Below are 239,390 nucleotides of genomic sequence, written 5' to 3' on the forward strand. Positions count from 1 at the left end.
ATTGGTAAGCAGGCTAAGGGTTGCATAATTTGAGAATCCTGCTCCAGAGATCAGATATGAATCTTTTTTCAAACCACTTTAAACCTTCACACCAGGCACTGAAAATCATTTAGCACCTAAATAAATAAATATTATATTTAATTAGTGCCCCAGAAAATTATTGCTGAACACCAATACTGCATATGCATAACTTGAATTTTCCAATGCAAACATTGAATAACATATTTCCAAAGAATATATACATATGCACATGTAAAAATTCCTGGATTTTGGAAGCTTAGTTATGTTTTACCTTTGTTTATCTTAATTAAACATTCAGGTGGGTATGGTACTCTTTAAACAAGAAACTGACAAGAAGAAAGGCAACCATATTATGATTGCATACATTTTTCTGGTCGTCTTTTTCATTTATCCATTTCTTATCAGGGAAAACAGGAAGTGCAAACTTTTAACCTCATTGCAGGCCATATGATAACCAACATGAAACATTTTTTGAGGAAATAAATATAGAAATTATAATAAGACTAGAAAATTAGAATAAACTGTAATGCAGAATTTTATTAGGAAGCTTAAAAAACCAACTGAAAAATGAAACTCCATTACTATGTCTGTTGATTTGACAAAGTTTAGCAGTTTTGAGTTTCTATATATATATATATGAACTAACTGGTCAAATTACCCATTAGTCATCTAAGACTTTAGACCCAATGTATTTTTGTTAACAAGAAAGTTTGTTCTTATTCCTAGTATTTGCTGATATAAATAATCTACCTTTCTCAGTTACAGTTTACAATTGTGAAATTTTGAATCAGTAATAAACAACAGCATTCAATGATTCATTCTAAAGAGAACTCCGGTAACTCCTGGAATTCGGAAGTATTTATTAATGCTGCATGAGATTCTTTGACATTCCACAATATTTTTATTAATTATTATCTGTATCTTACTTTTTACTGTTTAAAGAGGTTTTCTTTTGGATAAACATTTAATTTTAAGTTTAGTCAGTACTATTTTGCCTGAAATCCTAATAATGCTTTCATGCAAAAATGCATTTTTTTAAATGATAAATAAAAGTATATTTTTGCATCTTTTAGCTTTGTATATTGCTAGTTAAGTAGCAATTAATGCCATAATAATAATGCCACACTAATTTTAAAAAAGCTCAGTTGATATCTGTATTGGTAAATGAATAATGTGCAAACCTTTTTAAAATAGTGTCATTAACAGTAGCTCACAGTTAAATAAACTGCTTTCAAATAAACACTTCTGGCCATGTTAATGACTCAATGCACATACATAGATGAATGTTACTGCATAAATAAAAGGAGATGAAACTAAAATTATTGCTAATTAGAACTTTTACAAGGTATAGGTTGCCACATTACGTTCATGTCTTGTTAATACAGTTTATTTATATGTCAAATATCTTTGATTATAATGAATTTATGGATTTTTCGCTTATTACCCAATTATTTTCCAATACTTTTTTGAGTAAGCACCTCCATAGTTCAGTGGTAAGAATGACGGGGACATCCTTCAATCAGAAAAAATCTGAGTTCAATTTTCATTGTGATGAGAGGAATTTTTATATAGGCCATTTTTCAGTTGAAGGTGAGTTAACCAATCTCATATGGAGGTAGCAGTAGAAACAAAGGTTTCTCATCATTCCCACAAGCAAATTGGCTACAGAATTCATGTAATTTGTAGAAAAAAAATACTACATATTGTGGGTTGTAGATGATGTGCATGTGTGTTGATGGGTTTCAGTGGCATTGTGTGTACGTGGAGGATTAAGTAGTGGAGACAGTGGGTCATGGTCATGTTGAGCAGAGCACTCTCACGATCCTTAGAAGTTCCATGTTAATAATAATAATAACAACTATGCATGATTACCACGTGTGTACATGGAGGATTAAGTACTGGAGACAGTGGGTCATGGTCATGTTGAGCAGAGCACTCTCACGATCCTTAGAAGTTCCATGTTAATAATAATAATAACAACTATGCTTGATTACCAAAGTAGTATCTTCACTTGGGTTTTTCATCCTGCATACAGACAAATCGACCTTGAGAACACAAGCAATTTACAGATAAAACATACAAGTGGTAGTGGGCAGTAGATGGCATTGGTGAAGGTGGTGATGGTAGCGTCATTCACTGTAGTTGGTGGATTAAGTGGTGGAAATGGAGAGTTGTAGAGTAGGTGCCCTCCCTCGATGAGTCTATGGACTCCTTGAAGGTGTCATGTAATAATAATAATAACTCATCTTCAGTTGAAAACCCTTGATAAAAGTTCTTTGCATCCCAGATAGATTCAAATCCATGTCTTTCCAAACAAAGGGAATAGCTCTTTCCATGATTTTGGCAGTGTTAAAAAATTAAAAAGATTTGAGTACACTTTACTGATGTATTTCTGTTCCCAGTGAGGTTACCTTCTTTGAGTATGCTTCTGTTCTATAAACCCAGCAGTCACTATAGTTTCTTACTGATTACAATATCACTGCTATACGTATGTAGCTACAGTACTGATGATGAAACTAGATTGTTAAATATGAAGAAAGCAAATGCACTGCAGATGAAGCTCTAAATTCTTTCAAGATTGTCATTTAGTTCTGCTACTGAGAAAAATTCGTTTACTGTTGGAGAAGGGTCTTCACAAACATGTTTTCATTTCACAGAAACAAACTGATATAACTTTTTTTAAGTAACACAAAATATGCTGTTATGTACTTATACATTTAAACTGAAAATGCATGTAAATTTAACATTCGTTTGAAGTACTCTGCCATTACCTTTTTAATGAGCTTTGCTTGGAGTTAATTTTTGCTAGACATTCCAAGTGTTTTGGTATGTAATTAAGGTTGGCTGTAGATACACTATGCATACAATCAGCAAGAAAGCTGCTTTTAGATGAATGCATCATTACATATAAACTATATGTAATGAAATGAAAGCTCCAGCTGTTCAATCTGGGACCAAAATTTCAATTTTGGATATACAGTATCCAGGGCCGGTCCGAGAGTATCTGATGCCCCTAGGCAAAGAAATTTTAGGCACCCTTATACATTGTCTCTCTATATATATTTTGTCATACTCACACAAGCACACGTACACCTAAACATGTGGATATTTATAAAAATAATATCATTATGAACATTAAAAAAATTTACTGACAGCTTGACTTATTTCAGTTTTTTATTATTAATCAAGGTTTTACTAATTTTTTTTGGAGGTTGTAATTTTTCCCCGAACTATGTAGCAAAATCTGGCACCCCAAAGTCTTAGCGCCCCTAGGCAATTGCCTAGGTTCGCCTAATGATAAAACCGGCCCTGACTGTATCTTAGTAAGCATCCCCTATACCAAAATTAACCAAACCCAAGTAGCTTTTAAGAGATGAAAGTTGTAACATAAATGTTTTTGTGCATGACAGATAAACAGGGTGTGATCATAAGATATTATTGCTGATATCAGTTTTGTTGGTAACCAAAAATCATTAGAACTTTTATGGAGGTTATATATCAGTTTTTATGATATTTATTCAGCCATTTTTGTGATTGTTTCTTTATTCTAATTCAATCTCAATCTCTCTCTCTCACACACACACACTGTTTCAACAAAATTCATTCTGGTATCATTTTAACAGAGGATAACATAAGCTTTATGATAAAACAATACAGGTATATTGTGACAACTATACTGAAAACACAAACAAATGGCAGTTTTACAACTAATTTTAATTTTTATAATAAGTTTATTACAATTTAGGAGTGGTACTTTTTTGATTTTAACAGTTTGATCTTTGTGCAAATAAAAAGATATCTTTTTTGATGAATGCATCATTACGTCAAAATCACCATTATTATTAAGATTATAATCTTAATAATGCTTTAGTAAACTAATACTAAGATAAATTATTGGAAAAAGAAGTAATTCATAATTAGATTGCATTTTAATTTTTTATAGAGTTGTATCTGATAAATCCTAAGATGTAAGGAACATTCCTGTCCTTTTCACTTGAAAGTGAAGTTAGCCACTGTTATAAACACACTGAGAGAGATTATAGAACGATATTTCTTATTTCTTATAGAGGTTTATTTCTTTTGAAAACTTGGATATTAACAATAGATATATTGGCTAGTAAACAAATAAAATGCAGACATAAATACACTTGTCTGATAGCTTTAGCGGTTTTGAGCTAATTCTAAAACACCTAACTATGATAGTCTGTTTTGAACGTTATTAAAAAAACCCAAAAAATATTGTAAAAGAAAATGTGTAAGAGACATGTCATTTTTCCATTTAGTATTTAAATTATTCCTTCATATTAATGTTCCCTTTAACTGATTTTAAATTAATCTAAATAACTCCCTCAAGTCGTGTAAAGAAAACGTTTAGCTATTTAAATGTTATATTACTTTCTATATGAATTACTGGATTTCTTTTCAGAATGAAATTTGAGGAGTTTTAAGGAACTTGAAGGTTTATAAAGAATTTAAAGGATCCCTGTATCCTTTAAGGAACTTAAAGATCAGATAGGGGATCCCAAGTTCCTTAAAAACAATATTAGAATTAACTGTCACTATACCAAACTTGTTGGAAAACCAAAGAATTAGTTTGTTATATTGGAAGTTTTGCTATATTGAATTTCCTTTAGATTTGCATTGATGTTAATGGGAGTGTGATCAGGACTTTTAATAATTTGTCATAAGTACATAATGATGCTTGCTAGAGAGACAGTGTGTTAACTGTATTAAAGAATAACTTTTTTTTCCCCAATGGTATTATTACAGCTAATTACTTATAATTGTCAAAGGGGTGTTTATCTTTCAGTTAGTCTTAAATAATAATTACTGCAGATTTAAAATGACTAATCTATAGATAATTACTGTAGTTTTTTATTTCATCTTTCTATTAATAATATTCAGGATGAATGCATGCACACTAGATATAGAAAGATATATGTCAAACTCAGCAAAATCAACCATGGAGCATGCATGCTCACACAGACACACACACACAGAGAGAGAGAGAGAGAGAGAGAGAGAGAGAGACAAATAAATATTAGTTAGTACTATTAGGGAAAATTAACTGTTATCTAGAGATAGTGTTTACGAATATGAATCACAACATATTGTTTTTAATTACTAATTATGTAGCATAGTTTAATAATACCATCAAATTTTGATAAAATGAATATTGCAGTAAATGTTATAAATATCCATAGTTTGGTTTTCACTACAGTTTTTTTCAAATGTTTGCTCACTTATAATTCAAGCTAGTTTGTTTCTAAAATTTACTAAAGAAATTAATTTTTTTTAATTTACCCATGAAAACAAATTTTCTTATAATTTAAGTGGATGATCAAGTTATATATAAAATACATGTAAGTAAATTTAGTTATAGATTTGTTTATGTGAATCAGTTTCATTACCAACAAACAATATATAATATATATATATATATATATATATATATATATACTGTTTTATTGAAATTAAAACAGTTATATAAATATATATTGGATATATATTTCAAAGCAGAAAACTGTGCATAATTTTTTTTGTAAAGTACTTGCAGATTCAACTACCATCCATCTGGAGAATAAATCATAAATATCTGAATTATCAAGTTTTAATTGGTTTGCTTTTAATCTATCAGTATGTCTCTGTGATATTAATTATTTTAACATAATTAAAAAAAAAACAGTAATACAGATACAGTGATTCCTCAATTATCTGACCCTCAAATAACTAGGATCCTCACCTGGCTCATGAATAAGTTAGCTGACTTCTTGAGTGACATTCATTATTTAATTGTACTAAGTTAATTGAACAAACTGATTTCCCAATGTGACCAGATAATTGAGATATTCCTGTATTAAATGCAGGCAGTTATAACTGCATTGCAATTAATTTTCATTCTCATGCACTTTAGGGAAATCAGCAAAGTGATTATAAGAAAGGCAAATCCAGATTACTTTTTCTATATATATGTATTTATGGTATTGAATGAATGACTGAAGCAAAATATGTTTCCTAGTGACTAAGATCAGGACCTGGTGACATCTGTAGTAGCTGAACTGTGACAAGCAGTTCCATTAATAATGTGAATGCTTTTTCAAATAAGATGCAATGTTGTTCTCAAAAATGCATGCATAAAATCTAAGCTGTATATAATATACTGTAAATAGTGTTCATAGAAGATATTTATTCACATAGTTTATATGAAATAAAGTTGGTGCTATTGATATCTTGAGTGTGTCTTGAGTACTTCTTAAATACAAAGTCAAATCTTATGAAACAAATTAAATATATGTATAATTTATACACAATCTGCTAAATGTAAATGTAGGATGAAGTCAAAATAATTCCAAAGACTCATTCAAATTCTTCACGACGAACTTCTTTATGCCAAGACTTGCATACTCTTGAAACTTGACTGCACTTGATAGAGAGCCGCTTTTCTTAAATAAAGATGTTTTATCCTCAGTACAGTGGCTTTCAGTTCTTGATAACTATCTCAAAGATAATTTTATTCTCATTGGCAAGTAGGCAGGTGTCCTACTTACCAGTGAAATACAAATGAAAATCAAAAAAAGGCTGTATTGAAAGAGCAAAGAACCTCAAAAATAAATTCCCATTATTATGAAAGATAATATCTGATCTGATCCTGTGGCTTCCTCTCTTTAAGAGGGTTGCAGCTGATTACTAGGGAGATAGTGACGCAAGGTGGTTTCCCGTTGCCTTCCTTGCCATATTTTTTTATGACTGTAACCTGCATGTTCACAGGTCCGGTTTGCCTGCTTGCGGGATGAAAAACCCCAGATAAACACGGAAAAAATCCTGCTGTCCATGCCCAAGACTGGCTAACTTGGCTATGGCTGAGAAAGATCCTTAAGCTCCTCAAGTTGTTGACGGGAATCAAACCTAGAGCACTCCTTCCCCAGGCATATGGTTGCAAAGCGCAAAGCCACTTGGCTAACCGCACGGACGAAGGATAATATATATCCTCTAAATTTTAGCCAGATTATATTTTCCAGAGAGCTTATGAGAATATAACTTTTGGCATGGGAGTAGTTTTTGGTTTTGCACTGGTTAAGACATGAACCCGCCCCATGGGTCCATATATTCACCTTTTATTAGTACATTTAGGTTTCATGGCCTGATTTCAAACTGTTGATTCTCATCAGAGACCAAGCAGAAACCTTAAGAGGGCAAAAAACTTCTCTAATCATAGCAAGCAATTTCTAAAGTATCTATCAATGTTTCACAACTATGCAACCAGAATACCCAACCATCAATCACATACTCAGTTCCACACAACTGCAACTACTTCATGCTTTACTGTTATCTTTTATTTGTTTTGCAGGTGCTAACAAGCAGATAAATCAAATCTGGCTATTTGAATATGTGCTAATTCAACATATTTCTAAAGTGAATCCTTCCCTGCACACAATAGTTTTATATGCTTTTTTTTATATTTTACAATGCAGTTAATTTTTAATTTCAATAGAAAATACAGTTCCAGTCCTTAATGAAGGACATGGAATATTGAATAATTGCATCATGCAAACAATGGCAGCAAATTTTCTATAATGCACAGAATAATGGAACCTTTCCTCCCCTTTATCCTGTAACAAGCTACTAAGAATTTTTTTTTTTTTTTTAATAAAACAGTTTGATGTAAAAGGCAATTCAGATCTAGGATCTCAAGGTACGAAGCTACATTGTGTTAGTTTTTCAGTGCCAAGCTATGCAGTTTGGTTGGACAAGTGAATAGCTCATCTCAGCAACCAATAGGCTGCAGGTTCATTGCAGGCATGGATATTTATGAATTTAGGTTGTAGGTTAAAATTTCATAGCTTGTGAGGTACCTACTATCCTGATTGCTCTGGAAGAAGCCTGGGATAACTTGAAAGAGTTCCATGTGTGAATGGGCTAATTCTTTAACAATTCACAGTACTAAATATATAATAGGTTGACAACCCTTTTATGGATGGGATTTATTTATGTTAGGTACCACACATTATTTTGTCCTTGACCCCAGCTCTCACACACAGTGTTTATTTGCTACAGGTATTGCAACTTCATGTGTGGGAGTAGTAAAAAAAAAAAGAACGAGGCACCTCTTCCATTCTAGGTTACATCAGTAAAGTAGTTTCTTTGGGTCAGCTACCAGGTACATGGGACCAAACCTGTTAATAACACTTAGGGAGGATTCATAATCAGCTGGGAAGTCATCCTCCTGCTATAACTTACTCTGCTATGCTATGCCTGGAGGAAGTCCAAGTATTGCAGTATATATATATATATATAGAAAGAGAGAGTGGGATAGTGTAGAGGCCATACTTTATTGGGATCTAGGCACTCCCTGTGTGGCAGTCATGTCCACCAGTGTTCATTTCCATTACATGCACTTCTATAAATTTTCTCAATATTTTAACATACAAGAGCATTTAAAAAAAAAAAAAAAAACACGTCCTACAAATATATAACAAGAATTATGAAAACAATAAAATTGTACCCCCAAAAAATTCACACAACTCCATGTAAATAATAATAATAATAATAAAACAAAAAACATGGCATATGCATTTTGATTTTCTATCTCTGAAAGTTGATTGCATACAGTCTAATCACCCAAACAGTGAGATAATTTTTCTTGGCGATATTAACATCCACAATTCTGACTGGCTCCCCTCTAACTTCCCTGACCAAGCTAGAAGAAAAGCTGAATTGTTTGCTGTCAGTACTGATTTAATGCAAATTGTTAACCTACTCACCTATCACAGAATTCCAGATAATCTCCATTACTTTCTCAACACCCTGCACCTGTTCATAATTAGCTTTCTCCCAAATATACAGTTGGCAGTGGCCCTTCTCTTGGCAACTCTGACTTTTTTTTTAACAGATTGACCTTCTCCCAGATAATCTTCCAGGATAACCTTGATTTCTGTGCTTTTTTCCCATGGTCTGATTATTGCTTCCACTCTCCCGATTCAAGCACTTGCTTTGATCTAATAACTAAAATTATTGTTGGGATGAGTGCCTTAATTCTAAATTCCACTAAAAGTTCACTTTTAGTGGAATTAAGCTAAAGCAGTCCACATGACCAGTGGTAGGATTCAGCTGGTTCATGTGAACCTGTTCCTAGAATTTACTCAAGTTCGCTGAATCAGTCCTTAATGATTTGATTCTTTCAGATAGCAGATATTGATACTCCTTCAATATCAAGATTACGAAAGTTTAGATTGTGCTTTTGTAATAAGTTGGAAATTACTTCACGAAAACTGCACTGCTATGATGATGTGTTATCTCCTTCACACCCATCACTCCACATCTTGGCAGCTGCCAAATATGCAGTAGATTTGTGTTACAGCACTGCAGTATGCTTACAGAATTGGTATGGCTGCAAGACTGCAAAATACACTGTCAGTAGCATTCGGTGCCCACCCTTTAACTTGTGTGAGGTTTTAGCCAGACCTTAGTATTACGGGGTTAATAACACATTTATTATGACAAATTAATTAAAAATTTAAACATTGCAGCCCCAAAAACGAAGTGACAGCACAAAGCATATATATTTATCCTCTATCCAATCTGTTCCTAATGCTGAATTCATATCCAGGTTATGCAACTTCTAGAACCTCCTTTCTATGCACCTCTTCATCCAACATAGTAGTAGTACTGTGACCAGTGGTGCATTCAGGATTTAATCTTGGAGGGGGCCAAGCGCTCAGGATTTAACTTGGAGGGGGGGGGTGAGTTGAGTAGATGATTTGAGAATACACACTACGTATCACATATGACCTATGACTGAACATCTGCAGTGATCACTAATTCATAAGTAGTATAGAAATAGAAGACACGACACAACATAAATAAAAAAAAAATGAATTTTAATTAGGAAAACATTTTTGGAAAATTTTCTAGCGTTTTTCCTTTTCTTTGGGGTGCCTGGGCCCCTCCCCCCCCCCTTCTGGGTGCACCACTGACTGTGACCATGTTACATACACCAGGTTGATAGATCTTAGCAAAGTAAGGACTCATTATTTGAAAAATCGTGTCAAGGGTACCACCTGCATTCAGAAAAGTTATTCTTCCACGTTCATTCTTGGTTTTAATGTAGTATAATGATAAAATTCTTTTGGACTGCCTTGAGCCTACACAATCAATTTCTTTTCATACTCTGACTAGGCTTTCCGTACAATACTTATGACTTTTCTAGCCTGTGCTTTATATATTTCATAATTCCTCTCATCCATATTCTGATAATAATCCTTTCACATGATCTTATACTTATGGATCTCTATCTAGCTTGCTTAATAAGGTCTAATAGAGATGTGCATTCATTTCACTTTCACCCTATTTCTTTGTCAAACTTTAGGAACACATTGAGATAATGTATTATTTAAGCATCTTTTCAAAACTTCTTACGAAATGCTGATATTCTTTCCAATCAGTAACTGATACTGCGAGACTGAACATAGATTATCTTGAATTTGTCAATTTCGGCTTTGTAATAGTTCAGCAGGTTACTTTTTTTCTTTTATTCTCTTTTATTCTTCTTGTGAATTTCTACTGCCCATCAACCTTCAGAAAATTAGAGTCTCTTATGATTATTGATTTAAAACCTATCTGGGTAATGGCAATGTATTTCATATTCTCCAGCAACTACCCATATATAAGGCCACTTATGGTAGTGGCCTTATATATGGGTAGTGGCATTCCCTTGATGGCCACTGGGTAGTGGCCATTAAGGAAACGGCCACTACCCAGACCGGTTTCCCTGTTTAAGTGCGGGGTTACCTCTCCAAAAACTCAAGATCCCTCGGATCACCCAACAATGAGCGACCAGCAGATCAAAAACTCGATGTTACTCCCCTCAGCAACAGACTCACCCTGCCATTGCAAAGAACTCTCAGCGTTGGCTCTACCCCATGACAGGCTCACCCAACCACCAAGCAGAGCTGCTCATATTTCATCTGGGGAATAACAGCAACAGCCGTGCCTCAGTTAACTTCATGAGCTAAAGCACTGTCACTCCCCCCCCCCCCACACACACACAGAACCTGGGTGACAGCAACAGCTGAGCCTCAGTTAAAACTTCATGGGCTACAGCACTGCCATTCACCACCCAAGCTTCCAACCGATTTCGACCTTTATTGAGGTCTCATCAGTGGAAGCCAGACCCAGAGGCGGTGATACCAAGGTGGAAGTAATGGAGAAGTCATATTTATCTGTACACGTTGCCAAAAGGTCACACCTTATTATTAAATTACTCTGGATTAGAGAAAGATATGAATTTTATATATATTTAGTTTAATCCTTTATCCAAGAGTAAGCAAACAAAGTTTGCACCTGAAGTATCTTCAGGAATGGGGCAACTCATGGCACTCTCATCACTTGCCTCAGTATCTCCCATAATGCAAAGCACATCTCCTTGTGGACATGTATAATGCTCTGTATTAAGGGAAGGGCCACTACCCAGACTGGTTTCGAGATTTATTGAGGTCACCAAGTGAAAAAATTTCCAACATCTTTCTCTAATCCAGAGTAATTTAACCACCTTACTGTCTGTTATGGATCAAATAAGAATCCTCATATGCTTCGTATCCATCATACATTTCAATGTAATATCAATGGTATTACAATTTTAATATGCACTTCACATACATGGTAACTTGGACGCATATAAACTTCCTGGCCGGTAACGTGGTTAATAATGAGGTGTGACACCTTTTGGCAACTCGTATAGGTAAATATGATTTCTCCATTACTTCCACCTTGGTATCACCACCTCTGGGTCTGGCTCACACTGATGAGACCTCAATAAAGGTTCGAAACCAGTCTGGGTAGTGGCCCTTCCCTTAATGCAGAGCTTTATACATGTCTGCAATGAGATGTGCTTTGCATTATGGGAGATACTAAGGCAAGTGATGAGAGCTTATACCACCTTTACCATGAGTTGTCCCAGTCCTGAAGATACTATAGGCACAAACTTTGCTTGCTTACACTTGGATATAGGATTAAACTAAATATACAGGGGGTTCAAAATTCCCCATACAAATGTTGAGGGGGAATAGAGAATATCAAAATCAACCATATTCACATAGGAAAGCATGACTGGAAATGCCACCAGAAGGTACTAACAGGGACACAAAGATACAGAAATAACACAAGGCAGTAAGTAGTGAAAAAACTTTATTAGGTGCATTGATTGCCGTACATTTTCAAAAATACCTGGAGTTTCCTGGATATTAGCAGTGACGATGGCGATTCTTGCCATGAGGTCCATGTCAGAGGCAACAGGCATTTCGTACACTATGGCTTTAAGAGCCCCACAGAAAGAAATTAATGCTCGATAGATCAGGTGAACGTGGGGCCATGCGACTGGTCCACCACACCCAATCCATCAAGCCCCAAAGGACCTGTCCAAATACTGATGCACAGAAATGCCAAAATGGGCTGGAGCCCCATTGCGTTGGAACCACATCTGCCAACACACAGTCATTGGAATATTGTTCAGTAAATCCGGCAGAACTTCTTCCAGAAAGGTCCGATACGTTGGGGTGGTAACAGGTATGGGCCGACTAAATAGTCAGTGATGATACCTGCCCATACATAATAATGAAGCGTTGTTGTGAAGCATGTGATCGCACTGCATGTGGGTTCTCATGGGCCCACACGAGCATTGTGGTGATTGAAGACCCCTTCGTGGGTCTTCATACTCCATGGAAGAGAGAGAGAGAGCAACCTCTTAGCTAATGTCTGGAAGATATTTTGGTGTTCCATTGGTTTCAAGAGCTTCCCAGAGCCTGGATACAATGCTATGTGAGATTTCCAACTCTCTGGCAATATCAGTAATTCTGTAGCCTTCTTCAAGCTTTCTAATAATTCTTCCCACATGAAATCATCTAGATGATGTCTTTGAGAATTACAAGACTTCCAAGTTTGCAACTTTATTTCTTCATGAAAAGAGCTTCCTTCAAATGCTGGTCATGCCTTTTATTATCAACAGAGACAAATGTTTGGATAACAAAGGGGGTCTGGAATAATAGTTTTCTTGTGCTAGAGAAACCATATGAACTGTTCTTAAATGTAAAATAGCTTTGCAGGAGTTCAGCAACACTAGAACAGAAGATTTTCTTCAAAATTAATACAGATTTCACCAATCTAAGGTAATGTGGTCACCTTGGTTATGGATAGCTCTTCTGATCATATGACGAGATCCAATTCTCTCCCACTCTAGTCCCCCCCTCCATCACATTCTGCCTCAAGAAATTATCTATTAGTAGGTGTATAAATTCCATTTCCTTCCTGGCATGTACTCTTCTTTCCAGTTTATATATATCCATAGTTGAAGTCCATCATAATAATCACTCGACCTGTACTAGTACTAATTTGCTGATGGGTCTTCCAGATCATCCATGGACCTCTCAGCCTATAGCAACAACCAACTGTATATTTTGTCCCACTCGCCTTTATCTCACACCAGACTGCTTCAAATGAACAGCTATTCTCCCACCTATCTATTCTTTTGATGCAATTCATCTGCTATCATCAAGAGTGACCCCCCCAATCCCATCTTCTCTGAAAATACTAAACCATTCACATTCTATCCCTGTAACTGCATCATCTGCTGCTATGTCTTAGCTGCAGATGATGCAGTTACAGTCCTAGCCATGTCTTACTAATGCTTACAACATTTGGAAAAGTTGCACTAATGACAAAAACTCTTACTTCTTGTTCCTGATACTTTTGGCATTAGTATATAGAAACTGCAGCATCCCTTTAGGCCCCAACGCACCTTTACTTCCGAATTGATTACCCTATTCAACATTTTTAGGTAGAACTAGATTCTGCACTCGGTCATTCTCACACCCACTCGTCTTCACACAAACTCACCTGTTTTCGCTCTAATTGCTTAAGTTTTCCTAAATTTGTGCTTCAGCATGCTCGGTGAAAAAACTCTCCAGACATCTAAACCAAAACCAGAGGCAGTCCATCAGCATTGTACAAATTCTTCTTTCCATCAAACACAGACCACAGATCCACAAACCGTACATCATTCATTCTGCACGATCTACCTATAAACTTATTACCCCTAGCAACGGCCTCAGTTCACCTCTATCATAGCGCGATATGAGACTTACAATCTTCACCTTCTCGGTCTTCCGTTTTGTCTCTTCTAACAACTCCTTTACATTCTCCCCTCATAGAATTTTTCTCGCCTCTCAAATCATTTGTGCCAACCGAAACAATCATTTCTTTCGACTTACCGATTTGCATCCGGATGGCGTGACTATTATCCAGAATTTTTGCACAAGGGAAATACGACGTTGTCACACCTTCATAAAGTACTTCCGTGATCATTGAGGATCCATATATAATTTTCTCCTTATATTTTTTCCTGTTTGTTCGCTCGGTTTTTATTGTTACTTCGGACCACTTGCTTTCTTATTTTCAGCACTGTCAATCTCTTGTCGCTTCTGCAGTTTTTCCATTTTTGCGCTTTGTCCCGTGTAGGATAACATTCAAGCGCGCTATTTCTTTATTAATGTCCTTTTCGTTCTCCTCTGTTTTCACAGCAGCACGTTCGGCATTAATAACATTATTTTCTATTCTACAGTTGGTACTGTCTAACAGTGGCGCACCCAGGGTTTAATCTTGGGAGGGAGGGGGGACAGTTGAACGGATAAAATATTTTTAATGCAATGAATTTTCATTAAAATATTTTCATCTGTTCAGCTAAAATTAATTCATTCAATTTATTCAATAAAATGCATTAAGTGATTATAAAAATTTATTTAAAGAATATAATCCAGTTTTCTTTTCTTTTTACAAATCTCTTGAATTATTTCAGTTGTGATTACATTAATCTCCCTAGTGGTGCACCCAGGGGGGGAGGAGAAAGGTGCCCGTGCACCCAAAGAAAAGGAAAGGAAAAACACTAGAAATTTTTCCAAAAATCTTTTCCTAATTAAAATTCATTTTTTTTTAAAAAATTTATATTGTGTCGTGTCTTCTATTTCTATACTACTTATGAATTAGCGATCACTGCAGATGCTCAGTCATAGGTCGTATGCGATGCGTAGTGTGTATTCGCAAATCGTCTACTCAACCCGGCCCCCCCTCCCCCCAAGGTTAAATCCTGAGCGCTCGGCTCCCCTGCAAGATTAAATCCTGAGTGCGCCACTGAATCTCCCTGTGTATATATAGCAACCAGTCCGTTCAATTGTGATTGTTTTCTGTCTTGGCAAAGTAATAGAAAAGGTCATCCTATCAAGACTACAATCAGCAGTGGACCAACAGAAAATAATCCCAAATGAGCAATTTGGGTTTTGCAAAGCTCACACCACGGTGCAATAAATTCACCGACTAACAGAACATATCACTCATGGTTTTAACTGGCACCTTCACGCTGCTGCTGTATTTTTGAATGTTGCCAAGGCCTTTGATAAGGTCTGGCATCAAGGCCTTATCTTCAAACTAATTGAAAACAATAACCCAATTAAACTAGTGAAACTCATATATTCATATATTAATGAAAGATACATGCAAGTTAAACTCAACGGAATTGTGTCATCAAGGCGCAAAATCCTGGCGGGAGTTCCTCAAGCCCCAATACTTTTCACAACTTACATGGCAGATATTCCTCTCAATTCAAGAACAACTACTACGGCCCTTTATGCCGACGACACCGCTATTCTAGCTAGATCACTCAGCCGTCGCCTAGCAATTACAAGACTCCAAGGAAGTATCAATGAGATAGTAAACTGGTTCACCAACTGGAGGATTCGAGTGAACCTCCCTCAAAAGCTCAGCCATGGTATTTTCAAGAAGAAAGATCTGCAACAAAGAAGACATCCTGCTCTCTGGTCATAAGATCCCATGGCAATCAGAGACCAAATATCTTGGGGTATTAATGGATAAGAAACTTCTTTTTAATAAACACATCAATCTCATTTGCTCCAAATCTTCCAAAGTAATAGCACAGCTCTACCCATTGATCAACCGCAAGAGCAAATTGAACCTACATAATAAATTGCTTCTTTACCAGATGGTAATACGTCCAGTCATTACCTATGCCTCACCAGCATGGAGTCACACTTCAAGATCAAGCATTTCAAAATTACAGAGAATCCAAAACAAATGCCTTAGGATGATCCTGGATGCACCGTGGTTCATCAGAAATTCACAGATTCATCGAGAAACCGGCACTCCATACATCTCCTCCCTTCTTCGTGAAGTCAAGTTCACATTCAAACCCACTAATCGTACAAGCTATCAATGACAATGAGACTGATTACTACAAACACAAAAGACTGAAGGCCATTCTTCTCTCAACCTATCATAGCTAACACAACTGCCCTCAGAGGGGGAGCTTAACTGCTCACAAACCTCCCATTCCCAAACAACTCTCATCACAGATAAAGGGGAATATGAAAAGCACTAGTGCTTCACCCATCCTGTCAGTAATGTTAATGGTAAAATTGTGATTGTGTCATGGTAGATCTTAAATAGGTTTATAAAAAGGATAAGGTAGAAAATTACCTTTCACTGACGCATATTGTTACCGGAAGTGCTGCAAATATTTTTAATAAGTTATAGATGTTAGGATATATCATTTTGTCACACATCGAAACTTCATTAATGGCATTTTTGCATGGAGCTATTGCAAACGGTTTTTCAAATTTTTTATACCACAACTTGAATTCGGCGTTCAAAATTGCTGGATTTGTAGAAGGCAAATCACTGGCATAAAATTCACACAACTGACGAATATCTTCTATTGCACTTGCTGTTGGAGCATCTTTTCTATTTGGTAGAAGAGAAAAAAAAATCAAAATGCTGCGGCCCAGTGAAACGTTTATGAAGTTGAGTCAATATTTGGTCAATAAAGAATGAAAATAGTTCTCCTGAAATACTCTTCTACAGAATCGGCTGGAACAATGGACCTTAATGTTTGTTTTGATGCAGTCCTTGGCTTTTCAATGTCAATATTAAAATTATTGGCTTTTATACATGCTTCATCGTCAATACAGTATATTTAAATAAAGAATCCGATGTTTCACGAAAGGTATTTAATTGAGCCACATCATCATCAACAAAATTTAGGGCAATAAAGAGATCACTGTCAGATTTTTGCATTATTTTAGACAATGGCAAGGTGTATGCAAATATCTTTTGCAAGCTAAATAAAGATATCACAAAACCAAATTCATACAATGAATTATTCAAAGGTTTTGCGTTAGAGGACGAGTCTCTGTCTTCCCAAGAAATGATTGTTTCAAGACGATGAATCACTGCATCATATAATTCCACCATGGTCATGATGGCTTCATGGGATTCCACCCACCTAGTCGAGCAAACTTGGAGTACTTTCTGTCTCTTAGTATATCGGGTGTATATTTATCAATTTTGTCAACAAGGATGTCCTATCTCTTAGGGGTATTGAAGAAATTGTGTACTTTTTCAATTATGCCAATGCAATTTCTTATTTCAGTCACAGATACAGCATTTCCGATTGCCAAATTTAAACTATGTGATGCACAATGAACATATAAAGCTTGTGGATATATAGCTGATATGTGAGATTGAACACCATTAAACTTTCCGCTCATTGATGCTGCACAACCTTACCCATGTAAATATGACAAATCGATTCCATAATTATTTAAGCTTTCTAATATTTTGTCGGATAAGTTTTTTCCTGTAGTGCTTCTTACAGGAACAATTTGTAAAAATTGTTCACAAAGTTTATTGTCATTTTCTTCGTTTATATACCTGGCACACAAGGAAAGATGTTCAGTGGTAGAAATGTCACGAGTTTCATCGACAAGAATTGAAAAGCATTTCGCCCAATTAATTTTTTCGACCAAACGGTTCAAAATAATTTCGTTACATGCATTTATAAATTGATTTTGTATGTTCTAGCTAATGTAGGTAGCGTTTTTGGCAGAATGTTTAAAATGTTCAGCCAAGTTTTCATCGCCCCCATCGATTCTCGTTCTTAACAAAGCTCGAAAATTGCCTTCATTGGCGATTGGCTCCTGTTCAAATGAAAATTCTCCATAATCATGATGTCCTCAAGGGTATATTTTGCCGACCACATAAAATTACTGTTTTCATAATCGGTTATAATCGTTTCCGATTAACTGCAGCTTGCAATGCACTACCTACATCAATTTGTCAATTGATTGAAATACATTTTCCATCTCGAATATTGTGTAGCCTTTCGTAAGTCATAATAGCCGTTATATGATATTTTGTTTTTTGTGATTATTAAATTTCTCAATGGCTTTCTTCCAATTATTATAACCTTTTGTGAGTAACTGCCCAGGTACTTCAGATTTAGATTTTCCAACATTAGCAGGTGTAAAAAACACACAATATTTACAGTACGCACTATTTTCGACTTGAGAGTACACAAGCCATGTAAATTTTTCAAACCATATGTATTGAAAACTTCGGTTGTAAATTGCAGCACATATTGCGGAAGATTAAAATTTGGTTCTGGTTTCCACAACTTTTTCACAATATCTAAATTTAATGTTTGTTCTTTCAACAATGCGATGTCGTGAGAATTATTAATAACTAAGGAAGTACTTTCTTCTGGATAATTCGATGGTTTTGTCTAGCCTACGACTGGGGAAACCGAATCCAAATCGATATTGACAATATTAATAGCGTCCACATTGCTACTAACATTTGAATCATCCTTTTTTGGTTTTTTTCAAATAGTTCAATAAAATACTCTGCGTACGTTTTTCAGCCATAATTTGAAACACAAAATCCAAAAAATAAAATAAAATCTTTTACAAATTTAACTTTAAAATGTTATTGCAGAATTTACGTACGGTAAAGGTTACTCTTCAGAGATGGAAAGCTAAGTTTCAAGTTCAAGACATGTTTTTCACAAACCCAATGCAAAATAGCACAGAATACGAGCGTATCATATAAGACCTATGATCGAGCATCTGCAATGATTCGCCAATATATGATACCCGTGATCCTCTCTGGTCCGGCTCGGACAAACGAAGTAGCGCTAGGTCCGCCGGAGAACTTCGTTTGCCTTGCGTTCACAGCGGCCGTGCTTCCCGAGAGCTACAGGCAATGTTTCTCACCTTTTCTAAGCCCAAGGACCAGTAAAATGTAAAACAATTCTATGGACCACTAAGTTATGTAATTTTTTTAAAAAACGTATGTAAGGATTACCAACATTTGTAATAAACTGTGCCATTTATTACATAATAAATTTAAAAGCATGTTTTGAATGTATATAGCAACATAATTAAATTGGAAGTAAACGATTAAAAGTGCATCATCATTGAACAAAGTTTTAATTTTTATTAAACAAATAAATAATATGATATAATTATGTTACTCTTTACTTTTAATGAGATGGATGAGCTTCTCGGCCTTGCAGAGTTGCTGGATATCTGGCTCAATATTGGTCAACTTCAGTCGAAGATCGGCACACACACTAAGACGATTTCTGTATTTTGTTTTTATTTGAAGGAGCAATGAAAATCATTTTTTGCAAAGATAGGTTGTAGAAAACTGCATGACAATTTTCGATGCTTCTTCAGATAATTCGGGAAATTCACTTCTCACTGAAGGCGAGATCCAGAATCGAGCCAAACCAAGATCACAGAATTCCATTTTAAGTTCACTGTCACTTGAAAACTCAATTAACTGTTCTTTATTCGATAACGAAAGGTCATTTTCGTGACTGCAAGTCTGAAGTAGATCGCGAACCCACAGAAATTCCTTATAAAAGTTATTCGGAAAATATGTTTCCAAATTCTGTTTCAGAGTTTCGAGGTGGCACAAACCCTTTCCCAGTGGTTAAATTATAAACGAATAAGTTCAGGAGGGGGGGGCTATACGAAATAACCAATTGTATTTACCTTTGAATACTATCCGGGGGAAGCTCCAAACCTTTCCTACCCTTTCATCACACGACTGTTGATATTGACTTTATATACACATTCAAAACTGTAAACCATTGTTGAATAATAACATAATAATGTAGGCATAATTACCGTAAAGGGAGAAAAGTCACAAAACAGAAAAATGTTCCTACAAAATAACCAATTGTATTTACCTTTGAATGCGAACCACTGGTCCAGCAAGTCAGCAAATCTTTCCATTCATTCAGCATATTAATATTATCGCATTGCAACTGATGGGCATTCTGTGTTTCTGTGGATTCGTTACAGACCTCTTTCCCTTCAAAAACTCCACACAAACTGTCATTACAAACTCGTTTTGTATTATCACTGTCATCCGATCTATTTTTCCGTTTAAAGAAGTTAACAATGTACTTATTCATAATTGAAATGCCGTACTTACGCGAATATAACTCATATCTCTGATTTTACTTTTCGAAAAAATAAAAAGTTTCGCATATACCTCGCAAATGAAAAAAAGCTGAAACACGTTCACAGAGGGGCGATAGTAACTTGCTCCTGTGGTAAGCAACACGCCCTCCCCAATAGCCACTATATTGCAGAGGCAAGAAAAACAAGTACTATTATTATTATGTCAGTAAATAAGGTACGAGCAGTCTGTGTAATATATTTCTCAACAAATAGTACAATTACAGACAACTGGGATAAAAACGACACTAATTAATGAATCACATATCCCCTCATACAGAAACTGTGCTGTATAGAGTCAAGCAAAACCATATGTTGCACTGGCAAACACAGTATCTAACTAAAAATACTGTTATTAATTAGATGTGAGTTCGCTGGCTGCAAAGCAGCAATAACATTCAACCGAACGTGTTAAAATTCGTAAACGTGTTATAACTAAGAAATATATATATATATATATATACAGTATATAGGAGCGCACCAACGGTATTTGCCGCCCTGGTGCAAACTTTTATCGGCCGCCCCTTAAAAAAATGACTAAAAGATGTAGCATTTATTACAATAAATAAAATATCAATATTGTCGCCCAGGTGTGGTGCATCCTCGGGTTGGCCCTACCCTGTATGTATATATATATATAGTGAATGTTGTTGTTATGGCAGTTTCACATATTATTGGAATTCGGTTGAAGAGAGTTAGCATTTCAACTCAATTGTCAGCTTGCTTTTATCTTTCCATCCCGCGATCTTTTGTTAATACCGCACCAATCATATGCACGTCTTAATAGCCTGCCATTGTGGCCTGTTTCGCTTTAGGCTTAATTACCCTAAAGGGAGAAAAGTTACAAAACAGAAAAATGTTCTCGGGCTCGGCCCCGAAAAGTCAGAATCAACAAAAATATTATTTTCCACTAAAAAGGATTCCAATGTTGGAAAAGATGCAAATTGTCTGTCTTTTACATAAGTAATCCATAACACCAGTTTCTTCTCGAATACCTTTATTCTGTCCTAAGCATCATCAATAACCGTTAAAGGATTTCCCTGAAGGAAAGGATTTAGTTCATTTAATTTCGAAAAAGTGTCTGAAAGATAGGATAATGTTGCTAACCATGCTTCATCAGCAAGGAGTGATGCAAAATCAGAATAACATTCATTTACAAACAATAAAACTTCGTTCCTTAATTGAAATAACGTTGTTAGTACTTTGCCCCTGGAAAGCCAGCAAATTTCATAACGAAGGAAGAGTTTTATATATTCACTGCCCATTTCATGGCAGAGTAATGAAAATAACCTGCTATTTAATGGTCGAGCCTTAATAAAATTAACTAGCCTTACTGCATTGTATAGCACAGTTTTGAATTCTGGTGGCATTCCTTTGGAGGCTAACGCTTCCCTATGTATGAAACAATGTACTCAATTCATATCGGGAGCTACTTGACCATAGCAACAACCCCACTGCATGCCTGTAAGGGCGCGAGCTCCATCCGTACAGAAGCCTATACATTTTCCCCACTTTTCCCTTTGTGTATTATGTAATTATCGAGAGCGTGAAATATTTCTTCTCCAGTTGTTTGGGTTGACAAAGTTCTACAAAACAATATCGTCATGAATAGTGTTATCATGCGCATATCTTATGTAGCATATTAACTGCGCATTATCATCAGTAATCTCGTCTACTTGTAACGCATAATAAGGGCTCTTAATTCTTTCGATTAACTGAGATTCTACGTCACCTGTCATCTCATTAATTCTGCGACCGGCAGTGTTATTTGAAAGAGGAATCGAATCAACATCTTTTAGTGACTTGTTGTCAAACATAGGTTTTACCACATCTTTTATAGCTGAGAGTAGTAAATTTTCCCCAATAGAACGAGGTTTCCCTGTTTTCGCCATGCGTAAACTTAAGATTATTAATCGAACCAATGGCCGAAACCATATCTTTCCCATGATTTAATGTTCCTAAGCCTCGCTGAAAAAATTCAGTTGGCTTATTTTTCACATCACATTGTATAGTTTCTAAATGTTGTCGGAGTTTCGCATGTTTCATGAACTCGTTCGACAACACTTCATAACACAAAATACATCGAGGTTTCTGTTCACTTTCATCTCCACGAAATCTTCTTTCGATTAACTGAGATTCTACGTCACCTGCCATATTATTAATTCTGCGACTGGCAGTGTTATTTAAAATTTGTCTTAGCCGGCCATGCTAACCACTCGGCCAACCGAGTGGTTAGCGTGTCCACTCTCCAGCCAAGAGGCTGTAGGTTCGAATCCGCCATGGGCATGGATGTTTGTGATCATCCTACAAACTTTGTGTAGAAAGGGAATCTGCGCCCCTACCACTTATTCTAGCAGAAGACATCGTTGCCAAAACCATGTGAGGCATGGCAGTGATATTTCCTGTTGTATTTTTTCTTTGAACTGCTTGTTTCTTCTACTTTAATAGTATCAGATTTACTCGCCGTTACACGTGTATCACAATTAGAGTTAGCATCACCTGTTTCATTTGCTTTTCTTTTGAAAGTCCTAGTTCTAAGCCACTTTTCCATTATTAAAAAACGTTTCCAAAAACTATATAAATACTGGGGTTAACTCACGACACACTTTGTCCAAGTATCACTTAGCATTTCAGAAGATATACTGAGCCTTGGTTGATGGAGGAAAACCTTCAACAATAAAAATCAATAAACAAGCAATTGGTTGAAATGTGGATAACACGTTCGCTTCAAATCTGACAAAACAGCAAGGGAAGGTGGAAGCAATAAAGCCATATTGTTGTTCACTTCACCGATTTTTTATTACTCGTCATTCTGCCGCTATTTTTTTTTTTGGATAATTAAAATATACAGATTTATTTGATTAATTTAAGTCTGCCTGTGGACCACCTGTCCCATCGTCACAGACCATAGATTGAGAAACACTGCTATAGGGTATTCTCACCTTATGTGATCCCTAATTCATAAGTAGTATAGAAATAGAAGACATGACACAACATAAATAAAAAAAATGAATTTTAATTAGGAAAAGTATTTTGGAAAATTTTCTAGTGTGTTTTAACTTTTTCTTTTGAGGAGGCCAGGACACCCCCCCCCCCGCATCATGGGTGTGCCACTGCTGTATAATCTAACATTTGCTGCGTTCTCGCCACCTTAGAAACATTTAATAAACACTCTCTCTAATTTCAATTTCCTTCCACATATGCTTTAATTTTGTCGACGAATATGATTCACACATACTGGAGGGGCGTGGCAAATAAGGATGTCAATATATAATGTAACCATTTAGATATTTTCAGATAACTCGGCTAGGAAAATACCTGAACAACTGCACTGCACAAAATCCCGCAAATTCCAATCATCTGATTGGAATTTGCGGGTTTATTTTTCTATAAAATAAAACTTTAAATAAAATAATTGGAAAACATCTTTTGATGTTATGACGAACTGGAAAGAAAAACTGGAATGTAAAGAAATCGAATTGGAGATAACGTTTGCATCCTTCGCGTTAGGCCGCTCGAAGATAGACTTCAGTTCAAGTCGTTGCTTAGAAAAAGTTACTGAAGGAACTTTTTCTAAGCCTATCTTCGACCGGCTCCCGAGTTAGTCGATCTGGCACGGACAAGGGGTATTTTTCTCTCTGAAACTCTGGTTTTTCGTTCCGTAAACTCAAGAAAATAGACCGTAGAATTCATATTATTTCACAGTAGCATATCCTATTAGGATTACATATCCATAAATAGCTGCACTTGTTTGTCCGTGTCTTCCATAATTGCCACTTATAGTTAGTGATAGTCATGGGCCAGCTATCTCTGATTAACTACCGGTGGCGATTGAACTGCCCACTGTCTCCAAAAATCTGCCATTCATGGATAAAAATACAGAAGTAATGCGGTTCTGCAGGCTTCTGATACAGGAAACCAAAATGAAACCTACGTAAAGCAATAAGAAGCTTCTTGACCAACTGGGCGAATAATTCCAGCTACCAATTACACTATCAGATCGGCGGATGTGTGTGTGTGTGTGGGGGGGGGGGGGTACGAAGTAAGCAGGGAACCTATAGAGACTGAAGAATGGGTACTTCCGGCATAGAAGTCATGTCCATAGGTGTTTCACACCCAGTGCATGTCCTTAATTATCAAATATTATAAATAATATTGCCACTGTGGTTTCAAGCTCCCTTATTACTGATGATAATATTCAATCTACACATCTAATATTCAGATCTCTTTTCTGGCTTAGTCATACCTGGAACAAACATCACATCCATAGCCTTTTTTTAATTAAAAAAAAAAATAATAATAATAACAAAAAACATTTCTCACTTGGTGATCTGTAATATAACATAAACCCTAAATCCACCCAAGCATAGAATGCTGTTTTTATATTTGGGATAGTGCATCGAAATCCTCATAGGAATATTTGATGCTATTGGAAAGATTAGGCACTCCACCTAATCTATCATAAACTTCCTCCAATCACCTTCTCAGTGTTCTGTTTCATGCGTAGTGCTTTACAACCTTGGTAAGAGTTGTAATGCATTTAGTGCAAATATTTGAATTAGAAGAGAATAAACAGGTATCCAAGAAAATGAGACATCATGATCATTCACTTGGTATTTTATAACCGGACGGATTCGATTCTCATCATGACAACAGGAATCTTTATATGGATTTTTTCAGTTGAAGGGTTCAGGGTTTTAAAGCCGGAAATTCGGGTTTTTCATCTCACACACGGGCAAATCAGCCGTGGGAACACACACAACTTACAAACTTAAACTTACTTTTGATGGTGATGGAAAATAGATGGCGCTGTGAGTAGATAGTAGTAGTGTCATTGGAGGATTAATTGGAAGATGAATTTCATCACCTGATGTGAGATCACCACCCTGCTTATTAAAGGCCCGAAGTGGCTTGAAAAAGTTCCATGTTCGGACTCTAGAGCAGGGTTTCTGGGCTACATAAAAATAAATAAAAAATTACAAAAAATATATAAAATTGATTAAAAAAATCCTTAGCTCACCCATAGCACAAAATGTACTACAGGTTTATAATAGCCTTTTGTGGATGGGAATTACAGCAAGAAAAAAGTCTAGGAGACAGTATAATAAAAAGGCGATTATTAGTAATGAATAGGGTTTCTGTTTTGAGATGAAATTACTCGGAAATTTTCGAATCTTTCTTATCTCGAGTACCGGGAAGCAGAGTTCGAAACCTTTTATATATTTTATTTTAATCTAGAAATCTGAAACAGAAAACTATCGAATTTATTACAAAACTATTTAACGACTACCATAATTTTATGGATCGATCCGTTTTTTACACAAACGTTTTTATTATAACAATTTTTTTTTTTTTGTGTGAAAACTGTCTGTGATGCAGATGAGGACTCATAACTTTGACATTTTTTTTATTTTTAAAGATGAAAGGCAGGTTCAGTGTTTAGAGTTGCAAACACACCAAACACAATGATCCCTTTACAGCTGCCCAAATATATACCACAGAAGTCACCTTCCCTCTCGGCGACCAAATCACAATCTTGTACATCTCAACTCACATATAATGCCCTTCTTCAAATCACTCCCGACCTTGCATCCTCTGACACCTTAAACGTGCTAAATGGGATGACCTCCAGAACTTCTACTTCTCCTTTCCATGATCTTTCTTCAGCTCACGACCCTAACACCTGTGCTGAACAAAACAATTTATTCATACCAGCATGGACTTCATTCCCCATTCTACCCAGAATTCTGATCCAAACCAACAGAAAGTCTATCAGAACAGGTGGAGGAAAAAAAATTCAGCTTACTGCAGGTAGCTCATTTCATGAACTCCAGCTTCACACTGTCTACACCAAAAGCATGGAAAAGTCATTAGCAGATTTAAATTGGATTTCATAAAGGCCAACAACAGAAAACGTGACTCTTTTCTAAACGAAAGTGATGCCTCCATATTCCTGGCTAAGGCTGTTGGATGCAACTTCTGCTTTCCTGTATTACCTCCTCTCATCTTGATGGCACCTTCACTATTACGTCCCCCAAAGAAAAGCTGACCTCTCTAGCATTGCTCTTTTGTTCAAACTCCTGCATTAATGACCAAGGGAATTCGCCATATAATAACATACTGAAATCCAAGCACCATATATCTCCTGTAGTTTTTTGAGGAAAAAGGATATCAGAAAATTGCATTGGGACCAGGAGACTAGTGATCCGATGGTACATCTCTTTATTCTCAAACTCTGTTTCAGAGCTAACATCCATCCTGTATCATCTCTACAATCTATTATATTATACATATATGGTATTTAATCCAATAAATAGAAGCAGTCTTATGTCCATCCTATTCGAAAAAAATGGCAACAGAAGTCTACCAACCAATTGCCATCACCTCAGTCCTCTCCAGCATAATGGAGAAAGCCATTAATAGCAACATCTCGAGTACCTAGAAGCCCAGTATGAATTCAAGATAAACAGCTGCCCTCTTAGCTTACCTTTGTATGACTAGTGGTAGGCATGCAATGGGAAGGTTCAAAGAAGCTTGTGCTATCGCTAGATATTTTCAGAGCTTTTGATCGCCTGACATCGACTCATCCTCAACTGTCATCCTTTGGTCCACCTCCTCCCCTCTGTAACTGAGTTGCTAGATTCCTTCTCTGGTCATTCACTGCTGCCATGGTTGATGGCCCACTCTCTTCAAGCTTCACCAACAACTCAAGATTACCTCAGGGCTGTCCTATTATTTACCTTGTTTCTCATGTACATAAACGACCTACTCTCAATCACCACTAATTGTACTCACAGGCTTGCTGCTAGTACTCCCCATTTATCTTACTCATTTGACAAACAATGCAGCGCTCACACATTCCAAGATTTGAGACCATATTCAACTAGTGCCTTAAACATTGACATGCATACCATCCCTTCAATGGGGCAAGGACAATCTGGTCATGTTTAATGCCACAGAGTCTTGCCTCTTCTCTCGCTTAAAAGAAATCTCAGCTTACATTCTTAGCCTCAGTAATACACAAATCACCAGACAAGATGTCTGCATGGTTAGCCTAGTGGTTTTGCACTTTGCAACCATATGCCTGGGGAAGGAGTGTCCTAGGTTCGATTCCTGTCAATGACGTTAGGAGCTCAAGGATCTTCCTCAGCCATAGCCAAGTTAGCCGGTCTTGGGCAGGACAGCAGGGTTTTTCCCATCAGTTTATCTGGTGTTTTTTCATCCCGCAAGCAGACAAACCGGTCCGAGCACACACGGATTACAGTCAGGAATACTGACATAGGTCTGATTCGTCAGCCTATGCTGGTTCCAGAGCCTGGATAAAAATTTTTTTTTTTTGGGGGGGGGGGAACTAGATGGTACCATGAACTCCCATAAAAAGGGGGAACGCTGTATCATCACACAGAATTTATTTACCAGACAAGATCAGACTTCTCTGCTTGGATGAACATTCACTCCAGATTCCCCTGGCACAAACACCTCATATCAGTAGTTTCCTCAGCATTCAGTTTCGTTAAAGACGCTAGTTTATCCCCAACTAACTCAACAATATATACAAATCCATCTATGCTTAGAATACTGCTCATATATTTGTGGTGGAGCATCTAAAACTTCTCTAAATATTCTTGCCACTGTCCAGAGGAGAGTAATTTGGCTGTGTATTCTACAGGTACTTGAATGGTCATTCCTCCACTTTCTATTGCACTTGTTAATGGAAAAACAGCAGCTGCCCAGCATCCACATATGTGAAATGTGTAATTTGGACATTGCAGATGGGGTGGGATGTATGAGGGGTTTCCTGAAAGGTAAAGTAACATCTTTTTTCTCATACTAAGAAGTTGAAATTATACATCAAGTGAACATGCACTTCTCCAGTTGCCAAATTTATTGATGCCTTGTCTCAACGATAGATCAATTTATCACTATCTGTGCCACACCATAACCAACATCGCACCACCTGATAAACTTTCTCACCGTAGTGCAATGTCTTCTGGAAAGGTGTTTCTTGAGGGGATGCTAAACAAATAGAAGTCTGAAGGTGATAAGGTTGGGCCCTGGCAGTTTCCCAATAATTGCAGCACAATCATTCATAAGTGGTGTATGCAGCATATGGAGTAGCATTGTCTTGCACCAAAATCATGTTGCTTGTCAGGAGTCCTGGTTGTGTTGAATGTTGGCTTTCAGTTTGCCAATGGTAGCATAGTAAAGTTCTGCAGTGAGTGTTCCTTCCTTCAGCAAGAAGTCCACCAACAGATACCTTGGAGATCACAGAACACCATCACCATGACTTTTCAGGGCATGGGGATGGTGTTCTGGGATCCCATTTGTCTCCTGTGCCTAGGCAAGTGAGAAAATCTTCACTGTATTGCAAGATTCTCCAGACACATCATCTGTGTGTGTACCTCTGTCAATTGCTGGGGATCCCAGCAGGAGCACACGTTTAAAAGCCAAAGACATGAACAATTTCATACAGTGGACTTACTCAAGTTCACTTGTGCAATTCCACTTGCCAGTCTTCAAGAATGATGCCTTTAATGCACGAAATTTCTTCTGTCTTGCTCAATAAAGGCCTGCTTGCCCAATATTAATCTTCAATGTCCACGGCCTACTTTAAATTCATTTCACCAAAAAAACATGCTTCTTTTTGACATCACCTTTTCACCATACACAGCAACCATATCACAGTGAATGTCATTTAGTGAAGCTCCTTTTGCTTGGGAAAAAAATAATTTTAGGAGTGCAGTCCAAAACAGGACACGTTTTGGACCAGGTGAACCTGGTAAACCTTCCAAACCACAACAGAAAGATTAAGAAAAAAAAAAAGTGTTACTTTACTTTTTGGTTTCACTTAATAACGTTCACTATCACGTGCATGCATGTGATAGTGAACATTATTAAGCTTTGTGTATTCAGGAAAGTTACTCTGAGGTTGATTTCACAAATCCAATTACCCCCCAAAAAAAACAAAAAAACAATCATCTTCTTTGGAGAAATCAAATGTTCACAATCCAATACTGGCTTCCCCTTCTGTAATTTAATAGATAAATAGATAAAGCTGACAGATGCCCCCCCCCCCCGCTTATTTTGCTCTTAGCAATGAATTAACATACACTGCCCAATCAAATTATGACTATCTATGCTATTTACTATCTGCCATTCCATCTTGCAAGGTTGCACTCAAAGTGAAAGCAATGATATTGAAGGTGTGTGATGTACTCTTCATTTGCAATTGATTGAGTGACGTAAACAAGGGATATGCTCGGAGTCTTTACACAATTCATGGTGGCAGGTTATTAGTTGATGGGTATCAGTATTCAGGAAACTGCCAATAATATAGGCTGTTCCAAAAGTAGAATACTGGGCAGAACAACATTCCAGGCAATGATGAGCAAACATGCCTTACTGATACCCGCGGTGAACAGGCAGTTTCACCTGGAAAGCCCATAGATGAAAAAACTGTGGAATGGCTGACCATGGAATTTAGCCAGGTGGTGAATGGTAGTTTTCCAAATCACAATACATGTTCCTCCATCTCTATATGGGCCTCTAAAGTAGCATCCAATTGAAGTGCCCATGCTTCCACCTAATCATCAATGACTACATATACAGTTTAATCTGAGAGATGCCATGTAACAGAAGAATAAAAAAGCCTTTTTGGACAAATCTGATTTCTAGCAATGTAATATAGACAGTAGAAGGACAGAAATCAGCCTCATATCACAGTCCAGTAGAAACAGGCAAGGACTGCAGTATGTAGGGATGTTTTCTTGGGAACTACCTGTAAACTACAAAGTACATATCATTGTGGATGATTAGGTATGCCCTTTCACAGTAACTATCTTCCCAGATGGCAAAGGTGTGTTCAGCAGAATTATGTGCTGTGTCACATTGCCAGCATCATTCAAGAGTGATTTTCCAAACACACAACAACTTCCAAGTGTTACCATTTCTACCAAATGTCCTGGTTCATTCTGGACTGTTTGGGCAAATCTGACTGGAGAGCATAAACTGTTAATCTACCTACCAGATCACTGGATAATTGCCACCACTCTCCCAACATCTTATACATTTTCCTTTCTTAACTAATTCTGCCTCTAAATGTTCCCTTTTTGGAAATTCCAACCACAACCTTGTCTACATTTCCCTTTCTACAGTACAGTAGTGCCAAATGGGATTACTTCAGGATTTCTATGCTTCAATTTCATTCTCTGATTACTGTTTCCATTTGCTTACATACAAACATATGCTCCAATCAACTCCAACAATAAACAAACTAGCATAATCTATGCTGGAATGAAGGCTTTTGAAACTTTCTAGTTCCACATAAAACCCTGAGATAATATGCATTGTATGCTTAAATTCTCCAAAAATTGTGTTAAAATCAGTCCAATAAAAATTCATGGGTATCTTAACTTCTTCCTCCAATTCTTCTGACAGCCAAGGAAAACAACCTCCAAATTTACTACAAACACATGCCCCTGGTTATCTTTCACTAAAAAAATATATTATTCTTATTATACAGCATCTCCATGGAGTCTGGAGCCTCATCGTGGGAAATTCACACTAACATTTATACACACAAAACCTATTTTTGAATGTGCACCAGTTTCTTTGCTGTTTTTTTCTATTGTCCTATATCTGAATTTTGTATTCCAAACAAAAATAAGTCAGGTATCATTGCATGAGAACCTCCACTGAATCTGAAGATTCAACATGAGAGGTCCAAACGATCCACTGTACCCTTCCTTGAATCCGACAAAAACATTAACGGACAAAGCACTCAAAAATGACTCAAGCAAACCCATTCCATTTATTCACGACTCTTGCTAACAATACTCCTATTCAATTTCCAGAGGTGACCTCGTTTTTCCCCTCCAGCTAAATGCAGAAATATTTCCTTTACCTTTACATCACTCCTATAAAACCTTTTAACTTAAATGTTTCTATCATGGAGCCTCCATAGCTCAGTCAATATAGATGAAGCCCTTTGGTCAGAAAGACCTAGATTTGATTTCTGTCCATGATGTGAGGAACCTTTATCTGCTCTCTTTCAACTAAAGGTCAGTTAGCAGGTCTCATACGGAGGTAGGGATTTTCTTCACATGGAAACTCAGGTTTTTCATCCCCAAGAACAGGCAAACTGACCCTTGAACACACCTTATCCTCGATATGGTAGCAGTTAAGTGTAGAAAAAATCCTCGCCACTGCAAGGTAAAAGAGGAAGTAAGGAATAAGAAGGTGTCTCTATCATATTCCCTCTTTTTTTGTCTCTTAGTGAACTTTTGCAACCCACAATCTATCCTCATAGGGTGCATTTCCACAGACTACTCACAATCTTGGTCACTCACTTCTGGATCATCTGCACTTCTTCTTCATCACTCAAATCAGAGATGAGGAAGATAACTTCCTTATCTGTATTGTTAATGTGGTCTTCAATAAATAAGTAATCCTATGAGTTACCTGGGCAACCTCAGCAGTATGACCTCTAAACTTCAATTCTATCTATAACTACCATGCCAAAATCCCTAAATTCATCAATTTCATGCAGTACAGTTCCATCAATGCAGTAGACAGCTGTAATCTATTTATCCCAAAATGCATAACTTTACATTTTACCACATTAACTGACAACCATTATCTTTTGCCCATACTGGCTTATTTAAATCCACCAACAAACTCTCTACATCACCTTGATTAACTATTATCCTACTATCAGTAAACAACTGAATATTTCCCTTCAATCATTTCCCATATGATCATTTATGTATAAATTAAACAGCAGTGGTCCACACATCTAGCTATGTGGCACACCACTAGTCACCTGCTTTCTCCTGGATTCGGCTTCTCTTTATACTACTTTTTTGGAATTTGTCATCATTCACCCTCATATCCATATCAACTGTTTCATAGTGAACCACATTTGTTCTAATTTGCATAATAGAGTTGTCAGATGACTTTGTAAAATTAAACAGCACCATCATGCAGTCATTCTCTTCATCCACCTCAGGTGTCACTATTATAAAAAGTTAGTAAATTACTAAGGCATGACGACTCTCCACAAAGCCATGCTGTCTTTCAGAGCATCATGTTATTTTTCCATTCCTGAATTCTCTTTTTAACTGACTTTTCCAGTACATTCACTGCCACTCCCTACATTAATTATTATTAACTAACTAATCTTTAAAAGTTAATGAAACAGAATTAAGTATGAAATGTCTAGGAAATTATCAATATACTTTGCTTCAAGCCATGTCTGATACATAAATTTCTTGTTTATGGAGAAGGGAGGAAAGTATGAATAAAGCATGTTTTGTTTTGTTCTCCAGCTTTCAATGCCTATATGAAATTTTTAAATACATGTTCATATCTATTTATAAACTGTGTAAACTAAATGGAAAACAGAGAGCCAAAAAATTATTTTAATATTCAAGATCCAAAGAAACTAATGTTGTCAAAAACAAGTTTACAGTCAGAGAAGAGCCAAACTCTGACTTTCTGATTAGTTTCAAGTTATAATATCATGTGACTAATCTTACTGAAGTTTTTAACTGTAGTTTATTTTGTCATTTGAACCATTTTTAAGTTAATAGTCTTGTCTTCTAATTCTTTGGAAGCAGCTTCCAAAGAATTAGAAGACAATAAGACTACTGAAGTGAGAGAGAGAGAGAGAGAGATCACACTTGGATAGGTTTAGAGCAGCACATGCTGGTATCTATCAAGTTTCTTTTTTTGTGACAATAACAAATAAATCAGGTAACATTAAAAATTCCTTAAAAAAGTTACTGACTGAAAATTAATTAGGAAATATCATGTTACTGTCATAACAGATGATATGCTTTCTTTTCAGTAAAATAAGGGAGACTACAACCGTGTTAGGAATAATTACTTTCATTTCCCGGCGTTTTGACCTTCATATTAAGGTCATCATCATCATCTGGAGTGTACACATACATATTATTCCAGATAATGATCTTAATATGAAGGTCTAAATGCTGGGAAACTAAAGTAATTATTCCTAACATGGCTGTCTCCATAATTTTACTGAAATTAATGTTGATCACCATGTAACACTAAAAGAAAAGATATGCTCCCTGAGAGCATGTCACTGACTAGAGTAATTTTTTCTAGTCCCCCCCCCCTGCAACCAGTTCATGAGGATTTTCTCCCTCATGTAAACTGAGATCTTTAAGTCCTCAACTTAGAAAACTACAGATTTTGCATTATTGACAATAACACAAGTTAATATTTAGAAATACATAATGATGACAAACATCTGCTATATTCTGGCCCAAAAGCCCTCAAAAATAAATTGACAGCAATAAACTTCAGTGGTTAATAGTAAAAGTTAGTTATCTTCTGATTTCTGAAAAGTTCATTAGGACTAAAAGCGGTCTACTCCCTTTAGGAACTAACAGGTATTAAAATTTTCTTTAACAAATTTCACTGTACACTGTCCTCCCTGCCCCAAAGAACATTTAACACACAGGAGGATATGAACTTACAGCATTTTGGTTGCAAAATACTCTGGATACAAATGTGATCTTTTGGTCTGATATCTCTCTCTCTCTTGTACAATATAAAATTTATTTAACATGCTTTCGACCATATCAATACTTATTCTTTTGCCTTTTTTTTTTAGTGCATTTTATATTTATTCATATATATATTCTATTCATTCTACAAATCTATAATAAATACATATTTACAAATCTCCCAATTTTTATAATACTTCTGGGCTACAGTTTTTTTAGTATTCAAGGTAATGGAAAAAATAAAAATCCATTCTTTAGCAAGTCTCCCTGTCAGCAGAGTTCTTACATAGGCTACCAATAATGCAAAAGACAATGTAATATGAAGATAAACAGCTGAGACCAACTCTGCAAGCAAAGATATAATTTTCTAAATATATTTTCACTTCCAGATAGCATATTTTGATCAAATGCAAGATATTAATTTTTGTGATATATCTGGCTGCTGCTGCTGCAGGATGGACATAATGCCTTGATGCCCTGTTCCCAAATTCAGAAGGCAAACATCTTCACTGTCTGATGTGAAACCACTTTGCTTATTCAAAACCAGAAGTGTCATAAAAATTATTATATTTGGCCTCCAGAAACAGATAACCAGTTAATTTAACTCTTGCCCTGCCTGCAGTGCAAAATTGCTACAGGTTTTACATACAGAATCAAGTTCTTCCTCTTGAACTAGAATAATATTATCAGCATAAATCCTTTTATCAAAATAGTAACATGTTTACTACTAAAATCATTTAATTTTTTATTTCATTTCATAATTTTAATATTTGTTTATCTTCTTTTAGCAGTGATATTTTGTTATTTCTTTCCATTTTTCCCGAATATCATCTACAGATCGATTTAATGTTCCACCTGAATGAATCTTTGTCCAGTTTCCTTTGCCATATTTCAATACCCCTTTTATTAATAAATCTTCTTCTTCCATAGTCCATGAATCCTAAAAATGATAGTCGAAAGAAAAATAAAATACTATTCTTTGCTGAAAATATGTACTTTCATAACATTTAAGGTTATAAAAAATTTTAAACTACTGAAAGTTCCAAAAATATCTTCAAATAAAATTCTTAAAAGTATAATACAGTAATTTATGTATTATATGGTGTCTTTGATGATTGGTTTGTTTCTCCAAATGTTGTCAGAGGCACAATAATTGCACCTGATTTGTGTACTCCTATTTTTTGTTTAGTACTTATAAATATTTAAAAATCTGATGATCATATGTATTCAACCTTGTAAGATTAATTTTTTTTTATTTATATTTCTGCTTTCTACTTGTGAACAAGGTTATCCACACTTCCCAATGAAGCAATAAGTCTAAGTTTAAAACATTGGTTGTGGAAAATTTTGAAGCTTCACTGTGTACTGATAGGTCTGTCAAATGAAGAAGAGGACTGCTAATGTACTGTGATATGCAAAGTTATGGATAGGATTTGAGGAGGAACCGAATAGGAAAAATATAGCGCCATGGGGTACTCCTGCACTAGTGAGAAAATCTTAGAAGAAACTATTTACCATGATACATCATGAGCAACCACCAGACAAGAAGCTGGTAATAACTGCAAAGGGTAGTCTACCAGACCTGATCAAATGTCCTAGAAATATCAAGGGTAGTTATATGGGCTTCTAATAACCTTTCTGTTCCTTGTGTTCAAAGGTGGAATGTAGTGAAGACTAGAGGACCGGCTGTAGAGAGTTGACAGAATCCATACTGCTGGTCTATCTTAATAAAAGTAATTTACAATTTAATCAACACGGGAAGAACAATAATTTTTATTGAATTACTAATATTTCACTAGATTGAATTCAAATCAACATCTTCAGAGAACAAATTGCAACTGTAGTAAGACAAATGGCACTTAAATTGTAGAAACTATTAGAATTGTAAACGAAAAGGAACTAATGGCCAATCAAGGTGCTTTTGACAGCACCCTGATAAGTGCTATCAAACTTACACTATCAACTTATATCACTATTGGTGCAAGTTGATAGATACCACATCCTACACTGGTCATAATTTTTAAAAACGATACTTTTTTTGGGAATTAGGCTACTTTGGGCAGACTGGTAGATCAGTTAACATCTGTCTTGAAGAACATAAAAATTACATTCGAGATCATCTGTATGCTCCTTCATGTAGGATCAGATGGAGAAAAACATCCATATTACACAAAATCATCACAGGTATGAGAAGTTATTCTTAGAATCAGCATCATGTATGAATCCCAATCTCAACATGTACGGCTGTATTAATTTACCAAAGATCTGGGAGACTATCATTTTAAGAACTAATAGTCAGACTTCTCTAAATTAACTTTGTAGTTATCCAACCCACAGAGGATGCCGTATAAAGACATTAAGTGTCAGGTGTCAGTTACAATTTAAATTGTTTCTACAGTTGTTTGGTTTCGTACTGTGTGCTTGTCACAGTTATCATTGTGTTCTGATGATGCTGCATAGAAAACCATAATAATTCATATTAATGCTTAATGGTGGTTATACTATTAAGCATTATTATGAATAATGAACAACACCTAAGCCTTTCTTTATGTATTCAAATTCTACATGGAGAAGAAATTGCACATAAAGCATGTCAACTTGGTAAGCGGCAATTGAAATTGTTGAGGCAACTCAGTTGGCTGGCTTTCCTTAAGAGATGTCGAGACACAAATACCATTCCAAACTACCTAAGATTCCGACAGCAGTTTAATTCCTCAAAAGCTAAAACGTATTTATATGCTGGCCAGTGTAGAACTAATTCATGACTGAATTTGTGCCACTCATGTCCAGTTGACAAAAATCAATGCTGCCATCACCACATTACACAAAAAAACTTTAAATACTCACTCCAGAGCTGTGGCCTATTCTAATCTTCGTCTTTGAAAATGTTGATAGTAAAGAATTTGAAAAAGTTAAGGATAAGCACCTGAAAAAATTTGCAGCGCTTCAGCAGCAGAGCTGTTCCCAGCTGCAACAACTACAACAAGAACACGTGGTAGTAAATCTATCATTGCAAACACTCTCTGCAGATGCAGTCAACATCCACACACTTAGTTGTGGGCATAATTTCAACATTGAACCCCCAAAAAATACAATTTTTTAAAATTTATGCCCAGCATAGAATGTGGCATCTATGAACTTGCATCCACAATGGCTAATAACATTCCACCAAAAGAAATATCAGCACTTCGAAAGCTAAATTAGAATAAACAAATTATTGTAACTAAAGCCAATAAGGGAAATGCTATTGTCCTTATGAACCAAGCAGAGTACAACAGAAAAATTAATCAACTTCAGAAAGACTCCTCCACTTAAGAGATCATACATTGGGATCCTACAATATACTAGAAGAAAAAAAAGAAGAGTACAAATAATTTTTTAAAAAAGTTACACCTTGGCCTTAAGAAATTACCAAAAAACAAACCTTATCATGTCCAACCACCTCAGATAAATGGGATCCCTAAAATTCACAAACCCAATACGTCCCTATGTCCAATAGTAAATAGCATACATAGCCCACCTACGAACCTGCTATACATTTATCCGAATCACTTTCCTCCCTTACAGACAACTCTTCCTCATCCATTAAAAATCTTTGCACTTTAAAACATTCATAAAAAAAATTTAAATCTGACATTATGCACAGTTTTGATATCACTTCACTTGAGTTTTTGCATACTCAAGCAACTCATGAACAACCTCTTTCTCCTTTGATACATTAAATCCTATAAAGCCATTGCCAAAATTTCATTAAATGCTGATAAATTATCAAATGTCAAGAAGGCTACAACTTACTTACCATGAATCAGACCTTAGAAGCTCCATTTGGAGATAAATTTAAGCAAAATGAGCCTAAGAATCATTCAAAATTAAGAGTGTGTACCACATGCAATGACATTTGTAGTGGTACAGTGAACAGAAATTTCAGGTGTGATTTCATAACTTTGCCACTGTTGTCAGAAAATTGGTGGTGTAACTATATACAGATCAATAGGAAGACATTACATGAATATGTTTAATGGATAGGCTTTAATGAACAAGTTAATGAATATAAGGAGTTGAATATTTTTTGATAGGGTATTTAAGTTCAGGAACCATACAGATAAGAAAATTAGTAAAGCACAGCAGAATATAAGCTTAATTAAAAGCAGTTTCATTTGAAGGAAGCTAGGACACTATTGTACAAGTCTCTAGTAAGACCAATACTGGATTATGGCTTCTGCTTTACTCAACCAAGGTTCCTAATGGATGTCAAGAAAACTGATGGTATTCAGAAAAGACTAATTGTGAAAAGGGATAAGGAGAATCAACTGGTTAGTTGTAATCTAGTGAATTGATCTAAAAAGAAATGGAGGCAATTTAATTGAAATTTATAATTCAAGGAAAAATTCACTTTGTTAATGAAGGTTCACTGAACCTTCATTAACAAAGTGCAGTAATGAGCAAAGTTAATTTTTTACCATCACAGTAGAAAATATGTGGGAATGGCCAACTGGTTATAGAAATGGTGACTTCATATAACTTTAAGAAAAAAAATTAGATTATGGCTATAATACATCTAATGTTTATGAAATTTGGCAATGTTGTGATGTTGGTTATTGTTATGTGTTAATATAGATGAAAAAAAAATGTGTGTGTGTGTGTGTATATATAATGTATGTATACAGGGTGTTCGGGATAAATTTGACAGTTTCGTAAGGAAAAAGAAAATCTTCTTTGTATCTATTAAATTTAATGAATTGACAAAAAAACATTACAGGCAGAGTTAATTACAATACTATCAACAAGATTTACTCAAAATAACCACCATTAGCATCGATCACAGCTTCAATTCTGCTTCGGAACCTCGAACAAGCTGATGCTACAGTCTCCCTGGGAAGGGCCGCAAAAACTGTTTTAATTTTATCCATTAACTGGGCTTTTGTATTACTGGAAGTGCGATTGGTGTCTTTTTCAACTGCGCCCCATACAAAATAATCCATGGGGTTAAGGTCTGGGGAGTTTGGAGGCCAAACATTTGGACTGGTGAAGTCGTAGAAATTTTCAGACAACCATTTTTGACTTTTCCCAGAGGTGTGGCAAGGGGCCGAATCCTGCTGCCACACATACGGCCTACCCTTGTTATCCAGGGCTTGACTACAGTTAGCAACTCCACGAACAAAGCCCGAATTCCAATGCCAGGGTTCTTCAACACCTGTTCCTGCAGATTTGCGAGGAATTCTGCTGTACGAACGCAATCAGATCGTCTGCTAGGGATCTTTCTTCTTGCTACATCCTCGTAGTCACCATTGCAAGTCTCTAGTTCATGCCTGATTGTTTTTACTGTATTCAGGGAGCATTGGGCAGCAGTCGTAATATCCCTATTTTGATGGCGGGCACGAATCATCATGATACAAGTTATTCTCTTCCATGATTCAGGTGGGTTCCAGCTATCCATCCTTTCTGACATCTTGTATATGAATGAAGAAGGGTCCAAACTTTTAAATGAAGAGAAGTGTGTGTTAATACATGTAACTTACGGAAAAATATAATTAATTATAAATATGTCAAATTTATCCCGAACACCCTGTATATATGTATATACCGGGTGATTATAAAATAACATCAAGTGTTCAGAGCACTCTAGCGAGTAATGTATTGGATGAAACACACCAATATTCGGTAGACGTACACAATATTTTACACCATTTGGTAAAATAGTACCAAAAGTCGCAAACAGGGAAAAGTTTGGCGCTGCCAAATTAACTTTAGTAGGTGTGACTAATGAATGACTAAATGGCAAATGAGAGACAGCACACATTAATTTCATGATGTTTATTGTTAATTACAAATGAGGTTCAATATGACCACCATTCTGATGTTCCAGGAATGACATTTTCCACAGTGGCTCGCAACATATCAGAATTGATTTGTCTCATGTGTGACATTATTCGATCTTTCAAAGTTGGAATATTTGGTACATGTCCTTGATACACAATGCTTTTAAGAAATCCCCACAGCCAAAAGTCATAAGGATTGAGATCAGGCGATCTTGATGGCCATGGCATGGGAAATGCACGACTAATGATTCTTCTGTCAGAGAAATGTTGTCGCAAAACACGCTGTACCTGAAGTCCGATGTGGGGTGGTGCACCATCCTGCATGAAGATGGTCGAATCGAGACATCCTCTTTGCTGCAGTTGTGGAACCACAAAGTTCTGTAGCATATTGGCATACCGGTTAGCATTGACGGAACAGGTCACTGGTCCATTTTGGCGATTTTCCTCATAAAAGTATGGACCGATGATAAAAGATGCCGTAAATCCGCACCACACTGTGACTTTGGGCGAGTGGATAGGCATCTGCAAACACACGTGCAGATTAGTTGCAGCCCAAATGCGACAGTTGCGAGTGTTAATATCGCCGTTCAAATAAAAGTGCACTTCGTCACTCCATAAAATCTGCCACGGCCATGCATCATCCACTTCCATGCGCGCTGAGAATCTCAAAGATAAGTCAATTTGTGTGGTCGCATCACCAGGGCACAAATCTTGAACATGACTGATTGTATAGGGTAAAACTTCAACATCTGATGTAGGATTTTCCACACCATTGTGTATGCGATATCCGTTTGCCGGGATATTGCTCGTGCACTGCTGGTACCCTGCACATTCGTCATCTCCTGTTCCACAATAGCAGTTGCAACTTGTTCAACTTGTTGGTGATTGATTAGTTTGCATCCCCTGCCTACCTGCACTGCTAGAGTTCCAGTAGCTTCAAATCGGCGAATCAGTTTTCGTAAGTTTGTTACACTAATCGGTCCTTTTCGTAAATTTTTCATACGCCGAAAATCACGAAGAGAAGCACTGCCATTATTGTTCCGCTGATAATAGAGTTTGACTAACAAAGTAAGCTCACGTAAGGTAAGAGGCATCGAAAAGCAGTTCGTCTTGATAAGAAATCTCACAGCCTTTCCTTTTATTGCATGATCGCTCACAAGAAACGCGATAATGCAAATTAATGCATTTTACTCAGTAAACAGCGCCAAAATTTCCCCTGATGGCAACTTTTGGTACTATTTTTTTTCATTGAATCGAATCCCCATGTTTCACTGTGTACGCCTTCCAAATATTGGTGTGTTTCGTCCAATACATTATTCGCTAGAGGGCTCTGAACACTTGACGTTATTTTATAATCACCCAGTATATATACATGAGAATGAACGAGAGGAAGAAAAGTTGAGTGAAAATATATATATATATATATATATACACACAAGCCAATCTATATGTGTGTGTGTGTGTGTGTGTGTGTGTGTGTGGAAGGGGGGGGGGTAATTTTGTGGTATGCATACAGTTTAGCCACAATGGCGATGGGTCGGTATATGTTTTACCTGTTCATTTTTTCCCCCTTCTTATTCTTCCCAGTGCCCAGTCAGTCAGGTATAGCTATGGTATTGGTTTACCTCTGAATGCTTAGTTTTTCTTTCAAAAACATAAAAATCAATCTTTTGGACATATTTGGTAGAAGTTACATGTGCTGTCCAGGTATAGGTATGAATTTGCATAATTGATACAGTTCATACATGCTATTGCCATCCTAGATGGCCTTAAGACTTCTGCAGAAAGGCTGATAACATCATCAAAATCTTTGTTCAAAACAGCATATCATACCATACCTGCACCATTGAGAAAACAAAATCCTCATCATAGCTCAGCTGATGAAACCAGAATACACTTATTTTATAAACATAAAATAAGTGTATTCTGGTTTCATCAACTGAGCTATGATGAGGATTTGTTGCCACATTTATCCCAGAACTGGGATAAATGTGGCAACTTGAACTACAAAAACTCACCAACAAGATACATACCAAGTCATCTGCAGCAAGTTACAGGATATTTAAAAAATATAAATAGATGACAATTAACCAAAGAAAAAATAAGATTTTCATCCTAAATCAGCAATGAAACTATTTACCTGACAATCAAAATTTCTCTTAAAACTCAAAGAAGAGTATGTGAGAATGAAAAAAAAAAAAAAAAAAAAAATTCTATAATGCTACCTTAGTGAAGTATAAGTGACAATCCTAAGGTGCTTAATCACCAGCTGGAACTGTCTATATCAGTGTTTCTCAACTTTTCTAAGCCTAAGGAAAATGCCTAAAACAATTCTAGGGACCACTAAGTTATGTAATTTTTTTTTTTTTTTTTTTTTTTTTTAAATGTATGTGGGGATACCAATATTTTGGAACAACTGTGCCTTTTATATCCTTTTAAGTTGGAAGTAAACAATTAAAAGTGTATCACTGAACAAAGTTTTAATTTTTATTAAACAAATAAAAAGCATCAGTTTCCAATTTGCTGTGGGCAAATGAATGGGTATATCAGCGCCGTCCCACAGAAAACCCCCATTCATCTGACCACAGCAACTTTTATATTTTATATGTTATCCCCATTCATTTGCCCACACTCATTAAGCTCACCCAACAACAACTTTTTAGTGCGGTTGGTACCATGGGCAAATGAATGGGGAATGTCAGAGCAGTACCGCTGATATCTTCATTCATCTGCCCACAACGATGTTTATCTTTAATCCCCATTCATCTACCCATAGCAACTTTTATATTTTATATGTTATCTCCATTCATCTACCCTTACTCATGAAGCCAGGCCCCACAACAACTTTTATCTTCAGCCACTCTCTGATTTGACCTGTGATATGTAAACTGTTCCATTCGCTAAGTGCGTTGAGACTAGGGAAAAATGTTGTTCTTATCTTACTTCATTCATCATAATACTGAATACGAACTTGACATTCATGGATTCCATCCCTTCTCCTGTCCAAACCATCCCCTGCATATACCCAAAAAGTTCACTCAGAACATCCCAGAGCCATTAATGTCCCCCCCCCCCCCCCACACACACACACACTTCCGGCTGATACGAATCACCTTATTTTCCTGACGAGTTTTCCATGACTAGAAAAATAAATTAAGACATCTTGCTATGTGAGGTCCTTCCCGATAGTTATAAACAGTCCAACCCACAATGTCTTTTGCAAAGTGCAATCCATGGTCGGGTGCACTTTACCGCCAGCGACCGTATGCATGTGATTTGTACTATTCGTGTTATGATGGTGGTTTTAATTATATCCGTCCTGTTTTATTCAGAAGGACAACAGTGGTCATCGTAAATCTGGCAGATTTATTAATCGTGTGGTGGTTTTATATATATCTGTCCTGTGTGCTGCTTGTGTTCGTTACGTTGTGATGTGTGTTTCTGTATAATCCATGACCGCACGGATGTTGTTGCCTGCATGCGACGGATTCAGTGTGCTCGGCCATATATTCCCACAAGCAACTGTAAAAGATATGGAACTTTGCTAAATGGGACGCAGGCAGCTATCCTCCTTGCCAGCAGAACTGAGCCTCACCGTGACATCACTTTCAGTAACTTTCATTTCATCCAAGATTTTGGAAATGGATTAATTCCAAAACCAGTAACGAGAATAATAGGAAACTGTAGTCCAAATAAATAATACGACATAATTATGTTACTACTTGATATTAATGAGAGAGTTCAACTTCTCGGCCTTTGCAGAGTTGCTGGATATCTGGCTCAATACTTGTCAACTTCAGTCGAAGATCGGCGCGCGCACACACACACACAAAGACGATTTCTGTATTTTGTTTATATTTGAAGGAGCAATGAAAATTATTTCTCACAAAAATAGGTTGTAGAAAACTGTATGACGATTTTCAGTGCTTCTTCAAATAATTTGGGAAATTCACTTCTCACTGAAGGCGAGACAGAATCGAGCGAAACCAAGATCACAGAATTGCATTTTAAGCCCACCGTCACTTGAAAACACAATTAACTATTCTTTTTTCGATAACGAAAAGTCGTTCTTGTGACTATAAGCTTGAAATAGATCTGGAACCCACAGAAATTTCTTATAAAAGTTATTCCGAAAATATGTTTCAAATTTCAGTTTCAGAGTTTTTAGGTGGTCACAAAACCTTTCAGAAACCAACAAAAAGATCATTTTCCACTAAAAAGGATTCCAATGTTGGAAAAGGTGCATATTTTCTGTCTTTTACATAACTAATTCACAAGACCAATTTTTTTTTCTCTCGAATGCTTTTATTTTGTCATAGGCATCAAGAACAGTCAAAGAATTTCCCTGAAGGGAGAGATTTAGTTCATTTAATTTTGAAAAAAAATGTCTGAAAGATAGGATAGTATTGATAACCATGCTTCATCAACAAGAAGTGATGCAAAATTAGAATTACGTTCATTTACAAACAATAAAACTTCGTGCCGTAATTGAAATAATCTTGTTAGTACTTTGCCCCTGGAAAGCCAGCGAATTTCAGAATGAAGCAAATGTTGTATATATTCACTGCCTATTTCATTGCAGAGTACTGAAAATAACCTATTATTTAACGTTCGAGCCTTAATAAAATTAACTAACATTGTATAGCACAGTTTTAAATTCTGGTGACATTCCTTTGGAGGCCAACCTTTCCCTACGTCATACATTGTTTCATAAACAATATACTCTATTCTTATCCAGTCCACTTCCTTGACCATAGAAACAACCTCCAACTATTCCTGCCTGTAAGAGTGTGAGCTCCATCTGAACAAAAGCCCATGCATTTTTCCCACTGGATCCCTTTGTGTATTAAGTAATTATTGAGTGTGAAATATTTCTTCTCCAGTTGTTTGGGATGACAAAGTTCTACAAAACAGAATATCATCACGAATGTTGTTATCATGCGCATATCTTTATTATTATTATGTGATACCTCCAGGGAGTCCAAAGACTCATTGAGGGAGAGTGTGCCAACAGCATCGAAAGATTGATCCCTTTCAACTACTAACTGCGCTCAAACTTGCTTAACTTTTTTGTGAGCCATTAGTAGCAAAGGCTCTACCAATCGACCAACCTTTGCTGGTCAAATCTTATGTAGCATATTAACTGCGCATCATCTGTAACATCAGTAGTCTCGTCTATTTGTAACACATAATAAGGGCTCTTCTTAACTCTTTTGATTAACTGAGATTCTACGTCATCTGCCATATTATTAATTCTGCAACCTACAGTGTCATTGAAACAGGAGTCAAATCAACATCTTTTAGTAACTTGTTGCCAAACCTAGTTTTTACCACATCTTTTATAGCTGGAAGTAGTAAATTTTCCCCAATAGAATGAGGTTCCCTCTTTTCACTATGCGCAAACTTAAGAGATAGATGCTTCCAGTGCCTTGCTATTAATCGAACTCATGGCCGAAACTACATCTTTCCCATGATTTACTGTTGCTAAGCGTTGCTGAAATTGGCTTTTTTTTTTTTCAATTTGCTTATTTTTCACACCACAACGTTTAGTTTCTAAATGTGAGTTTTGCAGGTTTCATGCACTCGTTCAACAACACTTCATAACACAAAACACAGTTCACTTTCATCTCCACACCAAGTAAACCTGAATTCCAAATATGAACTGTTATGTTTTCTACTGTATTTTTCTTTGAACTGCTTGTTTCTTCTACTTTAATAGTATCAGATTTACTCACCGTTACAACACGTGTATCACAATTAGGTTAAGTATCACCTGTTTCATTTGCTCTTATTTTCAAAGTCCTGGTTCTAAGCTACTTTTCCATTATTAAAAAAACATTTCCGAAAAATATATAAATACTGGGGTAACTCATGACACACTTTGACCAAGTATAATTTAGCACTTCTGAAGGTTTACTGAGACTTGGTTGAAGGAGGAAAACCTTCAGTAATAAAAATCAATAAACAACAAGCAATTGGCTGAAATGTGGATAACACATGTTCACTTTTAATCTGACAAAACAGCAAGGGAAGACGGAAGCAATAAAACTATATTGTTGTTCCCTTCACCCCTCTTATTATTCGTCATTCTGCAGTTACAAATTATTGTAGTGCCAGAATTATGAGTAATAAAAGAGGAGTGAAGTTAACAACAATATAGTTTTATTGCTTCCGCCTGTAAACAGTCTGACGCTATTTGTTGTTTTTTTTAAGTCTCCATTTGATTTCAATAATTTTTACTTACTTATTCAATTTTAATTTGTTTTGGATAACTAAAAAATATACAGGGTGGCCATAAAATAACTTTCCCTCTTTGGAGGCATCTGTAGCTGACGCTATTTTTTTTTTTTTTTTTTTAAGTCTCCATTTGATTTCAATAATTTTTACTTACTTATTCAATTTTAATTTGTTTTGGATAACTAAAAAATATACAGGGTGGCCATAAAATAACTTTCCCTCTTTGGAGGCATCTGTAGCTAAAACCAATAAACGGAATGAGACCAAATTTTATATTAAGACTTTTGAAGGCATGGGGAGATGATTTCCTCAAAAAAAGTACCAAAAGTCGTTGATAGGGGAAATTTTGGCACTGGCAGAGCCGAAAACAAGCAAATGATTACATTAAAGGCAGATAAAATGGAATAATAACATTTCAACGGTGTAAGCGACAGCCACGTCACTCATTCCAGCTGCATATGTGGTGCGTTACAATGATAATACGAATAATAATAATTAAACTAAAACAACAACTTGCGAGAGACACAGAAATTAATGTAGTGATTGAACTCAGGAAATAATATTTTATTCATCAGAATCAGGGTTCCCTGGACCATATACATGATTTTCAATGTACTGACCTTTCTTGTGTACAAGAAATTGCATCAGGTGTGCGCCATGTTCTACAGCTGAGCGTAAGGAGTCAGATGTTCATAACAGCCCATTTTATGTTCTCTTTCAAGACATGCAAGTTGGGAACACTACCAACATACACAACAGATTTCAAATACCCCCACAGCCAAAAGTCACATGGAGTGATGTCTGGGATCGAGGCGGCCATGCCATCGGAAAGAACTGACTGATAACCCTCTCATTACTGAAATGCTGGCATAAAAGGTGCTGTACTGAATGTTCAATGTGTGGCCGTACTCCATCCTGCATAAAAATTATGGAGTCCAAATATTGTCTTTGCTGCAATGCAGGAATGACAAAATTTTCCAGCATTCGTCGATAAATCTCTCCAGTAATAGAGCAGGTTAAAGGAGACCTGTAGGGGTAATACGCTCAAAAAAGTATGGTCCTATTATGAAATCGGCTGTGAAGCCACACCACACGGTTACTTTTGGAGAATGCAGTGGTACTTGCTGGATCACTTGGTGATGTTCAGATGCCCAAATTCTGCAGTTGTGAGTGTTGACTGACCCATTCAGATAAAAATGAGCCTCACACCCCACAATATTCTCCAAGGGCAGTCACTGTTGACCTCCATTCAGGCAAGAAACATTAGCACGAAGGTCATGTGCTTATCATAATCTGCAGTAGTTAGTGCTTACACACGACTGAACTTATACAGATAGAAGTGAAGCATTTTCCATAAGATCAAGTTGGCGAGCTATGGCACGAGCACTTGGATCAATACTGGTCCCTGTGTCGTCGAACACCGCAGCAGCAACATCTGTTTCTGCTGCGGTGTTCTGCTTGCACTGCTTTCCATCCTCTGCCAGGTCTAACTCCTAGTGATCCAGTTTCTTCAGACTTCTCAATCATAGCTCTCAGTGCTACAGCTGACATAGGACCTGTACGCAGGTTATGAAGCCTTCTAAATTCCCGAATTCGTCAGTCATTCGAATAACTGCCTGAACGTTCCCAATCCCATTTAAAGCAGAATTGGTGGTGCTGTTGTCATGTATGCACAGTAAAATTTGCATAATCCTTTTTACCTGCATTTACTGTAAATATTTGACTGCTTTTGGCTCCACCAGTACCAAAATTTCCCCTATCGGCGACCTTTGGTACTAAATATTTTTTTCTTGGAATTCATCTCCCCATGCCTTTGAAAGTTTCAATGTAAAATGTGGTCTTATTCCGTGTATTAGTTTTAGCTAGATAACTCCAAAGAGGGAAAGTTAATTTATGGCCACCCTGTATATTTATTTAATTAATTTTTGTAGGTAACTTCACATTTTGCTGACTGAGTCACCTTTTCTTCAGATTTCATCACTTTTGTTGTCATCAAATCTGATTCTTGTTTTCACTCTTTCACCCCCCCCCCCCCATCCACATAGTATATTTGAGTTTCCAATTCACACTGAGGAGTTAGTGTGCGTGCGTGCAAGTACACGTGTATTTTTCTAATGCAAATATATGCTTTAGACATAAATCTAGTCAGTATTTACCATTATTATTATTAGCTCTACACCTTATTTCACATTTTCCTAAAATATCTGTATAGGTTTGGGACTCATTTCACGCTCTGCTATTTAAGGTCTCCATTACTTTGTTCATTTTTTTTTTTTTTTTTTTAACCTGTCCTTTCCAATGAATCAAATAACTGCTATTACTTCTTCCTTACTAAAACATATCATGGGAATACAGGTCCAAATAAGTTTTACTGTTTAGTGCCAGAATAAATCATCGAGCTTTTCCATCCAGATAGTCAGAATATTTACATAGTTTTGAAAAAGCTAGGGATTTGATGGTGATTGTAAATAAAGAGCTGAAGCTTGGAGGACATACTACAAAAATCTGTAAATCAGTTCAAAGGACCATTCTGTTGTTAAAAAAAGCACACTGACAAATGGGAATGAGGAAGACTTGTTCTGATTTGTAAGGATTTGGTATAACCTCACCTGGATTATTATGCACATCTTTGCCATCTAGGTTTCATGAAGTGGTGAATAGGATCCAGAGGCAGGTGATCAAGATAGTGAATGAATGTCTCCATATGAAAACAGATTGAAGATATGTGGGTTACAAAGTTTGCTTTGACAGGTGGTTTTAAAAGAGGGGGATATGTTAGGAACATAAGTTACTAAAGGAGTTTTTATATAATAATGCAGTTAGCATGACAAAAGATTTCTGTTTCAAGAGGAATGAATGAATGAAATGGATTGCCAAGCAGCTGTAGGTTAGAGTGGGAATCTTGTGATGAGTCTTCACACTTCAGAGATGCCTATGTAATAATAATTATTGTTAGAATGATAAAAGTGGTTACAAGGTAGCAAATGGTACCATATATGATTCTAGAATGAATAAATGGAGATGATCTCATTTTCTGTGTGATGTGGACAATTTCAAAATGGGAAAGTGGATAATGAGACTTATTTGTCACCCTAAAGATGGTTCTAGCAAGGAAGTAGCAAATATATATATATATATTTTGAATAATTAAAGATCACAGTACAGCAAAGAATAGGAATAAAGATGGTTCCTGTTGAAGAACTACAAAGCAAAGTTAGAAATGAATTCCACACACACCCAGAAAAGTTTGGAGAAAAGAGCAAAGCTAATAATACTGATAAATACTTGTTGGATTTCCATTCAGGACATGGTCTAATAATTAATATTACTACTTAGTTTTGAGGAGAATAAAAATTAGTATATTACTGAAAAAGAAAATAGACATAAAAGTTTTAAAAATAATCAAAGTGAAACAGCTTTTAGAGGTGAATTGTAGACTCTGTGGCAAATGCTGAAAAAACTGATTCAGCCAGGGTGACAAGCGGAGAAGTACTTTTCAAGGATAATCCTGGCAACAAGGATTATCCTTGAAAAGCATGCCCTGAAAGAAGACCGAGAAAAATGTAAGCTGAGCTATGTGTAAAAGTAACTAAACAAGTCATGAGAAGCCTTTGGTTAAAATATGAAAGATAAGTATTAGGAAGGTGCTAAATGTTGAGGCTATTGAAAAAGCTTAGAAAAAGAAAGAGTACTGTAAAATGAATTAAAGATAATAAAAATGACATGAAGACTGAACATATCCTAAATGTTTGGAATACAGTTGACCCTTGAACAATAAAGGGAGGGGCAACACTGACCCACCACTGTGCAGAATAAAACCCGCATATAATTTTTGACTTCCCAATAACAAACAATCGATTAACACATATTTTGTATGTCATATATATTATATACTGTATTCTTACAATAAAGTGAGCTAGAGAAAAGAAAATGTTATTAAGAAATTCATAAAGAAGAGAAAATACATTTACAGTACTTATTTATCTATACTGTAAGTTTCTATCGTCTGTTTAGAAGATGAATCATCTGTCTGTCAGTACCTATATCAATATTGTCTTATATGATGCAAAACACTGTACATGTTATATGTACAGTAATCTCTTGATTAATGTGTCCCCAATTAGTGTCATTTTTTCCCGATACCCAAATTCAATTAGTGCGCTAAATACATTTTAAAAATTTTCTATCTATACATTTTTTATGGCTAACTATTTTAAAATTATCTTGAAATGTGGAAAGGCAGCAGGAGTAGATGATATTCGACCAGAAATGCTGAAGTATGGTGGTATAAGAGTCTTACAGTGGCTGCACTGCATAGTTCAGAAAGCCTGGACAGAGGGACGAATTCCCGATGATTGGAGTAGAGCTCTCATAGTACCCATATATAAAAAGGGAAATAAAACTGAATGTGAGAATTACAGAGGTATTTCCCTACTGAGTGTTCCTGGCAAGATCTATGCAAGTATACTTGAGAAACGGTTGAGAGGAATTGTGGAAGAAAAGCTTGGTGAAGAACAAGCTGGATTCAGGCCAAATAGAGGCTGTCAGGATCAGATCTTCACTTTACGACAAATAGTCGAGAAAGCATGGGAATATAACAAAGATCTGTATTTGAGTTTTGTCGATTTGGAAAAGGCATATGACAAGGTGCCAAGAGAGAAGCTATTCAATACGCTGCAGTTATATGGTGTCAATGGGGCATTATATCAAGCAATACTTAGTCTTTATTTGAGTTGTGAGTCAGCAGTTAGAATTGAAGGAAGTACAGGAAGATGGTTTAATGTTGGATCTGGTGTGAGACAAGGACGTACATTGTCCCCTCTGTTATTCATTATCTATATGGATCACATTATGAAGGAATGTGGTATTAAACCTGATATCAAGATTGGAGATGTTAATGTCAGCTCTTTGCTTTATGCGGATGATGTTATACTTCTAAATAAATCCGCTACAAGTCTGCAAGATTCTCTGACTAAATTGAATAGCTGTTGTAATAGATATGGTATGAAGGTCAGCAATAAAAAGACAAAGACAATGAAAATAGGCAGAATCATTGAAAATGTCAACTGTGTTGTGAATGGAGAACCTGTGGAACAAGTAAAACATTTCAGCTACTTAGGCACAATTTTTACTGAAGATGGTAAACTAAATATAGAAATAGACAACAGAATCAGCAAAGCTGGTATCGTGGGAAGTCAATTGAATAAATTCATATGGAATAAGAAAGAAATTAGTCGGAACACTAAATTAGCTGTATACAAGACTGTGTTCAAACCAATTTTAACTTATGGATCTGAGAGCTGGGTCAGAAGTAAAACACTTGACCAAAGACTAGAGACCGCAGATATGAGAGTCCTGAGAAAGATTAGAGGCGTGAACAGATGGCATCAATGGCAATATCATATTAAAAATGAGGATATTAGGAAAGAACTTGACATTGTCAGCATCCAGGAATGTGTTAGCAGAGCTAATCTCAGATGGTATGGTCACTTAAATAGAATGGGAGAGGAAAGATTAGCAAAACAAGTGTTCTCTGCCAGGTTGGCAGGAAAACGACCCAGAGGAAGACCAAGTTATAGGTGGATTGATACGGTACAAAGTGCCTTAGACGATAGAAATATAAGATCTGATAATGTTGGAGTCTTGACAAGTAACAGACTGATTTGGAGGAAAATTGTAGATAGGAAGTTAGTAATGATGTAATTTTTTCATGTAGTACTGTCATATCCTGTACACCCCTTGAGGGTACATGGCAGGAATTTGATGATGATGATGATGATGAACTATTTTAAAAAATCACTCACCAGAATGAAATAATTTAGTTACTGATTTAAAACATTTTACAAAGTTATTTTTAATGGCATACTACTACAATACTTCCATGTACACTATGTATACTATGTTCCAAATTTTTACCCTCAAAATTTCTGTCGTCTGCTAATTACACAGCATTTTCCTGATCATATCTCGTACCTCCTTTGCAATTATTTTCCTTACATTTTTTAAAAATTTTACTTTAAAGTATTTTCCCAACCTTTCATCATGAGTAAAAGAATTAGTGAGCAAAAAAGTGAAAGTGTGAAAATGATTCGAAAAGTAATCTCATTGGAAGAAAAACTTGAAATAAAGAAAGTGAACAAGGCAAGTCCAGAGCAAAGATAAGACAAGAACACAAAAATGGGTGAATCAACTATAAGAGCAATTTTAAGCAAAGCTGCTGAATACAAAGTATTATAGTGATTGAATTAGAGAGACTTATTTGTACACGGATCGAAGATTGTAACCAAAAACAGATCCTGCTAAGAACTGACCTTATTAAATAAAAAGCATTACATCTCTTTGCAACATTGAAAGAAAGGGCTATCAATAATGGAAAAGAAGAATTCCACATTAGTGCTGGGTGGTTTGAGAAATAGCCTACATAATGTTCTAATCACAGGCGAAGCTGCAAGTGCTGATAAGGAGGTGGCCGCAAATTATCCAGAGATTTGAAGAAAATTGTATAAGAAGGGGGGCTATTGTAACCAACAAATATTTAATGTTGATAAAACTGGCCTTTTTTTTTTTTGATTTTCTGATTTAGCCAGAAAAGTCTTGGAAGACTTTTCTGGCTAAATCAGAGAAATCTCCACCTGGGTTATAAAGTTGCAAAGTCAAATGAAATTGCTGCTAGCTATATGCGATCCATTTGGAAGCACATTTTTCCATATTGTGCAAATGATTTTAGAGACTTTTCAAATGAATCTAAATTAATTAAATCTCATTCTGAGAAACAATGATTCTGACCTAAATTTAGATGCACAGCGGGAAGATCCTGAAGAATATGAAGAAAATTTAATCACTGACAAGCCCAAAGAGATTTCATAGAAACAAAAATTTTAAATATTTTTCGTGCAACCGAAACTTTAAAGTAGCAATGCTTAGAGACTGGCCCTTGTGAAGAGAGAGAGAGAGAAGCAGGAAAATTTGCAGAAGAGGCAGTTATATGAACAAAAGAAACAGAATGCCTGCCAGAATAATAGATTTATATTTTGAATATGTTTTATTGTCTTTCCGCGTCATAGTTTTCCTTTAACTAGGCCCTGAGACATACCCTAATTCTTTTATAAAAAAAATCAAGGATAAAAAAAAAAGAAATTTGAGGAACGAATTATACTTTTTCCCATAGATTATTATACTCGATTAGTGCATTTTCGATTAATGCGCCTGTTTTAAAGAACGTATTAGGCGCACTAATCGAGGAATTGCTGTATTACCAACACTAGACATTAAAGATGAAAAGATAATGTGAAAAGAAATTCATATTTATTTACAGGCATAATGATTCAGGCATTGATAACAAAAAAGCAATAGTATGATTGCTTTATGGTAGCCTAGCCTATATGCTAATGAATGAATTTGTTATAAAATTTTTATTTAATGCTAATTATTTAAATTTAACTACATTAATAACAGTTAATTTTATGGTTATGATTCAATACTTCATCATTACATTTGTTTACATTTCTCTTGACTGTGAATGGCACCATGTACGATCTTTAAATGTTTGTGTGTATAAATTTTATAATTTTTTTAATAATAGATTTGTGTATATGTTATGACAGTAAATGATAAAACAGACTAGTATCTATATATATCTTATGCATTCATGGCATACCTTTTTCTTAATTTTACGTGGTTTGTCTCCATGATTTTTTTTCAACTTGTTGCAAATCTCCAAACAAATTTTCCAATATATTTATTGAAACAAATCTGCGTATAAGTGGACCTGCACAGTTCAAACCTGTGTTGTTTAAGTGTCAACTGTGATTACTTTGAGAGATACGAAAAAAAAGTATTGACAGAGCAGTAGTAGAAAATATTGAAGAGGGATCAGAATTTAGAGATTTATGGTAGTATATGAATATTATATGGATGTAAAACATTTACACCACCTATTTATTAAAGAATATTTTAAAAATTGGGGGGGGGGGTCAAAAAGAATTGGAGACAATTTCTCATTTCAAGTAGCATATATGCAAGCACATTTGAGAAGAGGTTAAGAAAAATTGTGGACGAGATACCAAGAAAAGAACAAACTGGGTTCAAGCTAAAGAGTTAATCAGGCTCACATTTTTATATTAAGACCATGCTGTGAAATGTAACACAGATTTCTAACTTTTGTGGATATGGAAAAAGCACATGCAGATGATGGCAATAGAAAAGCTGTTTAAAATCCTACAATTACATGGTATAAATGGGAAATTATACTGAGAAGCAGAGCCTATATTTAAGCTGAGTCAACATAGCAGTACTGAAAGATGATCTGATATAAAATCGGGTATAAGACAAGGGCACATACATCTCCAATGTCATTCCTCATCTGTAATTTATACAGATGTTATACTCCCAACAACTCCGGTATAAGTCTTTGGGACTAACTAAGCTGAATGAATACTGTATGCAATATGAAAATCAGCAAAATAAAAAGATAAATGATGAAAACAGTAACACAGAGAATATCAACTACACTCTCATATAGAACAAGTATAACATTTCAGCTTTTCAAATAGTGAAGATGTCAAATTACTCATAAATATGAAACTAGATAACAGAATAAGTGAATTAATTTATATGGAATAAGAAAGACAAAAACTGGCTAAAACATTAAACTACAGTGTTCAAGCCAATTTTAATTTATGGATCTAGAGATAAATTAGCAAGCTGATCAAAGACTGGACATGAGTTCTGAAAAAAATGAGGAATGAGCACATAATTTACAAATGCATATTAAAAATGAAGATATCAGAAAGGGTACTTGGCAGATTCAGCTAGCTTTCATGTTCTTAGTAGTTCAGTATGCAAGTTCTGACAATATCAAAGATGAGGCAAATAAGAGATTAATTTTGAAGAAAATCGTTAATAGGAAGCTAGTAATAATATAAATTATGTACTTATACTACCCTATTACTGTACACCCTGTAAGTTACTTTGCACTGCAATGTACTACACACCCTCTAAATGGATATGTCATGATGATAACTATTATTATTTTTTTAAAACAAGTACATTTTGTGTCCTAAAAATAACAGTAACAAAAGAGAAAGTATTATTATTTTCTTATTACAATTCAATGGAGTACTTTCTTTTTATTGTAATAAAAATTCTTGGTTTTTTTTTTTTAACCTGCTAACATTTATGGGTTTTGCCAGTATCTCAACAAGAATTGCAAGGGCAGAAGATGGGGGTGCGCCACAAAAACTATTATTAAAAAATGTGGCACACATGAAAGAAAGTTGATAACACTGCCTTACTGTCTCTTTAACTTCCTATGTCCACCAAGAAGTTCTGATTTTTCTATCCTTACAGACAACCTTACCACATGCCTCTCTGGCTGAATCAATTAATGTTTCCTTCAGGGTTTGCCACTGGATCTCCAAGGTTTGGTTATTATTTTCAAACTCTTTCATTTTTTTTCTTGAATGATGTTTGTGTGTTTGAATCTACAGTCCACCTCTGAAAGATGCTCAATTTTGATTCGTTTTAAAACGTATAAAAAGTTGTTCTTTTCAATATGAAATTCAATTTTATCCTGCGAAAAACTAAATAGTGATCGCTCCCTATTTCAAATCCTTTGTACATACTTGTGTCCTGAACCAATGGAAAAAAATGACTATCACCTATAGTATAGTCAATGAAACTTTTCTTATTTCTTGCATCTTCTCTCCATGTGAATTAGTGCATGTCCTGAACAGAAATCCAGCAGGCACCATTATTATTACGGGCAACTCCAGGGAGTCATTAGACTCATCGAGGGAGGCCCCAAATCATATTCATCACAAATATTCGACATTCATACAGTATCTATTATACCTTGCCTTAAACTCATTCATTGTCACAGTATCCACCACAGACTCAGGGAGCACATTCCACTCACTCATTCACTACTCTAAAAGTAAAGAACCCAGCTCTAACACCTTTACTAACCACACTTTTGCCCAGTTTCCATGGATGTCCCCTAGTCCTCCCACAACCAGCCATGTTCTCAAAAATATCTTCTGAATTAATTTTATAGAAACCCTTCAGTAATTTGAATGTCTCAATCATATCTCCCCTCCTCCGCCTATCAACCAATTTTTGCAACCCACAAATCCTCAACCTGTTCTCATACGGTTCATTCCACATACCTGCTATCATCTTGATCACACGCCTCTGGATCCTCTCCACCTCCTCCCCATCAAGAAGAAACCTAGGTGACCAAATCTGAGCACAGTAGTCGAGATGGGGTCTTATCAAGGCTCGATACAGAGGAACAATAACCTGCTTGTCAACGTATTCTTCAGCAACCAAGTGATTTGATGAGCTGATTTGGCCACTTTTGCAATGTGTCCCCTAAATTTCAATTCCTTATCCACCAACACTCCTAAATCTCGTGCCTCATCAATTTCCTGGAGCACGGTTCCACCAATGCAGTAAACTGCCACAATCTTTTCACCCCAAAATGCATAACCTTACATTTTGCCACATTAAATTGACATCCATTCTCCTTAGCCCAGACCTCCAATCTATCCAAATCATCCTGCAAAATTTTGACGTCATCTACATTCTCTATTGCCCTACCCAACTTCGCATCATCCGCAAACAAATGAACTGTTCCTCTCAGATCCTTTCCTATATCATTTATGAACAAATTAAACAGCAGTGGTCCAAGAACAGATCCTTGTGGCACACCACTAGTCACAGGCCGTCTTGTGGATTCTACTCCTGAGTAAACCATTCTCTGATATCTCTCCATCAACCACCCTCCTATCCATCTCACCAGCCCTATGTCCATTCCCATATGCTGCAATTTACTGATTAGAATTCCATGCGGTATCCTGTCAAAGGCCTTAGCAAGGTCCAGTAGAATCACTGTAAACCCATTACCCTTATCCAGTTCAGCCGTCACTGTGTTATAATACGTGAGCAAGTTACTGAGGCATGACCTACCCTTCACAAAACCATGCTGTCCCCAATACAGTATCCCATTTTCTTCTATCCAATCTTGTATTTTCCTCTTGACTATTTTCTCTAAGACCTTGATAATGATTCCTGTTATGCTGATTGGCCGGTAATTTTCAACAGCAGCCTTGGAACCACCTTTGTGCAGTGGAACTATTTTCCCCTCTTTCCACCCCCTTGGGACTGACCCAGTCCTGAGGCTCAAATTAAACAAAATGGTCAAGGGCACTGACAATTCTTTGGCCGCTTCACGTATGACACGAGCTGGTATACCATCCAATCCCACAGATGTATTGACATTGAGGTTCTGTAATAGACTAGTTACCTCTACTTCATTCATCACAATTCCAGTATAAGCTGTTGGTTCTTCCATTCCTGCAAAGTCACCACCTGGATGATATACTCTTGCAAAGTGCTCGCTCAGTAATTCCGCAATATCGACTGATTTGGTTACCTCCCTACCCTCAGCATTTTTTAAGATCATTCTACCATGAGCATTTTTCCTTTTACTTGCAACATATTGAAAAAACTGTTTGGGATTCTCTTTAGCCTGCGTGGCCAATTTCCTTTCGTAATCTGCTTTTGCTTTTCTTACCACCCTTGTTACCATCCTGGCCTGAGCTTTATACTGTTCCTGCACCTGATGGTCACCCTTCTCCTTAAATTCCCTCCACAATTGTTTCTTTTTTTGCAGCTCAAGCTTAATAGCGTTATTCATCCATTTAACCCCTACTTGATTTATTATTCGGACTCTTGGTATACAGTCAACCATTGCCTCCTGCAAACAGTTCTTAACCACCTCCCATGCACTATCAACATCCAGCCCTTGCAGTTTTACATGCCATGGCATTGAGCCAAGCACACACCTAAGCTTGTCATACTTACCAGCCCGGTAATTCCACATGTACCCTGTCTTAATTGTAAATTCGACTCCTTTAGCCACCTCCCAAGTCATGACCTTATGGTCACTCTCACCAATTGGTGGCAACATGGTCATGTTCGTTACAGCCACATTCTCAGTTGCAATTACTAGGTCCAGCACTCTCTGCCCCCTGGTATTTTCCAATACATGTTGCCGTAGATAGTTGTCCCTTAATAACCGCATAAAGTCCAATTCCTTCCTCCCATGTGCCCTCTCCTCTTTCCAGTCAATGTTACCATAATTGAAATCACCCATAATAATTACCCTCCTTCCACTATTTCTTCTATTTGCTTATGCATACTATCCCCACCATCCACTCCATCACCCGGTCTATAGCAGCACCCAATTGTATATTTTGTTCTGCTAGATTCTATTTCACACCAAACAGCCTCAAATGTGCTTTTTTCCCCATCCTGCAGTTCAACTTCTATACTCCTTGGCTGAAGCTCATCAGCTATCATCAATAACACTCCTCCACCTTTTTTATTCACCCTGTCATTCCTGAACACGCTATACCCGTCGCATTCAATCCCACTAGCTTTATCATCTTCTGTCAGCCATGTTTCACTAATACCGACAACCTGTGGCCTGGAAGTGCCAACCATGGCCAAAAACTCTTCCTTATTGTTCCTAATACTCCTGGCATTAGTGTACATGAATCGCAGAAGCCCATTTGTCCCATCCCTACTTTGATGCCTTATACTAACTATCCCATTCTGATTTGTTGTCCGTCGTACTCGCTCGGGCATAATATACTCATTCATACACTTAACTGCCCCCCTAAAGTCTGCATATCTACTCCCCCCCTTCTCTTAATAAATCTAGTTTCCCTGAGTCTGTACATCCACTTCCACATCATTCATCAACACTCTTTCAAGTCTCCATACACCAACTCCATTCAAATGTAACCCATCCATCTTATATAAGTCCTTTCGCCCATCGAACTCATTCCACACATCCACAAATTCCAACCACTCTCCATGCATAACCCACGCATAAAGTCATTGGCAATTATGGCCCTCCTTCTAAACACTTCGCTGTCATACCGTGGTAAGATACTCACCATCCTAACTCTCTCACTCTTCTCTTTTGCTACCTCAAACAACTCCCTCACATCCTCTATCATTTCCATTTTGTCCTCTTTCAAATCATTCGTTCCTGCCACGATTATCATCTCTTTCACCCTCTGTTTTTGCAGTCGAATAGATTCGCTGACGTCCTTTATGTTCGCACCCGGCTGGTACGACTTCGTTAAACTCTCAATTATTACGCCTCTTAATAGCGAATCCCCATACAGCACTCGCTCCTTCATTTTATTGACATTTACGAACATTCTATTATTTGCCGTCACAGACTTCCGCCGGTTATTTGTCGGTACGTTCAACACACATTTTTCCATACGCTCCAGTTGTCTTTTAGCTCTGTGTATCGCACCATTCAAACGGGCAATTTCGCTACTCGCATTTATCTCACCATTTTCATTATCGATCAAATCATCCATTCTTTCTGTGTTTCTACCTTCATTTACACTTTCAGCGACGCTTTCACACCTGTCTGGCACTACCACGCAATTCTCTAGCACACCGCCATTTTCTACATTCTGACTATCGTTAACGATGTCACTCTCGACACACGAAACACGCTTGAAGTCCTCATTCTCTTTACACTTTCTACACATATTAACTCCACTATCACTTTCTAACCAGACTCCCACCGCTCTTCGCAAGGCATACATCTCACAGACAGCACATTGCATAAATTCGTTTACATCAAAACTCTTAAACAAACATAGTGACCTGGCCGCCATTTTTTTCTTTATCGGTGTCATGTGTACGCTATCTTTTCTTAAAAATAATAATTAAAATAACAGAAAACATGCAAAAATTGCACAGACACACCAAGAAACAAAAAGCAAACAATACTATTTAAAATTCTAGTAAAATATCTAATGTTAATACAAAATACTACTAATCTTTTCAGGAGCTCTCGACAAGCCGACGATCTAATCAGTGCGACACCACCAAACTCCTAATTAGCTCTGTTATTTTCTCCAAATTTTCTATATGTCTGGTAATCATTTCCTACTCTGCTGTTTAGATATCCAATATGGACAAACTTTTCCTTTTTCATTGTATCAGCTGCTTTCTCTAAAACCTCAAAAAATTCCCCCATTTCTAATTTAGTAGAACCTTCTGTGGGACCATACGCACAAAAAAGTCTCATTGTCCAGTTCCCCATCCTCATATTTTCCCACATCACTGTACTTGAGACTGCCAGCCATTCAAGAAGATTAACCTCGTATCTAGTGTCGAATACTATAGCTACTCCTTCTTTTCCTTGATTGTCATTGCCCGAATATAACATTTTATTTATTGCTCAGATAGATCTCACCAGTTTTTGTTTCAGTTACCCCTATTATGTCAATCTGGTACTTATCCAATTTGTATATATTCCTGACGGGACACGGTCAACTGGATGACAACAACTGGGCGATGGCCAAATAGGCGACGGAATAAAAGATGAAACATGCAATTCTATTCTGTTGATCTATTACCAGGTAAAAATGAGTTAAAAGAATGGTATAAACAAAAAAAAATTGAAAAATCTTGCTTATCATTTTTATTTCTGAGCTTTGCTGCGTAAGGTGTCTTGTTTGACAATTTATCATTTGGGCATTTTGTGTGCAGTTATTTAGTTTAATATGCATTCGCAAGATATTTTGACTTCTATTAAACAACAAGACTAGTTAAAATATCTTGCAAATATGTATTAAACTAAATAACCGCATACAAAACGCCCAAATGATAAATTGCCAAACAAAAAAATTGAAAAAAACTTGCTTAAAATTAAGATATTTTGACTTCTATTAAACAGTAAAACTAGTTAAGATGAAAAGCCAAACGGCTATTTTTTTCTGGCAAAGTTAATTAAATTAAGGGGATAAAAATCCCTTATTATTATACAGCCAGTATGCGAAACTTTAAGATCAAAAACTACAATCTAAGAGTTTCATGCCGACGAACTGTCGGCGAATCCAAGCGTGTGGTACTACCAAGTAAGTGACTATTTGGTAGTACCACACCAATGCAACTCGAAGCAAAGGTGGAGCAAGATCCCTCACTATCCTTGATATTTTCTCATATTGTAAAAACACACAGCTCCTAGGAGATGTAATACTGCTTTATATTATGAGGAGAGGTCACTACCCAGAACGGTTTCAACCTTTTTTGAGGTCTCATCAGTGAGTAGCTAGACCTGGATGATATCAAAGTTTAAGTGAAAAGAACTTACATACCTTCACCATATAAATGCCAGAAATGTGTGCCCCTATATTATATTATAACTAAGACGAAAAGCCAAACAGCTATTTTATTCTGGTGAAGTTAATTAAATTAAGGAGATAAAAATCCCTTATTATTATACAGCCAGTATGCAAAACTTTAAGATCGAAAACTATGATCATGCTGACAGTTCGTCAGCATGAAACTCTTAGATCGTAGTTTTCGATCTTAAAGTTTCACATACTGGCTGTATAATAATAAGGGATTTTTATCCCCTTAATTTAGTAAGACTAGTTGTTTGTTTATTACATCGTTTCTGATATTTGTCAATGTTACAGTTACCACGTGCAAAGAACAAGTTCCAGTAAATAAAAGGTAGGTATTCAAAATTTATAATCTTAATCGTATACTAAATTGTATACGTGACATCTAAATTAATTTAAATAAATTTCAAACTCTTGATTATCTCTCAAATGAAACAAATTGCTAAGTACAATTATATAGAAGTATAGAAATATTTCACTATTGATATAATTAAGAATTTTTTCAGTACTATTTTTCAAATAGTACTGAAAAAAATTCTTAATTATATCAATAGTGAAAACTTTTTTTAATTTTATTTTTATATTTATATTTCTTGTTTCTATTCTTCAGAAATGGATAATTCAAGAATATTAAGTCAAAGAGACAAGGAAAATATGCATGGAATGCTTTATGTTAAAGACAAGATTGATAAGAAAGGTTCAATTCAATTTTGGCGATGTGAAAATAAAAACAAAGGATGCACAGGTAAAATCTGGACAAGTGTCAGTGATGGATCACTAATTTCTGAAAAACAGGAACACACATGTAGCAGTTCTATAAATGCAGCCAGAGTAATAACGCAAAAAGTTAGTACAACAGCCAAAAAAATTAGCGGATACGACAATGAGCAACCCATCACAAACGAGAACTCAAGTTCAACAAAATGTTTCTTCTGCAGTAGAAGGAATGCTTCCAAATCATAGCAGTCTGTGCAGAAATATTCAAAGAAGAAGATTAAAAAATTGCCCCAATTAATCCTGATTATAGGGAAACAATAATTATTCCTGAAGAATACTTAAATTATGAATTCAGTCCATCAAAATTTGAATGTTTTTTATCAGCTGATTCTGGATCAGAACAGGTCAACCCCATGAGAATATTAATTTTTGGTCGTGAAAGCCATGCAGTGTGGAGCCAAAACATGAATGAATTATTTATGGATGGCACATTTTTACTTTCTCCCCCTCTTTTTGCTCAAATTTTTGTTATTTTGACTAGAAAGGATGGAGGTCATGTTTTCCCTGTTTTATATATTTTTTATTATCTAATAAGATTCTTGAAACATACACAAAATTATTTTATATGATACATGAAATGTGGCCATTACTAGATCCCGAAAATATAAATGTTGATTTTGAAATTGCCATTCATCAAGCATTACGTATAGTATTTACACAAGCTAACATAAATGATTGCTTTTTTCATCTCCTACAAAATCTTCGTGAGCATTTAGCTTCATGCAGTCTTTTAACCAGATATAATTCTGATGCGCAATTCGCTTTAAATTCAAAAATGATCACTTCACTTGCTTTCGTTCCAGAACAAGATATTATTTACGCTATTTCTTAACTTGAGATTCATTTATCCAATGAATTTGCACCAATTTTAGAATGGTTTATGAACACATACATAGGTCGTCTAAGGAATAACAGAACCAGGATTCCACCGATTTTTCCCTCAAACGCTTGGTCTGTGTACCAAAGAACAATAAATGGAAGCGATAGGACAAATAATTTTGCGGACACCTATCATCGAAAACTGCAATTGACCTTTGGCAGCAGCACAAATCATCCAAATTTATGGATTTTTATAAATGGACTACAAAAAATTCAAAAAGCATATGATGTTGATTATGAAAGAGCAGTAGCAGGTTTTCAATATGAGCACAAACGTAGACGTTACGATGAAACTGACTAAAGAATTTTAAAAAAAGTTATTAATTACGATAGGGAAAATATAATAGAATATTTACGTGGTATTGCATATAACTATAATATGAATTAATGAATTGTAACATTTGTAAATATGTTTGTTAATTACAAAATAATATTAATAAATGAATTAAAACAAAACTATATTTTTTCTTTATTTTAATACTTTGCAATTATACCTTTTCATTTTTAAATTTTGGACCACTCTTTTTAACCATCTCTTTCTTAAATGATCCTACAAATTTTGATATATGATATAAACGAAAATATATAATATAAATATTTATTAACTAGCTGACTCATTTTTTTGTGTGGGAAATTTCAATATAACTTCTATACAATTCATAATTCTACACAATAAAAATAAACTTAATTATAAGTGAGATTTTTCAAATTTTCTGTTTATACCTTTCTTTTAACTCATTTCTCAAAAAAATATTATTTAAATTTACTTGATAATAGATCAACAGAATAGAATTGCATATTTGAACTTTTATTCCGTCGCCCATTTGTCGTGTACCCTTCCTGACTATATGCCTGTTGAGTGTTTTTCATAACACTCAACAGTGCTTTTACAACACTCTTTCCTCCATTTCTGAGCTTCTTCAACAATCTCCAGAATATCTTAGCACCTTCTTGATATTTATTTTCTATGTTCTTACCAAAGTCTTCCCATTACTTTTGTTTAGCTAGTTTTACACAGTGTTTAGCTTTCTTACATATCTCTCTGTATTCTCTAAGAGCACAAGCTGAGTTATTTGGCAAGAACTTTTCATATTCTTTCTTCTATTCCTTCACTGCTTCTTTAACTTCCTGTGTCCACCATGGAGTTCTGATTTTTCTATCCTTGCAGACAACCTCACCACATGCCTCTCTGGCTGAATCAATCAGTTTTTTTTAGGGCTTGCCACTGAATCTTCAAGGTTTGGTTCCTGTTCTCAAACTCTCATTTTTTCTTCAATAATCTTCGTGTATTTTATTCTACAGCTCACATCTGAGAGCTGCTCAACTTTTATTCGCTTTAAAACTTTCTTACATGTTTTTCTTTTCAAAATGAAATTCAATTTTATTCCTGCTCAAGACTAAATAGTGATCACTTCCAATTTCAAATCCTCTGTACACTCTGGTGTCCTGCATCAGGGATAAAACATCACTATCGACAATAACATAGTCAATGAGACTTTTCTTATTCCTTGCCTCTTCTCTCCATGTGAATTTGTGCATATTTTTATGTTGGAACGTTGTGTTAATAATAACCAGTCCATGTCCTGAGCAGAAATCCAACTGGTATTTGCCATTATTATTAGCTTTACTCTTTTCAGCAAATTTCCTCAAAATATTTTTATATGTCTGACAATAATTTCCTACTCTGCTATTTAGATCCCCAACAAGGACCAACTTTTCCTTTTTCATTGTTTCAGTTGCTTTCTCTAAAACCTCAAAAAATTCCTCCATTTCTGCCTTAGTAGAACCTTCTGTGAGACCATTGGCACAAATAAGTCTCATTGTCCAGTTCCCCATCCTCATATTTGCCCACATCACTCTACTTGAGACTGCCTGCCATTCAAGAATTTAACCTCCTATTTAGTGTTGAATACTATAGCTACTTCTCCTTTTCCTTGATTGTCATTGCCCGAATATAACATTTTGCATTTATTGCTCAGAAAGATCTCACCAGTTTTTGTCTTTTTTGTTTCAGTCACCCCTATTATGTCGATCTGGTACTTATCTAATTTCTCAGCTAGCTCCATTTCTTTGCCATTCAGGAGTCTTATGTTGATAGTACCAATCTTTAACTCTGTTGATATTGAGTTAGGGTGGAGTGTGTTTTAGATTTATTCCAGTAGCTGACTTTTCGCTGTTTGCCTTGGTTCCCTGGCGAAAACAACAGGGGGCCTTGTTTAACCAGGCGACGCCCCAACAGGCATGAAATTCTGTTATGTTATACCATCATTTTGTATTAAGTCAATAAGAATACAATTTGGTCGCTAAATCCCAAATTGCCAGCCCATCCTGGTTTGTTCAGTATCCAAGTAGATAGCTAACAGGGTGCACCACGAGAGGGTGACATTAGGTCAGAAGCCCTGGTCAGTTCTCTGCATTCCTTTAAAGGCTATGTGGAGGTCTCCTCTCAGTTATACAGCTTTGATTCTTAAGCACCCCTTTTTTATATATGGGCACTGTGAGAACTATACTTCAATCATCTGGAATATATCTCTCTGTCCAGGCCTTCTGAACTATGCAGTGTAGCCACTGTAAGACTTTTATACCTCATACTAGCATTTCTGGTCGAATATCATCTACTCCTGCTGCCTTTCCACATTTTAAGCCTTTGATGGCTTTTTCTACTTCAAGAATGGATATGTATTCCTGACTGTTTGCCTGTTGAGTGTTTTTTTACCACTGTGCTATCACTGTTTGTTTCATTTAGCAATTTTTCGAAGTAATTACTCCATAATTCAAGGATATCTTTTTCTCCTGTTTTCATTTCACCTTAATCATCTTTAATTTCTTTTACAGCACTCTTTCCTCCATTTCTGAGCTTCTTCAACAACCTCCAGAATATGTTGCCACATTCTTGATATTTACTTTCTATGTTCTTATCAAAGTCCTTCCATGACTTTTGTTTTAGCCAGTTTTACACAGTATTCAGCTTTCTTACATTTGTCTCTGTATTCTCTAATAGCACAAGCTGACATATTTGCCAGGAACTTTTCATATGCTTTCTTCTTTTCTTTCACTGCCTCTTTAACTTCCTGTATCCACCATGGAGTTCTGATATTTCTATCCTTGCAGAAAACCTCACCACATGCCTCTCTGGATGAATCAATCAGTGTTTTTTTCAGGGCTTGCCACTGAATCTCCAATGTTTGGTTCCTGTTCTCAAACTCTTGCATATTTTCTTGAATGATGTTTGTATTTTAGTCTGCAGTTCACATCTGAGAGCTGCTCAACTTTTATTCACTTTAAAACTTTCTTACATGTTCTTGTTTTCAGTATGATATTTGATTTTATGCTGCTCAAGACTAAATGGTGATTACTTCCAATTTCAAATCCTCTGTACACTCTGGGTGTCCTGCACCAGAGAGAAAACATCACAATCAAATAATAGCATAGTCAATGAGACTTTTCTTATTCCTTGCATCTTCTGTCCATGGGAATTTGTGCACATTTTTATGTTCGAATGTTGTGTTAGTAATAACAGTCCATGTCCTGAGCAGGAATCGAACAGATATTTGCCATTATTATTAGCTTTGCTCTTTTCTTCAAATTTTCCCAAAATATTTTTGTATGTTTGACAATCATTTCCTACTCTGCTATTCAGATCCCCAACAAGGACCAACTTTTCCTTTTTCATTGTATCAGTTGCTTTCTCTAAAACCTCAAAAAATTCCTCCATTTCTACCTTAGCAGAACCTTCTGTGGGACCATAGGCACAAATAAGTCTCATTGTCCAGTTCCCCATCCTCATATTCGCCCACATCACTCTACTTGAGACTGCCTGCCATTCAAGAAGATTAACTTCCTATTTAGTGTTGAATACTATAGTTACTCTTTCTTTTCCTTGATTGTCATTGCCCGAATATAACATTTTGTATTTATTGCTCAGAAAGATCTCGCCAGTTTTTGCCTTTTTTTGTTTCAGTCACCCCTAATATGTCGATCTGGTACATATCCAATTCCTCAGCTAGCTCCAATTCAGGCTTCTTATGTTGATAGTACCGATCTTGAAGTCTGGTGATGCTGAGTTGGGATGGGTTTTAGGATTTGTTCAAGTAGCTGACTATTCGCTGTTTGCCCTGGTTCCCTGCCAAAAACAACAGGGGCCTTGTTTAACTGGACGACCTCTCAGCCGGCATGAAATTTTGTCATGTTGTACCATCATTTAATATTTTGGTTTAAGCCAATAAGAAAATATAATTTGGTCAGCTAAATCCCGAATTTTCAGCCCATCCTTGTTCGTTCAGTATCCAGATAGATACCTAACAGGGTGCACCACAAAAGGTGAGGGTTGGACATTTGGTCAGAAACCCTGGTAGGTTCTCCGCATTCCTTTAAAGGCTATGTGGAAGTCTCCTCTCAGTTATATATCTCTGACCCTTAAGCACCCCCAATGTTATTTTTTAGTGTTTTAATAACATTCTTTACTAGAGTCAAAGAGAGTTCCTCAACTTTAGGCTCTTAAACATTTCTTTCTAAATACTGCACCTCAGGTGTAAGGTTTCTTTCAGGTGATGCTGGCAATCTGTTTTTATTATTATTATTATCTGAGACCTCCAGGGAGTGAAGGACTCATCGAGAGAGGCTATAAATCATCCAAACCAGCTATCATACCCTCCCTTAAATTCATTCACACTAGATGCACTCACTACCCCTAAGGGCAAATTATTGTACTCACTCACTGCTCTCTGGGAGAAAAACCTAGCTCTTACCCCTTTCTTGGCTGCAAATAAATTTAACTTCCATGGATGACCCCGTGTTCTCTCCCCACCTTCCATATAATGAAATATTTCATCAATTGATATCTGCAATACACATACTCGTAATCTGTCCTCATCATCTAAATCCCACAATCCAGATATAATTTTTAACTATTCTTTGATCCTTTCTACAGCTTCTTTATCCCCATGGAACCTGGGAGACCAAATCTACACACAATAATCCAGGTGCAGTCTTATCAAAGGTTTATAAATAGGCAAAATGACTTCCTTATCCTTAGATGTCAAGGTTCACTTTAACATCGCAATTATTCTCAAAAGTTGTATTTGGAACGTTTGCTATGCGACCTTTGAACTTTAAATTCCTATCCACTAATATGCCAAGATCCCTTGCCTCTTCAGTTTCTTGTAGCATAATCCCCCTGCTAATATAATATTAGCCTTAAAAGGTCTGAACCCAAAGTATATTTTTCCCACCTCTTTGCCACATACATAACCATGTTGAAAGACATTCATATCTTTATCACATTTGCACACCATAGCTGAACTTTCACACACATTTTCCCCATTCCTCCTATAATGATTTGGTTTCCCTGACTCTCTGCATTAGGTCTCATACCAAGAAGTAATTTCTCCAACTTCTGATGCCAAATGAATTTACGTGCAGGCTATCCTATCCTTCTTATACAAGTCTTTTCTGCCATCAAACACGCCCCCACACATTTAAAAACTTACATCCATTCTTCTATACAGTCTGCGCGTGAAATAATTTGCTATCATTGCCCACCTTAACTCAGTACGGTCATATCTCAATAGTAATCCAATAATTTTTACTTTCTCACATTTCTTTCTCACTTCTTCTAACAGACCTTTCATATCTTCTCTCATACTATATTTGTCACTACTTAAATTATTTGTAACTACCAGAACTACCATCTCTTTTACTTTTCTTTTTTGGCTTTCAATTACGCTTATCATATTTTTAATTTTTGCTTGCAGGAAAGTGGTGACTCCCTCGGCAAGTGCAAATTTTAAAATGGAGTCACCATACCATATTCAACAATTTCTTTTCCTTTGATGATTAAATCTTCTTAGTTATTAGCCAGTACTTGAGTTTATTGTTTAAGTCCTCTTTTAAGCATCTCACTGCATCTGAAGAGCCTAAGTAATTTGCATTTTCAATTTCTTCAATTAATTTTTTTCTCAATCAGCCTTTTCTCTTGATGCGGTATTTCACTAGTTAAATTTCTGTAACTCCTATAGTTTCTCAGTATTCCCTGGTGATAATTCCTAGTTACATTACTTTATGGTCTGAATACATTACTAAACCACCTGTTTTTCTTTCTGTTGGCTGGAAAAGTTTCTTTTACATAACAAGTAATAATATTTTTTGATTTGAGCACATCTATTTTCTATGCTTCTCTTTAGTTATAAAAGATAATGAATATTGTATTTCCTGCTCTATCTTTTCTGCATCATTGTCATCGTATCTTTACATTCTCACATTTTCTAATATTATATCAATTAGTATTTCTATTTCTGTTCACATCTCGAAATGGAGAATTTTCAAAATTTGGTTACTTACTGTTCCATCTTGGAAAAATCAAGCCTGTTTATGGATATTTTGCCTGAGAAAGTATGTGCTACTTAACTATATGTCCTCTGTATGTCAAATTAATTGCTCTAATCCCATTGTCATAACTAATATCATTCAGACTATTTGGACTAAATCAGCAGTCTACATCTTGTTTCTTTTCCTATTTTATTGAAGTTGTCCAAAACTAATTTTATGCATTTCCCAGGTAAAGTGTTCCAGTTCTTTTATGAACTTTATCATTGACATAGTCATCCTTATCTTCTATTGGTACCTAAATACTGGCAACTGCATTTAAACCAGATGACACTAAATATAGATGTAATAGTGTTCTCCCTACCTTAACTTAAGAAATATTGAAGTAGCACTGCATAAACTGCTGTGACCACTTATATTTTCTACAACTGAAGATTTTTTTTAAATTTAATTAAATGCTGTTTTGAGAAAAGAAGAGTTCGTATATAAACTCTATGAAAAGAAAAATTTGCATGTGCATTCGAATTATCAATCAACTCATTAAACTTTTATATACAGATGTTAAATGCAAAAGTTAAGCCGATGAACAGAATTTCATTCTTATCTCCCCAGCAACTGTTACTTTTATTTAAAAAAAAAAAAAGTGCATGATTATTTTATATAATTTAGAAAAGAAAATTCTAAATCCTGTAAGATGGTATCACAAATTCTGTATTCTGTATCAAATAAAGTCACTTCTTATTTCCCTTTTTTTTTTTTACCCCAGTGGTAAAATTAAAAAAAAAAAAAAAAAGGATAATCTTCAAAGCTCACAGAATAAATTTCCCTCGATTATTTTGAAATAGTTTGTCAGGATATAGCACCTTACTTAGAATTGCAATAAAAATTCTACATATGGTGTGTTTCGGTAATAGGATTTGGTAGTATAGTATTTAAATAATTCATATCTCATTAATACAGCTTGAAGCACATTTATAGTAAACATTATATTTGGAGATGATATATTTAAATTACTTAGACTATCATAATTATCAGTTATTTATACAAGCTGAAACAAATAGATTTTTCCCCTTCTACATGCATACCTTTTGTTTCTATAAAAAGTGCATGTAATAATCTGTTGCATCCCATCCCATGCAGAAATTATATTGCAACAAGTACCTCAGTGAATGAATTAAAATTTAGTTTCTCCTTTTATTTATCTCCACCTCCTCAGCATCAATTTAGTCTAACCTACTCACCAGGCATTTACCCAAGAAGTTTGTAAGTCATTTAACTCACTATATATTATATACAGTATATATATTATACTGAATCTAAAATTGACCTCTTAACGCATTTGGTAGTAGCATTACATGTACTTTAAAAAGGTATAAAGTGGAAATTTAGAGGTCATGCTATTACCAATTCCAGACAGACTCAAGTTTACTAAATGGAGGTGAATAATAATAACATACTGAAACTAATCTTTCAACAATATTTAAATTTTCAGGAATGAAATCAAAATTGCAAAAATCATTTCATGTTTATAGTAGATGGCTATCAACAGCTGAGACTGATGTAACTCACTAAAACAAAATGAGAAATGGCACTGCACTAGTAGTGGCCCGAGTAACTATGTATAAATTATGTGGTGCCAAATGCAGGTGTGAAGTGAACATGTTATGGGATATGTTTGAAGCATCCCAGGTAAAGTACAGTGTAGAGTGCAACAACTGGGAATAAAGTTAGGCTGTAAAAAATTACAGCAGCAAACCTAAAAAATGATTTGATGATCAGCAAAAACTTTCTGATGTTAGATAACTGGATTCAATGCCTCACAGGTTAAGACATGGAACAACAGATATAAAAATCAGTATAAAGCAAACTCTTGGATAATGAGGACTTCCTGTATTAGAATATATATATATATATATATATACATACAAATTTTGTACTATAAAGTTAGAATGAGTGAGAAGTTAGTAGTAATACTTTTATTTAATTTCTATAAACTTTATTATATGACAAATTTTGAAAAGAATTTAGTCTCCAAGAAAGAATTAGAATATATATATATATATATATATATATACAAATTTTGTACTATAAAGTTAGAATGAGTGAGAAGTTAGTAGTAATACTTTTATTTAATTTCTATAAACTTTATTATATGACAAATTTTGAAAAGAATTTAGTCTCCAAGAAAGAATTATGATATACTTTGTGGTTGATTGCCGTCTTAGAGAAATTCATGTATCTATTAATGGGCTAAAACATGACATATCTGTGCAATATTCAAGTCCAATTTTATGACAACATGAAAAGTTACTAAGCATCTATCAGATAAACACTATCAGCAGAGTATGTACAAAAGATTATTTCTAACTTACTCTTTTCTGCATTGACACACTGATATTTGACTGAGAATCAGCATTTTGTGGCCCAGTTTGCAAACAAGTAGCATGAGGTTCTAAAGGATTTAAAAAAAAAAGTGAAGTTCATATCATATTAATTTAAGATTATGTTAGCAATTAGTAAATTTAAAAAAAAAAAGTTTAAACTTTTAAGTTCAAAGCTGTTACTTAAAATGTAACCATGGCAACTACAGTATGGCACAAAAAAAAAAAAAAAAAAAAAAAAAAAAAAAAAAAAACTACTGGGCTTATATGCCATTTGACAACATGCACATTAATAGAACAGCATGTGCCGAGTCTAGGCCATTACATTTAGGTGTTGACGTTGGAAGAAAAGATGTTACTGTTGAGCAAAATTTTCATTCATATGAAGTTGGCAGAGTAAATGGTCCAAGTCAGTGTTTAACAACAATTACGCTGCACAGCAGGAATACTGTGCATGTGTAGGCACATGTCTATGAAGATCCATCCTTCCACCATAATGTCTGGTTCTTGGACAAAGCACATTTCCATCTAAGAAATCACGTAAACAGACGAACTTACAGGTTTCTTAGTTTCTCGAGACCTGAATTTTGTCCAAGAGAAACTACTTCTTCACAGCGAGAAGGTCACCACATAGTGTGCGGTTTCCAACCATGGAAATAATTGGGCCCCTACTTCATTGAAGAGGGCAGTGTAACTGACCTTGAATATAGTGAATGCTACATTGAGAATGTGTTGGTTCTGTTTGCTCAGGATTACCATAGGATGTGTCATGCAAAACACATTCCATGAGAATGGAGCAACCAGTCACATATCATATGGTTCTAGAACCTATTTATCAGAACACTTCCCCAGGAGGCTCAATTTTGAGGTTCACAGAATTCCTGTATCCTTCATGTTCTCCTAATCTCACATCACTCGATGTCTCTGTTTGGGGTATGTTGAAGGAATGGGTATTCCACCATGAATACCCATTCTTTTAAACCTTGATGAACTAAGGGATAAAATTATGCAGTCATGTAAACAGATGAACCTACAAGTTTCTTGGTTTCTCGAGACCTGAATTTTTCCAAGAGAAACTTCTTCACGGCGAGGTCAACACATAGTGTGTGATTTCCAACCATGGCATAATTGGGTCCTGCGTCATTGAAGAGGGTGGTGTAACCATGACCTTGAATAGTGAACACTACATCGAGAATGTGTTGGTTCAGTTCACTCAGAGTTGTATATTATTTGTCGCAAAAAACGCATTCCATTTCATGCAGAGGTATTCCAACAGAATAGAGCAACCAGTCACAGAAGATGAGAGTCTAATTATCTAGAGCCTAATTATCAGAACACTTTCCCAGGAGGCTCATTTCGAGGTTCACAGAATTCCTGTATCCTTCACATTCTCCTGATCTCATATCACTTGATGCCTCTGTTTGGGATATGTTGAAGGAATGGGTATTCCACCATGATCTACCTTTACACCTTGATGAACTAAGGGATAAAATTACACAATATGTCTAGCAAATGTCCCAACTCTTGTTCTCCAAGATGACAGAGAACCTTCACATGCACTACAAAGCCTGTCTTGAAAGACAAGGCGCCCATTTCCAGCACATAATCTACCATCGCTAATGCTTTAATTCGATCAAGATTCCATCAATAGTTGTGGATATACATATCATCATGTATAAACGTATTTCTTTGTTAATAAACCTGTTTACTCCATAACATGTATCATTGTAGTTATTCAGTATTTATTTATTTTTTTTGCATCATACTGTGTTACACTGATTTCAGTTTAGACAAAAACAGAGTTTGGTCTTAATTAAGATGAAAAGCTAAATGGCTATTTTATCCCCTTAATTTAGAGTTTGGTCTTGTTTAGTTAGCTAATTTTGTCTGTGCACTATCATAAGTACACTCAACCTGCAGTATAGCAAACACCGTTATAATAAACTAAATCACTAAAGCCAACCACTGACAAGTTCCTACAAAAGCTACATAGGTAAAATGCTAAAAGAAATTCAAATATGGCAAACTATTCTGTGGTCCCCTACAAGTTTAATACAGTGACGGTCAACTGAATCAAAATTCTTTATTAAACTATCTAGCAAAGACTTGTTAGGGACTATATCTTCAGCAAGGTTAAAAAAAAAAAAAAAAAAGTGAAATGTGTTTTCAGAATGATATGCACTATGTAGAGAAGAAGAACAGATAAGATGAGCTTTTTCTCAACATTTTTTATTATTATTATTATTATGTAATCAAATTAAAATATAAGAAAAAATCTAACCTTGAGAGTTTTCTGTTAATTATAAGAACTTAGTAACAGTAATTCTCTCCAAATGCTTGAGACACTTGTAGAACATTAATCTACAAGCAATCAAACCTTTAATATTAGTTTCTTCTTTCTTCCATGACACTACTCTTACAACCACTTAATGATGAAGAGCAAATCAGAAATGCTTGCAATTTACTGTACATTTAAGCACTTCTCAAACTTTGGATAAAAAACAGGTTGAACAACTAGTTTGCATCTCAGATATTGCTGACTAAACATGCATACATTTATCTGCACTTGCCAAAAAGACAGTGTGCACAGGTATTCATACAAATATTTAATGTTATCATTAATTTTTTAGTATGTACACTCGAAGAGCTTAAAACTTTATTATTAGGCTTCTATCAATGTTAATACTTTACTTCCAAGATGATTTATATATTGGTTAGAGCTAATTTGATCTATCTTTATGCATACACCAAAATAAGTTTACTCTTCTAAATTTAGAAATCCATTTATATCTTGTTTTTTGGTTTTTTTTTCTTTGCATTTTGCTGCAATATTGTGAAAATCATTCGTTTCCCTTTTGGTTTAAATGATTTTAAATTATACTAGATAAGAAATTATACTCTTGTTTTAACCCTTTACTCAAGCACACAAAGTTTGCATGAAAGTATCTTCGTGACTAGGCTGCTTTTATACAATGGCTATTGACTTCACATCAATTGCCTCAGTATCCCATAATTCACAGTATACTTCCTTTCAGGCATGTGTATTGCTATGTACAGTGGAAAGAATCAGACATACAACTTATTGGACCAACAGTAGAACTGTACTGACTGTTCCACCTATTGTGGAGCACTCTTTCACTGTCCATTTCTGCTCATTTACAAAAAATAGGTAACCAGAATTCTTAGCAAAAATAAGAAATCTGTACTTACAAACTACAAATATGAAGGTAAACTTTGACATTCAGTCCTTATTTACTAATGAAGAGAGAGATTCTCGGGATGTGGCTATATAGTAGAAATGTCATCTATATAGCATATCCAGAAAGAAGGTTGTGGCTGCTCTTTAGCTAAGGAGTGGGAGAGCATTCACCATAGACCCTCAACTGCTTGTGAATTTTGTTTTTATGGTTAAAGTAGTCTCAATCTATGATGAAATCAAACAGCTTAATTGTATCAGCAAGGAATCCTCAGTGTTGTGACAAGATTTCCTTGCTGATATACCGATATCTTAGATCACAAAAAAGACTTCTGATACTGTCAGTACCTCCCAGTTGTTTGTATTTAAGTAGAGTTTCTGAGTCAATGCTATTTATCTGTTCCCAGGACTATACAATTTCACTCATGAAAATTATCACTTTTTTAAATATATTTATTAGATATTTATAAAATATACTAACAACTACTAAATGAATGGCCTGATTGAGGCAGAGTAAATTTTCAATGAACTTTCACATTTGGATTTGTTATTACCCTCACTCACTCAATCTCTCGTTATAGCCAATGTTTTTTTTCAAAATTATTTGAAATTCTTGCATTTGTGAGTCCACAATATTTTGAATATTAACTAAGAATATTTTCCAGTTACACAAATTAATCACAAATTCTTAAAATGTCTAACTAAAATTTTACTGGTGCAAAAGAGACAGTTTTCATGATGCATTTAATCACATTATCTGGTCTTTGCAAGATAATTGTATATTTTAAATAGCAGTATTAAGATAATTTTTGTTGTGTAAAATTCAAGCATTGCTATGAACTCTGAAAATAAACTTAGGACAATAATATATTATGACTGCACACCTAGTTAAGGAGTAAAGGCATTAGAAGAATAAAATGTATAGTGTACTACAGTATTTAATTAGACTGTGCCAATTTTAATATTTGTGTGCATAATTACCAGTTTATTTTGTTAATTAAATTATATTATGAAAAAAGTATAATTACTGTTTTTTAAATAATAGATTTGTTTATTATATATGTACTGTATATACATATGTATAAGGTTAATATTGAACTAGAGCCTCTGTAGTTCAGTTGGTATAGACAAAGCCCTTAGATCAGAAAGACCCGAGTTTGATTCACGTCCATGATGTGAGGAACCTTTATCTGGTCTCATTTGACTAAAGGTGAGTTGCAGTACTCACACAGAAGTAGAGGTTTTTTTTCCACCTTGAAACTTGGGTTTTTCATCCCTTAAAACAGGCAAACCAGCCCAGAGAACACAGCAGATTTACAGCATGAATACTTACAACAATATGTGGAAGAGATAGGGTCCTCATCACATGTCATTATGCCTGTATTTAACCATGAGTCACATCATTGTAGTCAACCTCCTAGGATAAGAGACAGCACATGAATGGGAATATTGAATAATGAATTTGATTAAAAATTTATTTATTGGAAATGCTAACTATAATACTTATAGGCAGCTTAATTTTCCTGTTTCGTGACTGAAATGAAAATAGATGATTCTTGCTTTATGGTATCAGTGAGACACCATCAGCCAAACTTAAAGGCTCTGTAACTGTTGCATTATTACTGATCCAGACTGCAGATCAATCATTATTTGATACTATTTCAATGAACTACAAATCATATAATTTCTAAACAAAAATATGGCATGCAATATTTTAACATGAAAAAGCAATAATAACTGAAAGCTAATGAAAAAAAATGTTGGAAAGATATCATTGAGGATGACCTACAAGTAAGCGGCAATCTAGGAGTGAGTGAAGTGGATGAACTAAGATAATCATGGAATCGCTGATCATATAGCATCTGGATATACAAGACAATAAGTAAGAAAGTTATTGGTGCTTGAAGAGAGGAAAATAAACAATGAAAAGTCAGTAATGCAGAAAGAAACTAAAAGGATTATGGTGATTTAAAGGAGTAGTACTAGAACTGAATAAAGCGGTTGGAAACAACAAATTGCAGATGTGGACAGATGACAGGCAACGCTCAACTACTGCAAATGAATAGCATTAGGAAAAGTGACCAAGAAAACAATGCTGTCAGTTCTGGCAATCCCCAAGGCAGGATTCAAACCTACAGCCTTTGTTGAAAAGTGGATACAGTGTCAACTTGGACAATCAGATTAATACGTACATTACTTTAAAGTTGCATTTTATCTCCTTTATCTTTAAAGTATGCACTATTCTTCATCAAAATGAATGTCCTATGCTGTTTCATTTACTATGCTAGGTTAGTTGAATAAATGGACATTTTCTGCTTTCTCCAACCTACAAACAGCAGAAAAAAAATTCTAACATGGAATACATGTTTGCAAGGCCTATAGATGATTTTCATTGCGAGTATGATGAAATAGGATAATTTCGATCCTGTTTTTTCTTTTATATATATAAAGGAATCTAGAATACACCGCTTAAAAGCTTCCATACAAAAGTTAGGACAAGGGCAAGTTTATGGACATACCTTCTTTTTGTAGGTAAGAAAATTATTTTGCCCACACAACAAGAAGTAACCAGAATGTAGCAAAGAGTGCATGATACTGGGCAGAAATTTGCCCTGTAAAATTCATATCTAAATTGCATTTGGTTTGAATGCAAATTTAAAGGAGCCTGTGAAATTCTAATCAATTATGCTAATCACAATAATGATGGCTTAAAAATCTCAAGGATATGGACGACAGACCCATATAAGTTCTGTTTTAAGTTCTCCGGCATTCCCTTATTCCAGGCAATAATTTCATATATTGATTGGTTACCACTAACACTGTTTATTGAACTAATAATAGTGACCTTTAGTAATGTAAAGTGCATTTCTCAAACATTCCTGGCTACAGCCCATTTTGATAAAACTGAGCAGTCTATCTCCACCCTTTACTGACAGGTGATATTTTATCAGAGGAGACCCTTTGTATGCTACCTCTAAGTGCAAAATTAGAGGCAGCATATGAAGGGTCTCCTCTGATAATTCCCAACCTTAATATTTTTCAGCTGAAAATTAAGTTGGAGGAAAACTAGGATAGAAATAGAATATAATGTGAATTATACCAACGTGATACTTGTAAAGTAATTGTTTATTCAAGTTCAGGAATTCAAGGAATTATGTATGTATAAAGAAATACAAAATATATTATATATATTAATGGGAAGAATAGTACTGCTTTCTTTCAAACAACAGTAACATATGTCAGGTTCCGAAGCTATAGAGTTCAGTCTCATATCTGGCTCTGTATATAGCTAATTTCTGTTTTTTGTTTACCGACTTATCAACATAACTTCACTATTATGTCAACAAGTCCAGGATATTCCAACTATATATGAAACCAAAAGCATGTCAAGCTTTTCTCCCTGAAAAAGATCTTCAGTGACATATCTGATGCTAGTTCCACATAGCTATCCACCTCTTTCAACAGAAGCTTCCCTAACATTCTTTCTGTATTCCATCCATATAACAGGATTCCTGAGCCACTCAAATCCCATCTCTGGAAAATTTTTATGACTCACTTTGAAGTCTTCAATAATCAAGTTAGAAATTTTTTCTCCATAAGTAAGCATGGAAAGCAAGATAAAGAAATAAAAATAAGAACAGCCATAGCTAAAAATGCCTTCTGGAAAAATAAAGATCTGCTCAGAAGTTCTGTGGGTATCGAGACAAAGAAAAGAATGATAAGAACATTAGTGTGGCCAGTTTTCATATATGGAAGTGAGACCTTGATATTCAAGAAGAGAGTAAGACAACAGACAATGCCTTTGAAATATGGTGCTATAGGAAGGCTCTGAAAATCTCATGGACAGATTATGCAACAAATACAGATGTCCTACAGAGAATGAGAACACAGAGATCTTTATTACAAGAAATGATCCAAAGAAAGATGAGATGAGACTGACAGGACATGTATTGAGGGGATCAGCAGGACAGTGGATACTAACAGTTTTAGAAGGAAAAATTATGGGAAAAGGATCAAGAGGCAAAAAACGAAGGACATGGTTTAAAGATATAAGATCATAGACAGGATCACATGGCTCTGCAGAAACAAAAAGGAAAGCCACCAAAGGAAGGTGCTACACCCTCTGACTGAGGAAGCTGCATGATGATGATGAAGCATGAAATCAGAGTTGAAACTAGATGACTGTTGAAGCATTTATGCCACAGTTCCATTTTTATACAAACTGCTCTTACTTTATTATGAACAATACAGATGGCAAAATCTTTCCCTTGCAATGCAAGACTCAAGATGCTGAAAATATTGGGTAGGTATTGCCAGAAAGTCAAAGCAGGAGAAATCGTGCATGCATTTGGAGAGGTAAAACACTCGACTTTACTACCATGGAGGTGTAGATTTCAAACAAGTGTTGCATTGACAGAAACAGCTAAAAATTTTTGATGAGATAGGGAGCAAACTTCAGTACGAAATAAAGGTTACACGTGTTCATTGCCCATTTCTCCATTTGAATGCATGTATTTTTAATCTTATAACATTAAAAATACATGCATTCAAAGGGAAGCCCTTGGAATGCACTATTTCATTCATAACTAGTAATTTCATTTGGCATATTCTTAGCAGTAAGTTGCTCATGAAGAATGCTATAGCATGGTTACTGTTACCATTGGTGCAAGTGATTTAACACATACAGAAAGGCCCTTTTGTCAGTGGCTAATTTTATGTGCCACTGCACGCTTGCGTATTGAGAGATAAGACATGTGGCAAAACATGCTTATATTGAAATTAAATGAATTATGTAAAAGAACTATTTTTTTAAACTAATATAATTTGCCACATGTCGTATCTCTCATAACGCAGGAGAAATATCGGGGACCACAAGATGGCGAGAAGTAGTCTGTCATACTTTCCTCTCTAGATGCCAATTAAAATCATCGAAGTTTTGGGCCAGTTATTCTGTGATTGGCTAAGGGTGGCTAAGGATTGACCGAGAAGCTAAGTGAGTCTAGCTTCTCACTAGAATTCAAAATTTAGGACTAAATGACCTTGTCTATACCTGGAGAATAAAAGTCATTAGCAGGTTTTTTTTTTTTCTTTTTTTTCCTACCTCACCATCTACACCCTTATCCCAAGGAAAAGAACTATGAAAGACTCTACAATTAGCTGCAAAATTTGAGAACAAAGAGATAACATGAGCTAACTAACACTCCTTTTACCTTCTGCAATTAGGTTGTCAATATCATCTCTGGAAGTTTACACGTAATGTTATCACTTTGTCCTTAAATTTTGCTAACCACCATGTCTCTCAAAATTAGTTTTTTACATGTTTCAATAAGGAAATACCATGAGTAGGAATATTTAAAAAATATTATCAAAATTATCTTTTTTTTTTTTAACCTTCTGAATATCAGTTGCTCTAATCAATTACAAATGCAAACCGGCCTACACAACATGCAACTTTCTATTTATCAAGCCTGAACAAACATGATCAGAATATTTTCTCCTAGCATCATATTCAGTGTTGAAAAGATCACCATCATCAAATTCTTGCCATGTACCCTCAAGGGGTGTACAGGATATGATAGTACTACATGAAAAATTTACATCATTACCAACTTCCTACCTACAATTTTCCTCCAAATTAGTCTGTTACTTGTCAAGACTCCAATTATCAGATCTTATATTTCTATTATCTAAGGCATCTTTGTAGCGTATCAATCCACCTATATCTTGGATCTTCCTCTGGGTCATTTCCCTACCAACCTGGCAGAGAACACTTGTTTTACTAATCTTTCCTCGCCCATTCTGTTTAAGTGACCATACCACCAGAAAATAGCTCTGCTAACGCATTCCTGGATGCTGACAATGTCAAGTTCTTTCCTAATGTCCTCGTTTTTAATATGATATTGCCATTGATGCCATCCGTTCACGCCTCTAATCTTTCTCAACAGAGACTCTCATATTTGCAGTCTCTAGTCTTTGGTCAAGTGTTTTTCTTCTGACCCAGCTCTCAGATCCATAAGTTAAAACTGGTTTGAACACTGTCTTGTATACAGCTAATTTAGTGTTCCGACTAATTTCTATCTAATTCCATATGAATTTATTCAATTGACTTCCTACCATACCAGCTTTGTTGATTCTGTTATATATTTCTATATTTAATTTACCATCTTCATTAAAAATCGTGCCTAAGTAGCTGAAATGTTTTACTTGTTCCACAGGTTCTCCAATCACAACAGTCGACATTTTCAGTGACCTTCATACCATATCTATTACAACAGTTATTCAATTTAGTCAGAGAATCTTGCAGACTTGTAGCGGATTTATTTAGAAGTATAACATCATCCGCATAAAGCAAGGAACTGACATTAACATCTCCAATTTTGATATCAGGTATAATACCACTTTCCTTCATAATGTAATCCATATAGATAATGAATAACAGAGGTGATAATGTACATCCTTGTCTGACACCAGATTTAACATTAAACAATCTCCCTGTACTTCCTTCAATTCTAACTGCTGATTTACAACTCAAATAAAGACTAAGTATTGCTTCATGTAATGCCCCATTGACACCACCATATAACTGTAGCATATTGAATAGCTTCTCTCTCTTGGCGCCTTGTCATATGCCTTTTCCAGATCGACAAAACTTAAATACAGATCTTTGTTATATTCCCATGCTTTCTCAACTAATTGTCGTAAAGCGAAGATCTGATCCTGACAGCCTCTATTTGGCCTGAATCCAGCTTGTTCTTTACCAAGCTTTTCTTCCACAATTCTTCTCAACAGTTTCTCAAGTATACTAGCATAAATCTTACCAGGAACACTCAGTAGGGAAATACCTCTGTAATTCTCACATTCAGTTTTATTTTCCTTTTTATATATGGGTACTATGAGAGCTCTACTCCAATTATTGGGAATTTGTCCCTCTGGCCACTCCTTCTGAACTATGCAGTGCAGCCACTGTAAGACTTTTATACCATCATACTTAAGCATTTCTGGTCGAATGTCATTTACTCCTGCTGCCTTTCATTTCAAGCCTTTGATGGGTTTTTCTAATTCAAGTATGGATATATATTTATTCCTGACTGTATGCGTCTTGAGTGTTGAAAAGATAATGCTAATAAATTCCATATTCCTGAATTAGTTTCTGCAAAAAAAAAAAAAAAAAGAAGAGAAAGTTCTTTTCAATCTAATCCAGCAGAATAATAATATAATATATGCATAACTTTCTTATATCTTGTATTTTTTCACTTTGGATGTATTTTTCACCTCATTTCCTTAGTCATCACTTCCACAGGCCGACCATCACGAGGATCATCTTCAATGCTTTCTCCCTAGGTAAAACTGTTTAGCTCATTTCTTTACAGCAGATTATTAAGGAGAAGCTACTACCCATAAACACCATCTAGTCGCTGTTTGATAGCACTTGGAGAAAGCCCCTCTTTAGTGAAAACCTTTATCACAGTGCGGCACTCAATTTCAAACATTATAGCCGCTTAGTGTGCCATGTATTAGTCAGTACCTCCAACTGAATGACGCAGGTAGATAGTTGAAACTGGTACACTAAGCTCTCCATAGGTGATACTATCTGTCATGTCATGGTATGTCAGGCTGAAAACTTTTGAAACCTACCTTGTAAGATATGTTTAAAAATTGCAACTTGCAAATATTCACATTTAATATTAGTAAGATTTTTTTTTTAACCGTTTCACGGCTGCTAATCATTATAATACAAAACGTTTTTCACATTACACTGAAACACAAAAAGGGGATATAACGTGATAAAAGTCAAATTTTATAGTGATGATTTCTGCACTTCACAGGATTCGGGTAAAAATATAAACTTAGTTCAGTTCTAGGGCCTCTAACTCAGCTAGTACTGACAGAGCTTTTTCGTTGGAAAAAGTTTGAATGCTGTCTATGACATGAAGAACCTTTACAGAGCTTTTCAATCAAAATGTGAGTTAGCCAGTCTCATACAGATGGTGGAAGGTTTTTCTCCTCTAAACTCTGGTTTTTCAATCCTCAAAACATAAACTGGCACTATGAACACAGATATCTACAGACAAATACTTACTGTTTTGGCAAGGAAGGCAATGAAAAACTATCTCGCTCTATCATCCCTATTTCCTAGTCAAGTAGCAGTGTTATCCTAACCAATCATCAGACTGATGTACCTGAGAAGGAGAAGAAGTTCAGTTGTGTTAATCATTTGCATGGAGCAAGAATTCGCTAACAGCAGAGCTCAACAGTGATGATTTAGACCCCAAAATTATGCTATATTCTGTTGTTCTTGGGGAAGGCTGCTTATAGTGTCTTTGGAGGAGGGAGAAGTAACTGAGGGAGAGATCAAATTTTTATACATAAAAATCTTATTTTTAAAAAGCAATTACAAACTGTATCATATTGTAAAATCTGTTGCAAAATAGAAAAAAAATAATTTGCTATGTTTAAATTTTGCAACCGATTTTCCATAATTTTTATTTCTCTCAGTATTTCCAAATATTTAAAAAGTAATGTGAAAATATTATGTGCTGAATATAATGTTATAAGAATTGCTGTAAAAGTGCATATAGGTTGACTTAATTGTAAAGCTTGGTAGGGATTAGCCAGATTAGCAATGACAAATATCTGCCAAAGGTTGTGAGGCTAAATGTTGTTAATGAAACAGGAAGCAATGACGTCATAATGCTATAGGCTCATCCAGGAAAAGTAGACCATGAGAACAAAGGAATAAGTATGGTACATAAGGAGCTTGTAGCTCTTAGCTCGCTCTCCTTTTCTCCAGTTGTTGTCAGGCTGTGTTCCCGTGATCATCAGCCATTCTCCTACAGGTGCCGGCTGTATTCCCGATGTCAGCTGCCTCCGAATATCCAGCTGTACTCTTGTAGCTGGCCGTTCTCCAGGTAGTAGAGGGTCGATAGTATCTGATCTGAAAACTTCCAATATCAGCAGTATCTTGATGAAGAAGGTTCTATAAAACTACCGCCAGCATAAGTCCTAGCAGCAAGAAGAGATTGTCCAGGAAAGGAATGGTCAAATCCTGAGGTGGTGTGCTGTAAAAGTTTTGTGACAGTTCACACTTGGTTATGTGAGTAAGCAACAGCTTTTATATCTTTGTTAAAGTGTGTATCGGAATTGTGTGTGTTGCTTAAAGTGTTTGTGAACTGGCAGTTTCTAAAATCAAAAGTGTTGTGGGAGAATAGTATATTTATTTGTGTGTTTGGATATTGAATGTGTTTAATTGTACAATTAAACACATAGTGCTAATAAGGAGTATGTAGCTAAACAAGATTTAAGTTGCTACATTTAAAGGATGAGTTTATGTTACTTGTGATCAGAGTGCACAAATTTTGTATAGCGATGTCACAAGAGACTTCCTTATAAGTTAACTTAGTGTTAAATACACTGTGAGCTTTATTGCACGAATTTTACATTCTTCTGTGTGTTAAATGGTTGTGTGGTTTAACTTCTCAATAATTTATGTCCTTTGTAATTATTGTCTTACAAAAAAAAAAAAAATGTTGTGTTTTTGTAATTACCAATGCACTATCTCTAAAAAAGAAATTTACGAACCTGCAGGCATAACAAATAGTCATGACTTGCATTTTTGAGAATTAGTATATGTTTTGTGATTATTTCCTGTTTTTTCCCACCCCATCTTTTAAACAATATCCAATCAAATTAGGTGGTGCAGTCGAAAATAAAAAATAAATTTCCTAATTTGACTTTGTGCGAGAGTGGAAGACTGCACACATTAGACTTACTAATATCACTAAGTTTGTCTAATAGCAAGGGGGGGGGACAGAAATAGGTCACAAAAGGATTAACCTCGACAGGCTTGTGTTTGGAGTAGAGACATAGACAAAGAGTTTGAACTGAATGAATAAAGTAAAGTAAGGTTAAGTTAAGACACAAGTTAAGATAAAATAGATGAATTTAAAAGATATATTTCAGTGATTACACCACATTTTTTTTATTATTCAGTTATATAAAACACTGAAATAATAGTTCCCGACAAGTTTCGTAAATCGTAGGATTTACATCTTCAGGGGGTAAATAGTATAACTTAAAGTTTAAACAAGAGAATTAATAAATACAAATCATACCCGTCTGGCTATTCATAAAACTCAAATAGCAGAATGCAGATATATAACGTTATTGATGTTGAACAATACTGGACGATGTCACGTGTTCTTGTTCATACAGTCTGAGCTCAGATTGAGGTAGATTTTTTTTATTAGAGCTGACCACACTTGATGGAGAATTAAACCTTGATTTTTATTGCATTGGGTTGGGTTTTTTAGCATATTAGCAGCTTCTTTAAATTTTCTTATATAACTGTTGTTTTCTATGTATGACATCGCTGTTTTATGCCAAAGTACATCATGTCCAGTGGAAGTGGTATGGAAAGCAAGACCCGTTTTTTGTTCTCTTTATAAAGTTATATATCTACATTCTGTTATTTGAGTTTTATGAATAGTCAGACGGTTATGATTTGTATTTATTAATTCTCTTGTTTAAATTTTAAGTTATACTATTTACCCCCTGAAGATGTAAATCCTACGATTTACGAAACTTGTCGGGAACTATTATTTCAGTGTTTTATAACTGAATAATAAAAAAAGGTGGTGTAATCACTGAAATATATCTTTTGAACCAATTAGCCACAGAAGTCTATGCCTGCAAATAGATGAATTTAGTTCTGTTTTAAAATAAAATAAATAAATAAAATAACGTAAATAAATTTTACAATATAATGAAATGTAATGATATGGCTTACTGGTTTCCTGTAATTTGGAAGCTTGTCGAGTTTGAGATATTTTCATTTTTTTTGATACTGGTGATTCTGGAATTTTAAATATAAATGCATCCCTGAAAATATATTAAAATTATAATTAATATAATTCTGTTTATTACACAAATACCAAATATGCTTAAGCAGCACAACAAATTATTTTTAAAAAAATTATTTATACACATATTGCCACCACTGTGATAAACTAACGAATCTGGATTTGGCTACTTTTCAGGAGGAAGCAGTTTTATTGAAAACTGAATTGAAATTAAAAACCAACACATTCCTGTTTTGAAATTTAATGCTACAATTATTACCAACACAGACATTCCTTTCAACTTATTGAGACAAATTTTGACCATCAGTAATAGATCATTATAAAAGATAAATATTTGTTTATTGCGAAAAAAACATTTCTTTCTTTTTTTTTTTTTTTTTTTCACATTTGCTAGTTTAGCATGGTGGTGATGATATAAAACAAGATTTTTATATCAGATTTAGAAAACAAACAAACAAAAAAGAATATTATTATTATTCCTCCAGGGAGTCAAGGACTCATCAATGGAGGCCATACATCAACCACACTAGATGTCGTACCTTTTTCTTAAATTCATTCCCACTAGATACACTCACTTCAACAGGCAAGCTGTTCCACTCACTCACAGCTCTGTGAGAGAAAAATCTAGTTCTTATCCAATTCTTTCATTGCACATAAACTTAATTTCCACAGATGCTCCTTGTAAGCCCCGTTATAATGAAAAATTTTATCAACCAATATCCCATAACACACTCTCTCTCAAAAACAAGATTTTTATATCAGATTTAGAAAACAAACAAACAAAAAAGAATATTATTATTATTCCTCCAGGGAGTCAAGGACTCATCAATGGAGGCATTACATCAACCACACTAGATGTCGTACCTTTTTCTTAAATTCATTCCCACTAGATACACTCACTTCAACAGGCAAGCTGTTCCACTCACTCACAGCTATGTGAGAGAAAAATCTAGTTCTTATCCAATTCTTTCACTGCACATAAATTTAATTTCCACAGATGCTCCTTGTAAGCCCCGTTATAATGAAAAATTTTATCAACCAATATCCCATAACACACTCTCTCTCAAAGATTTATAAACTTCTATCATATTACCAGTGTCTGCAGTTCACACACTCTCAATCTATCCTTGTAATCTACATTCTATAATCCAAATATTTTTGTAACTCTTCTTTGCAGCTTTTCCACAGCTTCTTTATCCCTTTGGAACCCAGAGACCAAATGAATACACAATAGTCTAGGTGCAGTTGTATCAAGGCAAAATGACTTTCATATTCTTACATGTAAATATTTGTATCAACATTGCAATTATCCATGAGTTGTATTTTCAATTTTTGTTATGTAATCTTTTAACTTCAACTTTCTATCCACCAAACTCCAAGCATAATCGCACCAATATCATATGCTGTTGGATATTGCATCATGCTAAAAGTGCATACTTTTACACTTACTAACATCAAATTGATACCCATTATTGTTTGTCTACACTTCCAGCCTATTAAAATCACACTGCAAATGCTGCAGATCAGTAGCATCTCTGATTGCCCTGCCTATCTTTATATCATCAACAAACAAGATCTGCTGTCAGCACCTTTGCAATATCATTAATGTATAGATTAAACAACTGTGGTCCAAAGACTGATCCCTAGGGCACTCCACTGGTCACCTTAAATCTGGCAGTTTTTCACATCTGCCACTTTTGGATACCTGTCTGTCAGCCACACAGTGAGCAGCTGACAGATAGGTGTCAGAAAGCCAATACTTTATATTTCAATTCAACAGTTTATATTCCAATCCCATATTCTCTAGTTTATACAAGAACTTTCATGTGGTACTCTATCAAATACCTTAACAAAGGCCAACAGAATCATAGTGCAGCCATTCTCTTTATCCAACTCAGCCATAACATTATTATAAAATATGACTTCCCTTTAGTAAACCATGCTGGTCCTTGCAAAGTGTATCTTGCTTGTCAACCCATTTGTTACTAACTTCTCTAAAACTTTACAGTTACTCCAGAGATAGTGACATGTCTGCAGTTAGATGCATGAGTCTCAGCACCATGCTTGTTCAAAGGGATTAATCACACATACTTTCCATTCCTATGGAATCTTTCCTGAGCTAAGACTCAAATGATACAACTATGTCAAGGAACTAGAGCAGTATGGTCAAACATTACTTTAGCACACATGCTGATATCCTATCTCTTCAAACTGCCAAATTTTTATCCAGGTTATACAATAGCTGTAGAACCTTTTTTCTCACGCATTTCTATCTCTTCATCCAATGTAGTGGTAGCACTGCACTGTTTCATACACCAAGTTTGAATGATTTGGTGACACGAGCACTCATTTGACTATTCTCATCTGTTAAACGTGTAGACAGACTTATGTGTTCGTCATACATGTTTATTTTTTAACGGTATAAATTAGAACACAGTAAAATAAGTGAATAATAAATTTATTAACTTATTGCTGATATTTCGCTGGTGTTATAAACAGCATCATCAGAGCACAAAAACATAGTTTGTCACAATACGCGAGACTATAACAACATGGTGTAATCAACGGACTAGTTAAACAAAATTGTAGCAGCAACACAAAGACTAGAGTCCTGATTTTGGCACCCTCTATCTGAAAAAAAAAAAAAAAAAATTGCAGCTATCAGATAAGAATAGAGTCCTAAACAGAGAAAAAAACCGGTACTAGTTTTTTCTTAAGATGACTGTCTCCCAGATTTTTAGGCAAATTCATACAGGTTGAGATTTGGAGTGTGTTTCAGGGCTTCTGTCACTCCTAAACAGAATTCTGGGAGACAGTCATCTTAAGAAAAAACTAGTACCGGTTTTTTTCTCTGTTTAGGACTCTAGTCTTATGTGATAGCTGCAATTTTTTTTTTTTTTTCAGATAGAGGGCGCCAAAATCAGGACTTGATTTAGTTATTCACTTATTTTACTGTGTTCTAATTTATACCGTTAAAAAATAAACAACATGTATGATGAACACAAGTCTGCCCACACGCTTAAGGATTCTTCACGGAGACGAGATCATACGCAAGACACGACAATATGGTAAGTGGAAGTTAAAATTGGCGCGGCAACTGAACAGGTTAGCCTTCTTACAGAGGTGCCGAGACACCAAATTAATACCGAACTGTGTTAAAATCAAAAACAAGTTCCACTCGGCCAAAGCCCAATGCATTTATAAACGAGCGAGTGTGCTGCTATTAGGTGAACAGATCAACGCCACTTGTCTGGAATTAGCAAAATCAAATTCAACCATCAACGCACTACGTGAATCACTATATAATATTCTGAATACGAAACTATGGGAGCTCCTAGATAACATCACTGACACAACGGCTAAAAAATCAACATAGTCAAAAACCGACACCAAAATAAGTTTGAAAATCTCCAACAACGCAGCACTATACAATGACCACAATTACAACAAGACCTCGTCGTCGTGAATTTATCTTCGCTCACCTTAAGCAAAGAAGCCACTAGTGCTTTAAGTTGAGGGCACAATTTTGGCGTGACTCCTAAACAAGTTCCAAAAGCCGAAATAATGGCGTCCATCGAATGGGGCATATACAACCTGCCTCCAATGATAGCCAACAACATACGTTTAGATGTGGCCAACATCCTAATCAAGTCAAAGCCTCCCAAAAATAATATCCTGCATAAGGAAATCATTGCTGTAAAAGAGCTACAGAATAATAGCCAGATTATCATAACAAAAGCAGACAAAGGGAATGCAACTGTGGTGATGGACACAACAGAATATGAAAACAAAATGCACACACTGTTACAAGATCAGTCAACATACAAAATTATAGATCACAATGCCACCAACACACAAAAGAATAAGGCACGTAAATTATTGAAAAAAGTCACTTCCTAATCCAAAGACACAGTAAACAAACTCAAGCCCTTCCATGCTAAAACACCTAGGATTTATGGAGCGCCAAAAATTCACAAACAAGGTACACCCTTACGCCCAATTGTGGACAGTATAAATAGTCCTACATACAAACTGGCTAGACATTTAGCCAAGCTACTAGCCACCCTCACAAACAATTCTCCCTCCTTTGTCAAAAATTCAGCCCACCTAAAAAGCATCTTACAACACCATACCCTAAAAAGCTCAGACTTAATAGTAAGCTTTGATATCACCTCACTATTCACAAATGTACCACTCATATTCTCATGATATTCTTTGTAGCTTTTGAATTTATGAATTTTTTGTTTAATGAGAATGCACACCCATTTTACCCAAATTCTAGCTGTTCTTCAAATTCTAGGGAGACATTCAGATTTTGCACAATTTAAGCATATTCTCATAATTTTATATTTCCCAAAAATACTATATCCTTTACACTCAATTCCTCTTACTATATCCAACTCTGAAAGCCAGGTTTCAATCTACTGAAGTCACACTTCCCCCCCTGATATATTTGAACTATTCAAATTCACAATAGATGCAGGATATTTCACTTGGAAAGGGAAAATATACAAACAAATAGATGGGACAGCCATGCCTCCCCCCTTTCCCCCCAGCCAACTTTTACATAGAACACCTGGAAAAACTAGCAATCAATACAGCCACTCTCAAACCAACACTGTGGCTACGCTATGTTGACGATGTGCTTGCTATTTGGCCACATGGCCCAGAGACATTGAAAACATTCTTAGTGCATTTAAATAGCCAACATCCACTTTACAATGGAACTGGAAACTAATAACTGTCCGCCCTTCCTGGATACACTTATCACACATCTTCCAGATGGTTCCCTAACATTTTCAGTTTTTAGAAAACCCACACATACAGGGAGATATTTACACAAACGATCACACCATCACCCTTCTCAACAATATGGCATTTTAAAAACACTAACCCACAGAGTGAGAACAATCTGTTCTGATGACAACACTCTTGCTGCTGAACTGGCTCACCTACTCCACACCTTCTTGCCAATGGCTATAATCCACATAAGATAAACAAAATACTAAACGCTCCTAAGAAACCCCTCCCACTATCCACAAGCTTAAGAAAAAACTAGTACCGGTTTTTTTTCTCTGTTTAGGAACTCTAGTCTTATGTGATAGCTGTAATTTTTTTTTTTTTTTTTTCAGATAGAGGGCACCAAAATCAGGACTCTACTCTTTGTGTTGCTGGCTACAATTTTGTTTAACTAGTCCATTGATTACACCATGTTGTTATAGTCTCACGTATTGTGACAAACTGTGTTTTTGTGCTCTGAAGATGCTGGTTATAACACCAGCGAAATATCAGCAATAAGTTAATAAATTTATTATTCACTTATTTTACTGTGTTCTAATTTATACCGTTAAAAAATAAACAACATATCTCATCTGTTTCTGATACTAGGATACAGTCTGCATAGACATTCTTTACTTGCCGCATAATGATAATATTCTCTTGGGTTTTCTTTAGCTTGTGCAGTCAATTATTTCATATTCCAACTTAACTTTCTATATAATACACATAACTTTGCTGGCCTGAGTTTTATATAATTTCATTATTATTATTGCATGGGCACCTCCATGGAGTTCCTAAGACTCATCACAGAAGATCCAAATGATCAACACAATATCTATCGAATCTCTCCTTGAAATCGTTAACATACAAAGCACTCACAATCGACTCAGACAACCCATTCTAGTCATTTGCCCTCTCTAACTGAAAAATATGGTCCTCACATCCTTGCTAACCACACTTTTACCCAACTTCCACGGATGACTTCTTGTTTTGCCCTCACTCGCCAAATACAGAAACATTTCACCTACATCAATCCTATAAAATCCTTTAAACCTTTTATTTCTAGTGGTTTCGGTGAATAACCACCTTTTTTTGAAGGTGGTTTCCTAGCAACCAGTGGTTTCTCAGTGTAACTGAAGCTTTTTCTTCTTGGTAATCAAAGGGTTAAGTAACTTAAATGTGTCTATCATATCCCACCTTCTTTCCCTATCAATCAACATTTGCAATCCACAAGCTTCTGGATCCTCTCCGTCACTTCTTCATCTTCAAGAAACCAGACCTGAGCATAGTAATCTAGATGTGGTCATATCAAGGCTTTATAAAGAGGAATGATAACTCTCTTATCTTCTCTGTTTGTTAGTGTGTTTTTCAATAACCAAGTAATCCTATGAGCTACCCTGGCTACTTTAGTAATGTGCCCTCTAAACTTCAACTCTATCTACTACCCTAAATTCCTGGCTTCATCAATTTCCTGAAGCAGTTCCCTCAGAGTTTCCTCCTTCGTAAATCTTTTCACTCATATTCTCATGATATTCTTTGTAGCTTTTGAATTTATGAATTTTTTGTTTAATGAGAATGCACACCCATTTTACCCAAATTCTAGCTGTTCTTCAAATTCTAGGGAGACATTCAGATTTTGCACAATTTAAGCATATTCTCATAATTTATAATTTCTCATAATTTTATATTTCCCCAAAATACTATATCCTTTGCACTCAATTCCTCTTACTATATCTAACTCTGAGAGCCAGGTTTCAATGCATATTTTCTGCAAGTATTATATATATACAGGGTGTTCGGGATAAATTTGACAGTTTCGTAAGGAAAAAGAAAATCTTCTTTGTATCTATTAAATTTAATGAATTGACAAAAAAACATTACAGGCAGAGTTAATTACAATACTATCAACAAGATTTACTCAAAATAACCACCATTAGCATCGATCACGGCTTCAATTCTGCTTCGGAACCTCGAACAAGCTGATGCTACAGTCTCCCTGGGAAGGGCCGCAAAAACTGTTTTAATTTTATCCATTAACTGGGCTTTTGTATTACTGAAAGTGCGATTGGTGTCTTTTTCAACTGCGCCCCATACAAAATAATCCATGGGGTTAAGGTCTGGGGAGTTTGGAGGCCAAACATTTGGACTGGTGAAGTCGTAGAAATTTTCAAACAACCATTTTTGACTTTTCCCAGAGGTGTGGCAAGGGGTCGAATCCTGCTGCCATACATACGGCCTACCATTGGCTACCCTTGTTATCCAGGGCTTGACTACAGTTAGCAACTCCACGAACAAAGCCCGAATTCCAATGCCAGGGTTCTTCAACACCTGTTCCTGCAGATTTGCGAGGAATTCTGCTGTACGAACGCAATCAGATCGTCTGCTAGGGATCTTTCTTCTTGCTACATCCTCGTAGTCACCATTGCAAGTCTCTAGTTCATGCCTGATTGTTTTTACTGTATTCAGGGAGCATTGGGCAGCAGTCGTAATATCCTTATTTTGATGGCGGGCACGAATCATCATGATACAAGTTATTCTCTTCCATGATTCAGGTGGGTTCCAGCTATCCATCCTTTCTGACATCTTGTATATGAATGAAGAAGGGTCCAAACTTTTAAATGAAGAGAAGTGTGTGTTAATACATGTAACTTACGGAAAAATATAATTAATTATAAATATGTCAAATTTATCCCGAACACCCTGTATATCATTGGCATCATTTATGCATATACAAGTATCCCTTGATATACAGGGTGTTCGGGATAAATTTGACATATTTATAATTAATTATATTTTTCCGTAAGTTACATGTATTAACACACACTTCTCTTCATTTAAAAGGTTGGACCCTTCTTCATTCATATACAAGATGTCAGAAAGGATGGATAGCTGGAACCCACCTGAATCATGGAAGAGAATAACTTGTATCATGATGATTCGTGCCGGCCATCAAAATAAGGATATTTCGACTGCTGCCCAATGCTCCCTGAATACAGTAAAAACAATCAGGCATGAACTAGAGACTTGCAATGGTGACTACGAGGATGTAGCAAGAAGAAAGATCCATAGCAGACGATCTGATTGCGTTCGTACAGCAGAATTCCTCGCAAATCTGCAGGAACAGGTGTTGAAGATCCCTGGCATTGGAATTCGGGCTTTGTCACGTGAAATGAATGTTGCAGCCTCTACTATGAAGCTTGCACTCAATGAAGACCTCCGCTACTACTCATACAAGCGCCGCAAAGGTCAGCTGCTTACAGAAAAGGCCCGTGAAAAACGTTTGATAAACGCGAAGAAACTTCTAAGCAAAGTGAAACATCCTGCGGAACCACAAACAATCTGGTTCTTTTCCGATGAGAAAAACTTTTGCCAGGATTTATGCAGGAAAAAGGTACTAGATCTAAAAAAAGTACTAAATTTTTATTTGCTTTCGTATCATTGCTCTATTTAGGGCATTTTATGGTATTACTACCTTATTATCATAGATGAATGCAATGCAAAATGGCTAAATTAACACATGTCCAACAAATATGAAAAAAAAAAATGAAAACAAAAAGTCAAACTCACCTCACTGTAGTCATCTATGAGTCCAAGAGTCATAGATGACTACAGTTGTCAATCATCATAACAGAAGTCCCAAATGCACTTAACATGTGTATTAATTTACCATATAATTTTAGTCTCATTTTAGTGTTTAAAATAATGTAACATTAAATTTTTAGTCATTTAATATGCTATTTACATATATATGGGGTTTCCACTCACAAGAAAAACACTGGAAGTTTTTATTCCTTATTTTTAACAGAATTTGCTAAATTAATTAATTCTTCTGACAATCAAGGAAAAGAAGGAGTAGCCATTGTATTCAACACTAAATACGAGGCTAATCTTCTTGAATGGCAGGCAATTTCAAGTAGAGTGATGTGCTAAATTAATTAATTCTTCTGACAGTCAAGGAAAAGAAGGAGTAGCCATTGTATTCAACACTAAATACGAGGCTAATCTTCTTGAATGGCAGGCAATTTCAAGTAGAGCGATGTGGGCAAATATCAGAATGGGGAAATGGACAATGAGACTTATATGTGCCTATGGTCCCACAGAAGGTTAACCTAAGGTAGAAGTGGAGGAATTTTTTGAGGTTTTAGAAAAAGCAACTGACACAATGAAAAATGAAAAGTTGGTTCCTGTTGGGGATTTAAATAGCAGAGTAGGAAATGATTGTCAGACATACAAAAATATTTTGGGAAAATTTGGAGAAAAGAGCAAAGCTAATAATAATGGCAAATACTTGTTGGATTTCTGCTCAGGACATGGACTGGTTATTACTAACACCATGTTCCAACATAAAAATGTGCACAAATTCACATGGAGAGAAGAGGCAAGGAATAAGAAAAGTCTCAATGACTATATTAGTGTTAATGGTGATGTTTTCTCTCTGGTGCAGGACACTAGAGTTTACAGAGGATTTGAAATTGGAAGTGATCACCATTTAGTCTTAAGCATGATAAAATTGAATTTCATATTGAAAAGAAGAACATGTAAGAAAGTTTTAAAATGAATAAAAGTTGAGCAGCTCTCAGATGTGAACTGTAAACTAAAATATACAAACATTATTCAAGAAAAAATGAAAGAGTTTGAGAACAGGAATCAAACCTTGGAGATTCAGTGGCAAGCTCTGAAGAAAACACTAAGACATATCAAAAGTTCCTGGCTAATAAGTCCACTTGTGCTCTTAGAGAATACAGAGACAAATGTAAGAAACCTAAACACTGTGTAAAACTAACTAAAGTCATGGGAGGACTTTGGTAAGAACAATAGAAAATAAATATCAAGAAGGTGGTAGATGTTCTGGAGGTTGTTGAAGAAGCTCAGAAATGGAGGAAAGAGTGCTGAAAAAGGAATTAGAGATGACAAAGGTGGTATAAAAACTGGAGAAAAAGATATCCTTGAAGTATGGAGTAATTACTTCAAAAAATTGCTAAATGAAACTAGCAGTGATAAAAAACACTGACCAGGCATGCAATCAGGAATACATATCCATGCTTGAAGTAGCCATCAAAAGTCTGAAATGTGGAAAGGAAGCTGGAGTAGATGATATCAGACCAGAAATGCTCAAGTATGGAGGTATAAAAGTTTTACAGTGGCCAACCTGCATAGTTCAGATGGCCTGGAGAGAAGGACAAATTCCAGATGATTTTTATTTTTTTATTATGTTGGGCCCATATACAGGAGGTTGGCTGGTCAACCTATAGTATGTTAGTACCGTATATGGGTGATGGGTCGTGAAAGGAGAAACTTGTTTATCTTTGATTTGAACGCCTGTATATTGTATTCCTTGGGAAATACTTCAGTTGGAAGACTGTTCCACAGTACTGCAGTAGCAGGGATGAATGAGGAGGAGAAGAAGAAACTTGTTCTGTGGGTTTCGAGGTGTACTGTAAAAGAATGTTGGGCGGCAGCTGTACGTGTTCGAATGGGCTTGGTACAGGGTGAGGGAATTATTGATGCTGTTTCAGATGAACCTTTCCCATGAAAGTATTTATAGAATATACAGATTGCAGAGACAAAGCGTCTATGTGAAAGTGGGGGGAGCGAGTTGGCGAGGGATGGGTCATTCATTAGTCTAGTTGCTCTCCTTTGTATTGAGTCAAGCATTTTGAGGGAGCTTTTTGGAGCCCCACTCCACATGTGAGAGCAGTATTTGAGAGCTGGGCAGATTTGTGACTTGTAGTGTTAACAGCTGTTTAGAGGTGAAGTAGCATCTTGAGCGAAAGAGAAAGCCTAGTTTTTTGGAAGCTGAGGATGCAATGGTTGTGATGTGTTTATGCCTGGAGAGGCTTCATATCAAGGTAATTCTGAGAAGAGAAATTTCGTCTTGTTTGTGAATTTGAGTGTTATCGAAAACAATGCTGGGGGAAAATGGTTCTTTTTTGTGAGAAATAAGACAAAACTGGGTTTTACTAGCGTTGAAGTTGACAAGGTTGTCTGAGCCCCATCGGAGGATGGCTTGGAGGTCGGAATTAAGGGCAGTGGTGGTTGATGTTCTGTGGGTTGAAGTGAGTTGTGTAGGGTAAGGTTTGCCAAATGAAAGGGAGGAATGTAGTGTGCTGTCATCTGCAAAACTGTGTATTGGGTTAGAGGTCAACTGAAGTAGGTTATTGATATATAGAAGGAAGAGGGTCGGTGAGAGAACTGAGCCTTGAGGGACCCTGGCATTAGTTGGATGGTGAGAGGATGGTGAGAGGATAGCCGTCTACCATCACACATAGTGTGCGTCCAGACAGGAAGCTGGCAATTCTCTGCAGAAGTCCCAAGACAGTCCAAATGATGGGAGTTTGCTTTAGTAAGCCTTTGTGCCAAACTTGGTCAAAGGCTTTGGAGATATCAAGTGCAACTACTTGGGATTCACTGAATTTCTCCATAGCGCTTGTCCAGTGATGGGTGATGTATGAGAGTAGATCTCCTGTTGAACGGCTTTGGCGGAATCCGTACTGGTGGTCGCTAAATAGCCTGGTACCTTCAAGATAGATTAGGATTTGAGAGTTGATGATTTTCTCCACTACTTTAGATAGGACTGAAGTGAGTGAGATAGAGCGGTAGTTAGATGGTAGTGATTTGTCACCCTTTTTAGGAATGGGTTGAATATAGGCCAGTTTCCAGGTTTTGGGATATATACCAGTGGAGTAAGAGAGTGTGTACAGGTGACATAGGATAGGAGTTAGTTCAGATGCACAGACCTTTAGAATAATTGGAGGAATTCCGTCTGGACCAGGAGACTTTTTTGTGTCTAATTTAGACAGCAGGTTTGTGATGTCTTTTTGGCAAAAGGATATAGGGGGCAATGTATATTGGGCAGTTGGAATGACTGGAGGACATTTGCCATTGTCAGTTATGTGTGCATTGCAGATCTACTCTCACACATCACCCATCACTGGATGGGTGATGTATGAGAGTAGATCTCCTGTTGAATAGCTTTGGCGGAATCCGTACTGGTGGTCGCTAAATAGCCTGGTACCTTCAAGATAGATTAGGATTTGAGAGTTGATGATTTTCTCCACTACTTTAGATAGGACTGAAGTGAGTGAGATAGGGCGGTAGTTAGATGGTGGTGATTTGTCACCCTTTTTAGGAATGGGTTGAATATAGGCCAGTTTCCAGGTTTTGGGATATATACCAGTGGAGTAAGAGAGTGTGTACAGGTGACATAGGATAGGAGTTAGTTCAGATGCACAGACCTTTAGAATAATTGGAGGAATTCCGTCTGGGCCAGGAGACTTTTTTGTGTCTAATTTAGACAGCAGGTTTGTGATGTCTTTTTGGCAAAAGGATATAGGGGGCAATGTATGTTGGGCAGTTGGAATGACTGGAGGACATTTGCCATTGTCAGTTATGTGTGCATTGGAGGCAAAGTGTGATGCCGGGAGGTTAGCTTTTTCTATGGGTGATGTTGCAAATGAGCCATCTGGGTATGATAGAGGTGGGAATAGTGTAGGGCAAAAGTTATGGCCAACTGCCTTGGCAAGGGACCAAAAGGCACGGCTTCCATTTGGACAGGCCGCAAGCTTCCTGCCTTTTTGCCTGTTCAAAATCTGTTTTGGAAGTATTGATAGTTTTCTTGCATTTGTTTCGGGCTTCAGTGTAGGCACTGAATGAGGATGGGGTTCTTGATTTGAGCCAGTTGTGGTATGCCTGATTTTTCATATGTACTGCCTTGGCACATTTTTTAGAGAACCAGGGTTTAGTTAGGGGATGGCAGGTCTGAGTAGTGTGGGGAACATATGCTTTCATGCCAGCAAGGATCACTTTGGTGATGCGTTCGGTGCATATGTCTGGACTGGAAAACCGGAAACAATAGTCTAACCATGGGAATGAAGCATAGTAGTCTCGGAGACTGTCCCATTTGGCACTATTATAATGCCAAATTACTCTTGTGTGGGAGCAACTGTGTAGGCGTTGTTGCATGGGGGGGGGGGGGGAGATAAGCACTAAGTTGTGGTCAGAATTACCCAGGGGGCTTACTACATTCACTGCATATTTGGAGGAGTCATTAGTAAGGAAGAGATCTAGGGTATTTGGGAAGTGGTTTGGGTTATCTGGTATTCTGGACAGTTTTTGAACAATTTGCATGCGGTCATTAGTGACTGCAAATGTTTCAGTATCTCTGCCTGCAGGATCTGTATGACTGGAAGAGGAAAGCCAATTGGTGTTATGGACGTTAAAATCACCCAGGAGGATGATTTCCCTGTTTGGGGAGTGGGAGTGGAGAAAATCAACAATAACATGATTGGAGTAGAGCTCATAGTATCCATATATAAAAAGGAAAATAAAACTGAATGTGAGAATTACAGAGGTATTTCCCTACTGAGTGTTCCTGGTAAGATTTATGCTAGTATACTTGAGAAACTGTTGAGAAGAATTGTGGAAGAAAAGCTTGGTGAAGAACAAGCTAGATTCAGGCCAAATAGAGACTGTCAGGATCAGATCTTCACTTTACGACAAATAGTCAAGAAATCATGGGAATATAACAAAGATCTGTATTTAAGTTTTGTCGATCTGGAAAAGGCATATGACAAGGTGCTAAGAGAGAGCAGCTATTCAATACGCTACAGTTATATGGTGTCAATGGGGCATTACATGAAGCAATACTCAGTCTTTATTTCAGTTGTAAATCAGCAGTTAGAATTGAAGGAAGTACAGGGAGATAGTTTAATGTTAAATCTGGTGTCAGACAAGGATGTACATTATGAAGGAAAGTGGTATTAAACATGATATCAAAATTGGAGATGTTAATGTCAGCTCTTTGCTTTATGCGGATGATGTGATACTTCTAAATAAATCCGCTACAAGTCTGCAAGATTCTCTGACTAAATTGAATAACTGTTGTGATAGATATGGTATGAAGGTCAGCAATAACAAGACAAAGATAATGAAAATAGGCAAAAGCATTGAAAATATCAGCTGCATTGTGAATTGAGAACCTGTAGAACATTTTAGCTACTTAGGCACAATTTTAAATGAAGACGGTAAATTAAACATGGAAATAGATAACAGAATCAACAAAGCTGGTGTGGTAGGAAGTCAACTGAATAAATTTATATGGAATAAGAGAGAAATTAGTCAAAACACTAAACTAGCTGTATACAAGATAGTTTTCAAACCAATTTTAACTTATGGATCTGAGAGCTGGGTAAAAAGTAAAACACTTGACCAAAGACTAGAGGCCGCAGATATGAGAGTCCCGAGAAAGATTAGGACATGAACAGATGGCACCAATGGCAATATCATATTAAAAACAAGGATATTAAGAAAGAACTTGACATTGTCAGCATCCAGAAATGCATGAGCAGAGCTAATCTCAGGTGGTATGGTCACTTAAACAGAATGGGCGAGGAAAGATTAGCCAAACAAGTGTTCTTTGTCAGGTTGGCATGAAAAAGACCCAGAGGAAGACCAAGATATAGGTGGATTCATACGGTAAAAAGTGCCTTAGAAGATAGATATATAAATATAAGATTTGACAATGTTGTAGCTTTGATAGGTAACAGATTGATTTGGCAGAAAATTGTGGATAGGAAGTTATTAATGATGTAAATTTTTCATGTAGTACTATCATATCCTGTACACACCCCTTGAGGGTAAATGTAAGGAATTTGATGATGATGATGATAAATAGTAAAATTGGTAGCTGATAAATGTTTCAATTTTTCTTTTGCCAAAAGGAGTCCATTCATCAAGGGAGTTTGTAGTAGATTTCTTATTTGATTCTTATTTATTGTAACTGCTGAAAATATTATTTCAGTTGCTGCTGATGAATGAGAGAGGCACAGTAAAGTTTTAACTAATGTTGTTAAATTAAGAAACATTTGTTCTCCTACAGCATTTTTCATTTCAAAAACACATGAATTCTTGACCTTTTTTACAATCTTTTTACATTCTTCAAACTTGCCATTCTTTATATACATTTTCTATGTCTAAAAACTGACCATTGTCGGCTGGATTTCTCTTTCCAATGGGGTCCAAATCATGCTGTGCATCAATAAAAAGTGATTATTCATATTAAAATATTTAATTTTTCCACTTGTTTTCACTGTTGTAATGATCTTATAACACCGAGAAGTATTTGAATAGTGAAGACTATATTTTCATTGGCTAATACCAATTGGATTGCGTGAGTATGGGATCAGGGGGAAAGAAAAGGTTAGTGAACAGTGAGAAGGGGAGGGAAAAAAAAAGAGAAATCATGTTTGTGTCACTGAATGTGACATATGGGGAGGTGGGAGAAGAGAAAAATATTGAACTCATAAGTTTAACTCTCATATTATTATTTTAATTATTATTATTCAGAAGAAAGAAAGTACTAGATCTAGTACGAAAGTACTAGTGGTGGTCACCCTGCTTATACTAGATAGATGCAAATGTAGAGAAAAGCATGGACATTAATCACGGTTTTGATAAACAAATTGATTGTTATTGCAAAATCATGGAGGAGGGAAAAAAAAAGCTACCACTGTTCAATTTACGTTAGATAGTTTTTTTTTTTTTTTTTATAAAAAATAAATATTTAGATGTTTTTATGTAACAAATATGTATAAATAAAATATATAAATACATGACACCTTAAAAAATAAATAATGTTTAAATTTTTATATTTTGCAGGATTCATTATAATTATTCCCATTAATTCTTAACTTGAATAATGCGGTTTTGATATATTCTATAAAAATTTATTACTGATTTTCAGAGTAGATTTGTTAAAGAAAGTATTCATTTCAGTAAGAGTCCTCAAGAGGATGTATAGCATGAGTCAATACTCTTGGGAGAATAACCCCTAGAAGGAACATTCGCTGGGTGGCAGATGGAGGTCCCCCACCAAATATGGTGGGTGGTCTGAATATACTGAATAAGAACCTGTGGACCAAGCAAGGTAAGTAGCTATCCCTTGGTTCTTTAGCTGGGTCTTGTCTCTTTCTGCTTATTTAATGAGAATGCACACACCCATTGTAATTGACCAACCTTCCCATGGCATCACCTGTTTCCACAAATGGGGCTCTGCAAACCTGGCGAGCACTGTCACCACAAAAATTAAACTTTATTAAATTTGGATGTATACAATAGAAATACATTGTAAATGCATAAAAAAAGACTAATTCTTAACAGTTTTACTGCAATACAGTTCTTTTTTCATCTATAGCATGAGTCAATATCTTTTTTCATGTCACTACCTTTTTGAGGTTTTTCACTTTTCCCTAAATGTGGAAAGCTGCCTTATCAGAAAATACCAACTCAACTGAAATCTTAAAGAAATTGGAAATTTTTGACATCTGCTGAAAGAAATCTGGTCTTGCATGGTAGTCTTCTTCCTAATAACACTTGAACCATGTGAATCTTGTGTGTTCATGCATTTCCACTTTCAAAATTCTGCACACTGCGGTGGCAGAATGCTTAGTTCAGCAGATGCATTTTTAACTACAGCCACAGCTACCTTGCCAATTGGTGGCCTAATGGATCGAAGTTTGTTACTCATTGACTCGCTCTATTCAGCCAATTGTTAACCGAGTTCCTATATGAAACATCTTTCCTGTAATAAGTTTCAATCTTCTCACAGATTATTATTATTACTGTACAGGCATCTCTATGCAGTCCAAAGACTCATCACAGGAGACCCAAACTATCCACACAATCTATTGTACCTCTCCTTGAACCCATTAACAGATAAAGCACTCACAACTGACTCTGGCAAACCCACTACACTCATTCACAACTCTTCAAGCAAAAAATCTAGTCCTGACACTCCTACTAACCACACCTTTATTCAACTTCCAGGAATGACCTCTTGTTGTGGCCCCTCTAGCCTAGTGATGAAATATTTCTCTTGCTTCAGTCCTATAAAATCCTTTAAGTAACTTAAATGTTTCTATCATATCTCTCCTATCAACCAACTTCTGCAATTTGCTGTATACAAAGTAACTGTAAGAATTAAGCTTTTACATGTCATTTACAGTGTATTTTGATGATGTGCATCCAAAGTTATTAAAAGTTTAAATTGTAAAAGGACATTATTATAATCTAGGCACTGCTCTTTACAATGTCCCATTCACACTATAACTGCAGTGTCTTAATAATCAGCTTTTCTACTGGTTTAACACATCCATATTTATTTAAATTGATTGGCTTGCTGCAACAGAGCATAGAAGTTTCTCCATTTGATTCTGTATGCAGTGTTCAAGGCATGGTTCACTACACCTGAATGGCCATGGTCATGATTGCAAATGTAATTTTTATGATTTTCCTAGCAGATCATGGCTGATCTTCCAGTCTGTCTAGAGTAGGCCAACTTGCATGAACAGTGAACTCTATACACACAAAGAACTAAGAGAGGAGGAAGAAGGTGGGAAACAAATAAAGACTGTCACTTTCAAGTAATGTTTGCAAGTAGTGCATAGTTTATATATTTTTTAAAATTCTGGATATACCCTGGACATATGGAATGGAAATGGTATTACCATAATCTTTCTGAAGTTGAGGAATGGATGAACAATCAAGTACTTTGTTGATATAATGATCAGCTTTGCCATTACCACTATTTTACCAATATCCCCTTGAATGACATGTCGACACTTTGTGATGTGTTTGTACCATGGCTAGATGTGAAAGTCAACCCAAGAAGAAAAGACTGATCATAGCTTCTTGGTTGGCGAGTAGAATATGAAATGTGAGGGAAAGTGAAGCATGGTCTTTCTACTGGGAAATAGGATTGTGCATTAGATAATCCTTATTCCACTTGAAAATGGCAAGGAGATCAGTGGTTAAGGCACTAATTATATCAAGATTTTTCCAGAATGATAAAGAATGTAGGGAATCCCAGAGCCCTGGATACCTCCAACACTAATGGAAAAATCTGAAGAATCAAAAACCATCCACCAACACAATAAACAACCAGAGAGGAAGAGGACAAATCCAATCGCAAAGGGTAGGAGTAAACGATAAGATGGTATCTTGATAAGAAGGCTGCAATGCCTCACTCAGTCAAATGACTTGGAAATATTATGAGTGACCATAGTTGGATAAGGTTAACAACATTTGTTGTGGAGCAAGAGCGGCAGAATCTATATTAGGGATTACTAATTAACTAATGGGTCTCTAAGTTAGTGAACATTGAGGTGAGAACAATGGGATAATAGTTTGATGACTGATTTTTATGATTTTGTTGAAAATCTGCAAATGTTATATGCTGATAGTAAAAATAGAACTTTATTTACCACTTCAAGCCCCAACAAAAATATTCAGAATAATTACTCATCCTACCCATATTATACTTGACAAGAAATTATATTGTTTTTTTAATCGTTTATTTAGCAAACACAAACAAAGTTTTCACATGAAATATCTTGATGACTAGTCTACTTATATATACAAGCTGGTCTACTTGTATATAGATGAAAATTTTTTCCATTCTTTTGACCACTGTCATGTGGAGAAACTGGTAGCAAAATGCAGTTTGTCCACATAAACCAATTACATCCAGAACACTTTCTAGGCAATGGTTTTCTCCACTTCAAAAAAATCAGCAAAACTCTTCGTCATTTTCAAAACCCAACTCTCCTTTCCACAAAATTTAGAATACAAAAGATCCATTGCCATACCTTACATCTGGAGCACCTCAGAAAAAATTCCACATGTTCTAAAGTACAACAAACAGATCTCCTTCAAGACACTACCAAAAACCATCTACCTTGGTCTTGTAAGTGGACATTGCAGTGCTTTCATTGGTGATTGTGTTAGGTAACGTGAATATTGTAACATTAAATTAAATATTAACAAAATAAAAATATTTTTATCATCATCGATTTTAGTATTTAAAATGCCAGCAAAGAAGAGAAAGATAGAACAAGAAAATCAGGAGTTTAAAAGTGAATGGACCAAAACCTACGCATTTGTAGCAAATACAGCAGGATTTCCACTGTGTTTAATATGCCATGAAAAGCTTTCAAACAATAAAAAATCAAATATACAAAGACATTTTTTAAATAAACACAATACATTTGACAAAGCATATCCACGTGGAGATGAAAGAAAAAAGGCAGTAGAAGAGTTGCAGCGCAAAGTAAACCTAACTAAATGTTCATTTTCCAAATGGATAAACGAATCAAGAAATACAACTATTGCTAGTTTTAAACAAGGAAAACCTTTTACGGACAGCGAATATGTGAAAGAATGTTTTATTAAAATGTCCAAATATCTTTTCTGTGATTTTAAAAACAAAGCGGAAATAATTACAAAAATAAAAGACATGCCATTATCTGCTAAGATTGTAAGGGACAGAACTATATGAATGGCAGAAGATATAACAAATCAGCAGGTTACAGATCTAAATTCAACACCAGGATTCTCCATTGCCTGTGACGAATCATGTGATGTGGATGACATTGCACAGATTGTACTTATTTGTAAATACATAAACTCTCAAGGACCCCAGGAAGAATTACTCGATATACTGCCACTTACATTACAAACTCGTGGAGAAGACACTGAATCTGCTGTTACTACTTGCTTGAAAAGTAAGGGTATTAATATTAACAAAATAATATCTATTGCGACTGATGGGTAATGAGCATGAAAGATACAAAAAAAGTTTTGTTTCTTTATTTAAAAAACTAATTTTGCATGATGTGTTTTCCTTTTGCTGCATAATCCATCAAGAGATACTTTGTGCACAAACTTTTCCAAAAGAGATAACAGTAGTGATGGATTTGGTTGTAGAAATTGTTAACAAAATAATGGCAATACTGCTACATCATCGGAAATTTTGCGAACTTCTTAAAGAAATCAATTGCGAATATTCCGATCTTCTTTTGCATAACAGAATAAGATGGCTTGCCAGAGGTGTGGTGTTGATGTGATTTTCCACCTGCCTTGGAGAGGTTAAGTTGCTTCTAAGACAAAAGGACCGTGAATATGCAAGGTCCTTTTGTCTTAGAACACAGAAAATACTCATTGGTTACACAAATTCTACTTTATGGTGGATATGACTTTCCATTTAAACGCACTAAATGAGAAACTACAGGGAAAGGGAATACAGCAGTTTTGCTTTTAGAAGAGGTGATTTCATTTGAACAAAAATTATATTTGTTTGCGACAGACTTAGAGAAAGGCACATTATTACATTTTCCTACGTTGAAGAAATATCAACAAGAACAAGCTGATAATTCCATAAATTTAACCTTTTTCAAAGAAATTGTGATAAATATGCGATCTAAATTTAATGGGAGATTTGAGGAGTTAAGAAAGAACAAGGCAACTATGTCATTTTTATTGCAACCACTTGAAATTAATCCTGCCAAATTAAATTTTTCACCTTTTGCTGGAATTGATGAGGCTGCATTTCAACTTGAGTTAGAGGACCTGAAAACAAAGGATTTGTGGAATTCAAAATTTAGAAATCTTAAAGCTGACACCTGGAGGAGTCGGAAAGACAAAAATGTACCCTTGCAATACAACACAAATGGTCTGAAATAGAAGATCTTAAAAAGCAAGATCAGATTGTATTTGACACATGGAATTATTTACCGGACACTTACATTCAGTCAAAAACATACACATTTGGACTTCTATCGATTTTTGGATCGACATATTTGTGTGAGCAAATATTTTCTAATATGAATTTTATTAAAAGTAAGTCGAGTTTTCGAGTTTCAATATTTTAAAATATCATATAATTTCATGTGACATGTCACCCCTGTGTTTTACAAGCATGATGTGTTACTGTAAATAAAAAATTAAAAAAAAATAAAATAAAAAACATGCGGCACCCTAATTTTTTTTTTAACAGATATAATTTTAAAAATGGCTTTTCACTCCAAAAAGGTTGCCGATCCCTGATCTATACCATCCTGAAGTCTACCATGTTCCTTACTCATGCAAACTATCCTACTTTGAATAAGCAGGAATAACAGGGAATATCTGACTGAAAGAACACTGGAACCATATCCATTGTCTACACTACAGTCGTTTTAGAGTAATAGATCATGGCATAGATACAAATCACTGGATTCAGTGAGAAAAAAGCTTTCCACTTATACAGCCAGGAGACCATTCCTAGATTCTAGTCAATATAACCATCTGGATGAAATAGTTGCAAGAAGGGAACTCCTTGAAGCTATTTCATTGCATAAGATAGCATGCCGCAGGTCTATCTGTTCGGAAAATTGTTGACAAATTGGCTATCCCAGGTAAAGTCAGTGATACCATGTTGAGATGGAAGCACAGGGAGGCAGCTGCAAGTGCTACCTGCAGTGGATGATGCACTGCACTCACCGAACATGACTGTAGGGTGCTACGAAGGATAATATGTAAAAACCACCATTCACTGGACGATGAATCTACACAAAAACATTCAAAACTGAGGCTCATAACATGGATTTCTATAGTATGACTGCAATATGCAAGCTTCATGTTGCCCAAACCAAAATGCAATATCATCGTCATCATCAGTGATGGCGATGAGTGGGACATGGAAGCTTTTGAAAGCTGTGTTACAGAGCGATGAATCACATTACACCCTCTACCAAACAGATGAATGTGTGGCGGATGATTTGGTGAAGGTCTCTTACCAGAGTGCATAACCCTGACTATGAAACTCGGAGATGGTGGTGTGTGGTATGGTCCTGTTTTCCCAGGTTTGCCCTTGGACCTTTGTGTATGTAGCCTCTTGAACACTTAACTCCATGAGATACCTGAACATTCTGGACAATGCAATGTTTCCTACTTTGTGGCATTTCTACAGAACTGAGTACTGTCTGTTTCAGCAAGACAATGCAGTGTGTCATAAGGCTGCTGTTGTAACTGCATGGTTTGTGGACATGAATATCACCACACTTGACTAGCTTCTAGAGCCCTGATCTCAATACAATTAAACATTTGCACAATGAACTGGCACATTGGGCGATGTCAAGGAATGTCTGCCCCTCAACATTCAAGTGCTTCATTACATGTCCATAGGAAGAATTGGTCAAAATTCCTATTGATGGCTATAGTGCATCTGTGGAAAGAATGCCCCATAGGATTGCTAGTCATCAGTGAAAGGAGGTCCTACATAAGGGGAGGTGCCATGGTTGTTTGTTCCTTACACTATGATGTCAATTGACATCATACTGTAAGGAACAAACAGTGTAAGGAACAAAGCTGGTTTTTTTGTAAGGAACAAAGCTGGTGTGTAAGATGTGGAGCCAGTTGAATAAATTTACAATTCTTTTCAAGAATTGTAAATTTATTCAACTGGCTCCACATCTTACACACCAGCTTTGCTTATTCTGTTATCTATTTCCAGATTCAATTTAGTTAGTGAATTCCAGTAACTTGCAATAGATGTGTTTAGGAGTACATCACTGCATAAAGCAAAGAGTTAAGTTTGATATCTCCAATTCTAATATCAGGTTTAATTCTGCTTTCTTTCATAAACACAGTCTTGCCATAAATACTGGCACACCCATGTTGTACACAGAATAGCATGAGTCCATTTCTGTTATGGTGCTGTGTGCAGCCAACATTCATATGCTCATCAGTAGAGAGAGAGAAGGAGTTGTCTAGCTGTAATAGCACTTCACAAGGTTGGAATGCAGTCACCTGTTATTTTCAACACACTAAAAACACTCAGGATATGTATGATGTTTGTGTACCAGACAATATGTCTTCTGTTATAATGATACAGAAGACATATTTGGCCACCAGTGAACAGATCAACCATGCTGTTAGGATGCAATAGCTTGTGAGGGCTGTGAAGGCAATGTAATCCTGTGAGATTATAGAAGTTTTGCAGAGAATGATGTCAGTGTACTAATGACCTGGATGTGAGAGCCTATCGTCATTCTACTGGACACTTCTTAATACCACAACTTATGCAACAGAGAGTAATAAAATCAAAAGGTACTTCTCTGATGGTACACAAACAACAGACACAGAGATATCCTCTTCACAAATGAGAAGATTTTCACCATAGAAGAGTCATTTAACTCCAAAACAATCAAGTATATGCCCCAGATTTGTGCACAGCAGGTACCATATCACCCAGGATTCAGAGAGGTCAACAGACAATCATGATTGTTTGGGATGGGGGAAGAGTGACATATCAAGGGTTATACAAGTTGCATTTCTGTGAAAAAGGAATCAAAACCACAGTGCTGGAACCTGTAGTAGAGTCTCCTGAACAACACCTTATTTCACGGTAGGCAGTGGGCCTTCCAACAGGACTCAGCCTCTGCACCCGACCGACCACATATCACCATCTGATTTGTTGTCTGGAAGTCCTGATCTGAATTCATTAGACTTCGAATTGTGTCAAAGCATGAAAGAGAGAGAGAGTAGCTTGCAAGAAATGAAGAAATGACACCCCAGCATTGCCAGCGTAAAGGTGGATTTGGAGCGAACAATGGGAGAGTTTCCATTGGATGTTGCGCGTGCCACCATCAGTATGTGGCCTCACAGACTTTGTGCATGAGTGAAGGCAAAATGGAGAAATTTCGAACATTGAGTGCTGTTATATGCATGTTATAAATGTGGTTTGTATATGTTGCTGTAAATGATTTACTGATAAACGAACGGTTTATGTGCTGCAAGTGCAACAGTATTTTTGGCCAGAACTAGGTGGATGATGAATAAGAGTTAAGATAATGTGCATCCTTCTCATACACCTGATTTTACATCAAACCATCTTCCTGTATTCACTTGAATTCTTATTGCTGACTTATAACTTAAATATAGACTATGTATTGCCCTGTATAATGTTTGTTTTATCCCATATAACTGTTGTGTTTTGAGCACCTTGTCATATGCCTTTTCCAAATTTACAGAACTTAAGAGAAAAGATGGGAATATGACAAAAATCTGATCCTAAATCCAGGTTGTTTTCCTCCCATTTTCACTTTCACAATTTTTCTCAACTCTTTTCAATTATGCTGGCAGAAATCTTACTTGGAACACTTTGTAGAAAAATACCTTTGTAATTCTCATTGTTTTATTCACTTTTTTTTATAAATGGAACTATGAGAACTCTACTTGAATCATCTGGAATTCAATCTTCTGACCCTCTGAATTATGCAGTGTTTTTATACCTCCATATTTGAGCATTCCAGGTCGAATATCATCTACTACAGCAGATTTTCACATTTTCAAGTTTTTGATGGCTTTTTCTACCTGAAGCACTGATAAGTATTTCTGTTTGCATTTTGTGTGAAAATTTTCTACTACAGTTTGTCATTACTTGTTTCATTATTTGGTTCCATAAAAATTCAATGAAAACCATTCCTCAAAAGACAGTTTACTGAATGGCAATTTATTGAAAAAGCAATTTACCGATAATTTTTTGACGAATTCTTTCATAATTCATTGAAAGATTTTCTAGAAAACTATTGTTTTAAAGTATTCGGTAAGATATCTAACATCGCCCAAGATGTAGACAACATATGTAGGTGGTCACTGAGAGGTTATAATTATTTTGTTGTTTTTTATTACATTATTCTGTAAGCACACCTGCTACTTCATCATATAAATTTATCTTTAGACAACAAAAGTTTCTTCTACCTAATTTTTTCACAATGATCAGACTGAAGTCAAAACTGACAAATTTTAATATAGATCTCAACTATAAAATTTCATCCAGTTAGAGCAGAATTATTAATATCATTCTGAAACTTATTTAAAAATTTTCTCCTAAAAGTGATCCTGTTGGAACTAAAATTGAACCCCAGAGCCTTCTTTTGCATTTTACAATTTCTGACATTTGTGCATATTCTACTAAGTCAGAGAGTTATTGCAATATAAAATTTCAACAAGTTGACTATTTATAGCCCTGAATATAGTCGAAAACTAGAATGGTTTGAGAAATGTTTGCAATACATTCAAATACAAAATCTGAGTAAAATTCATTCCATATAACTGGATTGTGTGGATGTCAACATAATACTACTATTAGTAGGAAATGACAATCAAGGAAAAGAAGGGGTAGCCATAGTATTCAACACAAAATACGAGGCTAATCTTCTTGAATGGCAGGCAGTCTCAAGTAGAGTAATGTGGGCAAATATGAGAATGGGGAACTGGACAATGAGACTTATTTGTGCCTATGGTCCCACAGAAGGTTCTACTAAGGTAGACGTGGAGGAACTTTTTGATGCTTTAGAAAAAGTAACTGACACAATGAAAAAGGAAAAGTTGGTCCCTGTTGGGGATCTAAATAGCAGAGTAGGAAATGGTTGTGAAACATACAAAAATATTTTGGGAAAATTTGGATAAAAGAGCAAAGCTAATAATAATGGCAAATATCTGTTCGATTCCTGCTCATGACATGGACTGGTCATTACTAACACCATGTTCCAACATAAAAATGTGCACAAATTCACATGGAGAGAAGAGGCAAGGAATAAGAAAAGTCTCATTGACTATGTTATTGTTGATAGTGATGTTTTCTCCCTGGTGCAGGACACTAGAGTGTACAGAGGATTTGAAATTGGAAGTGATCACTATTTAGTCTTGAGCAGGATAAAATTGAATTTCATATTGAAAAAAATAACATGTAAGAAAGTTTTAAAGAGAATAAAAGTTGAGCAGCTCTCAGATGTGAACTGTAGACTAAAATACACAAAGATTATTGAAGAAAAAATGAAAGAGTTTGAGAACAGGAATCAAACCTTGGAGATTCAATGGCAAGCCTTGAAGAAAGCCCTGATTGATTCAGCTAGAGAGGCATGTGGTGAAGTTGTCTGCAAGGATAGAAAATTCAGAACTCCATGGTGGACACAGGAAGTTAAACAGGCAGTGAAGGAAAAGAAGAAAGCATATCAAAAGTTCCTGGCAAATAAGTCAGCTTGTGCTCTTAGAGAATACAGAGACAAATGCAAGAATGCTACACACTGTGTAAAACTAGCTAAACAAAAGTCATGGTAGGACTTTGGCAAGAATATAGAAAATAAATATCATGAAGGTGGCAAAATATTCTGGAGGTTGTTGAAGAAGCTTAGGAATGGAGGAAAGAGTGCTTGATACCTCACAAACCATTGAGTTGAGGAAGGGGAGGATAAGGAGAATAATAATTATAATAATAATTATGATTTTTTTACAATCTTTTCAGATTGTGTAAAACGCACACAAAATATGCAAAATGCATATATTGGCAGAAAAGAATATCCCTCAAAAAAATAAATAAATAAAATAAAAAAATAAATTGCCACACACACACATCTACATAACATATATAAAGGGAATTTCATGGTAAGCTTCAATTGCATCACAAGTGAATCCATTAAAAACTGCAGATAAATATAATTCACTTCACGTCTTATAATTCATTTTTCAATGATTTGTAATTTCGGTGAATTGTGATTTTTCGATGAATTGCTTTTTCAAGGAACTGACTTTCAATTAATTACTTTTTTTGATTAACTGTTGTTTGATGAACTTTTTTCCTGATGAATTGCCTTTCGATGAATTTTTCTGCATACCTTATTTAATGGTCTTTCACAGTAATTACTCCAGACATCTAGGATATCCTTATCTTCAGTTTTCATGTCACTATTATCATGTTTGATTACTTTTACAGTATTCTTTCCTCTATTTCTAAGCATCTTCAATAGCCTGCAGAGCCTTTTGCCACCTTCCTGATTATTTACCTTCTATATTCTTAATGAAGTTTTGCCATGACTTCAGCTACTTTCACATATAGCTTAGTTCTCTCACATTTTCTCTGCATCCTTTTAGGGCATCAGCTAACTTATTTGCTAGGAAACTTTCAGTATGCTTTTTCTTTACAGGGTTATTTCTTTAACATCTTATTTCTTTATTATAGTTATTTTTCTATCCTTGCAGATAGAAAAATCAGAACTTCAGACCTACATATGTCTCTTGTTGAATCAATCAATGTTTTCTTCAGAGTTTGCTGTTGAGACTCCAAGGTTTGGTTCTTGTTTTCAAACTGTCTCATTCTTGCTTCACTAATGTTCATATAGTTGAGTCTACAGTTTACCTGTAAAAGCTGCTAACTTTAATTCTTTACTTTTTTATATACTGTTCTTTTCAGTATTACTTTGAAATGTTCGGTAAGATATCAAACGTCGATGAATTTTCTGGATACCTCATTTACCTTAGTTCAATGTGATATTTAGTTTTATCCTACTTAAAACTAAATGATGGTCAATCTAATTTCAAATCCTCTGTGCACTCTTGTATCCTGAACCAGCTTGAAGATATCACTATCAACAAAAAATATAGTCAATGAGACTTTCATTATTTTTTGTCTTTTCTCCATATGAACTTATGCACATATTTATGTTGCAACATGGCGTTAGTAATGACTAGTTCATATCCTGAGCAGAAGTCCAGTAAATACTTACCATTATTATTAACTTTGCCCTTTTCTCCAAATTTTCCTATATGCCTGGTGGGATTCATTTCCTACTCTGTTGTTCAGATCTCCAACAAGGACCACTTTTTCAATTTTCTTTATGTCAGTTGTCTGTTCTAATTAATCTCATCAACTTTTGTGGATGAGATTAATTATAAAAAACCTCGCAAGGGTCTTGTTACAAGAAAACAGAAGAGACTTTCAAAATGCAGGCTGAATGCAATAAAACAAATTAATTCCTCAAAAAATTCTTCTACTTTGTAATTAAAATTAAAAGCCAAAAGGCTAGTTTTCTGGCAATTTAATAGTTATTAAATGGATAAGAATCCTATTTTGTTATTTTCAAAAAAGGTTGAAATCGGTCTGGGTAGTGACCTCTCCTCATAATGTAAAACAATAATACATCTCCTAGGAGCTGTGTTTTACATTATGAGAGAATATCAAGAATAGTGAGGGAGCTTGCTCCACCTTTGCTTCGAATTGCCTTCGCCGATAGTTTTTCGGCATTGAAACTCTTAGATCGTAGTTCTCGATCTTGAGTTTCACTTACTGGCTATATAACAAAATAGGATTCTTATCCATTTAATAATAATTCTTCTACTTCTTCCTTAGAATCTTCTGTGGTTTCTCACCTGTTTTTGTCTTTTGTTTCGGTAATACCAATTATGCCTATGTGATAGTTTTCCAGTCCTCTTATAAACTTGATTTAATTTCCATCAATACTCCTTATATTAATGGTTGCTATCTTCAGTTCTAATGTTTGGTTTGTTCTTCTTCTAGATGCTGAGCTCAAGTCAGAGTGTTCCAGTAGTTGACCATAGGCAAAAATAAGTTTCATTGTCCATTTCCCCATTTTGAAGTCTGCCCACATTACTCTACTTGAAACTGCCTTCCAGTCAAGAAGTCATTTTCATGTTTGGTGTTGAATGCTATTGCTATGCCTTTCTTTTCTTGATCATTACTATCCAAATATAACATCCTATACTTATTATTTAGTAAAATTCACCTGTTAATGTCTTCGTTTCAGTAATGCCAATTATGCCTATGTGATACTTTTCCAGTCCTTTTGTAAACTTGATTTCCTTTCCATCAATACTCCTTATATTAATGGTTGCTATCCTCAGTTCTAATGTTTGGTTTGTTCTTCTTCTAGATGCTGAGCTCAAGTCTGAGTGTTCCAGTAGTTCACTTTGGATGACACCCCCAGTCTGCATGAAATCTCATCATATTTGTGATTTGAGCCAGTAGAGAGTACAATTTCGCTAGCTGTCCTAAATTTGATGCCTTATGCTCCGTAGGGAGTGAAGACTATAAGTAATTACCAAATTGTCAGCCCATTCTCATTTATTTAGTACCCAGTGAATAACTACTGAGAGGAGGGGGGGGGGGGGAAGCCCCACATGAAGGTGAGGACCGGACATTAGATAAGAAGCCGCAGTTCTCCCCATTCTTTAAAGGTGATGTGGAGGCAACCTCTTAGTTATCTGGCTTTAACCCTTACACAACCCTGTTCTATTAAAATTACCATTACAATTTATCATCGAAGCACTTTTCTTGAAAATGGGAACCCATACAATTGACCAAAAGTAAGTTTATATAGCAAACCATAATTATAAGATCTAAAATTATGAATAAGTCTCTTCACATATTTCATTCAGTTCAAAAATGTAAATGCAATATATACATTGTAAAATGGGGTGCTTAAGGATCAAAGCTGTATAACTGAGAGGAGACCTCCACATAGCCTTTAAAGGAATGCGGAGAACCGACCAGAGCTTCTGACCTAATGTCCAATCCTCACCTTCTCGTGGGGTACCCTGTTGGGTATCTACCTGGATACTGAACGAACGAGGATGGGCTGGCAATTTGGGATTTAGCCGAACAAATTGGCTTCTTACTAGCTTAAACCAATATACAAAATGATGGTACAACATGACAAAATTTCATGCCGGCTAGGGCGTTGCCCAGTTAAACAAGGCCCACATTGATTTCACCAGGGAACCACGATGAACAGCAAAAAGTCAGCTACTGGAACAAATCTGAAAGCACACCCCAACTCAACATCACCAGAGTTAAAGATCGGTACTATCAACATAAGAAGCCTGAATGGCAAAGTAATGGAGCTAGTTGAGGAATTAGAAAAGTACCAGATCGACATAATAGGGGTGACTGAAACAAAAAAGCAAAAACTGGTGAGATCTTTCTGAGCAATAAATACAAAATGCTATATTCAGGCAATGACAATCAAGGAAAAGAAGGAGTAGCCATAGTATTCAACACAAATTACAAGGCTCATCTTCTCAAATGGCAGGCAGTCTCAAGTAGAGTGATGTGGGCAAATATCAGAATGGGGAAATGGACAATGAGACTTGTTTGTGCCTATGGACCTACAGAAGGCACTACTAAGGTAGAAGTGGAGAAACTTTTTGAGGCTCTAGAGAAAGCTACTGACACAATGAAAAAGGAAAAGTCGGTCCTCCTTGTTGGGGATCTAAATAGCAGAGTAGGAAGTGATTGTCAGACATACAAAAATGTTTTGGGAAAATTTGAAGAAAAGAGCAAAGCTAATAATAATGGCAAATACCTGTTGGATTTCTGCTCAGGAAATGGACTGGTTATTACTAACACCATGTTCCAACATAAAAATGTGCACAAATTCACATGGAGAGGAATAAGAAGAGGCTCATTGACTATATTATTGTTGATAGTGATGTTTTCTCCCTGGTGCAGGACACCAGAGTATACAGAGGATTTGAAATTGGAAGTGATCACTATTTAGTCTTGAGCAGGATAAAATTGAATTTCATATTGAAAAGAATGACATGTAAGAAAGTTTTAAAGCGAATAAAAGTTGAGCAGCTCTCAGATGTGAACTGCAGACTAAAATACACAAAGATTATTGAAGAAAAAATGAAAGGGTTTAAGAACAGGAATCAAACCTTGATTGATTCAGCCAGAGAGGCATGTGGTGAGGTTGTCTGCAAGCATAGAAAAATCAGAACTCCAAACTGCCTCTTTAACTTCTTGTGTGGACACAAGAAGTTAAAGAGGCAGTGAAGGAAAAGAAGAAAGCATATCAAAAGTTCCTGGCAAATAAGTCAGCTTGTGCTCTTAGAGAATACAGAGACAAATGTAAGAAAGCTAAACACTGTGTAAAACTAGCTAAACAAAAGTCATGGAGGACTTTGGCAAGAACATAGAAAATAAATATTAAGAAAGTGGTAAGATATTCTGGAGATTGTTGAAGAAGCTTAGAAATGGAGGATAGAGTGCTGTAAAAGGAGTTAGAGATGATAAAGATGACATGAAAACGGAAGAAAAAGATATCCTTGAAGAATGGAGTAATTACTTCACAAAAATTGCTAAATGAAACAAGCAGTGATAGCACAGTGGTAAAAAATTCAACAGGCATATAGTCAGGAATACATAGAACACGCCATCAAAGGCTTGAAATGTGGAAAGGCAGCAGGAGTAGATGATATTCGACCAAAAATGCTGACGTATAGTAGTATAAAAGTCTTACGGTGGCTGCACTGCATAGTTCAGAAAGCCTGGACAGAGGGATGAATTTTCGATGATTGGAGTGGAGCTCTAATAGTACCCATATATAAAAAGGGAAATAAAACTGAATGTGAGAATTACAGAAGTATTTCCCTACTGAGTGTTCTGGGCAAGATTTATGTTAGTATACTTGAGAAACAGTTGAGAAGAATTGTGGAAGAAAAGCTTGGTGAAGAACAAGCTGGATTCAGGCCAAATAGAGGCTTTCAGGATCAGATCTTCGCTTTACGACAATTAGTTGAGAAAGCATGGGAATATAACAAAGATCTGTATTTAAGTTTTGTCGATCTGGAAAAGGCATACGACAAGATGCCAAGAGAGGAGCTATTCAATACACTACAGTTATATGGTGTCAATGGGGCATTATATCAAGCAATACTTAGTCTTTATTTGAGTTGCAAGTCAGCAGTTAGAATTGAAGGAAGTACAGGAAGATGGTTTAATATTACATCTGGTGTGAGATAAGGATGTACATTATCTCCTCTGTTATTCATTATCTATATGGATCACATTATGAAGGAGAGTGGTATTAAACATGATATCAAAATTGGAGATGTTAATGTCAGCTCTTTGCTTTATGCGGACGATGTTATACTTCTAAATAAATCTGCTACAAGTTTGCAAAATTACCTCACTAAGTTGAATAACTGTTGTAATAGATATGGTATGAAGGTCAGCAATAAAAAGACAAAGACAATGAAAATAGGCAGAATCGTTGAAAATGTCAACTGTGTTTTGAATGGGGAACATGTGGAAGAAGTAAAATATTTCAGCTACTTAGGCATGATTTTTAGTGAAGATAGTAAATTAAATATGGAAATTAACAACAGAATCAACAAAGCTGGTATTGTAGGAAGTCAATTGAATTAATTCATATGGAATAAGAGAGAAATTAGTTGGAACACTAAATTAGCTATATACAAGACAGTGTTCAAACCAGTTTTAACTTATGGATCTGAGAGCTGGGTCAGATGTAAAACACTTGACCAAAGACTAGAAACTGCAGATATGAGAGTCCTGAGAAAGATTAGAGGCGTTAACAGATGGCATCAATGGCAATATCACATTAAAAAAGAGAATATTAGGAAAGAACTTGACATTGTCAGCATCCAGGAATGCGTTAGCAGAGTTAATCTCAGGTGGTATGGTCATTTGAACAGAATGGGCGAGGAAAGATTAGCAAAATCTGCCAGGTTGGCAGGAAAACAATAACAGACTGATTTGGAGGAAAATTGTAGATAGGAAGTTAGTAATGAGGTAAATTTTTCATGAAGTACTATCATATCCTGTACACCCCTTGAGGGTACATGTCAGGAATTTGATGATGATGATATTGTAAAATTTATTATTTTTGAAAAAGCAGTGAGTTGCAGATCACAATCTAATTACATTAACAAAAAGAAACTAATATTTACAAACACAAAATTAAAATATATATGAATTTAATGAAATAAAATAATGTAGGACATCTGTAAAGTGCAGATTGTTTACACAGCAAAAAAAATAATTTTAATAAATTTATAAAAAATTTATTAAAAAAATATAATTTCATCCCATGTTTTCATCCTACTACCAGCGAAAGCAAGCAATCAAATATGTTACTGGATAAGGTCATGATGTGGGAACCAGATTCTGTCAAAAGACTTAGGCTGTGCAATGCTATTCTTGGTTCACTATAATCCCATGTCTATCCTCCCCGAGAATTACAGAGTAGAAAGATTATTATTATTACATGGCACTTCCAAGCAGTACAAGGACTCATCATGGGAGGGCATACTTTATTCCACAACACACATCTCACCTTCTCCCCTACTACTTAATTTTCTAATAATACACAATGACACTACTACCATCAATGCCATCTACCATCCATTACCAACAGTATGTTTGTCTGTAAATTGTGTGTGTGTGTGTAAATTTTAATTTGTGCATTCACATTTTAATTTTTGAATACTTTAGAATGAAGTTTCTTAAGGCATATATTTCACAGGAACTGAGGTAGCATGAATGAATAAAATGAATAGTTAGTATGGTGATTACAAAATTACTGAAATTTGATGTTTAAATGATGATAAACATTTAAACATCAACTTTCAGTTGGCTTTACTCTTTCTATTTTTTAATAGGTTTTAAGTTTTCTAACAGTCTAGTTTTTCAAGATTTGGAAACAATGACCAGACACAACAGCAGCAATAAATACATCAGCAGACAAGAGATTTAAGACTGCCCTCTTTTATATATTACAGTTCACCTCATCTGAACTACACCCAGTTATTCTATTTGCTAACTTAGTTGGCTGAGTAGACAGAATCTCCAATCCACAACCAACAGGTTGTTAGTTCAAATTCCATTGCACATGGAGATGTTTGCAAACATCTGTAGACAGGAAATAATTTTTCACTGCAAACTATGAACCTACCTTGATTATTAAAAGTGTGAAGCAAATTTAAAAAAAAAAAGAAAAAAAGTACCATATTTCATCTCTAAATCTAAAAGAGCTCCTAAATGCTCTACTCCTTAGCTCATCAGGTACAAGGTGCTATAAGTTTATCAACTTTTGTGGATGAGATTAATTATAAAAAACCTGGCAAGGGCCTTGTTACAAGAAAACAGAAGAGACTTTCAAAATACAGGCTGAATGCAATAAGACAGCATAAAAATGTTTCAATTTAATTAATCTATGCATTCTTTAAATATCCACTGACTATTTTTTAAAAAAATTAGGAATACTTCATCACAACTACTAAAATGGGCTGTTTAAATTAGTATGAGGCAAATTCCAAGATGTTATATAATTATATGAATTATAATATTATGCAGAAACTACATTGTGTTCTAATAAGCTCACTGTTTTTTTTTTTACCAAAGAAAAATATACTCGAAAGATTATACTTTAAATATGGATATCACATTGAAAAGAACAGTATGTACGAAAATTATGAAACAAATTGAAAACAAGAACCAAACCTTGGAGTCTCAGTGGCACACTCTGAAGAAGACATTGGCTGATTAAGCTAGGGAAGTACGTGGTGAAATTGTCTGCAATGATAGAAAAATAAAAACACCATGGTGAACACAAGAAGGAAGCGTTAAGGAAGCGGTCCTCGAAAAAAAGGAAGCATACCAAAAGTTCCTAGCAAATAAGTTGGCAGATGCCCTGAAAGAATACAGAGAAAAATGTAAGAGAGCTAAGCTATGTGTAAATGTGACTAAACAAAAATCATGGGAAGACTTTGGTAAGAATATAGAAAATAAATATCAAGAAGGTTGGAAAATGTTCTGGAGACTATTGAAGAAGCTTAGAAATGGAGGAAAGAGTAAAAGGAATCAAAGATGATAAAGGTGACATTCAAACTGAAGATAAGGATATCCTAATTGTTTGGAGTAATTACTTTGAAAGACTTAAATGAACCAAGCAGTCACAGAACCATACTAGAAAAATTTCAAGAGAAATGCAAAGGAGTACTTATCAGTACTTGAGGTAGAAAAAACTTGTAAAAACTTGAAATGTGGAAAGGCAGCTGGAATAGATGATGTTTGACCAGAAATGCTTAAGCATATACGTATAAAAGTTTTGCCATAGATACACTACATAATTCACAGGGTATGATCAAAAATTCAAATTCTCAATGATTGCAGTAGAGCTCTCACAGTACCATCTATAAAAAAGTGAATAAAACTGAATGTGGGATTACAGAGAAATTTCTCTACTAAGCATTCCAGGTAAGATTTTTATAAGTATACTTGAAAAAGAGGTTGAGAAAACTTGAAAAAAAAAACAAGTTCAGTTCAGACAAACAGATTGTCAAGATCAGATTTTCACTTTAAGAGAAATAGTTGAGAAATCGTGGGAATATGTTGTATGCCTTTTCCAGATCCACAAAACTTAAGTTTTGTAGATCTGAAAAAGGCATACAACAAGGTGTCTAGAGAAAAGCATTTCAAAACACTACAATAATATGGGATGACTGGAACATTATACAGTGCAATAGATAGTTTCAGTTTCAGTCAGTAGCTAGAATTGAAGGAGATATGTGAAAATGGTTTGATGTAAAATCATTGTTACACCTGATCAGAGACTAGAGAAAACAGATATGCAGGTTGTGAGAAAAATTACTGGAGTGAATCGATGACATCAATGGCAAAATCATATTAAAAATGAAGATATTAGAAAAGAACTTGACATTATTAGCATTCAAGGATGTGTTAGCAGAGCTAATCTAAGGTGGTACTGGCCATTTAAATAAAATGAGTGAAGAAAGGTTAGCAAAAGGTTTGATGCCAAGATGACAGGAAAGAGATGCAGAGGAAGACAAAGATCTAGGTGGATTGATTTGGTCAGAAGTGCCTTAGAAGCACGAAATGTTAGATATGACAATATTGGAGTGTTCACAAGTAATAGATTGATTTGGAGGAAAATTGTTGATAGGAGATTAATAATAATGTAAACTTAATTATGTAGTGCTGTCATAGTGAGCTGAACATCCCTTAGGGGCGCGTATCAGGAAATTGATGATGATGATGAGGTTATGCTTTAAGCAGAATTCATACTTTCCAAACAAAAAAAAAAAAAAAATCATATTGATTTTATATACTAGAGTGTTGTTTCTCGGTACTAAGCTATTATAATAATTCAGCAGTCAAGCAATATAAAGGGATTAAATCTTAATTTTAAGATTTTGAATTGGCAAAAAGTACAAACTTACTCATCATTAAGCTTTGTCTTTTCTTTGTTAATACTAGAATGTGATTCATTTCTTTTAACTGCATGTGACTTAAAAAAAAAAGAAATATACAAATAAATAATAAATGAAGAACTTGATTATATTACATAAAATATAGATCAAATGATTTATATGAAATCAGATAATATTATTAATTTTAAAATAAAGATTACTTTAAAATCTCAGCATAGTTAGCTGAAGAGGGCATCTCATTATTCAACCAATAGATTGCAAGTTTGAATCTTTTTGTGTACATAAATGCTTTAATAACTGAATTTTTTTTAAGGAAATTACAATATTACAATACACTAATATATATTATAATATATAAAATATTGCCAGCCTGGTTGGCCGAGTGGTTAGCGTATCCGCTCTCCAGCTAAAAGGCCGCGGGTTCACAGTGGGCATGGATGTTTGTGATTGTCTGTGAAAACAATAGTGGTGGTGATGGTGGACAGTAGATAGTGTTGGTGTAGATGAGGCGGCTTGTGGATGAGGTTGAGTGGTGAGTTGTAGAGTAGGTGCCCTCCCTCGATCAATCTTAGGACTCCCTGGAGGTGTCAAATAATAATATCAACTAAAATAAATTTTATTAATACTTTCAATATTTTAGCAAGGTCAAATTGCTATAATCAGAAAACAAAATATAATACATACAGTATGGACATACACAGGCACTACAATAAGTGATCAAGTTAAAGTATGTCAACTTTTTAGAGTATGCTCAAAGTCCTAAATAGCATCTTTAGTGGGCTAAATTGGTTATCCTTGAAGTACGAAAGATGAGAGCTTTCCAAATTTGGGGTAGTTCAATGCAATCAAATTTGTTGAGGTAAGGGTATTCTCTTAAGGCAGAAGCAGATTCAATGAAAAGTCTTTTGTATTTATATTTGCTGCAATGGAGCACAGTGGCCTTCCAGCTTATTCTATAGTGAGTGTCCAAAGCATGGTCAGCAAGTCCTTAATGGCTGTAGTGATGGATATAGTCCCTATGTTCAGCAATTCTACTACTGTTGGTTGACCTGCCTGTTTGGCCATATTAGGATAGTTTACAACTGCAATGAACCTGGTAAACACATGGCATATCTGGAGACTGCGGCTGGTTTTTGGTAGAGCAGTAGGAGATGCTAATTTTTTGTATGGTCTGGAAGTGGTTGCAAAATTGTATTTTTTTTTTTAAAGATTTTGTTAGTTTTTCAGATGTGCCTTGGATACATGGAATAGTGATATTGGTGTAGTCTTTGTTCTGGAGAGGGGGAAATGTTTAGGTTTTAATATATTTTGGATATGGCAGGAATTGTAGCTCTTGATTAAGGTTTGGTGAATGTGGTCAAGTTCTGTGGAGAGGGCACTGTTATCTGAAGTAATTACTTTAGTACTATTATATAAAGTTTTAATAATCCCATACTATTGGAGGGGAAGGTGACTGTTTGTGAATGTATCTACCAGTGTATGTGTGTGTAATTTCTGTACACAGAATGTCAGGGATATATATCAGGTTGGCATGTAATTAAAGTGTCTATGAAGGCTGTTGTTATTTTCTTTTTCTAATGTGAACTGGATCCTGAGATGGTGATTGTTAAGATATGTTAATGATATGATGAGAGCATCCAAGCCATGCAGCCAAATAGAAAACACATCAACAAAGCATAGCCAAACAGTGGGTCTATATGGGGTAGAGTTTAGAGATTTCTCCTCAAATGCTTCCATGAAGAAATTAGTGGGGGGGGGGGGGAGAAGAGAGCCCATGGCTGTCCACTATTTGTTTGTACAATTTTCCTTGCCAAACAAAAAAGATTACATTCATAGTGAACTTTTAAACAAGGCTGAAATATTGGAGGAAATTCAACTTGAATAAGGTCTGAAGTGTCTTAAGTAGGACCATAATGTCAGTGTGTCTGAAAAACTAATAAAAATCTTTAAAAAAAATACAACCTTTCAACCACTTCTAGACCATATAAAAAATTAGCATCCCTTATCTGCTCCACCAAAAGCAAGCCACAGCCCCTAAACCTGTCAGGTGTTTACTAGGTCCATTATAGTTTACATCTATAATGGACCTAGTAAATCACAGGATGATCATAAAGTTGTGCAACTCAGAAATAACAAATATTTGTTTCAAGTTAATTACAAGTACATGAAAGATGAAACAGCTACAACAGATTATAATCAGACTTTTATAACAAAAGAAGAATAGAGACCTCATTATAACCTTATGTTTAAAGTAACCACCTTGTGAGGCACCTGCATACTGATGTTTAGAATCGCTGTTGAAATGTTCATTTCTAGTTCATCCAGTATATGAGGATTATTCTGATAATCAACACCTTTGAGATACCCCAAAGGAAAAAATATGGCGATGATAAATCTAGTGATCATGGAGACCACAATTCTTTCAAGATGAGATGGTCACCAAAATACCCTTGCAAAAAATGTACAATAATATTCCACATGTAGCAAAAGGCACAGTCTTGCTGGAACAAACAATGGCATTTGCTGATATCAAAGAGTGCCATGAACTGTGTGATGATGTCTTGGTAGATGGAACTATTCACTGTCATTTCAAAGAAAATGGGTCCCACTAAAGCATGGTGTGATATTGCACACCAAATTCCAATTTTTTTGAGAATGCAACACTTTTTCATGAAAAGCATGTGATTTTCACACGACCAAATCCTATTGTTTTGATTATTACATACCCACTGAGGTGAAACCAGGCCTTGTCACTGAAGAAAACTGTATCAAGCATCTCACGTTCTTCAACGAATGAGCATAACCATCTGCAGATGATTATTTGTTTGCTTTTATCTGGGTCCTTCAGTTCATGGACTGAGTGCATCCAATATGGATGAAGGTGTAACGATCTCGCAGCTTTCAGAGTATTACCATACATTGATGATTGCAAGGCAAGTTTCCTGAGGCTTTTTGTTGGGACCACTGCAGTGCTCTCTTTACCTCATTCATTTTATCATCAGTCAAAATGGAAGGTCTTCTGAAGCAATGACTATCCACAGTAGATCCAGTTTCCTGAAAATGCAGCATTATTCTCAACTTCTGAGGGACCTGGATATTTCTCACGAAATTCCTTGGCAACGCATGCATAAGAACAGTTAGCGAAATAACTTTCCAAAATGAAAACTCATTGCAGCTGGGAAAAAAGAAAAAGACATTTTACTTCCACAATGAACAAAGCTACACTGAGAACAACCTGTACACATCACAGTGAACTCTGCATCTCCAATAGTTTGTAATAATATGATAGTGGCATAAAGAATGAGTACAGTGATTTGGAAACAAATGGTACAAATCTTTTGGTTGTGCGACTTTATAATCACCCTGTAGTAAGATCGCCAACATCATAAAAGTGAACATAAGGAGTATATCTGTTTCCACCACTACAGCCACACAGGACTTGCTGACCATGCTTTGGACACTCGCCAAAGAATATGCTGGAAGGCTGCTCTGGTCCATTGCAACAAATATAAATACAAAAGACTTTTCCTTGAATCTGCTTATGCCTTAAGAAACCTCAATAAATTTGGTTGTACTGAACTATTCCAAATTTGGGAAGCTCTCATCCTCTGTACTTCAGCCTAACAGTCAAGGATGTCCAATATAGTCCATTAAGAGGCTATTTAGGACTTTAGGCCTCCTCTCAGTTGACATGCTTCAGCTTTTACTTAGTATAGTACCTGCATGCATATATCTTATTATGTTTGGTTCCCTGATGATGGCAATTTGAATTTGCCAAAATATTACAAGTATTAATTTAATTTCTTTTAGTTAATATATTAGTCTATGTTGTAATTTCTATAGTGATGTTCTTTGCCTCGTGTGAGACTATTACTCTGCATTTTTGGAACTTGAAGTGGTTTGAAAAGGTTCATATTTGATCTCTAGAATATTTTTCAAGGTATCTAACTCATAGCTTACCCACTGAACACCCTAGGTTTACAACAACCTATGGTAGTTGTAATTCACATTAAAAAAAAAAAAACATTCACTGCACATTTTTGCATGCACACATGCATGTGAGACACTACACACACACACACACATCATACAGCAAAACAATTCCTTAAAAAAAAAACTGTTATATCAAGATATAACAACTGTTACTGAAAATTGTTCTTCATGCACAATTTTTACATACACAAGATTTAAATTACCAGCAGTAAATACTTTGCTTTCTTCTAGCTTGATTAGTGGAACCAAAAAAGTGAATTCATTTTGAGTTAGGAACAACAATAAAGTCCTCAAGGAAGATGATTTCATAATTTGGATATCTGGATTGCAGAAAATTTAACTCTATCAGATAAATACTGAAAGAGATCAGGGTGATTATCTGGAGAATGATAAACATCGCAAATGAATGCCAACTAATGAGGCAGGTTAATTTACCTAAAATTTACCAGAAGATTCTAGGTGTGGCATTCTCTGATATGGGATGTCAAATCTGACAAATACACAGGTACTAATTAGTGGCAGAAGGAATCTTGTATAGTTCAAGTAGTTGAGATGGACAGTAGTTGTTGAGGCGACCACTCAAGTTACAGTCAAGAATTTTGTATATAGAAATCATTAATCTCTTTCAATGCAAACTTCCTCAGTTGGGTAATGACAACATCATTTTATAACTTATCGAAGTTCCAAGGATACCCTGCTTGGAGAATTGTATAATGGTTGTCTTCCAGTCAGTACCATCAAATAGAGGTACTTTAACATTGAAGATCCAATCTGTGACATCTGTTACTGATTGGAAACAGTAGAAAATGCATTCTACAGCTGCCCTCTTGCCCTACGTATTTGGAACAGATTATGTGTTGAGCATTCCATTACTTACAACAGAACAGGTTATTTTTTTTGCAGTACTCACCACCTGTCAGCAATAGGAAGAGAATCTTGATTTTTATAATTAATGAATTAAAATACCATATGTGGAAGATTAGAAAACAACAACAACATGGATTTGAAAACCAGCGATATGATATCCAAATGCTTTATAATATTATATTGTGGAAATTTTATTGCTCAGTGTGGTTTGTATATTTAGAAAGAAACATACTAGGAGATATCAAACTTTTAGCTCAGTGGTGTAGAGCATCCACATTATGCAACATTCATCAGGGGGAAATAACATTCTGTCTATTTTTGCTACGAGAGGTTTTTAAAATGGTTTCATCCTCTTAATTCAATGTGGTCTTATGGCCAATTGCAGGGATGACTGGAGAGCAATCCCAGGCAGAGAAGGCCAACTCAAGGCAGTTAACTCAGACAAGGCTAACTACCTGGGTACCAGTCATCTATGCTTTAGTTTCAATTGGTCTTTTGGTTATTCATCTACGAGGGTGGTCTGAAAAGTTCTCAGCCTCAACCATAGATGGCAACACTAGCGACAAGATTTTTTTTTTCTAAGTTGATACATCTGTCATTAGCATCCATGTGAAAATGAAAGTCATTCTATCAAGTAGTTTGTTTTATACAGCTGTCTGAAACAAAAGTGTATGTATGTATCCCTTGAAATGGATAAAACTGATATTGTGCAGTTATAAAATTCTTTGTAAAAGAAGGTTTAATGCCAAAAGAAATTCATTCGAAGTTCATAAAATCTTATGGGCACTCTTCTCCTTTGTTTTCGACAATTAAGAAATGGGCTGCCGAGTTTAAACATCCGTACCAGCCTTCAAGATGATCCCCGTGAAGGACATCCAAAAAGTGTATCAACACCAGAAATCATTAATCAAGTTCATCTTCTGCATCATTATCATCTTCAGGATCATCTTCTGCAACGCTGCTTAATAGACATTAATAATATATGTACCCGAGAAGATTTAATGCAGTGTAATGAAATAGCTTTAAAGTACAGTGAAACCTCAGTTGTCGAACTTAATTCGTTCCCGAAGGTTGTTCAGAAACCGAATTGTTTGAAAACTGAAACCATTTTCCCATAAGAATTAATGTAAAATGGATTAATCCGTTCCCGAATCCCCAGATGATTGTTTATTTAAACCTTTACAACAGTACTTCATGCATAAGATTGTATACAAACATAATGAAAATGCATAAAATCTTACATAAAAAGAATAAACACAATAAATAGATAAAATAAAAACGAAAATTTAACATAACTTTAACTATACATACGGAGGAGAGTTGATGGCATAAGTGGAAGGAGGTGAGTAAGGGGAGTCCCCTTCCATAAAAACATCAGGTTACTGTCCTTCTGGGATTTTTTCTCTTTCCTGTCTCTTGGCACCACTCGACTCTGCTTGAGACACACTGGGCCTCTGTCTCACTAAAAACCTGTCCAATGACATTTGTTTTTGTCTGAGTTTTAAAATGTTTCTGAAGTGAGACATGGCACTGTCATTGAAATAGTTTATGATGCGGTTTGCTACAGTTTTGTGAGGGTGATATCTTGCCACAAAACTTTGCACCTCACCCCATTTCTTTGATCAAAGAACTAGGAACATCCTCAATCTCTTCCTCTGTGTCTGAAGACATTTCCTCCACCTCTGTCTTTTGCTGCTCCTTCTGAAGGTGTTCTAGTCTTCCGCGGCGAGCTCATTCCTGTGATCCTCCACTAACTCGTCCACATCAGCGTTTTCAATTTCCAAGCCTATGTTTTTCCCCAAAGAGACAATATCATCGACAAGAGCAACATGCTCAGCCTCAATGTCTCTTGTCTGCTACATAGTCTGGCCACAATTTCCTCCAGGCCGAGTTCATCGTCCTGTGAGTCACTTGTGCCCAGGCTTTGTCAAGGATACTTAAGCAATGGAGGATGCTGAAGTGATTTTTCCAGAATTCTCTGAGTGTTAATTCTGTGTCAGAAGTCACTTCAAAACACCTTTGAAACAGTGCTTTGGTGTAGAGTTTCTTAAAGTTCGAAATAACCTGCTAGTCCATGGGCTGAATTAGAGAAGTTGTGTTAGGGGGCAGGAACTTCACTGTGATAAAATCAGACTCCTCCACTAGCTCGTCTTCCAAGCCTGGAGGGTGAGCAGGAGCACTGTCCATCACAAGAAGGCATCTAATTGGCATTTTTTTTTTCTTGAAGGTATTTTCTCACACTTGGGGCAAAGACTTCATGGATCCACTCAATAAACAATTGCCTGGTTACCCAAGCCCTACTATTAGCCCTCCACATAACAGGCAATTTACTTTTCATCACATTATTTTTCTTAAACACCCTCGGATTCTCAGAGTGGTACACAAGCAATCGCTTGACATTGAAGTCCCCACTTGCATTTCCACATAGCAAAAGAGTCAGCCTGTCCTTCATTGGCTTGTGTCCTGGCAATGTTTTTTCCTCCTGAGTGATGTAGGTCCTCTTTGGTTTTTCCAAAATAGGCCAGTTTCATCACAGTTGAACACTTGTTGGGTAAGAAAAACCTCAGCCTTTACATAGTCACTAAATTCTTGCACATATTTCTCAGCAGCTTCTCGGTTCAAACTCGCAGCCTCCCCATGCCTAACCACACTATGTATGCTGCTTCTCCTCTTAAATTTCTCGAACCACCCTCTACTAGCTTTGAACACATCAGTATCAGCACTCGTAACAGGGTTTTTCTTTAAGGTCATCATGTAATCGCCTCGCTTTTTCACAAATTATAGCCTCAGAAACACTATCACCAGCTAAATGTTTCTCGTTTATCCAAATCAGCAACAATTTTTCCACTTCTTCAATCGTCTGCAATCTTTGTTTAGTAAGAACTTTCACTCCTCTTGCAACATCAGCTCTCTTGATCGCCTCTTCATTTTTGAGTATTGTACATATCATTGATTTTGCCATACCAAAATGCATAGTAAGATTTGAGACACAAACACCATTTTCATGTTTGGATACGATTTCTTTTTTCATCTCTATCGTGGTTCTAACAACTTTTCTTTTCATTTTGCTGCTATCACTATTCTGCTGCAGCCCCATGGTGGCTTAATTAATAAAAATTTATGAAAACAACAAAACACACAGAAAACTCACTGCAAATTCGAGCAGGTATGTGCACTGAACGAAGGCTGCCACATAATTTACGCTTTCCTGCCTTACAGCTCAACATGCGGTTGCCTGTTCAGGAACTGAAATTCTGTTCGGAAACCGGGGCGTTTTTTGTTCGGAAAATATGTTCGGGAACCGAATTGTTCGAGAACAGAGGCGTTCGACAACCGAGGTTCCACTGTATATTAGTCACCGGATGAGTGAAATTTGAAATTTTCTGCTTTTACTTAATATTTCATGCAAGTGGCATTTTTGTCTTTTAATCCCAATTCTTTTAATGTCTATTTCTTTAAATGTATGTGTTTAATCATTTATATGTATGCTCTTACATTTTCTGTAGTTCGCTCACAAAATAAATAAATAAATTGATCAAGTGCACGATATGGTATTGGATGACCGCCGAGTCAAAATGCACGAAACTGCTGAGACTATAGACATTTCAAAAGAATGTGTAGGATATATTTTGCATGAAGAATTGCAAATGAAAAAGCTTTGTGCAAGAAGAGTGCTGAGATTGCTCACAGCAGATCTAAAACACACTCACATGAATATCTCTGAACAGTGCTTGGAGTTTTAACAAGAATAAAACTGAATTTGTGCGTCGATTTATTACTATGAATGAGACTTGGATTCACTGTTACACACCAAAATCCGAACAGTGGACAGAAGCTAGTTGTTCAGCACCAAAGAAGACAAAGTCGGTTCCATTAGCAGGAAAGATCATGACAGTGTTTTGGGATACTAAAGGCATTTTGTTTATTAATTATCTTGAAAAGGGTAAAACAAAACAATAACCAGGGAATATTATTCCAATCTTTTAACCAGACTAGATGAAAAAATTTGTGAGAAAAGACAAAGTTTGCAGAAGAAAAAAATCATCTTTCATCAAGAAATGCACCTGCCCACAAAGGTGTTTTGGCAATGGGAAAATTAAGGGATCTGCACTATGAATTGTTGGAACATCCACCCTATTCCCCAGATTTGGCTCCCTCTGACTTCTATCTCTTCCCAAAACTCTTCCTTGCTGGTCAGAGTTTTTCTTCGAATCAAGAGATGGTTGCAGCTGTAGAGGGGTATTTTGCAGATCTTACTGAGAACCACTACAGCAATGGGATAATGGCGCTGGAGCATCGCTGGAATAAATGTATTAGTCTTGACGGAGATTGTGTTGAAAATAAAAATAATTTTGAAATTATAAATTCATTTTTTCATTGTTAGGCCGAGAACTTTTCAGACCACCCTCGTATATGAGATTGATGAAAAAGGAAAACTGATAGCCTTTGGCTATATGATGTTTGCTTACACTTGTAAAAAGGATTAAACCAAGAATATAATTTCTTGGCATCTTTAATTTATAGTATAACTAAATGGAAAAATGTTCAACATGGATAGTCTTCGCCACACTTTTTAACTCTGTTGTAATTTGGGATCACATGTTGGCAGTCTAAAATTTCATTTCACAGTTTGGCTTCAACACATTCACTGAGTCCAACTGTTTTCTCGTATAGTGGTAATTTAATTTTGGTACTTTGCTTACTAAGCCATACATACATTCTTTACATATTTAGAAACTCACATGGTTCAGGTTATTCTCCACTAGGTTATGCTTTAGAGCACAAATATATTTTTCCACATCGTACTTGTATAGGCTGTGTGTTCAGCATGCTGTTAGATCCCAAAAACTTAAGTTTTTGTATGATTAAGATGTTCAGGTTTGTGGCACTAACGTAACCCTAGTATATGTCCACACAGAGTATAATTCTAGGAGGATCGTGTAACCTAAATTTTTTTTATATATTTTTTTATTCTTCTTCTAATGCAGACAGTCTGTTAGATATTTTTTGATGTAAGCTGAGCAACATGATGATTCCATGTGAAATGGAATTCTCCAGATGTGGAGAAAAAAAAATCACATAGAGCTGACATGTTGCAAGGAGTTCTGGATGATCAATGGAGGTGATGTTCTGTTCAATTTGTTGTCATTTGTGCAGGACCAATAGTTGATACTGCTATACAGCACTGTCTATAGTAGACAGTGCTGTATAGCAGTATCAAGTTTTGCGATTTTGTCTTTACTAGGTGAAGAACTCTGCCCTGATACACCATGCTTTTGCAGTAACCTCAAAGCCAAAAATCACAGAAGTTAAGGTCTGGTGAATGTTGTGGCTATTTCATAGAAAATGAGTGACTGATTACTCTCTCTTCTGTGAAATGTAGATACAATAATTGCTGATTCACATTCGATGTGGGAAGGTACTGCATCTTGCATCAACAGTATTGTATTCAGACATCTTCTTTGCTGTAGGTGTGGGATGACAAAACTGCTCAATATGTCCTGATAACCTGCAGCCGTAACAGTTCAGGTCAGTCTGGTTCAATAGATTTCTTTGAAGAAAAACAGCCAGATAACAAACTTGGCCGTAAATCTTATCCATGTTGTGACTTTTAGTGAATGTTGTATAAGGGAACTTGTTGAAATGCACAGAAGTTCTCTGTAGCCCAGATGCAGCAGTTCTGTGTTTACTGTTCCACAAACATGAAAATGCAATCTATCACTCCATAGGATGTTCCAAAGCCAATCCTTGTCGACCTCCATGCATGTCAGAAATGTCAATCTAAATGTTTCTCGAACAACGGCATCTCCTTTGCAACTCTTTACACTAAGTTCTCTACTTACTGTTGTGTGGCAAATCTATTATGCTACAGAATTTGCAATGCATGAACCTACAGCATTCTCATTTGACTGATCAACAACTGCAGTTGTGACAATATCTTAAGTCCTTTGTGGAATTTCAAATTTATGCCTACTTTACTGGTTGGACTGTCAAACTCCCATCTCTTCAAATCAATGAACCCTGCATTGCACTGTTTGGTGTCATTTTCACGAAGTCTTTAGGTGGCTGTACTCGCAAAGTACTAGTGCAACATTTTCCACAATCCTGCAGAAACACTTCACAAATAAGGCACATTCAGGCAAAGTGAGACCATCATGCAAGTCAAATGACTTGCATGAGTCAGTCTCACTCCTTCATTTATATTGCCTTGCAGCTCATGTGGTATGCAAAATTCACTATTATTTTCTTGCTCACAGTGCCATGTTTCCCCTATTAGTCATTTCTAAACTAATTTTTTTTTTTTTTTTTAATTTTCAAAATCTCTTTCCAGTGATTTAGTTGGGGTGCCCACCAAATTTGAGGGTATTTCATGCTGTTTCTCTCTACAAATTGCTCTGAATAGCAGTTACTTTAATTTGAAACACCCTGTATATGTACCATGCACTCTCAATCCAATACTGCATTAAATCAATTTTCAATAATTACCTTTTCATCAGAGTCTTCAACTTGCTGACATCTAATTTTCATAACTTTCTGAAAATTGTAATCATCTTCAACAGTTTTTCTTATAACTGATAAGTCTTCCAATGAAAATGATCTGCAAAGAAGGAAATTGCATTAAACTTATAGTTGACATAATGGCAAGTTATTTAAATGAAAAATAGCAATAAATGAATTAGTTCTTCCTGAGTCTTTAAAACTGTTACTATATAATGTGACAATTCATCAATGGATAATTTCAGGTATCATTCAACAGGATGAGAACACAAGAAAGCAAACTGGAGTAAGTGAGCATTCCTGATGGATATCAGGAATGTTCACCTACAACTCTTAATGCATTCCACAGTTATTAATTTTTTTTTTTTTTTTTTTTAGGATTAAAACATGTCTGGTTATCACACTGATACTCAGTTTATCTGGTAGTAATCTTAATGTTAGACAATATAAACACAATCACAATAACAAAATAAACTTTGTTAATCCTTAAAACATTAACACGAACCAGGAGTATTTTTTCCAATGACACAGTGCTTACGAAAAGAACTAATCAATTGCCATATTTAGCCAATGGTTCAAACTTCTGTAAACTAGATAAAATGCATTCCCTCTCTATCCTTCCCCCACCTCCCTATATTTGGAATACATCTGAAAAGATAGCCAAAATGCTAAAAAAAAAATACACTCTCCATACCACTTTTAAGTCACACATCAAACTAGCAACCCTCATCCGTTCTCTTAAGTGTAAATCCTAATTCAACTACTATGGATAGCCAGGAAGTCTTGTTAACAAATGCTTTGAAATACATGAAGATATACATTTGCTACCATCTTTATGAAAAGCAGGCTGGCAGATTATGCTTTAGATACTAATTACACAAGTTAAATGGAAGAAAACTACATGTACATCATCACAAGAAAGATATTTTTGACATCAACAGCAAGCAATGAAGAACTCTCTTCAAACTCCAATAAGTATGGTTGCATTGAGTTGACAAAATTTGGGAGACAGTCTTTTTAAGATGAACTCCAATTTATTAGATGTAAATCAATTTTGAGACCAACATTAGAGAGTACTATGACAAAATATTAGTTCTTTTGTCTGTTACAATTTTGAAATTCTTCCACAATTACTAAACGCTTGTGACTCATGTACTGTGACAAGTTTTTTTTCCTCTGAAGATGCTAGTCTGAATTTCAATGAAATATTAGCTTAATATTAAGATGAATAATTGCCAACACCTAAGCTCTACATTTAAAGTATACATTTTTGGTCGTTTTTATAATAGAAATACAATTTTATTAATACAGACCAGTATTTTACAATAAACATTTATTAAAACCTACCAGTTTCGCCAGCAAACTGTCTGGCTTTTTTCAAGGCATTACGGAGATATGAAAATAAATGCAAATTAAAAGGAACATAAAAAACGTTGTAAACCAAACTAGTATCTATGGTTACACGTTTCGCGTGACAGAGATGGCTTATTGTTCTTATTCGTTATCATGCATGCGTGTTTGTTGTAGACTTGTAATGCGATTACTGGCTAGCTGTAGTTCAGATTGATTGAGAGAGAGGATCAAGTTTTTCCACGAACTGTTTAGAATTATATCCTGATTTCTGTTGAGGTTTCCGCCGGTTATTAGTACTATTGTGGCTTCCTTAAATACACGATGCCTGTAGTCGTCATCTAGATATGGCATGGAGCTGTTTTGCCAATCTATCGTGTGGTTAGACGTGCAGAAATGATGTGCTAAGCCGGAAGAGATGCTTCTGTTGTGGTTTACATCACCAACATGTTCTTTTTGTCTAATTTCTAAACTTCGTGAAGTTTGTCCGATGTAGGCAAGACCACAGGAGCAGGGAATGTAATATACTCCTGGATATTTGTAGAACCGAACTTTATCTTTTGGAGATCCTAAAACTTGTCTGATGTTGGTGGTTGGTTTGAAGACCACTCTGATGTTGTGGGCTCTTAGTATTCTTGTTATTTGATAAGAAATTGACTTGATGAAAGGTAGGTTTTAATAAATGTTTATTGTAAAATACTGGTTTGTATTAATAAAATTGTATTTCTAAGCTCTACATTATTTACATAGCAGTTACATTCTTGCAAATGCTGTGTAATGTAAAAACATAAATCTGAGATGTTTCTCCATAACATTAATAAAAGGATTATATTACTAAGTGAACATTTTTCAACAGTAAATATGATGACTATAATCTGAATAAATTTGGTGATATGTCAGTCTGATTGACATATCAGCTCTCCAACCAAAAGGCTGTGAGCTTGAATCCCACTGTGGTCATAGGTGTTACTGCGCAGTGTAACACCATCCTCCCACTTATAGCAGGACTGATGTGGCTTGAAAAAGTTACATGTTTTATATCTAGAGTAGAACTTCTGGATTATACTAAAATAAATTTGAAAAATACAAAAAATATAAATTAATAAAAAAAATCCTTAGCCCATCATGGTGTAAAATGTGCTATAGGTTTACAACCTTTCATGGGTGGAGTCACATACCCCCCCCCCTGCCACCACCACCACTAATGCTCTTTAAATATAAAATAACTTTTTGAAATAGAAAAAAGAAAATATAGACAAGAAAAAAACATGGCACTAAGTAAGTTTACAGTACCATAATAAATCATCAACAATGCTAGCAAAGAATTTAACTGAGGTTCAACTAGGTTTATGAATATTAACCGGAGGAGATTGACAAGTTGTTGACAAAAAACTTCTTGTGATTACTGACCAGCACTTGTAATTTCAGAGAGTGAGTGTGATGAAATTTCTAATTTCATGTACAAAAAGAAAGTGGAACCTGTTAAGACCTATTTCTGGCCTTTCAAAAAGCTGAGATGCTTAAGAATCAAAGCTAGATAACTGGGAGGAGATCAAATAGCCTGTTAACACTCAAGAATAGAAACTCATGGCATGTCACTAGATACTTTCCTTTTATCAGATAGTGTCCCTTCATCCTAATACCTGCTGGTATCTTTCATACAACCAATCTCCTATCCATCTCATTAATCGATTATCCACCCTGCCTCCCTCAACAACTTGCACACCAGCTTGCTATGCAGAAATCTGTCAAGCACCTCTGTGAAGTCCAAAATTTCATATGCCTATCAACAATTTTGTATTCTAGTCTATACTCTCAACCAGGGTTACAGAAATTCACTCATCCATTTACCTGTGGCAAGTGATCAGAGACAAGTAGTGAGTGAATTTTCAGCCTCATTCTAAACGCATTAAAATTTTGTTTTTCACATAATTTACTCCCCCACCTCCATTTTAAAACATCTCATTCAATGTCAAGTTATTTGATCATGGGTGACTACCAACAAATTTATTAAACCAGTTTTATTTCCAGAGTTGAAAATAAAACTTCCTAGATCTGAAATCTTTAATTCAAACATTACAGCATTCCCTTTTAAACAATCACAAAAGAACTACATTTTTTTAGCTAATGATTTTCTCTAAAGAATAACGTAAAGCTATGATCTTCACTTTTTTCTGTACTTTTATCTCCTTTAAGATTCAGAACTTTATTTTCCTTTCTATATGAAGGACTCTACAAAAAACGAAAAGTCATTAAAAACTCAACCTGCCATATCTTCTTAGTCCAACAGTTGTTCTGTACTTATTGTCGTAAAACAACAATTGATAACTATTAAACGTAAAATTTCAAGGTGTCCAAAGGTCCAAGCCTCCTGGTTTATAGCAGTATTAATTTGTATTAATTATAGCAACCATAATGAATACAAAACTTAAAAAGCTCCATGCCGGGTTGATCGTTGCCCGGAATAGCAAGGATCACATTGCTTGTTTGGGTGGAGAGCAAGGCTTCAAAATATAAGTTAGAGTCCCCTAAACAACATTCTCTCAAGATGTGTTCCTTAAACATAGAAGAACTATCTAAATCCAAAGCTGAAGTCATTTGCAAAATAGTCAAAGACAAAGCAATTGACATCTTGGCTCTCCAGGAAACCCATGTGCCTGACACAGCCCTCAATAGACTAAAGATCCCAGGTCTAATTCTTGTGTCTTATAACTGCCATCCCAAGCATGGCCTGGCCTCAAGGACATAACCCAATGTGTACCTGATGCAGAATACTCCATAGGTATTAAAGTTCAGAATACCACTATCTACAATGTCTACAAACCACCACCTCACCCTGCTATGTATGTTGGTGACTTCAACTCTCATCACACCATATGGGGCTATTCCTCTAACAACCAGGATGGTAATAATCTAGTTAACTGGATGAATACATATAACCTGTATTTGATTTACAATGCCAAGCAGGAAGGCACTCTCCACTCAGCCAGATGGAACAGAACCTACACCCCAGATCTGTGCATAGTCTCTAAAGACTCTCAAGACCACTCTCTGCCAACAACCAGAAACATCCTCAACAGATTTCCTAATAGTCAGTATTGGCCTATGCCAAGGGTGTCAACTAATGCTTGCATAAGATCTACATTGTCCATACAGATATACCTGCGATCTACCTTTTTCAAAATTGGAGTATAAGATATAAGATTTCTAATTTCTGTTTAGACAAAGAAAAAATTATCGTAATATTATTTAATATTATTACAATATATTATTATAATTATCGTAATATTAATTACCGTATATTATCGTGTATAATGCGAAAAATTTATGGTGAAAAAATACTACTTAAAGTTAGGGATTCGCATTATATGTGGATCCTAAAAAATATAACATCTTATTAGACTTGCACACACAATATATACTACCTAATGCCTATGCAACCAAATCTACTTGACCCACTTGCATTTGGTGACCGAGCGCGCAACGTATCTGCGCATAAAGATGCTTACATTACTGGCATTATGTGCAGATACGATGCACTCTCCATCGCCGAATGATAGAGCACAGTTAGATATATCGGTTTAACCACAGTTCATTTTAAATATTATTCATTAAACAAGCGTAGCCTGAAAATGAGCCAACAGTAACATAAACGTTTATCTTTTGAAGAAGGATTTAAATTGCATGTCGTGCAGTTTGCAGAAGAACATAATAACAGTGTTGCTATGAGAGAATTTGGTGTAGCAGAGAGTAATATTAGACTTTGGCATAAGCAAAAAGAGTCTTGAAAAAATCCCCCAAACGAAATGTGCCTGTCGTGGAGATGTAACATCCTTTCCAGAACTCGAAGAAGAGCTAAATGAATGGATTTTGATACGCCGACAAGATGGCATTATAGTAACAAGAAATGCAATTCGTTTTCGAGCTCTACAACTCAAGAATGGTAAATTCAAGGACACACCAGGTATTTCATCTTTTCTTGCTTCGCCTGGGTGGTGCAACAGATTTATGGAACACAAAGCATTAACATTACAACACCGAACAAAAATTGCACAGAAGTTACCAAAGCAACTTGAAGAAAAAGTGCAGTCCTTCCATAAATTTATCATAAAATTACAGAAGTGTCACAGATATGAACTTTCCCAAATTGGCAATATGGATGAGACGCCCATGTACTTTGATATGCCTGGAAATCGAACAGTAAACTCAGTTGGTGAAAAGGGTGTCTTCATAAAAACAACGGGACATGAAAAAACTCATTTTACCGTTGTTCTGGTATGTGCATGGCAGACGGAACCAAATTAAAGCCAACAGTGATATTTAAAAGGAAGAAAATTCCGAAGCATATGAAATTTTCACCAGGTGTAATTGTTCGTGCCAATCAGAAAGGTTGGATGGATGAAGGTGTATAATTGTGGCTGGATCAAGTATGGAACATACGTCCAGGTAGCTTGTTACGTCAACAAAGCATGCTAGTCTGGGATATGTTCCGGGCATTTAACCGAGGCAAACAAAGAGAAAGTACGTGAGCTACGTACAGACCTAGCAGTCATACTGGGTGATCTAACTTCCGTTTTGAAGCCGCTTGATGTCAGCTTGAATAAGCCAATTAAAGATCACTTACGTGAAAAATGGAGAGAATGGATGTCATCTGGTTTGGTGAAGATGACAGAGGGTGGGAATTTTCAGAAGCCTGAGATTACCCTAGTCACCAGCTGGGTTAAAGAAGCATGGGATTGGATACCATCTGAAATGATTCGACGCTCATTTCTTAAATGTGGAATAAATAATTCAATGGATGGATCTGAAGATCACGTCATATATGAAAGCGAGGATGATGCACAACAAATTGGAGAGCATGAAGATGACGACGACAACTGCTACACTGATGACACAATCCCTACAGATGAATTTATAAATGAAATGTTTGACGACTCAAAAGATGAAGAAGAATTTAAAGGATTTTGACATTTTGTTTTAAAATACAGATTTCTTTCGTTAATTCATATTGTATTATTTATAATGTTATGGAACAAGATTAACTAATTAGCCATGTCCACGTATAATAATAGATCACATTATACGTAGACATGGCATTTTCAGGCTAGTTTTCAAACAAAATTTCTAGTTCGCATTATATGCGATAATATACGGTAGTTATAATGCTTAAAAGATTTTTAACCACACTGATTAAAATAAACATTTCATTTTGAACTTCCTGATGAACCAGCATTACTTATTAGTAATGCTGGTTCTACACTGCAACGAGTTCACAATTTTTGCATAATTTGGTTGTAATTAGTCAATGCATTTCTCAAACATGGCTCCAAATGCTCGAATGTTAATGTGGTACGATATTTTGACATAATAATGTTCATTTGCGAAAATGCCGACTTGCACAAGTATGTCGAACCAAAACAAGCATAAATATTTTCCACACATTTTCTTAAGTTTGGATATTTGCACTCCAGTAAATATTTCCAAAATCTCTCTTCGTGTGCCCTTGCTTTGATGTAAACATCATTTCTTATTGCTATTATTTCTTCTTCTAGCATAACAATATGCATATCAAAAATAGAGGAAAAGTTTTCTGCTATTATTTTTGGCTTTATGTTGGTATCAAATGGAAATATATTTATTTCTGTTGAAATTAGCAAAAGCAGAACTACTCAATTGTGCGATCATATTCGGAAAATTACATAAATTGTTATTTTCAAGCTTCACTATCAGTTGATTCAATTTTTCTTTAAAAGCATTGATAGAACTAATCATATCAAAAATTGTTTTTCTTGAAGTTTTAGGTTTAATTCATTTAATTTACTGGTTATGTCGGTCAACAAAGCTAAATCCCATAGTCAAATATCATCTTTTAACTTCGTATTCGTCACCCCTATCGGCAAGAAATTGTTTACTTTTTTCAATTAAATCACTAAATCTTTGAAGAAATTTGCCCCGACTTAACCACCTGACATCAGCATGCATAAGCAGCTCAGAAGGTCCATGATTCTCACTTTCTGCCATTTGCAACTTAAAAAGGCATCTTTGCAGAGTTTTTGCCTGAATTGAATTGGAAATCTTGAAAGCTATGTTCATAATTTCTTTCATATTTAAAACTTTAGCACTTGTTGATCTATAATACAATGATACTGTAAGAAATTAGGAAAATCTTCATCATGCCTACATAGCATGATAAAACCATTGTGATGACCTGTTAAAGCTGGTGCTCCGTCTGTGGTAATTGACACTGGTTTATAAAGAGGCAGTTGAATGGTCTTGCTGTAACTCGTGAAACTGGTAAATATATCTTCAGCTCGTGTTTTCCCCTTTAACGGAATGATAATAAGTAATTCTTCTTTAGTAGAAAAGTCTTTAAAAATCATTGTAATAAAAATAAACTTTCAACATTCAAAAATAATCATTTAAGCGAGCGATGTCAACTGCATCAGTAGATTCATCCAACTGAAGTGAAAAGGACTGACAATCCTTAATATCCTGCATTAGTTGCTCTTTTAGATCCGAATTTATTTCTTCTACTCGTTTTGCAACTGTATTTCGTTGATAGCAGCAACTATTTCTGAATTATTTTTGAAATTACAAAACAACAATTCAGGTGCTGCAAGAAATGCTTTTTTAAAAATTGCACCATCACTAAAGGGTTTCTTATGTTTGGCAAGAATATGGCTCACTCTTAATAATGCAGTTATTGCTGTCTCTAAGTTAGATATTATTTTAATGAAACATAACTGCTATGATGACAAACTTTTCTTCAATTCTTGAATTTTGACTGTTACATGGATATGCCGTTTCAAGCTGCTGTGCACTGATTTAAAGTGTCGTTCCAAGTTCCCTTTTTTCAGCAGAGAAACACTTCCATTGCAAATCAAACAACAACATTTGTATTTGTACATAATAAAGAAATAATCATGTTCCCACTCCTGATGATAGTGATATGTCTTTGCTTTTTTCGTAGTAGTCATGATGGTACAATTTTAAATTATGTTAAAACACTTTAAACTTCAAATTTTAAACTTGTAGCAGAGCAAAACAAACAACCGAGTTTATAATACTGCTATCGTTTATACATCGAGCTTCACATGTTATGTTTGTACAGTGCATCAAAGCGAACAAAAACCCAAAGTGGGCATGTCAATGAGGGCGTATACATTTCCAAGTACACTACACAAGTCTCATAGTGGGAAATTTAAATATTTTTAACTAATATTTGTAATTTTTCTATTGAAATTTTTGAAATAAAATTCAATTTAATATAATTGAATTATAAACTGGAATTATTGTGCAAAAAATATTTATTTTAAGTTTTTAATTAATGTAAAATTTAAATAGAACCATAATATAGATTATTATTTGATAAATAGGTTAACATTATTTATTTGCTTTATCGTATTTGGACTCATCTATATATTATTTTGAAAATTGAGACAAAATAAATTTGCGATCGATCCCAAAGCATTATGCGATCTACCCGTAGATTGCGATCGACGTTGACACCCCTGTCCTACACTAATAGAGACAGGCACATCAATCCCAGTCATCAGTGGAACACCAATTGCTAGATGGTGGAACATCAGTGGAACACCAATTGCTAGATGGTCCAACTGGAATGCATTCCAGAAACAAATTGAGCAAATCATTCGAGAAATTCCACCCGCTCCTAACTAATTGCTATCCAAGATTTGTTAAACTAATCAAAAAATTGCAGCCAACGCTTCTATTCCTACTACAGAAAACAATACATCCCATGTCAGAGTAGAGAAACTGAGGAACTTTTAGCCAAATATGAAGACTCAACTGTTGCTAAGAAGCTCATAGCAATGCTGGATAAAAACAAAAAGGAAAGATGGATCTCAACCATCCATGAACTCAATTTCACCACATTTAGCCGGAAAAGCTGGTCACTTCTGAGAAAATTAGGTGGGGCAGAATCAACAACACACAAAACAACAGCGATAACTCCTGATCAAATGGATAATCATTTATTGAAAACCTCCAAGATACGTCCCAGTTCTATCAGGAAAATTACTGTGCAATCTTCCATCAGACAAATCTTGAAGACGGGCCCTGAGCTCCCTGAACTTGTACACCCAGTATCTCGGGAAGAGGTACAGGTAGCCTTAAAACTTGCCAAGAATGGCAAGGCCACAGGAATGGATGGCATCCTCCCTGAGTTTCTAAAAATATCGGCAACAAGGTCAAACATGGCTGGCTGCCCTTTTCTCAAAAATTATAATGACTGAAAAACTACCAAATCTGTGGCAGGAAGCCAAAATAATTGTCATGCCCAAACCAGGGAAAGATCCAAATGATGTCAAAAATCTACGACCTATCTCCTTGCTTTGTTCCACCTTTAAGCTCTTTGAAAGAATTCTCATTAAAAGAATTTCACCACTTATCGAAAGAGCACTCCCGATTGAACAAGCTGGCTTCAGGCCAGGAAGAAGTTGCTGTGACCAGGTCCTGGCCCTGACAACACAGATTGAAGCAGTCTTCCAGAAGAAACTTAAATCCGGAGCCACTTTCACTGATCTAACATCAGCTTATGACACAGTCTGGATCAGGGGACTTCTCCAAAAGCTAGGAAATATTATAAGGTGCAAAAAAACTTTCTAGCTTTTTGAATCCATTCTCTCCAACAGAAAGATCTGGGTTGAAAGATTGGTGGAAAAAAGAGCAGGCCCAGATTCCTTCACAAGGGTCTCCCACAAGGCTCTGTGTTATCCCCTTCACTCTTTAACATCTACGTGTATGACTTACCACATACTAGCTCAAGCAAGTATATGTATGCTGATCTAGTGATCCTACATCAATCTACCTCCTTTGCCAACCTGGAATCAACCTTGAACACAGACCTGAACGTCCTGGAAGAGTACTTCAAGCAGTGGTACTTGAAGCCAAATCCAACAAAAAATGTGTCCACAGTATTTCACCTGAACAATGCGTGAATCGACACCTCAACCGACAGCCTCACCCAAAATACCTTGGAGTGAGCCTGGACAGAAGCCTAACCTATAAAAGGCACATCACCAACCTGTCCAACAAAATTAAAATGAGAAACAATATAATTTCAAGGCTTGCTGGAACAACCTCATGTTGTGGTGCAGAAGTCCTAAGGTCGTCTGCACTAGCTCTCGCATTCTCTGCAGCAGAATATTGTACCTCTGTCTGGGAAAGAAGTGCACACACTAACATTACAGACACCCAGCTAAATTGTACCATGTGTACAATTAGTGGGACAGTGAGAAGCACCCCCTCTCTCCTGGCTGCCTGTCCTATCTAACATTGCTCCACCAAACATATGGAGAAGACAAGCCTCGATTAAAAAATTTAATAAAGCAATGAGCAACCCACTCCTGCCCCTGTACCAGACTCTCATAAATCCACCTAGTCTTCGTCTAAAATCTAGAAAAGTCTTTCTGGTCTATGGGCAAACTCTCTTCAGCTGCCTTGCCATCAACACCTGACACGTGGAGAGAATACTGGTCCAACAATCTCCCAACAAATGGCTTCCTGGTAGAAGATCCCTGTGCTCTGCAGCCTGGTTTTACTCTTCCTAGGAAGATTTGGTCATCAATCAACAGGATCAGAACTAACCAGGGCAGATGTGACTACCTATTACATAAATGGAGGCTGTTGGACCACCCTTATTGTGATTGTTCTCATGTGGCTCAGACGATTATTTATATTGTGAACGACTGCCCAAAGCATCAATTTCATGGGGGGTGGCCTACAGGTCCACAAGGTGATGGATGAGCCCTTGGATTGGCTTTCCAGACTGGACATTGACCTGTAGCGGTTCTGTATTCCTTTTGCCATAAGAATAAATAAAAAAAAAATTATATTAAATTACAGTTATCATTTCCAATAAACATTATTTTAAAAAATGAATGTGTCTATTTAGTTCAATATTAAACCTAAGTGTATATTACAGTATACACGAAACATGTGATAGACAATCTATTATTTAGAAAAAATAAAAGAAATTGTATTTTTCTCATAATATAATATCATTAACAAAATAAACTGGTGATTATAAGCACAAATATTAAAACTGGCACAATCTAATTAAATACTGTAGTATCTATGCATCTTATTCTGCCAACAACTTACTTAGGTACACAAATGTAATATACTATTGTCCAAAACTTATTTTTGTAGCTAATTCACAACATGAATTAGTTTAGTGTAATTAAATACTTGAACCTTTTTCATAGCAAAAATTAGTCAAAGAGTAGATCATGTAACTGAGTGCATTGTAAAAAGTGAGTCTAGCTCCACATGGAATGCTATCTGCTTTCTTGTTTTTTGTAAATTTTAATTTTTGTTCTTTTCTATTAAATTATTGTTTATAGATAAGTTATATAAATCCACCCTTCATTATGAAAAATAAACAAAAGACCCAAACTGAGTTGTGATTAGCTGCGTTGTTTTTAAACAAATATTAAAGGAATGCATATTTCTGTATAATTACTGCAATGTATAATGAGAATTAAAGAATGTATTACTTTGTTTTGTCATCATAACATTTAGCCTTTTGAAACATCATGTATAAACAATATGAACTGAGTTTTTTGTGTGTAAAGGTATATTACCAGTATATTGTGTGAGCACTTTAGCTAAATGTTGGGCTAATTTGTATGTGGGTGAATCAATGCCATTCACAATAGAATGTAATGGAGCATTTTGTTTATGGATTTTTGATAGTCCATATATCTGGGTGATGGGTCTAAAGTTATAAGGTTTTAGATTTCCATCGGCCAAGAGGTAACCTTTTCAAGGCGTCAATGAAATGTTCCGATCTGTGTACTGGTGGAATCATAATCTATAGGGAGATAGGTAAAAACAATTTAGAAGTAAGGAGGCAAGCTTGCCTATGTAATCTAATTGGTTTAAAACCACAGTGGCATTTCCTTATCCGCTTTGGTAATTACTATTCTGCCGTTGGTTTTCATTTCTTGCAGAGCTTCAAATTCTTTTCTTGATTGGTTGCTTTCTGGTGGTTAGCATTTTTTTAGGTGCTAGTGTGTAGTTATGGCCAAGTGTGAATGTGCTAATTGCTTCAGGATAAAGGATGATGCGTTTTCTACTGTGTTTGGAGGTAGATGAGGCTTGGAAGCTGAGTTTTCTTAGTAGATTTTCATATTTCTTGATGTACCAACATCATACTGTTTGAAATTCTTTGTCTGCTGAAGCATTCAAGATGGAAAAAAGGATCATCCAAAGGGTAACATTCAGCATTGCAGCAAGCTCTTCTTCTAATGCACAGATAGCTTCGTTAGTGTCAACTAAAAGAACACAAGTGGTGGCAATTTGTTTCTGTAAAAGATTGAAGCTACTGTGCCTGTAAACGGAGAGAGTCTTCGACAAAGTAAACTGGTGTCTCAACTTCACACAAATAATAATAACATTATTATCCCAGTAACATTTTAAGAAGGCTGATCTATTCAGTTGTCTGGATATATTCAGCTTGCTGTATCGATGGGCCTTGCATGCGATGGAATCTCCATAGATAATAATAATAATTCAATAATAATTCTGGTAGATAGACTCATAATGCTGGTTACTCATAACTATTATTTTTCAGAAAATAACAACATACTTTCCTATATTTCAGAAATATAGGAAAGTATTAATTAAAGTGTTTATAATTAATATTTTAGTATACATTTTGTTATTTCCTGAAAAATAATAGTTACTTCTGATTACATCAATCCATCTAGACCTTGGTCTTCCTTTAAGTCTTTTTAATAAAATCAATGATGCCCAATACTACTTTTCTTCATAATGTGATCCGTATAGCTTATGAATAACATTGGAGATAACAATGTCCCACTTGTCTTATTACCTGATTTTACATTCATCTTCCCGTACCTGCTTCAATTTTAACTGCTGACTTACAACTCAAATATAAACTATGTATTGCTCAATATGATTTCCTGTTTATACTTTATTGAACATTTTGAAGAGCTGTTCTCTATGCACTTTGTCATATGCCTTTTTGCTTTCATTTACATAAATCTTACCTGGTATACTCAGTAAAAAAATTCCTCTGTTAACGCAGACATTCAATTTTAGTTCCCTTTATACAGATGGGTACTATGAAAGCTCCCCTCTAGTTATCAGCAATTTGACCTTCTGACCAAGACCTCTGAATTATGCAAGGCAGCCAAAGTAAAATAAATCTTCATATCTGAGAATTTCTGGTCAATCATCTACTACTAAAGCCTTTTAAAGCTCAGATTTTAATGTTGACTTTCTACCTCTAGTACTGATATGTACTTCTGAGTGCATTCCTTCTGAATATTTTCTACCATTGTTTAGTCAATATTTCACTCGGCAACCTTTCACATTACAGTCAATCCTCAATTTACAACCACTTGCATAATATTATGACAGCTATCCCATTAATAAGTTCACCATATACCACCTCACTTTGACAACTTGTGGACCAGGGTGTTGTTGTTACCTTCAGGACAAGTTTAATACTTTTGCCTATTGATACTAATCAGGGTGAGAAAATCCTCAGACTTTTGGAAGCAATATGCTATCTTACAGATGATATGAAGTGACAGCAGAGTGTATGAATGATGTTTGGAAGAAGCTGCTGAAAACATGCATTCATACATTCATAGGATTTGGCAAAGCCATACAAGAGATTAGTGACAAGAGAGTGCTGCTTAGCAAAGGGTTGAGGTTTGAAGTTGACAGTGAAGATGTAGATTAGCTAGTGGCAGAAGAAGAAGAAAAGAGGGGAAAAATAGCAGAACAAGAAGTCAATCCTTCAAAATAAAAAAAGTTTACAATGAGAAAATTGGCAGAGGTATGTAATAAGGCAATTTGTTTGTTTGAGAAAATGCACTTCAACATGGAGAGATTTAGCAAAGTTAAAAAGAATGCATGTGCCGGGCACCTGCAAATGATGTTCTATGCAAAACATCTCTGTAGAATTTAATTTTTTGTGAAATAAAGAAAAAAAATAATTTTATCTTTTAATGTAATTTATTATTATTATTATTATTCACCTCTAGGGAGTCCAAAGACTCATCATCATGTAGGGCATCTACTCTACAACTCTGTCTCCACTACTCACAATCCACCAACTGACCTCAATTACACCAATGCCATCTATTGCCGATGACCACCACTAGTATTTCCACAGACAATCACAAACATCCATGCCCACGGCAGGATTCGAACCCGCAGCCTTTTGGATGGAGGGCAGATATGCCCCCCATCCAAAATTCTGCTTTATGGTAATTTATATGATATTTTATATATTAGATATTTGGATATTTTATTGTAATTAAAATATGATACAAACCTATGATAGCAAATTATATAGTCTCTGCTAAAAAAACTGCATCTATAGAAATACTGCTTCTCTACTATAGGAGGATCGATGTTCAGAGTAAGGTTGAACTTCTCTTTTAGAAACTTGACAAAGGCCTGTGAATTACTATTAAAGAAATCATTGCTGAAGTTGCAATTTAGAATCATTGGTATTTGATGATAATTTTTCTTCAACAGTGCAACATTGTTACTGATATAATGCAGAAGAATGAAGTGAATGAAAATCATTCTGATTGGTTTGGAGAAACTATATGAATGTTGAGAACAGTTTGTCCATTAGGTAAAAGATATTCAGCAGCACAAATATCCCCCATTGGCCTCAAGCCTATGGACATTCCTGGCATTTGTTGGTAAATAATATCAATGGGGTATAATCATGTGTGCATTATCATTCTTGTTTTGGTGTACTGAAACTCCACCAGTTCATTGACTATCTCATTTAATTTGCATGACACTATTGAGTGTCATGCAAAGTGTCATAAAGTCCTATCTAGGCAGAGTAGAATCACCCATGTGATTGGCTTAGTATTGTGTATATGTTACATTAGTTTTTTTGTAATCCCTGAAGATGTCTGAATGACAGACCAAATAAAGGAAGTATTAAATTCTGTTTTAATCCTTTTTGAGTTCTGTATACAATCCATCAAGCCTCCAACATGATGTCCTCACAGCACTTAAGCCTCAACACACGAAACCTGCTTCTTCTCTTCCTCTTTTATTCCATCTACCTCAATGAAATGTTTCCAAATAACCATGAACTCCAACTCTTCAAAAAAAGTTAAGCTTCTTTCTAACTTTCACCTGTACTCGACACATGATGTGCTACAGGTTCTTCTAATGCTCATATATGGGATCAATAAAAACAGGCCAGCAAAATGCCAAGCGTAACATAAAGTTATTTATATCTGCCAATATATTTTTCTCACGCCTGTTTTAAAGAGAAGAATCGCTCTTCATCAAAATGGTAGGATTATTTGTGTCCAGAAATAAAAACTTAAACTGCATCCAAGATCAGAAATGTACACTCAGCTTAAACAAGTATGCATAGACACTGCACTGATTGACACTTAGGGGATGTTAAATTTATATTATATTTGAATAATAATTCTGATAGTTTGCCATTGCAATTTTTATTTATATTTACTTATATAAAGATTTATTGATTTTATATTGAGGTTGTAAAATTCCGTCATGTTTTGTGGCCCCAAATCCAGTGACCAAACAGTTTTTCACAGCAATGTAAATACCATATCATAGTCCCTCCATCACTTGCAATGCAGGTCCCTTCAGAATTTAAGGTAGTTTCAAAAGGCACAGAAGGGGACCAGAAAAAAATTTTGTGAAGTGGGAGAAACAAAGCTTGCTGTATAAGGATCATATACAGTTAGCTTCATATACTAACTAATACTGTATATGAAGTAAAGATAAAATAAGTAAACTACAGGTATTCAATCTTCTGCACATGGAGGTGGGAGATCAAATGGGAAAATTCTTGGCATAGTTTTATACTGAGAAGCGGCAAGTGCTAGTAAAATCAGTTATACTGAATACAACAAATATCATGTTGGCATTCTCCTGATTACCAAAATTGGTTTCAATTCATGGGATTCTGCTAAAAACAAAACGTATATAAAATAGTATGGAAAATAAATTTCCTGAAGAATATATACTTTTCTGTAGTATAAATATATATTATTAAATATAAATTTATATATTTTATTATTACCAACTGAGATCACTCAAACTTAGATAATAAATATAACAATCTACTTACAGTTTTCCCAGAAAAGATTTCACTGCATCAGTATCTGCTGCATTTTTAGAGTTTTTCCTACCATTCTGCAAATAAAAGTTTTAAATTTTAAACAACACTGGATATACATTATATCCAGTGTTGTTTACATATAGGCAATGCAAGCAACTGCCTATAGTGGAAAATTAAGAAAGGCACATATATTTTCATTTACATAATGTACAATTAAAAATTAATGTAATAATTTTAATGTAAAATGATTATAAACTTTTACTTTACATTCTTTTATTTATAATATAAAATAATAATTTTTTTAAAAATTATGTGTAAGCAATGGATTAATTATTATATTCCTAAATTTGAAAAGCACACTATAAAAAGATGTTTCCAGGAAGTATTATTATTTGACAATCAAACACTTCAAACAGGAATAGGCAAATGTATTGATGATATTCAAGAGTCTACTTGTATTACACATTTCAATAGAGATTTATCGATATCTCCTATAGTCATGTTATTATTAGATCCTTCGTGGAGGCATGAGACTCACTACATGAGGTCCATTTCACACACCACAATCCTTCATACCACTCTTTTAAACTCCTTTACTATCTGTACTCTCTCATCACTTCCTTAAATAATGAATCCGAAGAAAGAAAAACTGCTTTTTACTCATTGCTACACTGTAATTTCTGGAATTGCACCTTTCCCCTAGTATCTAAAAACAATTCTGTAATGTTCATTTAGTAGTGCAGCAATCCTCTGGTTTGTCCTCTCCCCCCTTGCAATATGGCCACTAAATTGTAATTTCTATTCATCATCATCAAGATTCTTTGCTTCTACTACAATCCAACTAAGAGTATGCAGCCTTCCTTTGTAGACTCTAAAGTTCAAAAAAATTCCTTAACTTAGCTACATATATCTTCCACTTATTCAGGTGGGTTTGACTGATTAATTGATTTATGATTTATTGGTGCAAGGTCAGCAAAGGTTATACTGAACAAAAGCAAATGTTATAGCAGAACAGAAGGCAATAATAAACAGTAATAAAGTGATACATTAGTAAATAATATGTACCATACAAAAAGTAAATTCACACAAAAAAAAAGAAAAAAAATACATATTTTAAGCAATTCAGTATTTACACAAAAATAGAATTCATAATCAAATATGCTTAAATAAATTCTTTGTAAAAAGTTAAATATTTCATGTAATTTTGTCTAAGTCTGATAACATTTGCTTGAGTGCAGATGGCTCAGTTAGATTACTAAAAATTTCATTTCTCCCTCAGAAAGTTGTTTGAACTCTTTCTGACTGACTTCGGAGATGTTTACACTTAGAGCTGCAAGCCTTTCTCATACATACAAGTTTCAATAACAATCTTTCTAATGCCACCATGTACAGCTTCCCATTATAAATAGCTCATGAAAAGACATGATCGATTGCTTGTTGAAGTTTTCTTTCAATTACCATATTGAAGTATTGCAGTAGGGACAGTAAATTGTGAAGTTACTGACATAAAAAGCATTGTCAACTGTGGAAGGAAGCTGTTCAGTGATTAAATTAACTTTGATAACAAAATATGTCATCACGCTTAAGAGAGTACCCTGAGGAACACTTTATAATGTGGCCGAGATAACATGCTTCCCACTTGGAGTTGAAAGACTTGGCTGGACAGAAAGTTTTTAATAAGCCATATCCTCCAGGTGGTGTCATAAGCTTTTTCTATGTTAAAGAAGAACTGAAACCAGATGTTCTCATTTCAGGAAAGAGTCTTTTTATACATGTTTATAAATGGACCAAATGGTGCAATGTTGATCAGTGTCTACAAACCTCACTGTGTATTGTAAAGAAGTTTATTGCTTTCAAAATACCAGATAAGTTTTGCAATTACCATTTTTTCCAATATCTTACAAAGATAGCTGGTCAGAGCAATGGGATGATATTGTTTACTTGTGTTGGATACCTTAGAGAAGTGTTTCCCAAAGTGGGGCGTATGCCCCACAGGGAGAAACAATTTGAATATTTTGGGGGACAATTAGAAAATGATGTTGCATTTGTCACCCGATATACTAAAAAAACTCACCACTGTCAGCAATAAATTGTCGATGTTGCAACCATGACTTTCTGAGAAAAAAAGCTGGCATCACTAGTACAGCAGCCAACATAAATACAGTATCAAGAACTCTCAGAAAAGCAAAATGATGAGTATATTAGAAATTTATTTAACATAAAAGGTACAATGGCATGGCTTTCTGACGAGACAGAAACAAAATTCAACTAGATTTGCAAAAAAAAAAAAAAAAAAAAAACTGTTGCCCTTCCCATCATATTTAGTAGCCTTTAGTGCTGTAAATGAATTGCTACTGAAAAAAAGAAATCATCTGGATATCACAAACCATGGGGATTTGAGATTGAAAATGACTAAATTAGTACCTCAAAAACTCTTTGCAGTAGACATCAAGCTCAAGGATCGCATTAACTTGGATTTTATTTTCCTGAGTTCAGTTAGATTTATGTTTCATAATATACAAAGTGTAATATAAAATTTATATTCAATGAAGGAAGTCAAATTAAAAACAGTTTTACCTATGTTCCTTTTTTATTTAAAGTACATATTTATATTATACTTTTTTAGAACTTGGCTGCCTATTATGCTAACGGGGGGGGGGGGATATCAAAATCTTTGAGGCATTGAGGTGGGGCATGATCCAAAAAATGTTGAGAAACACTGCCTTAAAGGTTTTGGGATATCAATGACAACTGACTTATGCCAAGCATGCGGAAATTCTTCCTCTATAAATATACTGGTGTATAGTAAGAAAAGCAAATCCATGGAAGATGTTTTATATCATCTTATAATGGATATCATCAGGACCTACTGCACTGGCATGGCAAATTAGAAGAGGCTCCTTAACAAAATGCTGATTTTGTATGGCATTGGTAGAAAAATTTAGCCACTGTTTCTTTTGTTGCTCCTTCAATATTATAAATTCAGGATAGGAAGCTGTTGCAGTGATTCTAGCAAAATTATCTCTCAAAGTGTCTAGCTTTAGGATCAGCAACAAACACATCTGATATGTTTCATTTCAAGGGCATAGCGCATTCCATCTCAACCTTTCATTTTGTGGATTTCATCCATACAGTTTTTGCAATGGTTATTTGATTAATTGATGATGTAAACTGGATCCAAGATTGTTTTTAATCTGATGTCTCAGATAAAGTATAGCCCAAGTACATTTAAAGGCTATCCGATTTGATGTGGTGGGACATCTACAGAATATAATCCATGCCCTGTCTAGATCTTTTCTGGCTGCTTGACACTCTGGATTCCACCACAGTTTTGGAGTGTCAAAATCAAGATGATGCTTTTCTCTGATATATTTCCCTGTTTCATTGATAGGTGTTTGTCTGACTGCTTCAGCATTAAATTTTGCAAGATGGGAAAAAATATTCCAGTCAGCCTGCTTTATTTTCCACATGGGCATCCATGTAGAATATGATTCCTGTGAAGACAGAGTACAAATAACAGGAAAATGATCCCTTCTATAGATGTTCTCTTCAACATTCCAAATGAGCAGTGGAAAGATGGCAGGGGAGCAGAGATTGTGGGATCCTTTGCAGAATATAAGCAGACAGGCATAGTGAAAAAAAGGTATCAACTCACTCTACTAGTAGAAAGGTGATGATAGTCAAGCATTTGCACAATGATATGACCTCATCCATTCATGCTGGCACTACCCCCAAAGAGTAGTATGTCCATTCAAGTTACTCACATGCAGTATGGGCTGAGAGAGTTGCAATATAAGATTATCAAGTTCTATCTCATTTAACTCACAACCAAGTGGTAAATAAATGGAACATACTGTACAAAGAAATCCCATAGATATGCAAACTGCTACTGCTTCCAGAGCAGTATTATGTTGGAAAGGAGTATTATTGCCTATTAGGATAGTTCCTCCTCCATGAGCTAGGCCATCTCTAGTTCTGTCCTTATGAACAACAGTAGAATGTCTTAAGGATGGATCCTCACTGGGTTTTAAATATCTTTCTTGAAGACAAAAACAGAAAGGTTTGTGTTTCTGCAACAGAACCTTGCAATAATACTGAGATCTCACACTCTCAAATATTATTGCGAAATTCATGACAGTTGCTCTAAAGAAATTTCCCTATTGTTTTGGCTTTATAGACTTGTCTGATTTCTAAGATGTTGAGGGCTTACCTTTGGCAGGCTCTTATTTATTTATTGATTTAGTGAAGTATTGATGGCCAGTTTCCATCTCTTCTACTGAAAAAACGTTTAATATACCACCTGATGTGCCAGGATCATTTAATGAGTTTATTTTACTTTCGGTGAATGTAGAAGTATCCATTTTTTTTTTCATAGGGGTATCTGATGGTTGATCTTTAGGTGAGATCCTTGCCATAATTTTGTTGACAAGTGCTCAAGTGGAGCTGATGTGCTCCACAGAGAAGCACTCACAGTCATAAAATTCAGGTATGGGGAAATTATCAGATAATGGAATAGATATACGGATTTGAGTAGCTATTGATATTTTCTTAACTGTCACCTTCTTAGCATAAGAAAATTTCAGGAATAAGTGTAGTGGTGGCTAGCTTCCTCTTTGCATCTTGATATATTCTGTTCTGTTTTTACTCCCTTGTATTTATTTATTTATTTATTTATTATTTATTTATTTTTTATTTTTTTTTTTTTTTACCTCTGGCATACATGGGAGTAGGCTAGATGATCTCCCTGATAGTTGACACTAGATTTCTTTGCAGTGCAAGATTTATTACCATATTGAGCATGAGTGACAGAGACAACATGACAGGCAGTTTGGACATGCCGTATTTCTGATATTTTAAGCATATTAGTAAATTAGGGGTGTGCAGCTTAACAATACAATTAAGATACCCTGCTTTTACAGATGTTCGAGGTCTGACGTCACGCCTCCAGAAGAGTTTAGCAATTTATGAGATGTTACCATAGTTGGAATTCCTCCCATTGATGTTGCACTCAGTAATTTTTCTAAGTGTTGCTGACATGATGATTCCACAAGGATATTGTCAGATCATATTTTTTTTAATTGCTCAGGGAGATCCTGCCAGTCCTTTTAAACCCTCTTGAATAAAGAAGGGTGAAATTTCCCCTATTGGCCTTTGGCCTCTTCATGAATGATGAGAAAAACTGGTACATTCATATTGTCCATGTCTTATTTTTTATTTCTACAGTCAAGTGATGTATCTATGGTATCAGTACTTAATTGGGATCTTGTGAGGGTTTCTGAAATAAATTTGAGGATGAAAAATTCATGTTCAAAGGATTTTTTTTGTTTTGTTCCAGAGATCCTCACTTTCACCAGCAAACAACGACTGTGCTTGGGAGAGGAATAGCAGGGTTACCTCAGATGCTATACAGGCACTACAGCAAGCCTTGGGATCCAATCATGAACCACGGTGTGGGAGACTTACTACAATACCAATGACCCTTGCAGGTAAGCAAGGGCATAGCGCCATCTGATCCATCCAGGATTGCTGATCTGAAGCAGAGGCCAAAGCAGTGCAAGGACTACCAGGATCACAGTGATAGTGGTCTGGAAGACAGGGTAGCATAAAATACTTAGAAGTAGAACAAAGAATATGAGAAGAAAAGCAAAGAAAAAAGATAAGAATGAAAAGGACCAGTACCATCACTAGGAAGTCCCCTCAAACATGGACAGCTATCCCACGAGGAGGAGATTCATATGAGAGATGGATTTCATTGCCCAGTGTGAGACCACCACTCAGAAAATATATTAGACGCTTAAAATGGAAAAAGATTTGTTTGAGCTTTAGAATACAGTTTCTAGTAGCTCACCCTAAACCAACCCACAAAACCAATACTAATGTACTACACGGTTTTACATAAGTGGAATTCACATTTAAAAAAACCACTTCCGCTTATTCAAATCCTCTCAAAGAGCACTGCTAACAACCGTCTGTTAAAACTACATTGCCTCTGAATAACTGAATATCTCCATACAATCTAGTGACAACATCACTAAGATTTTAACACAATCTGTAACTTTCTCCTTGATACTGCTTCCTCATATACAATTATTTGATATGTCAGACAAACTGGCAAATCCAATCCACCATTCATACTAGACAGTGACAAATGCTTTTGCATAAAAAAAAGCACAGTACATGTACTTTCCTCATTAGCAATTCTGTTAATACAGTTTAATTAACACAGTTTCCTGTGAAGGAAACTGTTATTAAACTCTGACTAAATGTGTTTTGGTTATTTTTCTGAAACACGGAATTTGAACATGTAATTTATTTTGTCCTTTCTTCAAATGGGGATCCATTTCTGAGCAATACAGAATTGTTGGAATTATGATTATATTGTACTTGTAATTTTCAGTTTAGCTTGCAGAATCTTTGAAATGTACTATATTCTATTCAATTTATTAAAATGTTTCTATATCCTATAGTCAATACATGATTCATCTGTTAATGACCATAATTTTATGTGTGTTTCCGTAGGCCCACAAACCTCACACAGTCATTGATGAATTTCTGCAAAACTATTGTTGTGCACCAATGAAAACCACATCATACCACAAACCTCGCAGCATTTCTTTTTTTTTTTTTTTTTTTTTTAAATCACAGCACTCATTATTTTCACTGTTTAATTATATTCCTAAATACTTTCTTTTAGGCTTGCACGGTGATCCGAATGCATTTTTGGAAATTATGGAGACAACTACCGTGTTTGAATAAAAACTTTAGTTTACTATTACTAAAATTTTACAATTCGACGTTTCGATCTTTATGTTAAGGTCATCTTCTGGAGCGTACAAATATACACAGGAAACAAGCTATACTACAATCATACTGGTTCGTTAAAGACACTGACTAACCGCTACCACAATTGTTGGCCTGACCTCTGGTGGAAAAAAAAAAAAAAAAAAAAAAAAATTGTACATCAGCGCTAAAGTCCTATTATTTGTGTTGTCTACTATATACATATATTAACATCATTCCAGCCAGTTGGAGTGGAATGGTTTCTAATAATAGCAGATTGGCTAGAGTCCTGAGTTGTGTTGAATCTTTCAAATTAGGTTGGCTGAATGTGTGCCATCCAGATCCTTGGAATTTTCATACCATCTTTATTGTTGATATTTGGGTGGTTTATCAGGATTTCGCAGGATTCTTTAAATTTTCTTTCGTACCATGTTTTTGTACGGTGTAAGGAGCAGGTGCTTTTCCAGCTGATTTGGTGTAAGGTGTTGAGTGCGTGGTCTGAGAGGCCTGCTTCACCATAATGGTTATATTTAATGTGTCTAATGTGTTCTTTTTTGCGTATAGGGATTGTCCGTCCTGTTTCACCAATGTACGGTAAGTTACATGGTGCAGCGGATGCAGTAGACTCCAGGATGTGCTAATGGGAGGAGAGGGTCCTTAGAGGAGCTGAATATGGTTTTAAGTTTAGTGGGTGGTTTAAAGGTGGCATTAAGGTTATAATGTTGTAGGATTCTGTTGATTTTTTCTGATAACCCTTTGATGTATGGGATGGCTATGGTTTTACTGTAGTCTAGATTCGTTTTTGTTGTGGTTTTATAGAGTATTTTATTGACAGTATTTTTGTTATAGCCATTGTTTATGAATGTGTCACTAATGATTTTTAGTTCTTGTTTTAGGGCCTGCTGGTTAGAGCAAATCGTTGTGGCTCTGTTTTTAAGGGTGTTTATGACTCCATATTTTTGTGCTGGGTGGTGATATGAATTCGCATGTATGTATTGGCCCGTGTGTGTAGGTTTTCGGTAGACCGTGAAGGATAGATTGCCTGAAGGAAGACGTGTAACTAGTGTGTCTAGGAACGGGAGCGAATTTTGGTTTTCGATTTCGATGGTAAATTGTATGCGTTCGTGTTGTTTGTTTAGGTGGCTGAGGAATGTGTTTAGCGTTTGTCGACCGTGCAGCCAGATCGCGAACACGTCGTCAACGTTTCTGAGCCAGATTGTCGGTCGAAGCGTGGCGGAATCAAGAGCCCTTTGCTCAAAGGTTTCCATGTAGAAGTTCGCGATTGGGGGGTAGAATGGTGAGCCCATGGCCGTACCTTCCTTTTGTAGGTAGAATTTGTTTTGCCACACGAAGTAACCGGACTTTAGTACGTGGGCAAAGAGGGCCGTAATGTCGGGCGGAAATTTGTTCTGTAGTAGGAGAATTGTGTCATTGATGGGGACATTAGTGAAAAGGGCAGAAACGTCAAAACTGACTAATAAGTCGTCTTTGTCGAGTGTTATGTTTTTGATTATGTTTATAAAGTGTTGTGTGTTTTTTACGTAGGAGGGGGAATGACCTACCAACTCCTTGAGTGTTGCCGCTAATTTCTTGGCTAGGTGGTAATTGGGACTGTCTATTCCTTCCACTATTGGTCGAAGGGGCACATTTTGTTTGTGTATTTTCGGAACCCCATATATTCTGGGGGGGCGGGCGTAGTGGGGTTTGAGTTTTTTAACTGTGTCTGGTGGCCAAGAAGTGACGGACTTTAATAGTTTTTCTGTTTCATAAACAATGGCTATAACAAAAATACTGTCAATAAAATACTCTATAAAACCACAACAAAAACGAATCTAGACTACAGTAAAACCATAGCCATCCCATACATCAAAGGGTTATCAGAAAAAATCAACAGAATCCTACAACATTATAACCTTAATGCCACCTTTAAACCACCCACTAAACTTAAAACCATATTCAGCTCCTCTAAGGACCCTCTCCTCCCATTAGCACATCCTGGAGTCTACTGCATCTGCTGCACCTGTAACTTACCGTACATTGGTGAAACAGGACGGACAATCCCTATACGCAAAAAAGAACACATTAGACACATTAAATATAACCATTATGGTGAAGCAGGCCTCTCAGACCACGCACTCAACACCTTACACCAAATCAACTGGAAAAGCACCTGCTCCTTACACCGTACAAAAACATGGTACGAAAGAAAATTTAAAGAATCCTGCGAAATCCTGATAAACCACCAAAATATCAACAATAAAGATGGTATGAAAATTCCAAGGATCTGGATGGCACACATTCAGCCAACCTAATTTGAAAGATTCAACACGAGTCAGGACTCTAGCCAATCTGCTATTATTAGAAACCATTCCACTCCAACTGGCTGGAATGATGTTAATAAAATGTTAATATATGTATATAGTAGACAACACAAATAATAGGACTTTAGCGCTGATGTACAATTTTTTTTTTCTTTTTTTTTTTTTTTTTCCACCAGAGGTCAGGCCAACAATTGTGGTAGCGGTTAGTCAGTGTCTTTAACGAACCAGTATGATTGTAGTATAGCTTGTTTCCTGTGTATATTTGTACGCTCCAGAAGATGACCTTAACATAAAGATCGAAACGTCGAATTGTAAAATTTTAGTAATAGTAAACTAAAGTTTTTATTCAAACACGGTAGTTGTCTCCATAATTTCCAAAAATATATTCCTAAATAACTGAAATTACAAAAAATGCTGTCCATTACAGCAGACTTCTAGATTTACTGATTCCTTCCTATTGTCATTATTGTAATCATCATCAAATTCTCGACATTTACCCTCAAGAGGTGTACAGGATATGATAGTACTACATGAAAAATTTACATCATTACTAACTTCCTATCTACCATTTTCCTCCAATTCAATCTATTACCTGTCAAGGCTTCAACATTATCAGATCTTATATTTCTATCTTCTAAGGCACGTTTTACTATATCAATCCACCTATATCTTGGTCTTTTTCTTGTCAACCTGGCAGAGAACACTCATTTTGTTAATCTTTCCTCGCCCATTCTTTTTAAGTGACCATACCAACTTGTAAACGTAGGCTATTTAATACTATATCATAAACCTGATTGGTTACTGCACCTTTGTAATGATATATTTTAATTATTACTATTTGTAAACCTTTAGTTTATTATATTATACTATATACGCTTTCCTTATATATTATTCCTTTCTTACTCGTTTTTATTTTTGTGTAATAAGTATTATCTAAGTTTATCTACCTTTTGCACTACGAGTCACATGCCTTGAATACCAGAAAATTTGTTTGTTAAGACTGCGCCACCAGTATCGTTTAATTGGCATAAAAACTTGGTAACCCAGCTGGTTGATTTCTCTCTCTCTTTAACACAAAATTCTTTCAATAAATTTTAACACAAACAGTCGTGGTCTAATTGCACTTAACTATATGCTTCTGCTATCTTACTTGGTTCCCGCTCATAGGTTCGCGTTTATTTTAGGAACAGTGCATTGTAATTTGAAAGATCAGGCAGCACTCAATTGACATATAAACAAAATACATTTTATTCACACATTCAACAACGATAGGGAGGTTGTCCTCTCTACCTATCTGTTAAACCTTCAGCGTAAAAATAGAACCTTTCCACTTCAATATTAAATAACTTTACAATACTATTACTTATTTTACTCCCTGCTTACAAAATCAACTAATTGAACTTCTAATCCATTCACAAAAGGTTAGCTAACTACGTCAAGTTATTTCACAAAATTTATACCAATTACTAACATGCCAAATGACTCTCTTATAGACATATCTTATTACAATTAACTTAATTCTTACCAGTCCATCTATAACGTATCTCCTAGATTACAAAAGGGAATGTATAACAAAAGATGGAACAAACTTACAAAGGCTCTGTGTCGCACTCATCCAAGGTCTTGCACTAAAGTCCCTATGCTTTTCCTTTCATCTCGGGCCTCAGGCTTCCTCCTGGATTGTCTTGTTTCAGGGATGACTCATCAAGATAGTAGCGTTCTTTGGACTGCAATCTTCAGCACACAAATAGCTCAGACAAGAGGTTTCAGTATACGGCAAGTTGTCTGCCGCTTGAGGTTCGCTCTGCGGCTATTGGCTTCGGTTGACCTCCTGCTGCAATTCCCATCGCCGTAACGTCCTGTCCTCTGGATCCTACTCCCAAAATTTCTGCCGATCTTCAATGCTTTTTTATTTCACAGTCTCCGGTGCCTTGCACGAAGGGTTGAGACTCCCGAAGAACTCAGTGCGACTCTTTGATCTACTGTTTTAACCAACCCGTTCTTTCTTCTCCTGGTATACTACACAAATCAATTAGATGGACACTGGAACTACTTGTGAATTGCGCCATTAATTTTAAGAATGACCTCGACGGTAGGCATACACAGAGCTTGTAAACAATGGTTTCAAAAGCACTTAGATAAACAATAAAATACACGTTGGAGCGACATAGCATTTTCTTTTGTTTCTGGCAAACTTTATTCATTCTTTGTTTACTATGTTTTTACCAGGTTAAATTTATCATAGGATTAAATATATTCTCTTTACAAACGTTGATTTTATAATACAATCTTTTTACAAAAATTGTTATTCTTAATTTACAAACTTTTGAGATGTAACCTCTGTAAAAGTTGATGTAAAGTGTTTGAAAAAAATTCCAAGCTACATCGAATTTTACAACCTGAGATTAGCTCTGCTAACAATGTCAAGTTATTTCCTAATATCCTCGTTTTTAATATGAAATTGCCATTGATGCCATCTGTTCACACCCCTAATCTTTCTCAGGACTCTCATATCTGCAGTCAAGTGTTTATTTCCAACCCATCTCTCAGGTCCATGAGTTAAAATTGGTTTGAACACTGTCTTGTATATAGCTAATTTAGCATTTTGACTAAATTTATTCGTGTTAGAGGCTTAATGGATTGTATACAGCACTCAGAAAGGATTAAAACAGAATTTAATACTTCCTATATTTCGTCTCAGTCACTGAGACATCTTCAGGGATTACAAAAAAACTAATGTAACATATACATAAATACTACACAATACTAAGCCCAACCACGTGGGTGACACTAAAGTCCTATCTAGGTGGAGTGCCTCTAAGGGCGGTTGTAGGTGGCCTGGAATGTAAGGTGGGATCTCTGATAAGTGTTTCCCAAAACTTAGGAAGCTTAATGCAACAGTATTTAAGATTTGGTTGATTGCTGAGAGCTGCTGCTGATTCCAAAAATAGTCTCTCTCTCTCTTTTTTTTTTTTTACTGGCTTTGCTGATTCTGTTGTCCATTTCCATATTTAGTTTACCATCTTCAACTAAAAATCATGCCTAATTGGCTGAAATGGTTTATAGGTTCTTGTTCTATAGGTTCTCCATTCACAATGCAGTTGATATTTTCAATGCTTCTGCCTATTTTCATTGTCTTTGTCTTGTTATTGCTGACCTTCATACCATACCTATTACAACAGTTATTCAATTTAGTGAGAGAATCTTGCAGACTTGTAGCAGATTTATTTAGAAGTATAACATCATCCACATAAACCAGAGCTGACATTAACATCTCCAATTAAGATATCATATTTAACACCACTTTCCTTCATAATGTGATTCATATAGATAATGAATAACAAAGGGGATAATGTACATCCTTGTCTCACACCAGATTTAACATTAAACCATCTTCCTGTACTTCCTTCAATTCTAGCTGCTGACTTACAACTCAAATAAAGACTAGGTATTGCTTGATATAATGCCCCACTGACACCATACGACTGCAGCACTTTGAATAACCTTTCCCTCTCTCTCTTGTCACCCTGTCATATGCTTTTTCCAGAACTTTGTTATATTCCAATGATTTCTCAACTATTTGTCGCAAAGTGAAATGCTGATACTGATAGCCTCTATTTGGCCTGAATCCAGCATTTCTTCACCAAGCTTCTCTTCCACAACCCTTCTCAACCGTTTCTCAAGTATAAACAAGTATACTGGCATAAATCTTACCAGGGACACTCAGTAAAGACGTACTCTGTAATTCTCACATTCAGTTTTATTTCCCTTTTTATATAAGGATACTATGAGAGCTCTACTCCAATCATCTGGAATTCATCCCTCTGTCCAGGCCCTCTGAACTATGCAGTGCAGCCACTGTAAGACTATTATACCTCCATACTTGAGCATTTCTGGTCGAATATCATCTAGTTCTGCTGCCTTTCCACATTTTGGGATTTTAATGGCTTTTTCTACTTTGAGTATGGATATGTATTCCTGACTGCATTACAGCATACTGTTTATCACTGTGCTGTCATCACTGCTAGTTTCATTTAGCAATTTTTCAAAGTAATTACTCCATACTTCAAGGATATCTTTTTCTCCAGTTTACATATCACCTTTATCATCTCTAATTCCTTTTACAGCACTCTTTCCTTCATTTCTGAGCTTCTTCAACAACCTCCAGAACATCTGCCATCTTCTTGATATATTTATTTTCTATTGTTCTTACCAAAGTTCTCCCATGACTTTAGTTAGTTTTACACAGTGTTTAGGTTTCTTACATTTGTCTCTGTATTCTCTAAGAGCACAAGTGGACTTATTTGCCAGGAACTTTTGATATGCCTTCTTCTTTTCCTTCACTGCCTGTGTCCACCAAGGAGTTCTGATTTTTTTTATCTTTGCAGACAACCTCACCACATGCCTCTCTGGCGCTGAATCAATCAATGTTTTCTTCAGAGCTTGCCACTGAAATAATGATATTTCAGTCTAAAGTTCTTTGAGATTTTAACTTTCCTAGTTAAATTTTTTTTTGTTTTGTTTAAATTTATATTTACTTCATAACTATTAATCTGACTCTTTGACCTCAAATCTGCAAAACACCTCACTAAGATGATTTTATCACACATAGGAAAAACTACACTATTCATTAAGAACAGTGCACATTTTATTGAGAAGGTAAAGAATATATACATAGAACCTTCAGACATCTTGGCAAGTTTGGATGTAGTCAGTCTCTTTACAAATGTTCCCAGAAACGGAACAGTGAATCTCCTTGAAAACCTTTTTCCACCAGACATTGTAGAACTATATAAACATTGCATAAAAAATACGTTTTTCATGTATCAAGACAAATTTTAGGAACAAAAAGAAGGACTGGCAATGGGCTCCCCTCCCCCTCTCTCTCTCCAGCTTTAGCTAACCTCTATATGTGGAAAATTTTGAAAATAATGCATTAAACAACTATCATAAAAAAACGAAAATTCGGCTTCGTTATGTAGACGATATTTTCATCATATGGCCAGGAACAACAGAGGAACTCACTGCTTTTAAAGATTATCTTAATAATCTACACAACAACATAAAAAACTTCCTTTTCTTGATATCCTAATAGAAATCAATGAAAAAGATAACAGATTATCTTTCTCCATTTATAGAAAATCCACCAACACAGGAAGATTTCTTAATGCAGCCTCGCACCACCACAACCACTCCAGGCAAAAAATAAGTTTAATAAAAACCTTGAGGGATAGAGCTTACAATATTTTCAGCACAGAAAAAAAGAGAAATGAAGAATTACATTATTTAACACGGATCCTCACAAAAAATGGTTTTGAACCTAAGATAATCAAGAAAATCCTCAACACACCTTCTATAAGCATCTCACAAAAGCAAGATTTCAAGAATGCAATCATGCTCATACATCAAGAATGTTACAGTCAAATTGGACAAATTACTAAGCAAACATAACATTAAAGTTGCTTTTCTTCTGCTAGAAAAAATATCAAGATTTCTACATCCTCCAAAACCTCCACATCACCCTTTAAAAAAACCAGGTGTATATAAAATTCATTGTTTCTGTGGCATCTGCTATGTAGGCCAGATGGGAAGATCAGGGGAAATTCATATGAACGAACAGCAAAAAGATGTGCAAAAAAGGAGAGAACACAAATCAGGCCTAGCATCCCACACAACTTCCACTGGCCATAATGTACTCTGGCATAAAACGAACATGTCCTATATTGAAAAAAAAAAACTGTTTCACAAGGAAATTTAAAGAAGCTGCTAATATGCTTAGAATTCCAATGCAATGCAACAAAAACCAGGGCCTAATTCTACACCAAGTTCGGTCAGCATTGATAAAAAAATATACCCAAGTCAGACCTCGGACAGTGTGAACGTGACAACATCCAGCATTGTTCAACCTTAGCATGCACATATTCTGAATTCGGATTTTTTAATTTAACGAACAGTTAGATGGCCATAACATCATAGAATGGACTATTTTGAATAATTTTCATTTCTTTTGTTTAAACTTTTAATTACCTTTAACTACTGAAGATGTAAGTCAAACGACATACGAAACTTGTCGGGTTTGTTTATTTTTTATTTATCTTAATAAACATGTGGTTGCAATACTGAAATCTTTCTTTTGAACTGCTAAACCACAGAAACCTATGCACCTACAACTATTAATCTATTTTTAATGATAATGCTATCTTATTGGGAACAGAGAGATATGTGAAGGTATGTAATGCATGTATTTGTGTGTGTTGATTTTTATTTATTTTATGCTGAACACAAGCGTGACCATTCAGAAGTCATTTTTATTCAAGTATACAAGGAATAGACTTAATCTCTTTTTTAAATGTGTTTCAAATGCATAAGAATCTATTAGATTTGTTTTGTCATCACCATTTCTTTCTACTCTAGATATACCTTATATACAGAGAGGTACAAGGTACATCAAGAAGGTAAAGCTCATTCAGAATTTACCTCCAAATAATACGTGGAAGAAAGGTCAGGCATTCGTGATAGCATAGAGTGGTTCATCAGCTAGATGTTGACCATTTTACTTTTGTTTTGTTCTGTTACAGCTTGTCTTCTGTGAATAATTTAAATGCGAATCACTCTTTAAACAAATGACACCACTGTAACTTTACTGTCACTAATTACATTAGGCCTGTAAACTTTACACAGTTGATGAATTTCTTCAGAACTATTGTTTTGCACAAACAAAAACCATATCATACCATGAACCTAGCAGTTTTTTTTTTTTTTTAAATCACAGTACTCATTATGCATTATTTGTAGAAGACAACAAACAATAATGGAATAAAAGTAAAATGATCATTAAAAACAGCTAGCTAATGAGTCACTCTATGCTATCAAGTATGTGTGATCCCTCTCCCATATCTTATTTGGCAGTAAATTCTGAATAGACCTTACTTTCTGGACACTCGTATTTGTAATTCTGCAAGACTTACTAAACCTCTCAATTTTTTTGGTTCACTCCATTTTGCATGGAGTGAAATCATTTTGAAATGATTCACCTATCTGTTGACTTTTTTTTCTTTTTGTGCGACTGTAATAAGGAACCTATCCAATGACACTTGCTTTTGCCTGTTTTTGAGGATATCACGGAAATATGACATTGCATTGTCATTAAACAGATTCATCGCTCGCACTGCCATAGCCTTACTCGGGTGGTGCTTTTCTACAAAATTTTGCACTGTTTCCCACATTTTACACACCTCCCTAATCTCATTTGAAGAGAGGGATGTCTCCATCTTTTTCTCCTCTTCCTCAGACCAGATCTCCTCCATAACCTCTTGTTGTTGCTCGTGATGCAGATCCATCAGTTCGTCAGTGGTAAACTCCTGGCCATGTTCCTCCACCAGCTCTTGAATGTCGTCCTCATTCACCTCCAGTCCCATGGTCTTCCCCAAGGACACAATTTCATCGACAACTGGCAGCTCCTGTTCATACGCAAACCCCTCGACGCAATCAGACCACAGTTTTCTCCAAGCAGAATTAAGGGTTTTCTTGGTGACCACATCCCAGGCTGTATCGATGCTCTTGACACAGTTTACGATGTGGAAATGATTTTTCCAAAACTCTCAGAGGGTAAGGTTAGTTCCTTCGGTCACCTTGAAGCATCGCTGAAATAGTGCCTTGGTGTAAAGCTTTTTAAAGTTCGAAATGACCTGCTGATCCATGGGCTGGAGTAATGGAGTAGTGCAGGGAGGAAGGAACTTGACCTTAATGAACTCAAATTCTTCCAGTAAGTCGTCCTCAAAGCCTGGAGGATGAGCAGGAGGATTATCCATAACCAGCAAGACTTTGAGTGGCAATTTTTTTTCTAAAAGGTATTTCTTCACTGCAGGACTGAAGACCTTGTTAATCCACTCAACGAACAAGGTACGAGTGACCCAAGCCTTGCTGTTGGACCTCCACATAACATTTAACTGGCTCTTCTGCACCTTGCATTTCTTGAAAGCTCGTGGATTCTCAGAATGATACACAAGCAAGGGCTTGACTTTGAAATCACAGCTTGCATTAGCACACAGCAAGAGGGTGAGACGGTCTTTCATGGGCTTGTGACCGAGCATTGCATTCTCTTCTGCTGTAATGTAGTTTCTCTTTGGCATCTTTTTCCAAAAAAGCCCCGTCTCATCGCCATTAAAAACTTGCTGCGGCAGGTAACACTTGGAAACCATGAGCTTCTGAAACTCGGCAATGAACGCCACAGCTGCCTTTGCATCCGAACTCACAGCTTCTCCGTCCTCACAACACTATGGATGCCACTTCTCCTCTTCAAACCATCCTCTGCTTGCCTTAAAGCCTTCTTCATTTTCTGTAGACGTACCTGGCAGTTTACTTACGAGGTTGGCATACAAGGCCTTTGCCTTCTCACAGATCAAGTCCTCGGTCACAGTATCACCTGCTAGTTGCTTCTCATTTATCCACACCAAAAGCAACTTTTCTACATCTTCCAGAATACGTGGCCGTTGCTTTGATACTCTCGTGACTCCTTTTGCTACATCTAGCCCCCTTAGTTCTTCTTTAATACTGTGCAAATCGTTGATGTAGACTTCTTATAAAATCTTGTGATGGCGGCCACTTGCATACCTTGTTCGTGCTTCCCAATGATTTCCTTCTTAACTTCCACCGTAATTGTCTCCTTCTTCTTACCGCCTTCCTTTTCAACCCTTTTCTTCATTGGGCCATTGTCATAGTACAGTTAATAAAGAACAGTCACTACATTTGGACACAAAATAAAAAAAATGCTTTATGCACACACACGTGGTCACAACGCTAGTACGAATGTTGACTATATGAATAAGGAATGTTGACTGAGACCGCGCATGCGAGACGATTACCCACAATCCCGAGCAGCTTGTGATCACATGATGCTCGCAGACAAAGCGTATAGTTAATACAGTACTCGTATTGCAAGACGTCGCTCGTTTATCAAGTTAAAATTTATTAAAAATTTTTGCTCGTCTTGCGAAACACTCGCAGACCAAGTTACTCGCAATCCAAGGTACCACTATATAGTAAAACAGGAAGTTCTGATAACTGAAGGATCTTTGTTTTGAAGGTGGGATAAATAGTAGATTAATGAATGTATAGCAACAGAATGTCTGTGTGAAAGTGTGTAAGAACCATGTCATTAATTAATCTAAGAGGATACGCTGTTAATTAACTTATTGTGCTCTTCTTCACTTAATACAAGATTTTCAGGTGTGAGAACAGGATTCAGGAGAGATGAAAGAGAAAAACTTAATTCCATAGATGCTCAGAAGATAATACTATTTGTAACATATTTAGACCAAAAAACATTGGTAGTTAGAGTTAGAAAAGAAATCTCATCTGGTGCGTATATTTGGTCAAAATTAAGATGTAAGGTCAGTTAAGGGGATAAAAATCCCTTATTGTTTTTCAGCCAGTAAGCGAAACAAAGATCGAAAACTACGATCTGAACGTTTCATGCCGACTAACTGTCAGCATATCCAAGCGTAAGTGACCACTTGGTAGTGCCACACCACGGCAACTCGTTGCAAAGGTGGAGCAAGCTTCCTCACCATCCTTGATATTTTCTCATAATGTAAAAACACAGCCCCTAGGGGATGTAATACTGTAATTACATTATGAGGAGAGGTCACTACCCAGACCGGTTTCAACCTTTTTTGAGATCTCATCAGTGAGTAGGTAGACCTGGAAGATAACAAGGTTTAAGTGAAAAGAACTTACATACTTTTGCTATACGATTGCCCGAAAGGTGTGTCACTATATTATATTATAACATAGTATAACTAAGATAAAAAAAACAATAAGGGATTTTTATCCCCTTAACTGATCAACCGTGCCAGAAAAAAATAGCCGTTTGGCTTTTTATCTTAGTTATAATAAGATGTAAGGTATTTTTGTGATAGAAATAAGACAGGAATTAGTTTTGCAAAAAAGCGAAGTTAAAGTTATCAAAACTTGCAATGAAGAATAGTCTGGAGATCAACACTTAGATGTAGAAGCAAATAATCAAAAAAGTTTGGCAATATGTGTAGTGCAAAGTCTGTTAAATGAAAAAGGAATGTAATGTATTGTCATCAGAAAAACTATCAGTAGGATTTGCAAAAAATTAGGTGAAAGAATAACTATTCTATGCTAGCCAATATTAGTTGCAAAGTTTAAAGATAAAGTTCCTTCACCATCATGCAAAACATACAATGCATCCAGAGAAAAAAAAATCAGTAGCCCTGTAGAAGTAAAGAGACAGAGCATAAAATGGGAACTTATGTAATTCAACTTTGGATTTTTGAATTACCTACAGAAGAAATATTTACAACATCTACTCTAAAGGATTAATGGTAAAGAAGAAGAATCAAGAATGACTGAAGAGTGCTGCCTGTTAAGCATACAAAAAATCTGTGTGAGAGTGCTAATGATTGCAAATGCCTCGACACTTTCCACCTACTGGATCAAGCACAGTTGGAAAAGGTAATAAATCAGTTAATGTTTTGAACATTAAAACCTCAAAATACAGAGGGCTTTAATTATTAGGAATGGAGAAAAATCAAGAATTAAAAAAAATAAATCAAAAATGTTCAGCTAGTCAATAATAGAGAAATTCAAAAGAGATTTGAAGTTGCAGTCACTAATATGAGCATAAATAACACCTTTGAGATGAAAACAGTCAAAGAGAGAGAGAGAGTATGTGTCATTTGTTTTGAGAAGGGAGAAGCATGTCAATTGAATAAGCCGAAAGCTGAGTTTGTTAAGAAAAGAGGATTTGGTTTGGAAATAGATAGTAACAGACATCACTGAAACTATGACTCATATATTAGTGAAGTGGATCAGAAAAGTCTTGAGAAGTTTGCCTTAGCTTCCATATGCAATCTGTAATAATGTGAGGTTTTATTATTTTACCCTACTGGCTGATTGTTGTTAAATATTGCCTTCTTTATCCTTGGCTTCTATATTTTTATTCGTTAAACTTTAACTTTATCTTTTTCCTTTCATGTACTTAGTTAATCTCATTTCCCTTTCTCTACCTTTAGTATTCTTTCCTTATGCCGGAGATCTCTAGAAATTTATTTATTACAAGCTGCGCCACTCAAGTTCTCCAAATGGCATAAGAAAATATTTATACTTGCAGTAAAGATCCTCCTCTATAATTATATACAGTCGTGGCTAACTTAACTCAACTCTAACTTAACTAGCTTAACTCAAAATTCGTACCAGTACCAAACTCCAATCTCTCCCCGCTCACAGGATCAGTTTTTTTTTTTTTTTTTTGAGAACAGTGCAGTTGCGAAAAAAGATCAGATGGCACTCCTTTTAAATATAACAAACATGTTTATTTATACTAAAACAGTAATACAAGGTATGCACTAAAAGGATGCTACTTTCCTTTCCTCTCTAAACTAAGCACCTTGGAAAAAAACACATCATATAGGACAAATTCTTAGACATGCAACAAATACCAATGACGTAAATTATTAAAATTAAATTAGATAACTATTAACTATCAGCCGATTTACAGTTTAGGAACTTCCATGCTTTGATTAATTATAATTTCCAATTCCAACCTTTACATAAAATATAACACTCTTTAAGCAAACTACTTCTCATAACATTATATTTCTTAATTCTATAATCTTGTCAGTTCTTCTGAACCACCTTCTTTACAATACAATGTAAGTCAAAATTTTCATTACTGCCTTTTACAATTAATTTAAAAATAGCTTCTCTATATGCGAACAAGTTTTCAATCTGCTGTGTACAGCAGTTCTATAAATTCAGTCTTTCTAAGCAGTCCTTCACATCATAAATAAAATAACAGGTTTGCAACAAAATTCAACTCATATGACTCCTCCAATAGGTACAGTGCACTTATTCGTATTTCCTTTACAGACTTATTCTGGATCCCCTTCTATGCTAGGGCTTGGTCTATCACTTTAGAGGTTTCATGGATACCATGTTCTCCTCTGGAATGGCTCGCGGGGCTGGAGCGTGATCTTCTGGCGTTGTAGGTACTGGAACGTAAGATCTGATGGTCAAGGCTTTGTCATCCTGGACTAGGCTGCTATTTGCTCTGTAAGGTTTTGCCTCCGGTTACCTTGCACGACTTCATCCGGATCCGACGTAGTCCATGGATCGACTCCCTCCTCTTTTTCTCCTGGCGTCAACTCTGCCGATGCTCGATCATGATAGTCGATTCTATGATCCTTTTATTTGGCTTTTCGCGGGACCCTTCGCGAAGATTTTGGACCCCAGATATTCTCGTGCAAACTTTGAATTAAGGTCTGAGACCCCCCCCCCACACCTTTTACGTGCAAACTCTTATCCTTCTAGAAAGAGCAGACTTCTAGATCTCTCTGAAGTATACGTTTAATCCCTTTTACAGCATAGCGCAACAGCTTCTGATGTATGCTGCCCTCTTTTGCTATTGACCTTGAAGGCAGTATCAGACTGCTTTAGTTACAATAAGTTTCTTTTTCACCCAATACTAAGTGATAACATCAAATACATTTCTGAATTCTAAAGTATTGTCCCCGAACTTCTATTTTAAGACATCTGTTTACTCTATTTTAGCATGTTTAATTCCTCTGGGTCTCTATACATTGGCTTTTGGTATTACTTACATAGATAAATTCTACCATATTTCTGATTTCTAGGGCATTTTCCTTTGAACTACATATTCATATATCTTCTATTTACACAGCATCATGCTAATTTATATGGGCCGTTAGTATTATTTACACATAAAATTTACAAGTCTACTTTTTGTGAATTTTGGATGTGACTCCTGTAAAAGTCGATGCAATAAGATTTAAGAAAAATCATGACGGCGCATCGAATTTTACAAATCTTTTTCTCTGTTCTTGTCTTTTTTACCATGCTCTTACACATGCCACCATCCTTACTACCTCCTTAACATGTCAGACAAAACTGTTCCAGCAAGATTATTTGATTTGGAAGTTCCCTCCCTTTCCTCAAGCATTATCATTAAGTTTAGTCCAGTATATATTTGATCTGCAGAATAACTATTTTAAACCTATATCTCCAAAAAGAAGAAATACTAGATCTTGTAATAATGTGTAAAGTAACTCTGAAGGCACCACCACACTGCATGCCAGAAAAAATTAAATAAAATAAAATAAACTGGATAATGCTGGATTTAATATCCACTTGATTTATATAAAAATAAACTGGAGTACTGCTCAGCATTTCACACAAATCTACAATAAGTAGTAGTTCTTGAGACAATGACTTCTAGAACCTAGTAGTCATTGTCTCAAGTCATGTATCACAGAAACATGACTTTTTGTCTAGAGGTGTGGACAACTGATTCTGGTTTACTCCTAGGCACTTTTTTCCAGTACAATGTTCTAATACCTGCTGGCTGAGGTATATTTCTCAAATATTTATTCAAATAAAATACATGTTACTTTAATTACTTATGTAATATCATGTTGGACGCTTAATGGATTTTTTTACAACACTCAAAAAGAATTAAAATAGAATTTAATACTTCCTATATTTTGTCCTAGTCACTAGGACATCTACAGGGATTACAAAAACAATTAATGTAACATGCACACAAATATCATACAATACTAAGCCCAACCACGTGGGTGACACTAAAGTCCTATCTAGGTGGAGCGCCCTCTAAGGGCAGTAGTAGGTGGCCTGGAATGTAAGGTGGGACCTCTGGTGATGAGTGTTTCCCAAATCTTCGGAAGCTTAATGTAACCGTATTTATTAAGATTTTGTTGGTTTCTGAGAGCTGCTGCTGCTTCTAAGAAAAGTCTCTCTTTCTTGAATTTGCTGTGGTGGAGCATGGTGGTTTTCTTCCATGATACCCTGTGGGTGGTGTCCAAAACATGGTCTGCCAAGCCTGAATGGCCATAGTTGTGTTTACAGATGTAAGGCGTGTTCCTCCAGGCGGATGGATGCTGATCTGCCTGTCTGTCCAATGTACGGAACAGGGTACTTTGTAAATTCCAGGCAGAGAGAGAGAGGAGGGAGCTGATCTTTCGTAGAACAGATAAGGGTAGCAAGTTTGCAGTGGGGCTTATAGGCTGTGTGTAGGTTGTACTTTTTTAGTATCTTGGCTATTTTTTCAGATGTGCCACAGATGTAGGGTATGGTGATGGCATTTTTAAAATCTTGTTGATGAGAAGGATGGGGAATGGGGGAGGAACTGATTATTTTTTTGATACTGTGTTCGCTGTAGCCATTGGAGAGGAAAGTGCTGTGTATGTTGTTGAGCTCAATAGTGAGGGCATTTCCACTGGAACAAAGATTGTGGGCTCCCTTGGTAAGAGTTTTAATAATGCCATATTGTTGAGAGGGGTGGTGGTGAGAGAGTTTGTGAATGTATCTGCCTGTGTGTGTGTGTGGGGGGGGGTTCTGTATACAGTGAAGGCAAGTGTATCATTAGGCAGGCGTGTGACTAAGGTGTCTAGGAAGGGTAAACAATTGTTCTTTTCCTTTTCCATAGTAAACTGGATTCTTGGATGTAGGCTATTGAGATGACTGAGGAAGGAGTCTAACGTGTCTGGGCCATGAGGCCAAATAGAGAACACATCATCTACATATCTTAGCCAGATAGAGGGTTTGAGTGGGGCTGAGTCTATGGCTCGTTTTTTGAAATCTTCCATATAGAAATTGGCAAGGGGGGGGGGTGAGAGGGGGGGAACCCATGGCGGTTCCCTCTATCTGCTTGTAGATTTTTTTCTTCCAAGAGAAATACCCAGAGTTAATGGCAAAGGAAAAGAGATCTAAGATGTCAGAGGGAAAAACGTTTTCTAAGAGAGATAATGGCAATAGCGAACACAGTATCAAAAAATAATCAGTTCCTTCCCCATTCCCCATCAACAAGATTTTAAAAATGCCATCGCTATACCCTACATCCGTGGCACATCCAAAAAAATAGCCAAGATACTAAAAAAGTACAACCTACACACAGCATATAAGACCCACTGCAAACTTGCTACCCTTATCCGTTCTACGAAAGATAAGCTCCCTCCTCTCTCTCTGCCTGGAGTTTACAAAGTACCCTGTTCAAGTAAGCTGGTATACTTTGGACAGACAGGCAGATCAGCATCCATCCGCCTGGAGGAACACATCTTACATCTGTAAACACAACTATGGTCATTCAGGCTTGGCAGACCATGTTTTGGACACCACCCACAGGGTATCATGGAAAAAAACCACCATGCTCCACCACAGCAAATTCAAGAGAGAGAGACTTTTCTTAGAAGCAGCAGCAGCTCTCAGAAACCAACCAAATCTTAATAAATATGGTTGCATTAAGCTTCCGAAGATTTGGGAAACACTCATCACCAGAGGTCCCACCTTACATTCCAGGCCACCTACTACTACCCTTAGAGGGCGCTCCACCTAGATAGGACTTTAGTGTCACCCACGTGGTTGGGCTTAGTATTGTATGATATTTGTGTGCATGTTACATTAATTGTTTTTGTAATCTCCGTAGATGTCCTAGTGACTAGGACGAAATATAGGAAGTATTAAATTCTATTTTAATTCTTTTTGAGTGTTGTAAAAAATCCATTAAGCCTCCAACATGATGTCCTCACAGCACTTAAGCCTCTACACACAAATTATATGTAATATATATATAATGTAGTAACATTAAACTAGGTAACCAGGAATTTAATCTAAATATTGAGATCAAGTAAAATACATACTATTCTAGGGCTACCAACAATTCACCAATGTGAAGGTATAACTAGCAGAGAATCTAGTTACAGCTAGTTGCAAACTAAATGGATTTCACCAGTTTAGTTCATACCTGGAATTATAGATTTCAAAAGTTTAGTCTTGTCAGGCACTGCAAATTGTACATTCTATCTTGACTAGCTTAAGATTTACTGTCCTTAGCCTATATTAGAAACATATCTGAGATGATCTGTACTATCATTTCTGCCAGGTAACTGGTCATCCAATGGGTCAACAAGCTGCTTGTTAATCTGTCATCAAGTAATCAGTTCCCAAAGATGACAATGTAATAAAAATGGAAAAATGTATGGCCAAATATTGTAAGTTGCTGTAATGTGGACTGGATCTTCAATTCTTTTATAGAAAAGATTATCATAACAAAATTCAGTGTACTGAAGAAACTATAGCAGGCTGAATAAGCAATGACAATTATTATTAGGTGATGCCTCCAAGGACTCATTGTGGGAGGGCACCCCACTGCACACATCTAATCATCTTCCCTACTACTTAATTCTCCTAAGCCCATCACCACTAACAACAGTATTTTTTTATCAGTAAATTGCATGTGTTCTGTTGGCCAATTTGCCTGTAAGCGGGTTGAAAAACCAGAGTTTCCAAGAGAAAAAATCCTGATATCTCTGTATGAGATTGGCGAAATCACCTTCAAATGAAAAAGCTCACATACAGATTTCTCTCGTAATTTAAAATCAAACTTAGGCCTTTTCCAATCGAAGGAAAAGCTGCACTATGGAGGAGCGTCAGTTATAGTCAGCTAAACAAATAGCAACAATGATATTTATTACAGCTTAAGTATGTAACAAAAATTATATAGAATTTATACAAAACTATATCTAACGTTATGTAGACATTGTCAGGTTGATAGAACATTAATTACATTCAAAAGATGAATCAAATATCATGCATATATTAGCTCATGTCACATACAGATTTCTCTCGTAATTTAAAATCAAACTTAGGCCTTTTCCAATCGAAGGGTGCAATATACCATCAGTTTTCCAACTGCACTATGGAGGAGCGTCAGTTATAGTCAGCTAAACAAATAGCAACAATGATATTTGTTACAGCTTAAGTATGTAACAAAAATTATATAGAATTTATACAGAACTATATCGAACGTTATGTAGACATTGTCAGGGCGAAAGAACATTAATTACATTCAAAAGATGAATCAAATATCATGCATATATTAGCTCATGTCTCGGCCACAGCTGAAGTATATACATAAAGAAAGGCTTAGGTGTCATTCAATATTCATAATAATGCTCAACAATAAACAACACCAAGAGGAAAGTTATATTTATTAAAACACTAACATTTTGCTAGTTTTTAAGACCTAATAGCCAGACTAAACTAAATTAATTTTGTAGTTAGTCACCCATAGAGAGTGCAATGTAAAGATATTAAGTGTTGTTTACAATTTCAATTGTCGCTACAATTACTTAGTTTAGTGCTGTGTGCCTATTAGAGTTATCATTGTGCTCTGATGATACTGGTAGAAAACCAGTGAAATATTAGTGTTTTAATAAATTTTTTTTTCTCTTCATGCTGAAGTATATTACAGCATCAATGATATTACACCATTACAGTTCAAAGGAACAACTGTAGTAATTTGAATAGATTGAAAAAATAACTTATGAACAATTAATAATGATCACTCCCCAAAACTTAGATTTTAGCATAGTCTGATCAGTTCAGGTTCAGATGATTTCTTAGTGTTTCACATGTTTCAAGCTTATATTTTATTTATATATTTCAAGCTGATGAAAAAGATGAATTTGAACTTGCTTGATTGAAGTTTTGTCTGGTTCCAAAAAATCTAATATAATCTTGATGTTCTTCAATTCTAATCAAGGCAGAACAGCCAGTATGTCCAAAATAGGAAAGATGACACGAGCATACTTGATACACATGGTAAGAAAGATATGGTAATGTATCCTTTGTTGATGATAGGAAGGAAGACTGAATGATATAATCACGTAATCACAAGAAAGATATTTATTTAACCAAATATTGTGATTACGTGATTATATCATTCAGTCTTATGTCGCAAGTATCCTTAAAACAACAGGAAGGAAGACAGTTTGTGAGTTGGTTTGAAAGTATGTGAAAAAAAATTTCAATATTCTACCTTCCAGGAACCTTGGATCAAATAGCAAGGATTCCTCGTAAATTCAATCTATATGAAAAAAAAATTTAGAAATGGAGGAAAGAGTACTGTAAAAGGAATCAGAGATGATAAAGGTGAAATGAAAACTGAAGATAAAGATATTCAAGATGGGCTAAAGTAATTACTTTGAAAAATTGCTAAATAAAACAAGCAGTGGCAGCACAGTTGCAGAAAACATTTAAAAGGAATGCAAATCTGGAGTAGAAGATATTCAACAAGAACTGCTCAATATGGTAATATAAAAGTCTAACAGTGCTACACTGCATAATTCAGAATGCCTAGCTGGTGGGTCAAATTTCAGTTCAACAACTGTAGTATAGCTCTTGTAATACCCATCTATAAAATGGAAAATAAAACAGAATGTGAGAATTACAGAGGAATTTCCCTACTGAGTGTTCATGATAAGATTTATGCATGCATACATGAAAAAAGGCTAAGTAAAATGGAGGAAACTGGGTCAATTCAGACCAAATAGAAGTTAGCATGATCAGATTTTCACTTCAATACAAATAGTTAAGAAATCATGACAATATAAGGATCTGTATTAAGTTTTGTAAATATGGAAAAGGCATATGACAAGATGTGAAGAAAAAAATAAGTTATCCTAAACTGTGTGGTTCAAATGGGACAGTGTATTGAGCAATAAATATCCTATATTTGAATTGAAGTAGGTATGGGAAGATGACCTGATGTTAAATCAGGTGTGATACAAGGATTCACATTATCTCTGCATCATCTATGTGGATTATATTAAAGGAAAGTGGCATTAAATCTGATATGTGAATTTGAGATGTTAAATGATTCATTCAAAAGTACGAGTATAACATCATCTGCATAAAGTAAAGAGCTATGATTAAATCCAGTACAAGTCTCCAAACTTAATTGAATAACTGTTATAATAAATTTGGTATGAAAATCAGAAATAAAAATAGGCAGAAGCATTGAGAACATCAACTGTATTCTGAATGATGAACTAGAACAAGTAAAACATTTTGGCTATTTAGACAATTTTTATTGAAGATGGCAAATTAAATATGGAAATAGACAACAGAATTAGTAAAGCTAGTACGGTAAGATGTCAGCTGAATTTATGAAATAAGAAAGAAATTAGTCAAAACACAAAATTAGCTATATACAAGACAGTGTTCGAACCAATTTTAACTTGTGGATCCAAGAGCTGGGTAAGAAATAAAATACTAGATCAAAGACTGGAGATTACAGATATGAGGGTTAATCCTTCCTTGTAATTTCCTGGTTTTATTTTTATGACTTTTGTTTAGCTAGTTTTACACAGTGCTTTCTTTTCTTACATTTTCTCTGTATTCTCTCAGAGCACAGTGATTTACTTGCCACAAACTTTCAATAAGCTTTCTTCTTTTCGTTCACTGCCTCTAATTTTCTGAGTCTGCTATGGATAGATTACGGATTTTTCTCTGCTTTCAGACGACCTCACCACATGCCTCTCTGGCTGAATCAACCTTTTCTTTAGGGTCTGTCAGTTAATCCCCAAGGTTTGTTTCTTGGTTTTAAAATCTCATTTTTTCCCCTGAATTACATTTGTGTATTTGAGTTTACAGTTCACCACTGAAAGCTGCTTAACTTTGACTGTTTATAAAACTTTCTTACACTATTTTTTAAAAAATAGTATTCACTTTTAACCTGCTAAAACTAAATGATCACTTTCTATTTCAAATTGTCTGTATACTCTTGTGCCTGAACCAGTATCTTCATACTGGTTCAGGACACAAGAGTATACAAATTTATGTAAATTTGTGCACATTGTTATGCAGGAACATGTTAATAATCACTAGTCCATGTCTGGAACAGAAATCCAACAGGATTTCTGTTCCAGAAATCCTGTTGAATTTGGAATTATCACTGTGGTCTTCAAATTTTCCAAAAACATTTATATTTTTGGAAAATTTGAAGAAAGATTACCAGAAATATAAATTTGGAAAATTTATATTTCTGGTAATCAGTTCCTACTGCTAAGGAAAATTAGACTTTATTAAATGTCCTACACATTTCACTCATCACAAGTAACATGAGCATCATTCAGGGAGAGCAAAAGAATTGGTTATAACATTCAAAATATTGATACAAAAATGAGTCGCAAGCATGAGTATATTTCCATGCATCTCGTTTGCAGCTGAGTGATTTATCATTATCCACTATTATTGTTCCAGGGAACCAGGTAAAGTTATATAATTTGCAATAAATAATACTAAATAATAAGAATTATATATATATATATATATATATATATACATATATATATATACAGGGTGTTCAAAATTCCACGTACAAACTTTGAGGGGAGATAGAGAACATCAAAATCAACCATATTCACATAGGAAACATTTTGGAGGCATTTTGCATGACTGAAAACGCCACCGAAATTGATAGGTGGCACTGTTCGCCAGCGCTCCAGATGAGCAATTGGGGCTCCCTCATTCAAGCTTTCGACATCATACGAAGAACATGCGTCGTTTTACGAACACTGAGATGGCAGACATGCACCTCATTTACCGCGAGGAAAGTTCTGTCGAAGATTCTGATTGTGATGAATCCGTTAAAGAATTCAGTTTAAAGAAATTAGCAGAAGGATTGGACTTGGCAAGAAAGTGGAGGAGGGATCATTATCCCTCCATTGAGGGATAATGATGCATCAATGGAGTATATATATATACATACACACACACACAGGTACACCTCGTATAACGCGGATGTTAGGTTCCATAGAAATGCCGCGTTATATAAATCATGTTATAAGAGACTTAGATCACATTAGGGTTAGATTCTGAAATTGTTTTTTTTTTTTAAATTATATAAACAACAATGACATATCCTACAAAAACAATATTTTTATTTAATTCAGGTAATTCATGTAAGTTAAGAAAACATAAACTATGACAAATACGTAGTATAAAATTCTAAAAATTACAAATTGTACATAAATTTCATTGCACATAATGCATAAATGTTTAGGACACAATAAAATAAAGCGTATATTTTAATCATCATCACAGTCTTCAGAAATAACATTTCATAGATGTTCTTTAAGTGGCTGGAGGTCGTCACCACTTGAAATCTCTTGGACATCATTTGTATAATTCTCATTGCATACTTCGGCTGGTTTAGTCATCAAGAAGTCAGTAATAAGACTTTGCTTTCCACTATGTTGCAATTTTTTATTAAGTTCATAATATGGCGTTAAACAAATATCTAATTGTCTCATGAATTTTCCTGAGCGCTCCATTGAGGGATCATTATCTGTAAAATAACTTCCTAACTTTCTTGCCAAGTCCAATCCTTCTGCTAATTTCTTTAATTGGAATTCTTTAACGGATTCATCACAATCAGAATCTTCGGCAGAACTTTCCCCGTCATCCAGTTCTTCCTCTTTTAAATCTGTTTCTCCATCAATTAATTCACTAATTTCATTTTCAACCATATCCCAAAAGCCCTCTCCACCAAAAATGTGTACGACGTTTATTATACGACATAGCTCAGCATCCCCTGGAGGTACGAAATTTTGTTCCAGAACAGCTTTAGGCCATATTTTTTTCCAGTAAGCATTCAGCATAGAGGGTTGTAATTCCTTAAATGGACAGAGAAATAATTTTTACACAATTCAATATTGAAAACTCTTTCCACGCTTGAGGCAGTGTCATGTTTGGATTAAATACCATTTTTATCAAAATTAATTGAAATATAATATGACTTAAATGTTGATATTAATCCTTGGTCGAGTGGTTGAATAAGTGAAGTAGTATTAGGTGGCACAAAAGTTATTTTAATATTCGGATGGCTTAAATTTTTTGGGTGGCCTGGTGTGTTATCTAAAATTAGTAGAATTTTGAAGTCCATATTCTTTTTTTGTGTAACTTTCTACATCAGATACAAACTCTTGAAAAACCAATTTTCAAACATGCTAGCTGTAACCCATGCTTTTTGTTGGCCTGCCAATAAACAAGTAGGATGAACTTGTTGAGCCCTTTCATCGCACAAGGATTTGCAGATCGGTTAATAAACATTGGTTTTATTATGTAATCACCTGATGCATTACTACAAAACAGTAGAGTAATTCTATCTTTGGAAACTTTGAATCCAGGAGCTGATCTTTCATTTTTCGAAATATAAGTGCGTTTTGGCATTTTTTTCCATAACCCAGATTCATTCACATTGAACACCTGGTCTGCACTGTAACCACATTCTTTAATGATTTTTAAAAGTTCTGCTGCGTATTTCTGGGCAGCTTCAACGTCTGCTGATGCTCCCTGGATTTTAAGATTATACAAAGAAAACCGCTTTTTAAAGTTTTCGAACCAACCCTTACTGGCACAAAAATCTGTGCTCAGGGATTTCTTCTGAACAATCTTGATCAAGTTCTTTTAAATGTTTATAAACTTTGAGAGCTTTCTGCTTAATAAGGTGTCCATCCAAAGGAATTTTCTTTTGAGTGCAATCTTCTAAATCATTAGAAATTTCTCCATTTTTTCTATTAGAATATCGCGAACACGAGCAACACGCTTTGCACTTACCGTTGACCCAGCAATAACACTTTCTCGGATTTTATGTTCATTTTGTTTGATTGTTTGAATTGTTGATTCATTTAAATTCAGAGCCTTGCAACAACTCCTGGTTTTTCTCCAATTTTCGATTGATCCAAGATTTTAATTTTTTCTTCGAGAGAAATGAATTTCCTCTTCAATGTTGGTTTTTTCCCTTTTGTTGCAGTTTTAGTGGCCATTACAATAAAAATAAACTTTTACATTAAAAAAAAAAGCATTACATATGTATGCAACTCGCCAAAAAATAAACTGCTCTGCTTGAGAATAACACATTTACGATTTTAAATGTGCTTTCCTGGCAGAAAACGAAGACAATTTTCAAATTTACTATATAAACACTTTATACAGTAAACCCTAGATGGCGAACCTGTGGCACATCGGAGAATTTTGCTGGCACGTCAACAATTTACAGGTGATATCCTTTTATACGCTTAAAAAAAAAAAACTTGAATAATTTATAATTGTTACAATACATACAGGCTGAATTTTGTTTTACACCAAAGACGTTTTGGTGTGGTATTAACAAAAGATCGTGCGGCCCAAAGACAAAAGCAACCGACAAGTGTTGAGTTGAAATGCTAATTCTCTTCAATCGAATCCATAACATCTGAAACTGTCATAACAACATTCACTATTAGTTTTAACACATTCACAACAGGGTGTCATTTATCGTTCCGATGGAACTTCTCATTACTGACTGGCTCAAATCACACAAACGTTTCAACCCTTGGTTAAATTTTATGGCTTCTTGTTTGCGTTTGAGGTGGCAGGTGAACTCACACATTCAGTATATGGCATGTTTCAATTCTTGGTAGTCTTTTATTTTAAGTTAGCCTTTGTGATCTGTCATAATGACATCGAGAATTTCAAATGCAATAAAAAAACACTTATTTCATAATTGAAAAATAGTTTTTAGTTAGATACTGTGTTTCGGTGCAACATATGGTTTTGCTTAAGTCTATACAGTGCAGTTTCTGTGAGAGGGGAGATGCGATTTATTAGTTAGTGCCGTTTTTATTCTGTCTAATTGCACTATTTGTTGAGAATGACACAGACTGCAAAAGCCCTCTGTACAGTACCTTATTCAGTGATACAATAAAGCTAAATTTGATATTATAACTACTTGTGCGATACAGGCAGACGCAAATTCAACAAAGAAAAAATTCGATTTTTAAATCCTGTGGTGAAAAATATGAAAAAAAAAATAAAAATAAATAAAATAAAGGGTTACTAGAAATTGTAGACTGCCGCGTTATATCGAAACCACGTTGAACAAGGGATACAACAATTTGTAGACTGCATTGTATAAGTACCGCGTTATACGAGGGTTACCTGTGTGTGTATATACATATATATGTATAATATCACTGTTGATAAAAATGCAAGCTGTCTATCAGAATTGATCTGATTTTTCCTTTCAGTCATTTCCGACCGTAAGTGACTTTGCAGGCATTGCCCGTAAAGTACTCCTGGTGAGATTTTTTACAGGGTAGTTCACCATTGCTTTCCCAAACTGCCCAATTTTATCCGGGCTCAGGACTGGCATGTGGCTGGGACGTATTTATGACTGTAATCAGTGTGTTCACGGGGCCGGTTTGCCTGTTCTGGGGTTGAAAAACCCGAGTTTCCGGGTGAAAAAAACCTGCTACCGCCGTATGAGACTGGCTAACTCACTTTTCGTCGAAAGAGACCAGATAAAGGTTCCTCACGTCACTGATGGGAATCGAACCCAGGTCTTTCCAACCAAAGGGCTTCGTCTATACTGACTGAGCTACGGAGGCTCATCTGTCAGAACAATTGCCTGATTGAAAGAAACCAGTCTGGTACTTATTCCAATGCATGGAAGCAATCATATATCCAGTCAATTCCAAAAGGGTTACCAACCAACTGCTACCACCTCAATCCTCTCTAAAATAATGGAGGAAATCATCAAGAGTTAACTTCTCCACTACCTAGAAATCCACCAATTAATTGGTGGATGGAGCTAAGAGACAGAACAATATACTATTATATGGAGAATGCAGCAGTAATGTTTGTAGTTTTGCTATCAGTAAAAGACTACTGAGGGTGTTAAGCCTAACAGTGGCTCAAGTTACTAATAGAAACTATTTTGTTTAGCAGCAGCAAGAAGAATCAGCAAAATGTACATACCTCCTTTCATTAACAGAACTAAATTACTCTAAATAGAAGCTGTGCCTTCTAGTTCCTTAACTAAAGCCATCAGATGCAACTTCTCCTTCAGCTCACCTGTGCTTCTACCTCTCTCATTCTGAAGGCACCACTCTTACAGCACTTAAAAGATAGAGCTGACCTCTTGGCACCACTCTTCTTCTTCAACTCCTCCATATATTACCAAAGCAAATCACCTCTTACCATACTGGAATCTGAGCGCCATATGTCTCCTGTAGCTTTTCGACAAAATCACATCAGAAAATTACTAAATATCTTGGACAATAAAGAAAAGTCTTCTGGTAGTGATAACATCTCTTCAATCATACACAAACATTGTGCTCCAGAACTAACACCTGTCCTGTATCATATCTATATTTCATACTTTGGTACTTATTCCAATGCATGGAAGCAATCATATATCCAGTCGATTCCAAAGGGGTTACCAACCAACTGCTACCACCTCAATCCTCTCTAAAATAATAGAAGAAATCATCAAGAGTTAACTTCTCCACTACCTAGAAATCCACCAATTAATCAGTAGTCACCAATTAATTGGTGGATGGAGCTAAGAGGTCAGATATGGACCTTAATTGGCAGTATGGATTCTGCTAATCAAGGTCCACAGCTGACCACTTGGCTGCATCACCCACCACTGGAACAGCATGTTTCCAGAGCTTTTGATCTCATCTGACATTGATGCCTGCTAAACAGATTGCCATCTTTGGGCTACCTACCATCTTCTGTAACAAGATGGCCAGCTTTCTCTCTGCTTGTCATGGCAGAAGGTTCTCTCTCTTAAAGCTTCAACACCAATGCAGGATTTTCTCAGAGGCTCTGCTCTATCACCTGCTATCAATCACCACTAATCCTATTCACAGTTTGCTGATGACAGTACTCTCCAATCACCTAACTCATTTGATAAACCATTCAGTGCTCAGACATCCTTTCAATGGAGCAAGGACAATCCAGTTAACTTCAATGTCACCAAAAATGCAGTCATGCCTTTTCTCTTGCAAAAAGGATCTCAGCTCACCTACCCTTACCCTCAGTAATACATAAATCAGAGAGCATCAAACCTCTCTGCTTGGATCCAGCCTCTACTGGCATGAATATATCACATCAACAGCTTCTTCAGCATTCAAAAAACTAGACATTCTCTTCTGCTCGATATGCTATTTTACACCCACCCAGCTAATAACTCTATACAAATTCCAAATCCACACATCCTTAAAATAATATCAATATTTGTTTGGAGACTCAAACTATCCATATAATCTATCATCTCTCTCCTTGAACTCATTAACATACAAGGCACTTGCAACTGACTCTGGTAACCTGTTCCACTCATTCACAACTCTCCAAGCAAAAAATCTAGTCCTCACACCCCATTTGACCATACCTTTATTCAACTTCCAGGGATGAGCCATTGTTCTGGTCCCTCTAGCCAAGTGCTGAAACATTTCCCCTGCATCTATCCTATAAAATCCTTGAAGTAACTTAAATGTTTCTATCATATCCCTCTTTTTCTCCTATCAACCAACTTCTGCAATCTACACACCTTCAATTTATCCTCATAAGGAACATTCCACAGACCAAATCTTGGTCACTTGTCTCAATCTTCTCCACTGCTTCCCCATCCCCAAGAAGCCTAGGAGACCCAACTTGAGCACAGTAATTCAGATGTGGATGTATCAAGGCCTAATAAAGAGGAATAACAACTTCCTTATCTCTGTTAATGTGTTCTTCAACAGCCAAGTAATATTATGGGCCACATTGACAACCTTAGCAATATGTCCTCTAAACTTTCACTCTCTGTCTGCCACTACCTTAAATCTCTATCTTCATCTATTTCCTGGAGTACAATGCCATCAATGTGATACACAGCTAGTAATCCATTTATCACAAATTGCATAACTTTACATTTCTCCATATTAAACTGACACCCATTATTTTTTGCTCATACTGACAGCCTATTTAAATCGTCCTGCAAACTTTCCACGTTGTCTTGATTAACTATTACCTTACCTAATTTTGAATCATTAGCAAACAACTGAATATTTCCTTTCAGGTTATTTCCTATATTATTTATGCAGAACTAAGTGTCAATTAAGATATTATTAAAAAAAGGAACAGAGAAATGAAAATGTAGTTACTGATAATCCTTGAGAGAGAGAGAGAGCACTAACAACAGGGAAGGAATATAGGTTCTCCATGGTTTATCATTATTGATAATTGCTATGGATAAGTTGGTTTACTTTCAGCGGTAAATGTGCTGTGAACACACCTGTAATTAAAGACTGAAAGGGAACTCAGGATTGCTTTCTTAACTAAACTGAATAACTGCTATAACAAATTTGATAGTAATTCACTGTGTAGAATTATGGAAACAACTATCATGTTGGAGCACCTACTTTAATTAGAATAAAATAATACTTGACTTTTTGAACTATATATCAGGGTTATCATCAGGAATATACATAATATATACACTGGGACACAAGCTACATAAAGACACTCTTCAGTGAGCTACAGTATAGCCACTTTGGTCATTTTATTCAAAAAGGGATTTTTTTTTAATTTATTTATTTCATTATAACAAAGTTTCCTTTTAGTTCACTATAAGCTTGTATAACAATATAATAGATTTTGGTTAATTGGTCCAAGTCTGGAAGATAAAAACAAAATGAGAATGTAACAAGAAATTGCTTTGCTTATCTGGAAAAAAATAGAGCCAGCCAATTAAATGAAAAACTTGTATTTTATCTTATGTACACACACATTTTAATCTCTTGATATGCAACCCAGCTTAATTGGGGAGGCCACTTAATTGAACCAATTATGCTCTTTCTGATGTGGCCCAATTAACCAGAATCTACTGTATATGTAGCAATTCAAAAATTTCACAAAAAATGACATACCTGAAGCAAATAGGGAACAGAAAGAATATTAAATGCTTCTTTTGAAAAATTCTGAATGGCTGATAGTACAGCACTTCTTATATCATTGTCTAAGTCCATGCTATTTCTCTTCGTTGTTTTAAACTGCTGTAGGGAAAAAAAAAATTGTTCAAAATAAAAATTATTCTTATAAATTAGAAAATTACTTTTACATAATGAGATTTTTTTTTCAATGTTCAATTTCCACTTTGCTCCCCCCCCCTTTTTTTGTTTGGAAGTGATTTAAATTTTTTTATCCATATGACTATGGACATGAGGTCTGAAATTAAGCTAAGAACAATAAAACAAATACTTCAATATATTTTTAAAATCTTAAAATAAAATAATTTATATTTTCAGAAACTGTTAATTCTGACAAATTAATTAACAAAGAATATCATGAAATGGAATCTGGTTCAAGCAATAGTTTATTTAATGCTTCTGTCACAGTAGTGATTTTTTTTTTTTTTTATAGTATACAGCTGCCAAATATTTTATATTTAGAATATTTGAGATATTTCATAATATTTTGTTGGAATACTTTAAATGGCACCAAAACCTTAAAAAACAATAGAGGAGTAACAGAGAAGAATGTTAGTGAAACTGTGAAAACGAGGCTTGCCCCAATGAAGAGTATCATTTCAGAAAATTAGGACATCAAGAATGAATTAAGTTTGGAAATATCTAGACCAGTGTTTCTCAACCTTTCTAAGCCTAAGGACCAGTAAAATGCCGAAAACAATTCTACGGACCACCAAGTTACAGAGGCGTAGCTGGGGCGATCTGCCCTGGGTGACACTTTTTTTGGCCTTTAAGAAATCTTGCCATACTGTCTAACAACTGAGTGATGAAATAGACTTCGATAATGTCATCGATGATTTTGCAATGCGAACAGAACAGCAAGAAAAATAACATTTCAGAATGTTGGAATTAAAGTTTTACTTCAAAAATAAACAGTGTTTTTAATTTATTTCCCTATACATCCTTCTGACTTTTTGTAAATTTTTAAAAAACCTATGTAAGAATTACCAACATTTTGGAAAAACTGTTCCATTTATAACATAATAAATCTAAAAGCATGTTTTGAATACATATGGAAACATAATTAATTAAATTGCAAGTAAACGATTAAAATTGTATCATCATTGAACAAAGTTTTAATTTTTATTAAACAAATAAGTAAGATGATATAATTATGTTACTACTTACTTTTAATGAGATGGTTGCACTTCTCACCCTTGCAGAGTTGCTGGATATCTGACTCAATATTGGTCAACTTCGATCAAAGATCGGCACACACAAGGAGCGATGAAAATCCTTTCTCATAAAGATAGGTAGTAGAAAATTACATGACGATTTTCAATGCTTCTTCAGATAATTCGGGAAACTCACTTCTCACTGAAGGCAAGATCCAGAATCAAGCCAAACCAAGATCACGGATTTGCATTTTAAGCCAACTGTCACTTGAAAGCTCAATTAACTGTTCTTTTTTCGATAACGAAAGGTCGTTCTCGTGACTGCAAGCCTGATATAGATCTTGAATGCACAGAAATTTCTTATAAAAGTTATTCGGAAAATATGCTTCAAAATTCTGTTTCAGATTTTTGAGGTGGACACAAACCCTTTACAGAAACTCAAAATCAACAAAAATATCATTTTCCACTCAAAAGGATTCAAATGTTGGAAAAGGTGCAAATTTTCTGTCTTTTACATAACTAATGCACAACACCAGCCCCCCCCCCCCCCCCTCAAATGCCTTTATTTTGTCATAGGCATCAAGAACAGTTAAAGAATTTTCCTGAAGGGAGAGATTTAGTTAATTTAATTTCGAAAAAAATGTCTGAAAGATAAGATAGTGTTGGTAACCATGCTTCGTCAACAAGGAGTGATGCAAAATTAGAATCACGTTCATTTACAACTAATAAAACTTTGTGCTTTAATTGAAATAATCTTATTGGTGCTTTGCCCGAGGAAAGCCAGCGAATTTCAGAATAAAGCAAAAGTTGTATATGTTCACTGCCCATTTCATTGCAGAGTACTGAAAATAACCTGTTAACGGTTGAACATTAATGAAATTAACTAGCTTTACAGAATTGTGTAGCACAGTTTTAAATTCTGGTGGCATTCCTTTGGAGGCTAACGCTTCTCTATTCATGAAACAATGTACCCAATTCATATCTCGAGCTACGTTCTTGACCATAGAAACAACCCCACTTTGTCCTGCCTGTAAGGATGTGAACTCAATTCAAACAGAAGCCTATACATTTTTCCCAATGGATCCTTTTGTGTATTATGTAAGTATTGAGAGTGTGAAATATTTCTTCTCCAGTTGTTCAGAATGACAAAATTCTACAAAACAGAATATCGTCCTGAATGTTGTTATCATGCGCATATTAACTGCGCATCATCTGTAACATCAGTAGACTAGTCTATTTCTAACGCATAATAAGGGCACTTTTTAATTTTGATTAACTGAGATTCTACGTCACCTGCCATATCGTTAATTCTGCGACCGACAGTGCTATTGAAAGAGGAGTCAAATCAACATCGTTCAGTAACTTGTTGCCAAACATAGTTTTTACCAAATCTTTTATAGCTGGAAGTAGCACATTTTCCCCGATAGAATGTGATTTCCCTGTTTTCGCTATGTGCAAACTTAAGAGATAGGATGCCTCCAGTGCCTTGCTATTAATGGAGCACACAGAAGAAACTATATCTTTCCCATAATTTAATGTCCCAAAGTGTTGCTGAAAAAATCCAATTGGCTTATTTTTCACATCACAATGTCATCATCATCATCAAATTCCTGCCATATACCCTCAAGGGGTATACAGGATATGATAACTACATGAAAAAAAATTTACATCATTACTAACTTCCTATCTACAATTTTCCTCCAAATCAGTCTGCTACTTGTCAAGACTCCAACATTATCAGATCTTATATTTCTATCGTCTAAGGCACTTTGTACCCTATAAATCCACCTATACCTTGGTCTTCCTCTGGGTGATTTTTCTTCCAACCTGGCAGAGAACACTAGTTTTGCTAATCTTTCTTTGCCCATTCTGTTTAAGTGACCATACCACCTGAGATTAGCTCTGTTAACACATTCCTGGATGCTGACAATGTCAAGTTCTTTCCTAATATCCTCGTTTTTAATATGATATTGCCATTGATGCCATCTGTTCACATCTCTAATCTTTCTCAGGACTCGCATATCTGCGGTCTCTAGTCTTTGGTCAAGTGTTTTACTTCTGACCAAGCTCTCAGATCCATAAATTAAAACTGGTTTGAATACTGTCTTGTATACAGCTAATTTAGTGTTCCGACTAATTTCTCTCTTATTCTAAATGAATTTATTCAATTAACTTCCCACCATACCAGCTTTGCTGATTCTGTTATCTATTTCTATATTTAATTTACCATCTTCACTAAAAATTGTGCCTAAGTAGCTGAAATGTTTTTTCCACAGGTTCTCCATTCACAAGACAGTTGACAATTTCAACGATTCTGCCTATTTTCACTGTTTTTGTCTTTTTATTGCTGACCTTCATACCATATCTATTACAACAGCTATTCAATTTAGTCAGATAATCTTACAGACTTGTAGCGGTTTTATTTAGAAGTATAACATCATCCACATAAAGCAAAGAGCTGACATTAATATCTCCAATTTTGATATCATGTTTAATACCACTTTCCTTCAAAATGTGATTCATATAGATAATAAATAACAGAGGGGATAATGTACATCCTTGTCTCACATCAGAATTAACATTAAACCGTCTTCCTGTACTTCCTTCAATTCTAACTGCTGACTTACAAATCAAATAAAGACTAAGTATTGCTTAATGTAATGCCCCATTGACACCATATAACTGTAGCGTATTGAATAGCTTCTCTCTTGGCACCTTGTCATATGCCTTTTCCAAATCGACAAAACTGAAATACAGATCTTTGTTATATTCCCATGCTTTCTCAACAATTTGTCGTAAAGTGAAGATCTGATCTTGACAGCCTCTATTTGGCCTGAATCCAGCTTGTTCTTCACCAAACTTTTCTTCCACAATTCTTCTCAACCATTTCTCAAGTATACTTGCATAGATCTTGCCAGGAACACTCAGTAGGGAAATACCTCTGTAATTCTCGCATTCAGTTTTATTATCCTTTTTATATATAGGTACTATGAGAGCTCTACTCCAATCATCGGGAATTCGTCCCTCTGTCCAGGCTTTCTGAACTATGCAGTGCGGCCACTGTAAGATTTATACCACCATACTTCAGTATTTCTGGTCGAATATCATCTACTCCTGCTGCCTTTCCACATTTTCAAGACTTTGATGGCTTTTTCTACTTCAAGTATGGATATGTATTCCTGACTGCATGCCTGGTCAGTGTTTTTTACCACTGTGCTGTCATCACTGCTTGTTTAATTTAGCAGTTTTTCAACGTAATTACTCCATACTTCAAGGATATCTTTTTTTCTCCCGTTTTCATGTCACCTTTATCATCTCTAACTCCTTTTACAGCACTCTTTCCTCCATTCCTAAGCTTCTTCAACAACCTCCAGAATATATTGCCACCTTCCTGATATTTATTTTCTATATTCTTGCCAAAGTCCTCCCATGATTTTTGCTTAGCTAGTTTTACACAGTGTTTAGCATTCTTGCATTTGTCTCTGTATTTTCTAAGAGCACAAGCTGACTTATTTGCCAGGAACTTTTGATATGCGTGATTTCCTTCACTGCCTCTTTAACTTCCTATGTCCACCATGGAGTTCTGATTTTTCTATCCTTACAGACAACTTCACCACATGCCTCTCTAGCTAAATGAATCAGGGCTTTTTTCAAAGCTTGCCACTGAATCTCCAAGGTTTGATTCTTGTTCTCAAACTCTTTCATTTTTTCTTCAATAATCTTTGTGTATTTTATTCTACAGCTCACATCTGAGAGCTGCTCAACTTTTATTCGCTTTAAAACTTTCTTACATGTTATTCTTTTCAATATGAAATTCAATTTTATCCTGCTCAACACCAAATAGTGATCACTTCCAATTTCAAATCCTCTGTACACTCTGGTGTCCTGCACCAGGGAGAAAACGTCACTATCAACAATAACATAGTCAATGAGACTTTTCTTATTCCTTGCCTCTTCTCTCCCTGTGAATTTGTGCACATTTTTATGCTGGAACATGGTGTTAGTAATAACCAGTCCATGTCGTGAGCAGGAATCGAACAGATATTTGCCATTATTATTAGCTTTGCTCTTTTCTCCAAATTTTCCCAAAATATTTTTGTATGTCTCACAACCATTTCCTACTCTGCTATTTAGATCCCCAACAGGGACCAACTTTTCCTTCTTCATTGTGTCAGTTGCCTTTTCTAAAGCATCAAAAACTTCCTCCACTTCTACCTTAGGTTAACCTTCTGTGTGACCATAGGCACAAATAAGTCTCATTGTCCAGTTCCCCATTCTCATATTTGCCCACATTACTCTACTTGAGACTGCCTGCCATTCAAGAAGATTAGCCTCGTATTTTGTGTTGAATACTACAGCTACTCCTTCTTTTCCTTGATTGTCATTGCCTGAATATCACATTTTGTATTTATTGCTCAGAAAGATCTCACCAGTTTTTATCTTTTTTTGTTTCAGCCATCCCTATTATGTCGATCTGGTACTTATCTAATTCCTCAGCTAGCTCCATTTCTTTGCCATTCAGGCTTATGTTGATAGTACCGATCTTTAACTCTGGTGATGTTGAGTTGGGGTGTGTTTTCAGATTTAGTTTTTAAATGTTGTCAGAGTTTCACAGGTTTCATGCACTCGTTCGACAACACTTCATAACACAAAACACATTGAAGTTTCTGTTCAATTTCATCTCCACACCAAGTAAGCCCGAATTCCAAATATTAACTGTTATATTTCCTACTGTATTTTTTCTTTGAACTGCTTGTTTCTTCTACTTTAATAGTATCAGATTAACTTGCCGTTACAAAATGTGTATCACAATTAGGGTTAGCATCACCTGTTTCATTTGCTCTTCTTTTCAAAGTCCTAGTTCTAAGCCACTTTTCCATTATTAAAAAATGTTTCCAAAAATATATATAAATTTATAAATACTGGGGTTAACTCACGACACACTTTGTCCAAATATCACTTAACGCTTCTAAAGATATGCTGAGACTTGGTTGAAGGAGGGAAACCTTCAGTAATAAAAATCAATAAACAACAAGCAATTGGTTGAAATGTGGATAACACATGTTCACTTCCAATCTGATAAAACAGCAAGGGAAGGCAGAAGCAATAAAACTATATTGTTGTTCACTTCATCCCTCTTGTTATTCATCATTCTGTCACTACAAATTATTGCAGTGCCAGAATGACGAGTAAAAGAGGGGGTGAGGTGAAAAACAATATATTTTTATTGCTTCACCTTTGAACATCCTAAAGGTAATTTTTGTTGTTGTTTTTAAGTCTCCATTTCATTTCAATAATTTTTACCTACTTAATTCAATTTTAATTTGTTTTGTTTGGATAATTAAAAATACATATACACCTAAACCTCTTTTTACGTGATAGATACGTTCCTAAAAATTACAAGTAAATAGAATTCGGGTAAAAAGAACTACTGACTCCATAGAAAAAGTGAAGATTAGTTCCAAACCTTAAATATAAGCAAAATAATGAAAAAAACAAATATTAAATTCGTTAGAATCATAAGATTTTTATTTACATTTCATGGAGAACACACATACATATAATGAATTTTAATAACTTTTAAAAAAAAAAACATTCATTTCAGTTGTTTGCTAAGGATTCTATAAAAAAAATTGTTATTCGCTATCAGTTTCTGACAATAAACGCGAAAGCTTTCGTTTTTGTGAGATTGTAATATCACTAGAACTACTAGATATGGTATTATCATCATCGACTTTCACCTCAACTTGTGGAATTCTTGTCATGTCTTGAACAAAAGTACCACTGGTTGTTTCAGTAGTTTTAGGTATGAACTCAGTTATTAATTGCTGTGTTGATGCTTTAGATAAGTCGCGATATAATTCTCTGTATGAAGGACATTAACAACTTAAGCTCACCTGAAAACTTTCCAGCACGTTCTTCATTTGGATCATGTCGGGCAAAATAATTGCCTAAATTACTGGCCAGTTTAAGACCTTCTTTAATTATATCAGCAGTCAAAGTAGGATTATCTTGATCATTATCATTAACTTCTTCCCTTTCAGGAGTCTCAGAAACAATCTTCACCATTTCGTGTTCGCTACGAGGTATATCAATTAACAATTCTTTGATATCTGCCGACGTAAGATCCTTCTCCACCAATTTCACATGCCAAACTTATTATATTGGGGAATTCTGCAGTATGATTGAAGGGAACAGGAGCATTCTCTTTAACACAAGTGGGCCAAATAGCTTTCCAGCGTGCATCCATAGTTTCTGGTCTCAATTCAGACAACGATAATCGAACCTGATCAATACAATCCATAACTGGCAGTGGTTTTAACATCTGATCTCCTAAAGCATTCAAACAAAATAGGAGTGTCAAGCGATCCTTTGCTGCTTTAAACCCACCAACAGTTTTTTGCATTTTTGATATGTAAGTTCTGTTTGGCATTTTTTTCCAGAAAAGGCTGGAAATGCTTTAGCAGTTGTTTCATCAGCAGAAGCTGTTTCACCTTTAATTTTTATATTATGAAGAGCATGTCTTTTAATAAACTTAGTCAGCCAATCATTGCTTGCATGAAATTCATATTTTTTCCTCGATTGAGATGAAGTATCTGGCTGCAGTTTTTTAATCCATTCATGAAATCTCAATGCTGATTGCTTGATGGAATTTCCGTTAACTGGCATTCTTTTTTGTACATTATCTTCTATCCACATCACTAAAGCTTTTTCTGCCTTTTCTAGAACAACATCTCTTGTGTATAATGATAATTTCGCACTCAATTTTGTACCAAAACATACCACTTTTCTAATAGCCGCTTCATTTTTCTTTATAGATCTGACAGCTGATTCACGGACTCCAAAATGCTTACCCACAGCTGTCGCACCTTCCCCAGTTTGAAGACTATCTACAATTTGAATTTTTATATCCAAGGAAACGGCTTTCCTTTTTTTTTTTGGCTATTGGCAACATCATGTGAGGGCTGGATTAAAATCTTCGGTTAATGAAATGAAAGTTTGAAAATTACATATACCTTACCATTTATTATTTCTTAATTTTATAACACGATTTTTATTTTGATTTCACTTAAAAAATGCAGTAACTGTGTTGTCTACTCAAACACCAAATTCAAACTGCCAAGAACTGCTTTTTTATGTGCAGTCAGTTATGTACTGTAATTCGGGGTATTCCCAATAAATGAAATTCGTAAGAATTTAGAATTTTCTTAATTGAAACGAGAATGCAATTCTACAAAATTCTCTTGAATTACAGATTTTTTCCTAACTTAGACTTTAGGTTGGTCGCATAAAAGTGAATAAAAATCGCTTTAAAAAAATTTTTTTTTTTGATATCTCAATTCGCATAAAAAGAGGTTTAGGGGTATTTAATTAATTTAAGTCTGCCTGGGGACCACCTGTGGTCTGCAGACAACAGGTTGAGGAACACTGATCTAGACTAAAACAAATTATTAGATAAATGATGAGAGAATTGGACAAAGTCAAAAAAGTGATTAGAGAGGAATCAAAAGGCATGAAAGATAAGCAACTAAAGAAGAAACAACAACAACAAAAAAAAACATTTAATCAGATAAGATATTGAATAACTATAATCAGGTAAGCAGAATTGATTAGAAAAATAAATATATTTTATAGTATGGGGGATTCAATTATAAAACAACTGATTATCACGTTACTATTTTAAGTTTTCCAGGTGCTAAATTAAATAAAAAATTTAACGAATGCAACTGAAAAGCAGAAAAGAAGAGTAAATGATACTGTAGTTCTGGTAGGAACAAACAATACAAGCTGGTGATAAGGTATGAGAGAGACATGAAAGAATTGCTGGAAAAAGTGAGAGTGAAAAGTGAAAATAGCTGGCATGTTATCTAGATATCATGGCATGGAATTAAGAAGGGGTGGCAAATGATTCAATGCATAAAGAAGGGCTAATGAGTTTTTGGATGTGTGGCACGAGTTTGAAGGAAGACTGCATTTATACACTGGAGTCAAGGATGAACTACATTTTTACCCGTATGTATGTGTGTATATATATATAAATATATAAAAATTCACGGCTGCAGCCAAATGTGGACATAAATTTATTTATTGCCAGCATACTAATAAATTATATCACACAAAAAACGTGTGGACAGACTTATGTGTTCGTCGAACATGTTGTTTATTATTTTAACGGTATAATAGAACACAGAAACTAAGTAAATAATTAATTTATTAACTTGATGCTGATATTTCGCTGGTGTTATAACCAGCATCTTCAGAGCACAAAAACAATGTTTGTCACAATACGCGAGACTAAAACAACATGGTGTACTTCAACAAAATTGTAGCAGCAACATTTAAAATTTACTTAAAAATTAAAATTAAAATTAAAAATTTACTTAGTTTCTGTGTTCTATTATACCGTTAAAATAATAAACAACACAAAAAACGTGTTATAAAATTTCATACAAATTAAATTGCAATACATTTTTAGCAACATTTATAAATTTCCTAAGGACATAGTTAGAAATTAATGTACAGTGATTACATAAACTATGCAGAGAGACATTTCAGTATGGAATATGTTCACCCAGAAATGCGATGCAACTCTCACATTGTACCATGCTTAGCACCAAATGATCCAGGAGTTCTTGAGACAAATTGGTCCACTCCTCCTTCAGAGCAAGGATAAGGCCTTGTTTGTTTTTCTGGGAATGTCGAGTGCAATGTGTCTCCCTATTGTATCCCAAACATGTTCTATGGGGGTTGAGATCTGGGGAACATGATAGCCACTTGATTCGATTATCGAATGAAACACCACATTGTACACTGCTTGTGTACAATGTGATATGGCACCATCATCCATAAAAATTAATTCTTAACCTACAGACCACAGAATAATCAAACATGACATTGAAGAACTTTGTTGCAATATTGTTCACCAGTCATAGTCTTTTTTTCTAGCACTTGTAGCTCAGTGCATCCATTAAGCAAAATGCCTCCCCACACCATAGCTGCAGTACCACCGTATCCATTCCTTTCAAGAACATTCGCACAATAGTAACCAGTACTACATTCATGCCAGATCAAGTGTCATCTAGAATCGGAGGCAAGGCTAAAATGACCCATCTGTAAAGAGTACATTAGTCCATTGGTGTCTTGTCCAATTTTTATGGATACAACACCACTGAAAATGTACTCTGCAATTAGCTGTGGATAAAAGGACACAGACTAGTCCTATGTTCACCAGTCATAATCCTTTTTTCTAGAACTTGTAGCTTGATGTGTCCATTAAGCAAAATGCCTCCCCACACCATAGCTGCAGTACCACCGTATCCATTCCTTTCAAGAACATTCGCATGATAGTAACCAGTACTACATTCATGCCAGATCAAGTGTCATCTAGAATCGGAGGCAAAGCTAAAATGGCCCATCTGTAAAGAGTACATTAGCCCATTGGTGTCTTGTCCAATTTTGATGGATACCACTGAAAATGTGCTCTGCAATTAGCTATGGATAAAAGGACACAGACTACAGGCCTTCAGGTGTATAGGCTTACTTGCTGTAGACATCTTGCCACAATTTGTCAAGATATCTGTGTACTTGTGCTTGAATTGAGTCAAATTACAAGCTAACCAGCCATGGTGTGCAATTACATTTTACTGTTATAACTAAAAATCTGTCTTCATGCTCCATGTCAGAGGAAGGTGACCTCTAAGCAAAGGTCTGGAACACATTCCATTAGTTTGAAATGCTGACCAGGGCCTGGATACAATGTTATGTATAATTAAAACTCTCTGGCAATATCAGTAATTTTGTGACTTCAAGCTTTCTGAGAATTCTTCCCCATGTGAAATAATCTAGATGATGTCTTTGAGACATTGTAAGCCATCCAAATTTGCAACTTTATTCCTTCATGAAAAGAACTTCCTTCAAACACAATTCACTTAGTGCAGACTTTTGCCTTTTATCTGTTGATTGCTACCACATGACTCTTTTGTGCACAATTCGAAAATTTGAATGTGTACCCACTTTCTACTCAAAATCATCAGTAATACAAATTGCCACAAAATGATTCATCTGAATTTGTAGTTGTAATCTTTAGAAATAATGTTTGTTCTTAGGTTTTGGACACCAGTGTATAAGACAGATGGCCTGCATTTGAATGAGTTAGGTATCAAGAGTCTGAAAAAAGTATTTATTGGGACTATATAGACAAGTCTCCAAAATCCAATTGCTCACTGGTCACAAGCAAGTAAACAGAGACAAGCGGCAAGTATTCACCCCCCCCCCCTGCATAATATACATATAAATAAGTTTTATTTTCATTGTTGGCAGCCACCTGTAATCAAATAACTTGACAGTAAATAACGTGTTTTAAGAAAAAAAGGATATTCACTGTCAAGTTATTTGATCACAGGTGGCTGCCAACAATGAAAATAAAACTTCCAGATCTTAAATTCTTAATTCAAACACTACAACATTCCCTTCAGAGAATTGAAAAAATATAATTTTAGTTGCCAATATTCTCTAAAATCATAACATAAGCCAATAATCTTTACTTTTCTACCTACCTTTTATCTCCTTTAAGGTTCAAAACTTGAGTTTTGTTTCTGCATGACTGTTTTTTTTTTTTTTTTTTTAGTAATTAAAAACTCAACCTGCCATATCTTCTTTCCCCTAAACAGTTGTTCTATCATCATTGTCATATCATAACAATCAATAACTTTTAAACATTTTTCTTTCTATATGAAAGGACTTCATAAATATCTGCTTTCAAGTTCCAAAAGTCTCATTTGTCTCGCAGCAATATAGAGAATTATTTTTGCTCCACTATGCAACTCACTTCCAGTTTTTGTTTCAGTCATGAATCCATAAAAATGCGCCACCATTATATTATATAGTGCTTTACTCAAAAACAGTAAATCTCATACACTTGAATTCAGTGAGGAAATACATGTTTTTTGTATCATATACACATTTAAATTAAATTGCAGTTATCATTTTCAATAAAGAAATTTTTAATCCTATAAAAACCTATAAAATATTCGTAAAAATTATACAAAATAGATTAAAAAGCACCTATAAAGAACTGATAGGCACAGAACAAGCTAGTTTTCGAGGAAACTATTCAACAATAGATCAGATTTTAACATTGCATCAATTAGCAGAACTCAGCTGGGAGGAGCATAAAGAATTATATTGTTGTTTTGTTTCGATAGCATCAATAGAAAAATTCTTCTTAAAATTCTATAAAATATTACTCTAAGACAAATGCAATAATAAAAAAGGACACACTCAAAACAGAACCTGTAGAGATCCAAAAAGGAGTAATGCAAGGATGTCCACTATCCCCATCCCTATTCAACATATATCTAGAAGAAGTTGTAAAGAATGCAATAGATAATGAGCCTAGTATCAATATCGATGGTTTAAATATAAATAATATCAAATATGCAGATGATCTTGTTCTTATTGCAAGAATTCCAAATGAACTACAAAGATTGATACACAAACAAAACAAAACCTGTAAAATATATGACATGGTAATAAATATACAAAAGCGGTGAAAATAGGGAGGAACAAAACTAACATTTCAGTCACCCTAAATGGAGAACAAATACAGCAAGTAGATAACTTCATATATATTGGATCAAAACTAACAGGGACAATGGATACACTTAAAACAATCAAACACAGAATAGTGATAGGATGAATCACCACGGGAAAATTAAAGAAAATATGAGATATCTAAACTAGCCAAAATCAAATTATATGAATCAATAATTATATCAACACTTATCTATAGAGCAGAAGTATGGACAATTAAGAAAAGAGGAGAAAAAAAAAACTGTTGGCATTTGAAATGAAATGCTTAAGAAAAATAAATAAAAGAAGTTGGATAGAAAAGAAAACAAATAGCACAGTTAGACAAGAATTATTGTATAAGAAGACAATATTAGAAAAAATTACAACTGAGATGGTTCATGTATGCTGCATGCATGGAAGCAGACAGACTACCTAACATGGTAATAAATACTTTTACAACCGAAAACGAAGACCCGGGAGACCAAGAATCACCTGGTTGAAATCAATAAGAACATTTCAGGATATAGAACTTATAATGAACTTTCAAAAAGTAAGGAATAGCGAAGACTGGAAGATCCTACTCAATGGAAGACTCAACCTGTCTTAGACAGAAGAGAAGAAGAAATTTTTAATCAAATCAATTTGAGGATCTTCCTCAGCCATAGCCAAGTTAGCCGGTCTTGGACACGGGCAACAGAGTTTTTTCCACCGGTTTATCTGGCTTTTCATCCCGCAAGCAGGCAAACTGGCCCTGTGAACACACACGGATCTACAGCCATAAATACTTAACCCCCCATGAGGGGGCTCAACTCGCCCCAATAGGGATGGGGAGAAAAAGGAGGAAACTCCATATGAATAAAAAAATCAAATCAATGTATCAATCTAGTTCAATATTAAACTTACACATATACTAGTGGCCAAAATTGTGGAAACTTTTTGGAAAAAGTGTATTTCTGAGGTTTGATGGCTCATAACACCACTTTTTTTTGGAGTAATACCATAAAATTATATATTGTTGTGTCCCAATTTACGATTATTATGCTTTCAACTATCCTTACGTGAAACTCTACTTGTCTTTGTCCAAATCTTATTTATATACGAGATATCACCCAAATACAAATATTCAAGCTTCTTCTCCCCTTAGTGTCCCTAAATATTTATTTTATACTGCACGTTTCAAGACATTTAGTTTAAGATATAAAATTCAAAAACAAGGAGCAATTACCAAAATATGTCTGGGTGTGAAAATAATATGCAGTCGTGACCTTTATCTCTTAACCCCCCCCCCCCGTGCGTGTTTAGGTTCGTACGTTGTTACAAGTGGTGCATTGAGCGGCAATCTCAGACAACTGTATTTTCAATGAACAAAAGTTTATTGAACTCTTAAACATGGTACAATTCATTCTTTATCAAATAAAACTCAATTCAATACTAAGAATATATAATATCAATTTTCGCTAGCTAAACACAAGTATTAGGTTAAGATCCTACATGAGAACTGTGATCATATCGCCATAACAGATTCTATGCATATAAACATGTATAATTCTAGAACTAGTTGATCCTTTGTCTAACCCCCTTTTTGGTTTGATCACGCTATAATTCTGTATTTTCTAGGACCTATATAATCAGTTACTCTAATTTTCTCACTAAGATAATATGGATTAAAATCATCCTTTTGCTGAGCTAATACACACCTTTGATCTTTAAAACTCTGTTAATTAAAATGCAATGTACATGCATAAATCTCTAGGCACATGAATACGTATTAATTAATAGTAACAAGCTCATTTTTATTCTAGTTTGATATGAACTAAAGTCCTAGTATAATTCTCATTAATCCTTTCAACTGTTCTGTAACAGAACAATGACTACAGTTACACATGATTTGAATTGACATGAGATTTTTTTACAGTACCTTTCGTCTTGGGTCTTCTACAGTGGTCTTTACCTTTTTTCCGATATTTCACCTTCCTAGGGCGAACTCTTCTATAACTTATCACTCCTAAGTTCTTTTGGCACTAAGATGGGCTTTCACAATCTTTACCTTACATTCTTCAATCAAGGACACATGAAATTCTCTCGTTACAATCACTGGACGATGAAAACACTGACATTATCTTCTCTCTTTTTTGCTAAACGGCGTCCCTCATTTCTTACAATAGTAACACGGAATTGAAATCCCGCACACTTTGTTTCCTTATTGTGTCGGACAGAGAAAACTCCTAACCCGTCACTCAGGAAAACCACGTGAGACCTATACGAAGACTCGTGAAGAAAAACTCTGAGGCAAAAAAAAAAGGCCTTTTTTTGGGGGGGTTTCCTAACCCTTTTATACGATGACCCCTACCGGCACCTTCTTCAATTTCTTTTCTTCTCACCTTACTGGAGTCGATTTCACTGACAATCAGAGTGGCATTTTTCTGCCAAAATATCATGTGGTCCGTGTGCATGCAACGAAGTCTCAATTTCGGAATTATGACCTTGAGCTTTGGTTTTTGTTTAAGCTAACCTCTATGTCATCTATACTAAATTAATCCCCCTTTCCAAATTTTTCTAAGAATTAACTCGAATCTTTAATCTCTTATTTCAAGTGTAAAAATTAGCCTCTCACATACAAAATCCTATGACTAATCTTCTGTGCTTTACTTAACCTTATATTATCATATCACAACTGTAATAAATTTCCCTTCTTTTTTTTTTTATTTAGTTCAACAAACAATTTCAGCTATATTTTTCACTTGGATGCAAGCATGTTTTCCTTTCTTTTTATTTTTTTGTATTCGTTACTTTCAATGGCTCGTAACGATATCTGCTTAGGAACAAGCTTGCTTAGTTATCTATACAGGGTTTTTATTTTTTCTCTTGTTACATCATGATAACTGAAAATTTCACATTCTAAGTTATCAAGGTGTAACAATATCGATGGAAAGATAATTTAATCAAGAATGTAATGCAATAAATTTTATGAAGGATTTTTTATTAGAACAGTAGTTATAAAGAAGAAAAGTGAAACACAGAAAAAAATGAGATATACAAAAATTCTCACAATGTGAGTTAATACTTAGTTGGGCAACCTTTAGTTTTAATTACGGCCTTACAACACCTTCCCATGGAGTGAACCAAGTTTTTTTAGTTCTGCAGCTATTATAATGTGAAACCAAGATTGAATTATTGCTTCTATTAATTGGGTTTTATTGTTGGGTTGCTTCTGACTAACAAGTTTCTTTAGTCGGCTCCACAGATTTTCGATTGGGTCTGGGCTATTCCCAGGCCATTCCAGCAGTGGAATATGATTATCTTGAAACCACTTTTTGCACACAGCAGCAACATGACATTGAGCTGAATCCTGTTGAAATATAAATGCTTCATTATCTTGGAAAAGATCACATGCAGAAAGCTTCAGTTTGGACTCAAGTATTTCATTTATGTATTTTTGGGCATTTATATTCCCATTAATCACGCAAATTCTGCCCACACCTTTTGATGTCATACAACCCCAGATCATAACATTAAGTGGGTGTTTCACGGTAGGTGTAATGCAATCAGGATGAAAATCTTCTCCGATTCTTCTCCTTACGTATTTTATGCCATCCCTACCAAACAGGGAGATTTTAGTTACATCACTCCAAATAACACTGTCCGGTTAACATGGGTGTTAGCCCAGTTTAATCTTTTCAACCCTTTGTTTGAGAGATAAAAATTGCTTTTTTTTCGTGGAATTCTAGCATTTAGACCAAATTCCTGTAGTCTGTGCCGAACAGTCCTTGCACTCAACTTCACATTGTATTGTGCCATTTCATCTTGTATACACCCAGATGATTTTCTTCTGTCACGTAGGCACAGTCATTCAATTCTTCTATCATCACTTGCTGTTGTGCACCTTTTCTTGCCTTTACCAGTCTGGTTTTGTAGTGACTGAGTCTCCTTATACCTCTTCAAAAATTTAGAAATGCAACTTTTGGTTAAGTTTCCACCAATTTTTATTCTAATTTCTTCATAACTGTAGCCTTGTTCACTTAATAGTACTATTTTACATTGCTTTCTGGGTGACAAGTCAACTCTTTGCACCATTTCTTTAATTTTATTATGTTTTACAAGCTCACTAAATGAAAGAATACAAAAAAAAAACCAACCAACTTGATAGCAATCACATAACACACTGACAAATGGCCTCCTTTCAGCTCCAATACATGACATCAATAGCTGAATCCTACTGTGACCTTATTGGCTCATTGCCAAAACAAGATGACACCTGACTGGCTCTCTAAACACTTATGCTCATTGGCTACATTCAAATGAAGGAAAGCTACTTCATATCAACCTAAGCAAGTTGTGCTTCTTTTTTGTGGTTATTTGGCTATAACTTTTCATAAAATACAGATAATTGAACACACTTTTTTGCATTACATTCTTGATTAAATTATCTTTCCATTGATATATAATTTTATGGTATTACACCAAAAAAATGTGGTGTTATGAGCCACCAAACTTTAAAAATACACTTTTTCCAAAAGGTTTCCACAATTTTGACCACTAGTGTATATACATATGCATGATATACATAACAGACAATCTATTATTTAAAAAAAAAATACACTTTTTTCACAAAGTAATTTCATTAACAATTTGATAAACACAAAAATTAAAACTTCCACATTAAATACTGTAGTAGACCTATAAATCTTATTCTTCCAACATCTTATCCCTTAAGTAGTTGCACAGTTGTCATATAGTACTGTCCTAAGCTTATTTTTCCAGGTCACAACGTAAAGCGTAGGCATCAGGGGGAGGAACCCCCTAGTGTGTGTTTGTATGCATAAATTATGATTCAAGTGAAGCCTCCATAGCTCAGTCAGTATAGATGAAGCCCTTTGGTCAGAAAGACCCGGGTTCTATTTTCATCAGTGACACGAGGAACCTTTATCTGGTCTCTTTCAACTAAACATGAGTTAACTGGTCTCATATGAAGGTGGAGGGTTTTTTCTCATGGTAACTCTGGGTTTTTTTTCATCCCTCAAAACAGGCAAACTCTTCCCATGAACACACACACACACAGTAACAGTCATAAAATATACTATGGCAAGGAAGGCAATGGGAAACTACCTTGCTCATAATTATCTCCCTAGTATGGTAGCATATAGCTGCCCCCAACAGCTGTATGGCTGACGAAATAGGATAGATAGATGATTCAAGCATATACAAGAATAATATAAAGCAATTGGTAATGAATATTACACCCTCTGTCCAAAAAAGATACCGAACTTTTCAAAACTAGAAGAAACTAGTGGCGGCACCTGTTGTATCTTTTTGTTGTTGAAAGCGGCAACCTTCTTTAGTGTTGTGTCAATTGTTTATGACATTTGTTTCATTAGAAGCTGAGTTATAGTGCCAAGAGTGACACTGTGTTTTGATGAACGGTCGGAAAATGAGTTTCAAACAGAGAGCTGCGACTGACTTTTGTGTTAAGCTTAGTAAAAGTTTTACTGAAACACATCAAATGCTTCAAAAAAGCATACAGTGATGAATGGTTATCCCGTACTCAAGTTTACGAGCGGTTTAAGTATTCAAAGTGGCCGTGAGACACTTGAGGATGATGACGAAATTTCAGCTGTCCAAAAACTGGACTGAGCGAAGTTAACATCCAAAAAGTGCGCGATTTCATCAAAGAAAACCCGAAATCGCCTGTGAGATGGATTGAAGATGAATTGGGGATTTCAAAACCAACTGTGCACAACATTTTGACCGAGAGTTTGGGCCTTCGTAAATTGAATTTGTGATTTGTTCCCCACAAGTTGACTGACAACCAAAAAATGTATGGAATTGAACACTACAAGGACCTAATTAAAATCATTCGTAAGGATTCAAAACTTCCTTGGAATGATCGTTACTGGTGATGAAATTGTTTTGAGTATGAGCCCAAAACAAAGCACCAGAGTGCTGAGTGGAGACCACCAGAAGAGTGGCATCTGAAAAAAAGTTGCTTGGAGAAGTCAAAAGTAAAGACAATGTTGATTTGTTTCTATGATTCCAAGGACATTATCCACAAAGAATTCGTTCCGCCTGGCCAAACAGTCAATGCTGAGTTTTATCTCGAAGCTTTGAAGCGATTGATAGCGAGAATTCGTCGCATACGGCATGAATATCGTGATGCAGGCAGCTAGTCACTTTTGCACGATAATGCACCATCTCATCGTTCGAACACTGAGAGACAGTTTTTGAGCAAAAATGAAGTTTGTGTGTTGGATCACTCACTGTATTCACCTGATTTAGCACCCTGTGACTTCTTTCTCTTCCCCCGACTTCATTTGCCAATGAAAGGAAAGCAATACGACACCATTGAAAATGTTCACGCGACAGTAACTGTGATCCTCAACAGTATCCCAAAACCGATATAAAAAACTCATTTAACAAATTAATTGACTGTGATGGAAGCTCCTCCTTATCTCACAGAACAAGTGTTAGATCCAGGAGCGCACTGGATATCGTTATACCAGACTTCTAAGGGCATGAAGAGAGCTAGCTTCTTAAATTGCATATGCACCTTTGCTGGCATTTCAATTTTATACAATTTAATGTAAGCACTAGAGCATGCAGGTCAGTAGTACAGGTGCATTGAGAATCATTAGATTATCTTCTGTGTAAGAAAAGAGCTGCAGACCCCTAATAGAGACTGATTCTGAACTGTCTATATGGAAAGGTACAGAATCAATTCTGCTCTGGGTGAATGATTGACTGACTGACTGATTTATAGGTTATTGGCACAAGGACAGCAAAGGTCATGCTGTACCAAAGCAAAGATTGTAGCACTATATAAGGTAATCAAAAATCGTAATAAAACAATAAATTAAGCAATACAAAATATATATTACTAAATAACTTAAGGAATTCACAACGTATACTGGTATATAAATTAAAATAAACTTGAATACATACTTCCTATATTTTGGCAACGTCACGTTGCCATCTTCATGGGATTATAATATTAAGACACGTGCACACAGGCACTAAGAATAGCAAATGAGGTAGAAGCGAGGAAACTACTGTTTTTCCTAAAGTCCTGATGGTGTTCCCTAGCAGGCTATATTAGGTATTCTTGGCCGTTGGGCTGAAGTTCTCAAGATGTACGTCTCCCAAATTTGGTCGAGGAATGGGGAAGGAACTGATTATTTTTTTTAATACTGTGATCACTGTAGTCATTGGAGAGGAAGGTGTTGTGTATGTGGTCGAGCTCAGTTGCAAGGGGCAGTTTCACTGGAACAAAGATTGCTGGCTCTCTTGGTTAGAGTTTTAATAATGCCATATTGTTGAGTGTGGTGATGGGAGAGTTTGTGAATATATCTGCCTGTGTACATAGGTTTTTTATATACAGTGAAGGAAAGTGTACCATTAGGAAGTCATGTAGCTAAGGTGTCTAGGAAGGGTAGACTATTGTTCTTTTCTAAATAACTATTTGGGAACATTGATCAAGTGTAAACGAATAGTTATTTACAATAGGTCTGTGATCAAGAAAATACACGCTCATTATTGTTCTTTTCCTTTTCCATCGTAAACTGGATTCTTGGATGTAGGCTGTTGAGGTGACTGAGGAAGGAGTCTAATGTGTCTGGGCCATGAGGCCAAATAGAGAACACATCATCTACATATCTTAGCCAGATAGAAGGTTTGAGAGGGGCCGAGTCTATGGCTCGTTTTTCAAAATTTTCCATATAAAAATTGGAGAGAGGAAGGAACCCATGGCGGTTCCCTCTATCTGCTTGTAGATTTTGTTCTTCCAAGAAAAATAACCAGAATTGATGGCAAAGAAAAAGAGATCTATGATCTCAGAAGGAGAAACGTTTTCCAAGAGTGTAAAGATATCAATTAAGGGAATATTGGTAAACAGTGAGGAGATGTCAAAGATTACCAATATGTCTGTGTTATTTAAGGTTAGATTTTCTATTAGGGTTTTAAAATGGGTAGAATTTTTTTATATAGGATGTGGAAAGTCCAGTGAGGGGGATCAGAGAGTTAGCCAGCTGTTTTGACAGTTTATAGCAAGGTGCATTAGTGACATCTACTATAGGTCTTAGTGGGGAATTGGGTTTATGGATTTTTGGTAAACTGTATATTTTTTGGGGGGGGGGGGGGGTGCAGAAAGGTTTGAGTTTTTTTGCAATGCCCGGAGGCCAGGAAGATACTTTCTTAAGTAAGTTTTTTAATTTTTTAACTTGTGTTTTTGTGAAATCCTGTTCTAGTGGGATGTAGGTAGAACGATCTCGGAGGATAAGCTCCATTTTTAGATTGTATTCCGTGGCATTACCCTTATCTGCTCTGGTGGTGATGATACTTTTTTGTTTCCATAATTTCCTGAGAGCAGTGCGCTGGCAGGACGATAAATTACTTTTTGGAGGAGAAGACTGGGCGAGGATGTTGGTGACGTCAAGTCTGATGTTATTTGCTATCTCCGGATGTTAAGCGACAGATCTTGCATTCGATATTATACATTACATCTAGCACTGGCACTTCTTTTGGTGCGACCACAAAACTGTGGCTGAGGCTTAGGGCACTGATGCATTGTCGTCAAGTCTTCCGGAAGATAGATTAACTACTGTCTGGAGAGGTTGAATTTGCAGTTGCGGTTTGGATTTACACAGGTTGTTATACTTTTTGATATTTTTTTTTGTTGAAATTCTTTCTGTGTGGAAGCTTCTGAGATGCCAGAGAGAATGGACCAAAGTTCAGGGTTAAGTACCACGGAGAGCTCTGACTGTAAGAAGCCAATGGCGCCATTCGTCTCGGAGAGAGTGGCACGAGTAGCGGCAATTTGTTCCCACAGTAGTGCAAAGCTGGTGTGGTTATACAGGGTGTTCGGGATAAATTTGACAGTTTCGTAAGGAAAAAGAAAATCTTCTTTGTATCTATTAAATTTAATGAATTGACAAAAAAAACATTACAGGCAGAGTTAATTACAATACTATCAACAAGATTTACTCAAAATAACCACCATTAGCATCGATCACAGCTTCAATTCTGCTTCGGAACCTCGAACAAGCTGATGCTACAGTCTCCCTGGGAAGGGCCGCAAAAACTGTTTTAATTTTATCCATTAACTGGGCTTTTGTATTACTGGAAGTGCGATTGGTGTCTTTTTCAACTGCGCCCCATACAAAATAATCCATGGGGTTAAGGTCTGGGGAGTTTGGAGGCCAAACATTTGGACTGGTGAAGTCGTAGAAATTTTCAGACAACCATTTTTGACTTTTCCCAGAGGTGTGGCAAGGGGCCGAATCCTGCTGCCATACATACGGCCTACCATTGGCTACCCTTGTTATCCAGGGCTTGACTACAGTTAGCAACTCCACGAACAAAGCCCGAATTCCAATGCCAGGGTTCTTCAACACCTGTTCCTGCAGATTTGCGAGGAATTCTGCTGTACGAACGCAATCAGATCGTCTGCTAGGGATCTTTCTTCTTGCTACATCCTCGTAGTCACCATTGCAAGTCTCTAGTTCATGCCTGATTGTTTTTACTGTATTCAGGGAGCATTGGGCAGCAGTCGTAATATCCTTATTTTGATGGCGGGCACGAATCATCATGATACAAGTTATTCTCTTCCATGATTCAGGTGGGTTCCAGCTATCCATCCTTTCTGACATCTTGTATATGAATGAAGAAGGGTCCAAACTTTTAAATGAAGAGAAGTGTGTGTTAATACATGTAACTTACGGAAAAATATAATTAATTATAAATATGTCAAATTTATCCCGAACACCCTGTATATGAGGAGGGCTTTTTTTGAAAGCAAATTGATCTTTACTGATTTTTTGAAAGCAAAGTGATCTTTACTGATTTTTTGAAAGCAAATTTGGTTTTTAGTGAGTATACTTTATGAAACTGTAGTGGTAGAGAATGTGCGAGCAACTAAGCCTAATTTGAGTAGAAGCATATTATAGTACTTTGTTGTATGCAACTGCTTAAGAATTTCTGTCACTAGAACTATGCTGCTCAATTTAGTTAAGGAATCTCATATAAGGGGAGGGTTAGCGAGGGGCCAACTACCCCTCCTGTAAAATCCTACTGGTTATGAAACAAGCACCACAGAAGCCTCGGAATTCGGACGCCTCTGCGACTATGATTATTAATCGTTTTGGGACCTGGAATATACGTAATTTGGTGAAAGAAGGAGCTCTTTTTAATGTGACGAATGTCTTACGACAGTATAAATTTGGACTTTGTGCTGTACAAGAGGCGCGTTGGCTGGGACAAGGCTCGACGAGCATCAGGGGTACACGCTATACTATAGTGGTGATGACAGAGGACTAAGATTCCTCGGAACTGTGATTTTAGTTAGTGATAACTGTGTAATATTTTAAATTTTAAACCTGTTAACAATTGGCTGTGTACTATTAGAGTTAAGGGACGTTTTCAAAATGTGTCTATTGTGAACTGTTATGTGCCTACTGAAGAGATCTCGGAGGAAGCTAGAGATTGTTTCTACGAAGTGCTTGAGCGTACTTGTACTAATCTACCGTCCTATGACGTCAAGCTAGTGGTGGGAGATGTCAACGCAAAGCTGGGGAGAGAGTATGTGGCACCCTTTCATGGGTAGTGAGAGCCTACATGAGGAGTGCAATGATAACGGGATCCGACTTGCGAGTTTTGCCGCTGCTACGGGATGCTTTGTAAAGAGCACTATGTTTGTGCATAAAGACGTCCACAAGCAGACCTGGAGATCGCCGGACAGTCTCGGATGTGAGCAGTTTCAGAGGAGCAGATGGAGATAGTGACCACTATCTGGTAGCCTACGATTTCAGGCATAGAATTGCAGATCAGAAGCCTGCGTGTCCTACCATACGATCGGCATGGGACCTGGACAAGTTGAAAACAGCGGAAGGCAAGCGGGCTTTCCAGTTAGAGTTGCAGAATCGTTTTGGGGAGTTACAGGAGGAAGAGGGTGATCCCGATGGGATGTGGGACACCATCAAAAATACGGTCACATTAGCTGCCTCAAGAACTGTGGGAAAGAGAAAGAGGAGTATAAAGCATGGTTTAATAGACAGTGTGAAGAAGCTGTAGCGAAATGAAGGGAAGCACTATTGAACTACCTAGCGGATAGCAGGAAGAAAGTTGCATATGGGAGGGTGAGAAGAGTGGTGAATACATGTCTACACAGGGAAAAGCGGAAGTATCTTAATGAGAAAGTGGCTAGTATAGAGAGAAATAAGGTGACGAATAATGGACGGGAGATGTACCGGATGATCAAAGCCATGCGAGGTGCACAGACACAAGCGGCAACCATAAGAGATGAAAGTGGAAATCTATTAAACTCAAAAGATGCTCTCGCTCGGTGGCGTAGACTTGCTGAATGTCAATATCGGGGGATTATACTCCTTATCAAACTGCTGAACCATTTATTGAAGAACTGACATTTAGTGAGATTACTCGTGCTATCCGCGTGCTGAAAAATAATAAAGCTCCAGGAGTGAACTGCATACCAGCGGAGCTCCTGAAGAATGGTGGGGACATCATGATGGAGCAGCTGCACTGGCTCATCTTGATGATCTGGCGAGAAGAACGGCTGCCGGATGAGTGGAAGGCATCGCTGATCACCCCAGCATATAAGAAAGGAGATAAGGCTCAATGCGGCAACTATAGGGGCATCTCACTGCTGTCGACTGGCTACAATCATGCTAATGCGCCTCACACCACATGCAGAAGAGTGCCTTGGTGACTATCAGACGGGCTTCAGGAGGAACCGTTCTACAATAGACCAACTCTTCACGCTGCACCAAGTTTTTGAAAAGTGCTGGGAATATAACTGGGAAGTTCATAATATTTTCATAGACTTTTCTAAAGCCTATGACTCAATGATACACCCCAAAATATGGCAGGTGTTAGAAGAGTTGTGAATTCCTCGAAAACTCTGAAAAATGGCGCAGGTGTGCGTAGCTGGTTCGAGAGTAAGAGTGAAAGCAGAAGGTGACCTTTCGGACCCGTTTCAAGTACAGACCAGTGTGAAGCAGGGTGATGGGCTTTCTCCGATTCTCTTCAATCTAGTGTTGAAAAAGTAATTAGAAACACGCAGCAAGTGGCAGGTGGAGTCGACATGGGGTGCAAGTTAGGATTCTTGGCTATGCTGACAACCTGAACGTTATGGTGCATCAACGGGACGATGCAGTGGCATTGGTTACTGCTATTGAAGAAGCTGCAGAAGAAGTTGGCCTGAAAATAAATGCCGAGAAGACAAAATACCTTTTTATGAGTCGCCATGCTGCTCAAGATCCAGAGGGAGGTGCACAGTTTGAGAGGGTAAAGGTATTTAGGTACTTGGGTTCTTTCGTGACTGAAGACAACAAAGCTGAGGCTGATGTCCAGAGTCAGATAAATGCTGCGAATGTGGCCTATTATCAGGTGCGTCCCCTTTTCGCCTCACACTTGCTGTCTTGGACTACAAAGGTGGGACTATACAAGATTTTGATCAGGCCTGTTCTCCTCTACAGTGCTGAAGCGTGGACTCTCACGGCGAAACAAGCCGATCACCTGAGAGTATTCGAGAACAAGATGCTACGATGTATCTATGGAGGGGGTCATGGCAGACGGAGTCTGGAGGAGGTGGTCCAATGCTGCCATACACGCTTTATACAACTCCGCAGACGTCTTGATGGAGCTGCGAGCCCGGCGTCATCAGTGGCTGGGGCACCTGTACCGTATGGACCCCCAAAAGGACTGTGAGACAAGCGTGGGAGGCCCGACCCTGATCAGGGAGACCGAGAAAGAGATGAGCGGATCAGGAGAAGGAAGACCTGCAGGCTGTCAGGCTGGAGACCAGAACGTGGCAGACAGTCGCAGAGGACTGTGCCCAGTGGCAATAGCGCTATCGCCACTATACATATATTACACATTAGCCTGGGCTGATAGCCACTATACATTAGCCCAGGCTGATAATGCCTGGCTAATGTAATGTAACCAAAATAACAAAAGGCTCCATCTGTACCAAAGATTTCTAGAAACACAAGATAAACTGAGTGTTAGGGATAGTATTTTATATTATCTCTATGAACCAGAGAATATGTGTATTTCAAAAAAGGAATAAACACATTCCTTTGAATTTCTTTATTCAAAAAAGGCATCTTATAAAAATAAGCTAACACATTAAACTGAGAGCAAGATTGTATAGGCACGCGTTAATAAATATGAGGAAGCCTGTTTCAAGGAGCAGTGATAGATGGAAAGATTTTATTTTATTTAATTTATTTTTTTTGGCACTGGAGTTCATAAGGGCATCAGTATTTCACTGGAGAATAACACAAGGTGACTAGTGTTTGAAACAATGATTACAGAAGAGATCAAAGCTTGGATCATTTAATTGCTGTAAAGTTACCAAATGAAGGAAAGAAATGGAATGTGTTGCTGTCAGAAATTAAGTGATGCAAGCTTTGATCTCTTCTGTAATCACTGTTTCAAACACTAGTTATTGGCAACCTAACAGCAAAGAATGGAAGACAAAACCATAAATGCCACAGTGGTAAGTAGACCTCTGTGCTAGACTCAAATGTGCAAGAAATGTCAAGAGTGACCACACAAGTTTCTCTAAACTTTTGCATGGCTTTTGTTACTGGATTGGTTAAGAGAATGTTGTGGAACATGTGTGACAAATCATACTGACAAGCCTTTGAGTAGTAAAGAAGTGAACCATTAATAATCTCCACTGTATCCTAGAGCAGTGTTTCCCAAAGTGTGGTACATGCCCACAGGGGTACAAAAAACATCTTTCTGATACTTTTTTTTTTGTCCCTGTATTGCTTGTTGCAGGGCTAAGTAAGAGGCCATTCTATAATTAATTTTTCAATACCTAAAATACATGCAGAGGCACATTTTATGCCTCTGCATGTATCAAATGACCTCCATTAGCATCGTATCTGGTTGACAGCAAGATCACATTCCAATAACATGGTTCAAACTGTTTGCATTAAAGATGTTTAAATTCAAATTGTTCAAACCATGCGGTCAGAACTCTCCCACTACATTTCATTCTTCTCGTTAAATGTTTTACTACTGAAATTTTAATTTCATAAATTTTGTTTCTACTGTATGTATATTGGATTCATATAACTAAAAAGGTATTAATAATTAAAAAAAATTGTTTCACATGCTTGTAATTTATTATAATGCAACTGTTAAAAAATAAACTGTTAAATAAAAATGCAACTGTTAAAAAATGAAATTTTATTTCATTCATGTTTGAATGAAATTTTATTATTATAACTTCTCACAATTGTCTTTGAGAGGGAGTAAGCTGGCATTATAAAAATTTTAAAAGGAATTTACCAGTGCTGAAAATTTGGGAAATCACTATCCTAGAGAACTGAGGTAAGAGCAATAGGATAATAATTTAATGGCTGACTGTCTTTTTGAATGAACTAGCTATAGGCAACATTCCATGGCAGGATAGAATGCTAAACAATCACCAATGATGTGGATGGATGTTAATTCTGTGGTGAAAATTCAGAACACAATTGGGTGGGATACATTATACGGACTAAGAGACTCAATGGTACCAAATTCTACTATGAATTCTTCTGATGTCTAAGGTGATATCCAGTGAGCAGTAATTGGCACATTAGGAAGTGATTTGCTTGGTTGCATATAGGAGTTTAAAAAGAGACATGCCAGGAACTATCTAGGAAATGTTAAAACAGTACCATTTCTGTAATAGAGAGAGAGAGAGAGAAGCATAGAAGATGCATTTAATATCCTTGACAATGAATAGAAAGGCTGAACTACTGTTGGAAAAATAGGTAAATTGCTTGCATTTGGTCCCTTCAAAGCCAGATTTGGAGTAAAAACCAGACACTGCAGGCTGAGTGCACAGCTGAGATTTTTGACTTGAGATATGTCACATTCTTATTTTAGAATGCTCTATAGATTCAAGAGAAGAGGCTTGGTTAGTGATCAGAGGGTTTTGGGTGAAGTGAAGGATGCTAGTAAGGATTATTTCAGTTATTCCTTTTAAGCAGGTTTGAACTGGGAGAGCAAAAACAGTAACCAGACCACAGAAATGAGGAGCAGACTCGCAAAGATCATCCAATGTGGTAGTACCACTGTATTGCCAAAGGATGCAAGGCTCAGACTAGCAGGGTAAAGGTTAATCTCGTTGAAAGTTTTTCACTTGGTTAAAAGTTAAATTAGACTTGACAATAAATTATATTCTTGTTTAATCCTTTATCCAAGTGTAAGCAAACAAAATTTGCCAGTAAAGTATCTTCAGGACTACGCTACTTGCATATGGAGGCTAATGACTTCACATTAATCGCCTTGGTATCCCATAATGCAAAGCATACATCCTTTCAGATGTGTAAAATACTAGACATTATGGGAAGGGATACTATCCATACCAGGTTCAACTTTATGGAGGTATCATCAGTGCAGTGGTGTAGCTAGAGCTGTTGCCACTCGGGGCAGTCCCTGAGTTTGCCACCCTTCTCAATACACACCAAAAATACTACAAAAGGTCAAAACGACATATAGGGAAATAAATTAAAACACTATGTTTATTTTTGAAGTAAAACTTTAATTTTAACATTCTAAAATGTTATTTTTCTTGCTTTTCTGTTAGCAAAATCATCAATGACATTGGCAAAGTCTATTTCATGATAATGTAGGTAATTCTTAATCAATTTTATGTAGAAAAACTCCTCTCACAACTAGCAACACTTAAAGCAATTGTGAAGAAAATTCGCAGTAGTATTACAATATTCGGAAATGAGTTCTCGAGACTGTACTTTAGAATTAACTGCAAAAGTTCAAATAGAGTTCAAAGTGCCCCCCGGGGCGGATCGCCCCCTCCGCTCCTCCCTAGCTATGTCTCTGCATCAGTGAGAGCCAGATACAGATGTGATACCGAGGTTGGAGTCATGTAGAGATCATATACAAGTAGTGAAAAGGTGTAACACCTTATTATTAAAATATTGCAGATCAGAGATAGTAGATGAAAAAGGTTTTCACTTGGTCATAATGCCTAGCATTTTATATATCTGATTTGAAAGGATATGTGCTTTGAATCATGGGAATTAAGGCAATTAATGTGAAGTCATTAGCCTTCATATATAAATAGCCTAGTCCTGAAGATACTTCACATATAAATTTTGATTACCCTTGGATAAAGATTAAACAAGATTATTATTAAGTATAATTTCTGGGAAATTCCCATGCTACTCCTCTAAAACACTATTAATATAATTAACGGCTATTTTAGCCTGTTTTTGTTTAGGAGTGTCCCTTATATTTAATACATTGGCTAACATAACTCAAAAGGGGTATGTATATATTTTAGGGCATTACGGGCGAGTGTAGAAGGCAATTATGGCAGAATAAAAAATGTGGAAAAATTATGTACATACCTTGATTTTGGTTTAAAGATGCCTTCTAAATCCAAGCTCTTGTTGAAAGGGGGGAGGGGGAAGAGAGGGAAAGAACATGGGGATGTACTTGAGACACGGGAAATAAGTTTGGGAACCCAGGTTACTATTAATAATATATATATAAAAATATATATATATATATATATATTATTTTGTTATGGGGAGAGGGGGGGGGGAGGAAAGAAGGGAAAGGGTATCCTTATGTGGAAACTGGGGCAAGGGTTTACGGGGTGTGGACCGTTTCGGTCATCGTCTGACCATCGTCGGAACTTTGTGGGAATGACTGTAGGGCTATGTCAAGGCTGTAAGATGTATCTGCCAAATTTGGACATTTGTTGTCGCTAAATGGCCGGAGGCGTGGCTTAATTTGTAAGTTTTGGAACATCCAACATTCGGAAATTAGGTAGGGGCGGCAGACGTTGATAGAATTACCATCGCATTTTATGGCAATAGTTTCGGATATTCTAAGCATCGTTTCGTTTTCTTGTTTGTCAATGATTATGGCTTTGTCAATTTGGGGAATGTGTTTTAGTTCAAGGGCGTGAGCTGCAATTTCAGTCTTCCCTGTATTCTGTGGTTTGTTTTTCTTTTTGATGTTGCGATGTTTTTTCGTGTTCAGATATTCTGGAATGGGAATATTGCAATCCCTGAAGTGCTCTTGTAGTCTAGTCCATAACGACCTAATTGTAGAGCCCGTGTAGGTGACATCACAGTCTTTTTGACAAGGAAATTTGTAGACTACATTGTGGTGTTCGAATAATTCTTTATGAGTGAGAGATTTAGTAGGTTTTGCAACTTTTGCTATGTGACCTTTGAACTTTAAATTCCTATCCACTATTATGCCAAGATCCCTTGCCTCTTCAGTTTCTTGTAGCATAATCCCACTAATATAATATGCCACTGGAAATCTAATCATGTCAAAGTGTATAACTTTACACTTACTAACATTAAACTGACAGTCATTTTTGTTTGCCCAAATTTCCAGTCTATTCAAATCATTTCATAATTGCTGAATATCAGTAGCATCCCTGATTGCCCTGCCTATTTCTGTATCATTGGCAAACAATTGCACATCGCTTTTTAGTCCCTTCAAAATGCATTAATGTATAGATTGAATAACAATGGCCCAAGAACTGAACCCTGAGGTACACCACTGGTCACCTTAAATCTGGCAGATTTACACCCACTGTATACCACTTCTTGATATGTCTGTAAACCATCCCCTGATCCAAGTCAAGAGTTTATATTCCAATCCCATATTCTCCAGTTTATGCAACAACCTTTCGTCTGATATCCTATCACATGCATTTGAAAAATCCAACATTATCATTCCCTTTATCCAACTTGGCTGTAATGTTGCTAAAAAATATGAGCAAATTGCTAAAACATGACCTTCCTTTAGTAAATTCATGCTGTTCCTTGCAGGGTATAGCATGTTCGCTACTCATTTCTGTATGCGAGTTCTTACTAACTTCTCTAAAATCTTCACTACCAACACTAGAGATGCTGATAGGCTGGTAGTTAGACACACCAGTTTTTGCACCACCCTTGTACAATGGAACTATCATACATTCCTTCCATTCCTGTGGTATCATTTCTGAGCTGAGATTCAAGTTATACAAACATGTGAAAGGCATACCAATTCAGCTGAACATTCCTTTAGCAAATGGGCTGATAATTCCATCTGTCCCTACAGACAAATTCTTATCCAGGTTATGCAATAGCTCTTCAATCTCATTTTCATGAACCTCTAACTCTTCATCCAACGTAGCAGTAGCACTGTGCACCATGTTACATACACCTGATCGATATATCTTAGCAAAGTGAGCACTCATTAACTGAACAATCTCATTAGCTTCCAACACAAGAGTACCATCTGCATTCAATAAAGTTATTCTTCCACATTTATTCTTTCTTTTGCGACATAAAGTTAAAATTCTTTTGGATTGCCTTTAGCTTGCATGGCCAATTTCTTTTCATACTCAGATTTAGCTTTCCTTACAATGCTTATTACTTTTTTGGCATGAGCTTCATATTTCATAACTCCTCTCACTTTTATTCTCATGATATTCTTTCCACAGCATCTTCTTTTTGTGGATCTCTTGCTTAATAAGGTTGCATATCCATTTCACTCCCAACTATTTATTTTTCAAACATTACGGATACATTCAGATACCGCCTCATTTAAGCACTTTTTCAAAGATTCCCATGTACTGCTGACATTTTTTCTCCATTCAGTAACTGATACCATGGGACCACAGATAGTATTCTCCTAAGATGATCATAATTTCCAGCTTTGTAGTTCAGCATGTAACCTATTTTAATCAGAGCATCAATACAATTAGATACTTCCCAAGAAAGTACAGCATGATCACTGACACCAATTGGTGATAAAATTTGACCTTGAGTTCCTTCTTTCACATGCTGCTTGAGAAAGTTGTCTCACAACAATTCAATTTCCTCTTCTTTCTCATCATGAGATTTCTCAGCTACCCAATCAATGTTTGGTAAATTAAAGTCATCCATAATGATCATTCGTTTGGTACCTATGAGGCTAAACAGGCTATGCATTTCTTCGTCCCCTGCAAGTGAGCCGCCAGGTCTGTAGCAAAACCCCACTATGTATTTCATTCTGTTAACTTCCGCTTCACACCAGATATACTCAAACTCACCGCTACATGGAACATCATTATTTTCCTGTGTTTCTATCCTAACTGGATTTAAGTCATCTGATATCAACAGTAGCACTCCTCTTCTATCTCTTCTGTCATTCCTAAAAATAGTATACCCATTACACTCAATCCCACTTACCATATCCGATTCTGGCTAGGTTTCACTGAATGCCAACAATGTTAGGCCACATCGTATTCAATAAAGTAACGAACTCTACCCCTTTGTTTCTAATGTTCCTGGTATTTGTGTATAGACATAATAAATTATCACCTAGCCTATTCTTATAATCAGATATGCAATCTATTTGGTCTTGTTCTAGAATTTTCTGTTTCCCCCCCCCCCAGACATACTATAAAAGGTCCGAACCCAAAGCATAGTTTTCCACCCCTTCGCCACATACATAACCATGTTCAAAGACATTCACATCTTTATCACATATGCATACCATAGCTTAACTTTCACACACATTTTTTTCCATTCCTCCCTTGATGATTTAGTTTTCCTGATTCTCTGCATTAGGTCTCATACCAAGAAGTAATTTCTTCAGGCTTCTGATGTCAAATGAATTCAAGTGCAGGCCATCCTTCTTATACAAGTCTTTTCTGCCATCAAACATACCCCACACATCCAAAGACTTGCATCCATATATTTTACACAGCCTGTGTGTAAAAACATTTGCTACCATCGCCCTCCTTCTTAACTCAGTACTGTCATATCTGGCTACAATTTTTACTCTCTCACATTTCTTTCTTGCTTCTTCCGACAGGCCTTTTATATCTTCTCTCACACTATATTTGTCACTACTTAAATTATTAGTACCCACCAAAACTACTATCCCTTTAATTTTTCTTTTTGGTTTTCAATTACGTTTGTCATATTTTTAATTTTTGCTCCTGGGAAACTAGAAGTGGCGACTCCCTCACAAGCACAAATTTTAAAATTGAGTCACCATACCACATCACCTCTTTTTTTTTTTCTTAGATTTTAACTGACTTACCTTGTTGTTATTAATATTTTGATTACCAAGTTCAGTACTTTCCTGCCTGTTCTTGTTCTGATCCTTTTTCTTATCATGTGTAAGTTCAGTCAAACGTTTTTCCACCTTTTTCAATTCCCTGGTCGATTTTCTAATAATTTCTTTTAATCGAGATATTTCTAATGTCAACTTATCCTCAGATAAATTATCATCATCAATGCAGTAATACTTTTGTTCATCAGGACAAACGTTTTCCTCAGTAGCAACAACTTGAGCTTTAGACACTGCCTTGTTAAGATGAGTTTTTGGTGCCATTTTTAAGAGTAGTAAAAACTAATAATGTTTCTGCAATTATTTTATAAAATGCTATAGTACAATGATTACGCTAAAAAACTACAATAATATACTAAAAATACACAATTAAATCTAAGAAAACACTTAATAAATCAACTAAAATCACAAATCTTTCAGGAGCTCTCTAACAGCAAATCTTTACACCTGATAGCCATGACACCAATATAATTTCTTTTCAAGTTTAATTTAATTTAAGAGTTAAATCTATAAACATGAAAAGATAAATGAGATTACAGAGCCAATAGAAGGTTGATGGCCAATCATGATGATCATCTACAATATATTTGGAAGAAAGATGGATTAATAAAAGATTCAGGATATTGGGAGAATGGCGAGGATTATCTGCTATTCAATTTGAGTTTGATCATTATTAATAGCAAATATTTCAAAACATCTCTTCAAGCATAATCAGTGAAGTGAGTTGTGAACATCAAAATCAATTTCAATATCTCTTCCAGTAATTCCTAATAATGAATTTCATTATAAGGAATTACTGAGGATGTGAGTCTTTCACTGTTTGGATAATTAAACTAAAGTAAATCAAGCTTCATAGAAGGATAATCAAAGAGGTCAGAGTGGTTATTAATTAGTCATTTAAAAAAAAGAGAAAGAAAGATTTATTTATTTATTTTTACAAACCTGTATAATATCTACTAAGTGTTTTGATGATTGATGAAGTTCAGGAACAACCTTAGCTACAAGTTTACCTACTGCAAGTAAGTCATTCAAGTTACTATTTTCTTCTTCACTCATTATCTGATTTGCTTGTTCAATAAACTTTGCAACAGCATCATGAGGAAACACATATTCTATTCTCTTTGTTGTCATCTCTATCACCATATCTAAAAAAATAAGTAAATAAATAAAAAAATTAATCATCATCATTGGTATCTTAAACACTGTCAATTTCTAAGTCCAAACAAGTTTTGTTTTGCCTGACTATTTGCTATTTGAAATTTAATCCTGTCAGCTATGTCATTGACATTATAACCTAGGTAGGTCACAAATCCAACACATGTCAAAATGGTGTGGGAGCAGATTCATCTCGTGATAATAATATGATAAAAGGTTATATTTTAATTAAATGGCAAATAGGGAGGTGACTGTTCAAGACTTCAAGAATGACAAGCTTAATTAACAATAACAAAACCATACAAACTTTGTTTGTATGCTCTGAAGATGATGGATATAATACCAGCGAAATAATAGCGTTAAAGTTAATAAATAATTATTTTCTTATCAATCCGTGTTGGCATCTATATCGTGAAAATCCAATCAACATTGTGTGACGAACACATAAGCCTTTCCACACGATAAAACAACACCAATTCAATATATGCTATAAAAGATTGATGAATACATCAGCTTAATTAGCATTAAACTGTTCCTATAAGCAAGTGAAATTAGCCAAGTTGATCATTAAACAGTATTCAGATTTTATCTCTGGAAACATCTTGCATCAGCTTCTTAGTCTTGAGTTCTTACGTTTATTATCTAGCTTAAATCCAAGTAATGTTATAGGGTGTACAATGTATCATACATGACACACTCGGTTTCATTATGCAGTGTAACTTTGGTAGCTCAGGCTGTGTGTGTGGTCTACATTGCAAGTTCGCTCTCACTGATCAGACAAAAGTCACAATTTCCTCCATTTTACTCTTAGTTCACATACTTTAATAACAAAAGCTCTACAAGTTCTTACTGAACAGCAAGAGCATCTGCCTAGATATAGGCAATCCTTTAGAAGATTAATTTCAGGTAAGATGATAATGCTCAATGTCCTTGAAGTAAAAGAAATCTAATCAGACCTTAGGGCTCTTCACCATAACCTCTGACAACCATTGTATCATCCTTCCAAATTATAACTGAAACTTTTCTATCATTCTCATGAGCCTATCACTGAATTACTTTTCAACGCGAGTTCCTCCCTTCTGTTTCCAATGCCAGAGACCTACTATCTTACTGACAAGCTGAATCATCTTGCATACCAATTAAAGGTGACAACAACAGGATGAAGTACTCCTCCCACCTCTCTCTATATATATATATATCTTACACTCACCAACATATGCTGAGAAGAACCTAACAAACAAATATACAGGAAATACTAGAAAGGATAATAAGGTGGTGGGAGAACAAAGTTATTCCTAGGAGTATGAGGATCATGTGAGCAAAGGAGTGAAAAGTAGATCTGTACAGAGAATAGTATATGAGTGAAATACATTGCTGGATTGGGTAGCAAGTGCATTAAGGCTGAATGTGTTCAGGGCAAGGTACAATAGGCATTTCAGTCTCTAGTGAACTTAGGCTGCTTCTGCGACAAGTCTCATAACAGTGGAGGCCCGGAAACTAAATTAAGCTGAATTTTCTATTGGAATTTTCAATGACATGAAAAACCATATGGATATTAAGAATGATTGGTACTCAAAGTGTTGAAAAAAATGCAATAAATTCCTGCTTGAAATAATTTCCATATGAAGAAACGAATTTAGAAAGAGTCCCAAGAAGAATGTATACAATGAAGTTAAGAGGTTTATGACTAATTATTTTTTTATTATTATTATTAAAACAAGACCTCATGGAGTCAAAGACTCATCTAGGAGGTCCTTTTATCTCACACACATCTCATCATACCGGGTCTTAAACACATTCAAACTCCTTGCAGACACCACACTCTCAGGTAAGGCATTCCAATCATTCACAACTCTGCACGAAAAAAACCTGCCTCTCACTCCCCTACTCACACCCTCTTTATACAGTTTCCAGGTATGACCTCTGGTTCTCCCCTGATCTCCCGCTATTCTCTGTAGAACTTCTCCACCATTGATCCTATAACAACCCCTTACCAACTTGTAGGTCTCTATCATATCTCCCCTCTTCCTTCTCTCCACTAGACTCTGCAAATTACATCTTTTCAATCTTTCCTCATACTCGACATTCCAGAGGTCAGAAACTACCTTAGTCAGTCGCCTTTGCACCCTTTCCAACATCTCTTCATCCTTCTGAAAACCAGATGACCAAATCTGGGCACAATAGTCCATGTGTGGCCTAATCAAAGCCTTATACAATGGAACAAGAATCTCCCTACTTCTACACGTCAGTGTCTTCCTCATCATTCCCAGAAGTCTTTGTGTTGTCTTCACAATTTTGGCGATGTGTCCCCTAAATTTTAGATCCTTATCCACTATCACTCCCAGATCTCTTATTTCCTCTACTTCCAACAATATATTCTCACCAAGCATAAATTCTGCATCCCATCTTTGTTTTCCAAATTTTAAAACCTTACATTTTGCAACATTGAACTCGCATCCCCATTTGCTTGCCCAATCACTCAATTTATTCAAGTCTTCTTGCAAGGCCACAACATCTTCACTACTCTTTATGGTTCGTCCCAACTTTGCATCATCTGCAAACAACTGAATATCTCCATCCAAATCTTCGCCAATATCATTAATATACAAGTTAAATAGTAATGGCCCTAAAACAGATCCCTGAGGCACTCCACTAGTGACTTTCCTTTTCCTGGATATTGCACCCCCATACACAACTTGTTGATACCTATCAGATAGCCAGTCTCCAATCCAATGCACTAATCTAATATCCAACCCCATCTGCTCTAGTTTGACTGTCAACTTATCATGAGGTACTCTATCAAAAGCTTTTGCAAAATCCAAGTATATTACTGTGTATCCTTCTCCTCTGTCCAAGGAAGCAGTCACTTTATTGTAATAAGTAAGTAGATTACTAAAACACGACCTCCCTTTAGCAAATCCATGCTGTCCATCAAAGATTATACCATTGTTGTCAACCCAACTCTGGATCCTAGTTCTCACAAGCTTCTCCAACAACTTAACCACAACACCTGACACACAGATAGGCCTATAGTTTGATGCTTGAGTACGATCACCTCCTTTATGAAGTGGCACAATCTTGCCCTCCTTCCACTCTTTAGGGACTTGACCAAGTGCAAGACTCGTATTAAAAAAATATGTCAAGGCAGGTGTCAACACTCTGGCACATTCCTTCAGAATACGCGGTGATATATTATCAAGTCCCACAGCCTTATTTACATCTAGTTTACTCAACTCCCCAAACACCTCTTGCTCACTTACAGTCAGTCTCTCCTCCCCATCATCAACTGCTCTTAATCTCTCCATGAAGTCACATTCACAAGATTGAAAGATCTTTATGAACTGCTCATTAAGTATCTCCACCACACATTCTGCAACAGCTGTCTTTATACCATTTCTTCCAATCAATGTCATCCTTCCATAATCATTCTTTCTTTTGCTGGCTACATATCGAAAGAACTCCCTAGGATTCTTTTTAGCTTCATTAGCTAACTGCTGTTCATACCTCTCTTTAGCTACTCTCACCAACCAAGTCACTCTCCTCGCCTGGTCTTTGTAGAACTCATGAAATTGGTTACTTCCACTTCTCTTATGCTGCCTCCACAATGCCCTTTTTCTCTGTATTGCATGCTTAATCTCTTTATTCATCCATCTCACACCTAACTTATTTAACCTTCTCACCCGTGGTATACATTTAGACATTGCATCCACTAAATATTTTTTGAAAATCCCCCAAGCTGCATTGATCTCTTTTCCAGCTAACTCCTCATTCCATGCTACACCTGCAAGCTGTCTCCTGAGCTCTTCATAATCACCCCCCTTGTAGTTCCACATATACCCTTTTTTCACAGGGGTCCTTGCACTGCTGGCAACCACCCAAGTAATCACCTCATGGTCACTTTCACCAATTGGTGGATGATTTGATACCTCATTGATAATTACATCCTCCGATGAGATGACCAAATCCAAGACCCTTAATCCTCTTGTGCCCTCTGTTACATACTGTCTGAGGTAGTTATCCCTCAAAAACTCAAGAAACTCATTTTCTTTACTTCCAGTTGCTATCTCTTCATTCCAGTCTATATTGCCATAATTAAAATCACCCTTTTCTTATTTGCTTGGCTTATTTGACTATACATTTCACTATCACTCATTCACTAAGAATGAGACCAGAGAAAAGGTGGAGAAATTAAGTGTTGATCCATCTCCCCACTAAGCATAAATCCATATTCTCATAATCAGACACAAAGGAAAAGAGAAAATAAGAAATAACACTCCCCAAAAAAAGTTTGTTCACGAAATCAACCTATAAGTTCTGCTAATAACAGGTGGGCCAAGAGATATTTGCACGAGATCTAAGTAGATCTATTTCATAGTAAAAACTCATAACTCACTCTTTAGTGGGATTATGGTAGCCATTTAAAATTACTGATAACTTGAGCCAGCTATCCCTTCCTTCATGCTTACAACAGTGATCGAAATACATTATGCAAATTATGGAATTTACAATTTTTTTTCCCCAACCAGAGGTCAAGCAAATAGTTGTAACAGTTGGTCAGTAACTTTAGCATGCCATGTAGATTGTGGTGCAGCTTTTTTCTTTGTATATATATATATGTGTATACTCCAGATGATGAACTTAATGTGAAAGTCAAAATGTTGAGTGTTTATTTTGGTTTATATTAAACTATGGTTTTACTATAACACGGTAGTTGTTTCCATAATTTGCATAATGTATTGAGCCAGCTATCTTGATTGGCAAAGGTTGGAGAATGACTATCTTTCAGTTTCTAAAATTTCCATCCGTCCAAAACAGGTTGAGTCTGATAATTAGGGATTTTAGGAAATTTAATGCAGCCAATTTGCCACTCTTCTGCTGCATCTCTAAGGTTGAATATTTTATGAAAGGAGGGGAGGGGGGCTGAAAAGTTATGACAAACACATAGAACAAAAATGATGTTAAAGCAACTGATATAACCACTCGACCGACCAGGCTGGCTTGATTGGCCGAGTGGTTAGTGTATTCACTCTCCAGCCAAAAGGCTGCAGGTTCTAATCCGGCTGTGGGCATGGATGTTTGTGACAGTCTGTGAAAATACTAGTGGTGGTGAGCAGTAGATGGTGTTGGTGTAGATGAGCTGTAGTTCGTGGATTGAGTGGTGGAGATGGAGAGTTGTAGAGAAGGTGCTCTCCCTCAATGATTTTTGAACTCCCTGGAGGTGTCACATAATAATAATAACCACAAGAAAGAACATATCTTAAAATCCTTTAACCCCTCCCCCCCCTCATGTTTCATCAAATTGTAAAAATTTGTTATGTCTTTTAGGATATATATATAAGAAGACATGTCAGAGGTTTTGAAGAAATTTGAAGACAAAGAGGTGTGGGCCATCATCAAGTTTTTCATGCTGCAAGAAAAGTCTGCAACAGAGATTCACCAAACTTTGTGTGGGATTTTAGGGGGACTGTGTCCCAGCATATACAACAGTTGCCAAATGGGGCCAAGTTTAAAACTGGACATTCTGAGACAACAAATGCTCCCAGGTCAGAAAGATCCTCCACACAGCAATCACACTGAAAACATAAAAGAAATGCATGCCATGATCCCTGATGATAGACTAATACCGGCCAAAAACGTTGCAAAGACTCCAGGGATATCCAGGAAATGAGTAGGGAGTCATTATCCACCAACATCTGGACATGTAGAAGCTCTCGGCAAAATGGGTCCCCAAATGTTTGAGTGCCAGACAAAAAAGAGAATGTGTACTGTGATCTAAGGGATTTTGAGGTCATTTTTTGAGAAATCGGTGCAAATTTTTGGCTTGTATTGTGACTGTTAATGAAACGTGGCTTCATCACTGTGACCCAAAGACCAAACAACAGTCAATGGAGTGGAGACACAAAGGTTCTCCACAGCCAAAGAAGTTCCAAACCCAAAAGACACACGCAGGGTAGGTTCTTGCCATTGTCTTTTGGAATATGGATTTTTTAATCTTACCAAGAACCCTAAAAAAAAAAGGTGAACCTGTTACAGCAGCAGTTTATTCAACAGCTGTGAAGGGATTGAAGGAGCTATTGAAGGAAAAAAGCTGCAGGAAACTGACAGAGGCATTACTTTTGTAGGACAATGCACCTGCTCATGAAACCCAACAGACAATACACGAATTGAGCTTCAATGTCTGCCTCACCCACCCTATTTGCAAGACCTGGCCCCATCTGACTATTTCCTGTTTCCAAATTTAAAGAAACACTTGAAAGGAACAAAATTTAACCACAGATGATGAAGTCATATCTGCAACTAAGGACTGGTTTGTGCAAAAAGGAAAGGTAGACTTTTTTCTCAGAGGACTGCAAATGATGCAGCAGCATTGTAGCAAGTGTATAATATGTAGAATAATGTGTAAGTTATATGGTTCTACCTCAATTCTTTCATGGTGATTATCACAACTTTTCAGCACACCCTCATATGTCTGTAGATGCATGTTCATGGAGCTGGTTTGCCTGTCTTGAGAAAGGTAGAAATGATGAAAAAAAATCCTCCACATCCATGAGATCAGCTAACTCACCTTTAACTGAAAAACCCTGATAAAGATTCTTCGCATCATAGATGGGATTACCCAGATCATTCCAACCAAAGGTTACATCAAAACCTACTGAGCTATGGAAGCTCCTCCAAAAGTTAGACAGGGATACAACAGCTTCAACTACTGGCCAATCCTACTAGCATATGACATAATGCTGATGTGAGGTAAAAGAGATCACTTCCTAGAACACAGCCTTGTAGACATTTAATTAATAGCTCCTGAGATGACATCTGGATCTATTGGCACAAATATAAATAGCAGAACACAAATCTTGAAGACTACAAGTAAAGCATTGCTTAGAATTACTTTAATAACTGAGACCTAATTTGCTAAATGTTTTCATGCATCATTACAGACTAACAGAACATAAGTAAATCGCTGTTTTAAAATAAATCAATAAAAGGCATGCATATATAGTATAGTATATACCCAAAGAGGAAGTGAATGTGTGAGCAAACAAGAAAGGAATGGGATAGCCTGGAATGTAGAAGTAACAGTTGGGTTCAAAGAAATTTCTGAAATGGGTGAGGGCAATGGCTTCAGGAAGGCATAGAGAAGTCACATCTAATTAGTTAGTATAATTGAAGTGTGTTATAGATTCAGAAATGAAACCATTATGTTTGAATACAAAATGCTATAAGTATCATAAACAAGGGGACCAAATTTCTTGCATTGAGTTAGTTCATTTACCCAAAAATTGTTGGAATAAGTGAGATGTGGTTGGATGAGGATGGTATACTGATAGAAATAAAGATAAAGAGGTATGATGTCTCTCTCATGAAGATAGAAAAGGTAAAAAGGGAGGTGGAGTGCTGCTGATGATAGAAAAGGAGTTATGCCCATGCAAGGTACAGATGCAAAGGGGAAATAGTAGTAGTGGCTTTGAGGCAGTATGGTGTAAGATAGTGATGAATAGAATGAGATACTTGGATGTTAGTATAGAACTGGAGGGTAGGCCATGAAATGTGTAAGCAAATTAACCAAGCAAATAGGGAAAAGGAGACCATCATAAGATATTTTAATTATGGCAACATAGATTGGGATAAAGAGGGCATATGAAAGTAAAGAAAATGAATTTCTCAAGTTTTTGAGGGACAACTACATCAGGCATAACAAGAAAATACAAGGATCAGTGATTGAATTTGATCATCTCACCAGAGGATGTCAATATAAATGAGGTTTCAAATCTCCCTGCAATTGGTAAGAGAAGCCATGAAGTGATTACCTGGTTGCCATCCATCCATGTGAGGACTTCTGTGAGTTAATAATATGTGTGGAACTCAATACTGGTGATTATGAAAAGCTCAGCTGTAGCATGGAATGAAGAATGGGGTGGAAAGGAGACCAGTACCTTGAGTGATATTCAAGAAGCGTTTAGTAGAAGCAATATCTAAATGTATTCTGAGGGTCAGAAGGTTAAATAAGGCAGATGTGAAATGGATAAATAAGGAGATTAAGTATGCAATATAGAAGGCATTATGGAGATAGCATAAGATGATTGATAACAAGCAATTCCATGAGTATGAAGAGCAGGCAAAGAGAGAGTGAATAAGTTAGAAAGGGTAGTCAAGGTGTAGTGTGAGCAATAGTTAGCTAACAAAGCCAAAAAACTGCTGGGGAATTCTTTCAATATGTGGCCAGCAGAAAACAAAAATAATAAATAAAAAATAATGAATTATAATGAAAGGATGATACTGATTGAAGACGATGGTAAAAGGATTACTGCTGCAGAGAATATAGTTGAGATACTAAATGAACAGTTCATAAAGATATTTCATTCCTGTGAATGTGACGTCATGCAGAGTTCAAGAGCATTGAAAGGGGATTGAATGAACAAGATATATATGAGAAATTGAGTAAACTTGATGTTAATATGATTAACAATTTGATATGCAATTTGATGATATATCACCATGTTTTTAGGGATTGTGGCAGAGTTAACATTTGCCTTGGTAGACTTGTTTAATACGAGTCTTACACTGGGTCAAGTTTCAAAGGAGTAGAAGGAAGACAAGAACCATATCTTCATAAGGGAGGTGACAGAACTCAAGCTCTTCAAATTATAGGCCATCTGTGTCAGGTGTTGTTCTTAATGTGTTGAAAAGGTTAGTAAGAACCAGGATCCAAAATTGGGTTGATAATAATGATATTCTCTTTGATGGACAGCACAGATTTGCTTAAAAAGAAAGTCAAGTTTTAGTAATATGTTTACTTATTACAATAAGGTAACAGTGCAATGGATAAAAAGTTGTATACTTAGATTTCATTATTGCCACATGATAAATTAATGGTTAAACTAGAACAGATGGGTTGGCCATCACATTAGCGCATTGGAATGGAGACTGGCTATCTGACAGATATCAGCAAGCTGTGTATGGGGAAGCAATATCCCAGAAGAGGAAAATCATAATGGTGTCTCAAGGGTCTGTTTTAGGCAATTGCTGTTTAACCTGTATATTAATGATATCAGGGAAGGTGTGAATTGAGATATTCAAAGTTGCAGAGATGATGCAATGTTGGGAAGAACTATAAAGAGTAGAACAGATGTGGCTTTACAAGAAGACTTGAACAGACTGAGTGAATGGGCACAGGAGTAGAGTTATCAATTCAATGTTGCAAAGCATAAGGTTTTAAAATTTGGAAAACAGATAGGAGGTAGAATATCTACTAGTTGAAGATATATTGGAGAAGGTGGAGGAAATAAGAGATCCAGTTGTGCTGGTGATAGAGATCTAAAATTTTGAAGACGTTAAAATTATGAGGACAGCACGATGAATTCTGGGCAATGGGAAAGGACAATAACTTGTAAAAGTAAGAAGATTCTAGTTCCATTGTATAAGGCCTTGCTTTGTGGATTTTGAAAACCAGGAGAAATCTGTGCATAGATTTCCTCTGGTTTTCAAAAGGATGAAGAAGTATTGGAAATGATCCAGAGATGACTGAATAAGTGGATTTTTGGTCTTCGGAATGTGGAGCAAGAAAAGAAAGGTAGAAGATGCAATTTACAGAGTAGTGGATAGGAGGGGTAATATGAAAGAGATCTATAAATTGGTAAAAGGATCTTATTAGATTGACAATGCAGAGGTTTTTCACAGAATGGTGGGAAATGGGGACAAAGCAAGAGGTCTTCCCTGGAAGCTGTATAAGTATGGGTATGAGCCAAGGAGTGAGAAGCAGGTGCAAGAAGAATGGTGTATGATTGGAATTTATTGCCTTGTGGTGAATATATTTAAGGCATGGTATGATGAGCCGTGTGTATGAGAGAGGGACCTACCATAATGAGCAACTTCATCAAGGTCTAAAGACAATGATTAGTTCTTTTCTAATATCTTCATTTTTAATATGATTCTGTGCCATCAGTTCAGTGTCCTAATTTTTCTCAGATTTCTCATATATATTATCTAGTTTTTGATCAAGTATTATTTCTAAACCAACTCTCAGATTCATACGTTAAAGCTGGTTTGACAACATTCTTTTACACAGCTTTAGTGTTTTGGCTAATTTCTGTCTTATGCCATATAAATTTATTCAACTGGCTCCCCATGATACCAGCTATGCCTATTCTATTGTTTATTTCCATCTATATTTAATTTAATATCTTCACTAAATTGTACCCAAAATATTTTACTTTTTTTTTTTTTTTAAATTTATTTATGTAGCTGTCACCCATTAAAGTGTGACAGCTACATAAATTTCCTGTAAACTTATAAAAACATAGGCACTATGGTACATTTGTACCATAGTGCATATGTTTTTATAAAGTTAATATATATTTTGGTATCATTTACTTTTACATAGTCTGCAAACCCTGCTGTAGAGACCAAACCTGGAACTTTTTCAAGCCACTTCAAGCCTCCAATAAGCAGGGGCGATGATCTCCCACTTAAAAACAATCACAAACATTCATGCCCACGGCAGGATTTGAATCCACAGGCAACCAGGCCAGAAACTTATAGAGACTTGCTCTATAGGTTCTCAGAATAAAGCTAATATTTTCATGTTAGTAGAGACCATTTTTTTGTATTACTTATTTTCATGCCATAATTGTTATTATTATTATTATTGTTCTGGGCAACTCCAAGGAGTCGACAGACTCATCGAGGGAGACCCTAACATCATGTCAAGAACAACTATTCGACATTTACACAGTATCTATCATACCTTGCCTTGAACTCATTCACGGTCGTAGCACCCACAACAGACTCTGGAAGCTTATTCCGCTCATTCACTACTCTCCAAGTAAAAAACCTAGCTCTAACACCCTTGTCAACCACGCTCTTGCCCAGCTTCCATTCATGGCTCCTAATCCTCCCACCACCAGTCATATTTTCAAAAATATCTTCTGGATCAATCTTATAGAAACTCTTCAGTAATTTGAATGTCTCAATCACATCACCCCTCCTTCGCCTATTGACCAATTTCTGCAACCCACAAATCTTCAACCTATTCTCATAAGGTGCATTCCACACACCTGCTATCATCTTGGTCACTCGTCTCTGGATCCTCTCCAGTTCCTCCCCATCACGAAGAAACCCTGGTGCCCATAACTGGGCACAGTAGTCCAGATGGGGTCTTATCAAGGTGATAAGACCCCATCTTGATACAGAGGAACAACAACTTGTTTGTCTCTGCATGTTAAAGTATTTTTCAGAAGCCAAGTGATTTGGTGAGCTGTTTTAGTCACTTTTGCAATGTGCCCCCTAAACTTCAATTCCCTATCCACCAACACTCCCAAATCTCTGGCCTCATCAATCTCCTGGAGTACGGTTCCACCAATGTGATATACTGCTGCTATTCTTTTCACCAAAGTGCATAACCTTACACTTTGGCACATTAAATTGACATCCATTTTTCCTAGCCCAGTCCTCCAAACTATCCAAATCATCCTGTAACATTTTGACATCCTGTGCACTCATAATTGCTCTACCCAACTTTGCGTCATCAGCAAATAAGTGAACACTTCCTCTCAAATCCTTTCCTATATCATTGATGAACAAATTGAAAAGCAGTGGTCCAAGAACAGAGCCTGTGGCACTCCACTAGTCACAAGCCGTCTTTTAGACTCCACTCCCGAATAAACCACTCTCTGGTATCTCTCCTTCAACCACCCTCCTATCCATCTCACCAACTCTATATCTATCCCCATCTGCTCCAATTTACTGATTAGGGTTCTATGTGGTATCCTATCAAAAGCTTTGGCAAGGTATTACTGTAAACCCATTACCCCTATCCAGTTCAGCCGTCACTGTGTTATAAAACGTGAGCAAGTTACTGAGGCATGATCTACCCTTCACAAAACCATGTTGTCCTCCATACAATATCCCATTTTCATCTATCCAATCCTGTATTCTTTTTTTGGCTAATTTCTCTAAGACCTTGACAATGATTCCAGATATGCTAATCGGTCAGTAATTTACAACAGCAGTCTTGGAACCACCTTTATGCAGTGGAACTATTTTCCTCTCTTTCCGCCCCCTCGGGACTAACCCAGACCCGAGACTCAAATTAAACAAAATGGTCAAGGGTACTGACAATTCTTTAGCTGCTTCTCGTACAACACGAGCTGGTATACCATCCAATCCCACAGATGTATTGACATTGAGGTTATGCAATAGACTACTCACCTCCACTTCATTCACCACAATTCCCATATAATCTACTGGTACATTCGTTTCTGCAATGTCACCACCTGGATGATATATTCTTGCAAAGTGCTCACTCAGTAACTCGACTATATCAACTGATTCAGTTACCTCCCTACCATCAGCATTTTTTAAAATCATTCTGCCATGTACATTTTTCCTTTTACTTGCTACATATCTAAAAAACTGTTTAGGATTCTCTTTAGCCTGCATGGCCAATGTTCTTTCGTAATCCTTTTTTGCTTTTCTTACCACACTCGTTACCCTTCTGGCCTGCACTTTATACCGTTCGTGTGCCTGCCGGTCACCTTTCTCCTTAAATTCCCTCCATAGTTGTTTCTTTTTTTGCAGCTCAAGCTTAATGGTGTTATTCATCCATTTAACCCCTAGTTGATTTATTATTCGGACTCTAGGTATACAGTCAGCCACTGCTTCATGCAAACACTTCTTAACTACCTCCCATGCACTATCGACTTCTAGTCTTTGCAGTTGTACATGCCATGGCACTGAACCAATCAAACTCCTAAGCTTGTCATACTTTCCAGCCCGATAATTCCACACGTACCCTGTCTTAATTGAAAATTCTACACCTTTAGCCACCTCCCAAGTCAAGACCCTATGATCACTCTCACCGATTGGTGGCAATGCGGTCATATTTGTTACAGCCAAATCCTCAGATGTAATTACTAGGTCAAGCACACTCTGAACCCTAGTATATTACATGCTGTCGCAGATAGTTATCCCTTAATAACCGCATAAAATCCAATTCCTTCCTCCCGTGTGTGTCCTCTCCTCACTCCTTTTTACATTGTTACAGCAGTTATTCAATTTAGATAAGGAATCCTGAGACTTGCACTGGATTTATTTAAGAGTATTACATCATCATCTTAAAGTAATGCAGCTGGAATTAGCATCTTTAATTTTGCTATCAAGTTTAATGCTACTTCCTGATGATGAATAAGGGTGGAAACAAGATGCACTCTTGTCTCACACCTGATCTGACATCAAACCATCTTTCTGGATTTCCTTCAATTCTATTCTAACTGCTGATAAATCAAGACACATTTGTTCTATTCATCTGCTGGTAATTCTTATAAAAATTTCTCATATATTTTTTTATAAAATTTTGTGGATCAATGAATTTTGAAATGCTAAGTAATAATTGACATTTGAAGATATAAATTTCATAAAAGCGAATAAACAATCCATTAGATGCTGTTTCATTGTTTATTCAGAATAAAAATATATCTTAAACTTTTGGTCTGGTAGGTGTAATGCTGGAAGGTAGGGAAGCAAGTGCAGAGAATGAATCTGATTAAGTGATAAGCAATGTGGAAGAACAGGAGAGATTGAAGAGGTGGTTGTGAATGAAAAAGTGGGTGGCATGAATATAGAGAATGAGAGAACAGGTGTGCAAAACAGACAGGGAAACAGGGAGGCTGAGGTGGACAGAGGAACATAGTGTGAGAAAGGTATGCTTGAAGAGGAAGTGTAGACAAAAAAAAAGGGAAGGGCATCCCCTTCCCTTTTTTTTGTTTTCTCTTGACTTGGGATCAAGGGAAAACAGTTGAATCTGAAGAAGGTTTGAAGATGAATAAGGAGAAAAAGAAATGGCTCCAGTAAAGTATAGGAAAAGTCACATCAAATAAGTGGTGTCAGTGGAACCAACTATAGATCCAGGAATAAGCTGCTGTGTTTGTATATACATGCTAGAAGTGTAAGAAACAAGGCAAACGAAATGGTTGCATTAATTGAGTCTGTTCACCCAAAAAGACAGTTTGCAGGTGTAGCATCGAATGAGAAGTTAGCTGAAAAAGAGATCAATACAGCTTGGGGGATATTCAAGAACTATCTAGTAGAAGCAATGTCTAAATGTATTCCAAGGGTCAGAAAGTTAAATAAAGTAGTGTGAAATGGATGAGTAAAGAGATTAAGCAAGGAAAAAAAAGGAATTATGGAGGCACCATTAGAGAAGAGATAATAACCAATTCCATGAAGATTACAAAGACCTGGCAAGGAAGGTGACTTGGTTGGTAAGGGTAGTAAAAGTGAAGCATGAGCACAGTTAGCTAATAAAACCAAAAAAGAATCGTAGGGAGTTCTTTCGATATGAAGCCAGCAAAAAAAAAAAAAAAAAAAAAAAAAAAAAGATTATGGAAAGATAACACTGATTGGAGAAAATGGTATACGGACAACTACTGCAGGAGATGCTTAATGGACAGTTTATAAACATCTTTCATTCTTATGAATGTGATATCATGGAGAGAATGAGAGCAATTGATGATGGTGAAGGCAGACAGACAGACAGACTGACTGTAAGTGAGCAAGAGGTGTATGGGGAATTGAGTAAATTGATGTTAATAAGGCTGTGGGACTTGTTAATATATCACCACATATTCTAAAGGAATGTGCCAGGGAGTTGACATCGGCCTTGACACATTTTTTTAATATGAGTCTTATACTGGGTCGTGTTCCAAAGGAGTGGAAGGAGGGCAAGATTGTGCAACTTCACAAGGGAGGTGATAGAACTCAGGCATCAAATTATAGGCCTATCTGTGTGTCAGGTGTTGTTTGTAAGTTGTTGGAGAAGCTGGTGAGAACTAGGATCCAAAAGTAGGTTGACAACAATTGTATTATCTTTGATGGACTGCATGGATTTGCTAAAGGAAGGTCATATTTTAGTAATCTATTACTTATTACAATAAGGTAACAGCTTCCTTGGACAGAGGGGAGCGATACACAGTAGTATACAGTACTTAGATTTCACAAAGGCTTTTGATAGATTACCGTATGATAAGTTGATAGTCAAACTAGAGCGGATGGGATTGGATATTAGATTAGTGCATTGGATTGGAGATGGCTATCTGATAGGTATCAGATAATCCACATCTTCCCCAATGATATTGGGGAAGATTTGGATGGGGATATTCAGTTGTTTGCATATGATGCAAAATTGGGACGAACTATAAAGAGTAGAGAAGATGTTGTGGCCTTACAAGAAGACTTGAATAAACTGAGTGAATGGGCATGAAATGGGGATGCAAGTTCAATGTTGCAAAATATAAGGTTTTAAAATTTGGGAAGCGAGGATGAATGTGGAATTTATGCTTGGTGGGGATATATTGTTGGAATTGGAGGAAATAAGAAATAATAGGGGATGACAGTGGATAAGGATCTGAAATTTAAGGGACACATTGCCAAAATTGTGAGGACAACACAAAGAATTCTTGGAATGATCAGAGGACACTGACTTATAGTAGTAAGGAGATTCTTGTTCCATTGAATAATACTTTGATAGTCCACACATGGACTTCTGTGCACAGATTTTGTCACCTGGTTTTCAAAAGGACGAAGAGATGTTAGAAAGGGTCCAGATATGGTAGTTTCTGATCTCTGGAATGTTGAATATCAGGAAAGCTTGAGAAGATGCAGTTTATAGAGTCTAGTGGATAGGAAGAAGAGGGGTTAAATGATAGAGACCTACAAGTTACTAAGGGATTGTTATAGGATCAATGTTGGAGAAGTTTTACAGAAAACAGTAGGAGATCAGGGGGAGAACCAGAGGACATCCCTGGAAGTTGCATAAGTAGGGTGTGAGCAGGGGAGTATGAAGATTTTTTGCATGCAGAGCTGTGAATGATTGGAATACCTTGCTTGAGAGTGTGGTGCCTGCAGAGAATTTGAGTGTGTTTAAGGTCTAGTATGATGAGCTGTGTGTATGACAAAAAGACCTCCTAGATGAGTCTTCAACTCCATGGGGTCTTGGGATAATAATAATATTAATAATGTGATTTCTTAGAGTTGGGAAATGTGCATACAAACAATACACATGTGGGCTACATGTGTGCCTGCAAACAAATATTACTATGAAATATGATATTAAGATATGCAGTGCAAGTAGGCCTTGTTAATTCCATATTCATGCTATCCACAAAAGCACATAAGTGGAATAATCCACATGATTAACGTGGTAAAAAAAAATAACATTGCTCCTGCCATTTACAAAGAACTTGGTAAAGAAAAAAAATACATAAAATAAGTTACTTAAAAAAGAGAAAAACAACTTCAATGCATTAAACCTTCATTAATAGCAACTAAGCATAGCACTGCAGTTTTCAGCATCAGCAGTTGACAGAAAGCAAACTGCAGTTTCCGGCATCAGCAGTTGACAGAAAGCAAACTTAACCATATAGCTAGCAGAGTGCGATCCATTCTCACACTAATTCTCAAGCTCACAAGTAATAAAGGCAACAGCAGTCTTACTATAATCTCCAATACAAGGAGCCAGTACATATAAAATCTGAGTGAAATGTCACTGCAGTAATCCTTTCTGGCACTACTTACTGTTCATGCAACACAAGCACATCAACGATAACAAAAGCTAGTAAAACAATCTCCAGGACAGAGAAAAATTTAAACATAGCCAGTATACAGTCTGATTCCTTCGCACACATATCACACTAATACAAAAGTAAAGCTGTACAGCATTTTCTGGTACTTGGATTCAGCACAGAGAAAACCTGATTGCATAGCCAATACAATTTGATTTCATTCATGATTACTGTTGTTGCTCAGGGCCTCTTCCATGGAAATCATGGGACTCATTGTGGGAAGCTCATGTTTAACAACGTAAAATCTATCATACCTCCCCTTAAACTTATTCACCATTCGTGTCATCACAGTCTTATCAGGCAATACATCCCAATGTCCAACTACCCTCCATGCAAAAACAGCCATTTCTTACTTTCTTCCTAACCACTTCCATTGGCAATTTCCAGGGATGATGACTTATATATATTTATATTATATTTTTTTCTTTCTTTGAGAAATGTGTCAAAAGTAATTGATCTAATCTAAACTGATACCAAAATAGTTAGCCTACGAATATCCAATAATATTCTCTCCACATGCGCATTTTTACTTAGATGCAGTAACAGCTTATCAAGATTAGATCAATTACATGGCACTGAATTGCTTTAATACACATACCAAAAAGCATTTCACAAACAAAATTGACAGAGAAAAGAAAGCGATCTTTAAATGTCAACGAAAACTGCATTTCTAAAATTGATGTATATTAATTTAAATGTAAAATATACGTCGAAATGTTATTTATCACAAAATAAACAAAGATAAAAGTCACTTTTATCTTTGTTTATTTTGTGATAAATAAACAAAGATAAAAGGATTTTTATCTTTGTTTTTTACGTCAGCTCAACTTACCTCTAAAAAACTCCAACAAGTCAACCTTACTTTCGCAAGTGCCTTGTGCTGTCCTTCGGCAAAACTCCCAACAAACAAACTGTGATATCCTCTCCCACAGGTTTACTATATCATCTTCATCATATTTCTCCTTCTCAGCAAAGGTTCTCGGAATATTTGCACTACTCATCTTTATTCATCAGTTTACATTGTTAAAGCAAAATATCAAAAGCAAAAAACTACACCATTAAATCAATCGTAACACAAAAACTACTTTAGCATCACATACGCCAATATCCAAATGCAGGAAAGAATGAATACTCATCTATCACGAACACATAACCTTACGAATAGATATCCATAATCTGTTCAATGATATGTCATTGGACATAACATATCACCTGCATAATATTAGAAATTAAATGAACAGTTAACGCTGTTACAGTTAAAGCCAATAACCAGACACATAAATAAAAAATCGGTGTCTAAGACATACACGAGTATACCTGGGTACGTATATGAAAAACACGCAGCATCTTATTCCAAAACAAGAAGTTTCATTCGATCGCCGGTAGGTATATATACGTATACACACCCAATATTAGGCACAGATGAAGACTTCAAGTAAAACGAAACCAGCTATGCGATGTTTTTAAAAATTAACAGATCTCATTCTATCTCGGATCAAATTCAGAACGGAGAAAGAAAAAAAGGCAGAAGAACTAGCATTCCTGGACATCATCCTTTCTGGTCGCCATCTGGTATATTATCGGTTTTAGTACATTGTCTCATTTCAGTACACGTCTACTCTGCACATCAGCAATAGGCATTATACAAATGCTTCTTAATAGAGAACATGTTCTAATCCTTATGACTCTAAACTAAAACTTAACACTGTCCAATTTATTATGTGGTAGAAAGTCTCCAGCCGAAAATCTAGCCTATGATACATATAAGCAGTAGTGTCTAGGGCTTTTCCCGCCCCTCTCAATACACATCAAAAATACTACATAAGGTCAAAACGACATATAGGGAAATAAATTAAAACGCTATGTTTATTTTTGAAGTAAAACTTTAATTTCAACATTCTAAAATGTCATTTTTCTTGCTTTTCTGGTAGAAAAATCGTCGATGACATTGTAGAAGTCTATTTCATAGTAATGTAGGTAATTCTTATTCAATTTTATTTAGAAAAACTCCTCTCACAACTAGCAACACTTACAGCAATTGTGAGGAAAATTCTCAGTAGTATTACAATATTTAGAAATGAGTTCTCGAGACTGTATTTTACAATTAACTGTGAAAGTTCAAAAAGGTCCAAAGTGCTGCCCGGGGAGTATCTCCCCCTCCGCCCCCCTCTAACTATGCCACTGCATATAAGTCTGTTCCTACGAACTGTGACCCTATGCGTAGAGTAGCAATTCCATACATTGCTACTCCCTGATTTTTAAATATCTTAATTTAGCGACAACTTTCATTCCTCTCAGTAAACACTCCTACATGGTATTTTCCATCAAGGATAAATAGCTTTCTGTTTCACTCCCAGATTTTCCAGGTTACTTGTATTTAACTTCTCTCATACTTTACACAAATTGAGATATTTTAACACAAAATGTGTTAAAATATCGCACTTGATATTGCAACGTCCCCACCTAGATGGTACACCCATGTAGATTGTGAGGTTGAATTTATATATTCATGTCACAATCTAGTTGGGTGAACCATCTAGGTGGGGACGTTGCAGTACCAGGTGCGATATTCACTGATAGAAGAATAAAAGGTGAAGAAATGGAGGTACTTAAAATACACTGGCTCTTCAATGCGAACACAGCCATGGACTTAAATATCATATCGATCTGTGTATTGCGAACGCACAAGGGATGCATCAGTTCATCTGACTTAGCTGTATAATTTAAGCCTCAGTACTAGGAATGGGCAATGGAGTGGAAAGTGGCCCAAATAGCATAAAGGATGCTCGAGAAGAAAAGAAGCAAATAATAGGCCAATCGGGATCTCGCGAGTGATGATTAAGGTATTGGAGAAATTTGAGAAAGACAGATTTCAGAACTGGGTGAATCAGAATAGATAATCTACATGGGATTTGTGAAGGGTAGGTTTTGCCTTAGTAATTTGCTTACTTTTTATAAGTGAAACTGGTAATGGACAAGCGAAATAGCCACTCAGTAATTGGCCTCCCCTACTCCCAATACAGGAATGAAAAGGCGTTAGCTGATTAGCTAGAATATTGATAGACCTTGAAAAGGCATTTGACAAGATTACACATAGTACTTTGTTGCATAAATTGGAGCAATGGAGAGGGATATGAATCCGGATTAGAGTGTGCTGATGGAG

General features: G+C 35.9%; 1 protein-coding gene across 1 annotated transcript; it reads right to left on the reverse strand.

Annotated features, from left to right (window-relative positions):
• Window positions 1-32,792: 32,792 nt before the first annotated feature.
• On the reverse strand, window positions 32,793-237,729 carry LOC150110527 (uncharacterized). The gene is made up of 9 exons (XM_090394539.1): window positions 237,060-237,729; window positions 219,399-219,601; window positions 185,569-185,694; window positions 148,893-148,957; window positions 132,392-132,503; window positions 121,055-121,122; window positions 85,546-85,637; window positions 71,555-71,634; window positions 32,793-34,859 (listed from the first exon to the last, which is right to left on the reverse strand). Exons 1-9 carry the CDS (start codon window positions 237,226-237,228, stop codon window positions 34,704-34,706), a joined length of 1,071 nt encoding a protein of 356 aa, XP_090250665.1. The 5' UTR covers window positions 237,229-237,729; the 3' UTR covers window positions 32,793-34,703.
• Window positions 237,730-239,390: the final 1,661 nt, after the last annotated feature.

Source organism: Typopeltis vanoorti, chromosome 1 (assembly GCF_054136105.1).
Source record: "Typopeltis vanoorti isolate ZY-2024b chromosome 1, IOZ_Tvanoo_1.0, whole genome shotgun sequence".
Taxonomy (NCBI): Eukaryota; Metazoa; Arthropoda; class Arachnida; order Uropygi; family Thelyphonidae; genus Typopeltis; species Typopeltis vanoorti.

Bases quoted from the DNA above. Each gene is read 5' to 3' on its own strand.
- LOC150110527 (XM_090394539.1), bottom strand. From the start codon at position 237,228: ATGAGTAGTGCAAATATTCCGAGAACCTTTGCTGAGAAGGAGAAATAT. The intron at 219,602-237,059 runs GTAAGTTGAGCT...TTATTTTTTTAG, and splicing joins CTTGTTGGAGTTTTTTAGAG to ATATGGTGATAGAGATGACA. The intron at 71,635-85,545 runs GTAAGCCATATC...TAAATCCTTTAG, and splicing joins TTCCAAATTACAGGAAACCA to AACCTCATGCTACTTGTTTG.